Source organism: Mugil cephalus, chromosome 6, assembly GCF_022458985.1.
Source record: "Mugil cephalus isolate CIBA_MC_2020 chromosome 6, CIBA_Mcephalus_1.1, whole genome shotgun sequence".
Taxonomy (NCBI): domain Eukaryota; kingdom Metazoa; phylum Chordata; class Actinopteri; order Mugiliformes; family Mugilidae; genus Mugil; species Mugil cephalus.
In genome coordinates this window covers 27,141,525-27,418,818 of record NC_061775.1, presented here as the reverse complement: position 1 = coordinate 27,418,818, position 277,294 = coordinate 27,141,525, and the positions used below count along the sequence as shown (strand labels likewise).

Below are 277,294 nucleotides of genomic sequence, written 5' to 3'. Positions count from 1 at the left end.
CAGGAAACCACTCGTCTCGCAGTGAAAGTCTAAGATTTTTATCTTAATGCGCATTTGGAATGATTGCAATGGTGACGTCATCAGATTCAGTTGGTTGGATTTTGAGTTAATTAATTAGAGAAGTCGCATTTTAGCGTTTCCTTGTTGCTTCCGGTGCATCCTGGACGACCCGGAGCTGTCACCTGACCCTCGTAATGGAAACTCTTTATAGGCACAGAAGAGGTGTGATTACACGCAGCCTTGAGAAACAGCCCAATGAAACTACTGAGCCTGATATTGAGTCTCACGGTGCGATCACATGTCAGTAACAACTCAACACACAAACACATACACACACACGGAGCATGATGGTGGTACGAAGGCTCTAAAACCAAGCTGTGATTGGATTAGTTGTAATGCAATCACATTTCTCCCCACACTGACCACACAGCACAATGCTATCTGATCTGGGTCGCTGTCAAGGGTGAACAAAACAAACACACACACACATACATGTCTCCCCTTACCAGCAAAGTAAGAAAAAAAGGTGGCACATGAAGGAAAGGGCTATCTTCTCTCGAATGAAACACCTTTCTCACACCCTCGCACATTTCCATTAAAGCTTTCAGTGTCTCACAAGAACCATAATGTGCATGTGAATCCTATCATCGGCTCAACAATAATACACTACATGTCTCCATTTGCGCCCCTCGGATCATTAGATTCTGTGTTAGGCTTTGACGTGGACACAGCTCCCACATACACACACGAGTCTCAAGGAGTTTGATAACAGGCCTATGAATCACACCGAGTCCTATCAGCGGCCGAACAAAGCCCGGTCTCCATTTGCAATTTGTTCCATTCGGCAAGGATCCTGTAAAAGATGCGAAGGGTCAGCTCTCCATCAGCCACCGGCGCTGCAGACACGTCGCTGCTGGCTCGTTCCCCACGGTCCTATTCACCGCTTAATGGCAAATTTAAAAAGGGAATTCGCAGCCACAGGTTCAAAGCGAGCTGTGCCCTTGAATATGGAGTGATCTGACAGTGTGCACGGCATCCTGCATGACCTAATGCTCCAAACCTAATGGCTGCTCTGAATGGCTGAATGGTGGCTCTGAATGTATGCTACGCTAGAGTTAGAAATGTGTGTACCTCTTCACACTGCTGCACAACATCCTTTCATTGGACTGCTACCGTCCGTCACTACTACTTTCACATTACGGGCCTAATCATGATTGAACTTACACTCAGCTACCTGTACTGCTTTGAAAAGAAATTCAAGTGGTGGTTAATGAAGATGACATTTTTACTACAGAAACAAAACATAAACGAACAGGATTACAGCAGGAAGAGTTGCACCTGTTTGCAACTGTTTGCTGCTTTAGTGCATTATTAAGTGTTAAGTGAGTATTTTATTTTAAGACTTATCAAGAAAAATGTGCAGGGGGAGGCTTAAAATTAACCTACCCAACAACAAATAAATCCTGTCCTGTGGGTTAAAACTTTTAAAGGATGAAGATCTAAAGGTTTGTTCTGTAAGACCGTGTCATGCACTGTGGCCTGTGAATGAGTTCAGTTTCTGGAGAGGACATGAACACAGACTAGGATGTCTGTCCTTCAAAGTACTTTCCATTGATGTAATACATCGACTTTATTCCTGAGACGATGCTTTGAGCAGGAAGTCAACTAGTCTCTGGTCACGTGACAATAACAGCAGAAGACGGGTGAGGAGTCCAGTGGGTCTTTGCAGGAAACTAGCAGCGGCTCATAAAGTGTGTGGAAATACTTCACTAAAGATGAAGCCCAAAATATCATGACACATCAGTCATGAAAAACAACTAAAACACTTCGGCTATGTGCACTAAGCTGAAAAAGCATCCGCTAATAGAAGAACAGTCCAAATCCTAAAGATATTAGGTGTTTAGGTTCCTGAACATGGACATTCTCTGGAAAAAATATCCTTTCTTAAAAACTATCAACTATGAAATACTATTGGCGCAACCAATTTATACAGGTTAAACATTTATAAGCTTGTGTGTTTCTGCTTGTTATGTCTGATGTGTTCTTTTGATATTCCTGCTGTGGTGGTGCAGCGTGTTTTTTGTCCTTGATGTCAGTGAATGCATCATGGTAAGTTATGGCAGAGCTGAGATTTAGCTGCTTATTAGAAGAGTCAGGCTGAAGGTGTTTATGGTGTAGCCTGTGTTTGAGTTGCAGAAAAGCATAAAGCTTCTTTTGTGTGAGACACTACAGTATGTATTCAGGTCAAGAACATAGAACATAATATAGTCATCAACTCTTCGATGTCACATATTCACCACATATTAGTCGACTTTAAAAAAGGGGAAGGATTGTAACGGTCAGAGTAGGGTAGGTTGAGGTGAGGACCCAGATGCAGGCCTATAGATGAGGCAGGCAGGGAAATCAAACAAAAGGTATTTAATGATTAACACAAATCGCTGTGCAAGGCAGGAAATCACAAAACCAAAAATGAAAAGAAATCATCAACATGGCATGGAAACATGGAACAAGACATGGAACATGGAGCGAAGACATTAAGACGCGACAAGGAACAAAGGGAAAGGCAGGACTATATATACACCAGAGGTCTCAGGGCTGACAAGACACAGGTGAAACAGATCAGAGCAATCACAGCAGGTTAGACCAATTTACAATCAAGAGACAAAGAGGCACGAGACAGGAAATCCGGAAACTTGACAAAATAAAACGGGAAACTTCAAAACATGATCACAAAATAAAAGACAGAGATAGAACCTTGACAAGTAACCACTTAACCCTGAGTCTAACCCCAACCCCAACTGGAACCTTTATCCTTTATAAACCAAGTCTCAGTAGGTTTGATGAAATAATTTAGGGTCAAGAGAAATGAAGAGAACATGGTCTTATAATATTCCAGCCTGTGTGATCTGATCACAAGTGGCCACATGTGGAGGATGTGGATCAATGTCTCTTCACTTCTGTTTATTAATGGAGATTATTATTATTATTATTATTATTATTATTATTATTATTATTATTATTATTATTATTATTATAACAATAATAATGATAATAATAATAAAGGGAAAGAAAGAAAAACAGCCCGGTGGTCAAATTTCTGTATGAGTGGACGTTCTCACGTTTAGCTATAATCTGCGCTTTGTCTCTAAACTAACTAATATCTAGGTGGAGATCAATAAATTCAATAAATATACATGTGCTGTCAGATAGACACACACAGACACACATTTTATATGTTGTTAACTTTGTCCTGCAGAGATTGGAGGAACTATTACTGACATCTTGCTTGAATTGTAACACGTTAAAATGATATGTAATTCACTGACGCCGGCTGAAACACAACAGAAGGAAGAAGAAAATGAGGTTTTAAGCTGGACAATCAAACAGAATTACGGGGCGTCATTGAAAATACATGACGATCAAATGGAGGGGCAAGTTGTTTTTGCATTTACATGTGAACGGCTAAACTGTTAGAGAAAACGAGGCCAGTGTGAAGTCGAGCCAATCTGCAGTTACTTCATCATTTGTCACTGTCGGCCCTGTGCTGTCAATCATCCCCAGGTGATTGACAGGGGGCCGGTCACTTGACATTCACTGGCAAACAAAGCAGAAGCACACAGGGGACGGAGGGCTGTGAATTGCTCCCTGAGTTCCTGATGGAGTGTTTGCACACAGGTGAGACACAGAGACACCAGCCTGATGAATCATTTTAAGCCACGGCTTCACGCTGCAGACATCAGGGTTAATGGCTCAGAAATTTGGATCAGTGAGGCCAAAGGCTCGTTAGACAACAAGCAAACAACACAGAAGATGTACTCCAAGGTCATCCTTCAGCACCTGTTTTTCTGAACGTGGCTACGACAGCAGATTTTCTACTGTCTTAAACTGCAAAAGGCATTCTACTTTTCTCATTAAAGGCTGATTTGTGGTTCTGCCCGTGCAGTTTCACCCTGTGCAGAGTGAAGGATTCTGGGAGTTCAATCAGCACAGAGGTGACAAAGATGTGCTCGAGTGCAGTCCTCCGACACGCAAGGCCGCATGCTTAATTGTGGAAATACAGCATATCTGTGTGATGATCCAAGGCCACCGCTGGAGGCACAAGGGCAAAAATTTCCTGACCCATTTGTCTCCTAGCTGGTTCTTTCATTTGACAGATTGACCTTTAAGTTTTGGTGTTATGCACGAAGATGAGGGAGAAACTGGAATTATTAAAAACCTAAAAATAATCTGTAGGAGGAGCAAACTTAACTAAGAGGAACCACAACTGTGTTTTTGAATGTTTGAAGATATATTTGAGGGCTACAAAGCGCAGCGCAGCTGATGCTTCACAGCAAGAAGGTTCTGGGCTTGAATCCATTGGTTGACAGGTTCTCCCTGTGTCTTACTTTCTTTTATCCCTGCACATTTCTACCATCAGAAAGTGTCTGATGTTCGTTGGCTACTGCCACACGACCCCACGAGTCCCTTCTCTTCTCCAACCATGCTAAATCCAACAGGGCATTCACAAAGCGTTCAACCTTGTCTTCTTTGGACTTTCTGTTGTTCAGTCATCGTTTCCTGATGTGATACAAAAGTGTCCCACGGAGCACCTTTTTTTTTTTTTGGCATTAGCCACCTCATAATCCTTTCTACGTTCCTAACATGCACAGTCCTCAGGTAATTTTCTTTTGCCTTTGTAGTCGAATGCAGACATCTCTCCGTACAGCTTATTCACGCCCCACTGTTATAATCCACTGCTCAACATTCAGAGGAATCTTTGTGACTGCAGCATTTATTCATGTATCTTAACACTTGATGCTACAAAGGCCTTTTAGAAAATAATCATCAGTAGAGTTAAAAGTTAAATGTCAGGACGGCAGTGGGATTAAAACACAGCTGGTATTCCACAAACAATCCGAGGCGCCTTCGTCTTGGCTTTGTTTCATGAAAAATGAAGCGCTGGAGTGCCATCTGTGACAATCCAACACGAGACGGTGTCAGAACAAAGGGGCAGGAAGGGTACGGCACAACTGTCTGCAGATGAAAAGAAAGTTTGGAGGGGGGGGTGGCTAAGACGGAGGGAGACACGAGGGGACGGACACCGAGGCAGCCAGCGCTGTCACAGCTGACACAGATGTTAACAAGTCCCAGCACAGAATGCAACATATGGGCCTCCTGCACCTCCACTGACACACACGCACATGTTAAATAAATGTATTCCCTCCTCGCCGCCTTCGTTGGGAGGATTGAGCTATACACTCGGAGAGCCATAACTCACTCTGATCAGACGGCAGCGCTGAAGACGCTGAGATTGAAAACAAGGGAGCGAGATGCAGGAGGGAAGAGAGTGCCGGCTTTAAATTAGGTCGCTACTATTTTCTTTGCCTGCCTCTCGTGTGCCTGTCTGAAGTTGCGGTACAGTAGCGCTGATTTCCCCAGGGCTGCCTCAAAATGCCTCTTTTATTGTTATGGCCTATTAAACCCCCATGATAGAGGGGCTGAGCTTGAAGTGGCATCTGCTTACTACACACATACGCTGTCCACACACACAGACTGCACGCCCCAGGTGCATTGTGGGGCTAAGTTAACCAAGGAGGGCATTTGATGCGGAGCAAATAATGTTCTCTAAAAAGGTCAGTGCAATTTGAGAGTCTTTTTATTGTTTCCTGTGATGGTGCACAGCTGTGGCAGGCATGGTTAATGCAGCTTTTATGTGCTGCAGAGGTGCAGCGTATGCAGTATGTTGGACAGGTACACGCAATCAGGAGGACTAGATTAAGACTCTTTAAACCGGCGGCCTGCTAAGGTTACACGACTGGTGCACTGATGCAGCTGTGCAGATGGACTGTAATGGCTTTTTCACAGCTTGTTAAGCACGTCTGTTGGAACGTGCCACTCTTGAGTACATGCTAAAAAATGTAGCTCCGTGTAGTCAGAATATGGATATGAACGCGGCATTTAGATTTCATTTTGGTGTCATGGTAATGACCTTTGAGTGTTTTCTGTCTGGTTTTAAAAGATTCTTCATTGCCTCAATTCCCACATCCTGGTTATGACTGGGTTCTTCTTGTGCGCTCCTCTGCTGTTTCTGTGAGTTATCTCTGCTGAGTCTTCTCTGTTCTGTTACCTGCTTGTTGTTCTAAGCTCATCTCTCCTAATGTTTCCGTTCTACACCATATGATTTCTGAATTTTCACTTTGTTGCATCCCTTTTGTTTGATTACACTGCAGTGCTTTTTGTGCCAGAGCCTTTAAGTCTTCATTAAAGTTGTTTCCTACCCCTGTCTCCCCTCGTGTCCTGTGTTTGGGTTGCACCTTGCAAATAAACACAACAGTACGTGCAGTGTTTGAAACCATTCATACACTCTGCATGCAACTGGATAGTCCTTGAGGAGCTTGTCCTTGTGGCTTCCAGGCTGGCAAAAAAGTCAAGCTGATCGAAAAGGAGAAGATAATTAATGAGATAAAAGCGTGCAATACTCTTAGAACATAGCTTTTTCTTTAACTAAAAAAACAACATTAACTCTGTTGGACTTTTATAGTGAAAAATAGTGCAAAATGTTAGAAACTTCCATTTTGCTGTTCATAGATTTTCATCATTGTTGCAGTTCAGCTCTTAAGATGCAGCAAAAGTGGGAGACAACACATCCTCCTGCAGAGTAGACCGTACTTTAGTTAAATAATGTGCAATAACCTCTGTATAGTGTTATACTTTCACAAAGCGTTATTCAGTAATAGTAATATTTTAATTAAAAAAATCTGACTCATCTGCGCACAAGAATTCCAATGTACCTGTACTTTCTTGCACCTGTGTCATTGGCAATAAAGTCAACGTTCTGTCTGCATGAAGGAAAATGTATGAGTGAGTGTATGTGTCATAAAGTCAGTCAGTATTTCTAGAGCGAGAGCAAAGATCTTGACCTGATTTACGTCCTCTTGAGGCGTCTTCAGGTGTGTTGCATCTCTAATAAATCTCAGCCAGCAGCTACTTAAAAATGCCTCATAATGGGTCATTGGAGTTCAAAGTAAAGCAGAAGAATCCTGATTAAGGCCAGATACTGGATCAGGTTAAGAAAAATCCTGGTTTAAAGGAAGAGATACTGAATGTTTGAAGGAAACTGAACCAGTAGTGGAAGAAGAAGTGTTGAATGGGATCTAACATTGTAAAACCATGTTCTCTTCTTTTCTCTTGGCCTCATTCTTAGAACAAACGTAAAGTCCCGTAATGATTCACTGGAAGCTTTTTATCATCTGTGAGCTTTATAAATCATTATGTGTAAATAACAGGTTGTGTTGTGACAACAGAGATTTCTGAGGACGGTAGAAGCAAAATGGATAAAAATCAATGACAGGACTCTAGAGTGAAGTTTCCAACCAGTTTCTTATTAACAGACGTATCATCTTCTCGTGTCCAACTTATTCCTCAGAATTTGTTCACTACAGAAACAGAAGACACATTTCCAGTGTTTTCAGTCTCAGGATTTTCATTCTTGTCTTTGATTCTTGTCAAACCGCCATGGATAACATGCTAGGATGTATTCAAAGAAGAAGGTTCTGGGTTTGGATCAACTGCCAACTAAATGAATGCACATCAGCTGAAGACGAAACACGTCCAGCATCAGTGTCTCCAGTTATAAATGTGAGCTAATCTGCTCCAGGACACTCACTTTTCCTACAAGTTTCTCTTTAAAAGTGGACATCTGCCAACACGAAGACACTCAAGACAGTAATGACTTTTTCTCTGGAAGAAATGGCTTAAAAAAAAGAGAAAACTGTGATGAGGGAAGGTGTATCACAGATAAACGCTGACAAGTTCAGTGTAATTCCTGCACTAATAGCCTGTAATGCTTTATGTTTATTAATCAGGAGTTTCTGCTGAATCATATCTTCTCTTCTCGGCCTGGAAGCAAATGCTTTGTGGAGCGGTAAATGAAAACCTATGCAGGAATGGGTTTAGGATAATAAATGATAACATTCACAATGGTTTAAGGATAGAGTGCAAAGCCACTGAAACTTATGAGGGGAAGCGTTTAGCTCCGTGAAGCTGGTAAAAGAAGAAGCAGCACAATCAAAATGTAGAAAAAAAAGAAACACTAGAATGTGGAAAGATGGGAATCTGTGTGTGAACTGTGAGCGGCTGCAGAGAGCCCCCGCTGGGGCGGCGGGAAGCCTCCACTGAGTCTGTCATGTTTTTAAAACGAGCCACATGGGAGAGAGTCAAGGCTCTCAGGTCTCTGTACCTTAACGACTACCCCACTACTCCACGCAGAATAAAGACTGTTTATCTTCCAAATTATTCTGATGTCTGGATAATTCCTCCATCAATAATTGATGCAGGTAAAACGTTGAGTGCAGGCTGTGTTCTGCTTTCAGCTCATTAAACTTCACGCTCCTGACTCTCTCGGGGGTTGTGGTGGTGGTGGTGGATTGTATCGCTCGTCTTTTTAGTAATGTACCTTGAGGAGTTCCTAATATTAGAAATGGCCAGATTCTTACTTAGAAAGTCTAAAAGCTTGGAAACATTTAGCCTTGATTCAAGTCATATACACAGAAAAGTTAAGAGGGCGTCACTTATACGTTGTTAATACAAAGTGAGGAGCTTTGGATGAGTCGTAACAGGTCATTGATATTGAAAATAAAGTAAAATAAGGGATCAAGGTGGATGTAGGAAACAGCACCTGCTGCATTAAAGACATGGTTCAAAGGAATTAAAGCTTATTGGAGCATTACTGAAAGTGATCCAGCTCTGTGAAGTGTTTTCTGAGCCCCCAGGTTTTTCCTTCAGGTGAGCCCCCTCCCTCAAGGATAAATTGTTACACGGTGACTTGGTTCCCCAGACCCACAGGCAACCATCCATGTGGGAACTGCAATTTCTGTAGTCACACTGTGAAGACTAACACATTCAAAGACACTAATACACCCAGCACATACCACATTCACCCGTTCATCAACCGTATCACTACACGTGTTAAATACAGGTTAGAGTGTGAATGTGAACTGTGACAAACACAGACTGAGAAACATCCCATGGCTAAACATTACAGACAGACGGGCCATGTCAGCCCCAAAACACTGAAGGTCATGAAGTGATCCCTATTTCTCAGCGGAGCGTCTTCTACAACCGGAAACGTTTTGGATTTTCCAGCCGAAGGCCAGGACACATCTGGGCCTCAACGAGGGAATTAATTATTCACCTTTTTTATAATTCATATTACATTTGTTTGGCAGGGATTTAAACACTGCATACATATATACACATGTTTCATGTGCCTGTTCATGATGTCACTTCCTGGTGTCATCTATATGCTGTAGGTGTCACTTGTGTCCTCATGGTTGACTTGTCACCCTGATGAAGGCTGTGCCTCGACGCATTGAAACTTTTCCAATGTATTAGCGACTTTTAATGAAGGCTTTTTAAACTTTGAACCTTGAGACCTTCTTAGTTGGCCACAAAAGAAAGAAATATTGCATCTTTGAATGGGATCATCACACTCTACTGTTAAATCCAAAGTCCTCAGTGACTAAACCAGAAGCTGAACATCTCTGGAGTTTCCAAAAGGTGTTGAATAAAGGAAACAGGACTTACAAGTCCAGTTGCCTTTATTCTTGGATGACCATGACCTGGCTGACTGAGAACCTTCACAGACATCTCTCCTCATACAACTGGTCTGCATGAAGCCTACGATGCAGTGGGCTCCGCCTGCAAAATCATTTCTACCTGTGAGCTGGAGAATTGTTATTATTCTGTAAATATGCCTCTAAAATTGTATGGTGGTTGTTACTTAGACGTCAGAATTCCCGCTGTAAGATTTGTAAAATCCCATAAATATGTTTGCTGTGTCTGTCTCTATGTGACAGATGAAAGCTAAGCCGGGTGAAGATCTTTCAGCATTGTTTTGGTTACGTAAAACCTCGCTCCTCTGCTGTGAGGAGAAGTCAAATGAAAAGTCTTCTCCTGAACTTGCGCTGCTCTCCTGTTACGTAAAACACCAGCAGTGGCAGCAGAGTTAATGTGAGGTGAACTGTGGCTGCGCCTCTTCCGACCAAATGAACCCATCAAGCCTACATAATTAAGCCCCGGGTGAGGATACAACGTTCGCCCCTTTTGAAATTCACTCGGGGAATTTGCTCGCGCTGTACACATCTGTGCGTTCATGCATACTTCACTCTCCCAAGACCTACTTGGATTTGCTGTCTTCATTCACATTACATGCTTCAATAAAAACAGACACCCTCAGCTTCAGGAGGTCAGGTCGCTACATTTTCAGGGCGTCTGCATCATCGTTTATTCGTGTTTTCTCTGTTTCCTCTCTATACATTGTCATTTAGATTAATTCCGTCTTGTTTCTATTCAGGCTTTATCCTTCTGTGGTCTGAAATGACACGTTTCTAGGGCGTTCTGAGCTTGAGTAAAGATGTGATGAAAGGATGATCACAGAGTTCAACCCCACAACTTTGATCAACTCTGTGCATTTTTAATGGAGACATGTTCGGGCTGAGTCGATACATAAATGATGAGGTTAATCTATCTCCACAAAGGGAGAGATTGGGCGAAGGAGCCAAGACTGCAGCTCACGAGAACAGACGGGAGCTTTAGCTCATGTTAATTCACAGCGCGCCACAGAGGCCGGGCTCTACAGGCCGATACTGAAATGTCAAACGGCTCGGCTCATTGAGGAAGGACGACGTGGGGATGGAGGATGGATGTGGCCACAGCTGAACAAAGGGGCTCAGATCAGTGAGGAGCTACGGTGGAGAGATAAACCCACGAGTGGATGGATGGGAGGATACTTGGGACTAACTGAAGATTATTAAAAATAATTAGCTTATATATGGTTATTCTTTTCCCCAGAATTACAAACTCTGCAATGGATTATGTCCACAGGCACAGTTAATGTACGTTTATGATTTGCACCAGAGTTTCTGGGTCATAGCTGAGGTTAACAGCAGGTGGATGTTTTTGAACATCCCGAGACAATCTGTGTTTTCTGTTTGTGAATCTTTCTAAAGAGTAGAGGAGCTCCTTCCTTCTCATCAGTGGACTCCATTATGTCCTCGAATGCCTTAAAGCCAGATGTGAGTAGTGGTGGGGGTTGGCTGCAGTCATTCAGTGCTGGAGGATTTCTGTGCATCGACCGTATTGTTTTTTTTTGTCCATGATAGACTTAACTAATGTGAACATCTCACAAAGCACTTTGTCTGAAACACCTGCGTATTTGTGCAACTATCTTCTCGGCCTCTGCAGATAAAACAAGCCAAGCTACAGGTGACGTGTGATGAGCCTCTGCAGATGAAGGTCTTCCAGCATTTATCCACCTCCTCAGGTGTCACTGATTCAAGCCCATACACCTCCCAAAGACACAGCAGGGGCTGCAGAGGCATCTAACACTAACCACATCTAACATTTCAGCTCTTGGTTATTGCTGAGCAGCTGCCTCCTATTTGCAGCTATTCTCTGCACGTGCAAACTGATGGATTAGAGGCAGAGAACATACATGAGGGATATATTACTTTACTGCCAATACACCAGGAAAAAAATGACTTGCCAATGCAGCTTTATCCAAACCAGTGTTTTTAGGCAAAAAAATAAGTCGTTTTGTGTTGACACAAGGCAGATATGGACATCGATGCGTAACTGCTGTGCTGTGTTGCAAGACTACATTACATTTCATCATTATCTGTTTTTAAGGAATCTGGGGAATAACAAATTCTAGCTTCAACAAAGCTGCCTGTGTTCATCTTAAAAACATTAGAATTTGGGTAGTTCCTTATTTTAAGCATAAGCACGTCATTAAGAGAAATTAGGAACAAAATACCAAGTGAGTCAAATGCTCACTGCCAAGTCAGAAGAATTACATGCACGTCACAAATGACCTTATTCTGGTTGCACTTGTACGCATGTATTTCACATTTTAGTTGAATCTTCTCCTTTATGAGCCCAGAGACTCATGGAAGCCAACATCAGCGTGAAAAGAAGGGATCTGACAGTAATATCATAATTAAAATCTCCTCCTTGAACGTTGTAAACAGGCCTTAATGGCGAGACCTCCGGTAGCTCTGCTGCAGCTACAGAAGCCCGGGGATTAGGCGGCGTTGGTGTTGCATGTGCCTCTACACGTGTCAGACGTCCCTAGGTGATGATGTCATGACTAGATGATGTCCCTGGAGCTCTATTGATCAGTTTGTCTTTGCTGTATGTTGCACGGTGCAGCTGAATCGAACTCTGCAGAGTTAGTGGAGGCTAATTGCTTGTCCTGGCTGCTCTTATGAATCCAATACAACCATTGTGTTTGTGTAGATGGGAGAGAGATGGTCGGACCTTGAGAGAAAGAGACAGATTGACTGTATGAGCCTGTCTGGGATAATGTAATCTGTGTTGACTGGTGCTCGAGAGCCTCTTCACAAGGGTCACATTCATCACTCATGCTGCACGGGCGAGCTAATGGAGTCAGCCTCCATTTCAGCTAGAAACCATTAGTGTTAGCATGGCTTACGCAAACACAGCTAATAGATTATTAATTTTCCCGCTTCACTGAACACGTGAATAGAGGGTGAGGGGGCGGGGGCTCTGAAGTCAGAGGTTTTGGGCATCAGACACTCATTTTAGAACGTGTTTTCTCTCTGGGTTGCAGACCAGAGAGCTCTGTGGCTGAGGTCGGGCTGGGGTTTTGGGAATGCTGGGCTGTAAATGAGGCGTGATGCACGCTGGGGACCTGGCTGCTGTGTGAGTTCTGCTTGTGACAAAGTGAGAAAACAGAAGCCAGAGCCCAGCTCCCACTGAAGCTAACGTCAACATTCACAGAGAGGCGCTGGCGGCCTCGGGGCGATGGGGTGGGCCGCCGCCGAGCGAGCTCTGATGTGCTCTGAGAGTCGAAAACAAAAATAAAAGCCAAACACATTAACTGCATTCGTTAAAATTCCCTTTATGGGCTAATAAAATGTTGCTAGGCAGCTTGAGCCAAGCATAACACCCCATTAACTTGCTGGATTTCTTCTATGATCATAATATGAAAGGCTGTGTGTGACATTTTCAAGCAAACAGTAATTTGGTGTGGCTGCACCAACGTGGGCCCGAGGCCACCGAAAACACTGGAGGACTGTTGCTCCAGTAATACGGACATATTTAGTGTTTTCAGAGGGGCAGTGGCTCAGTTCAACAAAGGGCAACCCGCAATATCTCTCCAATACACCGCTCCTGCTGGCACGGTGCATCATGGGAAAAAATCTGAAGGTTTTAACGGTGGGAAACTGGAGCGCGGTTCATGAGCTGTGTAATAATAAGGTTAGAGAGAGTCGACTGATCGGGATGAGGAATTAGGACGTGGATGTTGTGGGTATGAGCAGGATGGTGACCTGAGAGGAACCAGGGAGCAGGTCAGGGGAGATGGTGCAGAATATGTGTTGTTTCTAGACACTTTTACAGACTTCACAAGGGGGACATTTAAAAACCAAAAATTTGACAGAAATCTTGATTTTGGGGGCATGCAAACCATCCAGTATTGAGTAAAAAACAATTTTTATGAGTGACACTTCTAATTTAGGATATGCATGTGTAAAAATAACATTCTTTAATTATTCTTTACAATAATTATGAATGTATCTGCAGTATCGGTTGATGTTTGCATTAAATGCAGCTAATAGAGGTGATTTATTCTGACTTGAAGGGGCAGAACTTGACTGTGATGATGATTTGGTTCTTGTGGGAGACAACAGGAGTAGAGAGGTTACAGGTTCAATCCCCAGAATATGTCACATGCCGAAATGTCCTTGAGCTAGATGTTGAACCTCCACTTGCTCCCATCGCGTGGCACAGGTGTGTGAATGTGTGTGTGCTTGTGTGAGTGAATGAGTAGATGTGTCCACGACTGTAAAGGCTTTGAGAATCAATAGGTAGAAAAATATTATTAAAACAAGACCATTCACCATTAACAATAGACAATAGTCTGAATTATCGAGCTAACGAATGCTAACTAAGACAAATGCTAACATGAGAGAACCTGACTGCAGACGTCTCTATATTAATGGAAGGTAACGGAATAATCTCCAGGTCAAACTCTGCTTCCCAAAAGTTATTTGCTGCCTCTGCAACTCAGTTAAGGTAAAAAATAAATCTATTTGTCAAAACTAGTGATTCAGTTCAGTCATGTTTGGTCCAGTCAGAGCCTCCTCTGTTCACCCTGACTCCTGAACGTCAGGAGTTAACTTAATCCAGACAGACGCACAAATATTCACGGAGGTCACATGAGGACAGGCAGCTTTTTGACTGGATGTTTGTCTCGTTCTCTAATACAAATAAATTGAATACTGTATCTGAATACTGTATCCGGGTTCAGCTTCACCCCTACGTGATTTATAAGTTGATTTTAAATATTGTAAATTTACTGGAAATTGGGTTTTGACCCGTTGTGATTGGACGTTGGGAGTCACTGACTCACAACTAAACTATTCCAATCCAATATTTGGAACAAGAAATTTACAGATGGTACAAAATTCAGCTGCCAGACCTTAAACCAGAACCAGGGAAAAGGATCATGTGGTCTCCACTGGCTCTGGTTACATCACTGACTTTTTATTGTAGCTCCGGACAGACCGGTATGTACCTTCACATCTACTGGCGGCTCCAGGGGCCAGGCTAAAAACTAAAAGGGCCGTCTGGACGTTTCTTTTCTCAGAGAGAGTTTATAAGCATGTTTATGCATTTCATGTCCGTTAAAGTGCTTTAATGTAGAAATGAAAGAAGTATCTGTGACCTCTGATTCATTTTCGTTTCAGTAGTGGATCTATAAATATTATATTACTTGACAAACACGGTGAGTGGGCACATTTTCCCTCTTGTCCAGAGGCCGGTATCTATGGTGCTGAAAAATAAAATAAGGGTGGAGGCCTGGTCCGTGTATCCCGGCATTAGCTGGCCTCAGAGTCCCAGTGTGCACACCCAGCAGGTGAACGCCCTGCCGTGAACGCAGCGCCGCTGAAGGCTAGCGTGACTGCAGCCGGGGTTCAGGAGCGGAGCAGCTGTGGCGGCGCTTTAATGAGAGCGTGAGTCAGCGCTGCTAGAGGACAGAGGCCGCCCCGGCCGCTCTGCAGCTATTAATTCAGCAGCGCAGATCGTACATGGCATGTGGCCCCTACACCAGATCCACGTCCGACCACATAATGATCCCTCAACACGTGCGATGATAGAGGTCAAAAAGCAGTTTGTTCTGGCCTCGTTGTCGGATTGAAAGTGCAGAGCAGCTCCGTGCTGCCAGCCCGTGTGGTGGAAAAGTTGGGTTTTCAGTTTATTTGGCTTCAATAGAACCACTTTGTAGGCTATATTAACACTGGCACTTTAATGGTGGAGACGGAGAGGATAAACAGGCCTCTTGGAAATGTTTCGCTTGGACTCTTACATATCTCTACCATCAAAAATAAATGTGTGTGTTTGGAGAGAAGCTATTTCAACTATGGTCAACAAATTACAGCAGGCGCTATTTGACTTGATATCATCTGTTCTCTACAGATGGATGAACACCAGACAAATCCATCTTTGCCCTGAAAGTCCCATTTTCGGCCCTTTTTTGTTTGTTGGTGTGTTGGGACTGGACGGATCTCTTAGCGGCTTTAGTGCCCTCACTTGTACCGGCTGACCGGTCTTTAAAACACGTTTGAAACGGTCTTACGCGTTTTTATTTCATCCTGTCTCCACTACGGTAACGTCCGCTACGCTGCTGTTATTCAGGCCTCTCTCTCTCTCACACTTGCAGTTGTTGCATAACGCTAAAGCTCCTGCGCACTGCCTCACAGAATGTGTTTAAGATTGACTTTAAGATATTAGTCTTTGCATATATCTCACTGAATATCTCTCTAAGGCCTCTCAGGTCTGCAGACCTTTGGCTTCTGGTCCCAAGAAGGTTGAAACAAACTCTGGAACAGTTTGTTTCTGCACATTAGGTTGAACCAGTTTTTCTTTGGGAGAACTCTTGACAGCATCTATTTTAGTGTAGCATTTTCTTGAAAACAAAGATTGCTGAACAAACCGGGTAAAAAAAAAGTGCTTTATAGATAAACTGACATTTACAAACACCCCATTTATAAAGCCATTGGAGCCGCACACTGTGCAACATGGATCTGATAAACCTGAGTGTGACGCTGAGTTTAATGTGTTGCAACACTATGATGATACTAATCACAAGACGTGTAGAAATGTTAAAGAGTAGAAAACATTGAAGTTAACCGTGGCTCCGTGACAACTGGATTTATGTTTATGCAGGAGATTTCAAAGAATATGAGGAGAATGTGACTAATGTGAGGAACTGGATGCATTAGTTTCCTTTTTCTTTTTTTTTTAAACAAACATAAAGATCCATGAATCTACTGAACTGATGACAAATGACTCTTGTGCAAAAAGCTGAACCATGTTTGACGAAAAAAAAAATCACCATATATATATACATATATATATATTGCATGCATTCATTTTAATGAAATACATAATATTAACATTTCCTTATTGAGTTTTTCATGCTTTATGAGTCTCCTGTTGGGTGGCCTGGAAAAGGTTGCGGAGCAAATGCAATAAAAGCCGATTGCTCCGTTACCGCGGTCGCACTGATTCAGATCAGTCAAATTTATTCATCAGCTCAAATAACTGCACGGGAGAAGAAAAAATGAGTCATTTCTAATTGACCTTTTCCCTGGACAGACGAAAAATCTCTGAAAGTGTTCAATTCTTCATTCTCCCGGCAAGCTGACACAGGAATATGCAGCAGCAGCAAATATCTATCATGGTTGAATGGGTTTCAAAAGTCAATTGGTAATTTTACATCTGTTCATTACACATTACATTCAAATATTGGATAATGCATGTTCACTGCTGCTGCTCCGGCTGCAGATCTGTTTTATTCAGCACTGACATTTACATTAATACTGAATGTGTGTGTTCGGATGGACATCTGTTCTTTTCCCTGAAGTAGAAACCCAGCTGTTCTGACCCTCCGACGCTCCTCCAGGTGTGCACAGCGCAGGCAAGAAGGAGGAAACAAAGGAAAACATATTTACACGCAAATGAAACACAAAAAGCTAATTTATCTCAAGAATGAGGGTGAGACATGACCTGCTTCTGCTTGCAGAGCTGAGGCTGTAGCCCACATGAGCCGCTGCTGGAAGCATTTATAAATGTGCGCTTGTTTGTCTGCATCACCCTGTAATTAGTCGATTGAAGGATTCCTGAGGCAGGAGGTTGAGTTTTATGATTCCAAACAACAGCAACTGGAACTGAGCAACTCAAGTTGGAGTTGGAGCAAATAAATGTTGAACACTGGAATCAGAGAAGATGTAGGAGGAACGAGGAGGGAAGGTTTTCTGAGCCACTGAGAGATGTAAAGTTTCTGGAAGTTTCCGTTCACAGGCCGTGATGTAGATCTGCTACAGATTCGCTGGAATGTGGAGATGTTTATTTGTGAAGCAGCGTCAATATGTCCAGTGTCCAAGTTTCCTCCCTTTATTGTTGATAAATGATTTATGTGGTAGGTGGGGATGAATAGAACCAGCGTCATTAATGCAGCTTCCACAACGAGTCAGCTGTGAAAAAAACAAAACATCAGCTCAGCCTTGAGAGATGCAGATGTGTTGACGACGAACACGTCGACATCAGATCGACCGGTGTCACGTAGCGACACGGAGTCAACGACTGACACGGCGCTAGAAACATGAAGGCCTGGGGTCATGGAACTGAGTGGACACGAAGACTGACACCATTAATACAACTGCTATCAATATCATCTCCTGGGGTAAATACTAGACGTATATGTGTCCTAATGATCCAGTCGCCTCTATCTGCTCCTACCTGCCTGCCTGCCTGCAGCAGCACTACAACCAGTGTTCACGGGATTTATGCAATTTCCTGTTGCCCATTGATCTTTGTCAATCAGGAATCATTGTCTTAGGTAAGACAAAGACAAACTGGCCAATTATTTACCACCAGCAAAGAAGATGCAAGAGTACAAGCAAGACCGAAAAGATGGTGTTCCAGAAGAAACTTCTGATAAGGTTCATTGTTTAATGTGACTTCTTCTAGGTTCCCTTCAGACCTAGGTTGTTGTTCTAAAACCAGGTTGGATTTATTCCTTCGTTTGGGCTGGCGGTAACACAACAACCACAAATAAATCGAGCTGAGCGCAGTTAAAGAGGCAGATCTCACCCCTCCCTGATCTGGTTCGTTCGCGGTGTGAACACATACTGCCCCCAGACCAGTACGACTAAATTATAATTATAACCAAGTAGTTTAACCTGACGAGTCTTTAGAAGTGTGCAGAAGTGAAGTGACTATAAAGGGCCAGACATGCTGCTGATGCTCCATTTATGATTAATTTCATCTTGATTCCCTTTATGAACACAAATATTGAACATGAATATTTTATCAATTAATCTCTAGAAAGCATCTTTAGCTGCGAGAGGCTGGAAGAGAGAATTAAAAAATAAAATAATAACAATAATAATAATAATAATAATAATAATAATAATAAAACAACAGAAATCAGCATCTTGTAATTTAATTTAATTTCTATTTTCTAATGGTTTCTATCTGCGACATTTTTACTGACAACCGAAGCAGTAAGATATGAAAAAAATGCAAAATGTCTTGGCTAGTTTAGATTTTAATTGTAAAATCAAATCAAAAGGAAGCAGAATCAAAGATAATGAACTATAAGGCAGCAAAGCCAACAAAGTTCAACTGATACACAATCGATACGTTTAAAACCATGACATTAAGGATAAGATAAGAATAAGGGGTTTAGTGTGAATTAGTTTTAAGGACTGATCCAACTGTTTCACTCTTAGTAAACTTCATCTTCTTTGTCTCTTTTGTCCCGAGACTTCATGACAAAGACGTACAGTATTGACGAGGTATTGGGTTTGGAGGGGGCGTGGCTTCCGCAACCTGAGTAATGTGACGTGGCGCCCCCGCCCCCCCCCACCCTGAGTCCTCTGGGTCCAGGAGTGAGAGATTAGCTGTCCAGTCAAACGCAGGACTCCACCCTCCGTCCCCCTCCACCAGCATCTGAACCGTCCTCCATCTGTCAGACGACGTCCACCGGCCTCACGGCGGGACGCTCACACACACCTGCGTCCGCGCACACCTGCATCCTGAGCTCACACGCTCCTCACATTAAGGCAAACAAAGACTCCGGCTTTGATTTATAGCGAGGCTTCATGTAGTCATCCCTTATAATCAGGTGGAAATGAGATCCAGGGCTGGAGCTGTGATGTGCGGCTCGGAGAAGGGAGGGAGGACAAACATGCAGAGACGAGGGGAGACAGGAAACAAAAGGAGTTTAATGAAAATGATCCAGATTTGTATCTGGAACAGAAAGCGCTGCAGGGTAGGAAGGTAAGTCCAAAAACTGAACTGAACCGATGCATTACAAAGACAAAGACAGGACAACAGGGTTAACAAGACATGAGGCAATTATAAGAGACAATGAGGGAAAACACAGATAGGAAATGAAACAGGACATAAAACACCAAGGAAGAGTTTAGTATTGTCTTATAATTCAGTTTTCATTTGATTCATTTTCACGCCTTTAGTTTTGTTGTTTGTATATTATAAAACAGAAAATCTTGGCTAATAAGAGCACAATCTGTATTGAGTTTGTCCACTGACTGAATGCAATTAATCATAAACTACAAAAAATACTAAACTGAATTAATTAATATTTAAAAGTGGGACCAAACGTGATGAAACCACATGAGGAGGGGACGTGGATGCTTCTTAAATGGAGACAAAAGATGGTTTAAAGCATCTGGTGGCTACAGGTGGCACTGCAGCCACACACACACACACACACAAAAACACACACACACACCCCATCCCAAATTAAAACAAGGTCACGGCCCTCCCACCCCTCAAGCCAAGGTCAAGGCTCAATCATTTTTACCTCAACAGACCAATTTCCTTTTTCCCCCTCTGAGGCGACTTTCATTTCTCTTCTATATCTCTTCCCTTATTTCTCTCCGCCTCTCCTTTTCTATTAACTCTTGTTCCTGAACCCCCCCACCCCCCCATCCCCCTCCACCACCCACCTCCCTCCAAACATCCCGCCCTCAACCCATTTCACACGCTCCAGTCTGATTGTCATTATCGCAGTGTTGCCCGTCTCCTCGTTCCTGAGGCGAGAATCTGAATGATCAGAGAATCTTCCTCGTTGGGGAGTCAACACTAATGAGTCTTTGTTGACTTACAGCCGCCTTCATTCACCTGCACACGTGAACACGCGCGTACAAGCGAGAGAACAGAGACCCAGAGGAGGCCCGCATGCAGCGTGTTCAGCTGTCAGTCAGGAGCCAATAACCATCACCGCGCTCTGAGGAGATGATTCCATTAAATCGCTGAGCAAATATATATCGGCTCTTCGTCTGCATTTATCTGCTGCTCTGTGCAATATCTGCTGATGGACGCTGAGGGCTGAGGATTGACCACAGCTCTGGAGGAGTAAAAAGCACATGTTCATGATGTACTTAGAAAGGTGATCTTCAGCATGAAAATGTAGAAGGAACAATGCTCAATAACGCTCAATAATGAATACTTGTGTGACATGAACGTTGGAGACGTGGAGACACCTTGGTCGTCATCTCCTGAATTTAAGAAGTCACCTTTTAAAAAACTTTCTTCTTTTATTAAATCAAAGACTGGCCTCTGTTATGTTGGAGCCTCTGAGAAGACGGGTCTCAGTCAGGTATAACAACTATTGTCCATGTAACTCTTTGACTGTGGATGGTTCTTTAAAATTGTAGATCATATTAATATGTTTTAATTGCTTCACATTACAAATATCTGCTTCTAATATTTATTTCATGCAGCCACAGTTACATGAAATCATAAAATGAAAACTAAGGAGCAATGACAGAGGTGGGAAAGACGGGAAATAAAAAGAAACGTTACGCGCCAGACGAGTAACTTTCAAAATAAAGCTGGAAAACAGCCCAAAAAAAAAAAAAAAAAAAATCTCTGTATAAGAAGGTGTGTTCATAGAAGTAAAAATAAATAAATGTAGTTAAACTAACAGAAATGATTTCAAAAACTGTGTACATATGGGAGATAAAATGCATTGATCTTCAGTGATTTGTGTTTCAGCACCATGGACAGCAGCCCAATCTCTACACAGTATATTGTAGCTTCATATCCTGATTACAGGCATTTGTCATTTTGTGGCACTGAAACTAATCTAGAGCTGCTGTTTTGATAAATTATTTTGCAATGTGAAAAAAAATCAATTATGCTGCAGTTTTAAAAGCCTCTTGCAACTCATACGTTGTTAGTCATTGACTGATTGAGTCATGTGACACATGCACAGCTGAACAAAGAGGAACAAATGGATGAATATGAAAACTCAGAAACAAAACGATGCAAAAAATATGAAGGTGGTTACAACTACGGATTCATTTGAGAGCCAGAGAGAAGAAGTGAAATAAAATCTGACCTGAAAAATCCTCCCAGTGGCTGGAAAAGCTCAGAGGTGCTAGTCATGGTAGCACAGGAACAGACTCTAAGTGTAAGATCAACAGAGGTTGTGCAAAGACGCCCCAGAAGCAATATAACAGCTGGGCGTAAGATGCTAACAGTTAAGCTCCCGAGGTCAAAGTGGGAGACACTGACGGAGCCACGATCCTGTGGGACATTCAGATACAGGCCGACATGCTGGTGACGGCTACGTAACTGGATAAACAGCAGAATAGTGAGTGATAGCAACATCTAAAGAAGGACAAGCTCGGGAAATAGAGACAAAAGAGGAACGCAACTGTGGTTCTTGTGGTGATTAGGACACTTTGGGGATGTGACCCTTAAAATATGAATTTATATGTTCACACTGGTGTGTGGGAGAAGCTCAACTACATGAACCTACACAGAGTGAGACACAAGCAGCAGGAAATGGGCTCTGTCACGATGCGCCGTTCATTCTGCAGCGTGTGTCCTGAGGCGAAGCCGTTAACAAGACAAATGGAGGGAAATAGACTTTCAACGGCCTCAATCCTTACGCTCACACTCTTAATCACACACACACACACACACACACACACACACTGCTGATTTCCACACATTAGCGGGTCACTGTTGGTCCAGTGTCTCAACTCTGTTCCCTCCCCAGTGTCCAGCAGACTGCTTATTCCACACAAACGTCCCACCTCCCACTTCCTCTCTTAGTCCTTATACTGGCCTTTAACATTGATAAGAGAATGTCATCAGCACAATACAAGTCCAGTTTGTTTGGAGGCATCAGCTGATTTGACCTGTGACAGATCAGTGTTGGGTTTTTGTCTTCTTATGTGTTCAGGTTGAGCTGACATTTTTGACAAGTCTTAGAGCTGTTTCTTCATATTTCTTCTGTGCGTTCCTGCAGTGTTTCCTTGTTAACTGCTGAAGTTGTGGAGAAGCTCCGTCATGCACTTTTACACAGAACTTGCTGTTTGCACTGTCTGTGAATAAATCCCTGCATTGTGGATGTGTAGAGGGGCTTATTATTGTCCACACACAGCCTTTGCCTCCATTATCTCTAAACCCCCTCCATCCTCATTTCTTTTCATTTTACTGTTTAGTTTCTCCGCAGAGCTGCCGAGAGGAGAGAGAGGGGAGACAGACGGAGAGATGAGCTTTGGGGGTGGCAGATCTGTTTCTGGGTCTCCGTGCGTCGGGACCCCCTCCAGGCGTATTTATGACAGAGTGGCTCTTTGAAAGCAAATTAGACTTTTTAAGCCTCATCGGGCACGAGCCTTTGTACTGCAAGGTCACATCTAATTTGATATGGAAGTGGTTTTAAATATTCGTCTATGACCCCAGGTGCTCCTCTATGTACGGGCAGAGGAGGGGTGGGGTGGTGGGGGGGGGCACCGGCCCCCTTGTTAGCTGCTGTCAGTGGAAACACTGTGTTCCCAGCGCTGGCTCCAGGCAGTCAGGCAGGGAAGCAGAGGAACAAACGAAATGTTCAACTTGAGTTGCGTTAGGGGAATCCTCCCCGCATCTGAACAGGTGACATTTTTCAACTCACTGAATAACCCCCCCCTCCACCTGCCCCCGCCAAGTAGTCATTTGCATGTAAATTTGGAGAGTTGTTTCACAGCCAATTAAAAACCCGCCCAAGGAGTGTGTTCATTTATTAATAGTTTCACTGAAGGCATGAGGGTTTTACAACTTTCTGGCGGGCACACGGTTCACACATAAACACCACAACGGCTTTAGAACGACAACCGACAATGATCCTAAACTAGAAATCCTGCTGCATTATTCAGATGCTCCTTCATTAGAGGGAGGTTTTCTGCCGGGATGGGTTCGTCCTTGCAGGTGGCTAATTTGGTTTTACACGATAACAACACGACTCACGCTGAAGTTTCTCTAATCCACTCGAATTCTCTGCCTCGTAAATTTGTTTTAGTTTTTATTGTAACCGAGAAGAAGACATAGGACTCATTTGAGCCACAGCAAATCATGAATTAACATCTGACCGGGGCAGATTAAGTGTCTGTGGTCACACCTGTGTCCCCAGCCAGCACATCTGATCTCATCTCAGTTTCATGTTCTCTATGCAAATAAATAAATGCAGATATCAGTGCAGTAGAATATTACACCAGGTGCTGTCTCTAACAGTGGATCTGCTGGATCGGAACAATAAAAAGCTGCCCACATAAGGCTACTTCAGAAAGCTGCACAAAGCTCAGATTATAACACGAACCTTGAAAAAAAGTGTAAATGTGATCACTGTGCTGAAGGAAACCGAGACAGAAAAATCTCAGGGAACATTAATTATTGAAAAAAAATAGAATAACACATAATTAGCCACATGCCGATACGTCTTCAATTCAATAATGTTCCTGAGGTGATTCTAATTTATATTTATTTCTTCTTTACGTAGTTAGCAGCTCCAAGGACAGAATCTTTTAAAAGGCTCATTACTAAAAGACATCACCTACTGTATTTAGGTGATAATTTCTACCAGTGGATGAATGAATGAGTTAAACTCTTTAATGGGACCCAGAACTCATTGTGTGTTCACACTAACCAAAGGGAATATTAATTCACTACATCAAATCACTATTTACAAGGTCAAAACTGGTAAAACAGCTGAACTGCAAACAGCATAAATAACGTACAAGGCCAAAAATAACTAATTCAAAAACTCTTTAGAAATCGAGATAGGGGTTATAATTTGAGAGGAAATTTAAAATTTTAAAATTCACAGGCTTTTTTAAAAGCTTTTGTGTTTCACAGTGTGTTGTTCAGTTATGGAACAGGTTACAGATAGATCTGAAGCAATGCTCAGACCTGATGAATTAAAAAAATGGATGAAAATATAATATTCAGTAGATATATGGATATATGGATGAAACAGGAAGTATTGCACTAAATGAAGAATTACTGCCTCACGTTGTTGGTTGTTTTTCTTTATTTTTTGTTAGATAGATTGAAACTGTTTTTCTGTTTTAAAATATGGAAACATTCAACTTTCTTTTTTATTTTGAGTATATTCAAAATGAATAAAGCTCAAACTCAATGAGGTCACACGTGTCCCATCTGAGATCAGATCACTCAAACGCATCAATTTTAAACACTAAAAAGGTTTTTAAATGTTTAACAAAACGCATGAATGCCCATTATAACTGAAACAGTTACATATCAGTTTATGTCTGGACTTTGAGCCGAACACTTCACTGTGTGAGCGTTTTAAAAGGGGGCCTCAAGAGCCACAGATTGAAGAGTTTAGTTTAGTGATAATATCACGAGTTCAGCTGTTAAGTTCTGAAAGTGAAAATGATCCAGACCTGAATCTGATCCTAAAACATGACAAATGAAACGCAGATTTAATAGAAATGAATTTGAAACATTCCAGTAAGTTACAGTATCAATAAATCTTTGAAACAATGGACAATGTCGCAATATTAGGAGTTCAGAGAGACATCCCGTCATCCTCAACCAGCTAAGACAAGAAAACATTTAACCCACAGTGGACAAACCTGTAACGGTTTAAAGACAGTAGTCAGAGCACAAAACCTAAAAACTGGATCTATTTGACATATTCTACATTGTCTAATGTCTGACTGGAGGCGAGAGGAACAGCTACACTGACTCCACGCACAGGCACTGAGTACAAACACAGATTCTAATGTGTATCAGGGTAGAGCTGTAGAATGAGGCAGAATTAGGTTCTCATTCAATCAAACTACACATCTATTTTTTCATCTATTCTGTTACTGTGGAGCGATTTTCAAGGTTTCATGACAACGAGCTGCTCTCACTCAACAAGTTTTTCTTTTTCCATGTGGCTGCATATTTCTCTTGACAAACGGCTCTTTAGAGCTTAGACCAGTCGCATCAAACACAATGTCAGAGCTGATGTTCAGTTTGGTGGGAGACTTTGCCAGCACAAGGTTATAACTGACACATTCTATCCGTAGTCTAGGCTGCAAAGAAAAAAAAGAAAGCACTTTAAGTTAACTTTAAAAACAATCATCTTCTCAGTCTAGAGAGCAGAAAGAGGAGAAGAGCTCTACCAGCTCCAGAGACGAGAGACGAGGTGATGGGGACGCCGAGGACAAGTTCACATGAGCTCGCTGTGAAACGAACACACGCATCGATGCACACATTCACACAGTCAGCACTCAGCGTCGGCCCCAGAGGGGAGTTTTGACAGATCTCTTTGATATGTGTCGGCGATATCACACAAATATTTAACAGCTACAGTTAAATCACCGGCAACTATCGCTTCTTTATATTAAATGTATTATTCAATATGAGAAGCATAAATATGCACACATACATACATGCATGCATACATACATACATGCATTTACAGCACACGCATGCAGGCGCACATTTGTACGTGCATCTCAAAGAGTTTGCATCGATGCATAATTTCATCGCGCTGCAGCGTGATCTTCTCGGGGATCTGACAGCAGAGCCGAGTTTGATTTGTTGCCTTCATAACGCCACCAGACACATGCACACACACTCAAACACGGAGCCTATTGTAGATTTTGAACTTGCGTTTCAGGCGTAATAACGACGCACATACATAACAGCGAGCAGGTCCGAGCACAATCATAACGTGAGTAACGACTCCCCCATTAGCGTGGGATTTATTCACCCATCAACAACAGCAGGCAAGTAACATAATGCGCGGCTCAGGCCTTTTATGCAAAGAAAGCGTAAAAGGACAGGACGGCACGTGTGGATTGACTGATCTAATTTCCTCCTCTCTGATAAGCAGGGAGCATGAGATAATCAGCCATCCATTCTCCAGCTGAAGAGACCGATAGACTGAGTGAACATTCAAAAGGGAATCATTCACATGTGACTGCACCTTGAGCTGGACCAGGAGCATGTTGCATGTTATGTTCTTCTTTGTTTGGGTTCTTATGAAGGGACATGTCAATCCTGCAGCGTACTACACTACATATATTCTAGATAGTCACATGTCTCAGCCTTGGCTAAACGGTAAATAGTCTGCACTTCTATAAAGACTTTTTCTACCTTAGTGGTACTCACACTGTATTACAATGTTTCACAGAGGAAGCTGAGGCGCTCGATTCCCATCGGCCTCAAACTTCTGGATCAGTATTTCAAAGCGAGGTCAAGACTCCAGCAGCACTTGAGAAAACAGAGCACTTTTATTAGAACGACGCGTTTCAGCTACTGGCCTTCATCTGGGCCCGCAAGAAACATGCCGCAAAGCATAGTTTACATAAGGTATGGAATAAAATGTGTGCAAATACATACACAGATCAAGCATAACATTATGACCAGCTTCCTAACATTGTGTAGGTCTCCCTTGTGGTGAGGGGTCTTTGAGGGGAGGGGCCTCTGTGGATGACCCCACATGTACAGGATCAGTTTGGGATCTAGTGAATTCAGAGGCCAGGTCAACACCTTGTGATGCGTTTTTGTGTGTGCATCCTGCTGGGGATGGCTGCTGCTCTCAGTAAGTGTCACTGTTGTGGGGGTGTGGGGGCTGGTCTGGTCCAGGTGGGTGCTACAAGTCTACGTAACAGCCACATCAATGAATGGCAGGTCTAAAAGTTTCCCAGCAGAACACAGAACAGTCGCAAGATGGTTTAAATGTCATTTACTTCTTCTGTCCGTGGTCATAATGTTGTGGCTGATCAGATATATCTGTGGGTCGAGTGTATTTATTCATATATTCGAGTGGTTTTGGTTGTTTGGAAACTCAACCACCTGCAGATTTTAGAATTTGGTGACAACAAAACTACTCTGGTTGGTTGGCTAATGCACCCCGGTGCGTGCAGAGTTTTTTCTTTTCCCCAAAGGATAAATTCTAGAGCTAAGATTAAATTAGCACAAGATGGAACAAAGAACTTCAATACGATAGCGATGGCCGACATTCAGTTCCTCAGAAACACTGTGAGTAATGACTCATCCGTGCTGCTGCTGATGAGAGTAGACGAGTTTGTTTCACAAAGCAGATTAACTTGTTTTATCTTCTTACATGTTACTTACTCACTACTTACTTACTTACATTTAAACCCCAGTTTAAAGAGATCTGGTTCAAATGAGGATGTGAAAGAGTCACCTTAACACTGCCTCCCTATTTAAACCATGAACCCGGCAGAAAGCTCCACATTCACATGTGTGTTGTATGTATTTTCTTTCCCATTTTCACATTTCTTTTCATTTTTCAAGGGTAACTCGTCTCCCACGTGTCCCTGCAGATTTATGTCATTTAAATCAAAGCACATGTAAATATTCATTTCTCCCGTGCAAAGCGGAATTCTTTTCAGATGCGACTCGAGCACTTATTACAGATTACAGAGCCTGAGCACAAAGAGCAGAGAGAAGATGATGAAGGACTGAAGGAGAAACAAAGACAGAGAGGAGTTATTTTCTTGTGGTTATTCTGCTGCTTCCATTCACGCAGAGACAAGGTTGGCCCTTTGTCCTACAGTCCTTGCAAACTGAGGGGAGACGTTAAACTTTGAGGTTTGTCTCGACTCCTGAGTTGATGAGAGAGAAGAGAGAAGTGATCCGCAGAGAAAAGAGGAGAGTTTGAATGCCTCTGGTTTTCTTTTGTTCTCCTTCTGCATCCTATAGGCTCCATACTCTACTTCTCTGAGCCTCTGATCCTTTGTGCTCTGCAGAAAAATGTCCTATAGTGCCCCCTAGAGGCGATTTGAAGAACTACACCCCCCATTGAAGTACGCTGGAATCACTTTCTTTGTTCCAGCTGTTGCACTGAAATGAAGCTCCACGTTAAGCATTAGATAAGGAACTGAAATAGTTTCCAACAAAACAAGGACAATAGAAGCGGGACTTTGGAAAAGACAAGGGATTCCCATCATTTTCAATCCTCCTACAGGTACGGCCGTAATCCCACGCGACTCTGCACGAAGCACTGTGAACAAAGACAAACACATGCACACAAAAACCTCCATCTGTCACCTATTCACTGTGTTTTTCTCTCAGATTTTAATTCATTTTCCATAATTAAAAACACTCACTCACTTCCCTGAAGCCCCAGATTCCCAAAACTAAACTCCACAGAAGATGAAAAATAAATAAATAAATAAATAAATGAATACCCTCAACAATCAGACTCTAATCTGAAACCATTAGACGTGTTTGGTTAAGGCTTGATTCAGTGGGAGCTGGCAATTTTACAGTCAGTGAGCATGCAAATAGGCAGGTTGTGTTTCTGTGATGGGACAGAGAGGCAGTCATGGGGGGGTAGGTGGTGGGGGGGGTCTCTGTTGGCATGTATTAACGCTGACACACACACACACACACAGAGCAGTACAACTGGTACATCCTCTTGATAGGTCAACCATCCAGAACCAAATCACACACACACACACACACACACACACACACACACACACACACACACACACACACACACACACCCTGGGGCTCCGCACGACTCACAATCACATTTAAATTGTTTATTCTCACAATCCATCTATGTTAATGACTCTACTGTGTAACACGCCGATTATTTCTGCAGCACAGATGAGAACAGGGAGAAGAGTGTGCGCGTGGGTCTGACTGCGTCTTTGTGACGTTGTTGTTGACAGTGAAGGAATTTTGTAAGGTGAGGACGTACTGGACAAAAGAAGCAAGATTTTGAGTGTTGAGGAGGCAGTAATGTGGATGAAATTAGTTTTCTTTTGTAGGGCAGCCGAGCGAATCCAGAGGGAGTCAAAGGGGGGCCAGTGGAGGTGGACTGGGCATCTGGTGGAAATGCCTCCTGGGCGCCTCCCCTTGGAAGTTTACCAGGCGCTGGCAGCTGGAGGGAGAACCTGGAGGTAGACCTAGAGCTACCTGGAGGCGCCGCATATCTGGCCTGGCCCAGAGCACGAGGGCAATTTGGTTGCCAGGAAGAGGAACACTTGAAATATTATATTACGCCTGTTGCCACAGCGACGTAGCTTCAGATAAGTGGATGATGATGGACAGTGTGTGTGGTAATGCTCCATCTGGATTTAATTTAAAATAAAATACCTGCACGCAACTGGACAGTCTCCAACCCCGTCCCAGATGATTTGAATGGCGGATCGGTTCCCAGAGGAGAAACTCCAGAACAACCTTCTCCCACTGAATATTTTCAGGTAAATATTTAGTAAATATTTAGTGTCTGGTTTCCAGGAAACACATCCTCTGTGACACGTGAACATTTAGAACAGTAATGACACTGGAGCCAGATAAGGATTTTCTAAAAATTTGGAGCGTTTCTGGAGAGTCACGGCATTTTTGGAAAGTGAGGAAACTGATTAAAAAAGTTTTCCGCAGGAAAAAGTGTGTGGGATAATAAGAATATATTTTTTGGGGAAGTGCTTTTTTGACTTTTGGATTTGACCTGCAGACTCTCAAGCTGTAGACATTTATAAGTCAAGTCAACATATTGTTATCGATAAAAGATATTGAATAAAAACTCACATTACACTATGTGGACGTATCGTATGAGAGGAGAACAGTTTTCTTATATTATATGAGAGGAGAACAGTTTTCTTATATCATATGAGAGGAGAACAGTTTTCTTATTTCTGCTACAGAACAGCCACACATTAAAGAATGAAGGTGCGTAGCGGGCGCCATCGTTCCTGAATATATACACTATACACTAATAAATATTTCCACCACTTGCTTGTTTTTCCCCCAGGAAAAAAGATCACAGAGATAATTCAGGTCCAACGCGTGAACCTCTGGAGAGTCTCGCTCATATAACATCCCGTTTATATCTGTGGAGGTGGGGTCATCCTATATTTTCTCTTTATGTCCCGTTTAGTTTTGTTTACATGAGAATATCAGGTGAAACAAAGAACAATGTGAAGCTTGACACCTCCACTATTGCCCATGTCTCAGAAAATCTCCGGAGACGAACCAGGATCCACCTGCCCGACAGATGCTGCCTTTCTTCTCTCCTCGTCTTCTTTCATCCTTCTCCTCCCAATTCGCTCCCTCACCACTTTAGTGGCCTTTCCCGTCCCCGCTGAGGTTTCCACATTGGATCAAGTCCTCATCTAATCTGGCTCTGTGGAATCCACGGGGGGATACACACCACACTGCAGAGCAGTAAAACTCTGGTTCCCGTCACGAGACACCAGGACAGAAAAGTCGACTAACAGCCCTCCTGAGCCCGGGTCTCTGAGGAGGCGGGGTGCCACCGCCTCTGCAGCGTCGTGACCCAACAACAAACAAGAATAATTTCATAGGCAACATGCTGAACTTTGTGTGTTTGCGCATTTGTGAACGCACGAGCCTGGAGGCAAAGCTGAGGGAGGTGTGAATCCTCCTGCAGAGACGTCTGCTGGGAGAAGACGCCGGTGGAGCAGTTTAATATCTGCCTGCTGCCGCGCGTGTGCTGAAGGACGGCAGGTGTATTTGTTATAAACGCAGCACAATAAACGTCACAGGTTTCATTTCTCTGACCATCAGTACTTTGATGACCCATTATTCAGTCAGTTTTTATCTACTGCCGTTGCTGCATGGATGAAAATTGTTGCTTGGGCAGTTCGTCCACCGCTCAGGTCCAGAGGGGAAATAAACTACTGGAGATTATGATGGTGTTTGCTGCACGTGTCAGTGGAACTGAGGGCTTTGCACAAATTTAGTGTAAACCTTTATGGTTCCAAGAAGATGTATCCTTGTGCCTGTGATGATTCCCTCACTCCCTTTTTCTTTGTAGCGCCGTGAGCTGGTGGTTACTGAAATAATAACAACCGTGCTAGTTTCACTGCCTTGTGGATGATGACCGTTAAAAAGCCTTTAGGATTTGCTCTGGTTGTCAGTTTTAGTGTCGTCATACTTTTGATCAAAGTTGGACTACACAATCTAGATCAGGTGTCACATCATCTGTCACAAAAACATAGTAGACGTAGACATGTTCTAATACGTGCAGTGCATTTGATTTTAATCTATTTTATGAGGAAACCACAAGAAATGAATTAGAAAAAGATTATTTGACTGATCTAAGACCACTTCATGTTTATGTCTGTCATTTATGCAACTGCTTTGTCATACAAATATTATAAAGAGGGGTATTTCAAGCATGAAATTGTAACATTAGAGCTAATATTATTATGTCTGCCATCGGTGTAACTACATCACAGAGAGGTATAAATCCAGCTCCAGTGTCGGATGGTTCCAGTCTTTTTTTCACCCAAATAAAACTAAAAGAATGTTCAAGATCTGGATATCTACTCAAATACAGTGACCGCTCATTTGAATAGAAATTACATTCTGAATCCCACCTCACATACAACCTCTCTCGATTCAAAGTGCATCCATTTCCATTTTTATGTCCATCTGAGGTCAAGTCGCTGTGACAAAAGGCTAAGTGAGGAATCTTCCTACCCCTTTCCCCAGAAGGGAGGTCAACATGTTTTTAGTTCTTCCTGGCGGATCCCTAGGTGTTCCCCAGCCAGTTGAGATATACAGTATAATCCCTCCAACAAATTCTAGATCTGCCCTGGTGTCTCCTCCCAGCTGGCCATGAAGCTAATACTCCAAAGGGAGGTGCACAGGAAGCATTAACACCAGATGTCTAAACCACCCTCACTGAAGGGGCAACAGCTCTACTCCAAGCTCCCTCTGGATATAGAGTAGAGTCGCTGGATTATGGAAACCAAGGCTCCATGGAGCCTCACCAGGCTCAGCTATGGGAAACAACATGGAGGACCCACCACCTGCAGAAGATGCAGTTGGCATCGGGTGTAGCGCCACCTGGGCAAATGCACCATATTTTTTTTTTTCCTTCGGTAATGTTTCTCTTTCATTCAAAAAAAACAAAAAACAAAACAACAAAAAAGCCCAAATCCTTTGAGTCAAGATGTGATCTTCAATGTCCTAACGTTGGTCTCCTGTTGCCTCCTAAAGTCTTTCCTTGTCTTCTCCTAGAGTCGACTTCAGTCCAGTAAATCTTTCTTTCAGTCAGAGGTAATGTAGTGTGGAGAGGGGAGCTTGTAGCTTGTGTTCTCTGCTCCAAAAATGTTCTGGTCCTCCAACGCTGCCATAAACTCCCCAACCCTCTCTGGAAGATTTGTCTCCTTGATGCTATCTCTATGGAAACGTTTCAGTGTTTGCTGGTGTTGTTAGGATTCAGCCTTTCCCTGAGTGGACTCTTGAGTTTTTTTTTGGAGACAATTTAAATACTACCATCAAACATGCACATTGCTCAATTCACAAACTTCTCTCTAACTGGCTTCATTTTCCAGAATTCTTCCACACATTAGACATGTGATGCTACATGATTTTGGTTCCTCTTCTTCTTCATTACAGACTAAATGTCTTCTTGTTGGCAGTTGGAGGTGTCCTGTCATCAGTTTTACATATTTTTCCTCTATGATGGTGGTCTGTGAGGCTGAGTGTTGGCATACGTACGTACGCAGTCGACTAAATTCAATCATGACAAAACATAAGCAGCTTTTGTATTTCATCATCTTGGATCTTGGTTAAAACCACAAGGGTTCAAACTGTGCAGTGGCGTCTTATATATTCATTTACCTAATAAAAAAAAAAGAAATATGACAAACACAGATGAAAAAGAGGACTCACAGGGAAAAAGAAGGAAGAGGCGCCCCAGCTATGTGGAGGTGGGGGGGCTACCACTCTCACAGGATCCATATAAGTTTCCCGAACAAAGAAAGCAACCTCTGCCACCTTGATTCCATTCCCGTTGTCTAATAAAATCAGAGATGACCCCGGCCAGTCCCTTGTTAATGGTTATCATCTCCACTCCTTCTCCCCCGGCCCCCACCCCCATGCTCAACACACATAACCCCCATTATCCTCATATGCAGCAGCCCAGAGGGACCGGTGCTGATATTTACACAAAGACAAGACGACGCAGCTCGCCGGCTGCTCCAGCTGCACTCTCAGGAAACAAAGGTTCACGAGTGGCGAGACTCTATAGACGGATGGAAGGTTAGCGCGCTCCCATATTTAGAGCAGGTTGTGGGACCCAGAGGAAGGCTTAGGGAAAATGACTTCTCTCCATACACCATCCTCTGACTCTGATTTGAGCAAACAACCCCCCCAGGTGTGCAATATTTGAGTTTCATGGAAAAACAGCATGTGGTCTTTATCAAAAGGTCTTCAGTCAGTGAATGTGTAATGATTTTAACCTAAATCACTTTGAGTTATTCCAGCACAGAAAGTATTGTAAACTATTTTTCCCCTTTAATTGGATTCAAATCTACTTGATTTGATTAATTTGAGTATAACGAATTTACAGATCTAATAAAACTGTGACTAAAAGGATTTAATCAATATTACATGCTACTTTAAACTGGACTAAGTTAATTATGAGTCACTACAGTGCAGTAAGTCAGGAGTCCATATAGACACAAGCTTAGCTGTGTGTACCAGCTACAAGAGCTACAACATCCATCCACACAGTTGTCATGTGAGTTGGACCAATATAAACTGAGTCCTTTGAGTCCGGCTCTGATATTAAATGTCCTAGATTTGTTCCCCTGTAGCTTCCTACCAGAGTCGACTGGATTCAGTCCAATAAATCTTTCTTTCAGTCAGAGTTTATGTAGTGTGGAGAGGGGAGCTCGTACCTTGTGTTCTCTACTCCAGAAATGTTCTGGTCCTCCAACGCTGCCATAAACACCCTAACCCTCTCTGGAACATTTGTCTCCTTGATGCTACCTCTGGAAACTTTTCAAAGTTTCGTGATTTTTCTAGTCTCGTGATTTTGGTTCTTCTCCTTCTTCCTCATTTAGCAGCTTTGACACTAGTCAACCACCATTTAAACAGAAGAAGAAGATGTTTTGATGCTACAGGGACATGGTTTTGGTTCATGGAGAACCGACAATAAATAACCACAAAAGATCGAACTTGGATGAAGCCTGATCCCTGTCCAGTCATTTTAAAAATGTGCGGGTCGCTCTCAGTATCGATCCCCCTATACTGATCTACTGAGTATGCAGGTCTGATGTTTGCACCAACAAAAACATATTTTAAGATATACAGTCACACCGAGGCAGACCGTTAGCCGTTAGATTCATTAGAAATGCTAATTTAGCTCTAAGGCTAATGGCCGTGGTGTTTTAGCAGTGATGAAACTGATGGAGACACTGAAAGGTGTTAAAGCTGCTCAGATTTCTACAGTCGGTGCTTCTCCCAACCAGGATTTTTGCTTGGAAGTTGACTTAGGAAGAAGGATACATGGCAAATAACCAAATGTCGGATAATACGATCAAAATAAAATCTTTTTAATAGATGCACCATGTTTTTTTTCCTCCTGATGTGCTTCACAGATTAACTCTTATTCACTCAGACACAAGTGGGAGTGAACGACCATGCGAAGGCCGGACCACTGGGAGCAATTTGAGGTTCCTGCCCAAGGGCACTTTAACTTACTGGGGCTCGGACCATGTGATTAGCGGATGATCTGCTTTACCTTAAATCATGCCCCCATGCTTAAAATGAAATACTGGTCCCACCGCCTCTATTGGTCCAAAGCCGCCGAGTTATCAATGTGCAGAATAATGATTTTATTTTTTGTACTCGGAGTCGGTTTGAGATCAGCGAGATTCTTCGTGTGACTCCAGCAGCTCAGCAGATGTGCTTTGTTCAGCAGACAGAACCAATTCTGTGGACGCGAAAGAGACGAGTCTTGTTCCTCTGGTTCGCGCTGAACCCTGCCGAGCTGGGAGCAGCCCCGACCGGCGCGAGGCAATCTGTTCAGATTAAAGACGCACGCCTGCAGTCCCCTTTTCTTTAAGACAAGTTACGCTCCGCACCGAGGCATTCATAATGAAGCATATGTTGCGTATGCGTTTCAGACAAACACACAATCTTTCTACATTTACAGCCCGGACAGGCAGGTTGGCAGGTGCATCTGCTCCTCGCCGAAGACACATGCTGCTGATTGGCTGAGTCAGCAAAAGCCCCTGACAGATACATGGAAAGCTGTCCAGAAGGTAATGTATACACGCATGAACATGCATATATATAGGCAGACAAAGCATGCACATGCACAGTAAAGCACACACGCACCTACACTGAATAAACTCACATTTCTGATGACGCATGTGCACACAAGCAGCGTGTAAATGGGTACGAGCAAATATACACGGAGGCAGTGAGGGATGCTCATTGCTCAGAGCTGCACCAAAGGTCAGGAAGGAGTAATGAAGTAAAAAGTTCAAGGAGAGAGACGGCGAGTGGCAGAAAATGGGCAGCGTGAGAGATGTGTTATGTGAGGAGCTGAAAGGAGCTTGTTACCAGGGACGGACGGACATGTGGCAAAAAAGTGGAAATGAGTCACAGAGAGATGCCGGGAGTGAGACGTCTCAGGGCTAAATGACAGGAGAAGGTGGGGGAAAGAGAGAAGAACAAAGAGGAGGACAAAGGGAAGGTGCCTGAGCACAGATGGAGAGGATGAACCCATCAAGGTCGGCTGATGTGATGCGGCGCGTCACAAAGAAATCCGTCTCTTTTCCGTCCATCCTTCAATCATCCACCTATCCCTTCAATCATGCACTGATGCCACGCTTTTTTGGCGCTCACGCACAAATATATTTGGCCCGGTGAGAGTCATTCATTAAGGAGGGAGAAGGTTTTCGTATGCAGCGGCCGCTACCTTCCAATCACCTCCGCCGCATCCCAATTACCTCCGGTCTAATTGATGTTAGATTTATTAAAGTTAATGAGCCGACCGGCCATCTGTTGAGCAGCTGAAGCGACGCAGGGGGACGATCGGGCGGCGAGGGCAGAAGACGCACGACAGAAAAAGCTGCAAGGGCAGATCCGGCTCACAGGGGAAGGAGGGAGGGGAGAAAAAACAAATAAATAAATAAAAACCTGAGAGGTGAGACAAAGAGATTCACGGCTGCCTCCTCTCCTCCCTCCTCTTTTTCCATCCTCCCTTTCTGCAATCAAACACAAGCTCTCACATCACTCTGTTTTTTTTCCTCCACTCTCCCATACGTCTTGCATCCTTTTTATGGCGTTCATATTTCAACTATATGGCTCCATATATGGCTGCTATATATATGGCATATGATTAACGGCCCTCAACCAGCTCCGTGCGTCCAGTAAATCTTAAATATATATATTTTACAGACTTATATACTTCTTGGAGTCGGAGATGAAATTTTAATTTGAGATAGTGGTTCTGCTGCTGGCCAGCACCTTTTTATTTATTTTTTTCCCCTTCTGCAAAATGTTCTCGTTACTTCCCTTTTTTGTGGCTTCTCTGGAGGCTAAACGATTAGCATTTAGCTAAAACTGTCCATAGCTCTGTGTGTATATCAGTTCTTATTTTGTGAGCAAAGTTGAAAAAGACGCCAGCTTGGCGCTGACGAGCTAAAACTAATATCTGCTCATAAAAACTGTGACGTTAATGAGATGAGACCAGAATATTATTGGGGAATTGGACATTTAAATTATACTACATCTCTGAGTATGAGATGAGTGTCTTTGAAATTGTGCAAACCTGTCGTGTGATTGGATAAGGGCTGTTAGCCTATCTGATCTCAGTTAGCATTAGCTACAAAAACTAGCAAGCCACTACCTTCCTGTGGCAACAAATGAGGAAGAAGAATGTGACATTTGAAGGAGAATCACTTACTTCATTCATTCTCCATCACGGTCACTAACTCAACTATGAAGTTAAAGAAGTCTCATCTAAGCATTTTACTAGTTTTCCTAGTTACTAGTTTCCTTCTGAATTTTTATGGACACATGTTTAAACACGGGACAGTAGAGTCTGAAATGGATTAGCATTTAGCTAAAACTGTCCATAAATGTAGCTCCTGGAATGAATCCTTCTTGCGTATGCTACCTCTTTTATTGCTAATGTCTGATCCAACCTTACAAATGATCAAGTACAGCACAGTAGCTGATACCAAACCCTGGAAAGAGATATGTAGAACTGAACTAGTGTCTAAGAGGTCAGTGCTGATACAGGATATTACCTGCAGATGCACACTTAATCAATTCTTATTTGGTCTAAAGACAACTTGTAAAATGTTGACAGAAGTTGACAAAGAACTAAAACTAAAAAGATAAAAAAGAGTAATAAGCATATTTGTCGGAAGGCTAAGACTTTATCACAAATTGGCAATCACTGCTGTACATATACACTCCTCTGTGCCTGTGTTTCAACAAACTGATCTATAGGAAGTTTTGTGTGTGTCTGCAGGAGTGGCCACTATGTAGATCCTGTTATCAATCCCTGTCAGGTGCAAGGGCGAAAAAGGAAATCTGTACGACAGGTGTGTGTCTGTGTGTGTGTGTGTTGCTACCGATTATGTTTTTTGTCACATTTATCTTCCAGCCAAACACATCGGCTTCCTCTTCTCCTTCTATCCCACACCACTCCACCTCCACTTAAAAAAAAAAAAAAAAGACATCTGGACTGAGAACCTGCAGTAGTTATAAATTATCGCTCAGAGCACTTATTTCCCTGAGTACGTGCATCCAATCTCGTTCAATCCGAGACCCCCACCCCCACCCCCCCGCCCCCGGTCAAAAGTTGAAGGATTCGGAGTAGAAATGTGAAATTTGGTGTGACACCATGAGCCATTTCTTCACGTCGTCTGCAGCCCCCTGTCGTATAATTATAGATGCAGCAGAGTGCATTTGGCTCGGCAATCCGTTTGGGCTGCGCGAACGCTCTAAATAAATCCCCGCAGGGAAAATGTGAAGAGCTAATGGCCCCGGTAAGTAAATGTCCTTTCAATTTACCAGTATTAATCCTTCCCAAAGACAGGCATGACTTTACATTAAAACACCTTCACCCTATAGGAACCGCTCCTGCAGTTTACGAGCTCGTTTAAGAGCTCTGCAGGTCTAACAAGCCAACAGTCTTTTATTTTTAAAGCTCCCTCCAACAGCCGCTGTTTAATCTTTGTGTTGGGAAGATGATTGTCTACTTGCCTGTGGGTGTTAAAATAAAACGATATCATTAAAAGGGCAATTTTCCCATCGTTATTGTGGCTGTTTGTCTAATCTGGGTTGTTTGGTTTAAAGAAAAGCAAGAATGTATTTCTGAGAAGTGCTCATTGTTTTCACGGCACACTGCACACACGGCGGAAAAAACGTCACCATGGCGCTGATTCCAGAGGGAGGAAGTTAGATGGTTTTAATTATAAGAAGATGCAACACAAAGCTGGATTCATGGGCTGTTCTGGATGGTTGTGCATTATCAGAAAACTCCCTCTTCGTTGTTGCTCATTCACAAAACAGTGAATGAGGGATGGTGGTTCCTACATTTTCTATTAAACTGGATACAGAACAATCATCCCTAAAGATTTTATGAATATGAACTACTGCAGAGAGGAGGTGGAGCTTGTGACCTATACTGCAGCCTCCAGTCAGCAGGGGGAGCTCTACTAGCTTTGGTTTCTCTTTGGAGAAGCTATTCTGCTGTCCGTCTTTATACAGTCTATGGTTTAAATTAAATATCGTGGAAAGCATTTGGCACAAGTAAAAGAAAGTTTTCCAATTGTGATTCACAACGTTTTTTTTCAACTGTGTGTGGAAGTCGTGTGCGTCTCAATGCAACACCGTTATGTGGTTATTAATCCCATGTTATAAATAAATATAAATATACCAGTTATAATATAAATCACATTCATAAATCAGTTCACATCGACAGTAGAAGACGATTAACTAAGTTCTTTTCGCAAATAGTTTTTGCAGTCTAGGGAGGATTTTATAGAACTCACCTGTTTTTAAGGATAAAGAATTTATTTAAGAATTATGTCAAAGTTAAAGTGATGCATAATTAAAAGTGCTTTGAGTGAACGGTGTCTGACTCAGCGTCATCGCCCACTTCAACTCCAACTCTTTGAATAATAGAGAATGAATTAGGTGGGAGTTCATCTACATTTATGCTTCAGCTCCAGATCTGCACCATTGCCACCGCATCTTCTACTCAAACACCATCTTTTCTGCATTTTAGTAAAAGTAACTGTTGTTCAGTATTTATTGGCTCCAACCCCAAGAGGAACCATTTTTTTTAAGTACAAAGAGAAACTCAACTCAGTTTGGATTCATCCAACTTTATACTTTTTGTAGTCACTGGTTCAAACGTCACATTTTGAGAAGTAGTTCTCACAGGAATGACTTCATCGTGAGTCATGAGACAAGGCTTGATGCCTGGACATATTCCCTTTACTTTTTGACATAAATGTCACATGGCTTCCTGCACCGCTGCTGAATTTACATGTGACATAAAATTGTGTCCTGCAGATTTGCTCAGGCTGCACCAGCATGAAATGAGGAATTATGACTTATTTTGCATGGTTGTCTCACCATTTAATAAGATGCAGGATGTAGTTGTGTTTATTGAATATGTAGGGCGTCATATCCAAGCAGACTCTGTCTCGGACTGGAAGTGAGCAGGAGTTTGTTCTGAAGGTGGGGAATTACCTGCCCTCAGGGCGTTTCTACAGAGAAGCTCCTATATGAAAACCACAGGAAGGCTCCGTCTGTCTCTTTCCTCGGCTCTTAATAGAATATTTTTATATACAAGTGAAACAACTTATCATCTTTTGGGCAGATTTTTGAACAATATATTTCTAGGTCAGTTTGTCCCTTTAAGACAATCAGGGTAAAGTCCAGTTGTTCAGCACTAAATGGTGATATATCACCATTCTGCCAGCAGTGCAAACCAAAATACAATACAACTTGTACCCTGGTGTTCAGCAACGTGCACCATGTAAAGTCAATATAAATGATAATAATAAGGTTGAGCAATTGCAATATATGAGCCAACTGCATTGGCACATGCAATAATAAAAGGTCTGAGCCACAGACAGAACTGGCTAAAAGGCAAAACCAAAACATTAACTTATAATTCATCCGCATTATTTTAGAGGGGCCAACTCCTAATAGAAATGAGCAGTTAATAAAAGTATCTTATTTAAATCCAGTGGACCACAGATTTCAGAGCCTTAAAGGCGCTGTGGTCCCAGGATCGTTGCCCATGTTGCTTATTTCACTTGCAACCCAGCAGCTACACTTGTTAGCATCATTAATTTATTATTGGTTTTAGTCATTTTAATGGTATGTTAATAATAACATAGCCTCTTGGAGGCTGAGCTGTAATGAGCTTCAGCTGGTCAGTGGAGCTCCAGGCTCATGGTGAGGACAAAAATAATGAAGAAACTTATGGAAGTTCTGCAGCTGCGGCACAATCCAGCTTTCCCTTTCACTTTGCACGTGCTTGTCGTCGAATTATTCTGACTATACAGTCTCTGTTTGCATCTGTTTTCTTCTGTTGTCCTGGAGTAAAACAGGGATATCCAGTCACAGGAGCTCAAAGGTTAAGAGCTAGACACCAATGGAGAGTAAGCTACCAATGTTTGGTTAAAACAAATAATGGACTCTGCTCCGTCTCAGCTTTTTGCATTTGCACATCACAAAGACCATCACCAGACAAACCAACATTTGTTCTCACAGAAAACATTCGGTCATAAGTTGTGTTAGATATTCAATGTCAACATCATACAATGCTTTTACTATTATTGTCAGGTTTGGTGAAAACAGCGTAAGAACCCAGTCACAGGATAATGCATTTAATCCAAAAACTACAAACTAGGAACAGGCAAGAAAATAAACTAATGGAGGACAACAACCTGACACAGGACATGAGGCAGAGGGAGAGACAAGCAATTTATAAGCAACAAAGCTGACGAGACACATGTGAAACCAATGAGGGCGGAGCAGATGATCACACAGGTAGGAAAAACCCAAAGGAGGCAAGCCAGTAGAAAGGCACAGGAAGAATAATGCATCCAACTGAAAGTCAACACATGAAAGGTCAAAAACAAAGCCCTGAATTTAAAAAAGAGGTCAAAACTCCATCAGCACTTGTAGTAAATGGAACAACTTTATTAGAGTGATGTGTTTCGGCTCACGGCCTTCAGGGATGACCCTGGGGATGGTGTCGGCATAATAAAGTTGATCCATGCGCTACAAGTGCTGCAGGAGTCGTGACCTTTCGATGATTTCTTTCCCTCCTCCAGGCACCTTGGTGGCAGGTGAAGAAAAAAAAACTCCACAAACTGATAAGCAGAAAAAAGAAGATCAAAAAGCCTATAGCCAAGGCCAAACACTCCATGGATCACAGACACAGAGTAAATAGCAGTTTGTATCAAACTTTCTAAATGTCAACTTTCCCAGATGTGACACAAGAGTAATGAAGCCTCCTGAGTGAATGTGGGGGTTTAACGTTATTCAGCACCGTTATATAAATTAGCTGATGGTCTGTGACGGCCCCATAAGTAAAAGTCAGATATCCTACATACGGCCATAAAAGACACGCCACCTCCTGCACTGATCGTAGCACTAGACGTGAAGTATAAAGATTCACAACCCTCTATTAGACAAAACTCATATGATACTGGATCAGGAAATCAGATCAGGAAACCTGCACGAGACAAAAAAATTCTCCAACTATTGCAATGGTTCGCGGGGAGATGATAAATGACCTGGTTTGTTGTTTAAGTTGGCAAACCTGTAATAAAAACCCAACGAGGCTTTATTCTAGAGAAACATGAGTCAGCCCACGGAGCCACCCAGACGCCAGCCTTTACTGTTCAAAGAGTTGAGAGGTCAATTCTTTACGTCTGGATCTAATCGTAAACATGAGAGCAAATGCAAGTCGTTCCATTGTTCTCAGCCAAAGTGATTCCCCGCGGTGGACTAATGCTGTAAATTGTGGTCGAAGGGGGAGACACCGACGGGCCATTTCCCTGAAATCTTTCCCTAATGTGGCACGAAGACGAGGCCTGAGTCTCCACCTTTGAACTCGTAAGAGCAGCAAAAAGGGAGAATGGAGAAAAAAGGAGATGAAGTGTGATGAGGACACGGGGAGAGAAATGAGAACATTAAAGACAGAAAGAAGAAGGAAAATTAGAATGATTGAGGGAAGTGACAGAGAGCGGTGCAGGAGGAGGCAGAGAGGGGAGGCAGCCGATCAAATTTTATGGTTGAGTTATTCCTTTCACAGCTCCTTGAAATAGCCAAACAATTTACAATCACCCAAAGCATTAACCTTTCACGAGCCACGGAGGCTCATTGTCCATGATGCTGCGGAGAGACACTTTGCATGCCTGATGAAACGGCGCGGGAAAATGACTCATCCGGGCGGCAAAACAAAGACGAGGAGGCGACAGAGGTGGATCATCAGAGAGGAGGCGAGAAGGAGCAGAAGAGTCATGTGCTGGAGAATCTTTTGTTGGGAGGGTCGGTGGTGAAGAGGAGAGGAAGAGGAGTTACAGAGAGAAGAGGGGCAGCATTAAGAGCACAAGAAGTAGGCTTGATTCCCATCTCGTGGCAGGGAGCCAATGTCCATGCTATTTACTGCATGACAGCCTCCCGCATCTCCATCAATCCCCTACATGAGCTGGGGAATCGGGGAGGAATGGGGGGGGCTGGAGGGCTAGAGAAAGAAAAAGGAAAAGAGGGCAGGAAAGGAGAGCTGAAAGGACGGAAAATGAACAAAGAAGCAGGAAAAATACTTTGAACTAAGAAGGACACATTCACTGGATATAGAGAGGAGACCTGGCCTCCAGCTTACAGAAGAAAAATTCTTCTTCTGTAGAAATAAATATACTCCAACAATCCTAAAAGTGAGGGTTTTATTTTGTATGATTAGATTTTTGCTTCTAAATGCTGCTCAAAGGACTTTCAGAGACCAGGAGTATAAGCGCTCACATTTTAAGCTAGCATTCCTCGCACGGCCTAAAAGATTCAAGGCTACACAAGCTTGGAATTTAACAACGATGAGATGATTTCTTATTATTCCTGCACATTTCAGTGTATATAAAAGAAAAACCAGGCTGGGTCACATCATCCACCACATGTGGTAAAACGAGCTCTCAGTGCCAAGGTTTGCAAAAGGAATTAAATAATGTTAAATACGGATTTATCTATAAATAAATAAATAAATAAATATGTCAATATATTCTATTGCACATGTCACTATTTCATTGCCTTTTGGGTGTTCGGTGCAAAGTTCAGTGTGGTCACGGCTAAAATCTGTAAAAGTAAAAACTATTCATCACCCGTCTGATGGTGAGCACTTTGATGAACAAATACAAGCTTTTGTGATTGTGTTAAATGAATTAAAGCATCACTACATATTTTATTGCATTTATTCAAACGTAAAAGTTAAATGTCATGACCTCACTGGGCTCAGTTTCAATTTCAGAGTCCTGGATTTGAATCTGTGATGTTGCTGAGTGGACCTCAAAGACCTTGGAGACCTCTCCTGCTCTGTATTACAGTTTAGAAAGAAAAAAATGTCTCTCTGGTGTCCACATTTCCCAGATTAAACCTCCTTAATGCACTTGTAGAGTCAACGAGGAGGAGGAAATGAAAGTTTCTGAAGTCTAATCAGTTAGAACTTATTAGACTCGAGTCACACGCTAATTATCAGACCAGATACAATTACAGTCTTGGAGACAAATTGAGATAAGGACGAGAGCGGAATGGATTGATAACCGAGGGAGAAAAGGAGACAGAGACCAAGAGGGAGAGCGAGAAAGAGCCTGAGATAAAGAGACAGAGATGCTGCATACAAATGACCCCTTTTAGCTAATTAGCAGCGCCGCTAAGAGCCCTGTGAGAATTGGCCCCTATAGCCCACGCTGCTGCTGCTGCTGCTGAAGCTGAAGCTGCTGCTGCTGCTGCTGCTGCGGCACAGTGGCCTGATAGGTGGGGAGATCAAGCCCGTGGCCACAGGGGCTCATAAGCAATGTGTGTCATCGCCGAATACCATCAGTCATAGAACAAAGGAGGCACGCGGGTCAAAGGCAGCGAAACAGACAGCGCTGCACACTGCTGCTCCTCTGCTCTTTTTCCCTGTCCTTCATTTCCTTCCCCATTAACCCCTTCCTCCTCATCCCCTCTTCTTCCTCTCGTCTCCGCCTCCTCCTATCTCTTTCCATCTTTCTTGTAGTCATCCTGCTCCTTTGTGTTCGAGTCAATTAGCCGGCCCTTTAGTTTTGATTTATAGGCCGAGGACCTCCTATGGCCTAATGGATGCCTGTGAATTAATATGCAATGCTTACATATATATATGTGTGCGTGTGTGATAAATTAAAGACCAGGAGACACAATAGAGGTCACAGAAGTACCACTTCCTACACCAGCGGTGGTTAAACCGGCGCCGGCCCGACTCCATATTTTCATCCTTCGCTTGGAGGACGTGATCAATTTGTAATGTCGACGTAATGGATTATGAACAATAATAGAGTGACTGTTGTGCTCGTTAAGATGAAGATTCTCAATATCACTTGCCATGTGGAAATAATTAGGCGGCTCATAAAGACCAGAGCCGGTGATTGTTATTGTGTGAACAAAAGGCGTTATCGAATGTCAGAAACGACGCGTTCGGAGGTGATTCGTCAGCCCGTATTTTTCTTCCCTTTGTTGATCGAGGACACCAGCGCACTGATTAGAGACGCATCCTGCCTCGGGGTGCTGGGGTGTGGGGAGGCAGACAGGAGGGGTCAGGGTAGGTGCACGTATACATCACCATCATCACCCTCATCATCATCATCATCATCTGATTTTTGTAACATACACTTCATGACCAGAGGCTATTTACGCCAAACCAAAGTCAAGAGGCCTCGTTTTGGTGGTTTATAGTTCATGGGGTCATGAACTCTGCAGCCTGAATCAGAAAATGTCTGACAGGGGGGAGGCTGACACACACACACACAAACACACACACAAACACACACAGGCTGTGTATCACTGCTGTCAGATGAAAACCTTCCAGCTCCACAATGTCAGCTTCTCAGAAACAGAGAGAAACAGCCACGTTTTCGACTTTCTGCACAAAGCACATGTGAGAGATGTGAGGCTTTTCACTTCGCTCAGGGGCATTTCCACCATTCATAAGTAATTTAAACACCAGCAGATCTTTAGCTTGCACTCTTTCTTCTTCTTACTTGCTCTCAGTGTCTGCAGCTTTGAGCTAACAGACATTTTTGTCGCTTTAATCAACACAAAAATCAGGTTTTTGTACATGAGAATAATTCTCTTTCAAACTTCCTGTCTGGGCAATCGTCAGGTTTAGACCTTTGCTTTGAAAATCCCTACAGAGCTTAAGTCATTGAAGTCAACAAAAACATATGCACAGCCGCTATTGAAAGGAAAAGGAAAAAGCACCATAAGTGACCACTGAACTTAACTAGCTAAATAAGAAATAAACAAGAGTTAACAATGTTGATATATAAGGAGCCAAGAGTGGTTATGTTACATATTACATAATTACTCGTGTCTTTATTTCCATTTATGACCAGATTTTTCTCACACAGCTTACTGTACATATGAAAGTATTCAGGGTTCGATTTTACTCTCAGCTTTGCACAGGAAGTAAAATATGCTTAGCTAACGATTGCTAAAGTAAAACTATTTCTAGTTAAGTTTTGTCCACTTGTTGCCAGATTAACCAAGCCTGGGACAGGATGATAGCTGTTAACGGTATAAAACTCTGGTTATTATTTCAATTGTCTGATTTAAATAAGACAGCAGCATCGCAACGAAAAACACATGACAACAATTGTGAGAGAAAATCACCCGACGTTAGTGTTCTAGGGTTAATGTGTCCGCCTTCAATAAGAGTTTGTTCCAAAATCTGCATCGTCTCCGAACGTCGTGGCACAAACAAAACCAACAGCTGTTTCTCTGTTCCTTAGAGGCAGCATCTGTATGGAATATTAAATGTGTCCCACACGATGTTGCTGTATCTTACAGAGCATTAAAGAGCTTGACACGGACATGTATGACCACAGGTACCTAAAGCCGGCCACTTGTGACTGGATTGCCCAGGACAGATGTTAATGTGAGGTGGTTCTGAAGGATGAGGCTGAAGTGTCAGACTGAATGTAATTAATGCATCACTTCCAAAGCATGCCGATGAAAACCCACTGACGTTTATACAAATTCATTTGGCATTTTCATGAGACGGGGATTGCATGACCAGCATCACCAGACACGACGTACGGACAGAAGCAGAAGGTTAAAGTAGCCATAATGTAATTACACTGTTGCTTTACTGGGGAGACGGTGTCATATAGGACAGTGGCATATTCTGTAAGGTCAGCACACTCATGGGGTATATGAGGCCATGACAGAACACCTTCCACCTGGAGACCTTTGGCCATCCTTCATCCCTCAGTTTCAGACAGAAAATTGGTTCTGAAAAATCTTCTGCAGATGTACCCTCTCAACTCAAAGGAGTACACACAGTAGTTTATATTAGTTTCCATAGTGTTGTGAAGTGCCTAACATGTGAAAAATCCTCGCTATGAAAGCGAGTTAATAATATGTCAATCTATCAATAAAAACGGCACGATTAAATGCATAAAGTGCTTTAAAGGTCACACTTATATTTGATTTCTGACATTAACAAATCTCCAGGGAGAAAAAAAACTTTACAAACAAATGAAGATTTCACAAAAAAAAAAAAAAAAATGTGGACATGTGAGAGATTTTTCAATGTGGACAACAGATTAAAGCTGCTGCCGCCGGGAGATTGAAAAAGATTCCTCATTTCCAGACTGATTCACAGAAGCTCCATCAAGGATTCTGAGAGCTTTTAATGAGCATTAAGACCATTAAACTTGCCGAGCACATACTGGCTGATATTATATCAACCTTAAAATCAAGTTAAAGGATGAATCAGTGCTCTCACAGGATTTACAAGGTATACATGTAATGGCAACAGCCCAGCAGCAGTAGATGTATAACTGTGGCAGCTGCCCTGGAGGGCCACTGATAATACTCAATCTAACCGACCTCATTAGGAAGTGCCGCGTTTTTTACCTTCTCCATCTAAGCCGGGATCTCTACGGCCCGTCGCTGCTTTCATCAGAGGTGATGAAAAAGCACCCGTCTAATCATTTCTTTTTCCACGCGGCCGCGGCCGCAGAGTGTGTGCGTGCGTGGATGGCGGCGGAGATTATTAACGGTTTAATGGCTAACGAAGCCTGACAGGTGCTTCTCTGGCTGAGATTAAAGACCGGTGGGTTAATGACGGTGTGGGTGAGATTGTCATAACTCACAATAAGGCCATTAAAGTGATATTACAGAGAGAGACTTGAGCCGATATGGGCTCAACTTTCCAACAAGGTGGCATTGGGCGAAGAGTTGCTACCATTTTTCAAAAAGATATTTTTTTTTCATTCCCCTTTTGCCTGAAGCTGAGTAGAAATGGATTTCGACTTAAAAGTATCAGGAAGAAACAAGCGAGGAGACAAAAGAGGACAAGAAAAGCTCCAGCTGCAAGTCTATTTAGCCAGAGTTTTCCAAATGAATGCTGATAATAGATACCTAGGGCTAGGGCTAGATACCTAAGGTTACAATTACATAGCCAGGGCTAGGCTAGATACCTAGGGTTAGATACCTAGGGTGGGAATTACATACCCAGGGTTAGGGCTAGATACCTAGGGTTAGGACAAGATACCTAGGGTTAGATACCTAGGGTTAGAATTACATACCCAGGGTTAGGGCTAGATACCTAGGGTTAGGACAAGATACCTAGGGTTAGAATTAAATACCCAGGTTTAGGGTTAGATACCTAGGGTTAGAATGACATACCCAGGGTTAAGGCTAGATACATAGGGTTAGACATTACATACCTAGGGTTGGGGCTAGATACCTATGGTTAGATACCTAGGGTTAAATACCTAGGGTTAGGAGTCCTCACTTAAATCTGGTATTATAATTACAATGTGGTGACAAACGAACAGCCAATGCAACATGTCTTCCCCTGCTTGTCTGCACAAAGAGGAGCACATTCCTCTGCTCAGAGAGACACTACTTGCCAGCTGAAGTTTCAGGACAACAATGAGGAATGGTGCACTCTGACAGTGCGAAGGGTTGGGGTATGTGGAGGGTGGGGTGGGGTGGGGGTGTGGAGGGGCAGTTCAGTTCACTACTCCCCTCTAGTGGTTGGCCGCTGTGGTGCTCAGGAGGAAAAAAAGGAACAAAGAGATGAACAATGGAGTCGACGGCAAAAAGCATCAGCAGAACCACAGGGCAGTGACACTGGTTAGATGATACTAAACATGCAGCTGAGACTCTCAGTCAGGGTGAATGTCATTATGAACTCTTCTATGTGCTTGTCTTGTATTTAAGATTTTTTTTTATTATTATTTATTTTAATACCTATGTGAACATAACAGGATGATGGTCACCTGGCAGTCACACAGCTGTTAATGAACCAATATTTTTTAATGCTTGAATGAAACAGCTGATGATGATCAGTTTATGCAAATGCAACCTCAGGGCTCTGCCTACCTGCAAACTCCATCATTAGTTTTCTTCACAAGTTTTTTGTTGTTGTTGTTGTTTGTTGAGTTGAGTTTGCTTGCATTATGCTAATTTAAATTAATTTTAAAGTATGTGCCAGATAAGTTTTATGTGACAAGTAATTTAAAACCATGACTTTATGATGCTGAATCTGTAGTTATTTAATATTTTTGTTGAGTAAATTGTATCACAGGTGGCTGCAGACAGTTTGCAGCTCAGCAGATGTTTTCAGCCTATTTTAGTTCCTACTTTTTGTACATTTTATGAAACAATCTCTTATTAACAGCACCAAACAGCAGATAGGCAAATCAACTGTTGAGGAAATTTGAGACGAAGGTCTAGACATTGTACTCAGGAGTTGGTGGAGAACAAATCAGATATTAAAAGGAGTCGAATTCTCCATTTGGATACAGTCCTCATCACTGGAACTGACTTTTCACTCCCTGCTTACAGGAAGAGACTTGCAGCAACGTGGTGACAAGAGTCTGAGGAATGTGAATCAATTATTTTTTTGTTGAAGACTGATACTCCAGTAAAGTTCTCCAGGGCCAAACAAATCTTTTTGTTAAGTTTTATGTGGTAACAAACATCTGAAGTTGAATCAGTTTACAACAAAATGGCTACTGCCAGAGAGGTGAGCTGTTTAGAATCTGCTTTTGTTGTGCAGGTCATTGATGGTGAAATAACTTTAAAGGTCGACCAGTTAACAGCTTTTAAGGCACTTGTTCAGCATGTCACATTCTCCATTGTTCTCCTTGGGTTTACAATTACCCAGTTTCATGTAGAGGTTTTTATTTTCTTCTGTATAGGGTTGAGACGCGCCCCTTTTAGTCTTAGATATTCATTGATGGTGGTATAGCATTCAAGCTGAAGCTACAGGTCTGACAGAACATAAACTTTCCATCTCCCAGATGCTGAATTTTAGTTTTTTGAGTCTCAATTAAAGCGTAAATCTTTAAGCAAATGTTTTCCCGTTAAAAAGCTAATCTTGGTCAAATAGGCAACTTACAAATGTGTAGAAGCCAAAACTACTTGCAGGTGCAGATCTAACATTCATTGCACGAATCTCTGTGAATGCTGGCTTTATTTTCTGGAGAGCAAATATTCTCCAAATCCAGGTAATTATACTCCAGGACCAGCTTCTCTGCAACACGTGTATCCTAAAACCTTGTTTTTTCATACATGACGCAACTATAACAAGTAACAAACAGAAGCTATGAGGTTATGACTAAATCCCTACTGCTACATATCACTTCTCAATCTTCATATGACTTCTCCTGGCTCAGGTTTTCAGGATTACTTTTGACGGTCTGACAGGTCTATTGCAGAGGCACTGCAGGCGACCCATCATGTTAACAAATGTGACCGTGTAGCTTCAATCTGTGTCACCGTTTACCTCGTGGGGGTCCGAAGTGCCACCTGAGCTGCTACACAGCTTCACCTGTATCCTCTGGGACCACACCCAGTCCTATTCTCACGCCACCAGCCAGCCTGGGGAAGAGAGCTCCTCAGATTTCAGTACACAGACATTTATAATCAGACAGAGCTGTTTTTTCACACTCCTGTTTGGAGACATCTGAGAAGAAGAAACTCATTCATTATTATTATTATTATCATTATTTTTGTGCACGTGTTAGTTTTTTTTTCCAGACAACAACCAGGACAAAGGTCGGTTTAAATCTACTTTGGACATAAAGAAATATTGAAGGGTAAGATCTGAGTCTAAATAAATCTGCTGGATGAAAACACAACTTCCCCCTTTTTGATTTCCCTTCCCTCTTCTCCCGTAATCCTCCATTAGTGGTTATCTTTACTGTTTCTCGCAGCTTTGCGTGTTATCATTAGGACTCATTGTCAGCGATGTCATTTTCACAGTAGTTTAGCAGGAATGTAATAACACAGCCTGTGACGAGTGGCTGAGTAGACTTTGAATTGCTGTGTGTGTGTTTGTGAGAGAATAAGAGATACAAGGTCTGGGATAATGAAAGCAGAAATGCTATAATTCATCTTCTCCTTTTATTGCAGATTAAAATGGGCTGCTTCACATTCGTCAAATTGATGATGGTTTTGTTCAACATGCTTATCTTTGTGAGTATGTTTCCAATTTGATTACATGCTCGTGGTGTGTGATTAGGAGAGAGAGGCGGGTGGGAGGTGGTGGTGGATGTCGATTTACTGCTCTGCATTTTTAAATGAAAAAAGTCTTGTTGTGTGAAGTTTAACAAAAAAAAAGATATCTTACACCACAAAGCCTGGAGATCATTTCATCTCGTCCTCCAGAGCAAACAGAGAGGTGTAAACATCTCGGATGAGCGAGCCAGGAGTCCTAAACGATTCTCCTTTTCCTCACCGTTGCAATTTTCATCTCATTAGCTTCACAGGTTCTAATTTTGCCGCCTACGTCTTCGGCTTAATGCGGATAACTGTAACGTGGTTTGTGTAATGGAGGGAGACTCTGGCGGTGGTAAGCTGAATTTGCCTTCTGAGTCAGGGACCCACCTGGTCTCCCACCGTCACAGATGAGGCTCTCTGGCTTAGTCATCGCTTTCCTTACTTTTCCCATTTCTGCCCGAGCGCCACCACCGCCACCGCTGCTGCTTGATAAATCTGCGGCAGTGTCTCTAGTAGTCGCAGCAGTGCAGCGATCATGATATCTATTTGAAAAGTTAGACTCCTGCAGAGTGGAACCGTTCTCTTCAGCTCACAAACGCATGCTCCAACACTTCGGCCTCTGCAGCTGCATTAAGTGTCTTCAAATGATATCAGCTTTTACAAAATACTGTATGAATACAATATATAAAATATAATAGAATAAAGAGGAGACCCTTCCTTTTACAACATATTTGATTAAGATTATTATTATTGTATGTAGCATCGGGATAACAAATTCAAGGCAATGAATAAAAACAAGGACATTTGAGCTAATCTAATAACTGTATTATGCTACATTATGTTTGAATTCCTCAGCCCACATCCATTATATTTTCTCCTCATTCAACTTTACACTTCCTAAAAAAGTGAGCTGAGAAAAATCGGTTTCTCTACATGCAACCTTAATAAAATTGCAACGGTGCTTAAATGACTTTGCATCATTCAGAATTCCTGCATAAAAATGACTCAAAACATCAGCGGATTTTCACACATGTCCTGACAGTAGACAACAAGGAGCCAACCAAACACATGGCATCAAAATATTCAAACAGAATCTGTTGTTTGAGAAGATGAATCACACTGGAATGAGTTCATTTACTTTTGCAACTCACAGATTTGTACAAACGCTCATCAACGGATGTTTAAACCTCGTGGGCCAAGTGTTCACGTGGTTATTTTAAAAGTCTGGTCTGATTGAGGCGGTCACATGACAGCTCTTTATTCTGATTATTAAAATAAAACTACAATCAATGTAAACATAACAACTGATCAGTGACTAGAGGCATTAATCCCACCCTGCATCAAAGGTGAATCTTTACTGCCCCTCATGAAGCAGGTTTGTTCATGGATGTAGTAAACATGCTGCTATGGTGATTTTTTTTTTTTTTTTTCTGTACAACTATTTGTGCATAAATAGGTCCCCAGGGAAGAGGTTTGTCTTTTCTGTACCTCGTATTGAAGGTAATGAAGCCACCTGAGGTTCTGCCAGTTTCCTAATGCCTCCAAAACATTGATGTGATGTGATGGGAGTCTTTGAACCGAGTTGTACTTCAGCAACAAACAACAATGTATTTGAAGCACTGAAACAGAGCATGTCACTACCAGAATCTCTCCTTGAAGGCGTTCATAGCGCTGTCCTTGTACGCAGTGACGAGTGACAGAAACAGTTGTGTAACAAATGAAATGTTGAGGGAGAAGGTCAAACCCCTGCTGAGGGAAAACTGGGTTGTTGGCTTCAGAAACGGTTGGATTTTCTAGTAGCAGCTTTAGAAAAGTTATTCTAGAAACCATCTGATAGAGTATGAACTGGAGCTCAAACACAGACGACTGAGATGAATGTCCTCAGCGAAAAAGGACAGAAGATAAACTAATCAAACCAAACGGGTGGAGGCTAGAGGAGAAAGGAAGAAGTTGTAGCGTAGCAGTCAGACACACTGACTGAAGCAGAAACAGTCTGGACAGATATGCATCCTGGTCGACTTTTAGTCCCTGTGTTCACACCTGGTCTTAATTCATTCCCCTGCCAGCCCTGGACATCTGATCTCAGTCTGTGGATAAATAAGCAGCAGCGCCACCAAGTGGTCAGTAGAACATTTCTCTATTGACCACATGATCAGATTTTGGAACAAGCTGCAAAGTCCCTATCTGAATATAAAGTGTTAAGTTATTATCGCCATTAGTTGTTTCAGAGTCTGAGTTCATTCTCATTATCATATTATCAAGTTAGTTATTTTAAAAGGCTCTTATTTACTTAGTCTGAGTGATAATTTCTAATAGTGGTTGAATGAACCAATAACCCTGCTGAGAAGTTGGTCTTTTATGTGAGAACTGGTGGAAAGACGTAACATTAGCACAGTTGCTAATGTTAGCTGTCTCATCACCACATTACTTCTAGACCCCTGTCGTTTGTCTGACCTAGCAACTTTATCGAATGAACTTAGGACTTAACGGAAGATAAGGGTCTTCTGCTTGGACCAATCAGATGTGAAAGAGATAATGTTCAAAATAATAAAAATAATCAAAAAGCTTGAGAATCACCAACACGTTGTCAGTTGTCCCAGAGTATATCAGGAAAAAAATAAAAGCCAAGACTTTAGCTAATTATTTACATCACGCATCTTCGTCTCTTCAAAAAAAGTACCAAATCCAGATATTTTTGTTTTTCAATTACATTAATAAGTGGATAAATCCTGTTAGACCGGGCTGTAGGAGTGGTATTTAAGGTGGCTTAAATAAAAACATGTCTTCCTGTCATGTGTCTTTGGCTTGGCAGTGCTTTGGAATAACCTAAAGAAACGTCTCGTGTCACGTGTGCACGGCTGTGTTCAGATCCACAGTCGAGCACCGTGACTAAATCAGGATGTCAGCTTCCAGTCATATGAGCCATGAAGGCTGGTTTTATTCTCGAGAAACGTCTTCCTTTCTCCAGGCCTTTCAAAGTGAATTAATACCATGGAGGTGGGACGGGCCCATTCTGTTATCTGTTCCCTCCGTATCTCTCCACCCCCTCCACCCCCACCCTCTCTGGAGGCCGTGGCCTCCTATTCAGCAGCCTCTTATTTATTCCCTGTCCTATGACCCTAATAGAAGGCACTGCTGCTTCTTCTTCTTCTGCTTCTTTACCCCCCATCCACCCACTTGTTTCAAAACCTGATTTACTTTCAGTCCTTTTGCCATGTGGGTGTTAAACTGACAGGGCATCCACCTGCATATGGCACACCATCAAAGGGATTAGCCCTCCTCAAAAAAAAAAAAAAAAAAGGACAGCATGCCAGCTATAATTACACCTGGCGAGGGATGATAGTGGCAGACACAGAGTTAGAGGGGGAATACACTTGTCGTATCATATTTAGCCATTAATGCAGTGACGGCACCGAGCAGCTTCAAGAGAGACGAGAGGAGAGACCTCGGAGTGAAAGGTGGAGAGAGGCAGAAAGAATCAAGACGGGGGTAAAAAATAGATAAGAAGAGCAGGAAAGACAAAGAAAAGAAGCAGGAGATTACTGCCGCGTGGGAGATGTCAGTGTCTGACAGGAGATGTGGAGCGCTGGTTCCTGATGGAGAGCAGAAAAAGGAGGGGGGGGGGGGGCAAGTGACTGTAACCAGCCTGATGGAGCCTGACGGGTGATATCAGGTTTCAAACATGGTTTCTGTAGAGGAGGAGGAGGAGGAGGAGGAGAAATAAAAAATCCCTCAGTGGGGCGAGTGCAGGGTGGAATACACTGGGGTGGGTGGGAGAGGATAAGGGGGTGGAAAAGAAGAAGAAGAGGAGAAGGTCGGAGGTGTAGAGATTAGGAAGGAGAAGGGAGCGGAGAGATAATGACGACGAGATCAGGTGATATCCGAGGTGTAATGTGAAACATGTGACACGGTTCTGGATTCAGCCGCGAGCAGGTTCTGCAGGTTTTAAAGTGAATAGAACGAATACTCACTCGCTGCTTCACTGATCACCTTTATTTGAAACAGGTTTATACGTGACAGCAATTTATTCCAGAAATTTAATCATATTTTTTTATTCTCTCGTGCCTGTTTGTATAATTTGTGTGTAGTGCATATTTAACTTAACAGATTCATGTCATATTTAGATCTCTGATGATCTCAGCTTCAGTATTTAACTAGTTTCCTACCAAGATAGTTCATATTAAAAAATACTTTCAGCCACTTTTCTGCAAGTTTTAACGTGAAACATTTGCAGTCAGAAATCAGTCATTGGCACCAGTAGCAGGGAGGGGTGGTGTAAACCTTTAATACCTCCTGATGTGCTGGTTTCTCTGTGGTCATTGGAATAAATCCATTCTCTCTGAGCATGTTTGCTCTATGTGGGGTAAAAGCATTAGGTTGAGGAGTTTCCAGGAGGGACAGAAACATGGAGGTGGAAGATGAACCAAAGCTGGAATCAATGAGAACAGAGACGATGGAGACATTGGTTCATCGTCTTCTACTCTAGACATTGAGCTAAATTCTATAAAGTTCTATTCTGAATGAAGCTGTGGATCAACAGATACTAGGGTGGTTTTATTTATCTGGTTTCATGGAAACAGAGGACGAATCCTTTAAATAATGGGGTGGTTTACGTCCCAATGTGGTTCTATAACTAAGCAAAATCATCCAACGTGTGTATTGGGGTTTCCTAAACGTCCTGAACCACTTCACTAAATCTTAAGAGGAAGTGTCAAAAAGGATGCAGGGGAAGTATCTAAAACTTAGAGGATGAGTGAAATGAATAGTACTGCAGATTTTTAGAACTTTTCCTTTTAATGTATTTGAGTAAATTGACTATTTCTAGCAACATAAATTCATATGAGAATCTGTGTTTCATTGACGCCAATTTGAGATGTCTCAGGATTTCCAACGGTGATTAGCTGACTGCTCATCCCATGTGTTTCATCATCAAAGACGGATGTTTAGTGTTTGATGGGCTGGAAAATAAAAAAATCTCACTGTAACCCCCCCCAAAATGAATTATTAACCCTTAATTCCTTTTTATGGGACAGCAGTATCTTTTTGAACCAATCAGAGCTCTGTACATGAGTTGTGTTTGAGTAAATGCTGCATGATGCAACATGTCTTATTCTGATTTCATTGATAAAAGTCATTATAGGATTCAAATGACAGACTTTTTCAAAGCAAAGTAAAATTCAGGTAAACCCAACAACTCCCTATTTTTTAACCGTGTGCCAACTTTGTTTACTCAAGAACAACATCACTTAGAGTGATTCTGATTTTAGTGATAGAAAGTTTGGCTTTCAAAAGAGACCAAGACCATGCATGAGCTCTTTTTTTTTTTTTTTTGCAAAAAGGCTGGAATGATAGTTCCTTTGTTCTCCGCTGTGCATGTAATAATCTTACTGCACCCTTCAGGACTGGCTTCATCAACCAGTCCAAGTCGATCACTAAATGGATTTCTGTCCGTTGTGTCTGAGTGACATTAGAGATTAGGAGATGCAGGCAGAAGCAGGAAGCAGCAGTCATTTGGTTCAGACGGGTAAAAAGAAGCCAAGCTGTTGCTCGGCCTTGATACATAATAGGAAGCCTGAGGCAGCATCTCTCAGCCTCACAAAAAGAAATCCTCCTCTCTGAATGGAGCTGGATATTGAGGTGTCATGGTGTCACCAAGAGGTAATGGTAAGAGGGATAGTGATGTAATATGGCGTCTCATTTCCAAAACCTATTACCCCTTCAAGAGCTGTTGACTTGACCCCATCCAGATGACTGCCAGGCAAACAAATGATTGACGTTTTTACTCGCCGCTGTTAACTCCGGATGACATCCCGTGAAGGCTAACTGGTCAATGATGCACTTTTAGAAATGACAAGCACATGCAGAGATTTCTGCACCAATCATGTTTTTCCCGGACCCCCCTGCAGCTGGGCGGCCTGACCCTGCTGGCTATGGGGATCTGGGTGAGCGTCGACGGGGGTTCCTTCCTCCACCTCCTGGGCCCGTTCTCCAGTCAAGGCATGCAGTTTGTCAACGTGGGCTTTTTCTGCATTGCCATCGGAGCCGTGCTGGTGAAGCTGGGGCTCTTGGGGTGTTGTGGGGCCCACAAGGAGAGCAAGTGTCTGCTGCTCACTGTAAGTAACATTAAGCCTCTAAATCACACAGTTCATACTAGCAAAAAGCAATTTCACTGCATGCTTTGTAGATGTATCGCAACTGATTGTAAATGGAATTTTAAATGTTGGCGTTGCACTACAAGGTGCATATGTTTAATAAATACCTGAGATGCTAATGGATAAGACTGTTTGATGGAAACAAGCTCTGATAAAGCTAACGATTCACTCATTCTTCTCAGGAGTTGCAAGAAAACTAAATATTGCCAGAGTCACTGTTCGTGGATGGGTGATTTCTGAAGGAATCTATCAGTAAGACTGGGAAAACAAGCGTGTATTAAAGCAAATAGTTGGACAACTCAGTCGTTAAACATATACCGTGTCTCATTACCCTTAAAAGAGAACCGTCCTCTGAGGTTATGATGTAAAACACCGCAAATGATCATGTACGAGTTCACGAGGTGCTTTTCTACGCAGTCGCTCCACATTCAGAATCTCACCCATCCTCACATTAACTCCTGGATCATCAGCAGGCCAGCTAATAACCCCGTCCACTCCTCCCGCCTCATCCACATCGGCGACTGTACTGAACCCCGAGCGGCACCGTGTACATTACTGTGCTCGTTAATGACGGGGATAACTACCTCTTAGTCCGCTGCCGTGAGTCTAATGAGGAGCACAGGCAGCAACCCCCCTTCCCCCCCAACACAGCCCCTATCAAGCCCACATCTCACACTGAGCTGAAGGATGACGGTGGAGCCGATCAACGAGAGAAACCACTGTAATGGACTGAAAGGATGAAGGGATGCACCAGATCCTTCAAGCTCCGCGTCGTCTTATTGTTGGTCTGTGCGCTCAGCCGAGCTCTATCACCGGTGTGTGATTGCTGTGTACATGTTATTATGGATAGTGGAATATTTTTAAATGCTTTGACCTTTTCTCCCCTTCTTCTTTTTCTTCTTCTTCTTCTTCTCCTCCCCTCCCTATAGTTCTTCTGCATCATCCTCATCATATTCATCGCTGAAGTGGCAGCCGGAGTCGTGGCTCTGGCCTACTCTTCATTTGTAAGTTTCCATTCACCATAATCCTTCGCATCCTCTTCCAACACTCATCTCCAGTCCCCTTTCCTTTGTCCCTTAATTCCTCTCGTCCCTCTCCGTCTTTCTCTTTCACCCTCTCACCTCCTCGTCCCACTCTCTGGATTTTATCTCCATGTAAATTCCCCATCACAGTGGCGAGCTATCATTGAATTACTGGCTTTATGTCCGCCTCACTACATTCGGCTACTTAATGACTCCGGGATAGCCCGGGGCCGCCTGCACTGTCTCTCACTTTGAGCAATTTATTACTCTGGAATATTGAAGCTAAAGCATTTTATATGCAAAACAGCCTATTTACATACGTGCCCCCCCTCCCCCTTGCCCCATGCACACATGCATCCACACGTGCTCCATTTCCATTTAGTGCTACGTATAATAATTACAAGGATTTCAAATGAGCTATGTAAAAAGGAGGTTAGTGGAGAGCGGTATCCTAATAAAGAAAATAGAAGTGGAGTTTTTATCCAGTCAGCGGATGTATCCGAGGCCCCCGGAGCAAGTGGGGTAATCTAGCTCACGTCCATCTGCAGGGAGGAGCTGAATGGACTCTGAAATGCTTGGGAATGCCATTTGTTTGCTCTCCTGGAGATGGCAAACCTGCAAATATATACAGTATATGAGGAGTGCCGGTTAAATGTATATGTACCCCACAGTTTTCTGCTTTTTACATACTCCTCTGGGAGTGATCTTTGTTGGTCGTCTTCAATCTGCCTGACTCTCTGTGGATTATTTGTGGCTTCCAAACTGTTTAGAGATGGTTTTAGAACCTTTTCCATCCCGATGAGCAACAACAACTCTTTTCTTCTGAGCTCCTCAGACAAACAAATAGAAAAGTATAATATTTGTGTTTCGTGACTTCTGTGAAAATGCGCTGATGTTTTGAGTAATTTTTGTGCAGAAATGTGCAAAGGAGTGCAAATCTTTTAAGCTGCTCTGTAGATACATATTAGAATTAGAATTCACTGATTGTCACTGCTGTCACAAGTTGATGTTGCAGGTTTAAACACACCTGCTTTTCAGGATTTGCCATAATAATACCTTTCAATGAACCAAGAGATGCACAAGAACAGAACATAGTGGGATGCAACAAAATGTTATGCCCCTCCGTGCCCATGGTGGCATGGCAGTGGCAGTACAAGTGTCGATGGCTGGCATATAGTCTTAATCATCCTACTTGGCTAACTAAGACCTAACTGAGGTTCAGCTTTAGGAGCCCACCAGGCCTCACTGATGTTGACCTCCTCTTTAACAAGTTGTGGCCCTACAGATGGGTCTCTGACATGTTCACCAACAAGCCTGGATGTTACAAAGTGGCTCCAGACCTGCAACATAAAAATGTGTCTCCTCAGGCCCTTTCAGCCATATCTTTTATCCGCGCCTGCTCAGGTGTGGCTAGTTAAGCTATTTAAGCCCATGCACCAACCATAGACTCCTGAGGCTACTGAAAACTCAACTGGTTTCCTACGGCCTTACATTATGACCCTCTGCACCCCCACTGATGCTGCAAGCCCAGTGGGGGTGCAGAGGGTCGTAGGAAACAAGGCGAGTTGTCAGTAGTCTCTTTAAGAGTGATAATGGAACTGGAGAATGTTCTGAACTGAATGACTTTCCACTTTGAAGGTTCTGTCCTCAAAGATTTGCGGGCTGGTGTAGGGGATGCAGACAGTGTTGCCAGATAAAGCTAATGGTTTTCAGCCTAAAAACTATTCAAAAACCACCAACAATGCACTGTAAACCAGCTACATATTCTTCAACCCACAGCTTACCCTATATAGTAACACCATGGGGCTTGGGGAAACTGTATTTCATGTCTTGCACATAAAACCACCCTAAATACACTTTAGCGACTCTATTACTGTAGTGTATCATAAAAAACAATGCACTAGAAGTATAGTAATCGTGCAGAAACAGAATGCAGCAGCCAGCCACTATCACTACTCACATTTGGCTATTACAAAGTCACATAGTCCACTGAATGATCCCAAAGCAGCCCAACATTTTTACCTGCAAAATGAAATTCAAAACCACCCAGATGATGAGCAGTCCCAAGCTACAGGGCTCCAGATTGGGTGAAGAAGATCTGATGTCTCACTGCAAGATTCTTGATGTGATGTTTTGTTATATCAAAACAATAACTCACAAAGATCTGCGCAGCAGAAACATCAAATCTGGTGAAACTTTGGCTACACTGACGTTTCGCTGGTTGATTTCGTGCATGTGGTTTATGATAGAGTTATTTCTGTGAAGGTTCTCGGCCATGCAGGTCATGGTATATGCAAAATTACAAGCTAAGACAAGGCCTGGACTTGTTGTTTCTTGAAGACATTTCGCTACTTATCCATGTAGCTTTTTCATTTTCAAAAGACAACTGGTATCTCTACAATTTACCGGGGAAGGAAAACAGGATCAAAACAGTTTCCTCTAACTACAGTTGTAGTTGTATGTGGTTGTTAACAGACCCTAGTCAGGCCACTTTCAGATGGGCAACACCCACAGATGTTACTTTTTAAACCCCAACACCAGTATTTTAGAACTAGTGAAGCTCCTCCGATGCCACAGAAAGAAGGAAAAACACTACAAGTCCTGTTTATTCTCAGCTGAGATCGAATTCCTGCATTGGATCAGGTGCAGTTCTTGAAAATCTTATTTGTCGCAGGTTCAAAAACGCATGCTATGATGGAAATGTTTTCTCCCATTTTGCGGCACAATGAATGCTCTCTTTTCCCCTTCTCTAGCAGCGGCATCCAGGTTGTCCAGTGTATTTTCTTCCTTTTCCTGATTGTGCCAACTCTCGCACAAAGAAGCTATGGCTGAGCTGAGAGCACCACTGCTGCCGTTTCGTTGCAGTTAATCTACCCCGTCTATCACTTGTCATTTACAAAAGCGCCGCTGAGCAAAGTGAGCAACGTGAACGGCATCTGGTGGGCTGGGGGGTGGTGGGGTGGTGGTGGTGGTGGTGGTGGTGAGGTTGGATCGACAGCAGAGAGTGTGTGAGAGGGGAAGGAAGAAAGGGGGTGTCAGCTATTGTCTAAAGCCCCGTGAAATGTAAGGCATTACTCAAAGATTCATCTTCTTAAAGAGATCATAGATATGGTTTAGAGTCAATTTAACTGCGCTGTTTGTTAGCCTTAGCATCATCTGTTCATTACAAAACACAAAGAACATCCTCAGCTCCAGCACGGATATGAGAGGTGTGAGACCAGCTGTCCATCTCCTGCTTTTGATAAGACACAGTAAACACAATAGCGCTGGAATAATGAATATGGGCCGTATACATCTAATATGCATATATATGGCCGCCTCTGTCAATAAGTAAGAGAGAGGTGTGTAGACAATGGAAGGAGGCGATAAATAAAAGCGTTGATCTATTCTCTTCTGCTTATCTGTAGCATAAATCTGCCTTTTGGCTGCCGGGTCTCCGCAGCTCATCCAACCAAAGAGCCAATAAGTTTCAGGTGGTTGGAATAACTGAGATTTAATAAGCAATTCCAGAAGGCATTATGAGCGGCCGTCAGTGGTCGAGGTTGTTCTTCCTCTGCAAAGTGATTCAGAAGTGACCACGGTGGAGATTTATTACCTCTGGGAGGGGGAGGGGGGCGCGAAATGAGCTTCACAGTGGATTAATGAAAGAGATGCAATGTGGCGTTTAATGAATTATGCCAACAGTTGCATGCAGTCGAAATCCAATGGAGATTACTGTTTGCTTTAATTCCTTATCAATGAGAGACAATATTATCACGTAATGTGGGATGATTAACTCACATTATTTCTGCACTAATCCATATTTTTATGTTACTAATGGAAAAAAATGACCGTGTGTATGAGAAGGGATTCACTTGTGACAAACCCAGAGAGAATTATCACCTGACTCCACACGTCATTTCAGCTCTATGGAGCATTTTAGGATCCCAAAGCTCATTGGTTTGGTTTTACGGTGCCGCGCGCTACGGTTTTATTTCCTTCTCAGCAGCGGCATGCAGGCATTTTATTAAATAAGCTCAGAGACGACAACAACTGACCCGTAAATCAGCTCTTTGTCTCGTGAAAGGGAGTGAGTACAGGACTCCTGAATACAAATAACGTCTGCTTGACCTTTTAGACAAAAAATTAAAGAAGTGACACTGACACAGCTGCCCTAAAGATACCTCCAGCCATCAGGATAAAAATATTAATCCATCAGCTGCACAAAAAATTGTTTCCCCAACTCATGGGTTTACAACAAACAAAGATCATAGCAGAAGATTACGTGTTCTCGCACAATTTGTGCGATCGAATTAATTATTATTAATCCAGTTAAAGTTATCTGTGGAAATAAGTACAAAAAGTACAATATTACAAGTCCATATGGTGAACTTGTCATCATATATTTGCTCGTACACATACTCATCCTCTTCCAGCTCTGGCTTTGGTCTCCACCATCACCTGAACCAAACGCTTGGCTTTGTAGAAGCAGGATGTACAACCAGGATGTTCTGGTTCTAGAATCGATTCTTCAGGAGTTACCAGTCCACATGGGGAAGAACCCAAGTTGACTAGAAGAACGGTTTTACTGTTTTTACTTTGTAAAAATCGTAAATCAGCTTTATTCAGCATGATTTGATATGATTTACTTTAGTAAAAGACTAGTAAAAGTGTTCCTTCAGAGAAGGAACTTTGGCTTCACTTTTGAGGAGCCATCATAGCGTCAAATTGACAAACAGCGTTGAAATCCTCCATACTCTGCTTCAGATACATCAGTTTGAAGTAGTTTGAGCTGTAAATCTCTTTTTAAAGGTCATCAGCTATTTTTCAACTTCACTCTGTGACTTGAATCCAATGACGATATAACAGATCACACTTTGCTTTTGCTTTTTCCTCTTAAGAACAATAAGTGATTCGAGGCGTGCGAAGGACGCTGCCCTACAAGATACTGATGCTTATTTTCCAAAGCAGCAACGCGCTGTGAAGCAACAAGAGATCGATACCAACGTGAAGCACAAGATTTTTTATCATGTGTGTAAAATGTGTTCACTCCACTGTACATTGATAGATGTGTTATCGCCTCCCGCTCCCTGGGCTGTGTGTTACTGTGGGCTTTGTCCTGGCCTTCCACCACGTGTGTGTGTGTGTGTGTGTGTGTGTGTGTTGGTGGAGCCCACATTAGTGTGTACGCATGTGAGTGTGTGTTTAACGGGATGTGGCGAGGCGGGCGCCTGGCCGAGTGACAGTGATGAATTAGCCGCCTGGTAATAACCCTCCCTGATCTTAGCCGCTCTCCCAGCTTCTTGGGGGGGCACTTTTAATTGTGGCATGTATCCCAGCGTCCCCTCGGGCGTCTCCTGCCACCGCCCCCCCCACCCCCCTCCCCTGTCCCCTCCCCACTTCCCTGTACAAGCGCTCGCACAGCATCTGCACAGAAGGTAAACTGCACATACAGTCAACCAGGCACCCTCCCTCCTCATCAAATGGGTCTTTGTGTGCCTGGACGCGATGGGATTATTAATCAAAAAAGAAAAAACTGACTGCAGAGAGGAAGCAGGGATGGAGGGGAGGGCGGGAGTGAAAGGAAGCTAACCTGTGCGCTCGTGAAGGAATTCTCCACAACAAAAGATTCTGCCCAGCCTTGAGCCCAACCTGCTTTTTTCTTTTTTTCCCCACTTTGGATAAACATGAATTTCAGACAAAATGTGTCCTGGCTGAAGCCATCAGGAGCATCAATATATATGTAAATGCCCCTCAGTTTACGACCATAAAAAAAGGAGAAGAAGAAGAAGAAGAATGGAGAATAATGGCTCGACCGTTTTTTTGATTTATTTTCATTTTTTTCCAGGTGCCGGGCCGGCGCTGTTTATTTCCCAGGTGCTTTTGTGCGAGGGGAGATTTATTTAATTTCTGATGAATAGGTGGCTCCCGGAGAATTACCGTTCCTGCCCATGAAATCAGCTGCGGTGTTTTATTTTCAGGGGCTTCCACGGTTTGGGGAGGGGGGGGACTGTGCTCGTATGTGAAGCTTTGACAGTAAAAGCTCTGCCAGCACAGGAAGACATTTACATATAAAGGTGTCTCATCTTCCCAGTGCACCATAAAAAAGGGCTGCATGAAGTGCTGATCCTGTTAAAAAGTGATTTTATCGGGTTGTTTCAGAAATAAAGCACCTGGAAGTGGAGATATTTTGATCAGTTTATTTATTATTTTTTTTGACAGAGGAGCCATTAGTCTGCTGACCACAAACCACAGAGCTCCTTCCCATTGTCCTCCTGTGTTAGTAGGTCAGACAAAGACTCTAAGAAAAGTGGACGCCATGACAGCCCCTTCACAGGTGAAGCCATAGCATGTGGAGCTCCCCCTGGTGGCTGGCTGCTATATAGGTCATATAAGCCCCGCCCCATCTTTCGTAATGGATGTGACAAACTATAACATAAAAAGCACACCTCAGTTTTTTCCAGGGATGGCTTTTAGCTTTTTGGAGAGGTTTTGTTTTTAGTTATTTGACTTTATAAAAACAGGATGTGATGGTTGCCATTGACAACCGCTGCCCTGTGAAGCAGTCCTGTAGCGATATGAGATATAACTGAACATTTCTTTGTGACTGGTGGAGTTACAGCAGAGCGTAGTAATGACCAATCACCAGTGAGTCTGGAGGAATTGTGGGCGGGTTATTGATAACGTGGCTCCACTCTAAGACTGGAACTTAACTCCGGGATACTAGAGTCAGTTTGACCAATGGGAGGAAGCGAGACACATTGTCCATTTTTTCCACAGTCTAACTGTGACACAATCATTCACGAGGAAATAAATGATACACAACAAAACTAGACGTTACTACCTACGAAAAATCTGACTCACTTAAAAAAACTCCTAACATTAATAAAAATAGAAGGTGTGCCACCAAACAACCACCTCAGTGTTTCTAGATTAAAAGAAACATCCTTTCTTTCCAAGCACCCTCTGGTTGGTGTCATCAGACCAATCACAAGACTCACTGAAGAGAATCTCAACAGGAGGACATTTTCTAGTAGGACAATTTTCAACCGTAAGGACAAAATGTGCATTTAGATTGTTTGTAAAGTTCAGTGACGTCAATCTGAAGATTCTTCTGTTTTGATAGATGAAGTTGGTCTCAGGTTTAAGGGAATGTTTCTTTTTTTTCTCACAGGCTGAGGGGATCCTTAAAGCGTGGGCGACTCCTGCGTTACAGAACGATTACGGCCGTGATCCTGTGGTCACTAAGATCTGGAACACCACCATGACAGAGGTACCGTGTGCCTTAAGTACTACACGCGTTCATAGCGGTGAAGTATTTTTCAACCTCAAAGTAACACCTGCGCTTTGTGAGTGTATGCATGTACGTTCTGAGGATTATTTTATTTTTTTGTCCTCCACCCAGCTGAAATGCTGCGGTTTCTCCAACCACACCGACTTTGTGGGCTCCAGCTTCGAGGGGGACAACGGGGGCAGCCTGCCGCCGAGCTGCTGCTGGACCAGCGTCGCCCCCTGCAGCCCGGACGAGGCCGAGCGCAGCGCTGTGCAGGTGAGATGACTAATAAACCACCTGTCGAGTAAATTAAAGAGAGTCTACGGGTCCGTGAAGCTGTGTTTGAGTAGACGAGCGGTTGAGTTAAATAACATCAGGGCGTTAAAACGGAGACAAAAATAGGAAGTTTAACTGGGGAAATGAAGAAATGTTTGTAGTGTTGCTTTAAAATTTTTGTGTGTTGACCCAGACTATCGTATGGATTAAGATGATTTGAAAGATGATTCAAAATTAGAACTACTCTATGTGCATGGAACTGCAGTAACTTAAAACATGAACACTTGGCCATTTCTCTGCTTCATTCATTGTCAGTCAAATGCTAAACTATCGTATATTTGCCGTTTTATATCATACAGGCCCGACCTGGGACGTGATAGTCTATTCATTTGGGATTGTGGTAGAAGTTAGAAGTTAAAATGTATGGAATAAAGGTGTTGAATGTTGTCCCAATGACGTGGCCACAAAAACCAACAATAACAAACAAATCCAACAAACCTTGACCTAAATCCAAAGAGTCAAGCTTTGCATTTTAATGATTTGATCCCTTTTTAATACATTTTTGGCGTTCAGTCAAAGAACAAGGTCAAGGGTTTTTATCAAACGGTTACAATTCACGATGAAGGAGAATCCAATTTAACTGCAATCGTTGAACGCAAGATCACAAAACCTGCTCCAGCTGTAAGTTGGGGGAATATCAGAGGGTCAGCGAAGGCTACATGTCCTGGGGCCACTGACATGCTGGACAAACAGTGCATCAATTAGGACCATGTGTTAAACGGTTTGACTCAAGGGCAGAGATTTAGGGATCATTTAGAGATTGTTGAGCCAGTCGTCACTCTGCAACACATTGAAGATCTCGTCTTTCTCCTTTAGCATTGCTGTCATTTGGTGACTGCTTGAGCGTATCAAGTCACATTAATTCTGGATAAAACTTTTTGTCCTTTTAGGGATGTTTTGAACAAATCCTGGAGACGCTCAAAGAGCACGCAAACATTGTAGGAGGCATCGCAGCAGGAGTTGGAGTGTTAGAGGTACAAATAAACAAAATAAAGGTGCATGAAGATTAAGGAGAAGTTTTCAAGGATCCTGATTGTGTTCCTGTTCCTCCAGATTGCCGCCATGGTTGTGTCCATGTACCTGTACTGTCACCTGGACAACAGAGGCAAATGAGTCACCAAGGGGGGAGGCACCACAATGACAAATTATGGGATTTGTTTTTTTTTTTTGTTTTGTTTTTTTTAATCAAATCTTTTAACAAGGTGTCGTGGCTGAGAGACTTATATTCTTCTTTATTTGTGATTTTCTTTCGGGGAACTATATAGCTTTACTGTGAAGTTGTTGTCATGGTGCAAAGAAAAATGAAGCGATAAATAAAATATATTACTGTTGTTTGTTAAAGTATATATATATATATATATCAAATGTTTATAACATGACCTTAATTCTTAATAAATCATCCTTTCATCAGACCACAGAGTGTTTTCTTCCTTGAATGCTATAAAATGTATTCATGCCTGTTTCTTTTTATCATTCCAGTCCATCTTTTGTCCCGTGTCTCGTACAGTTCATTCATTTCCATCTCTCGCCCTTGGATGTGACACAAAGCTGAGTAAACAAGTAAACGGCCACACAACAGACACTCAGGAGGAAGGAGAAGTGTTGTTCAGGTGAGCGGCAGCTTATCCACTGCTGCCTTGTGACAGAAGAGATTAAAAGACACATCCAACCTGAAGCCTGAGCCGCGTTTCCTTACCATTATATGAAGCCAGGGTATGTTTTCTTTCTATAGAATGCGAAATGTAAAGTTTGCCCAAGTATTTGTCTTTGTTCTCCTCCTAAGAAGAGGTTTTGCTACCACTAGGGCTGGGTGATATTGGCCGATATTTATTTCATTATGATATGAATTTTTTGATATACTATACTTATAATACACAGTTTCAGACCTGACCATTGTCAATGTAGCGCTTCTAAACACACATGGTGCGACTGTGTCACTGTGAGGCTGGTGCAGATGGAAAGGTCCAAAAAATGAAGCAGCAGAACAAGAAGACAAAGAAGTTGTGTCAAAAAAGGTGCCTTTTGGTTTTAAAAATTCCAACATCAAAAAAAAAAAAAAAAAATTATTTGCAAGTGTTCTTAGGTTAGAGCTAACTCTGAGGACCACATGTCTGAATGAAGCGGAATAAGCTAAAACTTAATGTCCCCATGTGAGGACACAGGGTCTCAGCAGGTTAAAGAAGCTGTCATTGCACCCACAGTCTGTCGTTTCCAGATATGAATGAAAACATAATCTCAGACTCAGTGTTGAACTATTTCCATTCTACTCCAGTTGCTTATGTCGATAGAGGATTCCCACTGATCATCAGTGCTTCCCTGGTTTGAGATTTTATTTGATCTTTTTGATCTTCTCTCTCTTCGCTCGCGTTTACGGGAAAACAACTTCAGGCTCTGACCACATATCAGTGCGTGCATTGGTTGGGCTGGACCATTTTCCTTCCATCCAATTATACAACCTGCGAGGTGTTTAGAGTCAAATCTGTCATCATCTCAGTGCTGCAGAGCTCCATGTTTAACAATAACCCCCCCGGCTCACACACTCGCAACCCAATCAATATTCCATCTACGTCGCAGCCATCAGCCTCTGAGCTGGCCTCATCAGAATGCTCAATAGGTCAAAAATGACATTTAAAAGGCTGTGAACACACACACACACACACACACACACACACACACACACACACACACACACACACACACTGATATAAACCAGCGACGTCTGACTGACAGACACAAATGAGCGGCTTCAGAGCTCGAGCTGCTAATGACGGACAAGTTGTGTGTGACTGTGTGTGCAGACAAAGAGTCGGTGCCTCGTGAAATAAAAGCCCCGCGACGTAACACACAGTTACCGTAGCTCTACGTCCAGGCAGCCCTGAATAAATCAGACCAGAGCATCCGTCTAAATTACAAGTTTTACAGCTGGAGAGTTCATCGTTGATCAGACGCATGCGCACGTCAGATTTACTGTAAAACTGTGGATAATCTCGGTTTATGTTCCATCTCTTTTTGAATTTCCTTCCATCGTGTTTAAATCATTCCTAGTATCATCGTACTCACCAAGTTCATTTATGAGCCAAGAAATCAGGTGAACGTATTTGGAAGAGAGAACAAAGTCGAACCATTTACTCAAATTTACCCAAACTAGATTATCAGTCTGCAGCTTTCATAAGAAAGATGTGCAACACTAAACTGTTAAAGGTGATGCACCTGCCTGTCCATAACTGTGACACGATTTGGTGAAAACTACAAAAAAAATAAAAAAATGCATGCCATAGAAATGTCACTTCCTAAAATCAGTAAAACATTTAGTGGGAAAAATAAGTAAATATGCATGTGAGTGTATCTGTAATGATACAAACACACAGAGACATCAACTAATCTTTATTTACAAAGCACAATTTACTATAGTACTGCACACAAGACATAAAAGAATTCAACTTAAAATCCAAAAACAATAAGAATCAACATCTCAAACAGAGTTAAAAGCCAAAGAGGAAACGTGTTTTAAGATTTAATACGAAGACGTGAGTCGTTCCATAGTTTGGTGGCAGCGACTGAAAAGACGCAATCACCTCTCAAACTTCCTCTTTGTCTTAGCGACGACCAACAATAGCTGGGTTTACATGGAGCCAAATATTCTGATAAGAACTGGTTTAGAAGCTCAAAATGCTCCATATAACCAGAATAAACAGGCCCAATCAGAGAATCAATCAGGAGAATCCTTTTCCCGAACTGATGCAAAGACGTGTAAACGGTGAACTCCGTTTTCTCTGCACATGCTCAGTCTTCACATTAATGCGCAGCGACGTTTCAAAAATCTCAAGGCTTCTTCTGTTCGCCTTCTCCTCTCCAGCGCTTCCAGTAGTAGAGCCTTAGAGTCCAGCTGTTGCTTTAAAGAAAGTGTAAAAACTGCTGTGCTGATTAGACGAGAGAACTCCATCTTGATGTTTTCATCGATCTGTCCCACGTCTGTCAAACAGCCGCTCCGATTAAAAGTAGTGGTGCATGTAAACATCAGTTGACCTGAAACCTTCAGTGGGAATGAGAAATAAGTCTCCGTGTAAACTCGGCTAATAGATGATCTGCCGACCTGAGAGAGTGTGAGGGCTGGAGCAGACGCTGTGGAGTCAGGACTCGAACACATTTCAAAACATAAAAAACAATAAAAGCAGGAGCCAGTGAAATACCAAAAAATTAGGATGATGTTCTTCTTGGCTTTTGGTTACGAGTTGAGCAGCAGCATTTTGAACCAGCTGTAGTTAAGAAAGTGACGTTTGGCTAAGGCCAACATATAACACACATATATATATAGATATATAACGGCAGGAATCCAAACGAGTTGTGATAAAAGCTTGAATTTAAATCTCAAAGTGAAACACATCACGGCTCAGTCCTCAGTTCTTGGGCCAGGAAAACATTTTTAAAGATTTCTTGCAGAATAGACCTGGAGCTTCTTCAGATTCTAGAAGACAAACTCTGAATATTGAAATCATTAAAACTTCTATACAGTAAATATTTATACCGTATATTTTCTTCCCTTTTTGCTCAACTCTGAAGTTGTACAAGTTACTGTTTTTCTTCTTAGTCTACTACTTTGTGTACAGACTATATTTCATGCATAAATTTTTTTAATCGTAATTTTTAAATCTCACTGTTGCACATTTTATGTGAACATTTTTTTTAGTTGCTGCACCTTAAGCCTTTGAGGAAGGAAATTTCAATCTTGTGTTGCGTGTGTCAGAATTGTCAATAAAGTTTTGACTTTGATATGAATCTCGTAACCACTGGTGTCTCCTTTTCTTCTCCTTCTGTTTTCTGACTATTTTCAAAGACGAAATGTAAATTTTTAACCTATTACCTTTGTAAGAGTGAAGTGAACACAGTGGGAGGTGTGTGTGTGTGTGTGTGGGGAGGGGGGGGGGGGCTCATGCAGAGTGACAGTGATTGACGAGACAATGCAATTTTGCACAGACTAAATATATAATTTTCCACCTCCTGAGTTAACAGGACTCGGCCGGTTGTCCTTGTCACAGCTTGTTTCTTGTCTCTATAATGACCTGGAAGAGTGAGACCTTCACACTTTACATGTCACCAGGAGTTTTAGAAGGTGGCAGTGAAATGATCAATGTAACTAAGAGAGGGAAGGAAGACTTCTGAAAATCACATAGGTTAAGATTTCTCATACATATCTTGTCATGATGTGGATTAATTTAAATTTCTCTCTCGACACGTCCAGCTTGTTAGGTCAGTTTTTACATTTTGTCCCCTTTTTAAAATCACAGCGGACGTCTTCCTCCTCCTCCTAAATAAAGTTTAAATCAAACCAACCAAACGTTTTTTCCTGTTATTATGTCTCAGTGCTACGAATGTCAGAGCTCAGAGGCCAGGGAGACCAGTTTGTCCTTGGTCATCCGCTGCAGAACTCCACGAAGCCCTGAGGATTTGCATACGCCACCCGTCACCTCCTCGCCCCCCCCCCCCCCCCCCCCCCCCCCCCCCCCCCCCCCCCCACCCCTCCTGAACCCCGCTTCGCCCGATGCTCTCGTGGGACCCTGAAGGCAGCACGAGGCCACGAGACCGTCAGAACAGTAGCTAAGAATAACAACAGCTCCTAGTTTATCCCATGAATAATGTGCTCGCATAATAAAAGCGCTCTGTATGAATTATTTAAACTACACGCAGCAGGGCCGGGAAACAGAGGAAAGTCAGGAACAGCTTCACATCAGTAAAAACATCTTTATTCATTTCCATGATAAAAGGTAAAAGAAAATCGTACATTTGTCAAACGGCATCAGAAACACATCGTCACTCAATCAAGGTACCTTCCAGTGTTATGAGGAAAAAAAAAAAACATGATTCCGGTTCAGTTTCAGAGAAAAATGAATGAAATGAAACGGACCAAAAACCAAAACGCTGAATGGAAAAGTGGGCGGAGTCTGCTTCTTCATTTCCTCAGTGACCAGTCGAGGCCGAGGACGTGGTTTCAGTTAGACGGCAGGTATCAAGCACGGAGCTGCACGCTCACATCCACGCGTGATTCACACAACAACCTCCTCCTCCTCCTCATACTTCCCTCGAAATGTTCAAAAATCAACGGTGAAATTCGCAGGAAAAGATTCTGACTGATTGTGAATTCAGCACGTGTCACTTCAATCAGCACATTAGCTACCGATACCTGAAGAAAACAAATACTTATTTACCTCCGACTGCATGATGGAGCCATCATTAGTGTTTGAACAGATACGAGATGCTTGGTAACTTAAATAGAAACATTCTAATAAATGTACACCGATCAGGCCACAACATTATGACCATGACAGTGGTCGATGATCAGTGTATAAGAATTAAATATGATTAAAGTGATATCACAGCAACCCTGCAAGCATCATCAGGGGAACAAATAAACAGTTTTAAATGCTACATGTGATAAAAAAAAAAAAAAAAAGATTATTCTGATCAATGTGTGAAGCTATGTTTTGGCTGATGATCCTGTGGTTTCCAGCACTTTAGAAATGTAGGACGCTAAAATAGGAGAATGAGTAAAACACACATTTCTGTCAAAGTGATGTTCATTCATTTGTAAACTTTCAAATCTGGAGAAGAAATTATTGCAATTTTGTATTTCAGTTGAAAAAAGTCAAATCATGTTCAATACAGTAAAAAAAAGAATGTTTCAGTCTTGCAACTTTTTTATTTTTTAAATTATTTTTTTAAAGTAAGATTTCAAGCTTTTAAAACGATTTTTAATGAGTGTCAAATTATGGCGTCATCTTAATCCCGTAATAATGAATAAAATAAGAAATCGAGTTTTATTGTAGGGGTCTAATTTTCAGTTTTGGTTTGTTTCAGATTCTGTGCTTTCGATCTAAGAGGGTCGAAGCTTTTTGATGCGCATGAAGTAAAATCCAAAACTACAGAATCTTCTTCTTATTATTATTATGTTTAATACTATTCGGCCAATTCTGTTATGGAAACATTTAACTACAGTACGACACTCGGGTCTAGTGATTCCACAGACGTATTACAGCTTCTAAATGTGTAGTGTTTTTAACTTCTCAGGTTTCTCTCTCTCGCTCAGATTCCACAACATTAAACCTAAACTGACCCAAATGGTCAATAACAGTAAAAACCCACAGGGCTTTCTCACTCTTACATTAACTCCATATTTAATGCTGAAAAATATGCCGATCTTTGAGTTTTTTCATCAAAAAATATATATAGGCATGTATATACACTATTATTTCATTATCTGTAAACGTTAGGCTCTTTAAAAAAATGCCTTGATCTTGATAAAAGTGGATTTTCCTCTTTTACTTATATATATAAAAGCCAAAGAAATCCCCGAAGCTTTTGAGTGATAGATGTAAAATAAATAGAGATAAATTAAAACATATGTACAAGATGGACAAAGCACTCAGTAGTTTAAAAACAAAAAAAGAAAAAGAAGCTAAACACTGGCGTCGGTGTTGGTGTCAGTCGTTTGTCAGAAACTCGCAGCTTGAATAAGAATTAAAACCGAAAACCAACCTTTTCGTTGATTTAGAAATATAGCGCTGACAGTCACAGCGTTTTGGTTGCACGGTCACAGTTCAACAAAATCTGATTTAGTGACACCGTTCCTCCTCGAGCTGTCGGACGGGTTTAGCAGTGAGGTTTGTAGTGTGTTAATCCCTCTTTCCCAGTTGTCGTCTTGTACACAAGTTCAGCATCTATCAGATTTGTAGTTGTGGGCTCCAGGTTTGGATGATCAGTGGTTGAAGGAGGAGGAGACGCGTTAAGGCCTGGGTTTGTGGGACTGTCGGTGTGTTTGTGTAATAACTTGAGGCCTAGATCTGCTCCACCGGGGCGGCCTCTTCTTTGGGTGGAGGCTCTAAGTGAATGGGAGTGACATTGGCTGGTTTCTTCACACTGAGGGAAATAACCAAAAGGAAAGATCAGAAGAAGAAGAAGCACAGACGAGAACAGAGACAGTGGTGAGGAGAAGGAATTTGTTCCATATTATTCTGTGACAAAGTTGAGACGTTGATGAGCTAAAACTAATATCTGAAACTATAATGAGAAGGGACCAGTGTGTTATTTAAATATTGGAGAGATCTACTGGTGCAGACTGTGTGTGCGTGTCCCTGTCCTGTGATTGGATGAGGACCATTAGCCCTGATCTCAGTTAGCGTTAGCTACCAAACCTAGCCTAAAGATTAAGAATATAACATTTGAAGGAGCATCAAAGAAGTCTCATCTAAGTACTTTACCAGTTCCAGGAACAACAGTACTGTGCAAAAGTTTTATGCAGGTGTGAATGATTGTTTATTTCTATCAATTCACAAAACGCAAAGTGAGGGAACAAAAGAAAAACCTCCCTCCATGTGAATATCTGGTGTTACTACCCTTTGCCTTCAAACGAACACGCTTGCACACAGTCAGGGGTTTGGTGGGATCGTAGGCGCAGCAGTCGACCAAGTGCAGCAGGTGAAAAACGCATCAAACTTATTTCCCTTTGTAATTGATGTCCAGCAGAGCCATCGGCTCAGAACTGTCAGAAATGTCTGATCCAACCGTATAAATGATCAAGGACAACACAGCAGCTGATACCAGCTCTGGAATTAGATGTAAAATTGCACAAGTGCTAAGAGAGAAGGGTCAAAAAATGAGGTGAGAAAATAAGGAAATTCTCTCCTGCTTAGATTTTTAAAAGACTGTGTGTATAATCTGGGCTAAATACACAAGCTGTGACGCTTTGGATGTTTGTAACGTTTCAAAAGTGTGACTCTCCAAATTTAGGGTCACTGTATATTTGAGACAAACCTGAGGAGGCAAACGTGACTCACGTCTGCATTTAATCTGTGTTTTTCAGTCGTGTCTGAGTCAACAGGCACGTTTTACAATTCACGGACAACTTTCTGCTTTCTGTGCCACTATTTGGCATTCAGGAAAATGAGATTCTACTTTTACTGAGGACATTTTCCTCCGATGTCCTCAGGTGTCTAGCTTTTACAAATCCTCCTACACGTAAAGTTTCGAGCATTACTCACGAGTACGGGGAGTACGGGACGCCCACGACCAGGAGATGATTCCTTTTTCTGAAGAGCCGCCACAGGCCTCGGTGGTATCCTCGTACGTCCAGGTCCCAAATATGAACGCACTGGGCAGAGAGAAGACGCACATTAATCTGTGTGTCAGACCCATTTTAGTCCAGGGGGCCACATACAGCCCACTTTGATTTTAACAGATCAGACCTGTAACATTATAGCATAATAACCTGTAAGTAAGTAAAACTCCAGATTTTACCTTTTGTTTTAGTGCAAAAAAAAGTATATTTAGTCAAATATACCATTACAGCATTTTATGAATGGCACCTTAGTGGACAAATAAGTAACTGGTGCCAGTTTTATTTAAAAAAAAGTCTGTTAATGTCTTTTATTGGAGCCTCAGACAGGATGGTTTTGTATTGACACATAAAATACATGTAGTCAAGGAATAGGAAACATCTTCTCCTGTTGGACATAAGTATAAAATTTAATCACATTTTGGTTAAAAGTATATTTAAATGGGGTTTCATGTCTCGACCTCATGACTGTGATAAAAGTGTCGATACCTTGGCGAATTCTGTCCAGGTGGACGTGTCCCTCTCAGTCTCCATCTTAATGTACATGGCGTAGACCTTTCCCTCAGAGTCTGGCATGAACGTGTCCTCACACGGGTTCTTTGTGTGGTCCAACACCTCCGCTCCCCTTGGATTAGACACACACACAAACACGAAGGTTTTATTTATTATGACCACCAGAAAAAGACAAAGGAAAAAGACATCCACAGGCTTAGAAAACATCTGACTCACATCAGCAGGCTCTGGATCTCCAACTCGTAAGCATCTTTCTTTAATCTGTGAAGCAGGAAAAACGTCATTGTGCTGCAAAAGGACTCAAAAATTCACCCAGGCAAAAAACAGAAGATGGTCACACACCTGTCAACGTTTCTCAGCTGCACATTGGGGACAGTGTTGAACTTGCGCTTCTTGAAATAAACCTCCTACAGGACAGAGAGACATTCTGATCAGACTGGTGCAGTGGGAGGTCCCTGTGAGGACTATGAGTTTATTCATATTTATTTTGTGTCGACCCACATGATACATAGTTTATGATAAAGACCGGGTCGTCTTACGTGGAAGTAGCCGTTCATGTTGAGGCCGATGATGCCGAAGTGGTAGGTGCGGGACACGTCCGGGATGATGCACTCTCTGCCTTTCCTCTGCTCCGGCATTCTCATCCACATGTCCCAGTCCCACAGCTACGGTACGCAAACACACACAGTGGACAGTCTGAGACCATATCACACACATATGTCCTCCCAGCCCCCGCTATATGAGCTGGGGTTCTTCCCGACTGATGCTTTAAAGACAACTTATTCACCATCTCAGGTGGCGGCCACTTTGGTTCCAGTTCGTCCTTGTAGAGGCTCCTCTTCAGCACCCAGCCCAGACCAGGCATGGTCTCCACCCTGTAGAGGAGGGCCGGGTCGTCCGCCGAGTGCTCGTAGCCCTGAAACACCCACAACAACGCCCGCTGGTGGTTACACTTAGTGGTTTCTGCTGCAGTTTTACAAAAACAAAAGACCGATTCCTCCAGCTTGTTCACACACAGTTGCTTGTTTTTCTACCTCCTCGCCCTGATGTTTTTGCCCTATGTAGAGCAGATACATGCTCAGAGAGAACGGATTTATTCCAACAACCAGAGAGAGTTTACACGGTTATTAGGAAATCAGATTGTGAAAGGTTTACACACAACTGCTCTAAAATTTAAAATGTTGTCCGATTGTTCCAGTCTCTTGAAGTAGTTATTATTAATACTAGCATCCATGTAAATGTAGCAAGTGAGACACGGAAACTTTTTTCATCAAAGTCAACTTTCTACAAGGATATTTACAAAAAAAAATAAATCAAACTCTCAGCAGGGACCTGGGACCTCTGGTAATTTCTAATTTTTAATGTCAGAGGACGTCTGTGATCATGTGATCATGTCTGTAATTTGTAAAAGTAAAACGTGAAATGAACCAACACTATTACTCAGACCTCATAACAGGTCCGGTGATAAAATAAAGTTGAGCCCTGTTTGCACGGGATTAGTTTTACCTGACGACGAATGGATGATAAAACACATATTTTTGCAAAATAAAAAAATGATGCGATGAATAATATAATAATAATTCATATTTATAGTTTTGTTAAAAAAAAAAAAAAAAAAAACATCTAAGAAGGGGAAAGTAAAAACGCCCCCTCCGATTAATGGATGTGGATTAGTTTAATCACATTATTCCAAACTACCGGAGGTCTCCAGGTAAAACTGGTCACAGGCGAACAGCATTAAAGTCACAGCTGTAACTCTTACAGACATTTTTATTCAAATTATGATGATTTATCCGTTATCAAAACATAATATATGTATATTATATGTTCTTCTTAATAAATATCTAATGTATCACCTCATGATAACGGCACAGATTCTACACAGGAGTCACAGAATGAACCAGCTCATGTTTTCCAGGTTTATTCTGGTCCAGAGGCAAAAATCTAACTCAACTCCACTAATGTCATCTATCACCAAAAGGTTGTGGGTCATGTTTGCTGTGTATCTGACTTTGAATAAGCTGGAGGGGAATAAAACAAGGTGGATGGAGTTAAAGGAAGGAAGTGTGTTTCTGACCTGGTCGTTCCAGGCTGAGATGCAGTATAGACTGTCGTCCTCATCCAGCAGGTGGACGGTCTGACTCAGGAAGCTACAGGAAAAACAAGACAGTAAAGTAAAGTACGCAGTAAAAACATAAACACGTTACGCGGCGCGAATGACTGCGCTGCTCTAACAGCCTCCAGTCTGTCTTCCTGTTTCAGTCCTCGCACCAGATGTTGGATTTGGCTGCAGGGATCATTTTTCTCCTCTGATCAGACAGCATCAGTGAGGTCCAGCGCTCGGCTGGCTCTCTGCGGCCGCTCTATGTCATCGAGTTCAGTCCAGTCAGGTCCTTTACACCATCTGGTTAAAGCATTTCTGACTTTGTGCACGGGAGCTTTCTATTTCCACAACAAGAGAAGGAAACATGAAAAACTGTCGATGCAAAGTCGAGTCTGAGTTTGTGCTCGTGCATAAAAAGTCAGTGGGTTTCCTCTATTCATGTCATCAGCCACTCAGCAGCTCCATATACAATCAGTGCAAGAAATACACCAACACTAACAAAAGACAGGTCATTTCATGCATCTGTTATCTGGTTAAAACTCAATTCTAGTCCAGACTCAAATGTCTATTGCAGGACTTTGTCATTAGAAGAGTGAGCTTTGGTTTCCACTGTTCTCTAACTGAAACAAAGGCCAAAGCCCGTTTTTATTTATTTATTTATTTATTTTTTCAGAAAGCAAACTGGCATCAAAATAAAGAGAGAGAGAGATGGAGCTGATGGCTGCGAGTGCTTCTGGACTATTTGAAGTGGATTCTTCAAACGGATCCAGCCGCCCAGGAGGGAAGCTGGAGCTTTTACAGCAACAAACACACAGTTCAAAGCCGAGTCTGACCAACAAAGGGAGACTGGAGACTGAACCAGAGCTGAGAGCGGCGCTCATCGCTGTGGATCTACTGCCACCTAGTGGCAGCGGTTACAGGCGTCTGGTGACACCGAGCGCTTTGAAAAATATCACCAGTAAAGACGTAAAAGAACCGAATCAACTCTAAAAGACCACAAGTTACAGAACTAAGGAGATGTTTTTACTTTAAATATGATGTTTTACCCCTGATCCTAATTAATTTTGGTCTGACTAACCGTTAGCTATGGCCCCAGCATGAAGACAAACTCGTGCCACAGCAGTCCCAGATCGTTCGCAATTAACACTTCAAATTAACTGATAAATTAAATCAAACGCCCGCTGATAGATATTCATATAACAGCTGGTTATTTCCTTTTTTAAATTGCATTTTTGTCAATCACCAAGAGAACATCCGTTGGCTTTACCTACGACTGCGTCGCGCCAGAGGTTGAGTCTGAGGGTTCTGTGTCACAGGACACGATAATATACGGTGCAACAATCACTATGCCACTTTATTCTTTTATCATTACACCTTGATACTGTGAGTAACTTCTTTTTAAGTCATGCCAGCATTTATATTCTGTGAACGTGTGTAATTTAGATAAATAATGTGTCTACTCAACAAGGTAACAACATTTCATTTAATATATGCACCAACGGTGTTTTATCCATTAAAGAAAAGATTTCAACAAATACTGCAGATTCCAACTGAGGAAAACACTAAAAGCTGCTGTTACTCTCTTTAATAACTTCTTGAATCCACTCACTCCTCATTGTAGAAATCTTTCAGGTGTGAGCTGTTTGAGATCTGGTGTCTAATAATACAGACTTTTAGGACTTTAGACTCATGTGGCCAATAAAACATTATTCCATAGTTAGTTCTTGTCTTTGTCTGCGTTTTCTCTGTGACGTTTCTCTCAGAGATCAGAGGTTTCCTCCTTGCACAACTCCTGCTGTAGTAAACCTGAACCTAACCTGTAGTAAACTGACATTTTATGGAGACTTCTTGTAGTAAAACTGTGTTCTAGTCTACAATCTTCTTTCTGATGGCCTCATTGTGTTTACTCTGACTGAAGTCAGGAGCTCACCAACTAAAATTCTGAGGTTTAAATATTTACATTTTCTTTGAATTGCATTTTACATTCACATATTTTCTTCGGTTTTCATTATAGTACCTGAATCTCTCAGTATTGTTAAAACTAATATTTAAATCCCTGCGTCCTCATATGCTAAGTTTTCAGTTAGACCTGTTGTCCTCATATGTGGACGCTTTAGTCTGCCATCTAGTGGTAGCAGCCGATCGCAGGACAAAAGTGGACGAGGTGCAAAACCTCTTCAGATTCCACAGTTGGACAGAGGACCTACCTGAAGAAGTCTATGGAGACATCCAGGTCCTCCTCTAGAATGATGGCGTAATTGGAATCCTGATTAAAACAAACAAACAAAAAAAAAAGGAAGATACGATGAATCAGTGTTTCACTAAACTATGCAGCCAAAAATTAAAAAAAAAAAGACAATTAATAAATGCAAATGAAATAGACTAAATCAAACAGCTGTCTGACACTCACCGGGTGAAGGTTGAAGGACGCGGTCAGACTCGCCTTGTAGTGCTGGGATGGAGGAAAAGTCACAGACCCGTTAATTCAACATACGACGAGGATCTTTTTAAATGACTTTTAATAAACTGCTGCAGGTTCAGTACCTGCGACACTCTGGCGTTCTTGATGCTGATGGGCGTGTGCTGGACTCCCTTCAGTCCGAACAGCTCTACAACATCCATCGGCTCCTGAGTTAAAGAGAAGAAATGTTTCATCAAGACGAGGATTTCCTGCAGGACTCGCTTTGCTGATAAAACAAACCAAAATGAAACACTCAAATCTTAATCTAATGTTCTTCTGTGGGTGTTTTTGTTCAAATGTAGTTTGAAAACTTTAAATCTAAAGTTTATTTATTTAATTTTATTTAGTCTTTATTTATGACCAGGAGATTACGAATCTCTTTTTCAAGTGAGACCTGGTCAACACAGGCATCCAAAACACAAAGTTACTGACAGAGGCATTAGGAAGAAACACATAGAACAATTCTAACAATAAATAACAATAAAACAATAAACTGAATATTTATGATCACTCATCATCCATTTAACGCTACTGTATTGTGTGGTTAACCTTATTCTCAGTAAAGCTCTTACCATCTTTTATTTAGCTACATTTATCGTAACTAGATGAACTAAAACTAACTTAAACTGAGGCTAATCCACTTTTCCAAATGCATGCTAGTTCATATGGATCATTGTTGAGTCCAATTCTCCGTAATTTGATCTGATAATCCACATTTTCCAGGTCTCTCTGTATTTACGGACACATTTCACCATGTTTTTGCCACTCAGGGGGGCGTGGCCTCGGGAGGAAGTGACGTCATTGCATATTCTCTTAATTAATCCTTCCTTGTATATAACATATATATTTACCTCTGACTCTATATCATGTACATCAGTAAATATGCAAAGTTTGTGCTGATTATTTTATTTTTATTATTTTATTAACTAACAACCTTCACCTATTTCTCATTTTATTTGTGGTTCTGAAGAGGTTTTTTTGTGATCTAATTCTAAAGTGTATTACTGCAGTATTTCTAATGCTACGCTCCAGGTGGGTGAACGAAACCTTTAGCACAGGGGTGTCGAACACGTTTTAGCTCAGGGATCACACGCAGCCCAGTCTGATCTCACACCAGAAGCATCATAACTTATAACAAATGTTTCGCTTTATGTAACAATGTAACAACATTATGAAAGAAAAAGCAGGTACCTCATAATATCCATCAATGAAGACAGTGATCATCTGTGGGTTGACGCCGTGAGCTGAAAGAAGTGACCTCAGCATCCTGAAAACAGACCAAGTTAATGACAGTGATTTATTACCGGGTTCTGCAGCGCAGCGGGATCCTGTTATTTGTTCCACTTTAAAGAGGGCGGGGAGGTAAATTTTAATTTTCCTCTAAATTAATCTCAAATGTACGTATGGGGGGGGCGGGGTGGGGCTGTTGTCATCTTTCCTCTTTAACAGGAGGAATATTTCCCATCTGGAGGCCTCATTTATCTTTGTTTGTTGGAGAGTAGAACCTGGCGATGCATAAATCTAGCTCGTCTATGAAACACCAACAAACAAGTGCAACCTCTGCTCCACTCATTTTGCGCATTAGTGAAGGGAGTGTGATGAATTATTAAGTGAGAAGTGTTCAAAGCAGTTTTTGAACTACGCTGCTTTTCATACATAAAAGAAACTCACCGGTACAGATAGTTGGGTCTGTTCCCTGCGATGACAGCCACTGGCACATTGAAGACGTTATTGTTAAGCAGCTGCAAGGAAAAAAGAAAAGAAAGTATGAGAAGAAAAAAAAAAGTATTTGGGAAGATTTACCTGCGCACAGGAAAAGGCGCGTGTCTGGATTTAATTATTTATGTTTTCAGATGTGCATCGCTACCATTAAGAACTTCTTCATCAATCAGAAGTAACTTTAATGAAACTCCTCCTCCATGTTTGACATTCTCATGCATTTAACCAGATACAAGAAACATAACACCTGCACTGCCACAAAGTCCACGTTTAATAATTTAGATTGCAGCAATAAACATTAAAGCAGACCCGGTGTCCTGAATGATTTTTGTTTGCCCTCTGATGAGATATAGACATAAAGAAAGTTCTCCTTTACGAGTATCATAAAGTTTTTCTTATTGTTCCTTTTACGTGGGAGTCGTCTTCTTTATTAGCAGCTTTGACGCAGAAGAAGACATTCTGACTCTACACAGATGTGTGGTTTATGGCAGACCTAAAGTAAATGAATACTAAATCATTTTTACTGATCAGGACATCACCAGCCTCCTGAGACACGAGCTTTTGTTTGGTTTGCATCTTTAATTTCTCCAATGTGTTTGGGATAAGTGCGATTTAAGAAATAGGAAAAATATATATCATCATATGTGGACCCTGGGATCGTTTCACTGTATCTTCCAATTAAGTCTAACAAAATATAAAACTGTTTATTTTAATAATGAACATTGCTGTGCAAACAATGAAATCAATCTCAAACGAGTTCTTGCTAATTACTTATAAGGGCGACAAGTCTAAATGAAGCAGAATAAGCTGCCACAAACCTAAACCTTAATGTCCCATATGAGGACGCCGGGTCTCAGGAAGCTAGTATAGAAATAGAAGTGGGACAGTAATAATTTACATGTCATCGATGTCATGCACATCGATCCGTTTTCTGCAGCTTTTGCATTACAGCGCCAACTGTAATTTAATATCTATCCGCTTCTTGCACCATTGTGAACATTACTGTTATTATTCAGTGTTATATTTGCCGTTGTTCCGTTTTTTTTCTTGTCCACTCACAGTTTCAGTTGCAGATTTCTACTTAATGTAATGAAACAACACTGCAACTATTTCTTCCTCTTCAAACTGATTTAATCTTCTGATTATCTTTTGGTAAATCTATCAATGGTTTTCTGAGTAGCTGTTTATTCCTGGAGGGAAATAAAGAGCCGAGTGTTACGTCTTACGGGTTCGGGGTTGAACTCGATGGGCGCCGGGTCCTTGCAGCTGCAGATGCTACCGTATCCCTCCACCTTGCTGCAGAACAGTTTCCTCCTCCTGTTGAGCTCCGTGTCCGTCCAGTGACACTCAGCCTCTGCGGGACAGAAGACAGGTCTGTTCACAACCTCCATCACGATATAATCCGTTAGACGCAACTTTTCCGAGCACACCACAGTCGTCCCTTACCTTCAGAGGCAGTCAGCTGCACCTCGGTTTTCAGCAGCACAGGGTCCCCCCAGGTGGACAGAGCTGGAGCCTTTGAGTGCTTCTCTCCATAAACTTGACCTGAGCACAGAAACAGGAAACGTTTGTGATATTTCTGATGAGTTGGTAAACGTCTTTATTAGTAATAGCATCCGGTTACATGTACCTCCTTTCTTCACTACCAGAGTCCACATGTCTCTCCAGCCGAGGTTGGGGGACGCCTGGCTGCCCAGACTCTTCAGCAGGTTCTTAGCAGCGTCCTTCAGGTGGAACGTGCCCTCGTCCTTGAAGGACAAAAACACAAAATCTGCGTGTGTTATGACTAGAACACCATGATACGCACATTTAACTGCTGCAGAAGCAGAAGAAGGCAGGAACTCACCTTTATGGTGAAGATGAGCACTCGACCCTGTGTCACCATGTTGATGAAGAGGATCATGGCTTCATCCTCGTGGGGGGAGTAGGTGTCAAATATTCTCTTGGCCATCACATGACCCTGAAACACACACATGCAGACAGATTTACCTTTTTATTTCACTACAGTAAAAGCACAAAACAAAAGTGGATTTTAAAAGTTAAAATGAAACTTGGTTTTTAAAAAGCAGACAGATGCTCACAGTTGCCTGGTTGAGAACTATCACATGGACGCCTCTGCCTTGTTCTCGCATGTCGTCCTCCAGCACCTGCAAACAACAAGAACTCATCAGAGAGTGGGGGTCTTTGAGGGGAGGGGCCTCAGTGGATCATCCCACAGATACATGTGAGTTTGGAGCCCAGTTCAACACCTTGTGCTGTTCGCCATGTTTTTTCATTTTTTAAATGGTTCCTAAAGTGTTTTTGTGTGTGTTTGTGTCAGGCTGCATCCTGCTGCCATCATATAGTGTCATAGCTATGGAGTGGGGGGGCCTGGTCTGGTCTAGGTTGGTGCTACATGTCCAAGTGACATCCACATCCAAAAGTTTGTGTATATCCAAGCTACAAAAACAGCAGCATGTGTGGAATCATTTGTTAAACGTGATTACTGAACTCTAATGCGAGCTGACTACGCCAGGCTGCTCCTCTCCAGTACAGAGGCTGCTCTGTCATGTGTTTAGCATAAACTGATAAAAAGCCTGGAAACACTGAGGAAACTGCTAAAATAGCTCCATAAGAACTCATGTAAAATACTTCTCATAGCTACTGAACAAAAGGAGCTGGTGGAAACATGGTTTAATTGTGTAACCTTTCGTTTTTGTTTCGAACCTGTTTGCTGTGATTTCATAAATGAACCAGGGGAGAAGAAAGTCATTACAGGCTGATATTATAGCATAAGGCATTAAGGAAATCTTGTATCAGAGCCAGTCATTCACTCACAGTGGTGCCGTCCACCGCCACGTAGACCTTGGATCGACTGGAGTACACCTCGATGTCCAGGACCTTGCGTCTGTTGGCCGGCCTGCGCGGCGTCTCCATGTTTGGAACCGCATCCTCTGAAAGAGCATCAGACCACATGAGATTATACCGATACACACACACACACACGCTGTTGGTTTCAAACTACAGCTTCTGAAGTTTCTGGATATAGAAAATACGCCAGGACAAGAAACTGAATCGGGACTTTCATTCTGTGAACGGAGTTAGAAGCAGAAGCAGCTGAGGCTAAATGATAAAGATTGTGCTGATTAGTCAAAACTCACTCTGAAACCAACCCAAGACCAAAGTTACACTACCGCAATATTTGTTTTCACATTTACAAAAACATTGATGATCCCAAGTGGTGAAATATGGTATTGCACCGGGGTCATTTATTTTTTATAATAAACCATTCAACGCTCTCTGCAGCCGACATGGTCAAACATTGACACCCAAACAACATAACAGCAACAACACTTTTATACTACTCAATACTATACTCAAAACAAACTGTCTCTGGTAGCTGTATTTACTTGTCAGTTGCATGCAAGTTTATTCAATAGATATGCAATGGCTGCATGTCTGATTCATATCAAATATTCCATAATGACAGAAGAAGCAGACATTCTGCTATGGTTTGAAATAACATTGTCACACTTGTTAATGGGCTTGGCAGTTTGGTGGCGCAGACACTGGCTTCTGTATTCTCTGCCATTAATCCAGCTTTAGAATGGATAGAGGTTTGCAAATGAGGACATTTAGCTCCCTTCACGAGCTAACATTTTCCACTGATGTACTGTCCTTGTTTTGGCCCTAAACGTGTCAGCTATGAGACCCCCTGGTGCACACACTGGGGTGATGGAGCAGACAAGGACAGTACAGCATGTTACAGGCACATAATGAGACCTGAGGAAGGTTTCTCACCATATTCTTGAGATGCCGCATCTTCACTTGCGGCTCTTCTTGTGTCCAAGATGAGTTTAATGTTGACTATGACTGTTATCAGCAGAAAGAGTACGGCCCCGCCCTGCAGAAGGAGAGAGAAATAGTATCAGCAATTTACATACAACTCTGGTACCAGCCACCTCCAAAAGTTTTCCAATGACGACGAGCACAGAGGACTGATCGAGAGCTTTGGAGCGTGGAGCAACTGGAACCACCTACAACTCAACATCAGCAAGACAAAGGAAGTGGTGGTGGAGATTGTGGACTCCTACAAGTACCTTAGGGTCCAGATCAATAATAATAAACTGGACTGAGCAGGATGTTCAAGACTGAGGTCATTTGCCATCTGTAGTAGACGCCTCAAGACCTTCTACAGTCTGCCCCTAAAGACTCGAGCCCTGAACCCTCACTGACTTAAGTGACGTCAGCTGTAAGTGATTGGATGTGAGAGTCTAAAAGAGCTCCAGATCCCATAAAAAGATCAGCATTAACAACCTTTCACGTGTAATTACCTTGACAATGACATGCTGTTGACACTGGGTTCCCTGTTTGATTTACAATCTACAGGCAGCATGTTTTTATGAGCCTGTCAAAGGCGAATTTCTGCCTCACGTGACACACAATAAAGTTTATCTTATCTTCAGACGCTCCTTTGTGTTCCCCTCCAACACACAACAGACAGCGTTGACTTCAAATTTCCCAAACGGAGACCAATAAAATATCATCAGGTAGATAAAGAATGGTTCAAATTTGACTCGACTAAAGGATCCAAAGCCACATGAGAAGATAGAATAACTATCCTATTCTACAAGAAGGTGTTACAGCTTGCAGCAGACCTGACAGAGACGCCGAATCAACCTCTTGTTAGTGAGTTTGTACTTCAAGGTGAGATACAAGCTCCTCTGTTGCCGGGGGATGAACGGCTTGGCTTGGGGATTCGGGGTCCACGTCTCCATCCCGGACACCGACAGCCGCCCCGAGAGCCGGGACAAGCGCTGCTCCTCAACAGCACCGAGACACGGCTGTGAGGCTGGCCGTCACGTCGTCATCTGGGGAAAAAAGAACCACAGAAAAGCAGAATGAAACTCAGCTCATGGCCAAGTTCTGCTGAAGATAGCTAGCAGGCTAGTTTTTTTGTTGTTTTTATTACAACAGCTAACTACTATAGGCGCTGCAAACTAACTGTTTCGGTGTTGAACGCACTGAGTCGCCTCCTTTCTGTTGAAATATTAACATTCCCACTCACCGAGTCGTCCGTGTGTCACGCATTATCGCATAATCTCGTAGTCAGCTGCAAACCCCGGCAAAGTGGCTCGTAAATACTGCTACATGATACAAGCGCCCTGTGTTTCTGTCGCAGGGAGAACTACGTCATCAAGCTTCTTCTTCGCCTCCCGTAAAATGGTTCATGTCCATCCTCTTCTTCTGTGATGGGTTTAGTGGAAATCGGGAACCGATGATTATCGTTCCGCTTAAAACATGTTCCCAAGTTTATGTGTTTTTGTGTTTGACTGCCCGAATAGCTCTTTAACTAATACAACCATTAGGAAAAGTCATTAAATATGAAGCAAAAGAAATGTTAATCAGAATTTTAAAGACGTTAAACATTTAATGGGCTCTAACTGACCCCAAACATAATAGGAGGGTTAACATTATTATTATTATTATTATTATTATTATTATTATTATTATTATTATTATTATTATTATTATTGTTATTACTATTATTATTATAAGTAATAGTAGTAGCGGTATTTTTATTAATTAATTAACTTTATAATACTTTTAATAATATAATGACAAAATTATTCATTTTTAATAATTATTGCAGTTTTGATTTGCCAGTCCTCCTGAATGGAGAGTAATTTATTTCATCATATTAATAATAATACAATAAATAATTACACGACTTTAGGAATCTCATCAACCTCTTGTCTTGTGTTATTAAATTGCATTTAATTAACATACAGTCCTTGAAACTAAAGATAACATTCTTTTTTTTTGTCAGGTGACTAAACATTGTCACACTAAAACTGCTACTAGATCATTTTAATTTTTTTTTTAATTCACGTTATTTTATATTATTATAATATAATTTTTTATTGCTCCTTTTATTCTGTTTTTTTTTTCATCTGTGTATAACTACTGTTGTCACCAATCATTAAAAATGAATTTTCTTTCTAGTGTGCACTGCTGATGCGTAGCTTTGCATAGCAATAAAACAATTCAGCGTAAGTTAAGTCCTGCGACAAACAGAAACTCAAGCTAAGAAAAGAGGTGTGGACTGGAGTTATATGATTTGAACTTGAGCCAGAACTGAGATACAAATGAAATGAGAATCGATTTCACACAGCTTAAAGAAGACTTCGACTTTGACATCAGCACTTATCAAGATTTCATCTGGACTTCAGCCTTTTGATGTGGAATGACTAACATATCCACACAGTATAAAGAATTAGTTTTACACAGAGTGTGCCGCAAAGTTGCCATTTCCCGTGAATAAAGAAGCCAGTGTTTGAAAAAATGTAATAAAAAATAAATTAAAACATTTTACTTTTATAAACTCAGTGTGACAGAAATAATTACTACTTGTATAACAAATTCTACCAGTTTGGTTTGGTTCTGAACGGTCACTTAACTAATGCAAATGCTCTGAATCAGAGCAAGTCAGATGTGTTAAGATACATAATTAAACATGTACAACAAGTTCAACCCTCACTATTGCATCATTTACAACAGCACACAGGTTGAACTTTACTCATTTTTATGGTGTCGTGCTCAAAGAAGCAGTGAACATAAGGAAAAGAATCCAGAGGTATTTAGAAAGAGTCTGTAGAGCAGCTGAACAATGACGTGAGTAGTTAATATTAATATTTCTGTCGTTTTTATGTTTCAGTAGAAGTATTTCTTGCTGCATATATTCTCTTTCTGTTCCTCATTTCTGTTCAAACTATGTCCTCATCTGTTTCTTGTTTCTTGACTTATTTGTCTTGCTTTCCTCAGAAAGTATCCTCTTCATTTCTTCCATACAATGAGCTATTCTTTCTTTGCTCATCTTTTGTTGACTCCTTCCTTATTTCTCTCTATCTGTCGATCATTCTAAGATAACTAACTGCCTGTCTTTTTTCATCTATATTTTTTATCCTCCTCTTTGTTTTCTTCCTCCTCTATTTCCTAAAAATAAATTATCTGAACATAGCCCACAAATAAAAACATCTTAATCCTCTTCTGTATATGTGATTTAATATTTATCATTTTATTCTCTATCAGTGCTGCTCAGAGTCAGCCAACACTGGAGTCCAAGCTGGAGGCCCTTCAGAGCCACTTCACCTGGGATCTGGACTCCAGCAGGTCTAAACTATTTAAGCTCAGAGATGTACTACAGGACATTGGCACCAGTGAAGGAAACAGCTGGCAGGGTCACATTTACAACCTGCAGGGGTTCATCCACTATCAGCTGGGCTTCATCAAAGAGGCCAAGAGTTTCTTCAGCAGGGCCACTGAGGCCTTCCACCAGATGAGGAACACAGTCTCAGATGGTCCCTGGTTGGTGGTAAACTACGGGAACCTGGCTTGGATGCATCACCACCTGGGAGAACAAGCAGAGAGTGAGCGTTACCTGTCAAAGGTCCACGCCCTGATGAAGGAGTACCCATCTCCATCTGAGGACGAGCTGCATCCAGAGATCTACGCTGAAAAGGCCTGGACCCTGATGACGTTTTGTGAAGACAAAAAGCATCTGGCTGCAGATTACTTCCAGAGAGCCATCAGGATGCAGCCGGACAGGGTGGAGTGGCAGACCAGCCGAGTGTTAGCATTAGTAAGTGCTTTTAAGCACCCTAGCAATGAGTTGGGGGCTGACATCTTGGAGAAAATGAAAATCGCCAGAAAACATGATCCAGAGAACTTGTACCTTGCTGCTCTTTATCTTGAGGCATCTGCTCGGAGAGGAACAAACATTAAAGAAGAAGCACGTGTATTGGCCAGAAAGGTTTTAAGAAAAACAGTTAGCAGCTACAATGGGTTCACACCATTACTGAGGTTGTACAGAAACTATTTTTCCATGGATGAAGCTATTGATTTGGCAGAGGAGGCTCTGGAAAGACATCCAGATGAGCGTTACTTCAGGAGATGTGCTGCAATCTGCTACAAAATTAAGTTCTTTACTCAAAAGGACAATCGTTTGGAGCCCAGCATGATCTCCAAAGTGATCACCCTCTGTGAGAAAGTAATTTCTCTCTATCCTGATTCTTCACTCAGAATGCAAATAACTCTTGCAAACATATATGCAAAGTCAAAACGCCAAGATGAAGGGAAGACGATATTCAAAGATCTGCTAGAAAGGGATCTGGACACTGATGAGAAACAGATGGTTTACAATGGCTACGCAAAGTTTTTATATTTTAGCCTAAAAGAGGAACAAGAGTCAATAAAATACCACATGATGGCAGCAGAGATTCCACAACAATCCTTCTATCGGGAGGACAGCATCAGGAACCTGGAGAAGATCAGAGATAGAAACCATAACCGAAGAGAAATAGAGAAGTTTCTGGCCAACCTGCAGCACTGAGAGCTGACAGTAAAGATGGAACAACACTGGGGATAAATCAGGAAGATGTTGGTCTTCATGGCCTGAGAAATAAGTTTACAATGGCTCTTTTAGCAAATCCTGATTCTGTTTCACGAAAGTATTTATTGATAATGAGTCCCTTCATGTCATCATATTGTCTAAGAGACAATAAGATGAGACAGTGACTAAGACAGTGAATTATTAATTCAATTAATTCAATTATTATTTTAAACACCCCCCCCCCCACCACCACCACCACCAAAAAAAAAAAGAAATCTAAAATAATAAAACCATAAGAAAATCTAATTAAGTGTTTTGTTTTTTTCTGCTTATGTGATAAACTCTTGATCGAACGCAACTCTCTGTGAAGCTCCCACAATTTAACAAATAATAATATGTTTATTTGTGGTGCAACTTCTAAAACAAGACATAATTTAACATTTTGACATAAAAAATAAAGAAAAATTTTTAATATGAATACAGTTAGCATAATACACAACAATGACAACTCATGGTCACACATCAGAAAAATATTAAAGTCACTCTGAAGGGGATTAGCTGCCCAGCAGATCAAATCAACATGTGGGGAACAATTGGAAGGATCCAGAACAATAAGAGAGAACTAATCCATGAGCACTGTTATTATTAGGGGTCGAACGACTTTAGATTATTTTAAAGTTGACTAATATGTGATGAAAGTCCACATCAGCTAACTCTCAGCTCTGCCATAACATTCATTTCTCACATGATGCATTCACTGACATCAAGGACAAAACACAAATTGTACAACTACAGCAACAATATCAACTAATAGAACACGAGACTGAACATAAACATATGAGCTTATCAATATTGTGCTATTCAGATATGTTTAGCCTAAGTATAAGCAGTATATCTCTGAAACCTTTTCAGTGAATACCAGCTTAAGGTCTAATAACGTTATACAATGAAATTAACCAGAAATAATTGATGTGTAGCCTCCTTCTCTCTGTTACCACAGGTGAAGTTGTTAATGGATTGTTGTCCAGAGGATTTGTACTATTCCTCTGTAAGCATTAACAGTTGCTTTTTTTTAGATGAGTGTATTTCAGATGTGCATTGTGCATGTCATGGTACAATGGACTTCATCTTTAGTGAAGGATTTCCACCGACTTGATGAATCACTGCTAGTTTGCTGCAATGACCCACTGGTCTCCTCACCTGTCTTCTAGGAGGCATGTTGTTATTGTCACATGATCAGGGACTTGTTGATTTCCTTGTACTTGTCTTGTCCAGTGAGTTTCTATTACGAGGAACAGAAAGTGCACCGCAAGCTCAACAAATCAAAATATACATCAGCAGGCAATATACCTAGTATTGTGTCGGCCTCACTTGTCGTGACTCATTCTGAGGGTGTTGTTCTTTTGTTTTGTTTTGTTTTTAAAATACAACAAGCAAACCAACAAATTAAAAAAATAACATCACAAGGTGTTGACCTGGCTTCCAAATTCACATGATCTCAACCTGATCAAATGTCTGTGGGATGATCAACATGCAACACCGTCAGAAGGTCCACATCCATTCTCTGATGAGTCTCCACCGGGAGACTGACACAATGATAGGGATGACTGATCATTGTACGGTGCATTCTATGTTCTCTGTCATAGAAACTCTCTGAACAAGTTGAAGTATCACTTCGACTCTCTCTCACACAGTCTCGCCCAAGAGACACTCATCGAAGACAAGATCACCAAAGACCCCTCAAACATATCTGCTGCTCTACCTGCAGAACTCAGAGGAAGAAGGCCACTCTCGTCCTCAAAGCCATACTTTATTTTATTTTATTTTATTTTACCCATACTACCTCAGTAATTGCTACTTACATTTATACTTTAGTCTCTTTACTCAAACAGTCCTTCAGCAGTACATCATAGCCACTCAGAGTCAGCCAACGTCCAAGCTGGAAGCCTTCCAGAACCACTTTACCTGGGATCTGAACTCCAGCAGGTCCAAACTATTTAAGCTCAGAGATGTACTACAGGACATTGGCACCAATGAAGGAAACAGCTGGCTGGGTCACATTTACAACCTGCAGGGGTTCATCCACTATCAGCTGGGCTTCATCCACTATCAGCCGGGCTTCATTGAAGAGGCCAAGAGCTTCTTCAGCAAAGCCACTGAGGCCTTCCACCAGATGAGGAACACAGTCTCAGATGGTCCCTGGTTGCTGGTGAACTATGGGAACCTGGCTTGGATGCATCACCACCTGGGAGAACAAGCAGAGAGTGAGCGTTACCTGTCAAAGGTCCACGCCCTGATGAAGGAGTACCCATCTCCATCTGAGGACCAGCTGCATCCAGAGATCTACGCTGAAAAGGCCTGGACCCTGATGACGTTTTGTGAAGACAAAAAGCATCTGGCTGCAGATTACTTCCAGAGAGACATCAGGATGCAGCCGGACAGGATGGAGTGGCAGACCAGCCGAGTGATAGCATTAATAAGTGTCAATAAGCACCGTGCCAAAGGGCAGCATGCTGACATGTTGGAGGAAATGAAAAAAGCCAAAGAACATGATCCAGAGAACTTGTACCTTGCTGCTCTTTGTCTTGAGGTATGTGCTCTGAGAGGATTGAACATTAAAGAAGAAACGCGTGAATTGGCCAGAAAGGTTTTAAGTAAACCAGTTAGTAGCTACAATGGGTTCACACCATTAATGACGTTGTACAAACAATATTTATCAATGGGTGAAGCTATTGATTTGGCAGAGGAGGCTCTGAAAAGACATCAAGATGAGCGTCACCTCAAGAAACATGCTGCAATCTGCTACAAAGAGAAGATCTTATCTCCAAGAAACAGTCCTCTGGAGCCCAGCATGATCAACAGAGCCATCAGCCTCTGTAAGGAAGTCATTTCTCTTTATCCTCATTCTTCACTCAGAATGAGAAAAGCTCTTGAAAACTTATATGCAGAGTCAAAATGTAGAGATTAAGGGGACCAAATATTCAAAGATCTGCTAGAAAGGGACCTGGAAGACAAAGAGAAACAAATGGTTTACAACTGCTATGCAAAGTACTTATTTTTCAGCCTAAACCAGGAACAAGTGTCAATAAAATACCACAAGATGGCAGCAGAGATACCACAACAATCTTTCTATCTGAGGACAGCATCAGGAATATGGAGAGGATCAGAGACAGAAACTTTAACCAGAAAAATAGTTTCTGTTCAACCTGCAGCACTGAGAGCTGACAATATTTTATAATGAATGAATAAATACAATAGAATAGAATAGAATAGAATAGAATAGAATAGAATAGAATAGAATAGACTTTATTGTCATTGTACATCTCAGCATACAATGAAATTAGAGAGAACAAGAACACGAACACCTCTCGAATGTATAAGGGAAGGAATAGGAAGTAGACTTTTATTTAGTCCTACCCCTATAAACAGCAGATCAAATCAACATGTGGAGGACAATAACACGTCAACACCAGTCTGGCTCTTCTATTGTGTCTAACTCTAAGCTCTAACTTCACATGATGCATTCACTGACATCAAGGACAAAAAACCATGCTGTACAACCAGAGCAACAGTGTCAACTAGGGATGGAGTTGAACCCGATTCTGGTTTTCGGAAAGGCACAAATAACAATTTTTTTTTTTTTTTTACAAATACTTATGTTGAACAAATATTTTTTTAAATTATTTGTATTCAAGAACAAGAACAACATCTGATCAAAAAGCTGCCTTTCCTCATGTGATTGCAGTGAATATTTGTGGCCAGATTCAGTGACGTTCAGAGTCGTGATGAAAAGCCTGACAGGCTGTAACAGAGGGGACTATTCCTGGATGAAACACGACTTAACTGCATCATTATTTTTATTACATAATTTTTTTTTTTTCGTCTTACCTGATCATCTGCAGAAGAACTTAAACATCGTCATCCCTCATTTAATTAGACCTGTTCATGCAACTTCACTTTTTCTGTCGCTCACTGTTTTTATTTCTTCTTCTTGGCCAGACCTCTTTTATCGCTTTTATTTAAAAAATAAATAAATAACGACAACGAAGATTTAAATTTCAACAGCAAGATGAATGAAGGGAACTGAAATTATATGAACAAGAAGCAAGAATCAAAGGCTGCAGACTTTAGTGAGAACACATATAAACCAGGACTCTTATAGAAAAGCTCAGTTAAAGTATGATGAGCAACAAAAACAAGTTTCATCATTTTTCATCAACACTCAGAACATGGTTGTAAACTCAGTGCTCATTTGCAAACAGAAATCAGACCAGACGGTATCGGAGCATTTAACAGCTTCTGTTTTATTGAGATTTTACAATCAGAAGATGAAATAATAAAACCTGTTGCAACTGTCCTGTAATGTTTCATCACACTCATTCAGAAAAAATTCAATTTGAACATTTTGTGCATATTTTAAAATGCTTTTGTTTTGCTGTTTGTGTTCCTGGTATCTTGGAAGCATACTGAAAAGTGCAGTTCTGAAGAACAATGGATATCCACAAACATTTGTTCTATGAGTTTGTCCTTGTTGTTGCACTTGTTTCTAGTCTTTTTTCTTCACCAGTACAACCAGTAATAAACGGTGCAGACATTGCCTTTCAGGCCAATTCTGGGGGAGCCGAGGTCCGTGCATGTAGAAAAATCCATAAGTTGCACAGATGTTCGGAACAACACCGACTGCAGTCTTACTCCTTAAGACGTGCAGTTGTTTGCATTTGTCACATTGTTACATCATTCAGCTACATATAAACAGCTTTGTTTCACGGTTAAAATGTGCAGATATTAAACATTAAATTAAATGCTAGCAACATTCAAAAATCAATTCATCACAGGTACTTTACACACAGACTTTACAGATTTCTTTCTCAGCGCATGTAGACCAACATCTTCCTGATTTATCCCCAGTGTTGTTCCATCTTTATTGTCAGCTCTCAGTGCTGGAGATTGGCCAGAAACTCCTCTATTTCTCCACACATCTTGCTTCGGTTTCTATTTTTGATCTTCTTCAGATTTTTGATGCTGTCTTTACGAAAGAAGGATTTCTGTGGTATCTCTGCTGCTTTAATGTGATATTCTATCGACCTGCGACTTTCATTTCGACAGAAATGCAGAAATTTGGCGTAGTAGTTAAAAAGCATCTGTTTCTCTTTTGGATCCAGATCACTTTCCAGCAGTTCACCATATATTTGATCAGCTGCAGCTTGGTTGGTGTTTGTTTCTGCATAGATGTTGGCAAGAGATATTTTTCTTTTGAGTGAAGAATCAGGATAGAGAGGTATGACTTCCTCATAGAGGCTGATGGCTTTGTTGACCAAGCTGGGCTCCAGAGGAAACCTCTGTGGAGATAAGATCTTCCTTTTGTAGCAGATTGCAGCACATCTCTTGAGGTAACGCTCATCTGGATGTCTCTTCAGAGCCTCCTCTGCTAAATCAAAAGCTTCATCCATTGATACATAGGTTCTGTACAGCCTCAGTAATGGTTTTAAACCACTGTAGCTGCTAACTGGTTTATCTAAAACCTTTCTGCCCAACTCACGCGCTTCTTGTTCAGTGTTTGTTCCTCTCCGAGCACATGCCTCAAGGTAAAGAGCAGCAAGGTACAAGTTCTCTGGATCACGTTCTTTGGCTTTCCCCATTTCCTCCAAGATGTCAGCTCCCAGCTCATTGCTACAGTACTTATAGGCACTTACTAGTGCTATCACTCGGCTGGTCTGCCACTCCACCCTGTCCGGCTGCATCCTGATGGCTCTCTGGAAGTAATCTGCAGCCAGCAGCTTCTTTTTGTATCGAGAGAACTTCATCAGGGTCCAGGCCTTTTCAGCGTAGATCTCTGGATCCAGCTCGTCCTCAGATGGAGATGGGTACTCCTTCATCAGGGCGTGGACCTTTGACAGGTAACGCTCACTCTCTGCTTGTTCTCCCAGATGGTGATGCATCCAAGCCAGGTTCCCGTAGTTCACCAGCAACCAGGGACCATCTGAGACTGTGTTCATCATCTGGTGGAAGGCCTCAGTGGCCCTGCTGAAGAAGCTCTTGGCCTCTTCAATGAAGCCCAGCTGTTTGTGGATGAAGCCCAGCTGATAGTGGATGAACCCCTGCAGGTTGTAAATGTGACCCAGCCAGCTGTTTCCTTCATTGGTGCCAATGTCCTTCAGTTTGTCCCTGAGACGGAAAAGTTTGGACCTACTGGAGTCCAGATCCCAGGTGAAGTGGCTCTGAAGGGCCTCCAGCTTGGACTCCAGCGTTGACTGACTCTGAGCAGCACTGAGAGAGAATAGAAGGAAGAAGACTTTAATAAACAGAAAGTACGAATGATGAAGAAAATCTATAAAAACTAAAAAAGAGACAAAGACAAAAAGAAAGAAGTAAGTGAGGAAAAGACAGAAACAGAGTACAAGTTAGAACATGAAGCAAGAAATTGGTAAAAGACAAGAATGGAATGTGGCAATAGAAGATTGTGAGTGCCAGATCTAAAGAATCTCTAATTTAACCAACAACGCCCCTTCAGGACTCTCACCTAAAGAATATCTTAACCATTAAATCTTTTTAAAGGGTTTCCCAAAACAACCCAAGTACACAAATGAATACAGGCACGATGTAATGAAAAAGTAACAAATTTATTTCACATTCTTCACAATAAAATCTTTTTATTAAGTTATTCCTCTAAATCATTTATATAGCCCTTTCTTTTTTCAATGAAGTCACACCCTGAGGATCTGTATGTAGAGAGATCCAACGCCGCCGTTGGTTTGGAGGTCTGACCTATTACACACAAACCAAACTAGCTGTCTGTCAACAAAACTGCAAACTCAAAGCAAACAAAAAAGAAGAACGAAAAAAAAAAAACGAACATGCAAAAGTTTGGCAGATCCTCTCAAGGGCAATAGACAAAAAAAACCCAACCTCACCTAACAAGTCCAAGTCGGGGCTGAACTTACTAAAATGACCGTAATCACTGCATTTATAGGGTTTGTGAATTTTCAGAGCGGCCGTACTACCACTATTAATCATAGGACACGAGACAAGTATAGAGTAAGAGATAAAAAAATTTAAAAAAGTAGCAAGAGGCAAGAGGTAAGGCAGGGCAACCAGCAGCCGCACGGCACGCTTTAAAACAAAACATAAAGCCAGCAGTTACAACACATGACAACCGGCCGGCTAACAGCGCAAGCTGGAGACACAAGTTACCTGTTAGAACACTAGCAAGCAGGTGTGGCGGCAGCGACAGCCTCCAAAAAGAAATCCCGCACACGCCAGCCCAACACGCCGAGCTGCAACAGGTAGTAACGTAACTACCGAGGCGTGTGCCAAGTAAGGGAGGGGGCGTTTCCGGCTGGTACCACGTGACTGATTCAGGAAGTGGTTCGGATTTTGCCGCGAGTTTTGACAGCGATATAAACTCCCCAGGCTCCATTCAAAATGTGATTGTTTGATGGAGAGTTGCGGTCAGTGAGAGTCTGGAGACAGTTTGGAGACAGTTTGGATAGAGTTAGAGATAGTTTGGAGATTTAGGAGAGTCAGGAGAGAATGGAGACAGCTAAGAAGAGGAGGATGTCCCCTGTGGGGGAACATTTTGATCTCATTTCTCCCAACAAGGTATGTGCAGTAATGTTTCTACAGAAGATGTTTTTTCTTTTTTTCATAATTAATCTTGATGCAGTGCAGTTTATCTTCAGCTGTCTTTGCTTTTATGCACCAGGGAGCTGGAGTATAACAACAACACCTCATCCATGTTTAGGCACTACAGAGCTTTGCATGACAATAAGGACAACACCAAATGTGGACCAAGACCAGGTGAGCCATCAGAAATGCCATGATAATATAGCATGCATTAATGTCACTAAATGATATAACAATATTGAACAACTGTAGTGAGTTAGTGTGTGATGGTTATATTTGTGCTTTGTTTTTATTATCTTTCCTCAGGAGAAAAATCTCAAATAGATGAAGACCTGGTTAGCATGGTGATTGAGGACACCCAGCCATTTAGTATTGGGAAGGACAAAGGATTTAAAGATTTGTTAAATCTTTAAATCCTAGCTATGATCTCCCCACTGAGAAGGTAATAAAATCATTGAAAATTGTGCTTTTACTGAATAAAACTATTAACAATGTGGACAGGCAGGACTGAGGCTCAAACCTGAGTCCATCAGTCAGAGGACAGCCACACTACACACTGCTTCACAGCCACCTCGTACGTTCAAACCGAATGCTTTTTCTTTCCTTTAGGCCCTGAAGGCCATGGTGGAGGCCAGGTACCAGGAGATGAAGGAGAAAGCTAAGGCCAGCATGGAGGAGGCAGCAGCTGTGAGTCTGACACCAGATATGTGGACCTCTATCAACACACAAGCTTATCTTGTTGTCACCTGCCATTTTGTTGATGACTCCAGCACATTAAATACTGTTGTTTTGGGAGTGCAACGTTTTCCCAAGGCGCACACTGCAGAAAATATTGCACAAGTGAAAGGCTCACTCATGAGGGAATGGGCTATTACTGAAAAAGTCACATGCCTTGTAACAGATGGGGCTGCCAATATGGGGGCTTGTGCAAGGGAACTACGGCTCACACATGCCATATGTGTAGCTCACACCCTTAACTTAGTGGTGAAGAAGGCCCTGGACCAGACCCCTGAGCTCTCTGACATCCGAGCCAAGTCCAGGAAGATAGTGGGATATTTCAGGAGCAGTACCTCTGCAAAGGTAAGTTCTGTGGCTTAATTACAGGTTCTTTAATGCTGCTTTTGGTTATAGTTTTGCTGCCCTGACAATTTAATGAATTCTTTTTTTAATTGTAGGAGAGGCTTGCAGTGGTGCAGACCGACACACCGCACAGCGCGCTATATAAACCTGTCTGCATTAGCAGCTCATGATGCGGCTGCCCTACAGGTGTAAGGGGCGTGTCATCCCTAACGCGACTTTTTCACACCCACCCTGAGGAAACAACATGCGAACAACCGCCCAGTTACAGGAATAAAAGGCAATGAGGAGAAAACTGAGGAAAGAGGACTTTCACTTTCACCTCATCATGTAGCTCTGATCTGGACTCTTTGAATCCACATCTCTGTTCATTTTGTTTATATGTTGCTTAGTTGGGTGTGGGCCAATAAAAATGAATGTTTTTCTAAAAAGCATCTATAAATTATAGAATGTTGAGCACACGGTCCATTTGCTGTTTATTGTAATAGAAAGTGGCTTGAAATTGAAACTGATCTCTAACCACGTTCTCCTTGAAGCTGCAGTGAGAGAGGAAAACACTGCAACTAAACACACACACAGTCACGGAGATTCAGAGGAAGAGGAGGAAACTAAAGTCAATGGATGTTGACGCATGAGTTTTCCACACAAAAGTGCACAATCGCACGCTCACACTATTCAGCCTTTTTAAAACAATTTAAGCTTCACATTAAATAAAATGATCTGGCCATCGTGTGACAATTCAGTGTTTTGCATTGAAGCCTTTGGCATTCATTCATGTGGATGTTGCTTAGACCTGAAGCTTCCACCTAGACTGGACCAACTAAAAATTCTTCAACAATGCTTATTAGTACTGTAAAAAAATGCAAAATAATACTTAATAATAATTAATACTTAAAATAATTTATACTTAAGAATAAAAACCCCACTGACAGTTTTGATACTGGCATGGCATTAGTTAAAAGTACAATGGGATATATAGTGCAACCATCTTGTACATACTACTGTTCATACTTTCATATTCATGTTCATATTTACTCTATATACTAAATACAGATGCATGCTGTTTTTCTATTTTTTTTTTCATATGTTTTATTTTTTTATGCTTATAGTGTTGTTTTTATTTGTTGCACCATTGAGCAAAGTGACTCCAGTCAAATTCCTTGTATGTGTTCACATACCTGGCCAACAAAGCCGATTCTGTTTCTGATTCTGATACATCTGAAACCTGTCCTTTCAAACTGGTGTGTTTCCTTCAAAACTGAAAACAGCAAAATTTATTCGTATCTACAACAGTGGAGAGAAAAATCAGTTTAACCATTAGAGACCAACATCACTACTTCCACAGTTCTCAAAAAAAACAGTTAACTGGATTTTCTTACAGTTTTATTGTCGTGATTTTGGGGATTACTGAAATGTGTTTCCAGGTTTTCTTTTACTTTTTTTTTAATTTTGACATTCTTATATAAAAAAAAAACATGAATGAGTGTGAGGAAGAAATTAAAGGATTAAACACAAGACTAATGTTAAAGAAAGTGAAGGTTACTCATTGATCAATAAGACAAATGATGACATGGGACAATAAATACGTTTTATCTGCGTCAGGCTTTGATAACAGGATCATTGGTCAGGTGAGAATTTAAGAAGTGTTTAACATTGCGTTCAACACTTTGATAAAAGGATCATATTAAACTTATTTCTCAGGCTGTTAAAATCAACATCTTCCTGATTTATGCCCAGTTTGGCAGTTTGGCCAGAAACTCCTCTATTTCTCTTCGGTTATGGTTTCTGTATCTGATCTTCTCCAGGATCCTGATGCTCTTTTCCCGATAGGAGGATTGTTGTGGTATCTCTGCTGCCATCATGTGGTATTTTATCGACTCTTGTTCCTGTTTTACCTTGAAATATAAATAGCTTCCATAGGTGTAGTAAACCATCTGTTTCTCTTTGTCTTCCAGGTCCCTTTTTAGCAGATCTTTGAATATCTGGTCCCCTTCATCTTGGCGCTTTGACTCTGCATATAAGTTTGCAAGAGTTATTTCCATTCTGAGTGAAGAATCAGGATAGAGAGAAATGACTTCCTCACAGAGACTAATGGCTTTGTTCATCATGCTGGGCTCATGCTCCTGATTATTGTCCCGTGGAGGCAAGAGCTTCCATTTGTAGCAGAATGCAGCACATCTCTTGAGATAATGCTCATCTGGATGTCTTTTCAGAGCCTCGTCTGCCAAATCAATAGCTTCATCCATGGATACATGGATTCTGTACAGTCTTAGTAACGGTGTGAACCCGTTGTAGCTGCTAACTGGTTTATTTAAAATCCTTTTGGCCAACTCACGTGCTTCTTGTTCAATGTCTGTTCCTCTCTCAGCACATTCCTCAAGGTAAAGAGCAGCAAGGTACAAGTTCTCTGGATCATATTCTTTGGCTTTTTTCATTTCCTCCAAGATGTCAGCTCCCAGCTCGTTGCTACAGTACTTATAGGCACTTATTAATGCTATCACTCGGCTGGTCTGCCACTCCACCCTGTCCGGCTGCATCCTGATGGCTTTCCGGAAGTAATCTGCAGCCAGCAGCTTATTTTCTTCTGGAGAGAACTTCATCAGGGTCCAGGCCTTTTCAGCGTAGATCTCTGGATCCAGCTCGTCCTCAAATGGAGATGGGTACTCCTTCATCAGGGCGTGGACCTTTGACAGGTAACGCTCACTCTCTGCTTGTTCTCCCAGGTGGTGATGCATCCAAGACAGGTTCCCATAGTTCACCAGCAACCAGGGACCATCTGAGACTGTGTTCATCATCTGGTGGAAGGCCTCAGTGGCCCTGCTGAAGAAGCTCTTGGCCTCTTCGATGAAGCCCAGCTGTTTGTGGATGAAGCCCAGCTGATAGTGGATGAACCCCTGCAGGTTGTAAATGTGACCCAGCCAGCTGTTTCCTTCCTCTGCACCGATGTCCTTTAGTTTGTCTCTGAAACGGAAAAGTTTGGACCTGCTGGAGTCCAGATCCCAGGTGAAGTGGCTCTGAAGGGCCTCCAGCTTGGACTCCAGTGTTGGCTGACTCTGAGCAGCACTGAGAGAGAATAAAATGACAAATGTTACATCATGTATATAGAACAGTAATAAGATGAGGTCTGAGGAAGGAGGTGAAGTGGCTCTGAAGGGCCTCCAGCTTGGACTCCAGCGTTGGCTGACTCTGAGCAGCACTGATAGAGAATAAAATGACCAATATTACATCATCAATATAAAACAGTAGTATGAAGAAGTCTGAGGAAGGAAGGAAGGAAGGAAGGAAGGAAGGAAGGAAGGAAGGAAGACTTAAAAAAAACAGAAAGTATGAATGCAGAAGAAAATCTAGAAAAACAAAGAAAGACAAAGAGGAAAAGAGCAAAAGAGAGAAGGAAGTGAGGAAAAGACAGAAACAGCCTAAAGGTTAGAATGTGAAAATAATCCAATTGGTGAAAGACAATAAAAGAACAAAAGGCAATGAGATAAAAACTGAGGAAAGAGGACGAATGGAGAGAAAAACTAAACTAAATAGCAACAGAATCAGCTGCTCACCTCATCATGTAACTGGTCTGAACTCTTTGAATCCACATGTATTCATCCTGTTTATATGGTGCTGAGTGGGTGTAATTCAATAAAATCCATCAATGTTCTACTAAACAGCAGCTATAAATGTTATAGAAACTCACAGGACAAATTAAACTGATCTCTTTGCCAAGTGTAATCCTCTGTCTCAGACTTTCTTCCTTCAGCATGCCAAGACGCTGAGGTCTAACGAACAAATCCATTCTCACATTCACAACCTTAAATCAGCTGAGTCAAGTCTCTTCCATCACGAATGACCCTGACTCCTCGATCTACAGTATGATCTGAGCTGCCCGTTAAAAAAGACATGAATTATCCAATGAAGGCAGTCTTGTGAAAATTGGACAATAAAGAGTAAAGGAAAAACATTTCTGGGGATTAGCGTCATAGTGCCCACTCACATCACATTCCAGGCTGCTGATTCTCAGCCCTTGGAGAGGACACTGATTTACCAGACCACTGTGGAAACCAGAGCCTCCACCTGCATCTACACACCAGCTCCAGATATAAAACCACGAGATGTGGGAGGTCAAATGAGGCCACAGTCTGATGCTACATGTACTCTAGCAACGGTTGGGCCAGCATGGAGAAATCTGCAAATCTGCAATTATGAGCATTCACCTTAAAAAAGATGATAACTGACAGTTAGTTTACAAGTTTGAGTGAACTCAGACTTTTTAAAACAATTTAAGTTTAGCATAAAATAAAATGAGAAGTAAATAACATCAACCATCTTCCCCCCACCCAAGGAATTTATACTTTAAAGAGAGATACAAAGTCCTCACAGGGAGGATGTCTGGGGAGATGGACGAGTCAACACTGGTTAATGTTCAACTTCTAAGCTGATACGAGTTAATTAATGGTGACTAATGTGTTCAGCCTTGGTCGACTTTCATTTCTTTGCAACAGAAACACGCAACTTTGGTTTCATTTTTCTTTTGTACTTATGGAGCATAACAATATTTCTGAGTGGAGCTCAGTGACAAAAAAATAAAAAATATAAACAGTGCCTAATCACCTAATTTATAAAAGAATGCTGCCACTTTTATTCAGTTTAGGTTCTGACCTTTCATGTCTGATCTTAGTTCTCATTTTGTGGGTTTTGCAGAGCTACATCACCATCCACAGCTCTAAGTGTAGAAACCAGTGGACAGGAAATGGTCTATGTCAAAGGAAAAAGCCCAAAGACTAACTGTGTGATTATCATTTGGGTTACTTGGGGATCAATCTCCTTTCTGCTTATTGACTGATGCATCAGGGTGGCCTTTGTCCAGAACTCATCTTAGCAGCATGTTTTTACTGATGGAAATAAAGTTAAGACTGATAAGCAAAGCAAATAAAAACACAGAGTTTAACAGATCATCTGGAAACAGCTTTATTATGGCAACAACAAATGTGATCCAGGTGAAAGTCGGAGCACGTGCTGGAAACAGACTGAACTCATAGAACATTTGTTTGACTACGGTGCTTTTAGCCACATAGTAAACAGTGTAAAAGTATAATTAGGGCGTGACCAAGCTCAGAGAAAAGAACACTAAATGTAAAAGAACAACTGTACATAGAACACTGAACACATCCAAACAAAGACGACTGGATTTCTCTCAAAAGCAGAACACAAAAAAAAACATAATTAACTGTTCAGCTTTGACCATTCAGTGATACTCAGCACCAGCAATAATTAGGAAGTTATTTACGGGTCAAATGCCCATTTTTCAGAACAAGACCAAGCAGCAACGGGCCAACGCTCAGTTTGACCTTCCAGGCTGAATTATGTATTGGAGCTGCTCTGACTCTCTGACTTTGTCCTTGTTGTTCTTTCTAGACTTTTTTTCTTCAGTTGAACAACCAGCAATGAAAGATAGAGACGCTGCCTTGTGGAAATATTAAACAAAAAATTAAATGCTAGCAACATTCAAAAATCAAGTGATTACAGAGAGATTTTACAGATTTCTTTCTCAGCGCATGTAGACCAACATCTTCCTGATTTATCCCCAGTGTTGTTCCATCTTTATTGTCAGCTCTCAGTGCTGGAGGTTGGCCAGAAACTCCTCTATTTCTCCACACATCTTGCTTCGGTTTCTATTTTTGATCTTCTCCAGATTTTTGATGCTGTCTTCACGAAAGAAGGATTTTTTGTGGTATCTCTGCTGCTCTCATGTGAAATTCTATCGACCTGTGACTCTCATTTCAAATGAAATGCAGAAATTTGGCGTAGTAGTTAAAAAGCATCTGTTTCTCTTTTGGATCCAGATCACTTTCCAGCAGTTCACTATATATTTGATCAGCTGCAGCTTGGTTGGTGTTTAATTGTCACATGATGACAGAATTATACAGTTCTCCCGGATTATTTGACTGCTTCATAACTTTATTGTTCTGGATCCCTCTTATTGTTCTCCACATGTTGATTAGATCTGCTGGGCGGCTGATCCCCTTCAGAGTGACTTTAATATTTTTCTGATATGTGATGATGAGTTGTCATTGTTATTTGTGTAATTAATCATATTCATATTTGTATTAATAGTATATCTTAATTGTTTTATGTCAAAATGTTAAATTACCTCTTGTTTATTTTTTTAAAAAGTTGCACCACAAATAAACATATCATTGTTTGTTAAATCCTGGGAGCTGCACAGAGAGTTGTGTTCGATCAAGATTTTGTCACAGAAGCAGAAAAAACTAAACACTTAATTGGATTTTCTTATGGTTTTATTATTATTATTTTCCATGTTTTGTTTCAGGGTTGTTGTTTATTTTGTTTGTTTTTTTATATTTTCATATAAAACAAAATACATGAATGAACATGAGGAAGAAATTGAAGGACAAAACACTAATGTTAAAGAAAGTGAAGGTTACTCATAGACTTTGGTCAATAAGAAAATATGATGACACGAAGCAACATTAACATATAATCAGTAAATAAGTTTTAAACTGCATCAGGCTTTGATAACAGGATCATTGTTCAGGAGAGAATTTAAGTGTTTAACATCATTTACATCATTTCCCCTAAAAGTTACATTTTAATCAACTTCGACACTTCAATAAAAGGATCATATTAAACCTATTCCTCAGGCTGTGAAAATCAACATCTTCCTGATTTATCCCCAGTGTTGTTCCATCTTTATCATCAGCTCTCAGCGCTGCAGGTTGGCCAGAAACTCCTCTATTTCTCTTCCGTATTTGTTTTTTTTAATCTTTTCCAGCTTCTCGATGCTGTCCTTCCGATAGAAGGATTGTTGTGTTATCTCTGCTGCCATCATGTGGTATTTTATCGACTCTTGTTCCTTCTTTAGGCTGAAATACAAAAACTTTGCGTAGCCGTTGTAAACCATCTGTTTCTCTTTGTCTTCCAGGTCCCTTTTTAGCAGATCTTTGAATATCTGGTTCCCTTCATCTTGGCGTTTGGCTTTTGCATATAAGTTTGCAAGAGTTATTTGCATTTTTAGTGAAGAATCAGGATAGAGAGAAATGACTTCCTCTGAGAGGCTGATGGCTCTGTTGATCATGCTGGGCTCCAGAGGACTGTCGCTTTGAGATAAGATCTTCTCTTTGTAGCAGATTGCAGCATGCTTCTTGAGGTGACGCTCATCTGGATGTCTTTTCAGAGCCTCCTCTGCCAAAATAATAGCTTCATCTTTGTGTAAAAATGTTTTGTACAGCGTCATTAATGGTGTGAAACCACTGTAGCTACTAACTGGTCTACTTAAAATCCTTTTGGCCAACTCATGCGCTTCTTCTTTAACGTTTGTTCCTCTCTGAGCACATGCCTCAAGATAAAGAGCAGCAAGGTACAAGTTCTCTGGATCACGTTCTTTGGCTTTTTTCATTTCAGACCTCAGCTCATTGCCACGGCGTTTATAGACACTTACTAGTGCTAACATGCAGCTGGTCTGCCACTCCACCCTGTCTGGCTGCATCCTGATGGCTCTCTGGAAGTATTCTGCAGCCAGATGCTTTTTGTCTTCACAGAATGTCATCAAGGTCCAGGCCTTTTCAGCGTAGATCTCTGGATGCAGCTGGTCCTCAGATGGAGATGGGTACTCCTTCATCAGGGCGTGGACCTTTGACAGGTAACGCTCACTCTCTGCTTGTTCTCCCAGGTGGTGATGCATCCAAGCCAGGTTCCCGTAGTTCACCAGCAACCAGGGACCATCTGAGACTGTGTTCATCATCTGGTGGAAGGCCTCAGTGGCCCTGCTGAAGAAGCTCTTGGCCTCTTCAATGAAGCCCAGCTGATAGTGGATGAACCCCTGCAGGTTGTAAATGTGACCCAGCCAGCTGTTTCCTTCATTGGTGCCAATGTCCTTTAGTTTGTCTCTGAAACGGAAAAGTTTGGACCTGCTGAAATTCAGATCCCAGGTAAAGTGGCTCTGGAGGGCCTCCAACGTTGGCTGACTCTGAGCAGCACTGATGAAAATGATAAAATGACAAATAAAAAATGAAATATTAAATCATAACAGTAGAAGGAAGGAAGGGACAAAGGTAAAAAAAAAGTATAATCTGTAGGAGAGAAATGATGATGAATGATGACGAAAATAGACAAAAATTGAAAAACAGTAAAGTGGAGAAACAGTGTTAGAACCTAAAAGGATTGGTCAAAGACAAGAAAGAAAGAAAGAAAGAAAGAAAGAAAGAAAGAAAGAAAGAAAGAAAGAAAGAAAGAAAGAAAGAAAACAGGAATCAGCTGCTCACCTCATCATGTAGTTCTCTGGACTCTTTGAATCCAACTCTCTTCATCCTTTTTATATTCTGAGTTTTTTGGGTGCAGTACAATGGTATTCGATGAATGTTATGAATGAAGTACTCTGTGTTCTGTTCCCTCTAATAGAAACTCGCTGAACAAGTTTGAAGTATCGCCGAGAAGGATCTCAAGAGCATAATATTTATATGCTGCTTGTTTGATTGTGGTACAATGGAATTCCACAAATGTTTCATTAAAAAACAACTATGAATGTTGTACTGCTGAAGGACTGTTTGAGTAAAGAGACTAAAGCATAAATGCAAAGTGCTCGATCCGTACCGAATACTCGTTTCAGCTGAGTATCCGGGATACACAACTGAAACGAGTATACGGTACGGATGGAGCACTTTTACCGAGTACGAGTAATACGAGTCAAACGCCTCAATGGTTATCTGACTGTGTCTGCGTTCTGTGATAGGCGTCTTTTCCGTTAACATTTAGAGTTTGTTTTTACTCCGGTGTCTACTTACTGTAGAATATGTAGGAAGGCAGAATCATGATCTCTCCATCAGTTTGTGGCCCCTGGCATGAAACGTGGTGAAGACCCTGATTTAAATTGTAAAAGAGAGTTAGAAGAAATATACATCCACCAGTAAATGCACTCTTTCTTAATTTAATTTGATGTATAAGGTGTATAATAATTCATTTTGCCAAAGGACTTACAGGTTGTTTCAAAATTGATGAACCGATTTCAGAAAACTTAAAACAAGAACTTATATTAAACAACAGTGTGTTTGTGTTCAATGCGTCAACCTGTGAAATAACTACGATGATGAAATGAAATTGTGTAGTTCAACTTCCAGATTTAAAAAACACGCTGTTACAAAACTATAGAAAGCAGCTTTGAAAAAAGTAATGATTTTGGAAGATGAAAACTAAATGTTTGTTGTTCTAGAGAAAAAAATATATTAATGGAGATTTGTTTTGTTTTTGAAAATACACAAACAACAACAAAAAACAAACAAACAAAAAACAAGAAACTGGAGGGATGACCACATCCAGTGAACATGGATGTTTTCTAAATGTTATCAGTATAATTAATGTTCTACATGATGACAGAATTATACAGTGCTCATGGATTAGTTGACTGCTTCATAACTTTATTGTTCTGGATCCCTCTTATTGTTCTCCACATGTTGGTTTGATCTGCTGGGCGGCTGATCCCCTTCAGAGTGACTTTAATATTTTTCTTCATTTCTCTGGGTGACAATGAGTTGTTGTTACATTTCCATTTATTTGGAAACAGTAATGCTGACAATCAACGAAGAAAAAGTCAGAGATGATGGGAGGCAGTTAAAGAAAAGAGATTTATTTACAATACTTAAATGAAAAGGTACACAACAGACAAACCTGCCTATCCAACAAATAAGTCAAATAGAGAGAGAGAGAGAGCAACACAACAGAAGCTTTTCAAATGTCCCTCCTTCTCTGATTGGCTGGAGTGTGAGCCAATCCACAGCTCTTCACACAGGCTGGCAGCCAACCTCCCACCTCTCACCTGCAGGACTACAGCAGAGAGACCAAGAGAGAGACATACACAAATCTATACACATAACAGTTGTCATTGTTATTTGTATGACTAATCATATTCATATTTGTATTAGTGGTATATCTTAATTGTTTTATGTGAAACTGTCAAATTATCTCTTGTTGTAGTTTCAAAAGTTGCACCACAAATAAACATATTCCTATTTGTTAAATCCTGGGAGCTGCACAGAGTTGTGTTTGTGGTTTGTGTTGTGTTTTTTGGGTGCAGTACAATGGTATTCGATGAATGTTATGAATGAAGTACTCTGTGTTCTGTTCCCTCTAATAGAAACTCGCTGAACAAGTTTGAAGTATCGCCGAGAAGGATCTCAAGAGCATAATATTTATATGCTGCTTGTTTGATTGTGGTACAATGGAATTCCACAAATGTTTCATTAAAAAACAACTATGAATGTTGTACTGCTGAAGGACTGTTTGAGTAAAGAGACTAAAGCATAAATGCAAAGTGCTCGATCCGTACCGAATACTCGTTTCAGCTGAGTATCCGGGATACACAACTGAAACGAGTATACGGTACGGATGGAGCACTTTTACCGAGTACGAGTAATACGAGTCAAACGCCTCAATGGTTATCTGACTGTGTCTGCGTTCTGTGATAGGCGTCTTTTCCGTTAACATTTAGAGTTTGTTTTTACTCCGGTGTGTACTTACTTATCAACCAGTGGAGTTCTGGTAACGTGGGTTCGTTCGGACGTGGTGCAGATTAATGTGACTCGCGTTGCGTCTCTGCCCTTCGGAGATTATTTTTTTTTTAACCGTCGACTGGCTCTGACCAGTTTATTTGACTTCACGCAGAGTGTCTGACACTTACTTGTTGTATTCGTTAAAAAATAAAGGTAGCAGTGGTATAAACATTACAAATGAACCTACACCCCCTCGCTGTAGTCGCTCATCCCTCTTTCCTACTACCTCCACTAACCCCTGACACCTTAATAAAGATGGTAACTGACAAATTTATTTTGAAGGTTTTCTGAAATCTAAGTTTTTAGTGGAAGTCTGATTAAACTGACAGGCTTCAGAAGACGGTTTTATTATTGTTATTTTTTATTTTTATTATTTAACAATGTTTCAAGGTTTTCTTCTACTTTTTTTATTTTGACGTTTTCATGTAAAACGAAAAACACAAAGGAGCATAAGAAATATAAAAAGACTAAACACAAGACCAATGTTAAAGAAAGTGAAGGTTACTCATAGACTTTGATCAATAAGAAAATATGATGACATGAAGCAACATTAACATATAATCAGTAAATAAGTTTTAAACTGCATCAGGCTTTGATAACAGGATCATTGTTCAGGAGAGAATTTAAGTGTTTAACATCATTTACATCATTTCCCCTAAAAGTTACATTTTAATCAACTTCGACACTTCAATAAAAGGATCATATTAAACTTATTCCTCAGGCTGTGAAAATCAACATCTTCCTGATTTATCCCCAGTGTTGTTCCATCTTTATCATCAGCTCTCAGCGCTGCAGGTTGGCCAGAAACTCCTCTATTTCTCTTCCGTATTTGTTTTTTTTAATCTTTTCCAGCTTCTCGATGCTGTCCTCCCGATAGAAGGATTGTTGTGGTATCTCTGCTGCCATCATGTGGTATTTTATCGACTCTTGTTCCTTCTTTAGGCTGAAATACAAAAACTTTGCGTAGCCGTTGTAAACCATCTGTTTCTCTTTGTCTTCCAGGTCCCTTTTTAGCAGATCTTTGAATATCTGGTTCCCTTCATCTTGGCGTTTTGACTCTGCATATAAGTTTGCAAGAGTTATTTGCATTTTTAGTGAAGAATCAGGATAGAGAGAAATGACTTCCTCTGAGAGGCTGATGGCTCTGTTGATCATGCTGGGCTCCAGAGGACTGTCGCTTTGAGATAAGATCTTCTCTTTGTAGCAGATTGCAGCATGCTTCTTGAGGTGACGCTCATCTGGATGTCTTTTCAGAGCCTCCTCTGCCAAAATAATAGCTTCATCTTTGTGTAAAAATGTTTTGTACAGCGTCATTAATGGTGTGAAACCACTGTAGCTACTAACTGGTCTACTTAAAATCCTTTTGGCCAACTCATGCGCTTCTTCTTTAACGTTTGTTCCTCTCTGAGCACATGCCTCAAGATAAAGAGCAGCAAGGTACAAGTTCTCTGGATCACGTTCTTTGGCTTTTTTCATTTCAGACCTCAGCTCATTGCCACGGCGTTTATAGACACTTACTAGTGCTAACATGCAGCTGGTCTGCCACTCCACCCTGTCTGGCTGCATCCTGATGGCTCTCTGGAAGTATTCTGCAGCCAGATGCTTTTTGTCTTCACAGAATGTCATCAAGGTCCAGGCCTTTTCAGCGTAGATCTCTGGATGCAGCTGGTCCTCAGATGGAGATGGGTACTCCTTCATCAGGGCGTGGACCTTTGACAGGTAACGCTCACTCTCTGCTTGTTCTCCCAGGTGGTGATGCATCCAAGCCAGGTTCCCGTAGTTCACCAGCAACCAGGGACCATCTGAGACTGTGTTCATCATCTGGTGGAAGGCCTCAGTGGCCCTGCTGAAGAAGCTCTTGGCCTCTTCAATGAAGCCCAGCTGATAGTGGATGAACCCCTGCAGGTTGTAAATGTGACCCAGCCAGCTGTTTCCTTCATTGGTGCCAATGTCCTTTAGTTTGTCTCTGAAACGGAAAAGTTTGGACCTGCTGAAATTCAGATCCCAGGTAAAGTGGCTCTGGAGGGCCTCCAACGTTGGCTGACTCTGAGCAGCACTGATGAAAATGATAAAATGACAAATAAAAAATGAAATATTAAATCATAACAGTAGAAGGAAGGAAGGGACAAAGGTAAAAAAAAAGTATAATCTGTAGGAGAGAAATGATGATGAATGATGACGAAAATAGACAAAAATTGAAAAACAGTAAAGTGGAGAAACAGTGTTAGAACCTAAAAGGATTGGTCAAAGACAAGAAAGAAAGAAAGAAAAGAAAGAAAGAAAGAAAGAAAGAAAGAAAGAAAGAAAGAAAAAACAGGAATCAGCTGCTCACCTCATCATGTAGTTCTCTGGACTCTTTGAATCCAACTCTCTTCATCCTTTTTATATTCTGAGTTTTTTGGGTGCAGTACAATGGTATTCGATGAATGTTATGAATGAAGTACTCTGTGTTCTGTTCCCTCTAATAGAAACTCGCTGAACAAGTTTGAAGTATCGCCGAGAAGGATCTCAAGAGCATAATATTTATATGCTGCTTGTTTGATTGTGGTACAATGGAATTCCACAAATGTTTCATTAAAAAACAACTATGAATGTTGTACTGCTGAAGGACTGTTTGAGTAAAGAGACTAAAGCATAAATGCAAAGTGCTCGATCCGTACCGAATACTCGTTTCAGCTGAGTATCCGGGATACACAACTGAAACGAGTATACGGTACGGATGGAGCACTTTTACCGAGTACGAGTAATACGAGTCAAACGCCTCAATGGTTATCTGACTGTGTCTGCGTTCTGTGATAGGCGTCTTTTCCGTTAACATTTAGAGTTTGTTTTTACTCCGGTGTGTACTTACTGTAGAATATGTAGGAAGGCAGAATCATGATCTCTCCATCAGTTTGTGGCCCCTGGCATGAAACGTGGTGAAGACCCCTGATTTAAATTGTAAAAGAGAGTTAGAAGAAATATACATCCACCAGTAAATGCACTCTTTCTTAATTTAATTTGATGTATAAGGTTTATAATAATTCATTTTGCCAAAGGACTTACAGGTTGTTTCAAAATTGATGAACCGATTTCAGAAAACTTAAAACAAGAACTTATATTAAACAACAGTGTGTTTGTGTTCAATGCGTCAACCTGTGAAATAACTACGATGATGAAATGAAATTGTGTAGTTCAACTTCCAGATTTAAAAAACACGCTGTTACAAAACTATAGAAAGCAGCTTTGAAAAAAGTAATGATTTTGGAAGATGAAAACTAAATGTTTGTTGTTCTAGAGAAAAAAATATATTAATGGAGATTTGTTTTGTTTTTGAAAATACACAAACAACAACAAAAAACAAACAAACAAAAAACAAGAAACTGGAGGGATGACCACATCCAGTGAACATGGATGTTTTCTAAATGTTATCAGTATAATTAATGTTCTACATGATGACAGAATTATACAGTGCTCATGGATTAGTTGACTGCTTCATAACTTTATTGTTCTGGATCCCTCTTATTGTTCTCCACATGTTGGTTTGATCTGCTGGGCGGCTGATCCCCTTCAGAGTGACTTTAATATTTTTCTTCATTTCTCTGGGTGACAATGAGTTGTTGTTACATTTCCATTTATTTGGAAACAGTAATGCTGACAATCAACGAAGAAAAAGTCAGAGATGATGGGAGGCAGTTAAAGAAAAGAGATTTATTTACAATACTTAAATGAAAAGGTACACAACAGACAAACCTGCCTATCCAACAAATAAGTCAAATAGAGAGAGAGAGAGAGCAACACAACAGAAGCTTTTCAAATGTCCCTCCTTCTCTGATTGGCTGGAGTGTGAGCCAATCCAAAGCTCTTCACACAGGCTGGCAGCCAACCTCCCACCTCTCACCTGCAGGACTACAGCAGAGAGACCAAGAGAGAGACATACACAAATCTATACACATAACAGTTGTCATTGTTATTTGTATGACTAATCATATTCATATTTGTATTAGTGGTATATCTTAATTGTTTTATGTGAAACTGTCAAATTATCTCTTGTTGTAGTTTCAAAAGTTGCACCACAAATAAACATATTCCTATTTGTTAAATCCTGGGAGCTGCACAGAGTTGTGTTTGTGGTTTGTGTTGTGTTTTTTGGGTGCAGTACAATGGTATTCGATGAATGTTATGAATGAAGTACTCTGTGTTCTGTTCCCTCTAATAGAAACTCGCTGAACAAGTTTGAAGTATCGCCGAGAAGGATCTCAAGAGCATAATATTTATATGCTGCTTGTTTGATTGTGGTACAATGGAATTCCACAAATGTTTCATTAAAAAACAACTATGAATGTTGTACTGCTGAAGGACTGTTTGAGTAAAGAGACTAAAGCATAAATGCAAAGTGCTCGATCCGTACCGAATACTCGTTTCAGCTGAGTATCCGGGATACACAACTGAAACGAGTATACGGTACGGATGGAGCACTTTTACCGAGTACGAGTAATACGAGTCAAACGCCTCAATGGTTATCTGACTGTGTCTGCGTTCTGTGATAGGCGTCTTTTCCGTTAACATTTAGAGTTTGTTTTTACTCCGGTGTGTACTTACTTATCAACCAGTGGAGTTCTGGTAACGTGGGTTCGTTCGGACGTGGTGCAGATTAATGTGACTCGCGTTGCGTCTCTGCCCTTCGGAGATTATTTTTTTTTTAACCGTCGACTGGCTCTGACCAGTTTATTTGACTTCACGCAGAGTGTCTGACACTTACTTGTTGTATTCGTTAAAAAATAAAGGTAGCAGTGGTATAAACATTACAAATGAACCTACACCCCCTCGCTGTAGTCGCTCATCCCTCTTTCCTACTACCTCCACTAACCCCTGACACCTTAATAAAGATGGTAACTGACAAATTTATTTTGAAGGTTTTCTGAAATCTAAGTTTTTAGTGGAAGTCTGATTAAACTGACAGGCTTCAGAAGACGGTTTTATTATTGTTATTTTTTATTTTTATTATTTAACAATGTTTCAAGGTTTTCTTCTACTTTTTTTATTTTGACGTTTTCATGTAAAACGAAAAACACAAAGGAGCATAAGAAATATAAAAAGACTAAACACAAGACCAATGTTAAAGAAAGTGAAGGTTACTCATAGACTTTGATCAATAAGAAAATATGATGACATGAAGCAACATTAACATATAATCAGTAAATAAGTTTTAAACTGCATCAGGCTTTGATAACAGGATCATTGTTCAGGAGAGAATTTAAGTGTTTAACATCATTTACATCATTTCCCCTAAAAGTTACATTTTAATCAACTTCGACACTTCAATAAAAGGATCATATTAAACTTATTCCTCAGGCTGTGAAAATCAACATCTTCCTGATTTATCCCAGTGTTGTTCCATCTTTATCATCAGCTCTCAGCGCTGCAGGTTGGCCAGAAACTCCTCTATTTCTCTTCCGTATTTGTTTTTTTTAATCTTTTCCAGCTTCTCGATGCTGTCCTCCCGATAGAAGGATTGTTGTGGTATCTCTGCTGCCATCATGTGGTATTTTATCGACTCTTGTTCCTTCTTTAGGCTGAAATACAAAAACTTTGCGTAGCCGTTGTAAACCATCTGTTTCTCTTTGTCTTCCAGGTCCCTTTTTAGCAGATCTTTGAATATCTGGTTCCCTTCATCTTGGCGTTTTGACTCTGCATATAAGTTTGCAAGAGTTATTTGCATTTTTAGTGAAGAATCAGGATAGAGAGAAATGACTTCCTCTGAGAGGCTGATGGCTCTGTTGATCATGCTGGGCTCCAGAGGACTGTCGCTTTGAGATAAGATCTTCTCTTTGTAGCAGATTGCAGCATGCTTCTTGAGGTGACGCTCATCTGGATGTCTTTTCAGAGCCTCCTCTGCCAAAATAATAGCTTCATCTTTGTGTAAAAATGTTTTGTACAGCGTCATTAATGGTGTGAAACCACTGTAGCTACTAACTGGTCTACTTAAAATCCTTTTGGCCAACTCATGCGCTTCTTCTTTAACGTTTGTTCCTCTCTGAGCACATGCCTCAAGATAAAGAGCAGCAAGGTACAAGTTCTCTGGATCACGTTCTTTGGCTTTTTTCATTTCAGACCTCAGCTCATTGCCACGGCGTTTATAGACACTTACTAGTGCTAACATGCAGCTGGTCTGCCACTCCACCCTGTCTGGCTGCATCCTGATGGCTCTCTGGAAGTATTCTGCAGCCAGATGCTTTTTGTCTTCACAGAATGTCATCAAGGTCCAGGCCTTTTCAGCGTAGATCTCTGGATGCAGCTGGTCCTCAGATGGAGATGGGTACTCCTTCATCAGGGCGTGGACCTTTGACAGGTAACGCTCACTCTCTGCTTGTTCTCCCAGGTGGTGATGCATCCAAGCCAGGTTCCCGTAGTTCACCAGCAACCAGGGACCATCTGAGACTGTGTTCATCATCCGGTGGAAGGCCTCAGTGGCCCTGCTGAAGAAGCTCTTGGCCTCTTCAATGAAGCCCAGCTGATAGTGGATGAACCCCTGCAGGTTGTAAATGTGACCCAGCCAGCTGTTTCCTTCATTGGTGCCAATGTCCTTTAGTTTGTCTCTGAAACGGAAAAGTTTGGACCTGCTGAAATTCAGATCCCAGGTAAAGTGGCTCTGGAGGGCCTCCAACGTTGGCTGACTCTGAGCAGCACTGATGAAAATGATAAAATGACAAATAAAAAATGAAATATTAAATCATAACAGTAGAAGGAAGGAAGGGACAAAGGTAAAAAAAAAGTATAATCTGTAGGAGAGAAATGATGATGAATGATGACGAAAATAGACAAAAATTGAAAAACAGTAAAGTGGAGAAACAGTGTTAGAACCTAAAAGGATTGGTCAAAGACAAGAAAGAAAGAAAGAAAGAAAGAAAGAAAGAAAGAAAGAAAGAAAGAAAGAAAACAGGAATCAGCTGCTCACCTCATCATGTAGTTCTCTGGACTCTTTGAATCCAACTCTCTTCATCCTTTTTATATTCTGAGTTTTTTGGGTGCAGTACAATGGTATTCGATGAATGTTATGAATGAAGTACTCTGTGTTCTGTTCCCTCTAATAGAAACTCGCTGAACAAGTTTGAAGTATCGCCGAGAAGGATCTCAAGAGCATAATATTTATATGCTGCTTGTTTGATTGTGGTACAATGGAATTCCACAAATGTTTCATTAAAAAACAACTATGAATGTTGTACTGCTGAAGGACTGTTTGAGTAAAGAGACTAAAGCATAAATGCAAAGTGCTCGATCCGTACCGAATACTCGTTTCAGCTGAGTATCCGGGATACACAACTGAAACGAGTATACGGTACGGATGGAGCACTTTTACCGAGTACGAGTAATACGAGTCAAACGCCTCAATGGTTATCTGACTGTGTCTGCGTTCTGTGATAGGCGTCTTTTCCGTTAACATTTAGAGTTTGTTTTTACTCCGGTGTGTACTTACTGTAGAATATGTAGGAAGGCAGAATCATGATCTCTCCATCAGTTTGTGGCCCCTGGCATGAAACGTGGTGAAGACCCCTGATTTAAATTGTAAAAGAGAGTTAGAAGAAATATACATCCACCAGTAAATGCACTCTTTCTTAATTTAATTTGATGTATAAGGTTTATAATAATTCATTTTGCCAAAGGACTTACAGGTTGTTTCAAAATTGATGAACCGATTTCAGAAAACTTAAAACAAGAACTTATATTAAACAACAGTGTGTTTGTGTTCAATGCGTCAACCTGTGAAATAACTACGATGATGAAATGAAATTGTGTAGTTCAACTTCCAGATTTAAAAAACACGCTGTTACAAAACTATAGAAAGCAGCTTTGAAAAAAGTAATGATTTTGGAAGATGAAAACTAAATGTTTGTTGTTCTAGAGAAAAAAATATATTAATGGAGATTTGTTTTGTTTTTGAAAATACACAAACAACAACAAAAAACAAACAAACAAAAAACAAGAAACTGGAGGGATGACCACATCCAGTGAACATGGATGTTTTCTAAATGTTATCAGTATAATTAATGTTCTACATGATGACAGAATTATACAGTGCTCATGGATTAGTTGACTGCTTCATAACTTTATTGTTCTGGATCCCTCTTATTGTTCTCCACATGTTGGTTTGATCTGCTGGGCGGCTGATCCCCTTCAGAGTGACTTTAATATTTTTCTTCATTTCTCTGGGTGACAATGAGTTGTTGTTACATTTCCATTTATTTGGAAACAGTAATGCTGACAATCAACGAAGAAAAAGTCAGAGATGATGGGAGGCAGTTAAAGAAAAGAGATTTATTTACAATACTTAAATGAAAAGGTACACAACAGACAAACCTGCCTATCCAACAAATAAGTCAAATAGAGAGAGAGAGAGAGCAACACAACAGAAGCTTTTCAAATGTCCCTCCTTCTCTGATTGGCTGGAGTGTGAGCCAATCCACAGCTCTTCACACAGGCTGGCAGCCAACCTCCCACCTCTCACCTGCAGGACTACAGCAGAGAGACCAAGAGAGAGACATACACAAATCTATACACATAACAGTTGTCATTGTTATTTGTATGACTAATCATATTCATATTTGTATTAGTGGTATATCTTAATTGTTTTATGTGAAACTGTCAAATTATCTCTTGTTGTAGTTTCAAAAGTTGCACCACAAATAAACATATTCCTATTTGTTAAATCCTGGGAGCTGCACAGAGTTGTGTTTGTGGTTTGTGTTGTGTTTTTTGGGTGCAGTACAATGGTATTCGATGAATGTTATGAATGAAGTACTCTGTGTTCTGTTCCCTCTAATAGAAACTCGCTGAACAAGTTTGAAGTATCGCCGAGAAGGATCTCAAGAGCATAATATTTATATGCTGCTTGTTTGATTGTGGTACAATGGAATTCCACAAATGTTTCATTAAAAAACAACTATGAATGTTGTACTGCTGAAGGACTGTTTGAGTAAAGAGACTAAAGCATAAATGCAAAGTGCTCGATCCGTACCGAATACTCGTTTCAGCTGAGTATCCGGGATACACAACTGAAACGAGTATACGGTACGGATGGAGCACTTTTACCGAGTACGAGTAATACGAGTCAAACGCCTCAATGGTTATCTGACTGTGTCTGCGTTCTGTGATAGGCGTCTTTTCCGTTAACATTTAGAGTTTGTTTTTACTCCGGTGTCTACTTACTGTAGAATATGTAGGAAGGCAGAATCATGATCTCTCCATCAGTTTGTGGCCCCTGGCATGAAACGTGGTGAAGACCCCTGATTTAAATTGTAAAAGAGAGTTAGAAGAAATATACATCCACCAGTAAATGCACTTTTCTTAATTTAATTTGATGTATAAGGTGTATAATAATTCATTTTGCCAAAGGACTTACAGGTTGTTTCAAAATTGATGAACCGATTTCAGAAAACTTAAAACAAGAACTTATATTAAACAACAGTGTGTTTGTGTTCAATGCGTCAACCTGTGAAATAACTACGATGATGAAATGAAATTGTGTAGTTCAACTTCCAGATTTAAAAAACACGCTGTTACAAAACTATAGAAAGCAGCTTTGAAAAAAGTAATGATTTTGGAAGATGAAAACTAAATGTTTGTTGTTCTAGAGAAAAAAATATATTAATGGAGATTTGTTTTGTTTTTGAAAATACACAAACAACAACAAAAAACAAACAAACAAAAAACAAGAAACTGGAGGGATGACCACATCCAGTGAACATGGATGTTTTCTAAATGTTATCAGTATAATTAATGTTCTACATGATGACAGAATTATACAGTGCTCATGGATTAGTTGACTGCTTCATAACTTTATTGTTCTGGATCCCTCTTATTGTTCTCCACATGTTGGTTTGATCTGCTGGGCGGCTGATCCCCTTCAGAGTGACTTTAATATTTTTCTTCATTTCTCTGGGTGACAATGAGTTGTTGTTACATTTCCATTTATTTGGAAACAGTAATGCTGACAATCAACGAAGAAAAAGTCAGAGATGATGGGAGGCAGTTAAAGAAAAGAGATTTATTTACAATACTTAAATGAAAAGGTACACAACAGACAAACCTGCCTATCCAACAAATAAGTCAAATAGAGAGAGAGAGAGAGCAACACAACAGAAGCTTTTCAAATGTCCCTCCTTCTCTGATTGGCTGGAGTGTGAGCCAATCCACAGCTCTTCACACAGGCTGGCAGCCAACCTCCCACCTCTCACCTGCAGGACTACAGCAGAGAGACCAAGAGAGAGACATACACAAATCTATACACATAACAGTTGTCATTGTTATTTGTATGACTAATCATATTCATATTTGTATTAGTGGTATATCTTAATTGTTTTATGTGAAACTGTCAAATTATCTCTTGTTGTAGTTTCAAAAGTTGCACCACAAATAAACATATTCCTATTTGTTAAATCCTGGGAGCTGCACAGAGTTGTGTTTGTGGTTTGTGTTGTGTTTTTTGGGTGCAGTACAATGGTATTCGATGAATGTTATGAATGAAGTACTCTGTGTTCTGTTCCCTCTAATAGAAACTCGCTGAACAAGTTTGAAGTATCGCCGAGAAGGATCTCAAGAGCATAATATTTATATGCTGCTTGTTTGATTGTGGTACAATGGAATTCCACAAATGTTTCATTAAAAAACAACTATGAATGTTGTACTGCTGAAGGACTGTTTGAGTAAAGAGACTAAAGCATAAATGCAAAGTGCTCGATCCGTACCGAATACTCGTTTCAGCTGAGTATCCGGGATACACAACTGAAACGAGTATACGGTACGGATGGAGCACTTTTACCGAGTACGAGTAATACGAGTCAAACGCCTCAATGGTTATCTGACTGTGTCTGCGTTCTGTGATAGGCGTCTTTTCCGTTAACATTTAGAGTTTGTTTTTACTCCGGTGTCTACTTACTGTAGAATATGTAGGAAGGCAGAATCATGATCTCTCCATCAGTTTGTGGCCCCTGGCATGAAACGTGGTGAAGACCCCTGATTTAAATTGTAAAAGAGAGTTAGAAGAAATATACATCCACCAGTAAATGCACTCTTTCTTAATTTAATTTGATGTATAAGGTGTATAATAATTCATTTTGCCAAAGGACTTACAGGTTGTTTCAAAATTGATGAACCGATTTCAGAAAACTTAAAACAAGAACTTATATTAAACAACAGTGTGTTTGTGTTCAATGCGTCAACCTGTGAAATAACTACGATGATGAAATGAAATTGTGTAGTTCAACTTCCAGATTTAAAAAACACGCTGTTACAAAACTATAGAAAGCAGCTTTGAAAAAAGTAATGATTTTGGAAGATGAAAACTAAATGTTTGTTGTTCTAGAGAAAAAAATATATTAATGGAGATTTGTTTTGTTTTTGAAAATACACAAACAACAACAAAAAACAAACAAACAAAAAACAAGAAACTGGAGGGATGACCACATCCAGTGAACATGGATGTTTTCTAAATGTTATCAGTATAATTAATGTTCTACATGATGACAGAATTATACAGTGCTCATGGATTAGTTGACTGCTTCATAACTTTATTGTTCTGGATCCCTCTTATTGTTCTCCACATGTTGGTTTGATCTGCTGGGCGGCTGATCCCCTTCAGAGTGACTTTAATATTTTTCTTCATTTCTCTGGGTGACAATGAGTTGTTGTTACATTTCCATTTATTTGGAAACAGTAATGCTGACAATCAACGAAGAAAAAGTCAGAGATGATGGGAGGCAGTTAAAGAAAAGAGATTTATTTACAATACTTAAATGAAAAGGTACACAACAGACAAACCTGCCTATCCAACAAATAAGTCAAATAGAGAGAGAGAGAGAGCAACACAACAGAAGCTTTTCAAATGTCCCTCCTTCTCTGATTGGCTGGAGTGTGAGCCAATCCAAAGCTCTTCACACAGGCTGGCAGCCAACCTCCCACCTCTCACCTGCAGGACTACAGCAGAAAGACCAAGAGAGAGACATACACAAATCTATACACATAACAGTTGTCATTGTTATTTGTATGACTAATCATATTCATATTTGTATTAGTGGTATATCTTAATTGTTTTATGTGAAACTGTCAAATTATCTCTTGTTGTAGTTTCAAAAGTTGCACCACAAATAAACATATTCCTATTTGTTAAATCCTGGGAGCTGCACAGAGTTGTGTTTGTGGTTTGTGTTGTGTTTTTTGGGTGCAGTACAATGGTATTCGATGAATGTTATGAATGAAGTACTCTGTGTTCTGTTCCCTCTAATAGAAACTCGCTGAACAAGTTTGAAGTATCGCCGAGAAGGATCTCAAGAGCATAATATTTATATGCTGCTTGTTTGATTGTGGTACAATGGAATTCCACAAATGTTTCATTAAAAAACAACTATGAATGTTGTACTGCTGAAGGACTGTTTGAGTAAAGAGACTAAAGCATAAATGCAAAGTGCTCGATCCGTACCGAATACTCGTTTCAGCTGAGTATCCGGGATACACAACTGAAACGAGTATACGGTACGGATGGAGCACTTTTACCGAGTACGAGTAATACGAGTCAAACGCCTCAATGGTTATCTGACTGTGTCTGCGTTCTGTGATAGGCGTCTTTTCCGTTAACATTTAGAGTTTGTTTTTACTCCGGTGTCTACTTACTGTAGAATATGTAGGAAGGCAGAATCATGATCTCTCCATCAGTTTGTGGCCCCTGGCATGAAACGTGGTGAAGACCCCTGATTTAAATTGTAAAAGAGAGTTAGAAGAAATATACATCCACCAGTAAATGCACTCTTTCTTAATTTAATTTGATGTATAAGGTGTATAATAATTCATTTTGCCAAAGGACTTACAGGTTGTTTCAAAATTGATGAACCGATTTCAGAAAACTTAAAACAAGAACTTATATTAAACAACAGTGTGTTTGTGTTCAATGCGTCAACCTGTGAAATAACTACGATGATGAAATGAAATTGTGTAGTTCAACTTCCAGATTTAAAAAACACGCTGTTACAAAACTATAGAAAGCAGCTTTGAAAAAAGTAATGATTTTGGAAGATGAAAACTAAATGTTTGTTGTTCTAGAGAAAAAAATATATTAATGGAGATTTGTTTTGTTTTTGAAAATACACAAACAACAACAAAAAACAAACAAACAAAAAACAAGAAACTGGAGGGATGACCACATCCAGTGAACATGGATGTTTTCTAAATGTTATCAGTATAATTAATGTTCTACATGATGACAGAATTATACAGTGCTCATGGATTAGTTGACTGCTTCATAACTTTATTGTTCTGGATCCCTCTTATTGTTCTCCACATGTTGGTTTGATCTGCTGGGCGGCTGATCCCCTTCAGAGTGACTTTAATATTTTTCTTCATTTCTCTGGGTGACAATGAGTTGTTGTTACATTTCCATTTATTTGGAAACAGTAATGCTGACAATCAACGAAGAAAAAGTCAGAGATGATGGGAGGCAGTTAAAGAAAAGAGATTTATTTACGATACTTAAATGAAAAGGTACACAACAGACAAACCTGCCTATCCAACAAATAAGTCAAATAGAGAGAGAGAGAGAGCAACACAACAGAAGCTTTTCAAATGTCCCTCCTTCTCTGATTGGCTGGAGTGTGAGCCAATCCACAGCTCTTCACACAGGCTGGCAGCCAACCTCCCACCTCTCACCTGCAGGACTACAGCAGAGAGACCAAGAGAGAGACATACACAAATCTATACACATAACAGTTGTCATTGTTATTTGTATGACTAATCATATTCATATTTGTATTAGTGGTATATCTTAATTGTTTTATGTGAAACTGTCAAATTATCTCTTGTTGTAGTTTCAAAAGTTGCACCACAAATAAACATATTCCTATTTGTTAAATCCTGGGAGCTGCACAGAGTTGTGTTTGTGGTTTGTGTTGTGTTTTTTGGGTGCAGTACAATGGTATTCGATGAATGTTATGAATGAAGTACTCTGTGTTCTGTTCCCTCTAATAGAAACTCGCTGAACAAGTTTGAAGTATCGCCGAGAAGGATCTCAAGAGCATAATATTTATATGCTGCTTGTTTGATTGTGGTACAATGGAATTCCACAAATGTTTCATTAAAAAACAACTATGAATGTTGTACTGCTGAAGGACTGTTTGAGTAAAGAGACTAAAGCATAAATGCAAAGTGCTCGATCCGTACCGAATACTCGTTTCAGCTGAGTATCCGGGATACACAACTGAAACGAGTATACGGTACGGATGGAGCACTTTTACCGAGTACGAGTAATACGAGTCAAACGCCTCAATGGTTATCTGACTGTGTCTGCGTTCTGTGATAGGCGTCTTTTCCGTTAACATTTAGAGTTTGTTTTTACTCCGGTGTGTACTTACTTATCAACCAGTGGAGTTCTGGTAACGTGGGTTCGTTCGGACGTGGTGCAGATTAATGTGACTCGCGTTGCGTCTCTGCCCTTCGGAGATTATTTTTTTTTTAACCGTCGACTGGCTCTGACCAGTTTATTTGACTTCACGCAGAGTGTCTGACACTTACTTGTTGTATTCGTTAAAAAAAAAGGTAGCAGTGGTATAAACATTACAAATGAACCTACACCCCCTCGCTGTAGTCGCTCATCCCTCTTTCCTACTACCTCCACTAACCCCTGACACCTTAATAAAGATGGTAACTGACAAATTTATTTTGAAGGTTTTCTGAAATCTAAGTTTTTAGTGGAAGTCTGATTAAACTGACAGGCTTCAGAAGACGGTTTTATTATTGTTATTTTTTATTTTTATTATTTAACAATGTTTCAAGGTTTTCTTCTACTTTTTTTATTTTGACGTTTTCATGTAAAACGAAAAACACAAAGGAGCATAAGAAATATAAAAAGACTAAACACAAGACCAATGTTAAAGAAAGTGAAGGTTACTCATAGACTTTGATCAATAAGAAAATATGATGACATGAAGCAACATTAACATATAATCAGTAAATAAGTTTTAAACTGCATCAGGCTTTGATAACAGGATCATTGTTCAGGAGAGAATTTAAGTGTTTAACATCATTTACATCATTTCCCCTAAAAGTTACATTTTAATCAACTTCGACACTTCAATAAAAGGATCATATTAAACTTATTCCTCAGGCTGTGAAAATCAACATCTTCCTGATTTATCCCCAGTGTTGTTCCATCTTTATCATCAGCTCTCAGCGCTGCAGGTTGGCCAGAAACTCCTCTATTTCTCTTCCGTATTTGTTTTTTTTAATCTTTTCCAGCTTCTCGATGCTGTCCTCCCGATAGAAGGATTGTTGTGGTATCTCTGCTGCCATCATGTGGTATTTTATCGACTCTTGTTCCTTCTTTAGGCTGAAATACAAAAACTTTGCGTAGCCGTTGTAAACCATCTGTTTCTCTTTGTCTTCCAGGTCCCTTTTTAGCAGATCTTTGAATATCTGGTTCCCTTCATCTTGGCGTTTTGACTCTGCATATAAGTTTGCAAGAGTTATTTGCATTTTTAGTGAAGAATCAGGATAGAGAGAAATGACTTCCTCTGAGAGGCTGATGGCTCTGTTGATCATGCTGGGCTCCAGAGGACTGTCGCTTTGAGATAAGATCTTCTCTTTGTAGCAGATTGCAGCATGCTTCTTGAGGTGACGCTCATCTGGATGTCTTTTCAGAGCCTCCTCTGCCAAAATAATAGCTTCATCTTTGTGTAAAAATGTTTTGTACAGCGTCATTAATGGTGTGAAACCACTGTAGCTACTAACTGGTCTACTTAAAATCCTTTTGGCCAACTCATGCGCTTCTTCTTTAACGTTTGTTCCTCTCTGAGCACATGCCTCAAGATAAAGAGCAGCAAGGTACAAGTTCTCTGGATCACGTTCTTTGGCTTTTTTCATTTCAGACCTCAGCTCATTGCCACGGCGTTTATAGACACTTACTAGTGCTAACATGCAGCTGGTCTGCCACTCCACCCTGTCTGGCTGCATCCTGATGGCTCTCTGGAAGTATTCTGCAGCCAGATGCTTTTTGTCTTCACAGAATGTCATCAAGGTCCAGGCCTTTTCAGCGTAGATCTCTGGATGCAGCTGGTCCTCAGATGGAGATGGGTACTCCTTCATCAGGGCGTGGACCTTTGACAGGTAACGCTCACTCTCTGCTTGTTCTCCCAGGTGGTGATGCATCCAAGCCAGGTTCCCGTAGTTCACCAGCAACCAGGGACCATCTGAGACTGTGTTCATCATCTGGTGGAAGGCCTCAGTGGCCCTGCTGAAGAAGCTCTTGGCCTCTTCAATGAAGCCCAGCTGATAGTGGATGAACCCCTGCAGGTTGTAAATGTGACCCAGCCAGCTGTTTCCTTCATTGGTGCCAATGTCCTTTAGTTTGTCTCTGAAACGGAAAAGTTTGGACCTGCTGAAATTCAGATCCCAGGTAAAGTGGCTCTGGAGGGCCTCCAACGTTGGCTGACTCTGAGCAGCACTGATGAAAATGATAAAATGACAAATAAAAAATGAAATATTAAATCATAACAGTAGAAGGAAGGAAGGGACAAAGGTAAAAAAAAAGTATAATCTGTAGGAGAGAAATGATGATGAATGATGACGAAAATAGACAAAAATTGAAAAACAGTAAAGTGGAGAAACAGTGTTAGAACCTAAAAGGATTGGTCAAAGACAAGAAAGAAAAGAAAGAAAGAAAGAAAGAAAGAAAGAAAGAAAGAAAGAAAGAAAGAAAGAAAGAAAGAAAGAAAACAGGAATCAGCTGCTCACCTCATCATGTAGTTCTCTGGACTCTTTGAATCCAACTCTCTTCATCCTTTTTATATTCTGAGTTTTTTGGGTGCAGTACAATGGTATTCGATGAATGTTATGAATGAAGTACTCTGTGTTCTGTTCCCTCTAATAGAAACTCGCTGAACAAGTTTGAAGTATCGCCGAGAAGGATCTCAAGAGCATAATATTTATATGCTGCTTGTTTGATTGTGGTACAATGGAATTCCACAAATGTTTCATTAAAAAACAACTATGAATGTTGTACTGCTGAAGGACTGTTTGAGTAAAGAGACTAAAGCATAAATGCAAAGTGCTCGATCCGTACCGAATACTCGTTTCAGCTGAGTATCCGGGATACACAACTGAAACGAGTATACGGTACGGATGGAGCACTATTACCGAGTACGAGTAATACGAGTCAAACGCCTCAATGGTTATCTGACTGTGTCTGCGTTCTGTGATAGGCGTCTTTTCCGTTAACATTTAGAGTTTGTTTTTACTCCGGTGTGTACTTACTGTAGAATATGTAGGAAGGCAGAATCATGATCTCTCCATCAGTTTGTGGCCCCTGGCATGAAACGTGGTGAAGACCCCTGATTTAAATTGTAAAAGAGAGTTAGAAGAAATATACATCCACCAGTAAATGCACTCTTTCTTAATTTAATTTGATGTATAAGGTTTATAATAATTCATTTTGCCAAAGGACTTACAGGTTGTTTCAAAATTGATGAACCGATTTCAGAAAACTTAAAACAAGAACTTATATTAAACAACAGTGTGTTTGTGTTCAATGCGTCAACCTGTGAAATAACTACGATGATGAAATGAAATTGTGTAGTTCAACTTCCAGATTTAAAAAACACGCTGTTACAAAACTATAGAAAGCAGCTTTGAAAAAAGTAATGATTTTGGAAGATGAAAACTAAATGTTTGTTGTTCTAGAGAAAAAAATATATTAATGGAGATTTGTTTTGTTTTTGAAAATACACAAACAACAACAAAAAACAAACAAACAAAAAACAAGAAACTGGAGGGATGACCACATCCAGTGAACATGGATGTTTTCTAAATGTTATCAGTGTAATTAATGTTCTACATGATGACAGAATTATACAGTGCTCATGGATTAGTTGACTGCTTCATAACTTTATTGTTCTGGATCCCTCTTATTGTTCTCCACATGTTGGTTTGATCTGCTGGGCGGCTGATCCCCTTCAGAGTGACTTTAATATTTTTCTTCATTTCTCTGGGTGACAATGAGTTGTTGTTACATTTCCATTTATTTGGAAACAGTAATGCTGACAATCAACGAAGAAAAAGTCAGAGATGATGGGAGGCAGTTAAAGAAAAGAGATTTATTTACAATACTTAAATGAAAAGGTACACAACAGACAAACCTGCCTATCCAACAAATAAGTCAAATAGAGAGAGAGAGAGAGCAACACAACAGAAGCTTTTCAAATGTCCCTCCTTCTCTGATTGGCTGGAGTGTGAGCCAATCCAAAGCTCTTCACACAGGCTGGCAGCCAACCTCCCACCTCTCACCTGCAGGACTACAGCAGAAAGACCAAGAGAGAGACATACACAAATCTATACACATAACAGTTGTCATTGTTATTTGTATGACTAATCATATTCATATTTGTATTAGTGGTATATCTTAATTGTTTTATGTGAAACTGTCAAATTATATCTTGTTGTAGTTTCAAAAGTTGCACCACAAATAAACATATTCCTATTTGTTAAATCCTGGGAGCTGCACAGAGTTGTGTTTGTGGTTTGTGTTGTGTTTTTTGGGTGCAGTACAATGGTATTCGATGAATGTTATGAATGAAGTACTCTGTGTTCTGTTCCCTCTAATAGAAACTCGCTGAACAAGTTTGAAGTATCGCCGAGAAGGATCTCAAGAGCATAATATTTATATGCTGCTTGTTTGATTGTGGTACAATGGAATTCCACAAATGTTTTATTAAAAGGTAACTATGAATGTTATACTGCTGAAGGACTGTTTGAGTAAAGAGACTAAAGCATAAATGCAAAGTGCTCGATCCGTACCGAATACTCGTTTCAGCTGAGTATCCGGGATACACAACTGAAACGAGTATCCGGTACGGATGGAGCACTTTTACCGAGTACGAGTAATACGAGTCAAACGCCTCAATGGTTATCTGACTGTGTCTGCGTTCTGTGATAGGCGTCTTTTCCGTTAACATTTAGAGTTTGTTTTTACTCCGGTGTGTACTTACTTATCAACCAGTGGAGTTCTGGTAACGTGGGTTCGTTCGGACGTGGTGCAGATTAATGTGACTCGCGTTGCGTCTCTGCCCTTCGGAGATTATTTTTTTTTTAACCGTCGACTGGCTCTGACCAGTTTATTTGACTTCACGCAGAGTGTCTGACACTTACTTGTTGTATTCGTTAAAAAAATAAAGGTAGCAGTGGTATAAACATTACAAATGAACCTACACCCCCTCGCTGTAGTCGCTCATCCCTCTTTCCTACTACCTCCACTAACCCCTGACACCTTAATAAAGATGGTAACTGACAAATTTATTTTGAAGGTTTTCTGAAATCTAAGTTTTTAGTGGAAGTCTGATTAAACTGACAGGTTTCAGAAGACGGTTTTATTATTGTTATTTTTTATTTTTATTATTTAACAATGTTTCAAGGTTTTCTTCTACTTTTTTTATTTTGACGTTTTCATGTAAAACGAAAAACACAAAGGAGCATAAGAAATATAAAAAGACTAAACACAAGACCAATGTTAAAGAAAGTGAAGGTTACTCATAGACTTTGATCAATAAGAAAATATGATGACATGAAGCAACATTAACATATAACCAGTAAATAAGTTTGAAACTGCATCAGGCTTTGATAACAGGATCATTGTTCAGGAGAGAATTGAAGAAGTGTTTAACATCATTTACATCATTTTCTCTAAAAGTTACATTTTAATCAACTTTAATAATCCTCAGGCTGTGAAAATCAACATCTTCCTGATTTATCCCCAGTGTTGGGATAAATCAGGAAGATGATTTAACCCAACCTTCCTATTATCTCTAAAGTTTTGGAAAGGGTTGTTGTCAATCAGTTGCTTGATCATTTAAACAGGAATGGTTTGTTTGAAGAGTTTCAGTCAGGTTTTAGAGCTCATCATAGCACAGAAACAGCCCTGGTTAAAGTTACCAATGATCTCCTCTTTACTTCAGGTAATGGACTTGTCTCTATACTTGTCCTGCTAGATCTCAGGGCTGCATTTGTCAGACAGATTCCAGTTTGTCCATGTAAACAACAACTCTTCTATATATACCAAAGTAAGCAATGGAGTTCCTCAGAGTTCTGTGCTAGGACCAATATTATTCACATTATACATGCTTCCCTTAGGCAATATTATTAGAAAGCACGGCATAAACTTCCATTGCTACGCAGATGATACCCAGCTATATTTATCCATGAAACCAGATGAAACTAATCCGCTGGTTAAACTCCAAGCGCCTTAAAGACATAAAGGCTTGGATGACCTGTAATTTTCTACTTTTAAACTCAGACAAAACTGAAGTTATTGTATTTGGCTCTAAACATGTCAGAGATTCATTATCTAATCACCTGCTTTTGTTGGATGGCATTACCTTGGCCTCCAGTACTACTGTGAAAAACCTTGGTGTTATATTTGACCAGGATACGTCCTTTAATTCTCACATAAAGCAGGTGACCAGGACTGCTTTCTGTCACCTTTGTAATATCATCAACATTAGGAACATCCTTTCTCAGAGTGATGCGGAAAAACTAGTTCATGTATTTGTGTCTTCCAGGCTGGATTATTGTAACTCGTTACTGTCTGGCTGTCCAAGTAGCTCTTTAAAAAGCCTCCAATTGATTCAAAACGCTGCAGCAAGAGCACTGATAGGAATTAGCAAGAGAGATCATATTACTCCAGTATTAGCTTCTCTTCATTGGCTCCCTTTTATTTAAAATCCTCCTCCTCACATACAAGGCCCTGAAAGGCCTAGCTCCATCATATATGAAAGACCTCATAGTACCATACTGTCCCAACAGATCACGACGATCTCTAAGTGCAGGTCTGCTTGTGGTTCCTAGAGGTTCTAAAAGTAGAATGGGAGGTAGAACCTTCAGCTATCAGGCTCCTCTCCTGTGGAACCAGCTCCCAGTTTGGGTTCTGGAGGCAGACACAGTCTCTACGTTTAAGGTCAGGACTAAGACTTTCCTTTTTGAAAAAGCTTATAGCTAGAGCTGGACTTAACCATCCCTTAGTTATGCTGCTATAGGCCTAGGATGCAGGGGGACGATGCACTGAGGACATGTCCTCTCCTCTCTCTTCTCTGGCTCCTGTCCTCTAATATCTTATCATTTTATTTTCTATCTCTTATAATTTACTAACCATTGTGTCTTACTCTCTCCCCTCCGCTCCCCTCCCCCTCCATCATCTTGTGAGGGTCTCTGGTCTGGAGTGCTGAATATCTGACCTGTGGAGTTCTAAGCTACATCTGCTGCCGTGGCCTCATCAACCAGCCCAGTCTTCATGGTCTGGAGTCTGTGTATCAGACCTGTGGAGCTCCATAAACTGCATCTGCCCCAGTCATCATGGCCTCCTCCAGTTGTCCACTCCTACCAAGATGAACAATTCACCAACCTGCCCAAGATTCCTGTCATACTCACAAACTGTCACAGATCATCAGCTATGTGTTATATTACTAGACCATACATGTTTCCTTTAGCTTGATGTTTGTATCTATGGCAGAAGTTTGTTTATCTGTTTCTCCTGTTCTTCTTTTCTCTCTATCTTCTCTGTTTCTACCCAGCTGGCCTTCGGCAGATGGGTTCCTCCATATGAGCTGGGTTCTGCTCAAGGTTTCTTCCTGTTAAAAGGGAGTTTTTCCTTGCCACCGTCGCCCTCAGGCTTGCTCTGGAGGTTTCATGTTGGTTTTTGTGAAGCGTCTTGAGACAATTTGTATTATTATCGGCGCTATATAAATAAAACTGAATTGAATTGAATTGAATTGATTCATCTTTATCATCAGCTCTCAGTGCTGCAGGTTGGCCAGAAACTCCTCTATTTCTCTTCGGTTACGGTTTCTGTCTCTGATCTTCTCCAGGTTCCTGATGCTGTCCTTCCTGAAGGAGGATTCTTGTGGTATCTTTGCTGCCATCATGTGGTATTTTATCAACTCTTGTTCCTTCTTTAGCCTGAAATATAAAAACTTTGCGTAGCCGTTGTAAAACATCTGTTTCTCTTCATCGTCCAGGTCCCTTTCTAGCAGATCTTTGAATATCTGGTCCCCTTCATCTTGGCGTTTTGACTCTGCATATAAGTTTGCAAGATTTATTTCCATTTTGAGTGAAGAATGAGAATGACTTCCTCATAGAGACTAATGGCTCTGTTGACCAAGCTGGGCTCCAGAGGAAACTTCTATGGAGATAAGATCTTCTCTTTGTAGCAGACCAAGCAGCAATGGGGCAACGCTCGGTTTGACCTTCGAGGCTGAATTACATATTGATGCTCTGGTGAAAACAGAATTACTCATTTGACTACTCTGATAAAGACCTTCACAAAATTCTGCTGACACACAACCTCAGACATGACAGGTGAATTTGTCTTTTGCTTTGGACGAAAATAAATCAACATCATATCAGGCCACTATTTAGTTTAGAACAAATGAAATCGCTCCATGAACAAAGTGCAGCATGAGAACTCACGAAATGACTGAAAGCACTGGTCCCGTTCACCCACACACTCTATCAGTTTGAAAGTTTTAGATTGTTACTTTGTCTCTGTGCATGGGTTGTAATATTAAGGGAAAGGAACACAAGTGTGAACACATCAAGAGTCATACAGCTTAGGATCACTCATGGCTCATGAAGCTTTGAAAAATTTGGTAGTATGCTGGTAAAGAGGCAACGTGCCAAAGGTTTATAAGGTACACCTACCGAGCCACACCAAACCACAGCAACCTGTCGCCCTGAACTTCAATTCAGGAACCAGTGGCTGTGGAGATATAGAGATGTCGGTGTTTTGACTTTTTAGTATTTCTATTTATTTCCAGGACCGGAGAGAATGGGTCTGAAAAGGTCTTACAGGACACACTGGAGCCTCGTACGACTGTTAGCGTGAGTCAGTGGAACTTTTTATGTAGGTGAAAGACCACTGTCTTTGTTTTAGTGGTTTTTTAGATTTAACCACATGTTCCATACACCCTTCCCACAAACACATTGTTGTACTTGATGTGTTTCGTTGTCTTTGTGTTATCTATGTTTATAGCACTGGTTTCACAATTGTTGGGAACTTGGTGTTGAACATCTGCTAACCCCTTGTGTTTTACCCCATTACTTCAAGCACAGAGTTGCTCCCACAGTGTGTTAGCTGAATTTTCCCTTCATGTGTTATTATGTCCTCTGCATGTCTATATGAGGGTAATAAAACACAATTGCTGATAAACTGATGCAGCTGTATGTCATAAAATAATAATAAGATTATATGAACAAGGAGCAATAATAAAAAGTCTGCAAAGATTGATGAGAGCAAAGCACATATGAACCAGGACACTAATAGAAAAGCTCTGTTAAAGTATTCTGAGCTACTTTGTCCTTCTTTCATTACATGGTTGTAAACTCAGCACTCATTTGCAAACAGAAATCAGACCCGACAGTATTGGAGCATTGAACAGCTTCTGTTTATTTTAGTTTATTTTTTAATTGACATTTTACAATCAGGACATTATGAGATGACATTTATCTAAATAAAAAAACAAACACTTTCTTCAGTTATACAACCTGTAATAAAAGGTGGAGACGTTGCCTTTGAGGTGGTAACACGAAGTGCAGTGGTTTGTATTTGTCACATTGTTACATCATTCAGCTACATATAAACTGCTTTGTTTCACAACTAAAATGTGCAGATATTAAAAATTAAATTAAATGCTAACTGCATTCAAAAATCAAGTGATTACAGAGAGATTTTACAGATTTTTTTCTCAGCCCATGTAGACCAACATCTTCCTGATTTATCCCCAGTGTTGTTCCATCTTTATTGTCATCTCTCAGTGCTGCAGGTTGGCCAGAAAATCCTTTATTTCTCCACACATCTTGCTGTTGTTTCTATTTTTGATCTTCTCCAGATTTTTGATGCTGTCTCTCCGACAGAAGGATTCCTGTAGTATCTCTGCTGCTTTCATGTGATATTCCATCGACCTGCGACTTTCATTTCGACAGAAATGCAGAAATTTGGCGTAGTGGTTAAAAACCATCTGTTTCTCTTTTGGATCCAGATCACTTTCCAGCAGTTCACCATATATTTGATCAGCTGCAGCTTGGTTGGTGTTTGTTTCTGCATAGACGTTGGCAAGAGATATTTTTCTTTTGAGTGAAGAATGAGGATAGAGAGAAATTACTTCCTTGCAGAGGCTGATGGCTCTGTTGATCATGCTGGGCTGCAGAGGATTTCCCCTTTGAGAAAAGATCTTCCTTTTGTAGCAGATTGCAGCACATCTCGTGAGGTAACGCTCATCTGGATGTCTTTTCAGAGCCTCGTCTGCCAAATCAATAGCTTCATCCATAGATACATGGATTCTGTAGAGCCGCAGTAATGGTTTTAAACCACTGTAGCTGCTAACTGGTTTACCTAAAACCTTTCTGCCCAACTCACGTGCTTCTTCTTCAATTTCTGTTCCTCTCTCAGCACATTCCTCAAGGTAAAGAGCAGCAAGGTACAAGTTCTCTGGATCACGTTCTTTGGCTTTTTCCATTTCCACCAAGATGTCAGCTCCCAGCTTGTTGCCACTGTGCTTACAGGCATTTACTGATGCTATCACTCGGCTGGTCTGCCACTCCACCCTGTCCGGCTGCATCCTGATGGCTCTCTGGAAGTAATCTGCAGCCAGCTTCTTTTCATCTGGAGAGAACTTCATCAGGATCCAGGCCTTTTCAGCGTAGATCTCTGGATGCAGCTCGTCCTCAGATGGAGATGGGTACTCCTTCATCAGGGCGTGGACCTTTGACAGGTAACGCTCACTCTCTGCTTGTTCTCCCAGATGGTGATGCATCCAAGCCAGGTTCCCGTAGTTCACCAGCAACCAGGGACCATCTGAGACTGTGTTCATCATCTGGTGGAAGGCCTCAGTGGCCCTGCTGAAGAAGCTCTTGGCCTCTTTGATGAAGCCCAGCTGATAGTGGATGAATCCCTGCAGGTTGTAAATGTGACCCAGCCAGCTGTTTCCTTCATTGGTGCCAATGTCCTGTAGTGCATCTCTGAGCTTAAATAGTTTGGACCTGCTGGAGTCCAGATCCCAGGTGAAGTGGCTTTGAAGGGCCTCCAGCTTGGACTCCAGCGTAAGCTGACTCTGAGCAGCACTGATAGAGAATAAAATGACAAATATTACAGTGTGGCAAACAAGATCACAGAAAGAAAGAAAGAAAGAAAGAGAAAGAAAGAAAGAAAGAAAGAAAGAAAGAAAGAAAGAAAGAAAGGAAGTAAAGCCAATGAGGAGAAAACTGAGGAAAGACGAGTAAAGGAGAGAAAAGCAAAAGTAAATAGCATCAGAATCAGCTGCTCACCTCATCATGTAGCTCTTGTCTGGACTCTTTGAATCCAGAATCTCATTTCATCCTGTTTATATGCTGCTTAGTTGGGTGTGGTGCAATAATAATCCATTAATGTTCTACTAAAAGGTATCAATAAATGATGTAACTTTGAGCACACGGTGCATTTTCTGTTTATTGTAATAGAAACTCACTGGACACACGATCTGACGCTACATGTATCCTAGCAAAGCTTTGCATTGGAAAGACAGACTAATGATCTATCAGTGCTTGGAGGTCCTGGGAAACTTTCCATCCCCATCACCGCTGGGTGGTTTTAATGTTATGGCTGACTGATGAATGTTGATGAGTCTGCAGCAATTATTTATCAAACTAAAGAGTCACAGCCCAGTGTCATTATGGAGGTTACCTCATTAAATCCCATTCAAACAGGAACAGGCTTTGACAAAATAAGTCCACACCAGTTCACACACCACACATTCATGACCTCTAGGAAGAAAGAGAAGTCTGGCCTGATACAAAAACTGTCTTTAGTTTATTACAGTTTATTACAGTTTATCACATACTGTATAGCTAAGGTCCCTCCTAACCCTTGTTTAATCAATTTCTACCTCAGTAGCTGCAGTTTGAGAAAAAAAGCAGATAAGGTCACAGATTACAGAGGCACGAAGTCCTCACAGGGAGGATGTTCAACTTCTAAGCTGATAGGAGTTAATTAATGGTGACTAGTGAGTTCAGACTTGGTCGACTTTCATTTCCTTGCAACAGAAACATACAACTTGGGTTTCGTCTTTTTAAACTTACGGAGCATAACAACGAAGAGCTGAGGCCACTTTTATTCAGTTTAGTTTCTGACCTTTTATTTCTGAGCTTAGTGCACATGTTGTGTTACTCTGGAAACCAGTGGACAGACTGTGTGATTGTCATTCTGGTTACTTGGGGATCAGTCTCCTTTCTGCTTATTGACTGATGCATCAGGGTGGCCTTTGTCCAGAACTCACCTCAGCAGCAAGTTTTTACTGATGGAAATAAAGTTAAGACTGATAAGCAAAGCAAATAAAAACACTGAGTTTAATAGACTGATGTGTGGAAATGAGTTGTGATTATTATTTGTGAAACTAATCATATTCACATTATTATCATTTCTTTATTTTTTATGTCAAACTGTTAAATTATCTCTTGTTTATTTTTTTTGCACCACAAATAAACATATCACTGTTTGTTAAATCCTGGGAGCTGCACAGAGAGTTGTGTTTGGTCAAGAGTTTATCACAGAAGCAGAAAAAAATGAACACTTAACTGGATTTTCTTATGGTTTTATCATTATTATTTTTTATTTTTATCATTTAACAACGTTTTAAGGTTTTCTTTTACTTTTTTTAATTTTGACAATTTCATGTAAAATGAAAAAACACAAATGAGAATAAGAAAATTGAAGGATTAAACACAAGACTAATGTTAAAGAAACTGAAGGTTACTCATAGACTGATCAATAAGAAAATATGAAAACATGAAGCAACATTAACATATAATCAGTAAATAAGTTTTAAACTGCATCAGGCTTTGATAACAGGATCATTGTTCAGGAGAGAATTTAAGTGTTTAACATCATTTACATCATTTCCCCTAAAAGTTACATTTTAATCAACTTCAACACTTTAATAAAATGATCACATTAAACTTATTCCTCAGGCTGTGAAAATCAACATCTTCTTGATTTATCCCCAGTGTTGTTCCATCTTTATCATCAGCTCTCAGTGCTGCAGGTTGGCCAGACACTCCTCTATTTCTCTTCGGTTACGGTTTCTGTCTCTGATCTTCTCCAGGTTCCTGATGCTGTCCTTCCTGAAGGAGGATTCTTGTGGTATCTCTGCTGCCATCATGTGGTATTTTATCGACTCTTGTTCCTTCTTTAGGCTGAAATATGAAAACTTTGCATAGCCGTTGTAAATCATCTGTTTCTCTTTGTCTTCCAGGTCCCTTTTTAGCAGATCTTTGAATTTCTGGTCCCCTTCATCTTGGCGTTTGGCTTTTGCATATAAGTTTGCAAGAGTTATTACCATTTTGAGTGAAGAATCAGGATAGAGAGAAATGACATCCTCACAGAGACTAATGGCTCTGTTGATCATGCTGAGTTTCAGAAGAAACTTCTCTGGAGATAAGATCTTCTCTCTGTAGCAGACTGCAGCACATCTCTTGAAGTAACGCTCATCTGGATGTCTCTTCAGAGCCTCCTCTACAAAATTAATAGCTTCATCCATAGAAATGCATCTGTACAGCCTCAGTAATGGTGTGAACCCGTTGTAGCTGCTAACTGGTCTACTTAAAATCCTTTCGGCCAACTCATGCGCTTGTTCTTTAACGTTTGTTCCTCTCTCAGCACATGCCTCAAGGTAAAGAGCAACAAGGTACAAGTTCTCTGGATCACGTTCTTTGGCTTTTTTCATTTCTTCCAAGATGTCAACCCCCGACTCATTTCTAGGGTGTTTACAGACACTTACTAATGCTAACACTCGGCTGGTCTGCCACTCCACCCTGTCTGGCTGCATCCTGATGGCTCTCTGGAAGTAATCTGCAGCCAGCTGCTTTTTGTCTTCACAGAACGTCATCAAGGTCCAGGCCTTTTCAGCGTAGATCTCTGGATGCAGCTCGTCCTCAGATGGAGATGGGTACTCCTTCATCAGGGCGTGGACCTTTGACAGGTAACGCTCACTCTCTGCTTGTTCTCCCAGGTGGTGATGCATCCAAGCCAGGTTCCCGTAGTTTACCACCAACCAGGGACCATCTGAGTCTGTGTTCATCATCTGGTGGAAGGCCTCAGTGGCCCTGCTGAAGAAGCTCTTGGCCTCGTCAATGAAGCCCAGCTGATAGTGGATGAACCCCTGCAGGTTGTAAATGTGACCCAGCCAGCTGTTTCCTTCATTGGTGCCAATGTCCTTTAGTACATCTCTGAGCTTAAATAGTTTGGACCTGCTGGAGTTCAGATCCCAGGTGAAGTGGCTCTGAAGGGCCTCCAGCTTGGACTCCTGCGTTGGCTGACTCTGAGCAGCACTGATAGAGAATAAAATGACAAATATTACAGTGTGGCAAACAAGATCACAGAAAGAAAGAAAGAAAGAAAGAAAGAAAGAAAGAAAGAAAGAAAGAAAGGAATTAAAGCCAATGAGGAGAAAACTGAGGAAAGACGAGTAAAGGAGAGAAAAGCAAAAGTAAATAGCATCAGAATCAGCTGCTCACCTCATCATGTAGCTCTTGTCTGGACTCTTTGAATCCAGAATCTCATTTCATCCTGTTTATATGCTGCTTAGTTGGGTGTGGTACAATAATAATCCATTAATGTTCTACTAAAAGGTATCTATAAATGATGTAACTTTGAGCACACGGTGCATTTTCTGTTTATTGTAATAGAAACTCACTGGACACACGATCTGACGCTACATGTATCCTAGCAAAGCTTTGCATTGGAAAGACAGACTAATGATCTATCAGTGCTTGGAGGTCCTGGGAAACTTTCCATCCCCATCACCGCTGGGTGATTTTAATGTTATGGCTGACTGATGAATGTTGACGAGTCTACAGCAATTATTTATCAAACTAAAGAGTCACAGCCCAGTGTCATTATGGAGGTGACCTCATTAAATCCCATTCAAACAGGAACAGGCTTTGACAAAATAAGTCCACACCAGTTCACACACCACACATTCATGACCTCTAGGAAGAAAGAGAAGTCTGGCCTGATACAAAAACTGTCTTTAGTTTATTACAGTTTATTACAGTTTATCACATACTGTATAGCTAAGGTCCCTCCTAATCCTTTTTTAATCAATTTGACGTCAGTAGCTCCAGTTTGAGAAAAGAAAGCAGATAAGGTAACAGATTACAGAGGCACGAAGTCCTCACAGGGAGGATGTTCAACTTCTAAGCTGATACGAGTTAATTAATGGTGACTAGTGAGTTCAGACTTGGTCGACTTCCATTTCCTTTCAACAGAAACACGCCACTTGGGTTTCGTCTTTTTAAACTTATGGAGCATAACAACGAAGAGCTGAGGCCACTTTTATTCAGTTTAGTTTCTGACCTTTTATTTCTGAGCTTAGTTCTCATGTTGTGTTACTGTGGAAACCAGTGGACAGACTGTGTGATTGTCATTCGGGTTACTTGAGGATCAATCTCCTTTCTGCTTATTGACTGATGCATCAGGGTGGCCTTTGTCCAGAACTCATCTCAGCAGCATGTTTTTACTGATGGAAATAAAGTTAAGACTGATAAGCAAAGCAAATAAAAGCACTGAGTTTAATAGACTGATGTTTGGAAATGAGTTGTGATTATTATTTGTGAAACTAATCATATTCACATTATTATCATTTCTTTATTTTTTATGTCAAACTGTTAAATTATCTCTTGTTTATTTTTTTGCACCACAAATAAACATATCACTGTTTGTTAAATCCTGGGAGCTGCACAGAGAGTTGTGTTCGGTCAAGAGTTTATCACAGAAGCAGAAAAAAATGAACACTTAACTGGATTTTCTTATGGTTTTATCATTGTTATTTTTTATTTTTTTCATTTAACAATGTTTCAAGATTTTCTTTTACTTTTTTTTTAATTTTGACAGTTTGATGTAAAATGAAAAAACACAAATGAGCATAAGAAAATTGAAGGATTAAACACAAGACTAATGTTAAAGAAAGTGAAGGTTACTCATAGACTTTGATCAATAAGAAAATATGATGACATGAAGCAACATAACATATAATCAGTAAATAAGTTTTAAACTGTATCAGGCTTTGATAACAGGATCATTGTTCAGGAGAGAATTTAAGTGTTTAACATCATTTACATCATTTTCTCTAAAAGTTACATTTTAATCAACTTCAACACTTTGATAAAATGATCATGTTAAACTTATTCCTCAGGCTGTGAAAATCAACATCTTCCTGATTTATCCCCAGTGTTGTTCCATTTTTATTATCAGCTCTCAGTGCTGCAGTTTGGCCAGAAACTCCTCTATTTCTCTTCGGTTACAGTTTCTGTCTCTGATCTTCTCCAGGTTCCTGATGCTGTCCTTCCTGAAGGAGGATTCTTGTGGTATCTCTGCTGCCATCATGTGGTATTTTATCGACTCTTGTTCCTTCTTTAGGCTGAAATATGAAAACTTTGCATAGCCGTTGTAAATCATCTGTTTCTCTTTGTCTTCCAGGTCTCTTTTTAGCAGATCTTTGAATTTCTGGTCCCCTTCATCTTGGCGTTTGGCTTTTGCATATAAGTTTGCAAGAGTTATTACCATTTTGAGTGAAGAATCAGGATAGAGAGAAATGACATCCTCACAGAGACTAATGGCTCTGTTGATCATGCTGAGTTTCAGAAGAAACTTCTCTGGAGATAAGATCTTGTCTCTGTAGCAGACCGCAGCACATCTCTTGAAGTAACGCTCATCTGGATGTCTCTTCAGAGCCTCCTCTACAAAATTAATACCTTTATCCATAGAAAAGCGTCTGTACAGCCTCAGTAATGGTGTGAACCCATTGTAGCTGCTAACTGGTCTACTTAAAATCCTTTCGGCCAACTCATGTGCTTCTTCTTTAATGTTTGTTCCTCTATCAGCACATTCCTCAAGGTAAAGAGCAGCAAGGTACAAGTTCTCTGGATCACGTTCTTTGGCTTTTTTCATTTCTTCCAAGATGTCAACCCCCGACTCATTTCTAGGGTGTTTACAGACACTTACTAATGCTAACACTCGGCTGGTCTGCCACTCCACCCTGTCTGGCTGCATCCTGATGGCTCTCTGGAAGTAATCTGCAGCCAGCTGCTTTTTGTCTGGAGAGAACTTCATCAGGGTCCAGGCCCTTTCAGCGTAGATCTCTGGATCCAGCTCGTCCTCAGATGGAGATGGGTACTCCTTCATCAGGGCATGGACCTTTGACAGGTAACGCTCACTCTCTGCTTGTTCTCCCAGGTGGTGGTGCATCCAAGCCAGGTTCCCGTAGTTTACCACCAACCAGGGACCATCTGAGACTGTGTTCCTCACCTGGTGGAAGGCCTCAGTGGCCCTGCTGAAGAAGCTCTTGGCCTCGTCAATGAAGCCCAGCTGATAGTGGATGAACCCCTGCAGGTTGTAAATGTGACCCAGCCAGCTGTTTCCTTCATTGGTGCCAATGTCCTGTAGTACATCTCTGAGCTTAAATAGTTTGGACCTGCTGGAGTTCAGATCCCAGGTGAAGTGGCTCTGAAGGGCCTCCAGCTTGGACTCCAGCGTTGGCTGACTCTGAGTAGCACTGATGACAAATGACAAATATTACAGTGTGGCAAACAAGATCGCAGAAAGAAAGAAAGAAAGAAAGAAAGGAATCAAAGCCAATGAGGAGAAAACTGAGGAAAGACGAGTAAAGAAGAGAAAAGCAAAAGTAAATAGCATCAGAATCAGCTGCTCACCTCATCATGTAGCTCTTGTCTGGACTCTTTGAATCCAGAATCTCATTTCATCCTGTTTATATGCTGCTTAGTTGGGTGTGGTACAATAATAATCCATTAATGTTCTACTAAAAGGTATCTATAAATGATATAATGTTTAGCACACGGTGCATTTTCTGTTTATTGTAATAGAAACTCACTGGACACACGATCTGACGCTACATGTATCCTAGCAAAGCTCTGCATTGGAAAGACAGACTAATGATCTATCAGTGCTTGGAGGTCCTGGGAAACTTTCCATCCCCATCACCGCTGGGTGGTTTTAATGTTATGGCTGACTGATGTATGCTGATGAGACTGCAGCAATTATTTATCAAACTAAAGAGTCACAGCCCAGTGTCATTATGGAGGTTACCTCATTAAATCCCATTCAAACAGGAACAGGCTTTCACAAAATAAGTCCACACCAGTTCACACACCACACATTCATGACCTCTAGGAAGAAAGAGAAGTCTGGCCTGATACAAAAACTGTCTTTAGTTTATTACAGTTTATTACAGTTTATCACATACTGTATAGCTAAGGTCCCTCCTAATCCTTTTTTAATCAATTTGACGTCAGTAGCTCCAGTTTGAGAAAAGAAAGCAGATAAGGTCACAGATTACAGAGGCACGAAGTCCTCACAGGGAGGATGTTCAACTTCTAAGCTGATAGGAGTTAATTAATGGTGACTAGTGAGTTCAGACTTGGTCGACTTTCATTTCCTTTCAACAGAAACACGCCACTTGGGTTTCGTCTTTTTAAACTTATGGAGCATAACAACGAAGAGCTGAGGCCACTTTTATTCAGTTTAGTTTCTGACCTTTTATTTCTGAGCTTAGTTCTCATGTTGTGTTACTCTGGAAACCAGTGGACAGACTGTGTGATTGTCATTCGGGTTACTTGAGGATCAATCTCCTTTCTGCTTATTGACTGATGCATCAGGGTGGCCTTTGTCCAGAACTCATCTCAGCAGCATGTTTTTACTGATGGAAATAAAGTTAAGACTGATAAGCAAAGCAAGTTAAAACACTGAGTTTAATAGATCATGTAGGAACAGCTTTATTATGGCAACAATAGCAACAAATGTGATGCAGGTGAAAGGTGGAACACGTGCTGGAAACAGAACAAAGATGACTGGATTTCTCTTAAAAGCAGAACACAGTAAAACATAATTAACTGTTGAGCTGTGACCAGTCAGTGATTCTCTACCAGCAATAACCAGGAAGTTATTTACTGGTCAAATGTTCATTTCTCTAATTAGAACTCATTTAAATATTTACCAACATTTATTTTCTAATGGAAACCTTTATTTTGTTTCTTACTTATAAATGTTGTACATGTTTTATCTGCTTCATCAGGTAAAGAAAGTATCTTTTAACAGACTTCTTCTCTTGTAGTTCCAGAGGAGTGTTTTTTATTTGCTGGTGTGAGTATGTGTGAAATCTTTTCAGTTCGTCTCTCAGCTCTGGTTCTAAAGGACGACAAGGACAACGAGACCAAGCAGCAACGGGGCAACGCTCAGTTTGACCTTCCAGGCTGAATTACAAAAGCTGGATCCACAACACTTTGGTGCTTCGGTGAATTCAGAATTGTTCATTTGACTTCTGTAATAAAGAACTTCACAAAATCCTGCCGATGCACAACCACGGACATGACTGTATTTGTCTTTTGCTGTGGATGAAAAAAAAACAAACAAAAAAACAACATTTTATCAGGCCACTATTTAGTTTTTAATTAACTAATATTTAGTTTGGAACAAATTAATTCCCATAATGAACAAAGTGCACTATGAGAACTCACCAAATGACTCAAAGCACCGGTCCTGTTCACCCACACACTCTATCAGTTTGCATTCAGGATCTTCAGGTTCCATGCAGCTGATGCACTGCAAGCCATTTTTTGTGGTCACATCAGGGTCTAAAACAAAACAGAAGAGTCGTGTGTCACTCAGATCAGTTGGAAACAAGTCACCAGAGGAGGCAGCAACATCAGGAGCACAGTGAAGAATAAGAATAATGTGCACAATATAAAATAGATGAAAGTTTTACATTGTTACTGTGTCTCTGTGTGTGGGGTGTAATATTAAAGGAAAGAAACACAAGTTCACATCAAGAGTCATACAGCTTAGAATCAGTCATGGCTCAAAGTATGAAAATCAGATAATACTTACAAGGAACATTGTCTTTGTTGCAGAGATCAGTGTTGCAGCAACGAGTAGATTTAGCAGAAATATTTAAGCCAATTTTGACTGAAAATGTCTTTATAGTGCAGAAAGAGGGCGACTGGCAGCTCCTGGACACAGAATCATTGCCATTCCAGCCTAAAATTGGAACAACATTTGAGAATAACTGTGTTAATGTGAAGAAGTGCAAATAAAGCAGAAACCTCTCCGCTGACAAAGTAAGTGATTGCCACATTATTTATATTCCTACTTCGCTGGGCAGTAGTTGCACACAACTCATCAGAGGAGGAACACGTCTCTGGACGAATGTTGTCTGATCCATGATTCTGCACAAGACATTGAAGAGCTTCAGCTGCAGCAAAGAAAGATAAATACATGGTAATGAATAAAGTATAAGTAATGTGAAATGACTTTGTTTCTGTCTTAAACTGAACTCTAATTAGCAGCAAACATCCCTAAAGCTTTAAATTCAACTCACTTGTGCTGGAGAGAATCCAGATGAGAGTGAGAGTCAGAACCATCTTTATCGTGGTGGATCAATCTGTAGACTAACAGTTCTCTAGATGCTTCGTCCTCCTCACAGAAAAAGTGAAGTGGACGTGTCAGGTTGGCATTAGTAGATGTAGCTGTGAATGTGGGCGTGTATGTGTGACAGTGCCACTTGCAGGTGTGTGGTTTGAAGTGTATAATGTGTAGTGTGAAGGAACCTCACATACACCTTAGACAGATACTCAGTCTTATACAATTTATTTCCAGTAAACGGCCCATGTCTTGGTTAAATTAGGATTTCAGTCACTGGTTTAATTTTTGGCTAAAAAGTTACAGAATTGATTTCAAGTCACTGAACCGTTTCAGATCGTATCGTTCTAAATGAACTAAAATCGTCCTTGAATCATATCGGCAACCACGAATCGTGAATCGAATAGTTAAAACGAATCGTTACACCCCATGTCACCAGAATATGTTGCATCATTAAATTCTACATGTTTCCTTCAGCTTGATGTTTGTATCTATGACAGAAGTTTGTTTATCTTGTTTCTCCTGTTCTTCTTTTCTCTCTATCTTCTGTTTCTACCCGGCTGGCTTTCAGCAGATGGTTCCTCCACATGAGCTGGTTCTGCTCAAGGCTTCTTCCTGTTGGGTGGGGTGGGTGCCGAGTTGCTGACCCAGGGGCAGGACAGTAAGGAAGAGGCAGGGAATCCAGGAAAAGGTTTTTTTTTTTTTTTAATGAAAACGAACAATTGCATTGAGGCAGCAAACTAAAAAAAAGAATCATGGCCAAAAGGCTCATTCGATCAACATTATCTTTACATTAGAATCACGGCATGGAGACAAAATGACAGAGACAATGGCTGCGGCTGTGACAACATTAATGACGCAACAACGAACGAAGGCAAAGGGAGGGCTATATAATACACAAGAGGGTTCAGGGATGACAAGACACAGGTGAAACTCATGAGGGCAATGACACCAGGTGAGACCAATTAACAATCAAGGGACACACAAGGAACAGACAGGAAATCCAGAACTTGACAAAATAAAACAGGAAACACAACACATGATTCACAAACTAAAAGACAGATACAGACCAGGACAGTTAAAAAGTGAATGTGCATGGGTTTCCCTATTCATACCCTTTACATACACTTTCATTCCCAGCAACTTGTCTTACTTGTGCAATAGCATGTGGTCCATGTGCCAGGGATTGAACCACTAACCCTCTGATCTACCTACCAAACCACAGCAACCTGTGTCCCTGAGCTTCACCCTGAACTTAGTTTCAGGAACCAGCTGCTGTGGAGATGTAGAGATGTCAGTGTTTTGACATTTTAGTATTTCTATTGATTTCTAGGACTGGAGAGAGTGGGTCTGAAAAGGTTGCACAGGACACAGGAGCCTCGTACGACTGTTAGCGTGACTCAGTGGAACTTTTCATGTAGCTGAGACCACTTTGTTTTGGTGTTTTGTGAGACTGAACCACATGTTCCATCTACCCCCTCTCCTCAACACACACATCCTTTTAAAATGGCTTTAGAAATGCTCCATATTTTGTCCTTGTCTTTACCTTATGTTTATAGCACTGGTTTCACAATTGTTCAAAACTTGGTGCTGAACATTAGCTTACACCTTGTGTTTTACTTCATTACTTCAAGCACAGAGCTGCAGCCTCGGCATGCAGAGCTGTATCCTGCAGGTCTGCATGAGATTAATGAAGGAATTTCTGATAAGCTTGGTAAATTATTGTTGATCACACCTATGAGACGATTAATTATTTTTTTTTAGGATAGCACCTTATCCAGTAATGCAGCTGTATGTCATAAAAAAACACATATTACAACAGAGTAGTAGATTAAAGATTAAGAATTTATCTGTGAGTCACAGTTTGCTTCTGTTTTGGAACACTTCCACAACATACAGGGCAACAATAGTTCCCTCGAGAGGCGTGTAAAGACCATCCAATCCACAACACACATCCCAGAGCAGAGTGGAACTAAAAAAGAGGTCCAACTTCATCAAGAGCTCATGGTACCACAGATGAGCAGCGAATGGGAGGTGACTGTATGGAAGCGTAACTGAACAGTTAACCGAGTTGAACTAAAGAAAACTCAACTTATAACAAACGCAAGATTCTACTTAAATCATGTGTAAATTGCTACACCTGATAAGCACACTGTTTTCCTTCCCCAACCGACAAAAGGCCTCTGCTTAATAGTGATGGGCCGAGCGACACTGGTGCATCAGCACTGTGCCGAGAGCTCAAGAGGGAAACCTCGTATCGGTGCGTGTATTGCTTTAAGAAAGAATCACGTGACCGATACAGGAACTGTATCGTTTGGATGTTTATAAGGAGACGAACTGTATCAACATGTCGTGGTTTTGTCGGATGGAGTTTTGCTTGATCATGGATCGTCCTAGGAAGTTTTCCCCGGTGTGGAATAATTTTGATCTTGTGACGCCAAACAAGGTAAATCTTTTTCTCCTTTATATACTATTTTTACGGTGGCGCATTGCACTCACTTTATCAGTTCATCAAGTGAATGACCTGTGATACATATGATAGTCAGTTAAAGAGCCTTACAGTTGCTTTATTCATGTTATCATGAGCTATCTTATATCAATAAGAGCACTTCATCAATGCTGAGGCATTATAGAGCTCGGCATGGCAATGAAGAATTGGCAGATACTCGTGAGAGTACCCCAGGTATGTTGAAATTCTCTCTAAAAATTGTGCTAAAAAAAAACATGCATGCAAACAGACAGGCTCCAGGCCTGGTATCGAACCTCCAACCCTCTTGCTGTGTGGCGACAGTGCTAACCACTACACCACCATGTCGTCTTATGTCTATTTGATATTGTTTGTAAAAATTACAGTCCTTTTATTAAGCTTTTGACAAGATAGTTCCTTTTGGCTTGCAGTTCCTAACAAGCAAGCAGTGGATGAGGCAGTGGTCCATTATTATTATTATTATTATCGAAGTCCAACGCTACCTGGCAGAAACAAACACACACAGAAACCAAGATCCTTTGCAATATTGGAAATGGAACCAGAAAATATACCCAAATCTTCATCAACTTGCACTTAAAATTCTCTGCTCACCATCATCGTCTGTACCATGCGAAAGAGTATTTTCCAAGGCTGGGGAGCTGGTGTGTAAGAGGAGAAATCGCCTTGGAGCAAAGACACTCCAAAAACTTTTGTTTCTCAATAAAAATTCATGAACTAATCACTTTTTTGTCTTTTAAGGTCACAGATTACAGAGGCACGAAGTCCTCACAGGGAGGATGTTCAACTTCTAAGCTGATACGAGTTAATTAATGGTGACTAGTGAGTTCAGACTTGGTCGACTTTCATTTCCTTGCAACAGAAACATGCAACTTGGGTTTCGTCTTTTTAAACTTATGGAGCATAACAACGAAGAGCTGAGGCCACTTTTATTCAGTTTAGTTTCTGACCTTTTATTTCTGAGCTTAGTTCTCATTTTGTGTTACTCTGGAAACCAGTGGACAGACTGTGTGATTGTCATTCGGGTTACTTGAGGATCAATCTCCTTTCTGCTTATTGACTGATGCATCAGGGTGGCCTTTGTCCAGAACTCATCTCAGCAGCATGTTTTTACTGATGGAAATAAAGTTAAGACTGATAAGCAAAGCAAATAAAAACACTGAGTTTAATATACTGAAGCGTGGAAATGAGTTGTGATTATTATTTGTGAAACTAATCATATTCACATTATTATTATTTCTTTATTTTTTATGTCAAACTGTTAAATTATCTCTTGTTTATTTTTTTGCACCACAAATAAACATATCACTGTTTGTTAAATCCTGGGAGCTGCACAGAGAGTTGTGTTCGGTCAAGAGTTTATCACAGAAGCAGAAAAAAATGAACACTTAACTGGATTTTCTTATGGTTTTATCATTGTTATTTTTTATTTTTATCATTTAACAATGTTTCAAGATTTTCTTTCACTTTTTTTAATTTTGACAGTTTGATGTAAAATGAAAAAACACAAATGAGCATAAGAAAATTGAAGGATTAAACACAAGACTAATGTTAAAGAAAGTGAAGGTTACTCATAGACTTTGATCAATAAGAAAATATGATGACATGAAGCAACATTAACATATAATCAGTAAATAAGTTTTAAACTGTATCAGGCTTTGAAAACAGGATCATTGTTCAGGAGAGAATTTAAGTGTTTAACATCATTTACATCATTTTCTCTAAAAGTTACATTTTAATCAACTTCAACACTTTGATAAAAGGATCATATTAAACTTATTCCTCAGGCTGTGAAAATCAACATCTTCCTGATTTATCCCCAGTGTTGTTCCATCTTTATCATCAGCTCTCAGCGCTGCAGTTTGGCCAGAAACTCCTCTATTTCTCTTCGGTTACGGTTTCTGTCTCTGATCTTCTCCAGGTTCCTGATGCTGTCCTTCCTGAAGGAGGATTCTTGTGGTATCTCTGCTGCCATCATGTGGTATTTTATCGACTCTTGTTCCTTCTTTAGGCTGAAATATGAAAACTTTGCATAGCCGTTGTAAACCATCTGTTTCTCTTTGTCTTCCAGGTCCCTTTTTAGCAGATCTTTGAATATCTGGTTCCCTTCATCTTGGCGTTTTGACTCTGCATATAAGTTTGCAAGATTTATTTGCCTTTTTAGTGAAGAATTAGGATAGAGAGAAATGACTTTCTCACAGAGGTTGATGGCTCTGTTGATCATGCTGGGCTCCAGAGGAAACTTCCTGTTTGATAAAATCTTCTCTCTGTAGCAGAATACAGCACATCTCTTGAAGTAACGCTCATCTGGATGTCTCTTCAGAGCCTCCTCTACAAAATGAATACCTTTATCCATAGAAAAGCGTCTGTACAGCCTCAGTAATGGTGTGAACCCGTTGTAGCTGCTAACTGGTCTACTTAAAATCCTTTCGGCCAACTCATGTGCTTCTTCTTTAACGTTTGTTCCTCTATCAGCACATTCCTCAAGGTAAAGAGCAGCAAGGTACAAGTTCTCTGGATCACGTTCTTTGGCTTTTTTCATTTCTTCCAAGATGTCAGCTCCCAGCTCGTTGCCACTGTGTTTACAGACACTTACGAATGCTAACACTCGGCTGGTCTGCCACTCCACCCTGTCTGGCTGCATCCTGATGGCTCTCTGGAAGTAATCTACAGCCAGATGCTTTTTGTCTCCACAGAACGTCATCAGGGTCCAGGCCTTTTCAGCGTAGATCTCTGGATGCAGCTCGTCGACAGATGGAGATGGGTACTCCTTCATCAGGGCGTGGACCTTTGACAGGTAACGCTCACTCTCTGCTTGTTCTCCCAGGTGGTGATGCATCCAAGCCAGGTTCCCATAGTTCACCAGCAACCAGGGACCATCTGAGACTGTGTTCCTCATCTGGTGGAAGGCCTCAGTGGCCCTGCTGAAGAAGCTCTTGGCCTCTTTGATGAAGCCCAGCTGATAGTGGATGAATCCCTGCAGGTTGTAAATGTGACCCAGCCAGCTGTTTCCTTCATTGGTGCCAATGTCCTGTAGTACATCTCTGAGCCTAAATAGTTTGGACCTGCTGGAGTCCAGATTCCAGGTGAAGTGGCTCTGAAGGGCCTCCAGCTTGGAGCAACTCTGAGCAGCACTGATAGAGAATAAAATGACAAATATTACAGTGTGGCAAACAAGATCACAGAAAGAAAGAAAGAAAGAAAGAAAGAAAGAAAGAAAGAAAGGAATTAAAGCCAATGAGGAGAAAACTGAGGAAAGACGGGTAAAGGAGAGAAAAGCAAAAGTAAATAGCATCAGAATCAGCTGCTCACCTCATCATGTAGCTCTGGTCTGGACTCTTTGAATCCAGAATCTCATTTCATCCTGTTTATATGCTGCTTAGTTGGGTGTGGTACAATAATAATCCATTAATGTTCTACTAAAAGGTATCTATAAATGATATAATGTTTAGCACACGGTGCATTTTCTGTTTATTGTAATAGAAACTCACTGGACACACGATCTGACGCTACATGTATTCTAGCAAAGCTTTGCATTGGAAAGACAGACTAATGATCTATCAGTGCTTGGAGGTCCTGGGAAACTTTCCATCCCCATCACCGCTGGGTGGTTTTAATGTTATGGCTGACTGATGTATGTTGATGAGTCTGCAGCAATTATTTATCAAACTAAAGAGTCACAACCCAGTGTCATTATGGAGGTTACCTCATTAAATCCCATTCAAACAGGAACAGGCTTTGACAAAATAAGTCCACACCAGTTCACACACCACACATTCATGACCTCTAGGAAGAAAGAGAAGTCTGGCCTGATACAAAAACTGTCTTTAGTTTATTACAGTTTATTACAGTTTATCACATACTGTATAGCTAAGGTACCTCCTTATCCTTTTTTAATCAATTTGACGTCAGTAGCTCCAGTTTGAGAAAAGAAAGCAGATAAGGTCACAGATTACAGAGGCACGAAGTCCTCACAGGGAGGATGTTCAACTTCTAAGCTGATACGAGTTAATTAATGGTGACTAGTGAGTTCAGACTTGGTCGACTTCTGTTTCCTTTCAACAGAAACACGCCACTTGGGTTTCGTCTTTTTAAACTTATGGAGCATAACAACGAAGAGCTGAGGCCACTTTTATTCAGTTTAGTTTCTGACCTTTTATTTCTGAGTTTAGTTCTCATGTTGTGTTACTCTGGAAACCAGTGGACAGACTGTGTGATTGTCATTCGGGTTACTTGAGGATCAATCTCCTTTCTGCTTATTGACTGATGCATCAGGGTGGCCTTTGTCCAGAACTCATCTCAGCAGCAAGTTTTTACTGATGGAAATAAAGTTAAGACTGATAAGCAAAGCAAATAAAAACACTGAGTTTAATAGATCATCTAGGAACAGCTTTATTATGGCAACAATAGCAACAAATGTGATCCAGGTGAAAGGTGGAACACGTGCTGGAAACAGAACAAAGATGACTGGATTTCTCTTAAAAGCAGAACACAGTAAAATATAATTAACTGTTGAGCTGTGACCAGTCAGTGATTCTCTACCAGCAATAACCAGGAAGTTATTTACTGGTCAAATGTTCATTTCTCTAATTAGAACTCATTTAAATATTTACCAACATTTATTTTCTAATGGAAACCTTTACATTGTTACTTATCTGTTTCTAACCTTGTGCAATACACGTATGCATTTTTACCACTGCTCTTTTAAATAATATCTTGTTGCACTAATTTGCATATACTTGTGTTTTGCACGGAAAAGGAGATGCTCTCCAATCTCATTGTACAATGTGTAATGACAATACAGGGCATTCTATTCTATTCTATTCTATTCTATTCTATTCTATTCTATTCTATTCTGTTCTGTTCTGTTCTGTTCTATTTAATTTAAATGTCATACATGTTTTGTTTGTTTTAACAGACTTCTTCTCTTGTAGTTCCAGAGGGGTGTTTTTTATTTGCTGGTGTGAGTATGTGTGAAATCTTTTCAGTTCGTCTCTCAGCTCTGGTTCTAAAGGACGACAAGGACAACGAGACCAAGCAGCAACGGGGCAACGCTCAGTTTGACCTTCCAGGCTGAATTACAGAAGCTGGATCCACAACACTTTGGTGCTTTGGCGTAAAAAGAATGGTTGCTTTCACTAGTCGGATAAAGACGTTCACAATACGCTGTTGATGCGCAACCTCGCATATGATTGGTGTCTAATCCTTTTGCTGTGGATGAAAAAAAAAATCAACATTATATCACGCCATTATTTAGTTTTTAATTAACTAATATTTACTTTAGAACAAATGAATTCCCTCAATGAACAAAGTGCAGCATGAGAACTCACGAAATGACTCAAAGCACCGGTCCTGTTCATCCACACACTCTATCAGTTTGCATTCAGGATCTCGAGGTTCCATGCAGCTGATGCACTGCAAGCCATTTTTTGTGGTCACATCAGGGTCTAAAACAAAACAGAAGAGTCGTATGTCACTCAGATCAGTTGGAAACAGGTCACCAGAGGAGGCAGCAACATCAGGAGCACAGTGAAGAATAAGAATAATGTGCACAATATAAAATAGATGAAAGTTTTACATTGTTACTGTGTCTCTGTGCGTGAGGTGTAATATTAAAGGAAAGAAACACAAGTTCACATCAAGAGTCATACAGCTTAGAATCAGTCATGGCTCAAGGTATGAAAATCAGATAATACTTACAAGGAACATCATGATCGTTGCAGAGATCAGTGTTGCAGCAACGAATAGATAACGCTTGAATCACTGAGCCTACTTTGTGTGACACTGTCTTTGAAGTGCACTCAGCAGATGATTTGCAGCCCCTGATCAAATACTCAATGGCATCTGGGCCTGGAATGACAGCTGTGTTAATGTGAAGAAGTGCCAATGAAGCAGAAACCTCCCAAGTGACAAAGTAAGTGACACATTATTAATGTTCCTACCTCGCTGGGCAATAGTCACACACACCTGATCAGGGGAGGAACACGTCTCTTCTGTCGCATAACTGTTCCTCTGCAGACATCGTAGAGCTTCAACTGCAGCAAAGAAAGATAAATACATGGTAACGAATAAAGTATAAGTAACTGAAATCACTCTGTTATTAAATAGTTTGTGTCCCTGAAAAGTGTTGATTGCTGCTTAGTGAGAATGATGATAATAATGTCACATCCCTCTGCTTTTCAGTATTTATCTCCTCATGTGAAAGGACTTCTTTTCTATTCTCTTTTAAAACTGAACACTAATTAGCAGCAAACATCCCTAACGCTTTAAATTCAACTCACTTGTGCTGGAGAGAATCCAGATGAGAGTGAGAGTCAGAACCATCTTCATCGTGGTGGGTCAATCTGTAGACTTACAGTTCTCTAGATGCTTCGTCCTCCTCACAGTCCAGTGAAGCGCAGGTGTCAGGTTGGCAGTAGCGGATGTAGCTGTGAATGTGGGTATGCAAGTACATGTGAAAGTGTGTCACTTCACGGTGTGTGTGGTTTTGTGTATAGCGTGTGAAGGAATTTGATTTTCATATTCATGCACCTGCAGTAACCCCCACCACCACCACAACATGATGCTGCCACCTCCGTGCTTCACAGTCGGTCAATGTCCTCTGGCTCTCCAACCTGTCCCCCTTTTTCCTCCAGAGGACATTTCTCCAGATGACACCACATGTGCAGCTGCAAACCTGAGTCTGGATTGTTTGTGGCTGTGTTTGAGTGTTGGCTTCTTCCTTGCTGAAAAGACTCGCGTCAGTGTAGGACTTGTTTCACTGTCGATTAAGATATTTTGCACCTTTGTCTCTTCACAAGCTCTTTTTCTGTTGTTTTGGACGTTATGTGATCAGTGTCGTCACTTTTTTGCGCATATCTGTGAGTTGCAGTTTCAAAAGATAAATTTTCTTGATTAGGTGTAATGTGTCTGTTTCATTTGCTTCATGAGATTCTCTTTGTCTCATTTTGAGTGAAAATCCACTGATGTTTTGAGTCATTTTTAAGCAGAAATGTAAAAATATTTTGAACAATGCATGACTTCAGTATTAGTTCAACATTAAATAGCTGCATTGTGCAGACACACAGACTGAGGCTGTAACTGGGGATTATTATCACAGGATGATAGTTGGATGGCTCTTCATAGAAAGTTATCACACAAAAATATCAGCAATAGCAGATCTTCCTACTTCAAAACATTTGTAGCCCGATAAGAAATAAAAACACAGAGTTTAACAGATCAGCTGGGAACAGCTTTATTAGGGCAACAACAAAACCAAATGTGATCCAACTGAAAAGTGGAACATTAACTGAAAGATGTCGATGGAAACAGACTGCACTTAGAGAACATTTCACTGAACTACGATGCTTTTAGCCACATAACATACAGTGTAGAATATTGTGACCAAGCTGAGAGAAAAGAAGGTCTTACAAGATGTACTGGAGCCTCGTACGACTGTTAGCGTGAAGCAGAGTGGAGCTTTTCATGTAGCTGAGACCACTTTGTTTTAGTGGTTCTTGAGAATGAACCACATGTTCCATCCACGCCCCCACACACACGTATTGTCCTTTTTAAAACAGCTTCAGAAATGCTTCGTGTTTTGTGGTCGTTTTTACGTTGTGTATGTTTATAGCACTGGTTTCACAGTTGTTGGGAACTGTTGTTGAACATTTGCTAACCCCTTGTGTTTTACTCCATAACTTCGAACATAGAGCTGCTCCCATAAGTTGTTATCTAACCGTCTTTAACATTTCTTCTGAAGATGAATTTTCCCTCCACGTGTTAATGTGTACTCAGCTTGTCTGTATGACACTAATGAAAGTTCATTTCTGATAAACTTGTTAAACTAGTGATGATGTGCAACTAGAAGGTGATTAATGCTTGTTTTTTTCAGGTAGCACCTTTTCCAGTAGTGCAGACCTATGGTCAACAGATGTAGTACTTTCTAAATGAATACTGAAATAAAAGCAATAAATCAACAGGGTGGTTGTTTTGGAGCTCAGTGAGAACAAGGTCAGTTAATAAAATAACTGAACAAAAATAAATGAATAAACATGATCTAAAACCAAGAATCATTCAGAACTCATAATAAATTAAAAACGTTTAATGGCCTGATTTATGAAAGAGCTGCAGCCACTTTTATTCAGTTTAGTTTCTGACCTTTTATGTCTGATCTTAGTTCTCATTTTGTGGGTTTTGCAAAGCTGCATCGCCATCCATAGCTTTTAGTGTAGAAACCGGAGGACGGGAAATGGTCTGTGTTTCACAGTGAAAGCTCACAAACTGCGTGCTTGTCATTTTATTCCTCATAAATAGTTTCACCATGCTCCTGTTTTGCAGCTTATTTCGTCTCCACTTTAAGTTGCGGATCATGATGTTGGGTTACTTGGTTATCAAACTAGCTTCTTTCTGTTTATGGACTGATGCATCAATGTTTTACTGAAGGAGATCAGGTTAGGACTGATAAGCAAAGCAATTAAAAACACAGAGTTTAATAGATCAACTGGTAAAAGCTTTATTAGAGCAACAACAACAACAAATGTGATCCAAATGAAGGGTGGAAAACTTGCTGGAAACAGACTGAACCTTCAGAACATTTCATTGAACCACAATGTTTTTCAAATCCATAAGGTGTTTAAAAAAGGCAACTGGATTTGTAGAGTTTCTTGAAGAGGTTTCATCTGAGTAGTTTCACTTTTAAGAGACTGGAGGGAAGTTGAAGTTTAAATAGGAAACTGTGGGTGAAAACAAAAAAGTGTTGAATAAGGTGGGTAAAACCCATTCTAAACTTGGGACTCTGTAAGAACAGAAACTGGTAGCGCCAATTTCCATTAAATCTCAACTTCCCACTTGTCTCTTGGAACTGAAGAAGCTACTCGGACGAAAGGTCTTCAAAAAACTCTACAAGTCGAGTTGCCTTTTTTAACGCCTGTTCAATGACAATGACCTGAATGTCTGAGAACCTTCACAGACACAATGCTGTTCAAAAAGCCACATAACATACAGTGTATGAGTATTGTTAGCTCGTGACCAAGCTGAGAGAAAAGAACACTAAAAAACAACAATTCACTGAACACATCAGAACAAAGATGACTGGATTTCTCTGAAAAGCAGAACACAGTAAAATATAATTAACTGTTGAGCTGTGACCAGTCAGTGATTCTCTACCAGCAATAATCAGGAAGTTATTTACTGGTCAAATGTTCATTTCTCTAATTAGAACTCATTTAAATATTCACCAACATTTATTTTCTAATGGAAACTTTTACTTTGTTTCTTACTTATAAATGTTGTACATGTTTTATCTGCTTCATCAGGTAAAGAAAGTGTCTTTTAACAGACTTCTTCTCTTGTAGCTCCAGAGGAGTGTTTTTTATTTGCTGGTGTGAGTATGTGTGAAATCTTTTCAGTTTGTCTCTCAGCTCTGGTTCTAAAGGACGACAAGGACAACGAGACCAAGCAGCAACGGGGCAACGCTCAGTTTGACCTTCCAGGCTGAATTACATATTGGTGCTCTGGTGAAAACAGAATTACTCATTTGACTACTCTGATAAAGAGCTTCACAAAATCCTGCTGATGCACAACCGCGGACATGACTGGTGTATTTGTCTTTTGCTGTGGATGAAAAAAAACAACATTATATCAGGCCACTATTCAGTTTTTACTTACTTAATTAATTAACTAATATTTAGTTTAGAACAAATTAATTCCCTCAATGAACAAAGTGCAGCATGAGGACTCACGAAATGACTCAAAGCACCGGTCCTGTTCACCCACACAGTCTATCAGTTTGCATTCAGGATCTTTAGGTTCCATGCAGCTGATGCACTGCAAGCCATTTTTTGTGGTCACATCAGGATCTAAAACAAAACAGAAGAGTCGTGTGTCACTCAGATCAGTTGGAAACAGGTCACCAGAGGAGGCAGCAACATCAGGAGCACAGTGAAGAATAAGAATAATGTGCACAATATAAAATAGATGAAATTTGTACATTGTTACTGTTATGTTGAAACATAAAGCTTCGGAAAATTTGCCAAACAGACACAACTGATACTAACTGATTAGGCTTCACCTGAACACAATCCCACAAGACAGTATATTGATAAAGAGGCAACGTGTCACAGGTTTATTAGGTATGATACTCACAAGTATATGATCATACTTACAAGGAACTTTATGATCGTTGCAGAGATCAGTGTTGCAGCAACGAGTAGATGAAGCAGCAATCATTGAGCCAACTGTGTGTGAAACTGTCTTTGTAGTGCAGTCAGTGGATAACCGGCAGCCCCTGGACACAGAATCTTTGCCACCCCAGCCTAAAGCTGGAACAACATTTGAGAATAACTGTGTTAATGTGAAACGGAAACCTCTCAGCTGACAAAGCAAGTGATTGCCACATTATTTATGCTCCTACTTCGCTGGGCAGTAGTTGCGCACAACTGATCAGGGGAGGAACACGTCTCATAACGAATGTTGTCTGATTCATGATTCTGCACAAGACATTGAAGAGCTTCAGCTGCAGCAAAGAAAGATAAATACATGGTAATGAATAAAGTATAAGTAATGTGAAATGACTTTGTTTCTGTCTTGAACTGAACTCTAATTAGCAGCAAACATCCCTAAAGCTTTAAATTCAACTCACTTGTGCTGGAGAGAATCCAGATGAGAGTGAGAGTCAGAACCATCTTCATCGTGGTGGATCAATCTGTAGACTTACAGTTCTCTAGATGCTTCGTCCTCCTCACAGTACAGTGAAGTGGACGTGTCAGGTTGACTGTAGCAGATGTAGCTGTGAATGTGGGCGTTTATGTGTGAGACTTGCAGGTGTGTGGTTTGAAGTGTATAATGTGTAGTGTAAAGGAACCTCACATACACTTTAGATAAATACTCATTTTTTTTTACAATTTATTTCCAGTAAACGGTCCATGTCTTGGCTAAATTAAGATCTTTGCACACACTGTGCTACTAATCAGTCAGGATGTTTCCAATCACACTAACTCATACTTAGTCTTAGTCTGCCCATCAGTGAGCACTGTGTAGTGTCTTCTGTAAGTGTTTTTGTACTATTTGCATAAGCTTTCACACACACACTTTACGGGCAGTCTCTCACTTTGTCCTAGTCCTGTGTCTTCATGTTGCTCCTAGTCCTGGAGGAACATCCTCTCATCTCACTATCTAGTTCACCTGCTGTATATGGTTGAAGTCACAGTTACTTTTTTACCATTTGGTACCCACAGTAACAAGCACACACACACATTCACAGCAACTTGTCTTACTTGTGGAATCGGCATAAATGGTCTGTGTACTGGTTATCAAACCCCTACCCCTCTGACCTACCTACCGAGCCACACCAAACTACAGCAAACTCTCTCCCTGAGCTTCTCTCTGAACTTCATTTCAGCAACCAGCTGCTGTGGAGATCTGGAGATGCCACTGTTTATCAGGACATTTTAGTATTTCTGTTTATTTCCAGGACTGGAGAGAGTGGGTCTAAAAAGGTCTTACAAGATGTACTGGAGCCTCGTACGACTGTTAGCGTGAAGCAGAGTGGAGCTTTTCATGTAGCTGAGACCACTTTGTTTTAGTGGTTTTTGAGAATGAACCACATGTTCCATCCACGCCCCGACACACGTATTGTCCTTTTTAAAAACAGCTTCAGAAATGCTTCGTGTTTTGTGGTCGTTTTTACGTTGTGTATGTTTATAGCACTGGTTTCACAGTTGTTGGGAACTTGGTGTTGAACATTTGCTAACCCCTTGTGTTTTACTCCATAACTTCGAACATAGAGCTGCTCCCATAAGTTGTTATCTAACCGTCTTTGACATTTCTTCTGAAGATGAATTTTCCCTCCACGTGTTAATGTGTACTCAGCTTGTCTGTATGACACTAATGAAAGTTCATTTCTGATAAACTTGTTAAATTAGTGATGATGTGCAACTAGAAGGTGATTAATGCTTGTTTTTTTCAGGTAGCACCTTTTCCAGTAGTGCAGACCTATGGTCAACAGATGTACTACTTTCTAAATGAATACTGAAATAAAAGCAATAAATCAACAGGGTGGTTGTTTTGGAGCTCAGTGAGAACAAGGTCAGTTAATAAAATAACTGAACAAAAATAAATGAATAAACATGATCTAAAACCAAGAATCATTCAGAACTCATAATAAATTAAAAACGTTTAATGGCCTGATTTATGAAAGAGCTGCAGCCACTTTTATTCAGTTTAGTTTCTGACCTTTTATGTCTGATCTTAGTTCTCATTTTGTGGGTTTTGCAAAGCTGCATCGCCATCCATAGCTTTTAGTGTAGAAACCAGAGGACGGGAAGTGGTCTGTGTTTCACAGTGAAAGCTCACAAACTGCGTGCTTGTCATTTTATTCCTCATAAATAGTTTCACCATGCTCCTGTTTTGCAGCTTATTTCGTCTCCACTTTAAGTTGCGGATCATGATGTTGGGTTACTTGGGTATCAAACTAGCTTCTTTCTGTTTATGGACTGATGCATCAATGTTTTACTGAAGGAGATCAGGTTAGGACTGATAAGCAAAGCAATTAAAAACACAGAGTTTAATAGATCAACTGGTAAAAGCTTTATTAGAGCAACAACAACAACAAATGTGATCCAAATGAAGGGTGGAAAACTTGCTGGAAACAGACTGAACCTTCAGAACATTTTATTGAACCACAATGTTTTTCAAATCCATAAGGTGTTTAAAAAAGGCAACTGGATTTGTAGAGTTTCTTGAAGACGTTTCATCTGAGTAGTTTCACTTTTAAGAGACTGGAGGGAAGTTGAAGTTTAAATAGGAAACTGTGGGTGAAAACAAAAAAGTGTTGAATAAGGTGGGTAAAACCCATTCTAAACTTGGGACTCTGTAAGAACAGAAACTGGTAGCGCCAATTTCCATTAAATCTCAACTTCCCACTAGTCTCTTGGAACTGAAGAAGCTACTCAGACGAAAGGTCTTCAAAAAACTCTACAAGTCGAGTTGCCTTTTTTAACGCCTGTTCAATGACAATGACCTGAATGTCTGAGAACCTTCACAGACACAATGCTGTTCAAAAAGCCACATAACATACAGTGTAAAATTATTGTTAGCTCGTGACCAAGCTGAGAGAAAAGAACACTAAAAAACAACAATTCACTGAACACATCAGAACAAAGATGACTAGATTTCTCTGAAAAGCAGAACACAGTAAAATATAATTAACTGTTGAGCTGTGACCAGTCAGTGATTCTCTACCAGCAATAATCAGGAAGTTATTTACTGGTCAAATGTTCATTTCTCTAATTAGAACTCATTTAAATATTTACCAACATTTATTTTCTAATGGAAACTTTTACTTTGTTTCTTACTTATAAATGTTGTACATGTTTTATCTGCTTCATCAGGTAAAGAAAGTATCTTTTAACAGACTTCTTCTCTTGTAGTTTCCAGAGGAGTGCTTTTTTATTTGCTGGTGTGAGTATGTGTGAAATCTTTTCAGTTTGTCTCTCAGCTCTGGTTCTAAAGGACGACAAGGACAACGAGACCAAGCAGCAACGGGGCAACGCTCAGTTTGACCTTCCGGCTGAATTACATATTGGTGCTCTGGTGAAATCAGAATTGCTCATTTGACTACTCTGATTAAGAAATTCACAAAATCCTGCTGATGCACAACCGCGGGCATGATTGTCTTCTGCTGTGGATGAAAAAAACAAACAAAAAAACAACATTTTATCAGGCCACTATTTAGTTAAGAACAAATTAATTCCCTCAATGAACAAAGTGCAGCATGAAAACTCACCAAATAACTGAAAGCACCGGTCCTGTTCACCCACACACTCTATCAGTTTGCATTCAGGATCTATAGGTTCCACGCAGCTGATGCACTGCAAGCCATTTTTTGTGGTCACATCAGGGTCTAAAACAAAACAGAAGAGTCGTGTGTCACTCAGATCAGTCGGAAACAAGTCACCAGAGGAGGCAGCAACATCAGGAGCACAGTGAAGAATAAGAATAATGTGCACAATATAAAATAGATGAAAGTTTTACATTGTTACTTTTTAAAGGAACACAAGTTTACATGAAGAATCATACAGCTTAGAATCAGTCATGGCTCATAAGCTTTGGAAAATTTGGCAGTATGTTGGTAAAGAGGCAACGTGTCACAGGTTTATTAGGTATGATAATCAGAAAATACTTACAAGGAAAATCATCATCGTTGCAGAGATCAGTGTTGCAGCAACGAGTAGATAAAGCAGAAATCGCTGAGCCAACTTTATATGAAAATGTCATCATAGTGCAGAAAGAGGGCGGCTCGCAGCCCCTGGACACACCTTCATTAACACCTTGGTCTGGACCTACATTGACATCTGAGAATAACTGTGTTAATGTGAAGAAGTGCAAATAAAGCAGAAACCTCTCAGCTGACAATGCAAGTGATTGCCACATTATTTATGTTCCTACCTCGACGGGCAGTAGTTGCGCACAACTGATCAGGGGAGGAACACGTCTCTTCTGTTGTTGTATAATTGTTCCTCTGCAGACATCGTAGAGCTTCAGCTGCAGCAAAGAAAGATAAATACATGGTAATGAATAAAGTATAAGTAACTGAAATCACTCTGTTATTAAATAGTTTGTGTCACTGAAAAGTGTTGATTGCTGCTTAGTGAGAATGATAATAATAATGTCACATCCCTCTGCTTTTCAGTATTTATCTCCTCATGTGAAATGACTTTGTTTCAGTCTTGAACTGAACTCTAATTAGCAGCAAACATCCCTAAAGCTTTAAATTCAACTCACTTGTGCTGGAGAGAATCCAGATGAGAGTGAGAGTCAGAACCATCTTCATCGTGGTGGATCAATCTGTAGACTTACAGTTCTCTAGATGCTTCGTCCTCCTCACAGTACAGTGAAGTGGACGTGTCAGGTTGACTGTAGCGGATGTAGCTGTGAATGTGGGCGTTTATGTGTGACACTTGCAGACGTGTGGTTTGAAGTGTATAATGTGAAGTGTAAAGGGAACTCACATACACCTTAGACAGATACTCAGTCTTATACAGTTTATTTCCAGTAAACGGCCCATGTCTTGGTTAAATTAGGATTTCAGTCACTGGTTTAATTTTTGGCTAAAAAGTTACAGAATCGATTTCAAGTCACTGAAGCGTTTCAGATCGTATCGTTCTAAATGAACTAAAATCGTCTTTGAATCATATCGGCAACCACGAATCGTGAATCGAATCGTTACACCCCTAGTCACCAGAATATGTTGCATCATTAAATTCTACATGTGTCCTTCAGCTTGATGTTTGTATCTATGACAGAAGTTTGTTTATCTTGTTTCTCCTGTTCTTCTTCTCTCTCTATCTTCTGTTTCTACCCGGCTGGCCTTCAGCAGATGGTTCCTCCATATGAGCTGGTTCTGCTCAAGGCTTCTTCCTGTTGGGTGGGGTGGGTGCCGAGTTGCTGACCCAGGGGCAGGACAGTAAGGAAGAGGCAGGGAATCCAGGAAAAGTTTTTTTTTTTTTTTTTAATGAAAACGAACAATTGCATTGAGGCAGCAAACTAAAAAAAGAATCATGGCCAAAAGGCTCATTCAATCAACATTATCTTTACATTAGAATCACGGCATGGAGACAAAATGACAGAGACAATGGCTGCAGCTGTGACAACATTAATGACGCAACAAGGAACGAAGGCAAAGGGAGGGCTATAAATACACAAGAGGGTTCAGGGATGACAAGACACAGGTGAAACTCATGAGGGCAATGACACCAGGTGAGACCAATTAACAATCAAGGGACACACGAGGAACAGACAGGAAATCCAGAACTTGACAAATAAAACAGGAAACACAACACATGATTCACAAACTAAAAGACAGATACAGAGCAGGACAGTTAAAAAGTGAATGTGCATGGGTTTCCATATTCATACCCTTTATGTACACTTTCATTCACAGCAACTTGTCTTACTTGTGCAACAGCATGTGGTCCATGTGCCAGGGATTGAACCACTAACCCTCTGATCTACCTACCAAACCACAGCAACCTGTCTCCCCGAGCTCCACCCTGAACTTAGTTTCAGGAACCAGCTGCTGTGGAGATGTAGAGATGTCAGTGTTTTGACATTTTGGTATTTCTATTGATTTCCAGGACTGGAGAGAGTGGGTCTGAAAAGGTTGCACAGGACAAACTGGAGCCTCGTACGACTGTTAGCGTGACTCAGTGGAACTTTTCATGTAGCTGAGACCACTTTGTTTTGGTGTTTTGTGAGATTGAACCACATGTTCCATCTACCCCCTCCCCTCAACACACACATCCTTTTAAAATGGCTTTAGAAATGCTCCATATTTTGTTGTTGTCTTTACCTTATGTTTATAGCACTGTTTCACAATTTCACAATTGTTCAAAACTTGGTGCTGAACATTAGCTAACACCTTGTGTTTTACTTCATTACTTCAAGCACAGAGCTGCAGCCTCGGCATGCAGAGCTGTATCCTGCAGGTCTGCATGAGATTAATGAAAGAATTTCTGATAAGCTTGGTAAATTATTGTTGATCACACCTATTAGATGATTCTTTTTTTTTTAGGGTAGCACCTTATCCAGTAATGCAGCTGTATGTCATAAAAAAACACATTTTACAACAGAGTAGTAGATTAAAGATTAAGAATTTATCTGTGAGTCACAGTTTGCTTCTGTTTTGGAACACTTCCACAACATACAGGGCAACAATAGTTCCTCGAGAGGCGTGTAAAGACCATCCAATCCACAACACACATCCCAGAGCAGAGTGGAACTAAAAAGAGGTCCAACTTCATCAAGAGCTCATGGTACCACAGATGAGCAGCGAATGGGAGGTGACTGTATGGAAGCGTAACTGACAGTTAACGAGTTGAACTAAAGAAAACTCAACTTATAACAACGCAAGATTCTACTTAAATCATGTGTAAATTGCTACACTGATAAGCACACTGTTTTCCTTCCCCAACCGACAAAAGGCCTCTGCTTAATACCCTCTCCTCCTCGTAACCCAGACTCCCTGGCTGTACCACTACGGGAGGAGAGTCCACTGGTTACTAATAAAACCATTAACAAAGCTAACCTTTGACCTAACTACAGTAAAACACCTTTACCTACATTACTGATGATCCATATTTAACCATATCTTCAATTAACAACAAATAAACCTAAATAATACTTTTTCAGTAATTTCCCTTACCCTTACCCACTTGGACTAGTCCAATGACCTGCCCCCAATCATGTCACCTGAGTATAAAAGTAGGAAATATGGCCACACTCCCTCCTTTGACTCTGGCCACATGGTGAGTATGGTAAGTAACACAAATGAATAGCTACATAACTTATTTTAACAAGAAGTAAATCAATAAACTTTAACTAAATCTAACAATATCTGTGTTTATTTTAACCAAGATGTTGCGCTACCAAATATAACCAAACATAATACAAAACACAAACAAACCCGGGATAGTCTGTATCTGCAAAATGGTGATTACTGTTGGCAACATAACTGAAACAAACAAGTATGGTTAAAGTAAAGATGGTAATAATGAGACAAATGGTCTGACCCACTTTGTCACACATCCTTTAACCAATAAAAAGCATTTCTTAAAGTATACACATGAATTTAAAATAAGCCGATGTTTAGGTTGTATTCACGTGACGCTTTTTTACAGTTTGGTATTCACTGCAACTTGTCTTCAACTGCTGGAATTTGTACGACGGCTACTGTCACATAAAGTTGAGGTTTTCATCTAGCGGAGACAACTTTGTGGTTTTTGACACACAGTTGACACACAGTTTGACACAGTTTTAGGTCACAAAAAGAGGTGAGAGAAGTGTGTGTGTGGTGTGTGTGTGTGGGGGGAGGGTGATGTCTGGTCACCCTAATTAAGGTGGTATTTCACAATGCGGGAAAACAACTGCCCCAGTGCATTTTTTTTTTTTTTGGCGTTCAGTTCTCTGACCAAAAGGCTCATTCGATCAGCAGGGGAAGATATTAGGAAAGCATTCATAATGTTATGGCTGATCGGTGGATATTCTTTGAAGGCGTGGTTGCACACACACCTTTTTTTTAAAAAAAAAAAAAAACACCTGTATATGCAAGATGCGACTCTGTGGATGTATATGGTTGTACATTGTGTGTTTGTTAGTTGTACTTTGTTCCGTGATGCAAAACACAAAACGAGAGAGAGAAAAAAAGCTATACTATACAGAAGGAGTTGTCAGTTCATTTTCATCTCCAGCACTGAATGCCTCGAGCAGAATACAAAGATAACCGCCAATTACTCCTTTTGCAGTTCTGCTGGGGAGAAAACAGCTGAGGGTATCTCTCCGGGTCAAGTTATGGCAGAGTAGCACGTCTTTGGAGTTCTGAAGGGAAGGAGGAGGAGAGGAGGAGGAGTGAAGCGCGCCTCACTCCTCGCTCCCTTCCTGCTGCGCGCATCTCTCCCCCTGGCTGCCATCTCCACCCGCCGTTTAGCTCCCCTCTCCCGCCTTTGTAGTTTCCTCCCCGGCTCCGTGGCTGCCTGTTGTTCCGTGGCTCTTTGTCCACTCCCCAATCCCACACACCTGTGCCACTTACGGGAAAGATTAATCCCCGTGCGCTCGTCGCTGCCGTGTTGTGGACAGGTGCAGCTCATCATCGCCAATCAGGAGGCGCACATGCTATATACGAGGGGGGTGAGGGGGGGAAGGGACAGACTCAAGCAAACACGCACACCCCCTGTGACATCTCCACGTCCCCACCGTCTCTGTCCACGTGGATTCCAGCTTGGTTCATCCTTCCAAAACTGATTTCAACAACTGCTCGTTTCTCATGGAAACTCCTCACCCTGATGTTTTACCGGATTTATTCCAACAACCGGAGTGAAACCAGTACATCAAGAGTTTACACGGTTATTAAAGGTTTACACCAGCACTTCTACATCTGACTGGAAACCTCCTTCTGATCGGTCTGTTCTGGTCGAGGGCTCTCATCCTGATTTTATTCTAGTGTTCATGTGAATACAGCAGGTGGCGGCGAATGATGCGCAAAAGATCTTTGGGTGCCCTCTCCTGGAAGAAAAAAGAAATTACAGCACAAAGTCAAGTCTATACAAAAAAAAATTCTAATAAAGTTTTATTATTTCGATCTAAAACAAACACTGACAGGAACGAATTGAAGAAACAAAGGGACAAAACACAAAGTGATGATACAGCTTGATAAAATGTGATGACATGAAAGGACACAGTCAGTCCCACTGTCTTAGTGATGCTGCCTTCTGGGGGCTGCGCTGAGCACATGTCCTCTGACTTCGTTATTACTGTTCATGCTAACACTGTATAGCATGTTAACTGCTGAGTATCCCTCTGTCCTCCTCCCCTTGAGGAAATCTGTGATGTTATATGTATGTATTATTTGTAACTGAATTGATTTGAAGGTCTCGGAGGCCTAGCAGATTGCAAGACATTTCTTGAGGTAACGCTCATCTTGATGTCTTTCCAGATCAATAGCTTCATCCCTGGATGTTGGATGGAAGTTGTTATTTAATAAATGATTGAGAATGTACTGAAAGTTGTCTGTGCAGTTTTATTCTTGGAGGAAGAGAGATGTTTGTGTCTGGGCTTTAAGGTACAAGTTTTAGTTTGGCTATTCTCTCATTATTTTTTTGTCATTTTTGTTCAAAAGTAACCAGTGACAGTAGCTTTTTATTAAGCTGTTTAAAGGCATTTATAAAAGGGGTAAATAACCGGTTTACCCCTACACCATGCCTCTGGAAGATTTACATTTTTTTCAGAAGGGGAGATTAAAAGAGTTGCATCACATCTTTTCATCTCCCTAAACATTTCTGGCCGATGGGGATGCAGCTCTGTAACGCTTGAAACTGACAAGACGGCGCACGGAAAACACAAGAGTGATCCAGGATGTGGTTGTTGTCTCCTTTTTCTGTTTGACAAGAGAGGTGGGCAAAGAAAGCACAGTGAGAAAGTAGGCAGTGCCTTTACCCACAGTGATAGAGGAAGTCCTGTGAGCCACAAAGTCGTCAGAGGGGATAGATGGGCCAACACTGCTTTGGTTGCAATACCATAGAAATGTTTAACGCTCAACTGCAATGATGTTTTAAATGACATATGTTTATGTTGCGACCAGGCCAGAGTCATCTGGGAATTCATCAGGAAATATAAACCAGGTGAGTGAGTTAATGGTTTAATTAATTAAATAGGCAGCAGGTGAGATGTGGTGAACCTCTGCTGACCTCATTTCTCTCCACCCAGGGCTGTTTTTATCTACCTCTTTTCAGGTGTGACTGGTTAAGGTAATTAATCCCATGTAGCAACCAATTACGCCATGACAAGGCCAGCGGGTGTGCAGAATGACGTAACGCCTCTTTGTTCGAAAGGATTTGTTAAAAAAATAAACCAAACAAAGACAAACACTCTCTGCAGTCTTTTTGGATCTAGACGCAACAATGGATGCACCAAAATGGCACAGACACAAACCAAAAGGATTACGTTATTTAATAATCCTGGCAAAGGTATGCAACTAAACAGACAAATACACAAGTCAGTGAAGGCAACATAAGTGACCTACGTCCATATCTTCACACAATGACTACAGCTAAGGCCATAGCTGGTGCAGGGCCCACACAACACAAATGATGCACTGGACACGTGCTGACTTCACAACACTAAAGGTCCAAAACCCTGATTCTTTGTTTCTGACATTCTGTGTCAGAAACTAAGGAACTAACTATGCTCAGAAACTATTTCTGACTAAACTATTTTTTTAAAATGTTGTGCATATTTTAGAAAACTTCTTTAATAGACTTCTTATGTTGCAGTCCCAGAGCATTTCAATTGATTGGCACATTTATAAGACAAGTGAGAAAAATTCTGATTTGTCTAAAGGTGAGTATAGTACAGGTGGTATAGTTGAAAAAACGCTGACTTTTTGTGAACTATTGGAAATCAGAAACAACTAAAATGTGACTAAGACTAATTTTCAAATACTGTCAAATTTAACACTGTATAATATTCACAAGGTACATTGTGACTGTTGCAGAGACTGGTGCTGCAGTAGTGAGTAGATGATTCAACACGAAATTGGTCTAAAGGGAGGTTTCACTACCCTGTTTCTCTTACAGGCCACATGTTTTCATTCTGACCCTTTTCCACAGAGCAGAATATCGTCACATTGTTCCTTGTTTGTCAAAAGAATTAAATGAGCAGACAACTGAGGTCCAAGTGACAGGACTCCAGCTAGGTGCATAAACTCACTAACTGCTGGGTTTTCTTTTCAGTCATGTGCAGTAAGAGAAGGGGCCCATGTTTTTATGTTCTTGAAAAAAATGAGTGGATATATGGCTTTGAATACACACACACACACACACACACACACACACACACTGAGCAACACACACACCTCATAATAGCCTGTTAAGCTCAATAACACAAGCACAAAAACGAATGGAATAACAAACATTTTATTCATAGGCCCTGTAACAGGGAAATGGCTGATTTTAATATTGAACACTAAAAGTGACAAATGTGGCCATTTTTCTCATAAATTAAACCCAAATATTGAAGAATGAAGGATTTTATTGTACCATGGCTGAGAGATCAAAACATGTGGTTATAATAGAAGTCAATGGGACATTTTTGTCCACTAAGATTACAAGAGGGAAGTCAATTTTAAATCTGATGCTACACAAAAACTAATGATCCAATCAAGTCAATATTTTAGATAATCAGGGTCACACCCAAGAATGATCTAAAAAAATGTCCCAGCCATTCAACCTTAGATTTATGGAAAATAGCTAATTTTTCATGTTTTTTGTTTTGTTTTTTGTCCATAAAAACAACAGTGACTTCAAGTAATCAAACTGTCTAATGAATAAAGTGAAGTGACTGACATTATCCTTGGAATTAGCTTTTCAAGTTAGGCTCATCTAATGAATAGCGTTGATTATTTATTAGAATTTATGTAATTTCCAATCTTTTGGCCAGAAAAACTAAAATTATTTATTTCCTAATTTTTAATGAAATGACTGCGAAATTCTATCTTGAGTTAAACTGTAATTATCAGAACATATGAACAGAACAGCAGGTGAGATGTGGTGAACCTCTGCTAACCTCATCTCTCTCTCTCTCGCCCAGGGCTGTTTTAATCTACCTCTTTTCAGGTGTGACTGGTTAAAGCAATTAATTCCATGTAGCAACCAATTATGCCATGACAAGGCCAGCGGGTGTGCAGAATGACGTATCGCTTCTTGTTAAAAAGGATTTGCTAAACAAATAAACTAAGACTATCCGTAGTCTTTTTGGTTCCAGATGCAACAATGTGTGTACCAACACTTAAATGGCTACACTGGAAAGCCAACGTAGAAATCCTTTTGGTTTGTGTCTGTTGAGCTCAGATTTCCAAAAACTATTTCCGAGCGTAGTTGCTCTCGTTTGTGGGTGTTGCAGCGCTGCGTCATTGTTCACAGCTTTTAGGGGGATAACCAGTCAGGAAGTGGTTTATGCACTGCAACAAAAAAAGCAAGTTTTAAAACACCAAGATTTTTAACAAGTAAATCTATTTAGCCTCAAGGAACCCACACATATGTTTAAACTAGTGTTTTAATACAAATTGTATTTTATCTATGTGCATGCATACTTTCTGTTGTTTTGTAAGACTCACGATAAAAGAGGCCCGAGGGCTGGAACTGAAATGTCATAATGAGCCTGGCTAAGTCTGTTTCTGTTCATACTGACTCATGTGTCAGTGAACTAATCTCAATGAGACTTTTAGCAGGTTGAAATAACCACTACCAACAGAAACTCCACAGATCCACAGATAAAGGTTTTATTAAGCCAAGAGCTACTGTGCATATGTGACCCAGATGTTGATGGAACTTCACAAGCTATGTAGCATTAAGAGTACAAGTAATTTTCAGGGATTGATCAAGGACAGACATAAAAAAAAAATGTAAAAGACCAACACAGAACTTTGACGATGTCAGAATAAAGACATCTGAATTTATCTCAAAAGTAGAGCAGCTTCTCCACATGAGCTGATGGATTCTAGCATTCTCTAAAATATAGCTTTAATTTGAGAAGAATTACTTCCAAAAGTTGTACATGTTTTAGATAAGCAGTAGACTTCTTGTGTTGCAGTCTGAGAGCATTTATATTGACGCTTTTTTTTTTGTAAAATTAGTATATTTAAAAGACACATGCACACGGCTTACACACATTATACATCCGATATTTGTAATATCTGGTTGAGTCTAAGTTCTGTAAATGAATTTGCTTTTCATTTCACCTCTCAGCTCCGTTCCTCACTGTAGCCGTGGTTCTAATACACAACAACGAGACCAAGCAGCAATGGGACGACGCTCAGTTTGAACTTCCGGGCTGAATTTGTGTTGCTGGACTGATCAACATAGGCAGAGTGAGACAACCTCTCAGTGACAACCTCTGTATCATCGCTCGGTTCGTCGTCCTGGACTGAATTACACAGGCCAGATCCAGAACATCTTGTTTCACTGGGCTCATCAACAGGGTCAGCCTGATGAAGATCATCACAGCCTCCTGCAGATCCACAGTCTGGGGGATCAGTGACAACTTCTGTATCATCCCTCCGTTTGTTGTTCCAGCCTAAATTACAGAAGCTGGTTGTGCAACATTTTGATGCGCTATTTAAACGGGCAAGGCGTAACTGAAAAAGAGGTTGACAAAATCCTGCAGATGCACAGCCTCTTAGATGATTGGCGTCCTTCGCTGTGGATAGAAAAAATAATGAACCTACTATTTAGTTTTGAATGGATTAATTCACACAAGAAGCAAATGAAGGCACAGAGACTCACTATATGACTCAAAGCAATGGTCCTGTGTGCCCACACACTGTATTGGCTGACATTCAGTATCCAGGGGTCCGCTGCAGCTGATGCACTGCATGTCATTTTCTGTGGTCACATCGGGGTCTGAAGCAAAACCAAAGACTCGTATGACACATTCACGTCAGTGGGAAACAGGTCAACAGAGAAGGAGAGCACAGTAAACAACAAGAGCAGATTAAAGTTTTAGATTTGTTTACTTGGGTTGAGGTGTTAATGGAAAGGGATATATGTTTACTTCAGTTCTAAAAATAAATCTGTGACTTTGTGACTGTATTTGAGACGTGCATGTTTGTTATGGAAACCCTCTGAGAAGCTAATTGCTGAACCTGGTGAGACTTATTCTTTGGGTGAAAGTCCCTAGAGTGGTGTTGTCGGTAAAAAGTAACTTCACTAAATTGGTTTTAAGTGAGAAAAATGTGTACTAGTTGCCACAATTAATATTGTTACAAAAGTTGATAAAAATGCAATAAATTTTCATCAATTAAAATTATGGAAATCAAACATTACTAAAATGCTACTAAGACTAAAAAGTATTTTCAAATGCTGTCAAGTTTAATTCTGTGTAATACTCACAAGGTACATCGTGATTGTTGCAGAGAGGAGTACTGCAGCAGTGAGTAGATGAAGCAGAAATGAATGAGCCAACTTTGAATGTCCTTTCTTTGCAGAAAAATGGGCTCATGCAGGTTTTAGTCACACTTTCCTTCACAGCTTCACCTGAAATGACAACTGAGCACAACTGTGTCAATGTAAAGAAGCACAAACAGAAGAAACCTCACTTGAAAATTACAAAGTAAGTGACTGCCTTTGTGTGATTTCTACCTCGATTGGCAACAGTTGCGCACACATCACCATAGCCGCAATAACCTATTTTTGTGTTGTCTTCATCATCTGTCACGTAACACAGAAGACCTTCGGCTGCCAAGAAGAAAAAGAAACACAGTAATGAATAAAGTATAAGTGACTGAGATTACTCTTACAAGGTCTCACGTAAGTCCAACTTTATATCGAGTTCAAACTAATGAACAGTGTTGATTATCATTTTGTTAGAATGATGTTGTTACTCAGCCTTTGGTCAAAAAAGAAAAAAATATTTATTTCCTAATTTTTTTGTGAAATGACTGAACTTCTGTCTTAAGTTAAAATCTATTTAGCAGAACATACTGTAAAAGCTTTGAATTTCAACTTACTTGTGCTGAAGAGCATCCCAATAAGAGTGAGAGTCAGAATCATCTTCATCGTGGTGGATCAATCTACAGACTGAGGGTTCTCCAGTGAAGTGCATGTGTCAGGTTGACTGCAGCGCATGTAGCTGTGAAGGTGGGCATATAAGTACATGTGAAAGTGTGTCACTTCAAGGTAAATGTGGTTTCAACTATAGCGTGTGAAGGACTATAGGGTTTTCATGCACCTGCAGAGAATACATTTGCACTGTCTTGTGTGTTTTTGGGACGGGATGAATACTTCATGAGAATAACCTTAAAAACACCCATTTATTTACATCTTTTATTGTGTGTGAAGGTTCTCAGTCATCCAGGTCATGATAATCCAAAACGCCCTTCAAAGGACATTCTTTTGAAGATTGCAACGTCAAATTCTTAGCCAGAGAAGACAGATGGTTTGAGAGAGGAGTAAAAGAAGCCATCTATGTCAGATTGGAACCATCTATTAACAGAGGAGGTGGACTGAGATATAATCCACCATTTACAATCCAGTCTTAACTTCTGTCTACAAGAACTTTCAACCCCAGTCACAGTTTGAGACCAGAGCCTCTCACTGACATTGGCATGGGTCATCTCACTGACTATCCAGCTGTTAATGGACATTAGTGGAACCAGTTTCTAGTTCAAGCAAGTTTCCTATTTAAACCTGGAAACGCAGCTCTTTGCATCCACTTTGTGTTTGGTAGCATTGCCTTTGGACTGATCAAACTGCATCAACATCCTAAACAGCAGAACTGGTAGAACCGAGTCAACAAAGTCCATTTGGTCGTTATCCGTTTCAAAGAACCATTTCTGACCAAGCTTTAGCTCTGACTTAGACTTTATTCAATCACAAGGGAAAATGCCTCGTCACAGTAGCTTAGTTGCACATATGTTAGGGTCCCCAGGTGGAATCCAGTGGATGAGGGTAGTAACAAAATAAAACAGAACCAGGCAAAAGAAGGAGGGGAGAACTGAATACCAAAAACAATGAATTTAATTACAAAATACGAGAAGAAAAAAAGTAGCTCACAGCGAGCCCTCCACAATGGAAGCTCATCACAAATTAAAGCCAACTCATTATGAGCGGATGACAAAGTCGTCAAACTTAAGTTGTCTTACCAAAAACCTAGAGCAAATTAAGGTAGGCTCACACAAAACTGGAGCTGATAAAACTATTATAAACTAGGTAGGATCGACTGGCTGGCTGGCTGGCTGGCTGGCTGGCTGGCTGGCTGGCTGACTGGCTGACTGGCTAACTGGCTGGCTGGCTGGCTGGCTGGTCGCTTGACCCACTGGCCAAGACTTCTGCTGTTCTTCACCAACTCTTGTCCTACCGCAGGCCTTGATTGAGAGTGGTTTCACCTGTGGTCTTGCACCAGGGGAGGGGAGGTGGGAAAGGTGCAGCCTGAGAGAAAACACATACATAAGGCCCAGAGGCCTCTTCAGCAACATAAACAACACTCTTGAGAACCTCAAGTAAAAAGAAAGATAAAAATAAAATACAGTATAAGTACATAAGTAGCACATCGTTCAACTTAAGTGTCGAGAGGCTGTGTTACCGGAAATATTAATTTTTACATTCACAAATAACAGACGTGGCCAATTCACATGGGCTTAAGATCACAGACGACCTCTGACATCATCACAAATTACTGGAGGCCCCCAGGTAAAACTAGTCCTGTGCTAATAGGGTTAGACACAATGCTTTTTCTATTGTTATTCAAACAGTGTGTTACCAGTTTGACAAAATATGGACTCTTTATAACCATGTAGACTCTTGATGTGCTGGTTTCTCTCCAGTCGGAATAAATCTATTCTGTCATGTCATTATGACATGTTTGACATGTTTGCGGCAACAACCTCAGGATGAGGAGTTTCTATGAAGGACAGAAACGTGGAGGTAGAAAAACAACAACCATCAACCGAGCTGGAATCCATGTGAGACATCTCGGTCATCTTCATGCACATAAAGTAAAGAGGACAACTTCTCCTATCATTACATGAACAGTATATCTCATCAAATCATTTATAAAAAGAATATTTACCCATTTATGTTGTTTCTAATTTGTATTTTTGCACTGTCACTGTGACACCTTCATTTCCCCGGTGGGTCAGTGAAGTCTCATCATATCTTACTTTATCTCAAGAACCACCAAAAGAAAGTGGTTTCAGTTTGATGGAAAAATCAGTTGAGTGTGTGGTGAAGTTCATGTTGAGCTGTAGGTGGTTCTCTGAACAGGATGTTGTGGTTTGTAGGCAAACAAGAGAAAAAAAAGATTCTCACACAACTGCTGCTCCATTTATTTCTTTTAACGTGTTATGATTACAACACAGAAACAGTAAATTATGTGTAAGAACTTAGATTAATCAATTATTATAACTTATGCTGTATTACTCAAAAACTTGAAATTCAGTCCATCACAGGTTGAGACAGAGATGTGAACACATCAGTGAGTCTAACCCTCAGCATAAAGTTCTTCTCGATAATGATCTTGATCTTGATCTTGACGTAGCTGTGGTTAACCAAACCCAAACCCAGACAAATGAAACTTGACTTAACTGTACTTTCTTCTTTGTGCAGCCTAAAAACTAAAATATATGGTACAGAGCCACGTACCAAAATCCTCTCCCTCGCTGTCTTCCTCCTCCCCCCTCCTGCTCTCCACAGGTAACAGCCTATGGATTGGTCTCACCTGTGTGATGAAGCCGGGCTGCTCATTGGCCAATCTCAATTCCCCTGTACTGTATCTGTTACTGTTTTTGTGAGAGAAGTGAATCAGGCTTTTCTTTTGCTGTTTTATTTTTTTTCCCCCATGTCTCCTAGAGACATTGGTGAGAAAAGTCCAAATCAAATCCAGAACAACGGAAAAGGAGCCTGTGAAGACACAAAGGTACAAAATCCACAGTGAAAAGAGGTATGTTGACATGACCTAGGAGATTTTACAGCAAGGAAGAAGCCATAAACAGCTGTTTGGCTACAACACAATGACCATTATAAAGTCTGGAAGAAAAAAAGTACCAGCTGTGGCAGCATCATGTTGTGGCAGTTACTGCAGCAGGGACTGGTTAACGGGGGGGTATAATTACCCCCGTGTGAATCAGGCTTAAGCAACCTATTCTAGGAAACCCTAACCTCTTCAAGCTAAGAGTCTAAAATTCTAACTAGGTCTCAGGTCAACACAGAAAACCATTAAAGTCATGAACGTCAAACCAACACCTGCCTGCAGATGTTCTAGATGAGGCAAACTTTTAACCTACCAGACCAGAAGGCAGTGGTGGAAGTGCGTCAGGCAGAAATGTCTTGCATGTGGTTTCACTTGTGTTTACAACTGTACAAAAAGCATCAGCACTTATTTGCCTGCAGTTCTCCAGACCCAAGGTAAGAACAGAGGTGAAGGAACTGATGTTGTCAATTTCTGATTTATTATTTCTAATTTCATGCTTTCCTGGTTCCTGAGTACCTCTGATGCTCCAACCACATAAATGAAGCCAAGATTTTACTTCTTTCATTGTTTTCGTCTCTATCTCTTCTCTTGTTTCTGACTAATTTGTTATTCATCAATACTTAGGTAATATTCTGGCTCTATTTTAACTCTAACGATGTGTTTTTGTTGTTTCTTTCTTTCTTTTTTTTGTTTGCTTGCTTTTTATGTATGACGACCTTCAATATACTAATATACCGTGCCACTTAGGATTTTTTGTGTTCTTCTCAATTTTCTACATTTCTGCAGAAAAAAATACTCAAAAGTAGTGCTCTCAAACTGCCACGTAGCATCACCAGCTATATATTGTATCATTAGATCCTACGTGTCTCTTCTTTTTTCTCTTTTCTCTTTACACCGTCACCTTCAGGCTGCTCTGGAGGTTTCAGGCTGGTATTTGTAAAGTGTCAATTTGCATTTGTACTGATGCTATAGAAATAAAATTGAATTGAAAACTAAAGTGGATGAAACAGAAATCTTAAATTTTCATTTTTGTTCAGTCACTTATTGTTGGTGTTATCATTGATGCATAAGGGGATTATGAATTCTACCAGTGAACTCTAAAAGAAAATGTCAGGGCATGAATCCATGAGCTGAATGTGAAGAGAAACTGGGTCATGGAGGAAGACAAGGAGCCCAAAGAACACCAGTGGTTCTCCAGAAGAACCAGATGAATGTTTAGGAACAAGTCAAAGTCCTCAAATAGAAATGTCATGGAAGGACCTGAAGCATCAGTTCATGAGAGGAAACCACCAACATCTCAGAACTGAAGTGGTTCTGTTCTGAGGAATGGGATCAGATTCCTCCAAGCTGCTGTAGACGACTGAATCACTACAGTGAAATACATTTAGGATGAATCATGAAGCTGTAGACAGGGACCAGGGGAGCAGTCAGATATGTCACACATAAGATAGGTATGTTTTTGACAAACAGTTTACCTGCTAAATGTATGATGGGATTTCATAACCTGGTATTAAGTAGAAAATAGAGTTAGGATGTGGCGTCACTTCAACAACAACGGGTGTGGAGCGTTGATACGCGAGCGATGCCCAACCCTAGCAGCCAGTTTCTCTACATTCTTTTTATTATCTTATTCTCACTGAGCCAAACCAACCAACACGCAACAAGCCTAAACCTACCTGCTGGATCTTGTCCTTTCCACAGTGAGAATAATACATGTTTGCATGTTCTCCATGTGTCAGAAACAGTAAAATGAAACTTAAATGAAATAAAATCAGGATGTCAAAGACCACGGAGAAGAGGTGAGTTTCAAGAAGAGATTTAAAAAGGAAGAGGCCAGTCTCATGTGCAGAGGCAGGTCATTCCACATTTAGCTTGTGAGTACAGATGGATCAGAAGCTTGTTTAAGAGCTGGTAATTACTGTAGATATGAAATCATTTTTCTTATTATATTGTTGAAATATTAATCCGTCATGTTTTTCTGTTCTGTTGTTTCAGTTCCTACAGTCATGTAGGAGAAAATGATTCATGGGGTTAGTAAGTAAGTTTAAGTAAGTTTAAATAAGCTTAAATAAACTTAAAATCAAGAGCTTTTTCTGCCCCCCCCAAAAAAAGAGTTTGTTGTTTTATACATTATATTGAATTGATGACTTTAACACGTTGGCCTAAACAAAAATAAACAAAGTCGTCTTACCTCATGAATATTTGACAGATATTTGTACCTTAATTCAACATAGAGGTGAACTGGGTTAGCACAACTTAAAATTTATTGTTAGATAATAAGTTATTGTACTAAAAGTACTAAAACTGAGTGGAATGAAAGGAAAAGAAAAAATATCTAGTAATTTGAGTAATTTGTTGCTTTCTCTGAAAAAAGACCACCATGTTTCCATCACACCACATTTCATTTTAAGTTTGCTTAACTTAAATAAACTTGCCAGCTTGTGTCTTTTATTATATCTTCATATATATATATATATATGCATTGTCCCAACTGAATAAATTAATAATAATATTAATAAAGTATTTAGTGCTCTGTTGAGGTGCAAGACACGTTCTTCTGTTTTCATGTGAGTTGGATAGCTAATAGTGGGTGCAATGGTATGATTTTGTAGCAAATAGTAACATTATATACGAGATATGATATAAGGAGCTAAGGAGATTAATAACTTTCAGTGGTCATAATGTCATGATTGATTAGTGTATTCAAATATCACAAAAAGACAGATATGGCCGCAACACCAGTGATACTAGTGAGCATTAAGTGCTAGTCTTCATTTTGTTGCGAAGTACAAACACGGTGAGAACAATAAAAGTTATGCAGTGTTTGTTTGACAACACGTTGCACAGGAACCAGTAGAAAACAGATCCTACGTAAGGAGGGTGTGCTTGTGATACTCTATCTACTTTGTACACCTTAGTCAGTTCAACAACAGCAGGTGTGGACAGCGATATCAGAATGACATGATAATGGGGTAAATATTCTAGTTTTATATATGATTTGATAAGATATACTGAACATGTAATGGAAGAAGAAGTTGTCCTCCCTACTTTGTTCACAACACTGAATGTCTAGAATAAAAGAAGACAACCAAGATGTCTCCAACGTTGCTGTCCACATGGAGTCCAACTTGGTTCATCCTTTCAAACACTTCTAGTTTCAACAACTTTTCTACCTCCAAGTTTCTGTCCCTCCTGGAAACTCCTCGCATATGTTTACCCAATGTGGAGCAGCCAGAGGTCATCTGTCATCTTAATCCCTTAATGACACCGCCAATGACCTACCTTTATTTCTAGTAACACAGCGGTCCTTTGAGAAAACTGATCCACTGTGAATCGATTCCATTTGAGTATTTTTTCTGGCTCTTGTCACTTAAGATGTAAATCGAAATCTGGGCAGATGTTAGGGTTCAGAGTTGAGATATCACTGACCCATTCAGATGGATGGAATAATTAAATCAGGCATTAATGTCTTCAATGGCAAAGGTGGTGCCTCTTCCCTGGGATCAATAGCCTCATGGGATCATGTTTTATTTGTAAAAATCTGTTATTATTATTATTATAAATTAGAAGTGTGTCAAAAAGTGCAAAATGTCCTCTGGCATGTGATGGAGTGAAGAGGAAAGTAGCAGAGACGTAACTATGTATAGTAGTAAAGTTGGAGTAAAACAGAGTTTATTTGAGAGTTTTAGTTTTGGAGTTTGCTCTACAGAAAAAGAACTGTGTGTCCTTCACAAACACTCAACATTTAAGATCTCAGATCTTAAGATCTAAGATCTCTTCATGTTAACAGTTTGTTTAATGTAGTAGAACTACTAGAAAAATCATGGACATAATATCTTTCTCTTCTAAATACAAAACAGTCACAGTTTTGACAGAATAAGATGATCTACTGACAGCAGAATTGATGTTGGTTTCCTCAATCTGACTAAGTGCATGTAAACACGTTACTCCGACTAATATCGGAGTTCTCTTTATCCGACTAAGACACCCGGATAATGCGATTGGAGAATGATTTTCTCCTCCATGTGTACGCCTTGATCTGACTTTGGGCAAAGCATGTGTGCATGCTCCACAACTGCTGCGCTGGTGTAGGACCCCAGAACAAAAACATCCATGAAAGTCAGTCGTAGAAGAAGAAGAAGGTAAACACATTTACTTCGTACCATTTGTTTTGCACCAGAGGTAAAGAACACATTACATACGAGATTAAAAAAAAGCTGTAATATTATCCGTCTGGTTGTTGTTTGAAATGCCAATCTGACACATGAACGACTCGTTTCTTATATGACACAATAGGTCAACTGGAAAGGGGGCCATATTAACCCACTGACAAGACACATATCGCCACCTAGTGTGGAGGAGGACATGTTCCTGTCAGTTATTCCACTTCCACTTTTGGAGGGCGCTCAGAGTAGAACCACTGCTGCTTCACATCGAAAGTGGTGGTTCAGGCATCTTGTTCAGATGCGTCTTGGGTGCTTCCCTTTGGAGGTTTACTGGGCACGGCCAGCCAGGAGGACACTCCGGGGTAAACCCAGAGCTTGCTGGGAACTCTTTTGGCCTTGAAATGCCTTGGGATTTCCCAGGAAGAACTGGAATGCGTTGCTAGTGAGCGACACGTCCAGATTTCCTTACTTAGCCTGTGGCCACTGCGACCCGTCCTCACATTTACTTAGTACTGTATTCAAATATGACAAACAACGCCAACAACCCGTGACACTCATGACACCAGTGATACCAGTGAGCATTCACTGCAAACAAGTTTTCATTTTGATGTGAAGTACAAACAAGGTGAAAACAATACCAGCTACACAACAGAGAACAATAATTGCTGGATGACTACAACAACTGAACATGCATCGTGACATTCACCAACTCGCTTGTTTGTTTGACAACACGTTCCACAGGAAGCAGCAGAAAACAGATCATACGTAGGGAAGGTGTGCTTGTGATATGCTATCTACTTTGTACACCTGACTTAATCTTTTATTACAGAGGGCGGCTGTGGCATCAGGTCAACAACAGCAGGTGTAGACAGCTGATATCCGAATGATGCCCAACCTTAGCTCATCATTTCATTCAACAGGAAGACAAAAGACTAATCTCAGAAATAAAAACATGAACAAGCCTGGAACAGTTTCAACAGCAAATTAAATTAATCTTCTTCTCACTGATGCATTTAAGTGCTTTCCACTTATAAGATTAGATTCAAATGCTATGAATGAAATGTCAAGAGAAACATTTAACCCAGTGACGATTAAATAATGAATTGTTTAGTTTAGTTTTAGTTTAATTGTAGTCACTTCTGAACATCTATTCTGGACAATTTCTTGAAAATTACAAAATTATTTTTGTAATTTGAAAGAAATCTGATTTCAGACCTACTGGCTGGTTGGGGTCTGTCTGTGAACACTTTCTAAATTGGTCATAGATGTAAGTTTGAATGTTTTGTTGATCTTTTGCCCTGACTGGTGACCTCTGAAGGGTGTCCCCAGCTTAGATTATGGACGGGCAAATTCCTGGATGAGTAAATGTTTATGAATAGCATCATTCATGTGAGAGATTAGGTGTACTTGCGTGCTGAAACTTTCATTCCCAAAGAAGGACGGTCATGGAGTAGCACACCCAATCCTTGAGCTCACCTGTGCAGTATATAAAGTGTTGTACTTATCTTGAGGAGTATCACACGACGTATCTAGGACGACTGGTCAACAGCACTCACCCGTTCATCATGATGAAGCTCATCATTTCCCTGACTCTTTTCTGGGCTCTCTGCAGCACAGGTAAGGAAACTTTGATTTCATATATTTTAAAACAAAAAATTCTCCTGAAGGGTTCATCCCATAGGACTGGACCAAGGGCAAGAGACAATTCACCACTCAGCCAAGTAGCTTCTTCAGTTCTAAGAGACACAAGTCATACACTTACAGATGTTCCTGTTTGGACTACAACTCCTCACTAGTCACTAGGGGAATCTGTGGAAAAACTTTGGTCAAGTAGAGACTACTGGATATTTTAAACCTGTATCCTAAAATTGAGAGTTGAAACATGTCATTATTTTATTTCATTAAAGTATAATCATCATTTCACTATTTCTTTCCCGACTGCAGCCGGAGCTCTTCGGTGTCACACCTGCACAGATGAGACATGTGCAACCACAACACCCCAAACGTGTTCCACAGAGACGATGTGTATATCAGCAGCCATTGAAGGTAGGATTTATCTCTAGAGTCACCTTCTGATTTTCTGTGAAAACAAGTTGATATACTGTAAAGTTTACACTGTTAACAACCTGGACTTTGTCTCTGTAGGAACTTCATCTGGAACTGCACTCCCGCAAATCTACAAAGCATGTGCTCCGTCCTCCCAGTGTCCAGCCACAGGACCTCAGACATTTTCAGTCAACTTGGGTGGTTCAAGTGCACTTGTATCAGCTATGTGCTGCAACACAGATAACTGCAACAGAGATAGTGTAGCTTGTGAGTACAGATGGGTCAGATGCTGACTTAAGAGCAGATAATGACTGTACATAATAATCATCTTTCATATCGTATTATTGATATATTTATTTTTTTCTGTTCCATTCTTTCAGCTCCTACTACTCCGGCAGATAACAGCCTCCAGTGTAATTCTTGTTCAACCTCTGCATGCACGACACCATTACAGTGTAAGGGGACGGAGGACATGTGCTTTCAGGCAACTTGTAAGTGGTTGTTTTTTGTTGCTTACAAAAGAAAATATTTTTAATTTGGTTTGGAAAAACTTCAGAGAAAAATAACTACTTCTGATTGGAAGGAATTAATGAAGCATTTAATTCACATTCCTTTTAATATTTTACTTAATGCTTTGAAACTTTAATGGTAAATAAAGAAGACAGATAAAAAAAAGTGACATTTTACAAGCTTCCACTAGGAAGGTAATAAAAATGAACTCATAAAATCTGAATAGAATCATTTGGGTGAATTTTAGAGTTTAACATTGATTTAACTTTTTCTTGCGCAGTGACCGATGGCTCCACCAGTTTTCCTGGTTATGGCTGTGCATCTTCAAACCTCTGTGCAGCTGCTACCAGCCTGGGTTCAATACCTTTCGTAGCAAGTCTTGGCTCCATCAGCAGTGGACCAACCTGTTGTGGAACCAGATTGTGTAATATCTTCACTACAACTGCTCCCCCGACTACAACAACACCTGCTCCAACTACAACAACAACTGCTCCAACTACAACAACACCTGCTCCAACTACAACGACAACAACTGCTCCAACTACAACAACAACAACACCTGCCCCAACTACAACAACAACAACTGCTCCAACTACAACAACACCTGCTCCAACTACAACGACAACAACTGCTCCAACTACAACGACAACAACAACTGCTCCAACTTCAACGACAACAACTGCTCCAACTACAACGACAACAACAGCTGCTCCAACTACAACGACAACAACAACTGCCCCAACTACAACAACTACTGCTCCAACTACAACAACAATAACTACTACAACAACAACGTGCACCACCAGTGATGCACATTGTATCAAGCTGGGCATGGTCAACCTGCTGCTTGGACTTCTTCTGTTCATAGCCCATTAAAAATAAAAAAAAGAATATGAGGTACAAGGCACCTTTGAAACCTCCAGCAAGTCTTAGAAAGACATTTTTTTGAACCTCAGGACTGGACTGAGTTCTGTCTGATGTCTTCAATTGTTTGTTAGTCCTAAGATAAGTATGCAGGGTTCAGTGGATACAATTTCCTTTCATATTAAGTAGATAGTTTATAGTGAATTTGAACATAGGAGTTTGTTTCAAAATGTAAAAAAAAAAAAAAATGTATGCAATTAATTTATTAACTCAATGGGTAAGAAATTTAGTATTAATACTTTTCTTCATACTTTCCTTTCTAGCAATGTTGTCTTGGCACTATGCAGCAATATTAAAAATAAAATCAAGTATCCAGTTTAAAACATTTAAACATTTTTGCTTTGTTTTTACAAGTCAACTGCTGTCAAGACAAAATGTCTTACTGTGGTCTCTCGTGGTAGAAAGAGTTCAGTGTGTGATATAGTCCTGACGATCACTCAGCAAAGAAATAAACTTTTTAACAATCTCAATAGTAAACTCTAAATAAATCATATAAAAGCAAATAAAATAGTCTCTATGTCTCTACATGATATAATGTGTCTTCTCAAATGCTTGAAACTAAAAACTCAAGTTAATGTCAAACCGGACACTCTGCATTCTTGCTTGGCTTTAACGTCGCTGCAGAGGGAACCAGTGAAGGGAACCAAAGGGTTAGAAGTTTGATCCCTCTTTGAACTTGCCATATGTTGAAGTGTCCTTGAATAAGACAGTGAACCCCCAGTTGCTCCCAGTGCCTGGTGTGTGAATGTGTGTGCTTGTGTGAGTGAATGGGTAGGTGTGTTTTGAGTACCAATAGGTAGAATAGTTCTATATGAAAACAAATTGTAAAAATATAATACTATTTTAAAAATGTGTGTAATTAAGGAGAAAAAAATTGCTTTATCCATGCTCATATCCAGCTAATGGTAGCTAACTACATTAGTTACTATGATAACATGCTAATTAGCTAATTTACAAGTATTTGGCAGAGTGGCTCTTCAAATGCTGGACAAAGTTTGGATTTGTTTACAGATTGTCTGAAATCATCATTCAACATCTTTTGCAATCTGCAGTTCTCTGTGGCCCTTCATATATGTAGACATTTGGCACCGTTCCCGCTCTCGCTGAGATGATGATGGCTGTCTGACATGAAACTTAGGTAGGTCCTCATCCTCTCAGTACATCATCATTCCCAGGGCCAAATTCATCTGGCAATGTCAGTTATCAACATTGTTAGTATCAGAGATAACAAATAATAGAGAGTGTGTTCAAAGCTGAACAAAAACTAAATAAACCATCACATCATTAAATTAATATTTAGTATTCCTGCCATTAGCAGCAGTAGAGCTCTAATCCTGGTTGGTATGTTCCCCACGAGCCTTTCATGTTGTTAGGGGCTAATCTTGTTCCATTCTTCTTGAATTACTACTTTGGATTCTTCTAAGTTCTTTGGTTCATGCTTTGAAACAGACCTTTTGATAATCCACCACAGATCTTAAATGGGGCTTGGCAAGGGGCATTATCTTCAATATGCCATCACAGACAGCGAGGTGACCAACATCAGTAGCACTCATGCATCAAACCGTGACACTGCCTCCACCACTGGAGAAAATGCTTCATCTGTCCGTGACACCAGTGAACATTCACTGCATATGTATTAGCCTGCATTTTGTTGTGGAGTACAAACAAGGTGAAAACAATACCAGCTACGAAACAGAGAACAATAGATGCTGGATGGCTACAATGACCAAAAAAAATGACAACACGTTACACAGGAAGGAGTAGAAAACAGATCTTACGTAAGGAAGGTGTTCTGTGGTATGCTTTCTACGTTATACTGTACTGTGTTTTTGAAACCATTTAATAAGAGAAGAAGCAGCAGACAGCTGTGACATCAGTTCAACAACAGCAGATGTGGACAGCTGATATCTGAATGATGTGATGATGGGTAAATGTTATAGTTTTACAAATGATCTGATAACATATACTGTGCATGGACATCGAAGGTTCCGCTATCCAGTAAGATTTTATATGAAATAATTAATGAACAACAGAGACAACTTCAATGCTTCATGCTAAAATTTTATTTAATGTAGCATTTGTACTAGAAAATTCATGGACATACCATATATCATTCATTCTGCTAATCATTTTTTGTATATACTTGTGTTTTGTTTTTAATTGCACTGAAAAGGAGAAGCTCTCCGATCTCGTTTTACACTGTATAATGACAATATATGGTATTCTATTCTATTCTATTCTATTCTATTCTATTCTATTCTATTCTATTCTATTCTATAACCACTGGTTTAAGTTTCGGAGAAGATGGAAGCACATCATAAGTAGCCCTCATCATAAATCTAATCCTGCTAGCCTCCATGCTCCACAGCTCTCTCCACTAATATATAATAAACTACTATATATAATATCTTCCTCTCCTGAATACAAAATAGTCACAGTTTAGACAGAAAAAGATGGTCAGCTGACAGCAGAATTGATGTTGGTTCCATCAATCAGTACGTTTACATGCATGTGAAAAAAAAATTATTGCCTTAATCCGACTTTAACTGGACAACTTAAGTGCATGTAAACATGTTACTCCGACTAATATCAGAGTTCACCTTATCTGATTAAGACACCCAGATAATGTGGCAGAGTTAAGGAGAGTTAAACAGAATTTAACTGGACAATGCGTGTTTGCAAGCATTAATATTTTTTATAATTGTGGGTCAAATATCTTGTCAAAATATTCTATTTAGATGTTGTCTGTCTGTGTCTTTTTTGATTTGTTTCGACAGTATCTGTCTGTTTCCGGTTATGCAATTGTCTATCTTTATGACACAAACAATACCAGACAACCCGTGACCAGTGACACCAGAGAACATTCAGTGAAAACTAGCCTTCATTTTGTTGTTCAGTACAAACACCGTGGAACAAATACCAGCTACGCAACAGGAAACAATAGTTGCTAGATAACTACAATGGTCGAAAAGTCCAAATAAATGTATCAGGACAATTGACCTGTTGAACTCAGTTGTTTGTTTGACAACATGTTACACAAGAAGCAGTAGAAAACATCATATGTAAGGAAGGTGTTATTGTGATATGCTATCTAGATTGTACACCTGACAAAAAAAAAGAAGAAGAAACAGAGGACAGCTTTGATGTCAGGTCAACAACAGCAGGTGTAGACAACCCTAGCTCATCATTTCATTCGACAGGGAGACAGAAATAAAAACATGAACAAGCCTGGAACAGTTTCAAAATGAAATTAATCTTCTTCTCACTGATGCATTTAAGTGCTTTTATAAGATTAGATTCAAATGCTATGAATGAAACATTTAACACAGTGAAGATTAAATAATGAATTTAGTTTTGGTTTATTTGGAGTCACGTCTGGACATCAATTCTGGACAATTTCTTGAAAGTGACAAAATTACTGTGTGGGTGGGGTCTGTAACCACTTATAGATTATGGACAGGTGACTTCCTGAATGAGTAAATGTTTATGAATAGCATCATTCATGTGAGAGATTAGGTGTACTTGCGTGCTGAAACTTTCATTTCACAAAGAAGGACGGTCACTGAGTAGCACACCCAATCCTTGAGCTCACCTGTACAGTATATAAAGTGTTGTACTGATCTTGAGGAGCATCACAATCTAGGACGACTGGTCAACAGCACTCACCCGTTCATCATGATGAAGCTCATCATTTCCCTGACTCTTTTCTGGGCTCTCTGCAGCACAGGTAAGGAAACTTTGATTTTTATATATTTTAAAACAAAAAATGCTCCTACAGGGTTCATCATATAGGACTGAAAAAAGAGCAAGAGACATTTCACCACTCAGCCAAGTAGCTTCTTCAGTTCTAAGAGACACAAGTCATACACTTACAGGTGTTCCTGTTTGGACTACAACTCCCCACTAGTCACTAGGGGAATCTGTGGAAATACTTTGGTCAAGTAGAGACTACTGGATATTTTAAACCCTGTAATCCTAAAATTGAGAGTTGAAACATGTCATTATTTTATTTCATTAAAGTATAATCATCATTTCACTATTTCTTTCCCGACTGCAGCCGGAGCTCTTCGGTGTCACACCTGCACAGATGAGACATGTTCAACCACAACACCCCAAACGTGTTCCACAGAGACGATGTGTATATCAGCAGCCATTGAAGGTAGGAATTATCTCTAGTCTTTTTGATTTTCTGTGAAAACAAGTTCATATACTGTAAAGTTTACACTGTTAACAACCTGGACTTTGTCTCTGTAGGAACTTCATCTGGAACTGCACTCCCGCAAATCTACAAAGCATGTGCTCCGTCCTCCCAGTGTCCAGCCACAGGACCTCAGACATTTTCAGTCAACTTGGGTGGTTCAAGTGCACTTGTATCAGCTACGTGCTGCAACACAGATAACTGCAACAGAGATAGTGTAGCTTGTGAGTACAGATGAATGAGATGCTGATTTAAGAGCAGATAATGACTGTACATAATAATCATCTTTCATATCGTATTATTGATATATTTATTTTTTTCTGTTCCATTCTTTCAGCTCCTACTACTCCGGCAGATAACAGCCTCCAGTGTAATTCTTGTTCAACCTCTGCATGCACGACACCATTACAGTGTAAGGGGACAGAGGACATGTGCTTTCAGGCAACTTGTAAGTGGTTGTTTTTTGTTGCTTACAAAAGAAAATATTTTTAATTTGGTTTGGAAAAACTTCAGAGAAAAATAACTACTTCTGATTGGAAGGAATTGATGAAGCATTTAAGTCACATTCTTTTAATATATTACTTAATGCTTTGAAACTTTAATGGTAAAAAGAAAAGCCAGATAAAAAAGTGACATTTTACAAGCTTCCACTAGGCAAGTAATAAAATGAACTCCATCATAAAAATGTGATAAAATCTGAATAGAATAATTTGGGTGAATTTTAGAGTTTAACATTGGTTTAACTTTTACTTCTACAGTGACCGATGGCTCCACCAGTTCTCCTGCTCTTGGCTGTGCATCTTCAAACCTCTGTGCAGCTGCTACCAGCCTGGGTTCAATACCTTTCGTAGCAAGTCTTGGCTCCATCAGCAGTGGACCAACCTGTTGTGGAACCAGTTTGTGTAATATCTTCACTACAACTGTTGCTCCAACTACAACAACAACAACTACTACAACAACAACTGCTCCAACTACAACAACAACAACTACTCCAACTACTACAACAACAACTGCTCCAACTACAACAACAACAACTACTCCAACTACTACAACAACAACTACTCCAACTACAACAACAACAACAACTACTACAACAACAACAACGTGCACCACCAGTGATGCACATTGTATCAAGCTGGGCATGGTCAACCTGCTGCTTGGACTTCTTCTGTTCATAGCCCATTAAAAATAAAAAAGAATATGAGGTACAAAGCACATTTGAAACCTCCAGCAAGTCTTAGAAATACATTTGTTTTGAACCTCAGGACCATGACTTGTCATGACTTCTGCCTGATGTCTTCAGCTGTTAGTTAGTCCTAAAGTGAGTTTAAAATAAGTATGAATATGTAGTCTTCATATTAATTAGATAGCTTATAGTAGATTTAATCCTATGATTTTGTTGCAAACTATTAAAAATAATAATAATAAATAAATATGTGAATATAAAAATGTACTGAATTTATTATCTGAGTGGGTTAGAAAATTTTATTCTTGTTTTTTCAAGTCAACTAGTATCAAGACAAAAGGTCTTACAGCTATCTGTCCTTGTAGAAAGAGTTTAGTGTGTGATGTAGTCCTGACGATCAATCAGAAAAGAAGCAAAACATTTTATTTGACATTCTTAATAGTAAACTCCAACGGTAAATAAATCACATAAAAGCATATACAATCACGTCTGTCTTTAAATGATAAAATGTGTTTTCTCAGATACTAACTTAGTTGTATGGGACTAAAAACTCAGGTCAGTGTCAAACCAGACACTCTGCATTCTTGCAGTAGGCTTTTATATTGTTGCAGAGGGAACCAGCAAAGAGAACCGAAGGGTTAGGAGTTTGATCCCTGTTTGAACTTGCGACATGCCTCAGTATATTATTCTATTGTATTTTATTGTATTCAAAGTCTGGATTGGTGGGGTGTAACGAATTCTTTAACTCTATCTGGGCCTCTTTCCCTTTTTTTCTTTGTTTGCATTATGTCTACATAGTTAAACACCACAGGGTGTCAACATTATATGAGATTGATGCAGTTATATTCTTGCACTTGAATATTTTATTGTTTCACTACATTTGTGTGACCATCACCAGCCCTCCTAGTTTGTTTATCTTTGTAGAGTGGAGTGACCTTATGTGGCAGGGAGTGACAGCAATCAGCCAAGCCCCCCGAGCTGAGGGATAATGAGGACTGAGAGCGTCCCTATTTCTTTGCTTCCTCAATCCCAAATGCAGAAGCATAACCCTACACCATAACGCCGTGACCCTGGATCTGGTGTGGTGCATTAAGAATGGGGGAAAGGAGGAGGGTGGGGTGAGTCAGAGGACTGCAGCACGCTACTGTCCTGCAGCCTACGCTGACGTAGGGCCCACTGACCCATCCTGGGCAGTCCCCCAAGGTGTCATGCATAAAAAAACTTGGGTGTGGTGTACCTAGCTCTGGCTGTCATAACTAATATAGTGTAGAGTGGGGCGTGATCTGAGTGCAATTTAGGTGCCAGGCAAGTGAGGGCCAGGTCCCCGGCTGTAGAGCAGCAGGCGCAGTGGTGGCCCGAGGCCCAAATCAGGAATTCTCTCGACCAGACCCCGCCCCCAGTGCAGCACAGCAACAGGGGTGCAACAGGTACCCAGGCAACCACCATGAACCCACACCGACCAGTCGAGTAATGGCATCGCATGGCAATGGCAATAGTAAGTCTGACTAATCTGCAGCTAAGTCGCAGCTATACCATAACTTCCTTTTCTCACATGATGCATTCACTGACATCAAGGACAAAAAACACGCTACACAACCACAGCAACAATGTCAGCTAATGGAACACAACAGAACTGAACGTATACAGACGACCTCATCAATACCGTGTGTTGCAGATATGTATAGCCTATATAAATCATCCCTTAGTAGTGTTTAATAGTACTCCATAGCGTGTTGTAACATAGGATAATGTAGCCAAAATAAAAAATGCAGTTAGTCAAACTACTAATTGTTTGCTTCTCTTTGCTGGTTACCTCTATTATTAAAGCCTACTGCAAGAATGCAGAGTGTCTGGTTTGACACTAACTTGAGTTTTTAGTCCCATATAACTAAGTTATTAAGTATGTGAGAAGACACATTATATCATTTAGAGACGTAGAGGCTACTTTATTTGCTTTTATATGATTTATTTACCGTTAGAGTTTACTATTAAGATTGTAAAAAAAAAAAAAAAAAAAAAGTTTTGCTTCTTTGCTGATTGATCGTCAGGACTATACTGGACAATAAACTCTTTCTACCAGGAAAAATCATTGTTAGACCTTTTGTCTTGATACCAGTCGACTTGTAAAAACAAAGCAGAAGGGGTTTGAACTGGGTACTTGATTTTATTTTTAATAGTGCTGCATAGTGCCAAGACATCATTGTTAGAAAGGAAAGTATGAAGAAAAGTATCAATGCTTTGTTATTAGTATAACATAAAAATGTCTCTGAGTTAATAAATTAATTGCACAAGTTTACATGTTATAATCTTCAAATGGAGTGTTACATTTTTACATTTTGCAACGAAATCATATGATTAAACCCACTATAACCTATCTAATTACTATGAAAAAAAGGAAGTGGTATCCCTTGAATGTCACCAAGAATGCTTACTTAACTAACAACTGAAGACATCAGACAGAAGTCAGTCCAGTCCTGAGGTGCTTTGTACCTGACGTTCTTTTTGTTTCTAATGGGCTATGAACAGAAGAAGACCAAGCAGCAGGTTGACCATGCCCAGCTTGATACAGTGTGCATCACTGGTGGTGCACGTTGTTGTTGTTGTAGTAGTAGTTGTTGTTGTTGTAGTTGGAGTAGTAGTTGTTGTAGTTGGAGTAGTTGTTGTTGTTGTAGTTGGAGCAGTTGTTGTTGTAGTAGTTGGAGTAGTTGTTGTTGTTGTAGTTGGAGCAGTTGTTGTTGTAGTAGTTGTTGTTGTTGTAGTTGTTGTAGTTGGAGTAGTAGTTGTTGTAGTTGGAGTAGTAGTTGTTGTCGTTGGAGTAGTAGTTGTTGTAGTTGTTGTCGTTGGAGTAGTAGTTGTTGTAGTTGGAGTAGTAGTTGTTGTAGTTGGAGCAACTGTTGTTGTAGTCGGGGGAGCAGTTGTAGTGAAGGTGTTACACAAACTGGTTCCACAACAGGTTGGTCCACTGCTGATGGAGCCAACACTTGTCATGAAAGGTATTGAACCCAGGCTGGTAGCAGCTGCACAGAGGTTTGAAGATGCACAGCCAAAAGCAGGAGAACTGGTGGAGCTACTGGTCACTGTGGAAGAAAAAGTTGAATTAATATTAAACTCTGCACTCTAAAATTCACCCAACCAATTCTGTTTAGATTTTGTCACATTTTTGTGATGGAGCTCATTTTTATTACCTTACCCAGCGAGTGCTTGTAAAATGTTACCTTTTGTATCTGTCTTTTGTTTCCTAAGCTTTACCTTTAAAGTTTCAAAGCATTCAGTAAAACATTAAAAAGAAATGTGACTTAAATGCTTCATCAATTTCTTCCACTGAAGGTGATTTCAAATTTTCTAGTTTTATTCATTCTGAAGTATTTTCAAACTGAAAAAAACAAAAACAAAAAAACATTTTCTTTTGTAAGCGACATAAAATGAAGACTTACAAGTTGCCTCAAAGCACATGTCCTCCGTCCCCTTACACTGTAATGGTGTCGTGCATGCAGAGGTTGTACAAGAATTACACTGGAGGCTGTTATCTGCTGGAGTAGTAGGAACTGAAAGAACAGAACAGAAAAAATGAAGGACTGAAAATAATTTCTATAATATAATATGAAAGATGATTCTCATGTACAGTCATTATCTGCTCTTAAATCAGTATCTGAACCATATGTACTCACAGGCTAGAGTGGCTGAGTTACAGTTATCTGTGTTGCAGCAGGTAGCAGATGTAAGTGCACTTGAACCACCCAAGTTGACTGAAAATGTCTGAGGTCCTGTGGCTGGACACTGGGAGGACGGAGCACATGCTTTGTAGATTTGCTGTACTGGAATTCCAGATGAACTTGCTACAGAGACAAAGTCCAGGTTGTTAACTGGTTTAACTTCACAGTACGCAAACTTGTTTTCATAGAAAACAAAAAAGGAAACTCTAGAGACAACTCCTACCTTGAATGGAGGCTGTTATACACATCGTCTCTGAGGAACACGTTTGGGATACTGTGCTTGAACATGTCTCATCTGCGCAAGTTTGACACTGAAGAGCTTCAGCTGTAGTCGGGAGAGAAATAGTAAAATGATGATTATATTTTAATGGAATAAAATAATGAGGTGTTTCAGTTTCTCAGTTTTAAAATGGCAGGGATTAAAATATCCAATAGTCCCTATTGGACCTAAATATTTCCATATGATTCCCCTGTGATCCAGTTCATAATATATCTAAAAAAAATCTGCATCAAAGGCAACAGGACTTGTAGAGTTCCTTGTAGCTTTGTTCATTTTAAGAGACTAGTGGGGAGTTGTAGTTCAAACAGATCAAACACATCTGTAAGTGTATGACTTGTGTCTCTTAGAATTGAAGAAGCTACTTGGCTGGGTGGTGAAATGTCTCTTGCCCTTTTTTCAGTCCTATATGATGAACCCTGCAGGAGCATATTTTGTTTTAAATTATATGAAATCAAAGTTTTCTTACCTGTGCTGCAGAGAGCCCAGAAAAGAGTCAGGGAAATGATGAGCTTCATCATGATGAACAGGTGAGTGCTGTTGACCAGTCGTCCTAGATACGTCGTGTGATACTCCTCAAGATCAGTACAACACTTTATATACTGCGCAGGTGAGCTGAAGGATTGGGTGTGCTACTCAGTGACCGTCTTGTGAAACGATTGTTTCAGCACACAAGCACACCCAGTCTCACACACCTAGATGCTATTGATAAACATCCAGGAATACAGACCAGAACTAGACAAACATTCATCCATAATCTATAAGTGGTTATGCTGTAGGAGGGTCTGGGTAGCTGGAAGTGGAGGACACCATTCAGAGGTCACCAGTCAGGGCAAAAGATCAACAAAACAACCAAATTTAAACCTATGACCAATTTAGAATTTCCTCGTGGTCAGACCCCACCCAGCCAATAGGTTTGAATTCAGATTTCCTATTTTAACTTTAAATCAATACCATCACATTTAATGTCCACACTTTTAAAGCGTCTAAATGGGTCCACACCACAGAGTGTTAATTTGACTCTTTTTGAAGTGTTGGAATGTTAACACTCCCAATGTGTTATTATTGACTTTTGTTATAGTTAAAATTTAACACTTCTCAACACTAGTGTATAGTGCTAGATATCAACATCGAAGAGACGAAGAATAATTTAATTTTATGTTGATGCAAAAACCTGTGATTGTTCTAACTGGGAGTGAGATGGAAATGGGCTTGGCACTTTTCTATTTCTGTCTTTTGTCTTCCTGTGTATCTGAGGATGGTTATCATTCACACATCAGCTGTCCACACCTGCTGTTGTTGGATTGACGCCACAGCTGGCCACTGTTTAATCTCTTAATATCACAGAGTAAGGTGTACCACCTTCCTGACGTATGATCTATTTTTGCCTTGTTGTTTCTTGTGTAGCGTGTTGTCAAGTTCATTGTAATCATCCATATACTATGTTTATGTGACTTAGCTGTTCTCTGTTGGCATTTTTGTAAGGTATTTGATGCTTGAACACAGACTACTATCGACCGTAGCCCACGTTAACACTATAGACACCGTCAGTCTGACGAATATGCAGCTAAGTCTCAGCTATACCATAACTTCCATCTCTCACATGATACATTCACTGACATCAAGGACAAAAAACAGGCTGTACAACCACAGCAACAATGTCAACTAATGGAACACAACAGAACTGAACATAAACAGACAAACTCATCAATACTGTGCATTGCAGATATGTGTAGCATACATAACTCTGCCATGTTGTAGCATAGGATTATGTAGCCAACTTTGGACAATAAAACGTTCTCTAGTACGACACTTATATAATTTAGAGACATAGAGACTATTGTATATGCTTTTATATGATTTATTTACCGTTACAGTTTACTATTAAGATCGTAATTGATACCAGTTAACTTGTAAAAACAAAACCGTTTTAAACTGAGTACTTGATTTTATTTTCCATAGTGCTGCAAAGTTGTCACGGCCCTTTAGGGTCTTTCAGGGCCTCTGCTGAGCATTTACCTGTGTGTGTCTCTCTCTCCTCAGGGCCTGAGCTGATTGGTGATTAGTGCAATTCCGTACAGCTGGCCAGTGCTGTGAGGTGGTATTTAGAAGCTCTGTCTCTCTTCCAGTTGGTCCCTCGCTCCCTGAAGACAGCAGCACATTTTTGGGTCTGTTGGCATTACCTTTGTGTTCTTAAGTTTTGCACCATACAACACACTCGCAGCACATTTTCCATCTACAACAGCACAACGCTACTGACAAGTGATTGCCACGCCTCACATTTATTCCTTTGTTGCATATTCAGTTTAGCTCTTGGATTAGTTTGATAAATTAAATGTTTGTTTGGTAAACCTTTAAAACTGTGTGCTTCATGCTTTTGGCATGGCCCTCGTCAGGGCCAGGTTGTGTCAAAGTGCATAGTGCCAAGATATCATTGTCACAAAGGAAAATATGAAGAAAGAAAGATTCATGTGTTTAAATGGAGTATTACATTTTTACAATTTGCAGCAAAATCTTTAAATATTTAATATTTAAATCCACTATAAACTAATATGGGAAAAAAAGGAAGCAGTATCTCTTAAACCCCACGGAGACTGCATTCTTATTTTTAACTGACTTTAGGACTAACAACTGAAGACATCATACAGAAGTCTTGCCGGAGGTTTCAAAGGTGCTTTATACCCGATTCTTTTTTTTTTTTGTTTCCATCAAGCAGCAGGTTGACCATGCCCAGCTTGATACAATATGCATCACTGGTGGTGCACGTTGTAGTTGTATTTGTAGTAAAAATATTACACAGACTGGTTCTACAACAGGTTTATCCACTGCTGATGGAGCCAACACGTGTCATGAAAGCTACTGAACCCAGGCTGGTAGCAGCTGCACAGAGGTTTGAAGATGCACATCAGCAGGAGAGCAGAGGCCTGTATCACGAAGCAGGATTACGGGCTTTGCGAGGTAACTTCAGGGTTAACCCTGGGTTTCTGCTATCACAAACCTGGATTCATTCTTATCAAGGTAAGTTACCATGGTAACTTACTGTAACTTACTTAGGTTACAGTACCATAGTAACTTACTCTGAACGGCTAACCTACTACGGGTCAGGGTAACTTTCAGGATTTATCTGAATCTGATGAAAGGCTCCACCCACCGGCCAATCAGCTGTTCAGGAAAGAATCACGTTACCTCACTGAATACCCGATTGAGACTGGAGCCCTAATTGAGAGACGAGTGTTAGAGCGTAAACGCATCTTCCAGGAGATAACCTCAGAAAGAAGAGGGTATTTTAGCCATTTGTCCCTGCTAAGCTCAGAATCAGGATCATTTCCATCAGGTTAACAACTTGATGTATTGATATGATGTAATTGTGGCATCAGCTTCCAGCTTTATTGTAGCCCAGGTAACATTATAGAATTAAGAAATCCAACTCCCCAGATGAAATGATGTTTTTGTGCTTGGTTTTTTATCTGCCCCCACATTCTTTTTACTCCAGAGGGGTTACATCTGGGGGAATGACACTAATTGTCATACACACGATTCATATGTGCAGCACAGAGATTGGGATTCATGGCTGCACTAAATGTTAACTAATTGAGCCATTGATGTGTATTTTACACATTTATGTAATCTGCAAGCCTTTGCCATGCCATTTGGCGTCTCGTTGAGGCAGCCGTGGTGTTTGACTTTTCGTTGAGATTTACTTTCTCTTCTTCATATTTGATCAGAATCAGTCTTTGCTCCTTTTTGCTGGCGGATCAGCCTCATGATTGTGGTTGCTCCGTTGCCTTGGAACCCGCCCTTATACGTGCGTGTTTACCGATTCACAACAAGACAAACCTGGGATGAGTTACTGAGTTGATAACCAGCTCCGTGATACCGCTTATCCAGATTGTCATTGTTCCGGATAGGTTCAACTGGATAGGTTGGGAGTAATCCCAGGTAAGTTGAGCTCGCTTAATGATACAGGCCTCTGGTGGAGCCACTGTGGAAGAAGAAGTTGGATCAATGTTAAACTCTGCGCTCTAAAATTCACCCAATTGATTCTGTTTAGATTTTGTCACATTTTTATGCCTTAGGATTAGTACAACACTTTATATACAGCACAGGTGAGCTCAAGGATTGGGTGTGTTACTCGGTGACCCTCCTTCTTTGTGAAATGATTGTTTCAGCACGCAAGCACACCCAATCTCATGAATGATGCTATTTATAAACATTTACTCATCCAGGAATTCACCCATCCATATTCTAAGCCGGGGAGACTCTTCAGAGGTCACCAGTCAGGGCAAAAGATCAAGAAAACATTTCAAACTTACACCTATGACCAATTTAGAATCTCTTGACAGACAGACAGACCCCACCCAGCCAGTAGGTTTGAAATCAGATTTCTTGTTTTAAAATATATGTATGTTCATTTGTCTGCCTCTATGTGTGCTAGAGTGCAATACACAAATGCTCTGCTGGCGAAGATTTACCCAGGCATCAGTGACAGTTGTGGTAGGTGTAAGCAGTCACCCGTCAGTATCAGCAGTCTCTGCGTAAGATTAAGCTTTCTCTTAAGAACGTTTTCTTTTAATAGCATTTGAATCTAATAGTGTAAGTGGAAAGGACTTATATACAGTCTTTTAACACTGAGGTAAGACATATTCGCAGTGCAGATGTGATCGTAGTCACGGTGTTGAAGGATAATGCCGATTATGTGACTTTCTTTTTTGTTTTGTTTTTGCACATAATCCACGCCTTAAGGGCGGGGGTGTTTGGTGCGCGCTGCTGCTTGTCTCTTCCTGGTCTCTCCTCCCTTGGCCCCAGAGCATCTGAGCGCAAATCATACTCGGGAGGACGAAGAGGAGGACATTGTCTAAGAAGGGGAGAGAAGCAGGTACCTCTGTCTCGAGCACATGTCTGCAACAAAGCCAGAGACCAGATTGTCTTTTAATTTGATCTTTCTTTCCCTTTAAACAGGTGGCCTATTTCATTTCCTATGAGTTATTACATCTTAATAGGCGTTATCATTTTAGTCTGTGTTGCAGATGACTGGTCGTGTTTTCGATTTTTGCACTCACCTGCCTTTTTTTTTTTTTTTTTTTTTTTTTAGTTCTTTGAGCTAGGTTTGATTTTTACCCTGCTCTCTTTAAGTTTAAATAAAATCATGCATTATTTGAAACCCCCAAACTGTGTTCTGGTGTCCTTTTTATTTAAGTCTTTTTCGAGCCAGCCTTGAATCGAATACTGCAACAGCCTTGGTGAGAAGATCTATTTATTTCTTCATCATGCAACACCCTGTGATTATGTCTTTGTTCTGACTGTGAGTGAAACTGTAATGGGCTTGGTCATGTTTTTATTTCTGTCTTTTGTCTTCCTGTTGACAAACTGACAGCTCTGATTGGGCATCATTTGGGCAACAACTGTCTACACCTGCTGTTGTTAAATTGACGCCACAGCCGCCCTCTGTTTCTTTTAATACCACACAGTAACGCCTGGTTCATAGTCAACGCAAGTGACGTATGTCTGTTCATAGTGTGAACTGTGGACGCAAGACGCGGCACACTGCTCACACACCAGGGGGTAGCAACGGAACCGTTTATTTTGATGCTATAATCCTTATAAAAGGGCTCTCGAAAAAATGCTAAGGAAAACTACTATGGAAGATTTTGATTTATTTAAAGTTGTATTTAGTTTTTGTCGTTATTTATAAATAAGTGAGAAAGAGGCAGAGAAAAGTTTTACTTCCACTTACTCATTTCCGGACACTAAGCGTTTTTTTTTTCTTTTTTTTTTTTTTATGTGTCAATTCAATGTCTCAAAATTCAAAATCAAAATGACACAACAAAAAAGACATTATTTTCTTCTTAATCACAGAAAATTTCATTATCAGTGATGAAGACAAAACACACAACAAGACTGTCACTATCACTAAAATAATAATAAAATCAGAATCAGGTTAATTATGGAATAATAGTTGTCATGCACATTGTTTCTCTACTGAATATTTACATTTAATCCCCTTCAGGACACTAAAGACATCAGGGAGGGGTGAACCCGTCCTGAGCTTCAAAGAAAAGGTTCTTTCTGTGGGTTTCAAAAGTACGGGATATTCATGTTTTTAATGGACTATGAACAGAAGAAGTCCAAGCAGCAGGTGGATCACACCTAACTTCATACAATGTGCACCACTGGTGGTGGTTGTAGTTGTGGCAGCAGTTGTTGTTGTTGTGGTAGTAGTTGGTGCAGTGGTTGTTGTGGTAGTAGTTGGTGCAGCAGTTGTGGTTGTTGTAGTTGTAGTTGGTGCAGCAGTTGTGGTTGTTGTAGTTGTAGTTGGTGCAGCGGTTGTGGTTGGTGGAGCAGTTGTGGTTGTGGTTGGTGCAGCAGTTGTGGTTGTTGATTGTGGGTTGTAGTTGGTGCAGCGGTTGTGGTTGGTGCAGCAGTTGTTGTTGTAGTTGGTGCAGCAGTTGTTGTGGTTGGTGGAGCAGTTGATGTCGTGGTTGGTGCAGCAGTTGTTGTTCTGGTTGGTGCAGTTGTGGATGTGGTTGGTGGAGCAGTTGTGGTCGTGGTTGGTGGAGCAGTTGTGGTCGTGGTTGGTGGAGCATTGTTGTGTTGTGCAGTTGTGGTGTGGTTGGTGCAGCATTGTTGTGTGTCAGCGTTGTGTTGGTTTAGTGGTGCAGCTTTTTGTGTTGTGGCAGTGTTGTGTAGTGGGCAGTTGTGGTTGTGGTTGGTGGAGCAGTTGTGGTCGTGGTTGGTGCAGCAGTTGTTGTAGTTGGTGCAGCAGTTGTTGTGGTTGGTGCAGCAGTTGTTGTGGTTGGTGCAGCAGTTGTTGTTGTGGTTGGTGCAGCGGTTGTGGTTGTAGTTGGTGCAGTTGTGGATGTGGTCGGTGGAGCAGTTGTGGTCGTGGTTGGTGGAGCAGTTGTCGTCGTGGTTGGTGGAGCAGTTGTCGTTGTGGTTGGTGCAGCAGTTGTCGTTGTGGTTGGTGCAGCAGTTGTTGTGGTTGGTGGAGCAGTTGTTGTTGTGGTCGGTGCAGCAGTTGTAGTTGTGGTCGGTGGAGCAGTTGTGGTCGTGGTTGGTGGAGCAGTTGTCGTGGTTGGTGGGCATTGTCGTTGGTTGTGCAGCAGTTGTTGTTGTCGTTGGTTGTCAGCAGTTTTGTGTGTTGGTGGAGTTGTTGAGTGTCGAGTTGGTTGGTGAGCGTGTGTTTGGTTGGTAGCAGTTGTGGTCGTGGTTGGTGCAGCATTTTGTTGTATTTGGGTGCAGCTTGTGTGGTTGGTGCAGCAGTTGTGGTCGTGGTTGGGCAGCAGTTTGTTGTAGTTGTGCGCAGTTGTGTGGTGGGCAGCAGTTGTTGTTTGTTGGTGCAGCGGTTGGTTAGTTGTGCATTGTGGTGTGGTTGTGGAGCATGTTGTGGTTGGTGGAGCAGTTGTGTTGTGTTGGGGCAGCAGTTGGTCTTGTGTTGGTGCAGCATTGTGGTCTGGTGTGCAGCAGTTGTTGTGGTTGGTGAGCAGTGTTGTGCGTTGTGTTGGTGGCAGCGTTGTGTTGTAGTTGGTGCAGCGTTGTGGTCGTGGTTGGTGAGCAGTTGTGTGTGGTTGGTGAGCAGTTTGTTGTGGTTGGTGCAGCAGTTGTGTTGTGGTTGGTGAGCAGGGGTTGGTGCTGTTGTAGTTGGTGCAGCATGTTGTTGTGGTTGTGAGTGTGGTGGAGCAGTTGTGGTCGTGGTTGGTGCAGCAGTTGTTGTTGTAGTTGGTGGAGCAGTTGTGGTTGTGGTTGGTGCATCAGTTGTTGTTGTGGTTGGTGGAGCAGTTGCGGTTGTAGTTGGTGGAGCAGTTGTGGTCGTGGTTGGTGCAGCAGTTGTTGTTGTGGTTGGTGGAGCAGTTGTTGTTGTAGTTGGGCAGTTTGTGTGGTGGTCTGTTGTGTGGGAGCAGTTGTGTTGTAGTTGGGCAGCAGTTGTTGTGGTGGTGGCCATTGTTGTGTGTTGGTGAGCAGTTTGTTGTGTTGTGCAGCAGTTGTTGTGGGTTGGTGCAGCGTTGGAGTTGAGCAGTTGTGTCGTGGTTGGTGCAGCGTTGTTGTTGTATTGTGGAGCAGTTGTGGTTGTGGTTGGTGCATCAGTTGTGTTGTGGGTGGAGCATTGGGTTGGTTGGTGAGCATTGCGTTGTAGTTGGTGCAGTTGTGGTCGTGGTTGGTGCAGCAGTTGTTGTTGTGGTTGGTGGAGCAGTTGTTGTTGTAGTTGGAGCAGTTGTGGTCGTGGTTGGTGCAGCAGTTGTTGTGGTTGGTGGAGCAGTTGTTGTTGTAGTTGGGGCAGCAGTTGTTGTGGTTGTGACCAGTTGTTGTTGTAGTTGGTGGAGCAGTTGTTGTTGTAGTTGGTGCAGCAGTTGTTGTGGTTGGTGGAGCAGTTGTGGTCGTGGTTGGTGGAGCAGTTGTGGTCGTGGTTGGTGGAGCAGTTGTTGTTGTGGTTGGTGCAGCAGTTGTTGTTGTAGTTGGTGCAGTTGTGGTCGTGGTTGGTGGAGCAGTTGTGGTCGTGGTTGGTGAGCAGTTGTGTGTTGGCGTTGTGTTGTGGTGGTCAGCAGTTGTTGTTGAGTTGGTTGGGGTTGTTGTGGTTGGTCAAGTTGTTTTTGGATTTTGTTGGGAGCATGTTGTGTGTGTGGAGCAGTTGTTGTTGTGGTTGGTGCACGTTGTTTGGTGGAGCAGTTTGTTGGGGTGTGTTGGGGCAGTTGTTGTTGGATAGGGTGGTGGAGCTGTTGGGTGGTTTGTGGTTGGTTGCACAGTTGTTGTTTGGGTTTGTGGAGCGTAGTTGTGTTGTAGTTTTGTGGAGCAGTTGCTGGTTGTAGTTGGTGCATTGTTGTGCGTTTTTGGTTTTGGTTGAGCGTTGTGTTTGTGTTTGGTGGAGCAGGGGTTGGGTGTTTGTGTTGGGCAGTTGTTGGTTTGTGTTGGTGGCAGGTTGTTTGTGGTTGGTGGGCAGTTGTGTTGTGGTTGGGGAGCAGTTGTTGTGGTTGGTGACAGTTGTTTGTTTGTAGGGTTTGTGGGGAGCAGTTGTTGTTGTGTTGGTGCAGCAGTTGTTGTTGTGTTGGTGCAGCTTTTGTTGTAGTTGAGCAGTTGTGGTGTGGTTGGTGCGCGTTGTTGTTGATTGTGGCTTGGTTGTGGGTTGTGGTTGGTGCACAGTTGTTTGTATGGGTTGGTTGGTGGGCATTGGGTTGTAGTTGGTGGAGCAGTTGCGGTTGTAGTTGGTGCAGTTGTGGTCGTGGTTGGTGCAGCAGTTGTTGTTGTGGTTGGTGGAGCAGTTGTTGTTGTAGTTGGAGCAGTTGTGGTCGTGGTTGGTGCAGCAGTTGTTGTGGTTGGTGGAGCAGTTGTTGTTGTAGTTGGGGCAGCAGTTGTTGTGGTTGGTGGACCAGTTGTTGTTGTAGTTGGTGGAGCAGTTGTTGTTGTAGTTGGTGCAGCAGTTGTTGTGGTTGGTGGAGCGGTTGTGGTCGTGGTTGGTGGAGCAGTTGTGGTCGTGGTTGGTGGAGCAGTTGTTGTTGTGGTTGGTGCAGCAGTTGTTGTTGTAGTTGGTGCAGTTGTGGTCGTGGTTGGTGGAGCAGTTGTTGTTGTGGTTGGTGCAGCAGTTGTGGTTGTGGTTGGTGCAGTTGTGGTTGTTGTTGGTGCAGCAGTTGTGGTCGTGGTTGGTGGAGCATGTTGTTGAGAGATGTCAATGCTGATGGAGCCACATTTGCATGAAAGGTATTGAACCAGGCTGCCAGCAGCTCACAGAGGTTTTGAAGATGAAGCAGCAGATTGTTGTTGTGGTTGGTGCAGCAGTTGTGGTTTGGTTGTGCGTTGATAGTTGTTCTGGTGCAGCAGTTTGAAGTGTTTGGTGACATTGGTCGGTGGTTGATGAGCAGACTGGTCCAATGCTGATGGAGCCAACATTTGCCATGAAAGGTATTGAACCCAGGCTGCCAGCAGCTTCACAGAGGTTTGAAGATGCACAGCCAAGAGCAGGAAAACTGTTGGAGCCACTGGTCACTGTGGAAGTAAAAGAGTGGAACATATGAAGTCTGTGCTTTTGACTCACAGATTTCAACTAAGTCTTTTCATGAAATACAGTGTGTAAATCACTGGCTGCAGGTTGTTTTTGTGTGTAGTGACACATTAGTTCATAACTAATGACCACTTCCATCTGCATCCAACTGTGAAGGTGGATTTTGACACAGGTCAAACTGGCTTTCAGTTTGAGAGAAGAGCTAATCTCTGCTTTCAAGTAGATAGACAACTTATAAAATGTCTGGATAAATGTCTTCATGCCAGACTCCATTTTACTGTTATTATGTAACACTTGGAAGATTAATAGGTGCGTAAAAAATTGTGATGATTAAAATTTGAAAGAAGTAGTTTGTTTGTAATGCTATATAATATGCTGTAAATATGCTATGCTATAAATATAAATGCTATAATAATAAAGATTTTAATTTTGTTAATCTCTAGTATTTAAAATAACCACTTACATATTGCTTGAAAGCATGTGTCCTCCGTCCCCTTACACTGTAATGGTGTCGTGCATTCAGAGGTTGTACAAGAATTACACTGGAGGCTGTTATCTGCCGGAGTAGGAGGAACTGAAACAAGAGAACAGAAAAAAATATCAAAGGGTTAAGATATCAATAATATGAATGAAAATAATTATTCTTTCATGATTATCTCCTCTGAAATCAGCATCGATCCACCTGTACTCACAAGGTAGAAGTTTGTGAGTTACAGTTTATCTGTGTTGCAGCACACAGCAGATGCAAGTGCACTTGAACCACCCAAGTTGACTGAAAATGTCTGAGGTCCTGTGGCTGGACACAGGGAGGGTGAAGCACATGCTTTGTAGATTTGCGGGAATGTAGTTCCAGATGAAGTTGCTACAGAGACAAAGTCCAGGTTGTTAAGTGGTTTAACTTGACAGTACGTGAAATTGTTTTCACAGAAAATACAAAGATGACACTAGAGATAGTAGAGATCCTACCTTGAATGGAGGCTGTTATACACATCGTCTCTGAGGAACATGTTTGGGATACTGTGCTTGAACATGTCTGATCTGGGCAGGCTTGACACTGAAGAGCTTCAGCTGCAGTCAGGAGAGAAAACTTTCTGAAATGAATCCTACTTCACAAATATATAATCAAAAGTCTTCCATGGGCAGGAACTATTTTGTTCTTTTTTCACTTTTAGCTTGTATTAGAGTGAAAATCTTTAAATGGCCCATTTATATGGTTCTAAATATTCTACTATTTATAGATTATTATTATTATTATTATTATTATCAATAGTTGTCTGGTTCTAGCTGTTACATCTAAAAATCCTGTTGGAGATCAATAAAGATAAATACAATCTAGAATATTTGTTCTGGTTAATTAAAATTCATGTTGCTTTTCCATGTTAAAATTTTAAGGTTAAATCCTTTAGTAGATTAAGTATAGTAGCTGTGTTGTAAGAATAAACAGAATTACCTGTGCTGGAGATGGTCCAGAGGAGAATCAGAGAAAAGATCAGCTTCATGATGGAGAACAAGTCAGTGCTGTTGATTGTTTTTCCTTGATGGAGACACTGCAGCTGGTCACCTACACTCGTCTTTATATACTAGACCAGTGAATAGATTTACGTCTGATTCATACGTAGAACCCTTGTACGTTTGGGTGTGACTCCATATTTACAGCGTGATTGTACAAACTGACTTTCTTAGAAAGCCAACACACCCTTCTTCAACGTGGTCACTGTCCTCCTGTATAGATCAGTGTATCATCTTAACTTTTGATCTCCCATGTTGGAAAGCAGGAATAACCCATTTTTCAACTTAGCTGTCAGATCCCCAACAAAATAATAGAATACTGTCAATAAACAAAATTGATGAGTTTTGTTTTCATTCAACAAAACCGTTGCGAGACCGTCCAGTAATGTCAGTTTTAATCATTTACTTTGGACTTTTTTTAAACATTTTCATCTCAAATGTTCTTGAAGTTCTGTCATGAAATAAAAGCAAAATATTTTCCATTGATGCAAAAACCACTCATTGTGATGTGCGTGAGACATTTTTTCATGAGGGTGGAAATTAATTGTGTCTTTCTCTATAATTATCACACCCATGTACTTATTATTGTTCATCGTTGGCAATGTTGTAAATCTTGCAGGGTTGTTTTACACAGGAAGGATGCTGGAATGTCTTTTATTATATACATACATATATATATATTTTAAATGTCTTTAAGCGAATATTAATATGGTTAATATTCATATGATCTGGATACTGCTCCACAACAAAAGCCAAATAAGTTAAGTGAGCTACAAAGTACTGATTGTAACTAAAAAAATTATGTGGTCAAATATTAATTATTTTTACATTGTAAAGTAAGTCAGCATTAGTTTGCACACTTTAAACATGTGGAAACGTTAACAAGCCCCAGCATATTTGGCAGAATCAAAGAACAAAGTTGTTACTTTCTATGAAACTTAATGGTCCTCGAGGACGCTGAACAAACAAATAAATTGCTCCTTGACTGGCTGTCATTGAGTCAGGCTCGGATTCACCTGTGACTCTGATACTATATTTGCTGGTTGCTTTCACATGAAACCAGGAGTCTTAAAATATCTGTCAGCAGAGATTATGAACAGGATATTTTGGTTTTGCTTTTCTTTTTTTTTTTTTTGCCACGCCTGCTATGGAAGTGAAGCAATGACCTTTGTTATATTCTCCCTTTAATTACACGGCACTGAAAACCAAACACACCAACTTAGTTAAGCACATTGCCTTTAGACAATAACACTGTTAACTGCTATTTTCTGTGTCCAATGAAGTTACATACCATTAGTATCATAAAAGGTACCAATTATATTCTGTTTTTGTTGTGGGTTGTGGTCACTCCTTTCTCCTCCGTGTGTGGGTATGCATTTTAAAGACAAAGGTGGGGCATGCACTTAATAATAAATCAGTGAATCATTACGTATGTACGTACGTGCATAGTCTGTGCTGGAGCTGCTCCAGGTGACAGGTGGAGTGCCGGGGTGAGTTTTTTAGTTTTTTTGTTTCAAAGACTCTGCTGCATGTTGTGGTTCTCCTGGGTGGACGAAAGGTTTGCTTCCCTGCGTCTTTGGATCAGAGGACAGGGCCTCCACTTATGTTCAGAGTTCAGAATAACAATCCTTTTTGGAGGCCTTAGGACAGACACTGGATTGCGCCCCAAGTGGGGACTCCATTGTCCTGCTGGGGGATTCATGTGGACAATGACAGCTTGACCTGGAGGGGAGTGATTGGGATGAACGGTCTGTCTGATCTGAATCTGAGCAGTGTTCAGTTATTGGACTTCTGTGCGACTGACAGTCTGTCCATAACTAGCACCATGGTCCAACATAAGGTTGTTCATTGGTCCTCTTGGCATCATGACGGCCAGTGTTATAGGTCGATGATTGACTGAGTCTGATTCTTGTAAGTGTGACTCATTACCAGTGAGGATTGGACTCTGCCAGGGCTGTCCTTTGTCACCAGTCTTGTTCATAACCTTTATGGACAGACACAGTTGGGTACTGCAGGGCGTCGAGTTCAGTGGTCGGAGGATCTCGTCTCTGCTTTTTGCAGATGATATGGTCCTCTTAGCTTCATCGAGCTACAACCTCCAGCTCTTACTGGAGCGGTTAGCAGCCGAGTGTGAAGCAGCTGAGATGAAGATCAGCACCTCCAAATCGGATCTCGGATCTTGTTCAGTGGGAGATCGACAGGTGGATCTGAGCAGCATCTGCAGTGCAACTGCAACTGCAGGAACTCAGAGTAGAACCGCTGCTCCTCCACATCGAAAAGAGTCAGCTGACATGAATGACTCCTGGGCGCCTCCCACCGGAAGGAAGCCTCAGAATCAGCCCAGGACTCAATGGAGGGATTATACCTCCTGTATGGCCTGGGAGCCCCTGGAGTTTCCTCTGGAGGCGCTAGTGGAAGGGGCCAGGGAAAGGGCTGTCAGGACCTCCCTGCTGAAGCTGGGGATCCCACGACCCGGACCTGGATAAACAGAGGATAATGCAACGCAACGCAACCATTATGCACAAGCTCACAACAACAACAACAGCAACAAAAGCTCAAGTTACAATTCAAAGCACAGAAGTAACACATGTGCGATGATATAGACAAGTCCAAGACCAGGCAGCAGATAAAGGGTGGATGCAGTATTACACCCACCACAGGACAGCACAGGATTTGCACACAAGTTTTCAGAGTTGCTGTTCAAGACCAAAGTGTTGATGAACAATTACAGTTCATTTCCAATGAAAACCATGAAAATGAGAACTATGAAAACTAGTGAGAGTCTCTGTGCTGTGTCATCATATCAAACCCATTAAATCTGCAACAGTTTCAGTCTGAAATTTCAAATTAATTGAGGAGATAATTGGCTGATGGATGATGATTTTAATGATTTGAAACTTTTCACAGGTAATTTCACTACAGTGACCAGTTTAGAAAAAAAAATGACTGAAAAAAACACAATCACAGCTGTCATTAATTGAACTCAGTAAAATATGCGATATGAAGGCTCACTAGTCAGTTCAAAGTTCTATATCTCAATAACAGTAGTAGTTATAAAACATGTGACTTGGCTAATGTATTGTAGGCCTACGGCGCTAAAAGCAACAAGTAGAACCAGTTTCTGTGTTTTCCAGTTTTGCAGGAGTGATGTTTAGTATTCAGGCGCAGATGTCTTCCCTTTAAAACTGAAAGATAAGATAAGATAAGATAAGATAAGATAAGATAAGATAAGATAAGATAAGATAAGATAAGATAAGATAAGATAAGATAAGATGGGGCCATTCAGAGAATCTACAAATTCTGACACCTCATTTGATGGTTGCAATTCAAGGCTGTTTTTGCTTCAGTTACATTTTGACTTACTGTGGTCTCATTTTTCACTGTAATATGAAGCCCTGCTCATCTACAGGTCAGGACAAGCCCGGCTACAGGCTGAAATAACTCAAAAATGTCTGTACATGTACATCTATCTATCTATCTATCTATCTATCTATCTATCTATCTATCTATCTATCTATCTATCTATCTATCTATCTATCTATCTATCTGTCTATCTGTCTATCTGTCTGTCTGTCTGTCTGTCTGTCTGTCTGTCTGCAGTACTGTTTACACAAGCCCTCTCCCCCCTACAGCCACATACACACACGCACTTTTGCACATACACACAGATGCTCACAACTCCTCTCTTTTTCACACTCTCTCAGAGGTAAAAAGGTAAAAAGGGGTTGTTTATTCCCTGAAACAAGGCTGTTCATTGGTTCTGAGTGGCTCTGACCCAAAATAGTGAGCCTGTAAGCCCACGGCCAGAGTAGTTCATCAAACTGTTGAAGAGCCACCAGAATCATTTGTTTTTTTTTACAGAATTTAGCCAGACCAAATGATGTATTTTCTGAAAATTTTCAAAAATGACATTAGACTGAAAGTGATTTTGATGAAATTTCATGGATATTCTCCGGGATATTTAAATATGTTGCTGATGTTGCTTGTGAAACATTCAGGTACCCTCAGAAAACTTCATAATCTACGATTACGCCAGTATTTTCAGGTTTTCGATCGATGACATGGTTTGTAAATACGAATAATGTAAAAATAAGCCGGCGGGCACTGGGATTCAGAGCCTTGTGCCAATAGCAATTTCTGAAAGAAACTTTGCTGCCGCCCAACTCCACAGTTAACGCCACAGCCAAACAAACAAACAAATAAAGAATAAAAATCAGCACATAAAGACAAAAACGATAACAATAACAACGTAAAGGTAAAAATCACGGAGCTACTGGTGACATGCTGCAATCTTTCAGGCTCGTGTGCCTCTGTCGGGGCACCCACTTCACAACCCTACTCTCATACAACACTGGCAGATAACCAGCGGATAGAAATTGCTGTTCCGATGGCAAAGTCAGTGTCAAAAAAAGACTAGAAAAAATGTGAGTAACAAATTCGATCAAGTATCAAATTTTAACACCCCAAATGTGTCCCGGGTCAATTTGACCCGAGGGATACCAGAGGGTCCTAAAAGTGAAGAACATACAAGGGTTAAAAAACAACCATTTACCATTTTAGGATCATTTTAATGGATAAATCAGCATCATCCCACACACGTGACGTCTGTGCTTGGAGTTGTGACTTGAGCATTTTTGTTTTTGTTTTTGTTTTTGCGAGCTTGTGCGTAATGGTTCACTGCTATATTATTAAGTGCCACACCTCTTTCTGAAATGCATCCCGAGGCACATGAAGGAGAAAGGAGTGGTCATTACCCGTGACAAAAATAGAAAAGAAATGAGTCATATTACATAATGCAAGCCTTTTGTGATATGAATGGTATGTAACTTATAAACGGACACAGAAAATAGTTATTAACTGAGTCATAGTCTACACACAGTGTCCATATCTATGTCAGTATGTTTGGTTTTCAGTTCTGTGTAGTTAAATCAATGACATAACAAAGGCCATGGCATCAATTCCCCAGCAATGTGGCAATTTCGCCAGAAACAACACGGCAGCAAAGCAAAACAAAATAATCCTGTTTATAACTCTGCTGAAAGATCTTTTAAGACGGCTGCTTTCATGTGAAAGAAACCAGCAAAGATAAAGTCCTGTGAAGTCCTGCACCAGCTCAGACAGGTGGGCTGAGAGAAAATAAAATTTAAAAAAATATATTGTTCCTTCACACAGTGAGGGTGAAGCGGCCTGTCGCTGAAGCTGCTCCTCAGTGCTGTCAGGTCACCCTGCAGGGAGGGGTGTTCATTGTCCAGCATGGAGTACAGTTTAGCCAGGACTCTCCTGTCACTGAGTCCAAGCATCAGCCCAGGACAGAGCTGGAGCTCATTCCTGATGACCTTGTCCAGCTTCTTCCTCTCCCTGTCTGTGATGCTGCTGTTCCAGCAGACCACAGCGTGTTGAATGACTGATGCCACTACAGAGTCATAGAAGGTCTGTAGTGAATCAGTGTGTTGAGTCAAGTCCATCTTGTTGTTGAGGGGAACACCCAGGTACTTATAAGAGTCCGCTCGCTCAATGTCCATTTCCTTGGTTTTCCCGGTGTTGATCAGGAGGTGGTTTTGCTGACGCCAGTCCACAAAGTTCTGCGTCAGACCACTGTTCTCCGCGTCGTTGTCGTCCCTGATGAGGCAGAACGTCTGGAGAACAGGGTGAAAAGGAAGGGAGCCAAGACAGTCCCCTGGGGGGCACCCGTGTTGCTGGTGGGCAGGTCAGACCCACAGTTCCTGGCTCTCACAAACTGAGGTTGGTTTGTGAGGTAGTCCAGGATGCACTGAGACAGCTGGTGGTCCACACCCATCCCCTCCAGTTTGTCCCTCAGAATCACTGGCTGGAAGGTGGTGAAAGATCAAAGAAGATGAATCTAACAGTGCTGCCGGGCAACTACAGGTGAAAAAGAGCTTGACCACGTCCTCCACTCCAACATTGGGACGGTAGGCAAACTGCAGTGGGTCCATGGAGGGGCCCACCACAGAGCTGCGATGTTCCAGTATCGGTCTCTCCAGTGTCTTCATCAGATGGGATGTTAGAGTCACCAGTCTGTAGCTGCTGAGGTCTTTAGGGTGCGATGTTTTAGACACAACGCAGGAGCTCTTTATTATGAGAGGGGGATAGTAGAGTAAAACAAAGGCCATTCCAGCTTCCTGTCAAATCACATTTTGTTGCATAAAGATTCAAACCTGCTGGTTGTTACCAGATTCTTCCTGTACCACTCATACTCATGTATATGAGTGTAAACAATGTCTTCAAACTGGTGACTACTGTCCTGGGTGTGGCCTGTTGAACTCTAGTGACTTTGATTGCCTTTTGCTTTGGGTAATGTCATAAGACGTACGTACGGCGGTACAGTACAAATGAATAATATTCGAATAACTGAACAGCGTGCGTAAAATAACACTGCAAGTTTTACAACATTGCCAACGACGAAAACAATAAGAAGTATGTGGGTGTGATAGTTGTCGAGGAAGATATTTAATTTATGGCTATTTATACTCCCATGAAAAAATGAGATGAGTAGTTTCTGTATGAACTGAAATTATTTCGCTTTTATTTCATGACACAAAACTTCAAGTAAATTTGAAATACTGTATATTAATATATGGATTATTATGTATATAATAATAATGATTTATATTATAATTTATATATATATAATAAAAGACATTCCAGCATCCTTCCTGCGTAAAACAACCCTGCAAGTTTTACAACATTGCCAACGATGAACAATAATAAGTACATGGGTGTGATAATTATAGAGAAAGACACAATTAATTTCCACCCTCACGAAAAAATGTCTCACGCACATCACAATGAGTGGTTTTTGCATCAATGGAAAATATTTTGCTTTTATTTCATGACAGAACTTCAAGAACATTTGAGATGAAAATGTTTTTAAAAAATCCAAAGTAAATGATTAAAACTGACATTACTGGAGTTGACAGTCTCGCAATGGTTTTGTTAAATGAAAACAAAACTCATCAGTTTTGTTTATTGACAGTATTCTATTATTTTGTCGGGGATCTGACAGCTAGGTTAAATAAGCTGTTATTCCTGCTTCCCAACATAGAAAAGGGAAGTTAAGATGATACACTGATCTACACAGGAGAGTAATGACCACATTAAAAAAGGGTGTGTTGACTTTCTGTCAATCTGAACAATCACGCTGTAAATATGGAGTCACACCCAAACGTACAAGGGTTCTACGTATGCATCAGACTTACATCTGTTCCCTGGTCCAGTATATAAAGACGAGTGTAGGTGACCAGCTGCAGTGTCTCCATCAAGGAAAATCAATCAACAGCACTGACTTGTTCTCCATCATGAAGCTGATCTTTTCTCTGACTCTCCTCTGGACCATCTCCAGCACAGGTAATTCTGCTTATTCTTACAACACAGCTTCTATACTTAATCTACTAAAGGATTTAACCTTAAAATTTTAACGTGGAAAAAGAACATGAATTTTAATTTACCAAGGGAAATATTCTAGATTGTATTTGTCTTTATTGATCTCTATAACAGACAAATTTGATGTAAAAGCTAGAACCAGACAACTATTGAGAAGAAAAATATAGCACTGAAAATATATAAATAATAGAATATTTAGAATCTCAAAAATGGGCCATTTCAAGACTTTTGATTTGATATTTGTGAAGTAGGATTCATTTCACAGAAAGTTTTCTCTCCTGACTGCAGCTGAAGCTCTTCAGTGTCAAACCTGCGCAGATCAGATATGTTCAAGGACAGTATCCCAAACATGTTCCTCAGAGACGATGTGTATAACAGCCTCCATTCAAGGTAGGATCTCTACTATCTCTAGTGTCATCTTTTTTAATTTCTGTGAAAACAAGTTCACGTACTGTCAAGTTAAACCACTTAACAACCTGGACTTTGTCTCTGTAGCAACTTCATCTGGAACTACATTCCTGCAAATCTTCAAAGCATGTGCTCCGTCCTCCCAGTGTCCAGCCACAGGACCTCAGACATTTTCAGTCAACTTGGGTGGTTCAAGTGCACTTGCATCTGCTACGTGCTGCAACACAGATAACTGTAACTCAGAAACTCTACCTTGTGAGTACAGATGGATCAGATGCTGATTTCAGAGGAGATAATCATATAAGAAATAATTATTTTCATATCATATTATTGATATCTTAACCCTTTGATATTTTTTTCTGTTCTCTTGTTTCAGGTCCTACTACTCCGGCAGATAACAGCCTCCAGTGTAATTCTTGTACAACCTCTGAATGCACGACACCATTACAGTGTAAGGGGACGGAGGATAGATGCTTTCAGGCAACATGTAAGTGCCTATTTTAAATACCACACATTACACTATTATATTGGCAGAATGAAAATCTGAATTATAAACAAATTAGGTTTTTCAAAAGTAGGTAAAAGGGAGCAGAGAGAAAGAGTAAGAAAGAACAAATTGTCCCTTTTAATCATCACAATTTTGTCCATGCCCGAGGCCGACAGGTAGAAATTCTTCACAACATTTGATAAGTTGAAAATAGTTTTGGAGATTTTACGCTGACAGTTATTCAACTGCAAAATTGTTCATCACTATTAATCAAATATGGACAAATGAACATCAAAAACCAGAAAAAAACATCTTTTAATGTTGCAGTATGACTATGTTTATGATGAAGCAACTTAAAATTAAATTAGCTCTTCTCTCAAACTGAAAGCCAGTTTGACCTGTGTCAAAATCCACCTTCACAGTTGGATGCAGATGGAAGTGGTCATTAGTCATAAACTAATGTATCACTACACACAAAAACAACCTGCAGCCAGATGTGATGTTACACCACTGTATTTCATGAAAAGAACTTAGTGAAATCTGTGAGTCTAAAGCAACAGACTTCATATGTTCCACTCTGCTTTTACTTCCACAGTGTCCAGTAACTCCACCAGTTTTCCTGCTCTTGGCTGTGCATCTTCAAACCTCTGTGCAGCTGCTACCAGCCTGGGTTCAATACCTTTCATGGCAAATGTTGGCTCCATCAGCAGTGGACCAACCTGTTGTACAGGCAATTTCTGTAATACTGTCCCTACAACTGCTCCACCAACCACAACAACAACTGCTCCACCAACCACAACAACTACAGCTGCACCAACCACAACAACAACCTCTCCACCAACTACAACAACAACCGTTCCACCAACTACAACGACAACAACCGCTCTGCCAACCACAACAACTGCTCCACCAACCACAACTACAACAACAACCGCTGAACCAACCACAACTACAACCACAACTGCTGCACCAACTACAACTACAACAACTGCAGAACCAACCACAACCACAACAACTGCAGAACCAACAACAACTGCTCCACCAACCACAACAACTACAGCTGCACCAACCACAACAACAACTTCTCCACCAACTACAACAACAACCATTCCACCAACTACAACGACAACAACCGCTCTGCCAACAACAACAACTGCTCCACCAACCACAACTACAACAGCAACCGCTGAACCAACCACAACTACAACCACAACTGCTGCACCAACTACAACTACAACAACTGCAGAACCAACCACAACCACAACAACTGCTGCACCAACAACAACTGCTCCACCAACCACAACAACTACAGCTGCACCAACCACAACAACTTCTTCACCAACTACAACAACAACCGTTCCACCAACTACAATGACAACAACCGCTCTGCCAACCACAACAACTTCTTCACCAACTACAACAACAACCGTTCCACCAACTACAACGACAACAACCGCTCTGCCAACCACAACAACTGCTCCACCAACCACAACTACAACAACAACCGCTGAACCAACCACAACTACAACCACAAGTGCTGCACCAACTACAACTACAACAACAACTGCAGAACCAACCACAACCACAACAACTGCTGCACCAACTGCATCTGCTCCACCAACCACAACAACTACAGCTGCACCAACCACAACTACAACTGCAGCACCAACTACAACACCTTCTCCACCAACTACAACAACAACAACCGCTCCAACAACTATAACTACAACTGCTGCACCAACTACAACAACAACTGCTGCACCAACCACGACCACAACTGCTCCACCAACCACAACCACATCTGCACCAACTACAACTACAACTGCTGCACCAACCACAACAACACCTTCTCCACCAACTACAACAACAACAACATCAACCACTCCACTAACAACAACCACAACTGCTGCACCAACTACAACAACTGCTCCACCAACCACAACAACAACCGCTGAACCAACCACAACTACAACCACAACTGCTGCACCAACCACAACCACAGCAACTACAGCTGCACCAACGACAACCACAACTACAACTGCTGCACCAACCACACCTACAACATCAACTGCTCCACCAACCACAACAACTACAGTTGCACCAACTACAACAACAACTGCTGCACCAACCACAACAACACCTTCTCCACCAACAACAACAACAACTTCTGCACTAACCACAACAACAACTGCTGCACCAACCACAACTACAACATCAACTGTTCCACCAACCACAACAACTACAACTGCACCAACCACAACTACAACATCAACTGTTCCACCAACCACAACAACAACTGCTGCACCAACCACAACAACACCTTCTCCACCAACTACAACAACAACCGCTCCACCAACAACAACAACTGCTGCACCAACCACAACAACAGCTGCTCCACCAACTACAACAACTGCTCCACCAACCACAACTACAACAACAACCACTGAACCAACCACAACTACAACCACAACTGCTCCACCAACCACAACGACAACTGCTGCACCAACCACAACTACAAAATCAACTGTTCCACCAACCACAACAACTACAGCTGTACCAACCACAACTACAGCATCAACTGTTCCACTAACCACAACTACAACAACAACTGTTCCACCAACCACAACAACAACTGCTGCACCAACCACAACAACACCTTTTCCACCAACTACAATAACAACCGCTCCACCAACAACAACAACAACAACTGCTGCACCAACCACAACAACTGCTGCACCAACTACAACAACTGCTCCACCAACCACAACTACAACAACAACTGCTGAACCAACCACAACTACAACCACAACTGCTGCACCAACCACAACCACAACAACTACAGCTGCACCAGTGACAACCACAACTACAACTGCTGCACCAACCACAACTACAACATCAACTGTTCCACCAACTACAACAACTACAGCTGTACCAACCACAACTACAACATCAACTGTTCCACCAACCACAACTACAACATCAACAGTTCCACCAACCACAACAACAACTGCTGCACCAACCACAACTACAACATCAACTGTTCCACCAACCACAACAACTACAGCTGCACCAACAACAGCAACAACTGCTGCACCAACTACAACAACTGCTTCACCAACCACAACAACAACCGCTGAACCAACCACAACTACAACCACAACTGCTGCACCAACCACAACCACAACAACTACAGCTGCACCAACAACAACCACAACCACAACTGCTGCACCACCACCACCAACAACAACGACAACCGCTCCACCAACAACAACAACTGCTTCACCAACCACAACAACACCTTCTACACCAACAACAACCGCTCCACCAACAACAACTGCTGCACCAACCACAACAACAACTGCTGCACCAACTACAACAACTGCTCCACCAACCACAACTACAACAACAACCGCTGAACCAACCACAACAACAACAGCTGCACCAACTACAACAACTGCTGCACCAACCACAACTACAACAACCGCTGAACCAACCACAACAACAACTGCTGCACCAACCACAACTACAACATCAACTGTTCCAACAACCACAACAACTACAGCTGTACCAACCACAACTACAACATCAACTGTTCCACCAACCACAACATCAACTGTTCCACCAACCACAACAACTACAGCTGTACCAACCACAACTACAACATCAACTGTTCCACCAACCACAATTACAACATCAACAGTTCCACCAACCACAACAACAACTGCTGCACCAACCACAACAACACCTTCTCCACCAACTACAACAACAACCGCTCCACCAACAACAACAACAACTGCTGCACCAACTACAACAACAACTGCTGATCCAACCACAACAACACCTTCTCCACCACCAACAACAACAACAACAACCGCTCCACCAACAACAACAACAACTGCTGCACCAACCACAACAACAACTGCTGCACCAACCACAACAACAACTGCTGCACCAACCACAACCACAACTGCTCCACCAACCACAACAACTGCTGCACCAACTACAACAACAACTGCTGCACCAACCACAACCACAACTGCTCCACCAACCACAACAACTGCTGCACCAACTACAACAACTGCTGCACCAACCACGACCACAACTGCTGCACCAACCACAACCACAACTGCACCAACTACAACCACAACTGCTGCACCAACCACAACAACAACTGCTGCACCAACTACAACTACAACATCAACTGTTCCACCAACCACAACAACTACAGCTGCACCAACCACAACAGCAACATCAACTGTTCCACCAACCACAACTACAACATCAACTGTTCCACCAACCACAACAACTGCTCCACCAACCACAACTACAACAACAACCACTGAACCAACCACAACTACAACCACAACTGCTGCACCAACTACAACCACAACAACTACAGCTGCACCAACGACAACCACAACTACAACTGCTGCACCAACCAGAACTACAACATCAACTGTTCCACCAACCACAACAACTACAGCTGCACCAACCACAACAACAACTGCTGCACCAACCACAACAACACCTTCTCCACCAACTACAACAACAACAACGTCAACCTCTCTACTAACAACAACCACAACTGCTGCACCAACTACAATAACAACTGCTGCACCAACTACAACAACTGCTCCACCAACCACAACAACAACTGCTGAACCAACCACAACGACAATCACAACTGCTGCACCAACCACAACCACAGCAACTACAGCTGAACCAACAACAACCACAACCACAACTGCTGCACCAACCACAACTACAACATCAACTGTTCCACCAACCACAACAACTACAGCTGCACCAACCACAACCACAACTGTTCCACCAACCACAACTACAACATCAACTGTTCCACCAACTACAACAACCACAACTGCACCAACTACAACCACAACTGCTGCACCAACCACAACAACAACTGCTGCACCAACCACAACCACAACTGCTCCAACAACCACAACCACAACTGTTCCACCAACCACAACAACTGCTGCACCAACCACAACAACAACTGCTGCACCAACCACAACTACAACATCAACTGTTCCACCAACTACAACAACCACAACTGCACCAACTACAACCACAACTGCTGCACCAACCACAACAACAACTGCTGCACCTACCACAACCACAACTGCTCCAACAACCACAACCACAACTGCTCCAACAACCACAACAACCGCTGCACCAACTACAACAACAACTGCTCCACCAACTACAACAACAACTGCTCCACCAACCACAACAACTGCTGCACCAACTACAACAACAACTGCTCCACCAACCACAACAACAACTGCTGCACCAACCACAACCACAACTGCTCCAACAACCACAACCACAACTGCTCCAACAACCACAACAACCGCTGCACCAACTACAACAACAACTGCTCCACCAACTACAACAACAACTGCTCCACCAACCACAACAACTGCTGCACCAACTACAACAACAACTGCTCCACCAACCACAACAACTGCTGCACCAACCACGACCACAACTGCACCAACTACAACCACAACTGCTGCACCAACCACAACAACAACTGCTGCACCAACTACAACTACAACATCAACTGTTCCACCAACCACAACAACTACAGCTGCACCAACCACAACAACAACATCAACTGTTCCACCAACCACAACTACAACATCAACTGTTCCACCAACCACAACAACTGCTGCACCAACCACAACAACAACTGCTGCACCAACCACAACTACAACATCAACTGTTCCACCAACTACAACAACCACAACTGCACCAACTACAACCACAACTGCTGCACCAACCACAACAACAACTGCTGCACCTACCACAACCACAACTGCTCCAACAACCACAACCACAACTGCTCCAACAACCACAACAACCGCTGCACCAACTACAACAACAACTGCTCCACCAACTACAACAACAACTGCTCCACCAACCACAACAACTGCTGCACCAACTACAACAACAACTGCTCCACCAACCACAACAACAACTGCTGCACCAACCACAACCACAACTGCTCCACCAACCACAACCACAACTGCTCCACCAACCACAACAACTGCTGCACCAACTACAACAACAACTGCTCCACCAACTACAACAACAACTGCTCCACCAACCACAACAACTGCTGCACCAACTACAACAACAACTGCTCCACCAACCACAACAACTGCTGCACCAACCACGACCACAACTGCACCAACTACAACCACAACTGCTGCACCAACCACAACAACAACTGCTGCACCAACTACAACTACAACATCAACTGTTCCACCAACCACAACAACTACAGCTGCACCAACCACAACAACAACATCAACTGTTCCACCAACCACAACTACAACATCAACTGTTCCACCAACCACAACAACTGCTGCACCAACCACAACAACAACTGCTGCACCAACACAAACTACAACATCAACTGTTCCACCAACTACAACAACCACAACTGCACCAACTACAACCACAACTGCTGCACCAACCACAACAACAACCGCTGCACCAACTACAACAACAACTGCTCCACCAACTACAACAACAACTGCTCCACCAACCACAACAACTGCTGCACCAACTACAACAACAACTGTTCCACCAACCACAACAACTGCTGCACCAACCACGACCACAACTGCACCAACCACAACAACTACAGCTTCACCAACGACAACCACAAGTACAACTACTGCACCAACCACAACTACAACATCAACTGTTCCACCAACCACAACAACTACAGCTGCACCAACCACAACAACAACTGCTACACCAACCACAACAACACCTTCTCCACCACCAACAACAACAACAACAACCGCTCCACCAACAACAACAACAACTGCTTTACCAACCACAACAACACCTTCTCCACCAACTACAACAACAACAACATCAACCGCTCCACTAATAACAACCACAACTGCTGCACCAACTACAACAACTGCTCCACCAACCACAAAAACAACCGCTGAACCAACCACAACTACAACCACAACTGCTGCACCAACCACAACCACAACAACTACAGCTGCACCAACAACAACCACAACAACAACTGCTGCACCAACCACAACTACAACATCAACTGTTCCAACAACCACAACAACTACAGCTGTACCAACCACAACTACAACATCAACTGTTCCACCAACCACAACATCAACTGTTCCACCAACCACAACAACTACAGCTGTACCAACCACAACTACAACATCAACTGTTCCACCAACCACAATTACAACATCAACAGTTCCACCAACCACAACAACAACTGCTGCACCAACCACAACAACACCTTCTCCACCAACTACAACAACAACCGCTCCACCAACAACAACAACAACTGCTGCACCAACTACAACAACAACTGCTGATCCAACCACAACAACACCTTCTCCACCACCAACAACAACAACAACAACCGCTCCACCAACAACAACAACAACTGCTGCACCAACCACAACAACAACTGCTGCACCAACCACAACAACAACTGCTGCACCAACCACAACCACAACTGCTCCACCAACCACAACAACTGCTGCACCAACTACAACAATAACTGCTGCACCAACCACAACCACAACTGCTCCACCAACCACAACAACTGCTGCACCAACTACAACAACTGCTCCACCAACCACAACAACTGCTGCACCAACCACGACCACCACTGCACCAACTACAACCACAACTGCTGCACCAACCACAACAACAACTGCTGCACCAACTACAACTACAACATCAACTGTTCCACCAACCACAACAACTACAGCTGCACCAACCACAACAGCAACATCAACTGTTCCACCAACCACAACTACAACATCAACTGTTCCACCAACCACAACAACTGCTCCACCAACCACAACTACAACAACAACCACTGAACCAACCACAACTACAACCACAACTGCTGCACCAACTACAACCACAACAACTACAGCTGCACCAACGACAACCACAACTACAACTGCTGCACCAACCAGAACTACAACATCAACTGTTCCACCAACCACAACAACTACAGCTGCACCAACCACAACAACAACTGCTGCACCAACCACAACAACACCTTCTCCACCAACTACAACAACAACAACGTCAACCTCTCTACTAACAACAACCACAACTGCTGCACCAACTACAATAACAACTGCTGCACCAACTACAACAACTGCTCCACCAACCACAACAACAACCGCTGAACCAACCACAACTACAATCACAACTGCTGCACCAACCACAACCACAGCAACTACAGCTGAACCAACAACAACCACAACCACAACTGCTGCACCAACCACAACTACAACATCAACTGTTCCACCAACCACAACAACTACAGCTGCACCAACCACAACCACAACTGTTCCACCAACCACAACTACAACATCAACTGTTCCACCAACTACAACAACCACAACTGCACCAACTACAACCACAACTGCTGCACCAACCACAACAACAACTGCTGCACCAACCACAACCACAACTGCTCCAACAACCACAACCACAACTGCTCCAACAACCACAACAACCGCTGCACCAACTACAACAACAACTGCTCCACCAACTACAACAACAACTGCTCCACCAACCACAACAACTGCTGCACCAACTACAACAACAACTGCTCCACCAACCACAACAACTGCTGCACCAACCACGACCACAACTGCACCAACTACAACCACAACTGCTGCACCAACCACAACAACAACTGCTGCACCAACTACAACAACAACATCAACTGTTCCACCAACCACAACTACAACATTAACTGTTCCACCAACCACAACAACTGCTGCACCAACCACAACAACAACTGCTGCACCAACCACAACTACAACATCAACTGTTCCACCAACTACAACAACCACAACTGCACCAACTACAACCACAACTGCTGCACCAACCACAACAACAACTGCTGCACCTACCACAACCACAACTGCTCCAACAACCACAACCACAACTGCTCCAACAACCACAACAACCGCTGCACCAACTACAACAACAACTGCTCCACCAACTACAACAACAACTGCTCCACCAACCACAACAACTGCTGCACCAACTACAACAACAACTGCTCCACCAACCACAACAACTGCTGCACCAACCACGACCACAACTGCACCAACTACAACCACAACTGCTGCACCAACCACAACAACAACTGCTGCACCAACTACAACTACAACATCAACTGTTCCACCAACCACAACAACTACAGCTGCACCAACCACAACAACAACATCAACTGTTCCACCAACCACAACTACAACATCAACTGTTCCACCAACCACAACAACTGCTGCACCAACCACAACAACAACTGCTGCACCAACCACAACTACAACATCAACTGTTCCACCAACTACAACAACCACAACTGCACCAACTACAACCACAACTGCTGCACCAACCACAACAACAACCGCTGCACCAACTACAACAACAACTGCTCCACCAACTACAACAACAACTGCTCCACCAACCACAACAACTGCTGCACCAACTACAACAACAACTGCTCCACCAACCACAACAACTGCTGCACCAACCACGACCACAACTGCACCAACCACAACAACTACAGCTTCACCAACGACAACCACAAGTACAACTACTGCACCAACCACAACTACAACATCAACTGTTCCACCAACCACAACAACTACAGCTGCACCAACCACAACAACAACTGCTACACCAACCACAACAACACCTTCTCCACCACCAACAACAACAACAACAACCGCTCCACCAACAACAACAACAACTGCTTTACCAACCACAACAACACCTTCTCCACCAACTACAACAACAACAACATCAACCGCTCCACTAATAACAACCACAACTGCTGCACCAACTACAACAACTGCTCCACCAACCACAAAAACAACCGCTGAACCAACCACAACTACAACCACAACTGCTGCACCAACCACAACCACAACAACTACAGCTGCACCAACAACAACCACAACAACAACTGCTGCACCAACCACAACTACAACATCAACTGTTCCACCAACCACAACAACTACAGCTGCACCAACCACAACAACAACTGCTGCACCAACCACAACAACACCTTCTCCACCACCAACAACAACAACAACAACCGCTCCACCAACAACAACAACAACTGCTGCACCAACCACAACAACAACTGCTGCACCAACCACAACTACAACATCAACTGTTCCACCAACTACAACAACTACAGCTGCACCACCCACAACTACAACACCTTCTCCACCAACTACAACAACAACAACCGCTCCACCAACAACAACAACAACTGCTGCACTAACCACAACTACAACATCAACTGTTCCACCAACCACAACAACTACAGCTGCACCAACCACAACTACAACATCAACTGTTCCACCAACCGCAACTACAACATCAACTGTTCCACCAACCACAACAACTGCTGCACCAACCACAACATTAACTGCTGCACCAACCACAACAACACCTTCTCCACCAACTACAACAACAACAACAACAACTGCTGCACAAACCACAACAACAACCTCTCCACCAACTACAACAACTGCTCCATCAACCACAACTACAACAACAACCGCTGAACCAACCACAACTACAACCACAACTGCTGCACCAACCACAACCACAACAACTACAGCTGCACCAACGACAACCACAACTACAACTGCTCCACCAACTACAACCACAATTGTTGTACCAACCACAACAACTGCTGCACCATCTACAACAACTACTGCACCAACGACAACCACAACTACTGCACCGATCATAACATCAAGTACAGCTGCTCCACCAGCTACAACAACTGCTGCTCCAGCTACAACAACTACCAGTGATGCTGGCTCTGTCAGACTCAACATGATGCATCTACTCATTGCGCCCCTTATCTTTTTCCTGCATTAGAACACTAAAAAACTAATTCGCAATAGAAAACATTTTCTTGTCGTCTTTCACTTTTTTCACCTGCCACATATGCTGTGTTAACCTGACTTTGTATCTATTTATGCACTTCATATTTTTTCTCAATCCTTTATGTATTTATTTATGTAGGTCAAATGTTATGTTATTGTTTAAGCATTTATGTTTTCCTGCAAAATGTACACTGATAATTTTAGAAATCTGAAAAATGCTCATTTCTAAACCTTGAGGAAAAATGGTGAAAGTAAAACTAATTTTATCTGGTTATATGATCATTGATCATTGATCAATGATCATATAACCACTGATCATTCTTTCAAGCACATGAAACCTTTATTTTGACATAGTAGGATGTAAATATAGAATAATAGAATTTATTAAATAAAATGATAAAATTGGTCATCATGTCATCAACTGACTTTAATGTACAGAAAGCAGTATTGAGTATTGTAGGGTTCTCCAGTAATCAACCTTTGATTATACCTTTATTTGAACAGGTGAGTCAATTGAAGAAAATTTCTCATTTACAATAACGGCCTGGGGAAGAGGCAGTACAGAGAGACACAATATAAAAAAAAACACACAACCCATAACAAACATACAACCTAAATGTTTAACAAAAGGTTAAAAACTGGTTCAGCAAACACAAATTCCTGTTGTGAGTTAAGATATGGAGGGGTGTTTCCAGTGATGGTCTTGTAAATGAAGTGATACCAGTCAATCAATCTACGAGCTACAACAAACTACAACAACTACTGCTCCACCAAGTACAACAACAACCACCAGTGGTGCACGTTGTATCAAGCTAGGTGTGATCCATCTGCTGCTTGGATTTCTTCTGTTCATAGTCCATTAAGATCATGGATATCAGGTACAGATCGTCTTCGTCTTGTTGCGTAAAGATTCAAACCTGCTGGTTGTTATCAGATTCTTCCTGTACCACTTATACTCATGTATATGGGTGTAAACAATGTCTTCAAACTGGTGACTACTGTCCTGGGTGTGGCCTGTTGAACTCTAGTGACTTTGATTACAGATGTTTGCCTTTTGCTTTGGGTAATGTCATAAGACGTACGTACAGCGGTACAGTACAAATGAATTATATTTGCATAACTGAACAGCGTTTGAAAACAACACTGCAAGTTTCACAACATTGCCAACGACGAAAACAATAAGAAGTACGTGGGTGTGATAGCTGTCGAGGAAGATATTTAATTTATGGCTATTTATACTCCCATGAAAAAATGTGTCACGCACATCATGATGAGTAGTTTCTGTATGAACTGAAATTATTTCGCTTTTATTTCATGACACAAAACTTCAAGTAAATTTGAAGTACTGTATATTAATATATGGATTATTGACAGTATTCTGTTCTTTTGTTGGGGATTTGACAGCTAGGTTAAATAAGCTGTTATTCCTGCTTCCCAACATGGAAAAGAGAAGTTAAGATGATACACTGTTCTAAACAGGAGAGTAATGACCACATTAAAAAAGGGTGTGTTGACTTTCTGTCAATCTGATCAATCACGCTGTAAATATGGAGTCACACCCAAACGTACAAGGGTTCTACGTATGCATCAGACGTGAATCTGTTCACTGGTCTAGTATATAAAGACGAGTGTAGGTGACGAGCTGCAGTGTCTCCATCAAGGAAAAACAATCAACAGCACTGACTTTTTCTCCATCATGAAGCTGATCTTTTCTCTGATTCTTCTCTGGACCATCTCCAGCACAGGTAATTCTCTTTATTCTTACAACACAGCTACTATACTTAATCTATTAAAGGATTTAACCTTAAAATTTTAACATGGAAAAGCAACATGAATTTTAATTAACCAGAACAAATATTCTAGATTGTATTTGTCTTTATTGATCTCCAACAGGATTTTTAGATGTAACAGCTAGGACCAGATAACTATTGAGAATAATAACAATAATCTATAAATAGTAGAATATTTAGAACCATATAAATGGGCCATTTAAAGATTTTGACTCTAATACAAGCTAAAAGTGAAAAAAGAACAAAATAGTTCCTGCCCATGGAAGACTTTTGATTATATATTTGTGAAGTAGGATTCATTTCAGAAAGTTTTCTCTCCTGACTGCAGCTGAAGCTCTTCAGTGTCAAACCTGCACAGATGAGACATGTTCAAGCACAGTATCCCAAACGTGTTCCACAGAGACGATGTGTATAACAGCCTCCATTCAAGGTAGGATCTCTACTATCTTTAGTGTCATCTTTGTATTTTCTGTGAAAACAAGTTTGCGTACTGTCAAGTTAAACCAGTTAACAACCTGGACTTTGTCTCTGTAGCAACTTCATCTGGGACTACATTCCCGCAAATCTTCAAAGCATGTGCTCCGTCCTCCCTGTGTCCAGCCACAGGACCTCAGACATTTTCAGTCAACTTGGGTGGTTCAAGTGCACTTGCATCTGCTGTGTGCTGCAACACAGATAACTGTAACTCACAAACTCTACCTTGTGAGTACAGGTGGATCAGATGCTGATTTCAGAGGAGATAATCATATAAGAAATAATTATTTTCATATCATATTATTGATATCTTAACCCTTTGATATTTTTTTCTGTTCTCTTGTTTCTTGTCTCTGCGCCACCAACCACAACAACTGCTGCACCAACTACAACCACAACTGCTGCACCAACTACAACTACAACATCAACTGTTCCACCAACCACAACAACTACAGCTGCACCAACCACAACTACAACATCAACTGTTCCACCAACCACAACTGCTGCACCAACCACAACAACACCTTCTCCACCAACTACAACAACAACCGCTCCACCAACAACAACAACAACTGCTGCACCAACCACAACAACAACCGCTCCACCAACTACAACAACTGCTCCACCAACCACAACTACAACAACAACCGCTGAACCAACTACAACCACAACAACTACTGCTGCACCAACGACAACCACAATTACAACTGCTGCACCAACCACAACTACAACATCAACTGTTCCACCAACCACAACAACTACAGCTGCACCAACCACAACAACAACTGCTGCACCAACCACAACAACACCTTCTCCACCAACTACAACAACAACAACGTCAACCGCTCCACCAACAACAACCACAACTGCTGCACCAACTACAACAACTGCTCCACCAACCACAACAACAACCGCTGAACAGACCACAACTACAATCACAACTGCTGCACCAACCACAACCACAGCAACTACAGCTGAACCAACAACAACCACAATCACAACTGCTGCACCAACCACAACCACAGCAACTACAGAGGAACCAACAACAACCACAACTGTTCCACCAACCACAACAACTACAGCTGCACCAACCACAACAACAAGTGCTCCACCAACCACAAAAACACCTTCTCCACCACCACCAACAACAACAACCGCTCCACCAACAACAACAACTGCTGCACCAACCACAACAACAACTGCTGCACCAACCACAACTACAACATCAACTGTTCAACCAACCACAACAACTACAGCTGCACCAACCACAACTACAACATCAACTGTTCAACCAACCACAACTACAACATCAACTGTTCCACCAACCACAACAACAACTGCTGCACCAACCACAACCACACCTTCTCCACCAACTACAACAACAACTGCTCCACCAACAACAACAACAACTGCTGCACCAACCACAACAACAACTGCTGCACCAACTACAACAACTGCTCCACCAACCACAACTACAACAACAACCGCTGAACCAACCACAACTACAATCACAACTGCTGCACCAACCACAACCACAACAACTACAGCTGCACCAACGACAACCACAACTACAAGTGCTGCACCAACCACAACAACTACAGCTGCACCAACCACAACAACAACTGTTCCACCAACCACAACAACTACAGCTGCACCAACTACAACAACTGCTCCACCAACCACAACAACAACCGCTGAACCAACCACAACTATAACCACAACTGCTGCACCAACCACAACCACAGCAACTACAGTTGCACCAACAACAACCACAACCACAACTGCTGCACCAACCACAATTACAACATCAACTGTTCCACCAACCACAACAACTACAGCTGCACCAACCACAACAACAACTGTTTTACCAACCACAACAACACCTTCTCCACCAACTACAACAACAACAACATCAACCGCTCCACTAATAACAACCACAACTGCTGCACCAACTACAACAACTGCTCCACCAACCACAACAATAACCGCTGAACCAACCACAACTACAACCACAACTGCTGCACCAACCACAACCACAACAACTACAGCTGCACCAACAACAACCACAACCACAACTGCTGCACTAACCACAACTACAAGATCAACTGTTCCACCAACCACAACAACTACAGCTGCACCAACCACAACAACAACTGCTGCACCAACCACAACAACACCTTCTCCACCACCAACAACAACAACAACAACCGCTCCATCAACAACAACAACAACTGCTGCACCAACCACAACAACAACTGCTGCACCAACCACAACTACAACATCAACTGTTCCACCAACCACAACAACTACAGCTGCACCACCCACAACTACAACAACACCTTCTCCACCAACTACAACAACAACAACCGCTCCACCATCAACAACAAAAACTGCTGCACCAACCACAACTACAACATCAACTGTTCCACCAACCACAACAACTACAGCTGCACCAACCACAACTACAACATCAACTGTTCCACCAACCGCAACTACAACATCAACTGTTCCACCAACCACAACAACAACTGCTGCACCAACCACAACAACAACTGCTGCACCAACTACAACAACAACAACAACCGCTCCACCAACTACTACAACAACTGCTGCACCAACCACAACAACACCTTCTCCACCACCAACAACAACAACAACAACCGCTCCATCAACAACAACAACAACTGCTGCACCAACCACAACAACAACTGCTGCACCAACCACAACTACAACATCAACTGTTCCACCAACCACAACAACTACAGCTGCACCACCCACAACTACAACATCAACTGTTCCACCAACCACAACAACTACAGCTGCACCACCCACAACTACAACAACACCTTCTCCACCAACTACAACAACAACAACCGCTCCACCATCAACAACAAAAACTGCTGCACCAACCACAACTACAACATCAACTGTTCCACCAACCACAACAACTACAGCTGCACCAACCACAACTACAACATCAACTGTTCCACCAACCGCAACTACAACATCAACTGTTCCACCAACCACAACAACAACTGCTGCACCAACCACAACAACAACTGCTGCACCAACCACAACAACACCTTCTCCACCAACTACAACAACAACAACAACCGCTCCACCAACAACAACAACAACTGCTGCACAAACCACAACAACAATCGCTCCACCAACTACAACAACTGCTCCACCAACCACAACTACAACAACAACCACTGAACCAACCACAACTACAACCACAACTGCTGCACCAACCACAACAACTACAGCTGCACCAGCGACAACCACAACTACAACTGCTGCACCAACTACAACCACAATTGTTGTACCAACCACAACAACTGCTGCACCATCTACAACAACTACTGCACCAACGACAACCACAACTACTGCACCGATCATAACATCAAGTACAGCTGCTCCACCAGCTACAACAACTGCTGCTCCAGCTACAACAACTACCAGTGATGCTGGCTCTGTCAGACTCAACATGATGCATCTACTCATTGCGCCCCTTATCTTTTTCCTGCATTAGAACACTAAAAAACTAATTCGCAATAGAAAACATTTTCTTGTCGTCTTTCACTTTTTTCACCTGCCACATATGCTGTGTTAACCTGACTTTGTATCTATTTATGCACTTCATATTTTTTCTCAATCCTTTATGTATTTATTTATGTAGGTCAAATGTTATGTTATTGTTTAAGCATTTATGTTTTCCTGCAAAATGTACACTGATAATTTTAGAAATCTGAAAAATGCTCATTTCTAAACCTTGAGGAAAAATGGTGAAAGTAAAACTAATTTTATCTGGTTATATGATCATTGATCATTGATCAATGATCATATAACCACTGATCATTCTTTCAAGCACATGAAACCTTTATTTTGACATAGTAGGATGTAAATATAGAATAATAGAATTTATTAAATAAAATGATAAAATTGGTCATCATGTCATCAACTGACTTTAATGTACAGAAAGCAGTATTGAGTATTGTAGGGTTCTCCAGTAATCAACCTTTGATTATACCTTTATTTGAACAGGTGAGTCATTTGAGGACAATTTCTCATTCACAATAACGGCCTGGGGAAGAGGCAGTACAGAGAGACACAATATAAAAAAAACACACAACCCATAACAAACATACGACCTAAATGTTTAACAAAAGGTTAAAAACTGGTTCAGCAAACACAAATTCCTGTTGTGAGTTAAGATATGGAGGGGTGTTTCCAGTGATGGTCTTGTAAATGAGTGATACCAGTCAATCAATCTACGAGCTACAACAAACTACAACAACTACTGCTCCACCAAGTACAACAACAACCACCAGTGGTGCACGTTGTATCAAGCTAGGTGTGATCCATCTGCTGCTTGGACTTCTTCTGTTCATAGTCCATTAAGATCATGGATATCAGGTACAGATCGTCTTCCTACTTCCAGCAGCACTTAGAAAGAACTTTTTCTTTGAAGCTCAGGACCAGTTTGACACCTCCTCGATGTCTAGCTGCCACTTTGTCCAAAAGTGGATTAAAAGTAAGTATTCAGTCTGGGTGGAGTTGAGGCACAATGTTTAACAGTTAAATGTTTTAATACATTGGGTTTTAGTGGATTTAATTGTATGAATAAATAGTCTAAAAAAATTATGTAAAACTCAGTGTGAAAAAAAAGAAAAGATTTTGCCTATAACAAAACCTGTGGTGAGACTTTTCTCCATACTTCAGATGGGCAATAATTCATTTGGGACCTGCGACCTCTCTTGTTGGGAAGGATTATTTATTTAAGCCAAGAATCTTCACTGTGAATGCTCAGATAAACCCCAATCAATGGACGGCAGTACACATCACAGCCAGTAGAGAAATAATCTAAATGACAACTCCTGGTTTTATCACTATTTTTATTGTTATTTTGTGGTAGGACATATTAGCTTTAGCGGGAGTGACAGTTTTGTTGTGTGTTTTGTCTTTATCACTGATAATGAAATAAGGGTTTTTTGTCATTAAGTAGAATATAATGAGTGTGATTTTGATGATTTCTGTTTCACCTACAGTGGCATTTAGTTAAATTTAGTTAAAGAGAAATAACTGAAGTTCACTATAGTGGCCAGCGAAAATAACATATGTCTGCATCTTAAATAGTCTAAAGCCAATGCAACATTTTATGATAAAATGTTTTGCTCTGATTTTGTTTAAATGGAACCTCGCTGTGCTCTTGAGTGGAGATTAAAGAAAACACTGCATAGTGATGGTACTGATTCAGGGTGTGTTTTCATTTGCATAAATAAATACATAAATACAATGATCCTGCATTAATTTTCAGCTCTCAACTTAACCTCAATGCCAAAGTTCTCCTCCTGCATGTGCTGCAGATTTATGAGTATTTCCCAAAGTTAGGGGAGTTTCCAACAACCTATGTTTGAACAGATGTAATTTTATCAAAGTCATATAAGAAAGTTGCCATCTTATAATTACAAGTTCCAAGGGACACTATTACTTTTTTAGCTGATTAGTTCAAAAGGAAGATTGCTGTACCTGAATCCTTAACTCCTGCAAAACTGGAAAACACAGAAACCCATTCTACTTGTTGTTCATATTGCTGTAGGCCTGCAATATGTTAGCCAACTCACATGGGGGAAATGCCTCACACCTGAGACAGACCTCTATGATGGAAGAATTTAAATTCAGAGAGACAGGCAACGGTCAGGTAAAATGAGGAAAATACATCACAGTGACCACCACAAGCTTAGGTGGATCATGTCAACATTGTGTTTCTTAACAAAACCATATAAATAGGAAATGATAGAGAATGTAGAATGAGACCTTTGTTGTCAAAGTTCAAGTTCTGTCAAGTTGGAACCTGAAGACCACACTGTCTGGTCCAGGTTCAAGTGTTGCAACACAGATAACTGCAACTCAGAAAATGTGACTTGTAAATACAAACATAAATGGATTCCTGGCATTTTATGGACAGTGAAAGTTCCACATCAATTATTATTATTTAATTGTAATTTCAAGTTGCTTGAAGCCTTGAAAAAATAAACTAACACTGAACTCTGCTGGTTGATATATTTACTGCATGATGAACTCACCACACACACACACACACACACACACACACAAAGATTTCTCATTAAATAAGTAAATCCAACCAACAGGTCCTCCATTGCGACTGCTCTAATTTTGAGTTAATGCTTTTTGCTTTTGTGCACCCTTGTTTGAGCATAAACCATATTATCTCTGTACAAATGGTGAAGAAACTTTGGATCTACTAATGTCTTCCGGCAGAAAGAGATGTCTGCTGTGAAAATGTATTTATTTTTTGTCCCCTTTGTAATACGCTGATTCAAAAATAACATAAAACACCATGACCCTCATCAAGCTACGATATAGTGCATTCATATTTGCCCGTGTGCATACATTTTCCTAGCTGAATGGATAGATAGGTTGTGCAAAAATAGTGATATGGTAAAATGATAAGTGTGAAGGACTAAACACTTTATTGTAAAATAAAGTAAAAAAAAAAAATCTGATGAACAAATCCCAGAACCTCCATAAAGCTGAGATTTACAGCATAATGAAGTGGCGAGTGTAATTTTATGTATTTTATTATAAGAGAGGAAAAGTAAAGTATAATAAAGACCACTCCAGCATCCTTCCTGTCATATCACTTCCACTGCGTCATCGCTGGTTGTTGCATAAAGATTCAAACCTGCTGGTGAGTATCAGATAGAGATGAGCGAGTACAGCATCATCTGTATCTGTATCTGGACTCGGGGTGGGCGGGGTCTAAATCGGAAATGGGTGGGATTTATTTGCAGAACAAGTTTTGCAACAACGAATACAACACACGCTGTTGCAATTATCAAGTAATCAAGTAGCTTAATCTGTTTATCTGTTTATACCACTGCTACATTTATTTTTTTAATGAATGCAACAAGAAAGTGTCAGACACTCTGCGTGAAGTCAAAAAAAAAAATGGTTAGAGCGCGCCGACGGTTCAAAAAGGAAAAAAATCTCCGACAGGCTGAGACGCAACGCGAGTCGCATTAATCTGCACCACGTCCGAACGAACCCACGTTTACCAGAACTCCACTGGTTGATAAGTAAGTACACACCGGAGTAAAAACAAACTGTAAACGTTAACGGAAAAGACCGCGAACCTGAGAGACAAAGCTGTTGTGTGTCTGAGTGATTAGAGCGGGACACAGCCACACATGTTGGTGTAGGGGAGTGGCGCGGCGCGGCGCTTATCACAGAACGCAGACACAGTCAGATAACCAATGAGGCTGTTGACTCGTATTACTCGTATAATACGCGTACTCGGCAAAAGTGCTCCATCTGTACCGGATACTCGTTTCAGCCGAGTATCTGGCTCAACTCCAGTATCATATTCTTCTTGTACCTGTGTGCTCTCCAAACTAGTTTCATTCCAAAGTCCAACACGCTAGTGTTTTTATATTGGGAGTAGGTATGCATGTGAGTGTCATCGTCTCTGAAAAACTGGTGACTATTGTCCAGGGTGTGGCCTGCCTCTCCTGAAGTCTATAGGGTGTGATTATACATGTTGTATGTGGTAATGTGGCAATGTCATAAGACCCAGGTACAGCGGTACAATACACAAATATTAGTGTGACTGAACAGCGTGCGTAAAACAACCCTGCAAGTTTTACGACATTCCCAACCACGAACAATAAAAAGTACATGGGTGTGATAGCTATAGAGAAAAGCACATTTAATGTATGGCTATTTCCACCCTCGCAAATGTCTCACGCACATCATGACGAGTGGTTTTTGCATCAATGGAAAATGTTTTGCTTCTATTTCATGACACAAATCTTCATGTAAATTTGAGATGAATATGAAACTATGCTAAAAAATTGCAAATTAAATGAATAAAACTGACACTGATGATTTTTGAGGTTAATAGTCTATAAAAGAAAAACCCTTTGAATTAAATATATCAATTTTGGTTGACTGCCAGTGTTCTATTCTTTTGTTGGGGATTTGACAGCTGAGTTGAATAAGCTGCTATTCCTGCTTCCCAGCATGTAAAATGGAAATTAAAAGTTAAGGCGAGACACGGCAGCAAAAACACAGTTTTTTCACCCACTGATCAGTTTTGAGATTTTTTTGCTATTTTGCTTCATGAACATGTGACAAAGCTGTCAAAATGCACATTAAGGTGTTAATTTCATGACTCTTTGTCTATGTTGTGCCTCTAGTTTTCTCCTAAATTGGCTACAAGTCAGCTTTCTAAGCACAATGAGCCTTGTCTCTATCCCAGCATGTGAGGTACCGTGGTACTTCCTGCAGAAGTCTGTCGGGTCATATGTTGATATGATTGTATAACATGTTTGAGTAGATTTGGTTTTGGTACATAGAGGTTTCCAATAAAAATATACGTTGCTTTTGCAATGTACAACTTCTCAAAATGAGTTTTTCTGCATACTGAGCCAGAAATCTCCCCTTTAGTAGTACTTAGTAGTACTGGCACACACCAAGCTTTCCAGATTCGTTCCTACATTCTGCAGGTATTTACAGAGGGGATATTTCATATATCATTCAGAGCCTGATTTATAGAACAGTATGCTCCTAAAAACATGACTAAAAGTGTTTTTGGGGACTGTTGACAGTATTCTGTGATTTATGGAGTAATAAAAAGAGATATCCAACATTCCCTCCTTAAATACCTGGAAATGTAATCTGTGAACAAAATGAAACAAGAATTTTGAACTTCACTTTAGCCGTTATTCAGATTACTGTTCTGGAAATGTATGCAAATTAGTGCATATTTAATAAATAACTCCTTATTTGAATTAAATATAAATTCACAGAAATAGTGTAGTATAAAAAAAAAATTTGTGTAAGTACTCAGCTGGAGAAGTTTCATGGTGATATCTATTAGTTAATAATTTGACTGTGTTCACCTGTAGTGTCTCGCCCTAAGATGATGTACTGTTCTATACAGGAAAACAATGGCTGAGTTAAAGAAGGGTGTGCTGACTTTCTGTCAGTTTAAACAATCACGTTGTAAAAATGGGATCACACCCAAACCTCCGGGGGTTCTACGTATGCATCAGACGTAAATCTGTTCACTGGTCTAGTATATAAAGATGAGTGTAGGTGACCAGCTGCAGTGTCTCCATCAAGGAAAACAATCAACAGCACTGATTTGTTCTCCATCATGAAGCTGATCTTTTCTCTGATTCTCCTCTGGACCATCTCCAGCACAGGTAATTCTGTTTATTCTTACAACACAGCTTCTATACTTAATCTACTAAAGGATTTAACCTTCAAATTTTAACATGGAAAACCAACATGAATTTTAATTAACCAGAACAAATATTCTAGTTTGTATATGTCTTTATTAATCTTCATAACAACATAATAGTTAGATGATAACAATGGACAATATATATATATGTGAAAATAACATTCAAAATGTATATGTAGTTGAATATGTAGAACCATTGAGAGGTTTTAAGTCTTATATAACACTTTTACCCATTACAAGCTAAAAGTAAAAAAGTATTTTGCACAAGAACAAAATAGTTTCTGACCATTGAAACTTTTGATTAGATATTTGTGATAAAGAATTAATTTCACAGAAAGTTTTCTCTCCTGACTGCAGCTGAAGCTCTTCAGTGTCAAACCTGCACAGATGAGACATGTTCAAGCACAGTATCCCAAACGTGTTCCACAGAGACGATGTGTATAACAGCCTCCATTCAAGGTAGGATCTCTACTATCTTTAGTGTCACCTTCTTCTATTTTCTGTGAAATAAAGTTCACGTACTGTCAAGTTAAACCAGTTAACAACCTGGACTTTGTCTCTGTAGCAATTTCATCTGGAACTCCAGTACAGCAAATCTACAAAGCATGTGCTCCGTCCTCTCAGTGTCCAGCCACTGGACCTCAGACATTTTCAGTCAACTTGGGTGGTTCAAGTGCACTTGCATCTGCTACGTGCTGCGACACAGATGACTGCAACTCACAAACTCTACCTTGTGAGTACAGATGGATCAGATGCTGATAATTATGTAGCAGAGCAGATAATCATATAAGAAATAACTATTTTCATGTTATATTTTTGAAATCTTAACCCTTTGATATTTTTTTTCGTTCTCTTGTTTCAGTTCCTCCTACTCCGGCAGATAACAGCCTCCAGTGTAATTCTTGTACAACCTCTGAATGCACGACACCATTACAGTGTAAGGGGACGGAGGACATGTGCTTTCAAGCAACTTGTAAGTGACTATTTTAAATACTAGAGATTAACAAAATGAAAATCTGCATTACAAACAAATGACTTCTTTGAAGAGTTGGAAAAGGGAGCAGAATAAGAAAGCACAAATCATTTAATGTTCGATGTGTTCCTCAAATAAGTTGTCTTTGACATTTGGATTTATATCTACTTTTTATGTAATTGCTTTTCTTGTGTCAGTACCACACTTTTCCATATGAGGGCTCAAAAATGACCCCAAGCATTTTCTATGGAATTCAAATGTTAACCCTCAGAACCTTTGATTTTTATCAACCGTGACTGTCAGGTTCACATTTACTGTCAAGCTACACATCTAATATCAGCGCTCTGGCCACCCTGAATGTTATTTTTACATAGCAATATACATGTAAGTGTTATCATTGTTTTTATACCTCATGATATACCATATGTGCCGTTATAAAATATGAACTTATTTTCCACATCCATAAATTTTATGTGGTAGTGTTGTGTTATCATCATCAGTTTACTACTTTGTACACTAGCTCACTACAAAGTTACTGATGGCCATAGCTCAGGAGGTAGAGTGACCATCGGTTGTGTCCTCGGGCAAGACACTTAACCCACCGGGGTAGCTTTGACTACTCTGGTAGTTTACAGCCACCACCAGGGTGTCACTGGCTTCCCCGTTTACATAATAAAGGCTAGAACACAAAAAAATATATACTGAAAAAATGCAAAAATTTCACAGTTGGGTGCAGATGGAAGTCACAGACAAATTCATCACCACACCCAAAAACAGAAAGAAAAAACCCCACAAACACTCTGCTTTTTCTTTTAAAGTGACAAGTGCCTCCAACTGCTCTCCTGCTTTTGGCTGTGCATCTTCAAACCTCTGTGCAGCTGCTGCCAGCCTGGGTTCAATACCTTTCATGACAAATGTTGGCTCCATCAGCAGTGGACCAACCTGTTGTGGAACCAATTTGTGTAATGCTGTCCCTACAACTGTTGCTCCAACCACAACAACCACTGCACCAACTACAACAACAACTGCTGCACCAACCACAACTGCTGCACCAACCACAACCACAACTGCTGCACCAATCATAACCACAACTATACCAACGACAACCACAACGGCACCAACCACAACAACAACAACAACAAGTGCACCAACTACAACAACCACAACTGCACCAACTACAACAACAACAGCTGCACAAACCACAACAACAACTGCACCAAGCACAACCACAACTGCACCAACCACAACAACAACAACTGCACCAAGCACAACCACAACTGCACCAACAACAACAACAACAACTGCACCAACTACGACAACAACAGCTGCACCAACCACAACTGCTGCACCAACTACAACAACAACTGCTGCACCAACTACAAGGACAACAGCTGCACCAACCACAACCACAACTGCTGCACCATCTACAACAACAACTACTGCACCAACCACAACTGCTGCACCAACTACAACAACTACAACAACTGCTACACCAACCACAACCACAACTGCTGCACCAACTACAACCACAACAACAACTGCACCAACCACAACTACTACTGCATCAACTACAACAACTCCTGCACCAACTACAACAACTACTTCACCAACTACAACAACCACTGCACCAACTACAACCACAACTGCTGCACCAACCACAACCTCAACTACACCAACTACAACAACTACTGCACCAACAACAACAACTCTTGCACCAACTACAACATCAACTGCTGCACCAACTACAACCACAACAACAACTGCACCAACCACAACCACCACATCAACCACAACCACAACTGCTGCACCAATTATAACCACAACTATACCAACGGCAACCACAACGGCACCAACCACAACAACAACAACAAGTGCACCAACTACAACAACCACAACTGCACCAACTACAACAACAACAGCTGCACCAACCACAACAACTGCACCAAGCACAACCACAACTGCACCAACCACAACAACAACAACTGCACCAAGCACAACAACAACTGCACCAAGCACAACCACAACTGCACCAACCACAACAACAACAACTGCACCAACTACAACAACAACTGCTGCACCAACTACAACAACAACAGCTGCACCAACCACAACCACAACTGCTGCACCAACTACAACAACAACTGCTGCACCAACTACAAGGACAACAGCGGCACCAACCACAACCACAACTGCTGCACCATCTACAACAACAACTACTGCACCAATCACAACTGCTGCACCAACTACAACAACTACAACTACTGCGACACCAACCACAACCACAACAGCGGCACCAACCACAACCACAACTGCTGCACCATCTACAACAACAACTACTGCACCAATCACAACTGCTGCACCAACTACAACAACTACAACTACTGCGACACCAACCACAACCACAACTGCTGCACCCACCACAACCACAACTGCTGCACCAACTACAACAACAACTCCTGCACCAACTACAACAACTACTTCACCAACTACAACAACCACTGCACCAACTACAACCACAACTGCTGCACCAACCACAACAACTCTTGCACCAACTACAACAACAACTCCTGCACCAACTACAACAACTACTTCACCAACTACAACAACCACTGCACCAACTACAACAACTACTGCACCAACAACAACAACTCTTGCACCAACTACAACATCAACTACTGCATCAACTACAACCATAACAACAACTGCACCAACCACAACCACCGCATCAACCACAACTACAACTGCTGCACCAACTACAACCACAACAACAACTGCACCAACCACAACTACTGCACCATCTACAATAACAACTACTGAACCAACCACAACCACTGCACCAACTACAACCACAACTGCTACACCAACTTCAACAACTGCACCAACTACAACCACAACTGCTGCACCAACCACAACCACAACTGCTGCAACAACCACAACAACAACTGCACCAACTACAACCACAACCCCTGCAACAACTACAACAACAACCCCTGCACCAACTACAACAACTGCTACACCAACCACAACTACAACTGCTGCACCAACTACAACCACAACAACAACTGCACCAACCACAACTGCTGCACCAACCACAACAACAACTGCACCAACTACAACAACAACTGCTGCACCAACTACAACAACAACAGCTGCACCAACCACAACCACAACTGCTGCACCAACTACAACAACAACTGCTGCACCAACTACAAGGACAACAGCGGCACCAACCACAACCACAACTGCTGCACCATCTACAACAACAACTACTGCACCAATCACAACTGCTGCACCAACTACAACAACTACAACTACTGCGACACCAACCACAACCAAAACAGCGGCACCAACCACAACCACAACTGCTGCACCATCTACAACAACAACTACTGCACCAATCACAACTGCTGCACCAACTACAACAACTACAACTACTGCGACACCAACCACAACCACAACTGCTGCACCCACCACAACCACAACTGCTGCACCAACTACAACAACAACTCCTGCACCAACTACAACTACTTCACCAACTACAACAACCACTGCACCAACTACAACCACAACTGCTGCACCAACCACAACAACTCTTGCACCAACTACAACAACAACTCCTGCACCAACTACAACAACTACTTCACCAACTACAACAACCACTGCACCAACAACAACAACTCTTGCACCAACTACAACATCAACTACTGCATCAACTACAACCATAACAACAACTGCACCAACCACAACCACCGCATCAACCACAACTACAACTGCTGCACCAACTACAACCACAACAACAACTGCACCAACCACAACTACTGCACCATCTACAATAACAACTACTGAACCAACCACAACCACTGCACCAACTACAACCACAACTGCTACACCAACTTCAACAACTGCACCAACTACAACCACAACTGCTGCACCAACCACAACCACAACTGCTGCAACAACCACAACAACAACTGCACCAACCACAACCACTGCAACAACTACAACAACAACCCCTGCACCAACTACAACAACTGCTACACCAACCACAACTACAACTGCTGCACCAACTACAACCACAACAACAACTGCACCAACCACAACTGCTGCACCAACCACAACAACTACTGCACCATCTACAACCACAACTACTGCACCAACCACAACAACTACTGCACCAACTACAACGAATGCTACACCAACTACAACAACAACTCCTGCACCAACTACAACTACTGCACCAACTACAACTACTGCACCAACTACAACCACAACTGCTGCACCAACCACAACCACAACTACTGCACCAACCACAACAACTACTGCACCAACTACAACGACTGCTACACCAACTACAACAACAACTCCTGCACCAACTACAACTACTGCACCAACTACAACTACTGCACCAACTACAACCACAACTGCTGCACCAACCACAACCACAACTACATCAACTGCTGCACCAACTACAACCACAACAACAACTGCATCAACCACAACAACAACTGCTGCACCAACTACAACCGTAACTGCTGCAACAACCACAACAACAACTACACCAACTACAACAACAACCCCTTCAACAACTACAACAACAACCCCTGCACCAACTACAACAACTGCTACACCAACCACAACCACAACTGCTGCACCAACTACAACCACAACTGCTGCACCAACCAAATCAACTGCTGCACCATCTACAACAACAACTACTGCACCAACCACAACTGCTGCACCAACTACAACAACTGCTACACCAACCACAACCACAACTGCTGCACCAACTACAACCACAACAACAACTGCACCAACCACAACTACTACTGCACCAACTACAACAACAACTCTTGCACCAACTACAACATCAACTGCTGCACCAACTACAACCACAACAACAACTGCACCAACCACAACCACTTCATCAACCACAACAACAACTGCTGCACCAACTGCAACCACAACAACAACTGCACCAACCACAACTGCTGCGCCATCTACAATAACAACAACTGAACCAACCACAACTGCTGCACCAACTACAACAACTACTGCACTAACTACAACGACTGCTACACCAACCACAACCACAACTGCTGCACCAACTACAACCACAACAACAACTGCACCAACCACAACTACTACTGCACCAACTACAACAACAACTCCTGCACCAACTACAACAACAACTACTGCACCAACTACAACAACAACCACTGCAACAACTACAACCACAAGTGCTGCACCAACCACAACTACAACAACTACTGCACCAACAACAACAACAAACTCTTGCACCAACTACAACATCAACTGCTGCACCAACTACAACAACTGCTACACCAACCACAACCACAACTGCTGCACCAACTACAACCACAACAACAACTGCATCAACCACAACTGCTGCACCATCTACAACAACTACTGCACCAACCACAACTGCTGCACCAACTACAACACCTACATCAACTGCTACACCAACCACAACCACAACAACAACTGCACCAACCACAACTACTGCACCATCTACAATAACAACTACTGAACCAACCACAACCACTGCACCAACTACAACCACAACTGCTACACCAACTTCAACAACTGCACCAACTACAACCACAACTGCTGCACCAACCACAACCACAACTGCTGCAACAACTACAACAACAACTGCACCAACTACAACCACAACCCCTGCAACAACTACAACAACACCCCTGCACCAACTACAACAACTGCTACACCAACCACAACTACAACTGCTGCACCAACTACAACCACAACAACAACTGCACCAACCACAACTGCTTCACCAACCACAACAACTACTGCACCATCTACAACCACAACTACTGCACCAACCACAACAACTACTGCACCAACTACAACGACTGCTACACCAACTACAACAACAACTCCTGCACCAACTACAACTACTGCACCAACTACAACCACAACTGTTGCACCAACCACAACCACAACTACATCAACTGCTGCACCAACTACAACCACAACAACAACTGCACCAACCACAACCACTGCATCAACCACAACAACAACTGCTGCACCAACTACAACCGTAACTGCTGCAACAACCACAACAACAACTACACCAACTACAACAACAACCCCTTCAACAACTACAACAACAACCCCTGCACCAACTACAACAACTGCTACACCAACCACAACACAACTGCTGCACCAACTACAACCACAACTGCTGCACCAACCAAATCAACTGCTGCACCATCTACAACAACAACTACTGCACCAACCACAACTGCTGCACCAACTACAACAACTGCTACACCAACCACAACCACAACTGCTGCACCAACTACAACCACAACAACAACTGCACCAACCACAACTACTACTGCACCAACTACAACAACAACTCTTGCACCAACTACAACATCAACTGCTGCACCAACTACAACCACAACAACAACTGCACAACCACAACCACTTCATCAACCACAACAACAACTGCTGCACCAACTGCAACCACAACAACAACTGCACCAACCACAACTGCTGCGCCATCTACAATAACAAAAACTGAACCAACCACAACTGCTGCACCAACTACAACAACTACTGCACTAACTACAACGACTGCTACACCAACCACAACCACAACTGCTGCACCAACTACAACCACAACAACAACTGCACCAACCACAATTACTACTGCACCAACTACAACAACAACTCCTGCACCAACTACAACAACAACTACTGCACCAACTACAACAACAACAACTGCACCAACTACAACCACAAGTGCTGCACCAACCACAACTACAACAACTACTGCACCAACAACAACAACAACTCTTGCACCAACTACAACATCAACTGCTGCACCAACTACAACAACTACTTCACCAACTACAACAACCACTGCACCAACTACAACAACTACTGCACCAACAACAACAACTCTTGCACCAACTACAACATCAACTACTGCATCAACTACAACCATAACAACAACTGCACCAACCACAACCACCGCATCAACCACAACTACAACTGCTGCACCAACTACAACCACAACAACAACTGCACCAACCACAACTACTGCACCATCTACAATAACAACTACTGAACCAACCACAACCACTGCACCAACTACAACCACAACTGCTACACCAACTTCAACAACTGCACCAACTACAACCACAACTGCTGCACCAACCACAACCACAACTGCTGCAACAACCACAACAACAACTGCACCAACTACAACCACAACCCCTGCAACAACTACAACAACAACCCCTGCACCAACTACAACAACTGCTACACCAACCACAACTACAACTGCTGCACCAACTACAACCACAACAACAACTGCACCAACCACAACTGCTGCACCAACCACAACAACAACTGCACCATCTACAACCACAACTACTGCACCAACCACAACAACTACTGCACCAACTACAACGAATGCTACACCAACTACAACAACAACTCCTGCACCAACTACAACTACTGCACCAACTACAACTACTGCACCAACTACAACCACAACTGCTGCACCAACCACAACCACAACTACTGCACCAACCACAACAACTACTGCACCAACTACAACGACTGCTACACCAACTACAACAACAACTCCTGCACCAACTACAACTACTGCACCAACTACAACTACTGCACCAACTACAACCACAACTGCTGCACCAACCACAACCACAACTACATCAACTGCTGCACCAACTACAACCACAACAACAACTGCATCAACCACAACAACAACTGCTGCACCAACTACAACCGTAACTGCTGCAACAACCACAACCACAACTGCTGCACCAACTACAACCACAACAACAACTGCACCAACCACAACTACTACTGCACCAACTACAACAACAACTCTTGCACCAACTACAACATCAACTGCTGCACCAACTACAACCACAACAACAACTGCATCAACCACAACTGCTGCACCATCTACAACAACTACTGCACCAACCACAACTGCTGCACCAACTACAACACCTACATCAACTGCTACACCAACCACAACCACAACAACAACTGCACCAACCACAACTACTGCACCATCTACAATAACAACTACTGAACCAACCACAACCACTGCACCAACTACAACCACAACTGCTACACCAACTTCAACAACTGCACCAACTACAACCACAACTGCTGCACCAACCACAACCACAACTGCTGCAACAACCACAACAACAACTGCACCAACCACAACCACTGCAACAACTACAACAACAACCCCTGCACCAACTACAACAACTGCTACACCAACCACAACTACAACTGCTGCACCAACTACAACCACAACAACAACTGCACCAACCACAACTGCTGCACCAACCACAACAACTACTGCACCATCTACAACCACAACTACTGCACCAACCACAACAACTACTGCACCAACTACAACGACTGCTACACCAACTACAACAACAACTCCTGCACGAACTACAACTACTGCACCAACTACAACCACAACTGTTGCACCAACCACAACCACAACTACATCAACTGCTGCACCAACTACAACCACAACAACAACTGCACCAACCACAACCACTGCATCAACTACAACAACAACTGCTGCACCAACTACAACCGTAACTGCTGCAACAACCACAACAACAACTACACCAACTACAACAACAACCCCTTCAACAACTACAACAACAACCCTGCACCAACTACAACAACTGCTACACCAACCACAACCACAACTGCTGCACCAACTACAACCACAACTGCTGCACCAACCAAATCAACTGCTGCACATCTACAACAACAACTACTGCACCAACCACAACTGCTGCACCAACTACAACAACTGCTACACCAACCACAACCACAACTGCTGCACCAACTACAACCACAACAACAACTGCACCAACCACAACTACTACTGCACCAACTACAACAACAACTCTTGCACCAACTACAACATCAACTGCTGCACCAACTACAAACCACAACAACAACTGCACCAACCACAACCACTTCATCAACCACAACAACAACTGCTGCACCAACTGCAACCACAACAACAACTGCACCAACCACAACTGCTGCGCCATCTACAATAACAACAACTGAACCAACCACAACTGCTGCACCAACTACAACAACTACTGCACTAACTACAACGACTGCTACACCAACCACAACCACAACTGCTGCACCAACTACAACCACAACAACAACTGCACCAACCACAATTACTACTGCACCAACTACAACAACAACTCCTGCACCAACTACAACAACAACTACTGCACCAACTACAACAACAACCACTGCACCAACTACAACCACAAGTGCTGCACCAACCACAACTACAACAACTACTGCACCAACAACAACAACAACTCTTGCACCAACTACAACATCAACTGCTGCACCAACTACAACAACTGCTACACCAACCACAACCACAACTGCTGCACCAACTACAACCACAACAACAACTGCATCAACCACAACTGCTGCACCATCTACAACAACTACTGCACCAACCACAACTGCTGCACCAACTACAACACCTACATCAACTGCTACACCAACCACAACCACAACTGCTGCACCAACTACAACCACAATCACAACTGCTCCACCAACCACAACTACTACTGCACCAACTACAACAACAACTCCTGCACCAACTACAACAACAACTACTGCACCAACTACAACAACAACCACTGCACCAACTACAACCACAAGTGCTGCACCAACCACAACTACAACAACTACTGCACCAACAACAACAACAACTCTTGCACCAACTACAACATCAACTGCTGCACCAACTACAACAACTGCTACACCAACCACAACCACAACTGCTGCACCAACTACAACCACAACAACAACTGCATCAACCACAACTGCTGCACCATCTACAACAACTACTGCACCAACCACAACTGCTGCACCAACTACAACACCTACATCAACTGCTACACCAACCACAACCACAACTGCTGCACCAACTACAACCACAATCACAACTGCTCCACCAACCACAACTACTACTGCACCAACTACTACAACAACTACTGCACCAACTACAACAACAACCACTGCACCAACTTCAACCACAACTGCTACACCAACCACAACCACAACTACAACAACTACTGCACCAACAACAACAACAACTCTTGCACCAACTACAACATCAACTGCTGCACCAACTACAACCACGACAACAACTGCACCAACCACAACCACCGCATCAACCACAACAACAACTGCTGCACCAACTACAACAACTGCTACACCAACCACAACCACATCTGCTGCACCATCTACAATAACAACTACTGAACCAACCACAACTACTGCACCAACCACAACAACAACCACTGTACCAACCACAACCACAACTGCTGCAACAACCACAACAACTGCACCAACTACAACAACTACAGCTGCACCAACCACAACATCAACTGCTGCACCAACTACAACAACTGCTACACCAACCACAACCACAACTGCTGCACCAACTACAACCACAACAACAACTGCACCAACAACGACTCTTTCACCAGCTAAAACATCAACTGCTGCACCAACTACAACCACAACAACAACTGCACCAACTACAACAACAACTCCTGCACCAACTACAACAACTACTGCACCAACTACAACAACAACCACTGCACCAACTACAACCACAACTGCTGCACCAACCACAACTGCTGCACCAACTACAACACCTACATCAACTGCTACACCAACCACAACCACAACTGCTGCACCAACTACAACCACAACAACAACTGCTGCACCAACCACAACAACTGCTGCACCATCTACAACAACAATTACTGCACCAACCACAACAACTACTGCACCAACTACAACAACAACTGCTACACCAACCACAACCACAACTGCTGCACCAACTACAACCACAACAACAACTGCACCAACCACAACTGCTGCACCATCTACAATAACAACTACTGCACCAACCACAACTGCTGCACCAACTACAACAACTGCTACACCAACCACAACTGCTGCACCAACTACAACCACAACGACAACTGCACCAACTACAACAACAACTCCTGCACCAACTACTACAACTACTGCACCAACTACAACAACAACCACTGCACCAACTACAACAACAACTGCTGCACCAACCACAACCACAACTACACCAACAACAACAACGACTCTTGCACCAGCTAAAACATCAACTACTGCACGAACCACAACTGCTGCAGAAACTACAACAACAACCACCGCACCAACTACAACCACAACTGCTTCACCAACCACAACCACAACTGCTGCACCAACCACAACCACAACTGCTGCACCAACCACAACTGCTGCAGAAACTACAACAACAACCACCGCACCAACTACAACAACAACTGCTGCATCAACCACAACAACAACTGCTGCACCAACCACAACCACAACTGCTGCACCAACCACAACCACAACTACTGCACCAACTACAACAACAACTGCTGCACTATCCACAACAACAACTGCTACACCAACCACAACCACAACTGCTGCACCATCTACAACCACAACAACAACTGCACCAACCACAACTGCTGCACCATCTACAATAACAACTACTGCACCAACCACAACTGCTGCACCAACTACAACAACTGCTACACCAACCACACCTGCTGCACCAACTACAACCACAACGACAACTGCACCAACTACAACAACAACTCCTGCACCAACTACTACAACTACTGCACCAACTACAACAACAACCACTGCACCAACTACAACAACAACTGCTGCACCAACTTCAACAACTGCACCAACTACAACCACAACTGCTGCACCAACCACAACCACAACTGCTGCAACAACCACAACAACAACTGCACCAACTACAACCACAACCCCTGCAACAACTACAACAACAACCCTGCACCAACTACAACAAACTGCTACACCAACCACAACTACAACTGCTGCACCAACTACAACCACAACAACAACTGCACCAACCACAACTGCTGCACCAACCACAACAACTACTGCACCATCTACAACCACAACTACTGCACCAACCACAACAACTACTGCACCAACTACAACAACAACTGCTGCACTATCCACAACAACAACTGCTGCACCAACCACAACCACAACTGCTGCACCATCTACAACCACAACAACAACTGCACCAACCACAACTGCTGCACCAACCACAACAACTGCTGCACCATCTACAACAACAACTACTACACCAACCACAACTGCTGCACAAACTACAACAACAACCACCGCACCAACCACAACTACAACTACTGCACCAACCACAACAACAACTGCACCAACTACAACAACAACTGCTGCACCAACCACAACAACAACTGCTGCACCAACCACAACCACAACTACTGCACCAACCACAACAACTACTGCACCAACCACAACAACAACTGCACCAACTACAACAACAACTGCTGCACCAACCACAACAACAACTGCTGCACCAACCACAACCACAACTGCTGCACCAACTACAACAACAACTGCTGCACTATCCACAACAACAACTACACCAACCACAACCACAACAACTGCTGCACCAACCACAACAACTGCTGCACCAACCACAACCACAACCACACCAACTACAACAACTGCTACACCAACCACAACTGCTGCAGGAACTACAACCACAACAACAACTGCACCAACCACAACTGCTGCTCCATCTACAATAACAACTACTGAACCTACCACAACTGCTGCACCAACCACAACAACAACTGCTGCACCAACCACCACAACAACTGCACCAACTACAACAACTGCTGTACTAACCTCAACTACAACTGCTGCACCAACCACAACAACAACTGCACCATCTACTACAACAACTACTGCACCAACCACAACCACAACTGCACCAACTACGACAAGCACTTTATCAACCACTACTACTGCTATCACCACGACAACTAATTGTGGTGTCTCTGTTACACTCAACATGTTTCATCTACTCATTGCACCTCTTATCTTTTTCCTTTAGTAGAATACAAAAAAACAAATTCCTTTAAAATTCTTGTAGTCTTTCACTTTGCTTTTTTCCCACCTGCCAAATATGCAGTGTGTAACTTACTGTGTATCAATAACTTTTTTCTGAGTTTTTTTTAATTATTTATTTTAATAAGCCACATATTGTGTTATTATTTATGGATTTATGTTTTCCTGTAAAATGTACAATGGCATGTTAGAAATTTGAAAAATGCTCATTTCTTAACCCTAAGGAAGACTGGTGAAAGGAAATATTATCTGTTTATGTAATGACAGTTTTGCAACAGGTCTGATGATGCTGTCTATAACTATAGAAATATGGATTCAATTCTATGCAATTCACTGTCACAATGTTGTATTTATATTGTAAGTAGTTAAATATATTAATAATTATTTTGTCAAGAATGCATGATACACAATGCAAAGTTGGAACACTGTGGAGCAATGAAATCCACAATCTGATCAACTACACTTTCATAAAATTCATATATAAAAAAAGGTTGCCTTTCAGGTTTTGTCCTAATGTTGTAAAGTTCTCATAGCTCTCACAGTATGAATAATGAAGAGGTGCTATGTTCTACAAAACAAAGCAATATAATGTAAAAATTTACACAAATGCATATATAAAAGTTGCAGTGTGATCTTAAAAACGCTTGAAGATTCCCTTTTTGCATCATTTGCAATGATGTTGAGGTACAACAACATGAAAATACACATTAAACATCAGAAGACAGTACTCAGTGCTTCGTAAAGCAGGTTTACACTGAAATGGGGTGGTTTGGGAGCAATGTCTTAAGTGTCCTGGAATAGTGTCAATCATGAGTGTACATTGGAGATGGTTCCAAGCTGTTGGTGCACAAAATTAAAGGCAGATTTTCCTTGTTCAGAGTTAACCCGTGGGAGTTGAAATTTAAGATAGTAATTTGAGCGAATTGGGTAAGTTCCTGTGGTCCAGGCCAGCATGGATGATATAAACGTTGGTAAATGTCCAGTGAGGGCTGTATAGATAAAAAGATGAAAGATTGTATCACGCCTCTGCGTAAGAGAAGTCCAACAAACTTTGTTGTGCAGAAAGCAGTATATATAGTATATATGGCGAGTATAATTGGGATTCCCAGTGATGAACCTAATGGCAGTGATAAACTGTGTCAAGGGGTTTCATAGTGGTAGCTGCAACTTGCCTATAGATTGTGGCACTCTACCAGCAAAGCATTAGTGCACACGACTGATGAATGGTTGAAATCTATAGATAACTAGGAAGTGGTAGGTGCTGTGCTCCTGGATTTTGCTGCTGATAGCATTATCTTAGCAAAACTCAAATATTAGGGGTTTTCACCCACATGTCTTGTGAAATTCCACAGGGAAGTTATTCAGGTACACTTTTATTTTCTATTTTCATAAATGACTTTAAGATGGTAATTTAATCATGTATGAGGATGACTCTACCTGGTTCTGTACTTCACCTACTTCATTTGAACTGAGGGAGAAGCAGGTTGAGTTAAATTACATAACCAAATGGGTAAGAATGTACAAGTTGGTGTTAAACATCGCCACAACTAAATCCATTGTATTTAGGAGTAGGCATACTCTTACTAATGCCATCACACATTGGTAGATGGGGTATGTTGTGGAAATTCTTTTATGACTACGGTCACTGAAGTCTCGTTTCAAAGTTTTATTCGCAGCAAGGAGGTGATACGTGTATGGAAGCGAATCGTGACCAAAATGTCAACCCGAATGTGGCTGCATTATTTGACTCATTAATAAAATTAATAATCAGTCATCCTATTTGCATTTTCAGTTTCTTCTTCAAGACTGCTCCTTTTATACCATTATTAAAAAGAAAACAAAGAGGACATTGCTTTTTCGTTTTCGTGGTCTGCCCCACAAAATGCTGCCCAAAACTTGAAAACGAAAAAGCAATCTGAGCGGGGCAGAAGAGTGACATCAGCTGCTCTTCTTCAGCTCCCTGCTGACTGTGCTACCCATCTAATACAGTAGGGGGCGGTGTGCCCCTTTGGCTTTATGGACACATCACACATCATGGCACACTATAAGAATCAGCTGCCCAGGTTGATTCTAATATATATTATTATTATTATTATTATTATTATATAAAGGATTTCTGCAAATGCATTTGAATTTAAATTTTGGTCATGATTCGCTTCCATAATTCGTGCACTACAGCAAGTACAAAATTGACTGACAACAGTGACGTTACATTCACTTTTATGCAAAGTCTAGTCATCAGTGGTGATTTTGACATGGATATTCTGGTGGGGCTATGCAGGAAAATCTTATAACGCAATCCAGAAATATCATAATCGATACCCTCACAAAAAAAAACAAAGAATGCACCTGAATAATACCATCACACAAACAATGCCAACAATCTGATGACATATATTATCATATCAATGGCACCACCAACATGGCAGTGTTAAAGGTCTCACTATATCAAATACTCTAGATCAAAACTATAGCATGACAACAAAAAACACAATGCATGGCTCATTTTGTGAACGGCGAACACCCAATACACAGCAATCAATATACAAAGTCCCCACACCCAGTATGTAAGCTACATTATCAATACCATTTAGATTTAAAAACAAATTGGGCTCGCCAAGCTCCTGGCTCCAAGTTATCCTCTTAAACCACTACTGGTTGAATGACCCGGTCTTTTGTCTTTTGTCTTTTGCTTCTTGAGAAATTATTAAATCCTCTGGTTGATGTGGTCAAAATTGTTTTATCTCCAACTTCTGCTAAAGTGGTTAAGTCCTAAATCACACACTAGCCAGGTAGTCAGCTCTATTCATCATGCAATGAATGAATGAAACGTCAATTAGCTACTGGTATGTTATGATTCTGTATTAGCGAGCTAGCAAGACCTGTGCAATCCCTGCCTTTGCTTCCAATCAGCCAATAAAAGCACTCTGAGGTTCTGATCTTCAGGCCTCTTATTTGGTGAAATGCACCTGAGAAACATCTTACATTGTCTATTGTTCTCTTCGTGCCAGTGTCAGTGAGATACATAACATAAAGTATCATGGCTAAATGTAGAGGATAAATTAAAATATTGTCTTTTGATATTAATGCATAAAGTCATGCCATGGGCATAACACTCAACTCAGCCAGCACAGACCATGGGGTGGTGCCAAGACCACAGAAAATTATATGATTTATTTATTTATTAGATCCCCATCAGCTGCTGGAACGTAACCCCAGCTACTCTTCCTGGGGTAATGTTATCAACCAAAAAAATGCAGCAAATATAAAGTAGTTACATTAATACACATTCATTCATACACATTTATGCTCCCATCAGACACATCAGTAGATTGTAGGAGTAGTAGATTTTATTTTAAAAAAGGCACTTAAACATAAATACCTACAGCGTTATATAGATAACTACATAGAAAGCAACTGTATAAATTTATCATTTATACTCTGTATTTTCGTGACTATATCAGTTATTGTTTAATGTATACTGCAGAGTGACTTCATGTATTTGTTGAGTGTTATATTTCATTTCGTTGTTTTTTCTCTTTTAGGCATATAGTACAATTTTAACTTTTGTCTGTTGTCTGCTGAATTTGTTGTGTCGACTAGCGACCACTTTGTAGAAACTAATGGGGAAGAATAGGAATAAGTTGTTGTTTATTTACATTTTATAATAATTTATCAATTACAGAAAACCACAAGTTTTTTCCTTTTTCCCCAAACAGAAGTGCAGTATTATACAGTCCTGTTCACATTCTAATTTGTATATAGTGTCCTTTTTAGTTTGTTTGTTTTAACATGCCTTGTCTAGTTAAGTTATTTATTGAATATTTGTCTTTTGCACTGACGGGAGAGCTGTACCTAAATTTTGTTGTGCAATGTATATTGTTAAATGCTACCGTGCAATGACAATAAAGACTCTAATCTCTGATCTAATCTAAATCTATTAGTTATTTTATTTTATTTATTGTGTGCTGCAGCACCCTGGCCAGCAAGTGGCGCCCTAGTCCACCATTTGTATGGTCTATGTTTTTGTTCTTTGTTAATTACATTTCCTATATCTGTCTCCCTGTGTTCTTTTTCATACTCCAAGACCTCTTTGGTGGCATTGAGGACAACCACTGTAATTACTACATGTGTTTTCTTGAACATTATTTTAAATTGTGTCAGTCTGTTGGCAGTTGCTACTTTGTCCATGACTCACCACCAGTAGCATCATTTTTTTGTTGTTGTTGTTTTCATTGTCGGTTGGTTCATTACAGTAATATTATTATAATAATAGTAAGTAGTAATAGTGATATTACTTGATACTACTGAGGGTTGAGAGGGGTTGAGAAGATAGAGGAAGCTGAAGCGCTTATACACCTTTAAACAAAAGTTTAAAAATGATGTAACTTGAGTTTAAATTTATTTCATTTATATAACACCTTAAAAACAGAGCATTTGCACCAACGTGCTTCACATTCAACACGTCACATAAAACATGTAAAATACATCAACATCAATGTATCAAGAAATGAAAACCTATTAACACCCAGGGTGACCAGATGAAAAAAGAGTGAGACTTCTGTCTTGTCCTCACTTAGCAGAAGGAAGTTCTGAGCCTACCAGCCTCTGGTGTCAAAACAGTGTTTTATTTGAGTGATGTCAGTCAGACTTTGAGAACTGAGGGGGGTAGAAGTAGATCTGCATTTCATCTGCGTAGCAGCGGAAGGAGATGTTGTTTCTTTGGATACTTTTTCCTAGCCTAAAATTCACCTATGTTGGTTTATTGACAGTATTCTATTGTTTTGATGGGGACTGACAGCTAATATATTAAGGAGGTTGTCCTGTTGCTTCCGAACATGGCAGATTAAAAGTTAAGATGATATACTGTTCTTCACAGGAAAACTGTTAAAGAAGTGTGTGCTAAGGTGTGCTGGCTTCCTAAGAATGTCACTCTGAATAACCGCGCTGTAAAACAGGATCACACCCAAACCTCCAGGGGTTCTACATATGCATCAGACGTAGTCTAGTACATAAAGACGAGTGAAACTGACCAGCTGCAGTGTCTCCATCAAGGGAAACCAGTCAACAGCACTGAGTTGTTTTCCTGATCCTTTCTCTGACTCTCCTCTGGACAGTCTCTAGCACAGGTAATTCTGCTTCTTACAACACTAAATTCAAACTTTACAATCTTACAGCGCTGCTGCTATACTTAATCTACTGAAGCATTTAAAATTAAATCTTTAAAATGGGAAAACGACATTATTAACCAGAACAATTGTTCTGAATTGTATTTGTCCTGGATATGTAATAGAATATTTAGAACCATAAGGTTTTGGCTCTAATACATGCTAAAAGTAAAAGGATTTTGCAGAAGAACAAAATTATTGGATTTGATATTTGTGAAAAATTAATTTCACGGAAAGTTTTCTGTACAGATCAGACATGTTCAAAGACACCCCAACAATGTTCCTCAGAGACAATGTGTATAACAGCCTCCATCCAAGGTAGGAATTATCCATAGTGTCACTAGTTCAAGTGCACTTGCATCTGCTACGTGCTGCAACACAGATGACTGTAACTCAGAAACTCTACCTTGTGAGTACAGATGGATCAGATGCTGATTTCAGAGCAGATAATGATTGTAAATAAACAACCGGAGAAAACTATTTTCATATTATATTATTGAAATATGATAATAATATTCTATATTTTTTCTGTTTTGTTGTTTCAGGCAGGAGGGCAGGTGCTTTCAAGAAACTTGTAAGTGTAAAAAGAGAGAAAAACATATTTTAACGTTGCAGTGTGACTATTTTTTATAATAAAGCATTTAAAAAGATACTTGAAAGCAGAGATTAACTCTTCTCTTAAACTAAAAGCCAGTATGACCTCTGTCAAAATCCAGCTTCACAGTTGGATGCAGATGGAAGTGGTCATTAGTCATAAACTAATGCATCACTACACACAAAAACAACCTGCAGCCAGACGTGCTTTTTCTTGCACAGTGACCAGTAGCTCCATCAGTTTTCTTGCTTTTGTCTGTGCGTTTTCAAACCTCTGTGCTGCTGCTGTCAGGCTAGAGTCAATACCTTTCATGTCAAATGTTGGCTCCACCTGTTGTGGAACCAGTTTGTGTAATATCTTCACTACAACTGTTGCTCCACCTGCAACAATTACTGCACCGACTACGACAACAACAACTACTGATCAAGGGTGGATCATCTATGTGATCCACCTGCTGCTTGGACTTCTTCTGTTCATAGTCCATTAAGATCATGGATATCAGGTACAAAGCACCTTTGAAACCTGCAGCAGGACTTAGAAAGAGCTTTTTCTTTAAAGCTCAGAACCGGTTTGACCCCTCCTTCATGTCTTTAGCTGGCAGTTATTGCCACAGTTATTCCTGGTAGTAAGTCCCAAATTGCTAAAACATAAAAACTACAAACTTAAATTGGTGTAAAACTCAATGTGAGAGAAAAAAGGATTTTCATGTTAATAACAAAACCTGTGGTGAGACTTTTCTTCATACTTCAAATGGGCAGTAATTCATTTCAAGAATCTTCAGCAGACAAACAATGTAAATGACAACTATTATTCTGCAATTACCCGATTCTGATTTTATTATTATTATTAATATTATTTTGTGGTAAAACATATTACCTTTGGTGGTAGTGACAGTCTTGTGTGTTTTGCCTTCATGACTGATAAAGAAATAAATTGAGAGAGTTGTGTGATGAAGAAGAAAAGAATGGCTCTTTTGTTGTGTGATTTTGATTTAGAATTTTGAATTGAAAGAATGATTTCCCATTATGAGATGAATAAAGGTTTATCTCATCTCATCTTATCTTATCTTATTAGTTAAAAAAAAAAAAGAAAAGATTGCTTTGCAAAACTGGAAAACACACAAACTCGTACTTGTTCTTCATTTTGCCAACGCCATGTTGGCCTGCTCACATGCATTATAAGTACTGTTGTCATTAATACAGACAGACAGCAGGGAAACGCCCTCACACCTGAGACAGACCTCTATGATGGAAGCCTTTAATTTCAGAGAGTCAGGCAAAAATGACAAAAATACATCACAGTGCCCATCACAGGCATAGACCATGTCAACATGATGCTGTTTCTTAACAAAAACATATAAATGATTGAATGTGGAATGAGACCTTTGTTGTCAAAGTTCAAATTCTGTCGATTTACTGTCTTGTGCTTCCTTGTGTGTCCCTTGATCATTAATTGATTTCACCTGGTTGATTGCCCTCATGTGTCTCACCTGTGCCTCGTCTTCTCTGAGTCCTCTTGTGTATATATAGCCCTGCCTTTCCTTTTGTTCCTTGTCACGTCGTTTCAATGTCTTAACGTCATGTTCCATGGTTTCACATCTTGCTCGATGTTTCCATGTCATGTTGATGATTTCTTTTGATTTTTGGACTTTGGATTTTCCTGCCGTGCTGGCAGCGCCTTTTGTTTGTTATTAAATATGTGAACTTCGTGCCTCATCAGTAGTCCTGCATCTGGTTCCTCATCTCACCACAACCAACCACCTGACAGTCTATTTATTTTCATTTTTGCTTTAATGTGATTTGCTCAGATCTTCAGTTGACTTCGCACGTCGACTTTGCATAGATTGTCTTTAATTGCTCTGATTAAAGAGATGTCTGATATTTGGCAGCTTGTTTAATTCTTATACAGAGGTGTAAAACATGTTTGTCATAAGATTCACAAATGTTCAATGTAAAAGTCGTCATTTTCATATTCACAAGTAGACGTCTAAAAGTATCGATATTGGATTGAAAGGAAAAATAGTATCGCTCCTCCCTAGTAGTCACTTCACCTCAAGTCTCCTTAAGACACGTTCACATTAAAGCATCTTCCCTGTGTCCAACCACAGGCCTTCAGTCATTTTCAATCAACTTTAGTGGTTCAAGTGTTGCAACACAGATAACTGCAACTTAGTGTAAGTAAAAAAAAAAAAAAAAAAAAAAAATCTTTTTATTTTGTAACATTTAAAGTTTCTTTCCTCCCAATGTCGTCTCTTCTTTTTCACTACCTGCAGTTCAGTGTGTGTTGTGTATACCTGGCTCCAGCAGATCTCAATGCAGCGCTCTGCAGTGTAATGGAGAGGGGACTAGCGAGTCTTCATTTAACATATTTTATTCAGTTCAGTTAGACATGGTTGTGATTGTGATTATTTAATTTTTTTTGTCATAAAACTGTTCTAAAGTGTTTCGCTGTAGTAAAAGTACTTGTGAAAGTTTTCAAATCATTAACGTCATCATCCATCAGCCAATTATCTTCTCAATTCATTTGAAACTTCAGACTGAAACTGTCGCAGTTTTAATTCGATTAATGGGTTCATATGACGACAGCGCACAGAGACTATTCTGCCTTAAGTTGCTGATATTGTCATGTATTTCTGAGATTTCTCACTTTTGTCAAAATTTCAGGAAATAAGTGATTCAATGGCATCAATGGCTGCATCTCAGAAAACAACCTTTGTTAAATATTCATGGAAATATTACCTGTGTTGGGAGTAATACTGCATCAACCCTCATTCTGCTGCCTGGTCTTGGACTCTCATCTCATCTTTTAGCACACAGGATAGTGATGCACCTATGAAACCACTCAAGGGACATGTCATTGAATCTGGGTTGCAAATCCAAATCTAGGTCAGGAGTCTGGGCGAGGCTGGGGTGAGATATTAAAGTGACAAATGGGATAAAACTAGATTTTACAATTGACACAATTGTGTCATTTCATTTTTTCTGGATAATTTTTCATGCTGTTCGGTTGGAAGGAGTGCGCTGCAACGTTCCACATCGTGAAAACTGATATTAATTGTAATTTCAAGTAGCTTGTAGACCTCCTGGTTGATGTATCTACTGCACGATGAACTCACCACACACACACAAACAAAGATTTCTCATTAAATACAAGTTAATCTAACCAACAGGCTCAAAATAATGGGCAAAATATTTCTACCGTGTAATATAGGCTACAGATTTAAGGACCTAAAGTGAATCAGCCTGTTTTATCTTGACATTGTGTAAATACTGTTTGTACTCTGCATGAATTAACACTGACATATTAACGTGTATGTCTCCCTGTAAGTCTGTTCGTTCTTTTCTTTTTTTAAATAGAACGGAATAGAATTCAGGACAGAGAAAACGGATGATTGTGATGATATTTATTTATTTGTTTTGTGAGCTTGTGCGTGATGATTCACTGCTTTATTATTAAGTGCCCGCCACACCTCTTTCTGAAATGCATCCCCGGGCACACATGACAAACCCAAAATAATTGGGTTATGTTGCATAACCCAAGCCTTTAATGATACTAATGGCATGTAACTTATGATTGGAAGCAGAGAATAGCAATCAACAATGTTATTGTCTAAATACAGTGTGCTTAACTACGTCGGTATGTCTGGATTTCAGTGCTGTGTAATTAAATCGAGGATATAACAGCAGGTGTGGCAAATTCTCCACAATATCGTCAACACAACAGCAAGGCAAAACAAAATAATCTTGTTTACAACTCTGCCGAAAGATCTTTTAAGACGCCTGGTTTCATGTGAAAACAACCAGCAAAGATAATGTCAGATAATGAATCTGAGTCTGAGAAAAATATCTGACCAGCCAAGGGGGAGTCCTGCACCAGGACAGGACTGAGAGAAAAACTAAAAATGAAAAAAGAAATGGGCACGTCACGCTCAATTACAGCCACACAAGAGGCAATTGTGGATTGTCTTTCTGTTTTTCTTTTCAAGGACCATTAAGTTTCATAGAAAGTATCAACATAGTTATTTGACTCTGCCAAATATGCTGGGCCTTGTTAATGTTTCCACATATTGAAATTGTGTAAACTATGCAGAACTGATCGCTTCAGATGCTCCTTTGTGCCCTTTCAGACTCTACACAGCTCTGACCTCATTGAGCTCACACTGTAACGAACTGCTGTTAATTTACAGCAGAATTCCAACAGTATGAACCTGTTATTTTTAAATACATCACTCCACTGTTGATACAAACAGAAATTTGGTAATTTACCATTCTTTTAACAGGACTATACTGTTTTCCCAAAATACAGCACTTTGCCGTTAATTATACATACAAACCATATAAAAAACAGGAGCATGTTGTATTATTTGCATTGTGGGAAATTTCACCTGAAGTACACATTGGAAGCTGGATCTGTTCCTCTCTCTATCCATCCCCATCTAGCAAATTGTTTGGTGAGTAGCAGTTTTATAACATTCGGAAATCGGTGCAAAGTACACACACACACACACACACACACACACACACACACATATATATAGGCAATGTTTTCAGTTTGTTTTCATCAGCTTACTGAATATGTGCATGCCATGACTGAATGATTCATTTGTGAAGCATGATAATTTTGCTTTAATGGTGAAAATACATCACACAAACTTCGTTTCCTGCTGATTATTGGGTGATATACCAGATTAAAAATTTAGTTCAGAAATGTGCTGAACAAGATGTCCTTTACTATAACTTTTTATTTTCTAGTCAGTATTAGATTTTTTGTTTTGTTTTGTTTTTTATCGCGGTTTATTGTTAATTACCATTGCTGTTACCATGTTTGCCATTAATTAATGAATCTATGGCAGGCACTGTATTATTTGATCTATTCAGTGGTAGGTGAGTATTTTGGGCATCATTTTAGTTGGTCTGTACAGTTTTGACATATTTCTTTTATGTTACAGGTACTGATCACAGTAAGTACTTTTATTTATTTTAGTGTGTTTATTGAAGCATAACAATCAAGTTTGCAATAATGTTTTCTTGTCAGATATGTGCACATCAGTGTAACGACTCAGTTGACTATGTGAGACACATGAAAATTCACAGCAACATGCCCAATTTAAAACTGTGGTGCTGTGTGCCTAATTGCAAAAGGAGCTTTCAGGTCTGAAAGCACATCTATACAGAGATCACAAGAAACATGATACTGCGCCCAGCTCAAGTATGCCAGTGGACCTGTCCTGCCATGTTGACTTCTGCAGTGACAAATCTGATTCCCTGACTGAGTTTTACTCTCACCTTAAAGTTCACATTAAAGAAGGACGAGCAGTTGTGTGTCCTTTTCTGCACTGTGGTATCAACTTTTACATCTCATTTGTCCAGAAAACATAAACAAAGTGCAGAGGGAAATTTAATTGTGTCCATCATTGACCCAGCAGGTGCAAGCGGCTCATAATGATTGTGACTTACTGGGTGACATGCAGGTTGATGCCACCAGCCACCAACAGTCAACCCACATGTATCCGCTCTGCTGAGAAGACTGATGGACTTTCACTGGGACTTCATTTAAAATGTAATAACTGTCAGAACTCCACAAAGAAAGCAAGTTCACCAGGTGCTATGATTTCTGAAATTTGTCTTTGTCTTATTTTGAAACTTTATCTCTTAGAGGCTGCTTTACTGCAAATCATTTTAAGTTTCATTATTGAACTGTTATGTTGTGGTCAGTTTTAGTCAGTATTTACAAGTCTGAATGCCTTGTTCTTTTATTGCACTATTTACAGCAAAACGCCAAAGGGTTGTTTTTTTCGTTGTTGTTTTTGAATAGAAAGAAGGCCCTGTCTGAATGTTCTAAATGTATGTTAAAATAAAAGCCAAAGTGCATTAAGAAGCTGTGTTTCTTTCACATTGCAATTACATGCTGATCTGTTCTAAATTCAAAAAGCACATTTTGTTGTAGTTTGTAGATTTCGACTGATAATTTATTTTTAAATAAATTAGCTGACTGTAAAATATTTTGTTACAGTCCATGCTGTATTTTTACAGTACATATATGTTGATTTTACGGTAACATAATGGCAACCCAGCTGCCAGTAGTTTACTGTTTTTTTACAGGAAAATTTCTAACAGTCTAACATATGTAGCCTATTTACACCGTCACTTTATCCAAAACTTCTGTCACTTTGTGTACTGCACTTTTTGTTGCCTGTTGTCTTGTTTAATGTTATTGTCCTATTTAATTTCTTTAATTCTATAATTTCTTTCTGGTCACTGTTGCTGCTGTAACATTTGAATTTCCCCAATGGGGATTAATAAAGTACTACCTTATCTTATCTTATCTTATCTTATCTTATCTTATCTTATCTTGATTAAAATAAATTCTAACAATGGTGTAACTTGAGTTTTGAAACAACCTTTGAAGCTGGTGGAAATGAGATTGTGATTTGTTGTATCACACTATATGGGAAAACTGTTCTCAGGCTTTGAAGCTTTTTAAATGCAAAGATGCATGTAAATTATTTGTAATTATTTGTAATTGTAATTTGTAAAAGTCTCATTTCTGTAATTTCACCTACTTTCGTGCGTTCCACACACAACATGTTTTTTAGGTATTGTTTGAAATGGATCACATATAATACCTTTGGCATTACAGAGTTAATTCCATTAAATCCAACTACTGTTGTGTATGTAAGTGCACTTGTGGGTGCATCCTGCTCTTAATCCTCTCTTGTGACTGCTCTACTTTTGATTTGAGGTTAAAGCGGCGTCATGAAGGTGATGATTCACCTGGATGATCAATGTGGAGGATTTAGTTTGTGTTACTGTTAACCTGGATTGAAATAAATAAAGTGTTTCAGTTTTAAAGCGTAGTCCTACAATGTCAAAAAAATAGGAACATGTGTCGGTGCAACACGACAGTTCAATGGTTCTGCACAGTCAACAGCTCTCTCAGTTATTTGAAACACCAAGGTCACAAGACAAGATTTAGAGCAGGAGTGTTAGATAGGACTCAATATTTTTTTAAACCTCCATAAAGCTGAGATTTACTGCATAACTTTAATACATTATTTTTCACTTGTGTACCTAATGAACTGGCAAGTGAGTGTAATTTTATGTATTTTATTATAAGAGAGGAATAGTAAAGTATAATACAGGCCATTCCAGCATCCTCCAAATCACCTCCACAGCGTCATCACTGGTTGTTGCATAAAGATTCAAACCTGCTGGTAAGTATCAGATTCTTCTTGTACCTGTGTGCTCTCGACACTAGTTTCATTCCAAACACATTACTGTTTTTTTGTGTTTTATACTGGAAGTAGGTATGCATGTGAGTGTCATCATCTCTGAAAAACTGGTGACTGTCCAGCATGTGGCCTGCCTGCCTTGGACTCTATAGTGACTGTGCTTTCAGATGTTTATAGACCCTTTGCTTTGCGTAATGTTATAGGACCCAGGTACAGCGGTACAATACACAAATATTAGTGTGACTGAACAGCTTGCATAAAACAGCCCAGCAAGTTTTACAACATTCCCAACCACGAACAATAAAAAGTACGTGGGTGTGATAATTATAGAGAAAGACACAATTAATTTGTGACTATTTCCACCTTCGCAAATGTCTCACGCACATCATGACGAGTGGTTTTTGCATCAATGGAAAATCTTTTGCTTTTATTTCATGATACAAAATGTCAAGTAAACTGAAAAATTGCAAATGAAATGAAAACTGACACTGATGATTTTTGAGGTTAATAGTCTATAAAAGAAAAACCCTTTGAATTAAATATATCAATTTTGGTTGACTGCCAGTGTTCTATTCTTTTGTTGGGGATTTGACAGCTGAGTTGAATAAGCTGCTATTCCTGCTTCCCAGCATGGAAATGGAAATTAAACGTTAAGGTGAGACACGGCAGCAAAAACACAGTTTTTTTTTTCACCCACTGATCAATTTTGAGATTTTTTGTTATTTTGCTTCATGAACATATAAGAAAGTGGTCAAAATGCACATCAAGGTGTAAATTTCACTACACTAGCTTGTCGGGTCATATGATGATATGATTGTATGATAATGTTTGAAAGGATTTGAGTAGATTTGGTTTTGGTACATAGTGATTTCTAATAAAAACATATACATGATTTTGCAACTAGTGCAACTTTATAGATCATTTTCTCAAAATGAGTTTTTCTGCATACTCTTAGCCAGAGATTCCCACTTCAGTAGCAGTTACACACGCACCAGATTTATTCCTCACAACATTCTGCAGATATTTACATGACTTTTCACATATCATTCAGAGCCTGATTTATATAACAGTTTATTTCCTCTGTAAATACCTGGAAATCTGATATGTTAACAAAATGAAGCAAGAATTTTGAACCTCACTTTAACCATTATTCAGATTTCTGTTCTGGAAATGTATGCAAATTAGTGCACTCCTCATTTGCATAATTAAAATTCACTGAAAGAAAAATAAATAGCCAACTGGAGAAGTTTCATGTTGATATCTATTAGTTAAAAGTTCGAGCCTATTCACCCTTAGTATCTCATCTTAAGACGATACACTGTTGTTCACAGGAAAACAATGGCAGAGTTAAAGCAGGGTGTGCTAAGGTGTGCTGTACTTTCTGAGGAAGTCGATGCGCACAATCATGCTGTAAAAATGGGATCACACCCAAACTCTGGTAGTTCTACGTATGCATAAGACGTAAAGCTGTTCACTGGTCTAGTATATAAAGACGAGTGAAATTGACGAGCTGCAGTGTCTCCATCAAGGAAAACTAATCAACAGCACTGACTTGTTTCCATCATGAAGCTGATTCTTTCTCTGACTCTCCTCTGGACCATCTCCAGCACAGGTAATTCTGCTTCTTACAAACATTGCTATTATACTTAATATTCTATAGGACTTTGAAATGGAAAAACCACATGAATTTTGATTAACCAAAGCAAATGTTCTGGATTCTATTTCTCTTTATTGATATCCATAACAGAAACTTTAGATGTAACTGCTATAAAAAGATAACTATTGAAAATCAAAATGTATGTAAATAGTAATAATATGACTATGGTGAATAAATGATGATGAATATGAATAAAATGAAAATGGCATTTAAAATCTATAGATAGTAGAATATTTAGAACCTTATAAATGGGCCATTCAGAGGGTTTCATTCTAATACAAGCTAAAAGTAAAAAAAAAAAAAAAAAGAGGATTTTACACAAGAAAAAAAAAGGTTCTACCCACTGAAGGCCTTTGATTTGATATTTGTGATGAAGAATTCATTTCATGGAAAGTTTTCTCTCCCGACTGTAGTCAGAGCTCTTCGGTGTCAAACCTGCGCAGATCAGACATGTTCATGGACAACATCCCAGGAATGTTCCTCAGAGACGATGTGTATAACAGCCTCCATTCAAGGTAGGATCTCTACTATCTTTAGTGTCACCTTCTTCTATTTTCTGTAAAATAAAGTTCAAGTACTGTCAAGTTAAACCAGTTAACAACCTGGACTTTGTCTCTGTAGCAACTTCATCTGGAACTACATTCCCGCAAATCTACAAAGCATGTGCTCCATCCTCCCTGTGTCCAGCCACTGGACGTCAGACATTTTCAGTCAACTTGGGTGGTTCAAGTGCACTTGCATCTGCTAGGTGCTGTGACAAAAACAACTGCAACAGAGAAACTCTAACTTGTGAGTACAGATGGATCAGATACTGAATTTTCAGTTTTTTATTATTTTGTTATTGAAATCTTAACTCTTTGATATTTTTCTCTGTTCTTTTGTTTCAGTTCCTCCTACTCCGGCAGATAACAGCCTCCAGTGTAATTCTTGTACAACCTCTGAATGCACGACACCATTACAGTGTAAGGGGACGGAGGACACATGCTTTCAGGCAACATGTAAGTGGCTATTTTAAATACCACACATTATACTATTATATTGGCAGAATGAAAATCTGAATTATAAACAAATTAGTTCTTTCAAAAGTAGGAAAAAGGGAGCAGAGAGAAAGAGTAAGAAAGAACAAATTGTTCCTTTTAATCATCACAATTTTGTCCATGCCCGAGGCCGACAGGTAGAAATTCTTCACAACATTTGATAAGTTGAAAATAGTTTTGGAGATTTTACGCTGACAGTTATTCAACTGCAAAATTGTTCATCACTATTAATCAAATATGGACAAATGAACATCAAAAACCAGAAAAAAACATCTTTTAATGTTGCAGTATAACTATGTTTATGATGAAGCAACTTAAAATTAAATTAGCTCTTCTCTCAAACTGAAAGCCAGTTTGACCTGTGTCAAAATCCACCTTCACAGTTGGATGCAGATGGAAGTGGTCATTAGTCATAAACTAATGTATCACTACACAAAAACAACTGCAGCCAGATGTGATGTTACACCACTGTATTTCATGAAAAGAACTTAGTGAAATCTGTGAGTCTAAAGCAAAGACTTCATATGTTCCACTTGCTTTTACTTCACAGTGTCAATGGCTCCACCAGTTTCCTGCTCTTGGCTGTGCATCTTCAAACCTCTGTGCAGTGCTACCAGCCTGGGTTCAATACCTTTCATGGCAAATGTTGGCTCCATCAGCATTGGACCAACCTGTTGTACGGGCAATTTCTGTATACTGTCCTACAACTGCTCCACCAACCACAACAAAAACTGCTCCACCAACCACAACAACTACAGCTGCACCAACCACAACAACAACTTCTCCACCAACTACAACAACAAACCGTTCCCCCAAACCCTACAACCACAACAACCGCTCTGCCAACCACAACAACTGCTCCAACACAACCACAACGCTGACAAACAAAACAACCTGCTGCACCAACACAACAACTGTAACAACACAACTGTCCCACTACAAGCTCCAACACCACAACAACTGCCAACTACAACACAACTGCTGCCAACTACACACAACTGCACCAACTACAAACTGCTCACCACCACACCACATGCCCACAACCACAACCAAACTGCAACAACTACAACCACAACTGCTGCCAACACACAATGCTCACAACACAACCACAACTGCACCAACCACACCACAACAACAACCTGCCACTACAACAACTGCTCACCAACCACAACAACTACAGCTGCACCAACACACAACGCTGACAACTAACAACTGCTGAACCAACTACAACAACAACTGCTACAGCACCACTGACCCAACCAAACAACAACTGCTGCACCAACCACAACAACAACTGCTGCGAACTACAACCACAACTGCTGCACCAACTACAACAACTGCTGCACCAACTACAACAACTGCTGCACCAACCAACAACAACTGCTGCACCAACCACAACCACAACAACTGCTGCACCAACCACAACACAACTGCTGCACCAACTACAACCACAACTGCCTCACACCAACTCAACAACAACTGCTGCACCAACTACAACACAACTGCTGCCCAACCAAGACACAACTGCTCCACCACCACAACCACAACTGCCACCAACCACAACAACTCAGACTGCACCAACCACAACACAACTACAACTGCTGCAACCAATTACAACAACACACTGCTGCACCAACACGACCACAACTGCTCAGCAAACCACAACCAATCTGCCACCAACTACAACCACAAACTGCTGCACCAACTACACAACAACTGCCACCACAAACTTACTACAACAACTGCTCCACCAACCACAACAACTACAGCTGCACCAACCACAACCACAACTACAACTGCTGCACCAACAACATCTACAACTGCTGCATCAACAACAACAACTGCAGAACCAGCTACAACAACAACTGCTGCACCAACTACCAAAACAACTGCTCAGAAACTACAACCACAAACTGCTCACCAACTACAACAACAACTGCTGCACCAACTACAACAACAACTGCTGCCAACAACAACAACAACTGCTGCAGCCAACTACACAAACTGCTGAACCAACTACCAAAACAACTGCTGCAAACTACAACACAACTGCTGCACCAACAACAACACCACAACTACACTGCTGCACCAACTAACAACAACTGCTGCACCAACCAACACAACTGCTCCACCAACCACACCACAACTGCTCAACTACAACCACAACTGCTGCACAACTACAACAACAACTGCCAACAACACAACAACTGCTCACCAACCACACAACACAACTGCTCAAACCAACCACAACTAATACTGCACAACACACAACACAACTGCTGCACCAACTACAACAACAACTGCTCCACCAACCACAACAACTACAACTGCACCAACCACAACCACAACAACAACTGCTGAACCAACTACCAAAACAACTGCTGCAGGAACTACAACCACAACTGCTGCACCAACTACAACAACAACTGCTGCACCAACTACAACAACTGCTGTAACAACTACATCAACTGCTGCGCCAACTACAACAACAACTGCTGAACCAACTACCACAACAACTGCTGCAGGAACTACAACCACAACTGCTGTACCAACTACAACAACAACTGCTGCACCAACTACAACAACTGCTGCACCCCCCACGACCACAACTGCTCCACCAACCACAACCACAACTGCAACAACTACAACCACAACTGCTGCACCAACTACAACAACAACTGCTCCACCAACCACAACAACTACAACTGCACCAACCACAACCACAACAACAACTGCTGAACCAACTACAACCACAACTGCTGCACCAACTACAACAACTGCTGCACAACTACCAAACTGCTGGCAACTACGACAACAACTGCTGCGCCAACTACGACAACAACTGCTGAACCAGATACAACCACAACTGCAGCCCCAACCACAACAACAACTGCTGCACCAACTACCACAACAACTGCTGCAGGAACTACAACCACAACTGCTGTACCAACTACAACAACAACTGCTGCACCAACTACAACCACTGCTGCACCCACCACGACCACAACTGCTCCACCAACCACAACCACAACTGCACCAACCACAACCACAACTACAACTGCTGCACCAACTACAACCACAACTGCTGCACCAACTACAACAACAACTGCTGCACCAACTACAACAACTGCTGCACCCACCAAGACCACAACTGCTCCACCAACCACAACCACAACTGCACCAACCACAACAACTACAGCTGCACCAACCACAATCACAACTACAACTGCTGAACCAATTACAACAACACCTTCTGCACCAACCACGACCACAACTGCTCCACCAACCACAACCACATCTGCACCAACTACAACCACAACTGCTGCACCAACTACAACAACAACTGCACCAACTACAACAACAACTGCTCCACCAACCACAACAACTACAGCTGCACCAACCACAACCACAACTACAACTGCTGCACCAACAACATCTACAACTGCTGCATCAACAACAACAACTGCAGAACCAGCTACAACAACAACTGCTGCACCAACTACCAAAACAACTGCTGCAGGAACTACAACCACAACTGCTGCGCCAACTACAACAACAACTGCTGAACCAACTACAACCACAACTGCTGTCCCAACCACAACAACAACTGCTGCACCAACTACCACAACTGCTGAACCAGATACAACCAAAACTACTGCCCCAACCACAACAACTACAGCTGCACCAACCACAACCACAACTACAGCTGCTGCACCAACTACAACAACAACTGCTGCACCAACCACGACCACAACTGCTCCACCAACCACAACCACATCTGCACCAACTACAACCACAACTGCTGCACCAACTACAACAACAACTGCACCAACTACAACAACAACTGCTCCACCAACCACAACAACTACAACTGCACAAACCACAACCACAACTACGACTGCTGCACCAACCACAACAACAACTGCTGCACCAACTACAACAACAACCGCAACACCAACGACATCTACAACTGCTGCATCAACAACAACAACTGCTGAACCAGCTACAACAACTGCTGCACCAATTACCACAACAACTGCTGCAGGAACTACAACCACAACTGCTGCACCAACTACAACAACAACTGCTGCACCAACTACAACAACAACTGCTGCACCAACTACCACAACAACTGCTGCAGGAACTACAACCACAACTGCTCCACCAACTACAACAACAACTGCTGCACAACTACAACAACAACTGCACCCCCACGACCACCAACATGCTCCACCAACCACAACACAACTGCAACAACTACAACCACAACTGCTGCACCAACTACAACAACAACTGCTCCACCAACCACAACAACTACAACTGCACCAACCACAACCACAACAACAACTGCTGAACCAACTACAACCACAACTGCTGCACCAACTACAACAACTGCTGTAACAACTACATCAACTGCTGCGCAAACTACGACAACAACTGCTGAACCAACTACAACCACAACTGCTGAACCAGATACAACCACAACTGCAGCCCCAACCACAACAACAACTGCTGCACCAACTACCACAACAACTGCTGCAGGAACTACAACCACAACTGCTGTACCAACTACAACAACAACTGCTGCACCAACTACAACCACTGCTGCACCCACCACGACCACAACTGCTCCACCAACCACAACCACAACTGCACCAACCACAACCACAACTACAACTGCTGAACCAACTACAACAACAACTGCTGCACCAACCACGACCACAACTGCTCCACCAACCACAACCACAGCTGCACCAACTACAACCACAACTGCTGCACCAACTACAACAACAACTGCACCATCTACAACAACAACTGCTCTACCAACCACAACAACTACAGCTGCACCAACCACAACAACAACTGCTGCACCAACTACAACAACAACCGCAACACCAACGACATCTACAACTGCTGCACCAACAACAACAAGTGCTGCACCAACTACAACCACAACTGCTGCCCCAACCACAACAACAACTGCTGCACCAACTACCACAACAACTGCTGCAGGAACTACATCAACTGCTGCGCCAACTACAACCACAACTGCTGCGGCAACTACAACTGTAATTGCTGAAACAAGTACAACAACGACTGCACCAACGACAACAACAACTGCACCAATTACAACCACAACTGCTGTACCAACAACCACAACTGCTGAAACAACTACAACCGCAACTGCTCCACCAACCACAACCACAACCACAACTGCACCCACTACAACCACAACTGCTGCACCAACAACAACAACTGCACCAACTACAACTGATGCACGAACTACCAGAACAACTGCTGCTCCAACTACAACAACAACTGCTCCTACAACTACAACAACTGCTCCACCAACCACAACAACTACAGCTGCTCCAACCACAACCACAATTGCTGCACCAACAACAACAACAACTGCTGAACCAACTACAACTACTGCACCAACTACAACAGCTTCACCAACTACAACAACTGCTGTAACAACTACATCAACTGCTGCACCAACTACAACCACAAATGCTGCACCAACTACAACAACTGCTGCAGCAACTACAACTGTGATTGCTGAAACAAGTACAACAACGGCTGCACCAACGACAACAACTGCTGCACCAACTACAACGACAATTGCTGTACCAACAACCACAACTGCTGAAACAACTACAACCGCAACTGCTCCACCAACCACAACAACTACAGCTGCACCAACCACAACCACAACTGCTGCACCAACTACAACCACAACTGCTCCACCAACCGCAACAACTACAGCCGCACCAACCACAACCACAACTGCTTCACCAACTACAACAACAACTGCTGAAGCAACTACAACTACTGCAGCCACTACAACAAGAACTGCTGCACCAACTACAACAGCTTCACCATCAACAACAACTGCTGCGCCAACTACAGCCGCGATTGCTGAACCAAGTACAACAACAACTGCTCCACCAACCACAACTGCTTCACCAACAACAACTGCTGAACCAACCACAACTACAACAACAACTGCTGCACCAACTACAACAACTGCTGCATCAACTACAACAACTGCTCCACCAACCACAATAACTACAGCTGCTCCAACCACAACCACAATTGCTGCCCCAACTACCACAACAACTGCTGCGCCAACTACAACAACTGCTGCACCAACTACAACTGCTGCACCAACGACAACAACTGCTGCACCAACTACAACCACAACTACTGTACCAACAACAACAACTGCTGAAGCAACTACAACTGCTGCAACAACCACAACAACTGCTGCACCAACCACAACCACAACTGCTGCATCAACCACAACCACAACTACTGCACCAACTACAACAACAACTGCTGCAATATCCACAACAACAACTGCTGCACCAACTACAACTACAACAACAACTGCTGCACCAACCACAACAACTGCTGCACCAACAACCACAACTGCTGAAGCAACTACAACTGCTGCACCAACGACAACAACTGCTGCACCAACTACAACCACAACTGCTGCACCAACAACAACTGCTGCACCAACTACAACCACAACTGCTGTACCAACAACCACAACTGCTGAAGCAACTACAACTGCTGCACCAATGACAACAACTGCTGCACCAACTACAACCACAACTGCTGTACCAACAACCACAGCTGCTGAAGCAACTACAACTGCTCCAACAACCACAACAATTGCTGCACCAACTACAACAACTGCTGCTCCAACTACAACAGCGATTGCTGGACCAAGTACAACAAAAAGCGCTTCACCAACTACAACCACAACTGCTGAACCAACAACCACATCTGCTGCACCAACAACAACTGCTGCACCAACTACCAGAACAACTGCTGCTCCAACTACAACAACAATTGGTCCACCAACCACAACAACTACAGCTGCACCAATCACAACCACAATTGCTGCACCAACTACAACAACAACTGCTGTGCCAACAACTGCAGCAACTACAACTGCTGCACCCACTACAACAGCAAATGCTACACCAACTACAACCGCTGCACCAACCACAACCACAACTGCTGCGCCAACTACAACCGCGATTGCTGTACCAAGTACAACAACAACTGCTGCACCAACCACAACAACTGCTGCACCAACAACCACAACTGCTGAAGCAACTACAACTGCTGCACCAACGACAACAACTGCTGCACCAACTACAACCACAACTGCTGCACCAACAACAACTGCTGCACCAACTACAACCACAACTGCTGTACCAACAACCACAACTGCTGAAGCAACTACAACTGCTGCACCAATGACAACAACTGCTGCACCAACTACAACCACAACTGCTGTACCAACAACCACAGCTGCTGAAGCAACTACAACTGCTGCACCAACGACCACAACTGCTGCACCAACTACAACAACTGCTGCACCAACTACAACCACAACTACTGCACCAACAACAACAGCTGCACCAACTACCACAACAACTGCTGCGCCAACTACAACAACTGCTACACTTACTACAACCACAACTGCTGAAGCAACTACAACTGCTGCTCCAACTACAACCACAACTGCTGCACCAAGAACAACTGCTGCACCAACTACCACAACAACTGCTGTGCCAACTACAACAACTGCTACACTTACTACAACCACAACTACTGAAGCAACTACAATTGCTGCTCCAACTACAACAACAACTGCTCCACCAACGACAACAGCTGCTGAACCAACTACAACCACAACTGCTGCACCAACAACAACTGCTGCACCAACTACAACTGCTGCGGCAACTACAAAGGTGATTGCTGAACCAAGTACAACAACAACTGCTGCACAAGAAACAACAACTGCTGCACCAGCTACAACCACAACTGCTGCGCCAACAATGACTGCTGCGCCCACTACAACAACTACTGCACCAACAACAACTGCTACACCAACTACAACAACTGCTGCACCAACGACAACCACTGCTGCACCAACTAAAACCACAACTGCTGCCCCAACCACAACAACAACTGTTGTATCGACGACAACAACTGCTGAACCAACTACAACAGCTACTGCGTCAACGACAACGGCGGTTGCTGCACCAACTACAACAACTGTTGCACCAACCACAACTGCTGCATCAACAACAACTGCTGCACCAACTACAACAATTGCTGTACCAACTACAACGACTGCACCCACTACAACAACTGCTACACCAACTACAACAACTGTTGCACCAACTACAACTGCTGCACCAACGACAACAACTGCTGCACCGACAACAACTGCTGCACCAACTACAACGACTGCACCAACGACAACAACTACTTCACCAACTACAACTGCTGCACCAACTACAACAACTGCTGCACCAACTACAACAACAACTGTTGCACCAACAACAACAACTGCTTTTGCACCAACATCCACAACTGCTATACCAACAACAACTGCTGCACCAACTACAACCACAGCTGCACCAACTACAACCACAACTGCTGCACCAACTACAACCACAGCTGCACCAACTACAACCACAACTGGACCAACTACAACAACAACTGCTACACCATCAACAACTACTTCTGCAGCAACCACATCAACAACCTCTCTACCAACCACAACAACAAATGTTGCACCCACTACAAGAACAACCACAGCAGCTACTACCACAACAACCGATGCACCAACAACAACAACAATAACCACTTCATCATCTATTACAACTGCTGCACCAACTACAACTCCTGCATCAAGTACAACAACTAACGGTGCACCATCTACAACCACTACTCCATCTACAACAACTTCTGTACCAACCACAACTGCTGCATCAACAACAACTGCTGCACCAACTACAACAACTGCTGCACCAACTACAACAATTGCTGTACCAACTACAACGACTGCACCCACTACAACAACTGCTGCACCAACTACAACAACTGTTGCACCAACTACAGCTGCTGCACCAACTACAACAACTGCACCAACAACAACAACTACTTCACCAACTACAACTGCTGCACCATCTACAACAACTGCTGCACCAACTACAACAACAACTGTTGCACCAACAACAACTGTTGCACCAACAACAACAAACTGCTTCTGCACCAACATCCACAACTGCTATATCAACAACAATGCTGTACCAACTACAACCACAGCTGCACCAACTACAACCACAACAGCTGCACCAACTACAACCACTGCTGCACCAACTACAACCACAGCTGCACCAACTACAACCACAACTGCTACACCATCAACAACTACTTCTGCAGCAACCACATCAACAACCTCTCTACCAACCACAACAACAAATGTTGCACCCACTACAAGAACAACCACAGCAGCTACTACCACAACAACCGATGCACCAACAACAACTGCTGCACCAACTACAACTGCTGCGGCAACTACAAAGGTGATTGCTGAACCAAGTACAACAACAACTGCTGCACAAGAAACAACAACTGCTGCACCAGCTACAACCACAACTGCTGCGCCAACAATGACTGCTGCGCCCACTACAACAACTACTGCACCAACAACAACTGCTACACCAACTACAACAACTGCTGCACCAACGACAACCACTGCTGCACCAACTACAACCACAACTGCTGCCCCAACCACAACAACAACTGTTGTATCGACGACAACAACTGCTGAACCAACTACAACAGCTACTGCGTCAACGACAACGGCGGTTGCTGCACCAACTACAACAACTGTTGCACCAACCACAACTGCTGCATCAACAACAACTGCTGCACCAACTACAACAATTGCTGTACCAACTACAACGACTGCACCCACTACAACAACTGCTACACCAACTACAACAACTGTTGCACCAACTACAACTGCTGCACCAACGACAACAACTGCTGCACCGACAACAACTGCTGCACCAACTACAACGACTGCACCAACGACAACAACTACTTCACCAACTACAACTGCTGCACCAACTACAACAACTGCTGCACCAACTACAACAACAACTGTTGCACCAACAACAACAACTGCTTTTGCACCAACATCCACAACTGCTATACCAACAACAACTGCTGCACCAACTACAACCACAGCTGCACCAACTACAACCACAACTGCTGCACCAACTACAACCACAGCTGCACCAACTACAACCACAACTGGACCAACTACAACAACAACTGCTACACCATCAACAACTACTTCTGCAGCAACCACATCAACAACCTCTCTACCAACCACAACAACAAATGTTGCACCCACTACAAGAACAACCACAGCAGCTACTACCACAACAACCGATGCACCAACAACAACAACAATAACCACTTCATCATCTATTACAACTGCTGCACCAACTACAACTCCTGCATCAAGTACAACAACTAACGGTGCACCATCTACAACCACTACTCCATCTACAACAACTTCTGTACCAACCACAACTGCTGCATCAACAACAACTGCTGCACCAACTACAACAACTGCTGCACCAACTACAACAATTGCTGTACCAACTACAACGACTGCACCCACTACAACAAACTGCTGCACCAACTACAACAACTGTTGCACCAACTACAGCTGCTGCACCAACTACAACAACTGCACCAACAACAACAACTACTTCACCAACTACAACTGCTGCACCATCTACAACAACTGCTGCACCAACTACAACAACAACTGTTGCACCAACAACAACTGTTGCACCAACAACAACAACTGCTTCTGCACCAACATCCACAACTGCTATATCAACAACAACTGCTGTACCAACTACAACCACAGCTGCACCAACTACAACCACAACAGCTGCACCAACTACAACCACTGCTGCACCAACTACAACCACAGCTGCACCAACTACAACCACAACTGCTACACCATCAACAACTACTTCTGCAGCAACCACATCAACAACCTCTCTACCAACCACAACAACAAATGTTGCACCCACTACAAGAACAACCACAGCAGCTACTACCACAACAACCGATGCACCAACAACAACAACAATAACCACTTCATCATCTACTACAACTGCTGCACCAACCACAACTCCTGCATCAAGTACAACAACTAACGGTGCACCATCTACAACCACTACTCCATCTACAACAACTTCTGTACCAACTACAACAAACACTGCCTTAACAACATCAACAACAACCACTGCTCCAACCACAACAACAACTGCTCCTACTACAACAACGACCAGTGATGCTGGCTCTGTCAGACTCAATATGATGCATCTATTTATGGCGCCCCTTATCTTTTTCCTTCATTAGAACACTAAAAACACATTTGTAAAAGAAAACATTCACTTCGCTTTTTTTACGCCTGCTACAAATGGTGTATCTATACCTCATACATTGTTTCTCAGTTCTTTACGCATTTTCCAATTAGCCAAATGTTGTGTTATTATTTAAGGATTTATGTTTTCCTGCACAATGTATGATGATATTGTTAGAAATGTGAAACCCTAAGGAAGACTGGTGAAAGGAAATATTATCTGGTTATATCTGATCATTGTTTCAAGCATATGAAACTTTTAGTGTGATATAGTGGGATGTAAATATCGTTAATAATATAATTTATTCAATAAATGTGTAAGTTATTTCTATAGAATGCTAAAAATGAAGTTTTTGCAACAGGTCTGACGATGTCTGTAACTAGACATATGGATTAAATAGCCTACAGTGCAATTCCCTGTTACAATGTTGTATTTATTAAACATGTTCATATTTATTTTGTCGAGTATGCATGATACAGAATGCAAAGTTACCCACTCTAGGACAATAAAACCCACAATCTCTTCAGCAAACTACAGGTGATTATATGTCGTTTATACACCCCAAACATTGATGGACAAAAGCAAAATGACAGATCTTAAAGGTTTAATTGTTGATCAAACACACCATCACACTATAATAAATAACAATAAAATATATTAAGTGAAACAACTAGATGAATAAAAGTAAAGTTACTGTTTTCAGAAAATAATTTTAAATAGTCCTAATAGCTCCCAGGATATGATTAATAAAAAGCAATATAATATAAAAATGTTCCAGTGTGGTTCCAATATTTATTAATTTGTTATTTAAATCTCAAAATACATTGAGGTCTTTCCTCATTTGCAATGATGTCAAGGTACAACAACATAAAAATACAAAATTAAACACTAAAGCAAACAAGATTAAAACAAACTAAGACATCAGAAGACAGTACTCGATGCTCTGTAAAGCAGGTTCCCACTTAAGTGAGGTGGTATGCGAGTGATGTCTTAAAGTGTCCAAGAGTAATGAGAGTGTCAATCATGAGCATATATTGGAGATGGTTCCATGCTGTTCGTGCACAAAAACTAAAAGATTATTACTATTGCATTTTATTGCACCCTGTCCAGCAAGTGGCGCACTACTCCACTCTATGCAGAGTCAACTGTGCATTCCAGATATCCAGATATAAAAACTGTGTCTTACTTGTTTCCATCATGAAGCTGATTCTTTCTCTGATTCTCCTCTGGACAATCTCAAGCACAGATAATTCTGTTTATTCTTGCAACGCTGCTACTATACTTAATCTACTAAAGGTTTTAAACTTAAAGCTTTAAAATGGAAAAACGACAGTTGTGGATGTTGGTGCAGCAGTTGTTGTCGTTTGTGCAACAGTTGTCATTGTCATTGGTGCAACAGTTGTTGTTGTAGTTGGGGCAGCAGTTGTTGTAGTTGGTGTAGTTTCTGTGTCAGTCTGTTGGCAGTTGCTACCTTGTCCATGGCTCACCAACAGTAGCGCCAGGTTTTTTCTTTTCGCTATCTGTTGGTTCATTATAGTAACATTACAATAATATTACTTGATATTATGGAGGGTTGAGTGGGATTGAGAAGATAGAAGAAATTCAATTAAATTAAAAAATGATGTAACTTGAGTTTAGATACATGTGGAATTGACCGTCTCATCTCATCTTCCATACCGCTTAATCCTCACTAGGGTCACTGGGGTCGCTGGAGCCTATCCCAGCTGGCATTGGCTCCAGTCTATCACAGGACTGACACAGAGACAATAAATCATTCACACTCACACCTAGGGTCAATTTAGAGTCAGTAATTAGTCATGTCTTTGGAGGTGGCACCCAGGGAGGAAACCCCAGAATACCCGATGAAAACCCAGGGGAGAACATGCAAACTCCACCCAGAAAGGCCCAAGATAGACTCCAACCTGGACCGAACCGAACCGGTGGTTAGTCATCAGTGCTAACCACCGAGCCGCTGTGCTGCCCTAGTATCGACTGTGCCAGATGTTAATTTGTTATTTCTATATGATGTATGCAGTGCCTGAATAACTTTATTTCCAAGGAGATAAATCCTTTGTAAATTAACTTACATTTAGTTAATTGCCAAAAAATAAATAAATAAAATAAAAATGAAATATCAAGTTTCATAATTTAACCTGCAGAGTATCCATGTGCGGCAGCAGCACACTTTCAACAAAACACACACACAAACAGGATAAAGCAAATTTTCTGAAACTTTTAAAGCTCTTTTCAGGCAAGTTCATTACATTAAATGCATGCATTTTAAAATGAGTCTCTTTAAATGAAATACTCATTCTTCATGACAGTTATGTCATAATGTTCAACTGATTTTGAAACCGTATCAGTGAGGTGGTGATGGTCACAGGCTGTTGGATAACCTGAATCAGTATCAGATTCTTTTCATACCTGTATGCTTCACTCTCCTTCCACATTATAAACCCCAACACACTAGTTTGTATTTGTGTTTCTAAAATTGGAGTAGGTGTGCATGTTAGTGTCAATACTGTCACAACTGTCCATTATGTGGCCTACTTCTGTTGAACACAAGTGACTGTGATTACATATGTTTATAGATTACATATGTTTATTTTACTTTCGACAATGTAATAAGACCCAGATACTTAAATGACAGCATAACTGAACAGTGTGTCATTCATGCACGAAATGAATATGAAACTGTGCTCAAAAATGCCAAAGTAAATGAATTAACGGGTTTCTGAATTAAATATATCAATTATGATTTATTGACAGTATTATATTCTTTTGTTGGGGATTTGACAGCTAAGTTGATTAAGCTGTTATGCCTGCTGCCCAAGAGGGAAATGGAAATTAAAA

At 41.1% G+C, this 277,294-nt stretch overlaps 23 protein-coding genes, 1 long non-coding RNA gene and 2 pseudogenes across 28 annotated transcripts; 11 read left to right on the top strand and 15 right to left on the bottom strand.

Annotated features, from left to right (window-relative positions):
• The first annotated feature begins 50,277 nt into the window (after nt 1-50,277).
• On the top strand, nt 50,278-66,998 carry LOC125009531 (tetraspanin-1). Of its 2 annotated transcripts, XM_047587572.1 has the most exons (8): nt 50,278-50,459; nt 50,776-50,838; nt 56,769-56,975; nt 57,944-58,018; nt 65,190-65,288; nt 65,421-65,564; nt 66,515-66,598; nt 66,678-66,998. In XM_047587572.1, exons 2-8 carry the CDS (start codon nt 50,782-50,784, stop codon nt 66,735-66,737), a joined length of 726 nt encoding a protein of 241 aa, XP_047443528.1. In that variant the 5' UTR covers nt 50,278-50,459; nt 50,776-50,781; the 3' UTR covers nt 66,738-66,998. The 2 variants fall into 2 exon arrangements, with proteins under 2 accessions (XP_047443528.1, XP_047443529.1); XM_047587573.1 differs by lacking the exon at nt 57,944-58,018.
• Nucleotides 66,999-71,343: 4,345 nt separating this feature from the next.
• Nucleotides 71,344-86,724, bottom strand: pomgnt1 (protein O-linked mannose N-acetylglucosaminyltransferase 1 (beta 1,2-)). The gene is made up of 22 exons (XM_047588101.1): nt 86,575-86,724; nt 86,165-86,377; nt 85,308-85,410; nt 84,345-84,460; nt 83,609-83,674; nt 83,374-83,487; nt 83,158-83,275; nt 82,974-83,072; nt 82,754-82,881; nt 81,480-81,550; nt 81,000-81,075; nt 79,892-79,975; nt 79,758-79,799; nt 79,555-79,613; nt 77,321-77,393; nt 76,031-76,159; nt 75,783-75,908; nt 75,586-75,650; nt 75,460-75,504; nt 75,220-75,355; nt 74,657-74,766; nt 71,344-73,535 (listed from the first exon to the last, which is right to left on the bottom strand). The coding sequence occupies exons 2-22, from the start codon at nt 86,282-86,284 to the stop codon at nt 73,454-73,456; spliced, it is 1,962 nt and encodes a 653-aa protein (XP_047444057.1). The 5' UTR covers nt 86,285-86,377; nt 86,575-86,724; the 3' UTR covers nt 71,344-73,453.
• A 955-nt stretch (nt 86,725-87,679) lies between these two features.
• LOC125009870 (interferon-induced protein with tetratricopeptide repeats 2-like) lies at nt 87,680-90,473 on the top strand. Its single transcript, XM_047588102.1, has 2 exons — nt 87,680-88,181; nt 88,599-90,473. The coding sequence occupies exons 1-2, from the start codon at nt 88,177-88,179 to the stop codon at nt 89,896-89,898; spliced, it is 1,305 nt and encodes a 434-aa protein (XP_047444058.1). The 5' UTR covers nt 87,680-88,176; the 3' UTR covers nt 89,899-90,473.
• Nucleotides 90,474-91,429: 956 nt separating this feature from the next.
• On the top strand, nt 91,430-93,033 carry LOC125009224 (interferon-induced protein with tetratricopeptide repeats 1B-like). Its single transcript, XM_047586961.1, has 2 exons — nt 91,430-91,514; nt 91,791-93,033. The coding sequence occupies exons 1-2, from the start codon at nt 91,430-91,432 to the stop codon at nt 92,864-92,866; spliced, it is 1,161 nt and encodes a 386-aa protein (XP_047442917.1). The 3' UTR covers nt 92,867-93,033.
• Nucleotides 93,034-94,176: 1,143 nt separating this feature from the next.
• Nucleotides 94,177-96,438, bottom strand: LOC125009223 (interferon-induced protein with tetratricopeptide repeats 1-like). Its single transcript, XM_047586960.1, has 2 exons — nt 96,419-96,438; nt 94,177-96,165 (listed from the first exon to the last, which is right to left on the bottom strand). The coding sequence occupies exons 1-2, from the start codon at nt 96,436-96,438 to the stop codon at nt 94,833-94,835; spliced, it is 1,353 nt and encodes a 450-aa protein (XP_047442916.1). The 3' UTR covers nt 94,177-94,832.
• A 657-nt stretch (nt 96,439-97,095) lies between these two features.
• LOC125008920 lies at nt 97,096-99,226 on the top strand. Its single transcript, XR_007112928.1, has 5 exons — nt 97,096-97,497; nt 97,601-97,695; nt 97,828-97,963; nt 98,131-98,601; nt 98,697-99,226. It is a non-coding gene; the product is annotated as an uncharacterized LOC125008920 (long non-coding RNA).
• Nucleotides 99,227-99,964: 738 nt separating this feature from the next.
• On the bottom strand, nt 99,965-103,252 carry LOC125009222 (interferon-induced protein with tetratricopeptide repeats 1-like). The gene is made up of 2 exons (XM_047586959.1): nt 103,246-103,252; nt 99,965-101,794 (listed from the first exon to the last, which is right to left on the bottom strand). The coding sequence occupies exons 1-2, from the start codon at nt 103,250-103,252 to the stop codon at nt 100,326-100,328; spliced, it is 1,476 nt and encodes a 491-aa protein (XP_047442915.1). The 3' UTR covers nt 99,965-100,325.
• Nucleotides 103,253-104,867: 1,615 nt separating this feature from the next.
• Nucleotides 104,868-107,316, bottom strand: LOC125009567 (interferon-induced protein with tetratricopeptide repeats 2-like). The gene is made up of 2 exons (XM_047587630.1): nt 106,869-107,316; nt 104,868-106,583 (listed from the first exon to the last, which is right to left on the bottom strand). The coding sequence occupies exons 1-2, from the start codon at nt 106,874-106,876 to the stop codon at nt 105,311-105,313; spliced, it is 1,281 nt and encodes a 426-aa protein (XP_047443586.1). The 5' UTR covers nt 106,877-107,316; the 3' UTR covers nt 104,868-105,310.
• Nucleotides 107,317-108,205: 889 nt separating this feature from the next.
• LOC125009545 (interferon-induced protein with tetratricopeptide repeats 2-like) lies at nt 108,206-111,914 on the bottom strand. The gene is made up of 2 exons (XM_047587596.1): nt 111,481-111,914; nt 108,206-111,204 (listed from the first exon to the last, which is right to left on the bottom strand). The coding sequence occupies exons 1-2, from the start codon at nt 111,486-111,488 to the stop codon at nt 109,932-109,934; spliced, it is 1,281 nt and encodes a 426-aa protein (XP_047443552.1). The 5' UTR covers nt 111,489-111,914; the 3' UTR covers nt 108,206-109,931.
• A 904-nt stretch (nt 111,915-112,818) lies between these two features.
• On the bottom strand, nt 112,819-116,518 carry LOC125009552 (interferon-induced protein with tetratricopeptide repeats 2-like). Its single transcript, XM_047587603.1, has 2 exons — nt 116,086-116,518; nt 112,819-115,816 (listed from the first exon to the last, which is right to left on the bottom strand). Exons 1-2 carry the CDS (start codon nt 116,091-116,093, stop codon nt 114,544-114,546), a joined length of 1,281 nt encoding a protein of 426 aa, XP_047443559.1. The 5' UTR covers nt 116,094-116,518; the 3' UTR covers nt 112,819-114,543.
• A 7,379-nt stretch (nt 116,519-123,897) lies between these two features.
• LOC125009566 (interferon-induced protein with tetratricopeptide repeats 2-like) lies at nt 123,898-126,260 on the bottom strand. The gene is made up of 2 exons (XM_047587629.1): nt 125,901-126,260; nt 123,898-125,610 (listed from the first exon to the last, which is right to left on the bottom strand). The coding sequence occupies exons 1-2, from the start codon at nt 125,906-125,908 to the stop codon at nt 124,338-124,340; spliced, it is 1,281 nt and encodes a 426-aa protein (XP_047443585.1). The 5' UTR covers nt 125,909-126,260; the 3' UTR covers nt 123,898-124,337.
• Nucleotides 126,261-132,958: 6,698 nt separating this feature from the next.
• On the bottom strand, nt 132,959-135,033 carry LOC125009221 (interferon-induced protein with tetratricopeptide repeats 1-like). The gene is made up of 2 exons (XM_047586957.1): nt 134,472-135,033; nt 132,959-134,267 (listed from the first exon to the last, which is right to left on the bottom strand). The coding sequence occupies exons 1-2, from the start codon at nt 134,477-134,479 to the stop codon at nt 132,959-132,961; spliced, it is 1,317 nt and encodes a 438-aa protein (XP_047442913.1). The 5' UTR covers nt 134,480-135,033.
• Nucleotides 135,034-135,977: 944 nt separating this feature from the next.
• Nucleotides 135,978-137,979, bottom strand: LOC125009220 (interferon-induced protein with tetratricopeptide repeats 2-like). Its single transcript, XM_047586956.1, has 2 exons — nt 137,967-137,979; nt 135,978-137,685 (listed from the first exon to the last, which is right to left on the bottom strand). The coding sequence occupies exons 1-2, from the start codon at nt 137,977-137,979 to the stop codon at nt 136,211-136,213; spliced, it is 1,488 nt and encodes a 495-aa protein (XP_047442912.1). The 3' UTR covers nt 135,978-136,210.
• Nucleotides 137,980-139,277: 1,298 nt separating this feature from the next.
• LOC125009219 (interferon-induced protein with tetratricopeptide repeats 2-like) lies at nt 139,278-140,742 on the bottom strand (the record flags this gene model as incomplete). The annotated part of the gene is made up of 1 exon (XM_047586955.1): nt 139,278-140,742. A coding segment is annotated over one exon (1,308 nt), but the record flags the coding sequence as incomplete, so codon positions are not given.
• Nucleotides 140,743-146,838: 6,096 nt separating this feature from the next.
• Nucleotides 146,839-161,014, bottom strand: LOC125009543 (interferon-induced protein with tetratricopeptide repeats 2-like). 2 transcript variants are annotated; one of them, XM_047587592.1, is made up of 6 exons: nt 160,859-161,014; nt 160,523-160,618; nt 160,261-160,428; nt 159,861-159,977; nt 159,638-159,755; nt 146,839-151,160 (listed from the first exon to the last, which is right to left on the bottom strand). In XM_047587592.1, the coding sequence occupies exon 6, from the start codon at nt 149,388-149,390 to the stop codon at nt 147,945-147,947; it is 1,446 nt and encodes a 481-aa protein (XP_047443548.1). In that variant the 5' UTR covers nt 149,391-151,160; nt 159,638-159,755; nt 159,861-159,977; nt 160,261-160,428; nt 160,523-160,618; nt 160,859-161,014; the 3' UTR covers nt 146,839-147,944. The 2 variants fall into 2 exon arrangements, with proteins under 2 accessions (XP_047443548.1, XP_047443547.1); XM_047587591.1 differs by having other exon boundaries at nt 159,638-159,752.
• On the bottom strand, nt 151,172-156,842 carry LOC125009544 (urokinase plasminogen activator surface receptor-like). 3 transcript variants are annotated; one of them, XM_047587593.1, is made up of 5 exons: nt 156,717-156,842; nt 156,489-156,590; nt 156,241-156,396; nt 155,818-155,934; nt 154,565-155,689 (listed from the first exon to the last, which is right to left on the bottom strand). In XM_047587593.1, the coding sequence occupies exons 1-5, from the start codon at nt 156,763-156,765 to the stop codon at nt 155,505-155,507; spliced, it is 609 nt and encodes a 202-aa protein (XP_047443549.1). In that variant the 5' UTR covers nt 156,766-156,842; the 3' UTR covers nt 154,565-155,504. The 3 variants fall into 3 exon arrangements, with proteins under 3 accessions (XP_047443551.1, XP_047443549.1, XP_047443550.1); XM_047587595.1 differs by lacking the exons at nt 154,565-155,689; nt 155,818-155,934 and adding an exon at nt 151,172-151,542; XM_047587594.1 differs by lacking the exon at nt 156,489-156,590.
• Nucleotides 161,015-168,889: 7,875 nt separating the features above from the next.
• LOC125009578 lies at nt 168,890-172,383 on the bottom strand. Its single transcript, XM_047587645.1, has 6 exons — nt 172,266-172,383; nt 171,132-171,253; nt 170,764-170,859; nt 170,515-170,670; nt 169,909-170,025; nt 168,890-169,822 (listed from the first exon to the last, which is right to left on the bottom strand). The coding sequence occupies exons 2-6, from the start codon at nt 171,178-171,180 to the stop codon at nt 169,398-169,400; spliced, it is 843 nt and encodes a 280-aa protein (XP_047443601.1). The 5' UTR covers nt 171,181-171,253; nt 172,266-172,383; the 3' UTR covers nt 168,890-169,397.
• Nucleotides 172,384-179,607: 7,224 nt separating this feature from the next.
• On the top strand, nt 179,608-181,241 carry LOC125009215 (phospholipase A2 inhibitor and Ly6/PLAUR domain-containing protein-like). The gene is made up of 5 exons (XM_047586946.1): nt 179,608-179,874; nt 180,202-180,303; nt 180,403-180,570; nt 180,684-180,777; nt 181,094-181,241. Exons 1-5 carry the CDS (start codon nt 179,823-179,825, stop codon nt 181,239-181,241), a joined length of 564 nt encoding a protein of 187 aa, XP_047442902.1. The 5' UTR covers nt 179,608-179,822.
• Nucleotides 181,242-185,388: 4,147 nt separating this feature from the next.
• On the top strand, nt 185,389-188,592 carry LOC125009214 (phospholipase A2 inhibitor and Ly6/PLAUR domain-containing protein-like). The gene is made up of 5 exons (XM_047586944.1): nt 185,389-185,464; nt 185,795-185,896; nt 185,992-186,159; nt 186,273-186,383; nt 188,420-188,592. The coding sequence occupies exons 1-5, from the start codon at nt 185,413-185,415 to the stop codon at nt 188,590-188,592; spliced, it is 606 nt and encodes a 201-aa protein (XP_047442900.1). The 5' UTR covers nt 185,389-185,412.
• A 1,376-nt stretch (nt 188,593-189,968) lies between these two features.
• LOC125009213 (phospholipase A2 inhibitor and Ly6/PLAUR domain-containing protein-like) lies at nt 189,969-191,632 on the bottom strand (the record flags this gene model as incomplete). Its single annotated transcript, XM_047586943.1, has 5 exons — nt 191,581-191,632; nt 191,058-191,159; nt 190,790-190,957; nt 190,556-190,666; nt 189,969-190,198 (listed from the first exon to the last, which is right to left on the bottom strand). Coding segments are annotated over exons 1-5 (663 nt in total), but the record flags the coding sequence as incomplete, so codon positions are not given.
• A 2,297-nt stretch (nt 191,633-193,929) lies between these two features.
• Nucleotides 193,930-202,598, bottom strand: LOC125009212 (annotated as a pseudogene).
• Nucleotides 202,599-209,924: 7,326 nt separating this feature from the next.
• Nucleotides 209,925-219,520, top strand: LOC125009210 (mucin-5AC-like; the record flags this gene model as incomplete). The annotated part of the gene is made up of 8 exons (XM_047586942.1): nt 209,925-209,973; nt 210,298-210,399; nt 210,505-210,672; nt 210,794-210,904; nt 214,605-215,152; nt 216,809-217,615; nt 218,366-218,670; nt 218,902-219,520. Coding segments are annotated over exons 1-8 (2,709 nt in total), but the record flags the coding sequence as incomplete, so codon positions are not given.
• Nucleotides 219,521-220,261: 741 nt separating this feature from the next.
• On the top strand, nt 220,262-242,751 carry LOC125009209 (mucin-2-like; the record flags this gene model as incomplete). Its single annotated transcript, XM_047586941.1, has 8 exons — nt 220,262-220,801; nt 226,168-227,055; nt 236,379-236,871; nt 237,469-237,869; nt 238,454-238,467; nt 240,062-240,558; nt 241,634-242,150; nt 242,556-242,751. Coding segments are annotated over 8 exons (3,546 nt in total), but the record flags the coding sequence as incomplete, so codon positions are not given.
• On the top strand, nt 233,320-234,390 carry LOC125009630 (phospholipase A2 inhibitor and Ly6/PLAUR domain-containing protein-like). Its single transcript, XM_047587720.1, has 4 exons — nt 233,320-233,368; nt 233,767-233,868; nt 233,975-234,142; nt 234,272-234,390. Exons 1-4 carry the CDS (start codon nt 233,320-233,322, stop codon nt 234,388-234,390), a joined length of 438 nt encoding a protein of 145 aa, XP_047443676.1.
• A 389-nt stretch (nt 242,752-243,140) lies between the features above and the next one.
• On the top strand, nt 243,141-246,188 carry LOC125009206 (annotated as a pseudogene).
• Nucleotides 246,189-268,576: 22,388 nt separating this feature from the next.
• LOC125009590 (mucin-5AC-like) lies at nt 268,577-269,599 on the top strand (the record flags this gene model as incomplete). Its single annotated transcript, XM_047587662.1, has 1 exon — nt 268,577-269,599. A coding segment is annotated over one exon (1,023 nt), but the record flags the coding sequence as incomplete, so codon positions are not given.
• Between the last annotated feature and the right edge of the window lie 7,695 nt (nt 269,600-277,294).

Bases quoted from the DNA above. Each gene is read 5' to 3' on its own strand.
- LOC125009531 (XM_047587572.1), top strand. From the start codon at position 50,782: ATGGGCTGCTTCACATTCGTCAAATTGATGATGGTTTTGTTCAACATG. The intron at 50,839-56,768 runs GTGAGTATGTTT...ACCCCCCTGCAG, and splicing joins TGTTCAACATGCTTATCTTT to CTGGGCGGCCTGACCCTGCT. The intron at 58,019-65,189 runs GTAAGTTTCCAT...TTTTTCTCACAG, and splicing joins CTCTGGCCTACTCTTCATTT to GCTGAGGGGATCCTTAAAGC.
- pomgnt1 (XM_047588101.1), bottom strand. From the start codon at position 86,284: ATGGAGACGTGGACCCCGAATCCCCAAGCCAAGCCGTTCATCCCCCGG. The intron at 83,073-83,157 runs GTACATGTAACC...TTCTGTGCTCAG, and splicing joins TCTGGTAGTGAAGAAAGGAG to GTCAAGTTTATGGAGAGAAG. The intron at 76,160-77,320 runs GTCAGAAACACA...TGGGTGTTTCAG, and splicing joins TCTCAGCCTGGAACGACCAG to GGCTACGAGCACTCGGCGGA.
- LOC125009224 (XM_047586961.1), top strand. From the start codon at position 91,430: ATGCAACACCGTCAGAAGGTCCACATCCATTCTCTGATGAGTCTCCAC. The intron at 91,515-91,790 runs GTACGGTGCATT...TTACTCAAACAG, and splicing joins GATAGGGATGACTGATCATT to TCCTTCAGCAGTACATCATA.
- LOC125009223 (XM_047586960.1), bottom strand. From the start codon at position 96,438: ATGGTTAAGATATTCTTTAG. The intron at 96,166-96,418 runs GTGAGAGTCCTG...ATTCTCTCTCAG, and splicing joins ATGGTTAAGATATTCTTTAG to TGCTGCTCAGAGTCAGTCAA.
- LOC125009543 (XM_047587592.1), bottom strand. From the start codon at position 149,390: ATGCTATTTACTTTTGCTTTTCTCTCCTTTACCCGTCTTTCCTCAGTT.
- LOC125009544 (XM_047587593.1), bottom strand. From the start codon at position 156,765: ATGAAGATGGTTCTGACTCTCACTCTCATCTGGATTCTCTCCAGCACA. The intron at 156,397-156,488 runs GTAGGAGCATAA...ATGTTGTTCCAG, and splicing joins CGCAACTACTGCCCAGCGAA to CTTTAGGCTGGGGTGGCAAA. The intron at 155,935-156,240 runs GTAAGTATGATC...GTTTTGTTTTAG, and splicing joins CAACGATCATAAAGTTCCTT to ATCCTGATGTGACCACAAAA.
- LOC125009578 (XM_047587645.1), bottom strand. From the start codon at position 171,180: ATGAAGATGATTCTGACTCTCACTCTTATTGGGATGCTCTTCAGCACA. The intron at 170,026-170,514 runs GTGAGTATTACA...GTTTTGCTTCAG, and splicing joins CAACAATCACGATGTACCTT to ACCCCGATGTGACCACAGAA. The intron at 169,823-169,908 runs GTGAGTCTCTGT...TTCTATCCACAG, and splicing joins CCATTGCTTTGAGTCATATA to CGAAGGACGCCAATCATCTA.
- LOC125009215 (XM_047586946.1), top strand. From the start codon at position 179,823: ATGATGAAGCTCATCATTTCCCTGACTCTTTTCTGGGCTCTCTGCAGC. The intron at 179,875-180,201 runs GTAAGGAAACTT...TCCCGACTGCAG, and splicing joins CTGGGCTCTCTGCAGCACAG to CCGGAGCTCTTCGGTGTCAC. The intron at 180,304-180,402 runs GTAGGATTTATC...TTGTCTCTGTAG, and splicing joins TATATCAGCAGCCATTGAAG to GAACTTCATCTGGAACTGCA.
- LOC125009214 (XM_047586944.1), top strand. From the start codon at position 185,413: ATGATGAAGCTCATCATTTCCCTGACTCTTTTCTGGGCTCTCTGCAGC. The intron at 185,465-185,794 runs GTAAGGAAACTT...TCCCGACTGCAG, and splicing joins CTGGGCTCTCTGCAGCACAG to CCGGAGCTCTTCGGTGTCAC. The intron at 186,384-188,419 runs GTAAGTGGTTGT...AGTGCAATTTAG, and splicing joins CATGTGCTTTCAGGCAACTT to GTGCCAGGCAAGTGAGGGCC.
- LOC125009630 (XM_047587720.1), top strand. From the start codon at position 233,320: ATGAAGCTGATCTTTTCTCTGATTCTCCTCTGGACCATCTCCAGCACA. The intron at 233,369-233,766 runs GTAATTCTGTTT...TCCTGACTGCAG, and splicing joins CTGGACCATCTCCAGCACAG to CTGAAGCTCTTCAGTGTCAA. The intron at 234,143-234,271 runs GTGAGTACAGAT...CTCTTGTTTCAG, and splicing joins CAACTCACAAACTCTACCTT to TTCCTCCTACTCCGGCAGAT.